General features: G+C 58.4%; 6 protein-coding genes and 1 long non-coding RNA gene across 12 annotated transcripts; 3 read left to right on the forward strand and 4 right to left on the reverse strand.

The window, feature by feature from the left end:
* Positions 1 to 15,634: 15,634 nt before the first annotated feature.
* TTYH3 (tweety family member 3) lies at positions 15,635 to 44,437 on the forward strand. The gene is made up of 14 exons (XM_045992795.1): positions 15,635 to 15,964; positions 29,216 to 29,385; positions 29,525 to 29,636; positions 29,771 to 29,991; positions 30,183 to 30,278; positions 30,971 to 31,043; positions 31,289 to 31,364; positions 33,576 to 33,631; positions 34,263 to 34,355; positions 36,446 to 36,538; positions 36,726 to 36,862; positions 38,509 to 38,682; positions 39,090 to 39,165; positions 41,433 to 44,437. The coding sequence occupies exons 1-14, from the start codon at positions 15,842 to 15,844 to the stop codon at positions 41,505 to 41,507; spliced, it is 1,575 nt and encodes a 524-aa protein (XP_045848751.1). The 5' UTR covers positions 15,635 to 15,841; the 3' UTR covers positions 41,508 to 44,437.
* Positions 44,438 to 45,146: 709 nt separating this feature from the next.
* Positions 45,147 to 50,927, forward strand: LOC123933517. Its single transcript, XR_006816624.1, has 4 exons — positions 45,147 to 45,266; positions 48,310 to 48,443; positions 48,999 to 49,968; positions 50,436 to 50,927. It is a non-coding gene; the product is annotated as an uncharacterized LOC123933517 (long non-coding RNA).
* On the reverse strand, positions 50,526 to 144,603 carry LFNG (LFNG O-fucosylpeptide 3-beta-N-acetylglucosaminyltransferase). 2 transcript variants are annotated; one of them, XM_045992759.1, is made up of 12 exons: positions 144,522 to 144,603; positions 99,899 to 99,982; positions 97,790 to 97,867; positions 86,557 to 86,681; positions 59,180 to 63,132; positions 54,671 to 54,719; positions 54,088 to 54,187; positions 53,817 to 53,970; positions 53,632 to 53,717; positions 53,059 to 53,224; positions 52,559 to 52,644; positions 50,526 to 51,760 (listed from the first exon to the last, which is right to left on the reverse strand). In XM_045992759.1, exons 5-12 carry the CDS (start codon positions 59,606 to 59,608, stop codon positions 51,694 to 51,696), a joined length of 1,137 nt encoding a protein of 378 aa, XP_045848715.1. In that variant the 5' UTR covers positions 59,609 to 63,132; positions 86,557 to 86,681; positions 97,790 to 97,867; positions 99,899 to 99,982; positions 144,522 to 144,603; the 3' UTR covers positions 50,526 to 51,693. The 2 variants fall into 2 exon arrangements, with proteins under 2 accessions (XP_045848715.1, XP_045848716.1); XM_045992760.1 differs by lacking the exon at positions 97,790 to 97,867.
* Positions 91,701 to 93,401, forward strand: GRIFIN (galectin-related inter-fiber protein). The gene is made up of 5 exons (XM_045992761.1): positions 91,701 to 91,810; positions 92,274 to 92,353; positions 92,452 to 92,611; positions 92,922 to 93,088; positions 93,273 to 93,401. Exons 1-5 carry the CDS (start codon positions 91,733 to 91,735, stop codon positions 93,286 to 93,288), a joined length of 501 nt encoding a protein of 166 aa, XP_045848717.1. The 5' UTR covers positions 91,701 to 91,732; the 3' UTR covers positions 93,289 to 93,401.
* CHST12 (carbohydrate sulfotransferase 12) lies at positions 123,856 to 144,594 on the reverse strand. Of its 5 annotated transcripts, none has more exons than XM_045992758.1 (3): positions 144,517 to 144,594; positions 128,508 to 128,652; positions 123,856 to 125,601 (listed from the first exon to the last, which is right to left on the reverse strand). In XM_045992758.1, the coding sequence occupies exon 3, from the start codon at positions 125,512 to 125,514 to the stop codon at positions 124,255 to 124,257; it is 1,260 nt and encodes a 419-aa protein (XP_045848714.1). In that variant the 5' UTR covers positions 125,515 to 125,601; positions 128,508 to 128,652; positions 144,517 to 144,594; the 3' UTR covers positions 123,856 to 124,254. The 5 variants fall into 5 exon arrangements, with proteins under 5 accessions (XP_045848714.1, XP_045848712.1, XP_045848709.1 ...); XM_045992756.1 differs by having other exon boundaries at positions 128,489 to 128,652; XM_045992753.1 differs by having other exon boundaries at positions 128,429 to 128,652.
* Positions 144,604 to 148,880: 4,277 nt separating the features above from the next.
* LOC123934176 (kinesin-like protein KIF19) lies at positions 148,881 to 187,806 on the reverse strand. Its single transcript, XM_045994179.1, has 22 exons — positions 187,771 to 187,806; positions 187,354 to 187,434; positions 183,677 to 183,787; positions 181,881 to 181,968; positions 181,006 to 181,142; positions 180,753 to 180,878; positions 179,880 to 180,074; positions 176,949 to 177,101; positions 176,250 to 176,372; positions 174,339 to 174,489; positions 170,960 to 171,137; positions 169,632 to 169,815; positions 168,419 to 168,689; positions 167,667 to 167,788; positions 166,133 to 166,315; positions 161,632 to 162,024; positions 159,882 to 160,011; positions 156,968 to 157,075; positions 156,774 to 156,890; positions 152,409 to 152,500; positions 152,055 to 152,131; positions 148,881 to 149,073 (listed from the first exon to the last, which is right to left on the reverse strand). The coding sequence occupies exons 1-22, from the start codon at positions 187,804 to 187,806 to the stop codon at positions 148,881 to 148,883; spliced, it is 3,249 nt and encodes a 1,082-aa protein (XP_045850135.1).
* Positions 187,807 to 189,268: 1,462 nt separating this feature from the next.
* EIF3B (eukaryotic translation initiation factor 3 subunit B) lies at positions 189,269 to 211,925 on the reverse strand. The gene is made up of 19 exons (XM_045993572.1): positions 211,456 to 211,925; positions 207,100 to 207,292; positions 204,774 to 204,893; positions 204,403 to 204,460; positions 204,082 to 204,210; positions 203,666 to 203,823; positions 200,840 to 200,971; positions 200,694 to 200,760; positions 199,849 to 199,895; positions 198,774 to 198,984; positions 197,830 to 197,902; positions 196,969 to 197,091; positions 195,266 to 195,344; positions 194,450 to 194,588; positions 192,675 to 192,800; positions 192,085 to 192,162; positions 191,679 to 191,787; positions 191,308 to 191,424; positions 189,269 to 190,677 (listed from the first exon to the last, which is right to left on the reverse strand). Exons 1-18 carry the CDS (start codon positions 211,862 to 211,864, stop codon positions 191,321 to 191,323), a joined length of 2,355 nt encoding a protein of 784 aa, XP_045849528.1. The 5' UTR covers positions 211,865 to 211,925; the 3' UTR covers positions 189,269 to 190,677; positions 191,308 to 191,320.
* Between the last annotated feature and the right edge of the window lie 16,179 nt (positions 211,926 to 228,104).

The raw sequence follows: 228,104 nt of genomic DNA on the forward strand, positions 1-228,104 counted from the left end.
TCACTCTCCGGGGCAGAGCGCATGCCGGCACCCTGGCCACGGGGGTGGGGGGTGGGGCTCCAGGCCACGGCCGCCCACCCTCCAAAAGCAGTGTGGTTCGGGGGCCCTGGAGCCACTGCCCAGGATGCACGCTGACTGGCGTGGCCTTAAGATGCTGTTCCTGTCACCAGGACGTGGGGAAGACCCCAGCCCAGGAGCCAGGGACGGACCATTGTGTCACTTGTCTGAAGGTGCTGGCCAATGACACATGAGTCCAGGCCGTGCCGTGGCCTCTGCAGCCCTCAACTCCTACCCACCCAGCAAACGTGGGCCGAGGAGGAAGGGCAGGAGGAGCGGGTGCTGGTGAGAAGACCACGGGGCAGGACCAGCTGGTGTGTGGGCCGGACCGTGGGCAGACGTGAGGCACGTGCGTGTGGCGAGCCAGGAGGTGGGTGGTTCTCAGTGAGCACGGCTGAGGGTGTCTCTGCAGAGTGACCCGGGAGGGGGGTGCGGGCCGGGAGGCGCCCCCAGCAGGGAGGAGGGGCGGAGCCCCGCAGGCCTCCAGGGGACGGGGCAGCCCCATTTGTTTGCTTTTCCTCTATGAGCAAAGAGCGGGTCTGTGGAACAGATGCCGGCCCTGGCTGTGCGTGCCGCCTGTGCCGTGCCCCGGCCCCTCCGGCCAGAGCCCTTTCTCCCCACAAGAACACCTGCGTGAGGCCAGCCTAGCTCGTCCACCAGGGTGAGCACAGCAGCAGGGCTTTGTTGGGATTTCAAGAAATAACTACCCGCTGCAGAAAGCCCGCTCCCCTTCAGGGTCTGAACGCAATTTGAATTCCGTACTACCCGCCTGAGCTCCTTCCAAGCCCCCGCTCTGGTTTCGGAGCTGGGTTTGCTCTCACAGGGCTCACGTATGTCTCTGAGGACTGGGGGTCCAGCGGGCGACCTCGCCAAGTTCCCAGCAGTCCACTAGCCACAGATCCCGGCCGGGCCAGTGTCCTTAAAAGCCAGGGGGGATCCCGACACCATCGGGTGGCTCAGGAGACTCTGCGGATCCTCAGCGTTTTTATTAGAATTATTCCTACCTTACGCGGCGTGCGTATGTGAGTCTTTGGACAGCATACGGGTTCAGTCTGTGCTACTCAGGACTGGCCTTGGTCAATCACGGTGGTTTTACAGGTACTTGTCTCATTTGCCCCACAAATCCTACTGCTTCTAACGGCCCCCAGGGGAGTGATGCTGTCACCCACGCTGTGCAAACCCGGCGGCCGGTGTGGTTGAGAAACATGCCTTTCCTGGGCCTGTGGCCCATCGCTTGGGTGGCAGCACCGGCTCAGGCGTTGAGGGTCTGCTGGAAGGATGGGGACCTACCGCCACCCCGTGGCTGCCCCCACTCGCCTCGCCACTTCCCTCTTCCAGGCCGGCCCAGTGCATTTCCCCAAATTCCATTCACCTTTCGCCCGAGGAGCAGGGAAGGAACTGTGGACAGGGGTCCCACCACCCGGCGACGGGAGAGAGCTGCTCTCTGGGGATACCGCTTGCCAGGATTTTGCAGTGCCCGGCTTTGCTTGCACGCAGCTGCTTGCTGGGCCTTTAGGACCCCTGGAATCTGCCGAAAGCCCCTCCAAGGACTTGTCAGTGGCCTCCAGCATTTGCCCGAGCCCACCTCGTGCCCTATCACCATGGGTCTCGTGGGCAGCTGGCCTGTTCGGAAGGCTTCATGCTTTGTTGAGCAGCGGCCTGGGCCTCAAGTCTGCACAGTGTCGGAGAGCAGGGCATGACAGACACCTTCCCTGGCCACGAGCCCGCCTCCGTGCGTTCTCCCCAGAGCCTCCAGGGGTGGGCGTCTCAGCTAGAGCTGGCGAGAGAGTGGAGTGAGGTCCAGCATCGGGCCCCCAGCCAGCAGGCATAGACAAACACATGGATATGGACGTACGCGTGCAGATAGACCTGTGCACACGCGTGCACGCACGCCCCCTCCCCGCTCCTGCCACTGGCTTTCAGCTTTCGGGAGTTGTCGGTCTGAAAGCAGTGCTCAGCCTGCCCCACAAGGAGTCCTTACAGACTCTTACTGCAAGTTACCCCCAGGCCCTTGCCAAGATGACTTTAAATATGAGGTTCTTCAAAAGTCACCAGGGAATATGGGAGGAAATGTCCGAATCTGGTCCCCAGTTCCTTTCAGTACTGGGGCTGGGCTGAGAACATTGAATGAGGAGGGGCCCGGCGATGATGGCCTGGGGCCAGCACCATCCATTAACATGCTGGGAACCCAGCGGGGCCGTTACAGCCTGGAGGGGCGGCCCCATTAGCCAGAGCCTGCCGAAGGGACCTGTGAGAAGTTTCCATGGAATCGTTTCTGAATAGGGAGAGGGGTGCCCCTGAGCTATTCATTAATTAAGCCCCAGAACAGCCTGAGAATCAAAGGAGAGGGTCCAATGTGTGCCAAGGCCCCTGGAGCTTTCATTCAGGCAGTCCAGCCTGGCCGCTTGCTTCCTCCGCCCTCCCTTTCCTGGACTGCGGGGAGCGAATGGAAGCTGGGGAGGGCGGGGGTGGCTGCAGTCGGGGCCCTAGAGCGGCTGTCCCTGCTGATGGCCGGCAGCCTCTTCCCCCACCCCTCACCTAGACCGCCTTCTGCCCAGCTCAGCGCCAGGGCGGTCCCTCTCAGTAGCACTGATGCCCTTCCCTGGGTCTCTTCTCCCTGCCTACTCAGTTTCTCCCCTGCCCCCCGGCCTGTACCAGCCCGGCACCCTGCATGTCTATTAGACGCGGGCATCCCCAGGGCTCCATGCCCAATGCCCAGACTCCCTAAATATTGAGATAGACATCTGCACGCATGTACCTCAGGTGCCTCAACTCAGCTTGGCCCAGCTTTGATTGACCTTCACCCCTAACCTGCCCCGACCCAGTGATGCTGTCTCCATGACAACATCATAAGCCGCTTCGTGTTTTGAGCCAAAAGCCTGGCCATTGCCCGTGTCTCCCTCCGCGGTCCTCACTCCACAGTCGGTCCCCAGGCCCCAGGCTACTGCCCAGAGCCCCCCGCACTGCTGCCACACCTACAGGGAGATGGGGCAAGCCCACCAGGCATTCCCAGTGAACGTGCCACGCTGCCCCTCATACTCTCAAACACCCATGGGCAGACGTACATATGCACACAGAAACACACAAACACACACCGCAAACACATAAATCACAAAGACGCACCACAAACATGAATATACAAAAGCTCATGAATACATAAAACACACAAAAAAGCAGACACATACACACAGGCTCTAAACTCAAGCCATGCTGAACTATATGGGGCGACTCTGTTTTTCCAAAGAGAAGACCACTAAGAAGGACCGTGTGACCAACGTGAACATAGGCACTGTTGATGGGTGTGGATGAAATTGTCCAAAAGCAGCTCGTTGGCGAGCAGTGTGTTCCTGGGTCCTGCATACATATTTACATCACATATAAGAGGCCACTCATGGTTTCGACGAGCTCACAGCACCATCTACAGCATCCCGTGCGAGTCACCGGACACACTTCCGCAATGCCTGTCGTCCTCACTCCTGGCCAAGCTGTAGGCTCATCAGCCATGGAAAGCTCCATAGGGGATTTGTGGCCTCTGGAAATGCTTCTCCCCGAGCACCGAGGATGGGTGTGAGTACATCTCTCTCCAGGGGTGCTGGCCCTGCCTGGCCGTGGGTGCTCCTCTCTGCACGGTGTCACCACGGTCATGTGCACAGAGTGACTTTCCAAAGGCTGGTTCATGGGACACACAGCACTTAAGAGATGAGGCTCTCCTCCCGTGATGGTGACGAGTTGGAGTTCCATTTCTTACCTGTTTTTAGTCGGCTCTGTTGGGGGCCCCAACTTGTGGCTCTCAGGCTGCTTTCCCAAAGGGGTCCAGGCTGCCATCACTGAGAGCCCCTTGGGATGAAATACTTGGTAGGCCCTTAGGCCGAAAGGGGGGGTCCTCTTTCCCCAAGGATGTGTTTTGGGGGGAATCCTCCTCTTACATTTGGACCATCCCGGAATGAACCCACTCATTCCCACCTGCCTTGAGCCCTTGCCCCCATCTAACACATTACTGTGAAAAATAGAAAAGCTTAGAGCAGCCACACGGGGTCCTTCTGCAGAGAGATAACCGCTGTCGGTGTTCAGTAAATAGCATCGCGTCACTGCCTCTCCACATTTGTATACAGAGGGAAGGGCGGATGGAGGGATGGGAGGAAGGAAGTGCAGATGGGTAAATGCCGCACAGACATAAGTTTACAGTAGCCTAGAAAGAGACAGATACACGCTATTTTGGTTTTTAAATACTACCTTTAATTGTACTTGAGTTCCAACAGAGGAAGGGGAGTCTGAGGGACAATCCGGTCGCCACGCTCACGCTGATTGTGCGTGATGGGGTCCACGCTCCCGCCGGGTTCCGCACACCAGGCACCCAAGCCGGGATTTCCTGGTCTCATCAAACGCTTGCTGACAACGTGGGCCCCCCGTCCTCCACAGGCTGTGCGGGTTGTCTCCTCGCTCCCTTCTGCTGTGGTGCTGTGGTGCGGTGCGGCTTCTGCTTCCTAGGACACTCCTTGTCCCACTTGCTCGGACAAAGAGCTCCGTCCAGCCCCAGCTTCGCTGCGCGGTTCCTCCCAGCTGCAGCGCAGGACCGGGGCTGCCCTCAGGCTCGCCCCGCATCCAAAGCAGTTGCTCTGCCCAGAGCCACTGGAAAGGCTTCCGACAGCCCCCCAGCAGAGCACGCGGAGCTCCAAAAAAGTGCGTCCTGCCACCGTGTGGGTTCTCAGGGCATTCTGGAACATTCAGGAGCACGTCTCTCGCTCACCCCTTCGCCCCTGCAGCGAGTTCTTTGGAAATCGGGAGAGGTCCTGACAGTCTCTTAGAATTCTGTGGACTCTGCTTCCTTCCTTCTTTGCTTCTGGAGGCCGGAGTGGGGGTGCTATGTGTGCGTACACTTCCAGAATCTTCTACTCCATTTGTGGCCTGATTGCGTCCCTGTCCTTATATGGTTACTGTTGATGGACTTTTGACCTCTCTCTCCTGCGTCTAATCTTTCCTTCTGTTGGGGACTGAGAGGAGGCTCTGCTGCTGCCTCCGTGCTCCTCCTCCATCCCAAAGCCCACGGGTGTTTAGACCTGCTAGAGACAGGTGATACCGCTGACCACCTCCCCTTCCTTCGGCTGCACCAGACTCCACACCCCTGCACCCCAGATCACTGCCACCCACCAGTCACGATGGTGGTGGAAACCCTCTCCTCCGCTCCCACAGGCTCACCCGTGCATGGCCTCCACCATCCCTGCCGCACAGATGATAGCTCCCGTACCTCCGGCCGACGGCCCGCCACACCCCCACCCCTGGCCGCCCAGTCACCCCCTTCTCATTGCCTTGGTGATGTCCCAAGACTTCCACCTCAACTGGTCCAAAATTACACTCACCAACCTCACACCCACTGGGATGGCTAGAGTCGTAAGTCACATCCGAAGTCCTGACATAGACTCATGCAGCCTCGCAAAACGTCACAACCCCGTCATGGGTGCCAGTGAGGATGGGGGGGAGTCAGAGTCCTCACGCCATCAGTGGGAATGGAAGGTGGGTCAGCCGCTCTGGAAGACAGGCTGGCAGCTCCTCAAAAGAGTATCACCGTGGGATCCAACAAAGGACTCACCCCAAAGGAGTCACACCAGGGCCTCGGAGAGGCGGTCGCACACGCACGTCCACTGCAGCAGAGCTCACCAGTCAGGAGGAGGAAGCCGCCCGAGTGTCCACAGTCCGACGAATCAACCGGTTATTCTTCAGCCAGAAGAAGGAAGGAAACACAGGCATGCGCTCCCCAGGCACAAACCAGGAGGACACGATGCTCGTTGGAACAAGGCAGTCACAGAAACACAAACGAGCTTGATCTCACTCACATGAGGTCCCCAGAGTCCTTCAAACCACAGACGGAGAAGACGGTGGTGCCCAGGCTGGGGTGGGCATGGGGATCAGCGTGTCACGGGGACAGGGTCTCTGTGTGCAGGGACAAAAGTCCTAGAGGTGGACAGGGGCTGTGTCTACACAAAATGTGAATGTGCTCCATGCCCCTGACGCTGAAAAATGGTGAAGATGGTAAATTCGATGTTATATGTATTTTAGCCCAATATAAAAATCCTTGTAAAAGACACGATTTTCTCCTCCCGTGCAGGCACACCCCCAGGGACCCCTCCTCCACCCCATCTGGCTCTCCCCTTTCCCCATCATCATCCCCAATGTGTCAACAAAATCTCCTGTCGCCTTAAACTCCTAAAGATGGGCCACGCCTGTCCACTCCTCTCCGAGTCCATCCCTGCGTGCAACAGCTCAAACCGCCACCACAGCCTCGCTGCGCGGCCATGCCCCCTCATCCTGTGGGCCCGGACTTGCTTTGGCCAGGCCCCGTCTGCCTCCACCACAGCCGACGTCCAGGGCGGCCTGGAACAAGTGGGAGATTCACTGAGGAAGTGGCTTCGCTCTCTGAGAGCCCCGGAGACGTCCATCCTGTGGCGCAGAGTGTCACAAAGTCCCCTGGGGCCTCCTGTGGCCCTTGTCATAACCACTCATGCTCAGGGCACAGGATTCGCCCTTTGCAGCGCTTGGCAAGTTCTACGCTGACATTTAATGAGATCATTGCATTGTTGTCTCACTTCCCCATCAGACTCCCTAAGCTCCACGCTGAGTTTATGATGCTCATTGCTGGTCTTAAGGCCTAATACAGCACCTGGTACACAGGCGGTGCTCAATAACTGTGCAGAATGAGCACATGAGGAGCTTGGCAGCTCCTTCTTCCAGCAGAGCTGTTTCGGTGTCTGCCTGTCCCCCGAGACAGTGTCTGTCTGTCTGTCTGACCATGAGCTCCCTGAAGATAGCAGGCATGCCATTCCTCTATATACTCCCTCAGCAAATACAGAAGGTGCTTAATGCATGCTGAGAAAAACATTCTACCACCTCCGAACAGGACCACAAAAGCAGCCTTGGCTCTGTCTTCTCACTCCTCCATCCCCCATCAAGTCTCAGTAGAGCCCTCAGAATCTGAGCCCTCCCCTCCCACCCTACACCCATTAAGTTTAGATCTAGCTAGAGAATGAGAACACCCAAAATAACAGTAACCCAAACACATTAGAAGTTTCCAAAGGCCCCAGGGAAACAGTGTGGGTAAGATACGATGGCTGCACAAGTTTCAAAAACCCACACTCTCATTGCTTCATACTTCCAGACACAAGGCTTCATGGCTCAAAGTGGCTGCTTGAGCTCCAGCCATAACCTGCACTCCAGCCAGCAGGAAGGAAGGAGAAATGAGGTATCCCCTCATTTGAGGACACTTCCATGGTATCCTATTCGTCAGAAGGTAGCTACTTGCGTGTCCAGCTGCCGAGGAGCTTGGAAAAGTTTGTCTTTATTCTAGGTAGCCGTAGATGCAATAAAAACAGGAGGTTCTGTTACTAAGGAAGAAGGGAAGGATAGATCCAGCCAGATGGCCAGCACTCTCCTCCCTGTTCCTTACTTCCCTCTGGCACCATGATTCTTGAGTTAGGCCCTTCCCTCTGTCCTCCCCACACTGCCCTGCGGGCCCTGGTTCAAAACCAGGGTAAACACATACCTTCTCTCCCCAGCAGACTCACAGAGGTTCCACGTGGCCGCTTGGATTCCCTCTACGCCCTGCCTTGGCATGCCTCCCTGTGTGTGGCCCTGACCCCTGCTCTCCCCTCCAGGCACATGCAGGCCCTCCCTTCCCCCTCTGGCTGCCTGCCAGCAGTGTCCTGTCCCCAAGCCATCCCGCAGGGTTCTGTCTTGCTGGGAAGCAATCCGGGCCCAGCCCCTCCCTTCTACACGTTCTCCCAGTTGCAGTGCGCCAGGCACTGAGGGAGGGAAGGCACGGGGTACCTTCAGGTGCCAGAATTTATTTCATCTGTGTGCACGTCTGTCTACTGGGCAGAGCTCCACGCAGACCAGGGCCGATTCCTGCACCCAGCAAATATCCACCTGCCCAGGTGCCAGGCCCCGCACGGGCAGATGGACCTCTGGCGGAGCCCTCCCCACCAGGGTAGTGAGGGTTCAGGTGTAGGAGAGACCCAGGGCACAGAGTGCAGAGCGGGCAGTGGCCAGGGGTCCAGGGGACAGAGTGAGGGGTGGGGCCAGGTGGGTGGGGGTCTTCCTGCCTCGGGAGCCCTCAGTCCTCACCCTGGAGATGGAAGGGGCTCCAAGGGGCAGAAGCAGAGGTTGCAGGACTGCATTGTGCGTTCTGCTGAGGGGTTCGGCCGTCACCCTGGGAACCTGGGGGCAGGGAAGGGCAGTGAGCAGCAAAACTCAGCCTCCGATTTGCATTTCAGAAGGTAAAAGACCCACTGGCTGCTGGCCGCTGGCCCCTGGGAGGGTGCACACTGGCTCAGGGGCTGGTGAGGAACCCTGTAAATACTGTCTCCCCCCAGTGCCTCCTGAAGCCCCGTGAAGCCAGCCCCTCCCGGCCACCCCAGCAGAGAGAGAGGAGAGCGCTGGGGGGTGAGTGGTGGGGGGTTGGGGGCACCCAGAGGGCCGGGAGCACATTTCTAGGACATTTCCTCCTCAGGGATCTTGGTGCATTCCCAGGGCCCTGATGGAGCAAAAAGCGGGGACAGGCAGGGAGGTGGGTCCCCTGGGGCCTCCTGCTCGCCCACGTACCGCCCCTCTCATACTGCAGAGCCAGCTGGGGTATCTGGGCAGGAAAGGTGTCTTGGGCCTGCAGGCAAGAATGCGAGCCAAGACTTCCAGCCAGACCACCCTGGCAGGTGACCTGGGGTGACCTGAACCTCAGCTTCCCCATCTGTAAAGAAGGGAGTGACAGGGGCCATGTCTCTGGGAGGCAGTGAGCAGGTGACCAGAACAGGCCTATACCAGCCAGGGCAGCTCTTGGAGAGCGTGATGACGTCCATTCCAGAAACGTGCACGGTGCACCCATCAAGGTCTGGTAACGTCATCATCGTGGCTTTGGTTCCGAAAGGCTCTGCCTTGCTCCTGTCCTGACCCCTGCCTCCCTGCCCCTCCAGGAGAGATGGCCAGAGAATGGCACGGTCTGTGTCCCTCATGCAGACGGGGTGGTGAGGACAAGCTCGGGCGAGGAGTACAGCCCTGTTGGCCCCGTGTTCCCGGTGACCTTCAGCTGGCCCTGGTTGGGCTGACATTTCCTTCTGGAGCCAAGGGGAGCAGGAGGTCTCCGGGGCTTTCCAGAAGAGGCAGCACACCCTGGGGTGGGAGACCCTGGCTCACTCAGCCCGGCTCCCTGACCAGTGAGGCCAGGCCATGTGTGAGGGAACGAGGTTGGTCTGAGCCCGCGTGGAGTCTGGGCCCCCAGGGCCCCCACATGGGGAGGCGATGGCTGGCCTCCACCCGGGCGAGGCAGAGCCGTAGTGGCTGTGGGGTGAGTGACAGGCCCCTGGGGGCACTTGGCCACATCATGTGGGGGAACAGCTCACAGTGAGAGACAGAAGCTGGGTTTCAGCTGTGAATATCCCTTTTCCAGTGCAATCCTGGCTTCCGCCCAGGGAGGGAAGAAAAGAGGGTCGTCCTTTTGCAGACGGGGGGACCGAGGCTTGGAAGGCTGCCCAGCCCAAGGGTCTCAGCTCTTGGAAGGGGAACAGTCACCAGAGCTCAAGGCTGGGAGCAGCTGGCAGGGCTCAGGAGAGGGAAGGGAGAGCCCGGATCTCCCACGGCCCCAGGCGAGAGGCCCCGATCCCTCCCCACACTGCTGGCCTGCTTCCGAAGGTCCCAGAAAGGCATCCTCTCTCCCGGAGCACAGGGACGGTGTGATTGGCAGTCCATCCTTCCAACAGCTGCCTGGCCAGCCTTTGTCACCAGCTTGAAGCCACAATCCCCTTCCCGCTGCTCCTGAAGACAGAGGCGAGGTTCCTGAGCTGCCGGGAGGAGACCACGACGACTGCAGCTTCCAACACCGCTCATCCCAGAGGCTCGCGTCTGTCCGTCCTCTGTGCCTGCCGGGGAGGAAGGACATATCCTGGCCGACCACAGCCATTCCTTGAGAGCACCAGGACGTGAGGAAATCAGCCCTCTTCTGGAAGGCTGAGCAGTCAAGACTAACATGGCCACGGCCCTGTGTCCACACCTCCCTCTGTCCACACCTGGTTCCGTCCTGCCCATGGTTTCTGGGCTTGGCGTGGCTGGCTGTGGCCAACAGAGCATTCTTAACCAACTGAGCCACCCAGGCGTCCCTACCAACAGAGCATTCTTAAATGGGACAGGAACAGACCTGTTTGTTTGCTTCACGGCTCGTCCCTCGTCCTCCCCAGCCTCCCTGAGACACCAGGGAAGAAGCTGGGCGAAGCTGTGGCTGGAGGTGTGTGGCCAACTGAGTCAGCAGAGGCCACCTGAGACCGCCCAGCGCCGGCGGGCTGTCCCATGACCACGGGGACATGCGTGACTCTGGGTGACAGCAGCCGAAGCACCACCCAGCTGACCCCAAACGGCTGACCCCTGGAGTCATGAACAAACAGGGCCAAGGTTGTTTTAAGACACCGACACCTGGGGGTTATGCAGTCAGAAATAAGTCATATGCTGGCCTTGCCAAAAATCCATCACCCAGAGGGCTGCACGGCAGGCAAAGTCAGACCAGAAATGTCAGGGACAGGGGTTTCCATCCTGGACCTGGAACTAATTCTCTAAGCCCTCTTTCCTCCTCCTAACATGGGGATGGAGGTCATCCGTCTCATGTGGGGCCGAGCGGGACCCGAGTGGGACAGGTCATAAAAGCCGGGATCCTGAGGTCACCATTTCTCACTTTAGCTGTCCCAAGCCTGGAGAGCTCCCCAAACCACACAGAGGTTCGAGAACTCACTAGAAGGACTCATGGACTCACTGTTACAGTTGATTATAGCAAGGGATGAAAATCAGCCTGAGGAAGTGTCGCAAGATGGGGTTCCGGGAGAGGTCCACAGGCAAGGTTCCTGCTGCCCTCGGGGCGTGTGAGCCTCCAGCACTGGTGTGCGACCAAATGCACGGAGTGTGGCCAGCCAGGGGTGCCCAGACCAGCCCCAGCCCCCAGACTTGGTGCGTGGCTCCCGTTAGGCAGGCAAGATTGATCGATCGGTCAATTGATCATGGCCCACGTGGTCACCAGGTCAGTTGACACTGTGTGACCCGAAGCTGCCATTCTAAATCACACGGCCGGTCTCTCTGATGTGGTCAGTCCTTGCCCAAAACAAAGACACGGCCGCCAGACATGACATGTAACCCCCTGAAGCCGAAGGCCCTGTTTGACTAGCCGGGGCCCCGTGATGCCTACCACAAGGGGAACACTGTCTCCAGGTTCCTGGCCCAGGACTCGGGGCGAGTGGTTTCATGTTCTGGGCCTTAGTATCCTTGTCTGCAATGTGAGGGAGTGACGGTTCCTTCGTGGGCGGCAGAGAGGAGCCGTCCGCTGCGGTCCGGCACGTTTGTACAAAAGTCTGTGTCATGTCCTGTACGGAGTCCCGCCCCTCGTGGGAGAACAGTCACTGAATGCAGCTTCCTGCTTTGTTGATGAGCCAGGATTACGGTGCGGAGCCTCTGTTTTCCCAGCTGCAGAATGGGGACACAGGGATTAGCAAGCATAAAGCCCCCGAAGGTGACCCGGGTTTCCAAAGGTCTCATAGTTGGCAGACAAAGCCCAGGATGAGCCCCAGGTCCCTCCTGTGACTCTTGGCACAGTGCTCCTCACAGTGAGGGGGGCTCAGCTGCTCACTGAGGCTGGGTCCGTGGCCGGCTTGCTCTGTGGACCCCTCAAGAACCACACCAGCCGGCATCGCTCCACCTTGAAAGCAGTGCTCCTGTGGCTTTCCCGTGGGCCGGGACCCAGGAGCCAGGTGTGTGCAGGGAGTGGGCGTGGGGCTGGCCATGCAGCGACGCATCACCCAGCCACATCACGGAGGGCGCCAGGGAAACCCAGCCGCTGGCTTTCTCTTCTCCCTGCCAGTTCTCATGAGTGTTATCTCCATGGAAAATGTGAACCCTGGAAGGGGTCCAAAGGCAGGGGACGCCATTGTTCTGGCTTCCGCCCTGGCATTTGGGGACCCCGCCCTGCCTGGTCTTTCTCCTGGCGCCCACAGGTCTTGGGGCAGCCATTCAGGAGCCTCGACGCAGCCACCTTCCTGGCCTGGGACACGGGCCCTGGGGAGTTCCTGGCCTGGCCTGCCCTCCCATTCCCTTCCAGATGCTTCTACCAGATGCTTCCCAGCAGCTTTCTTGTCTCTGTCCTTCACTTACAAACTCGACTCCAGCGGAAGGAAGGGAGGGAGGGAGGGGGCGGGAGGGTTGTCATCGTTTGTGTGTGTGTGCGCGGTCAAGATCTACGTAATGATTCTGGCCCTTTTTAAGTGAGCATTTTGGCGGCACTCGGTACATTCTCACTGCTGTGCAACCACCACGTCTCTTCCCAAAATACCCCCATCAACCCAAGCAGAAAGCCCGACGCCTGGAAAATCAGTCCCTCCCCGTTCCTCCCGCCCCCGCCAACCCCAGCCCCGGGCTTTCTGTTCCTGTGGGTTTGCTCACTCTGGGTGTTTCTTAGAGATGGAATCCCATGAGAAGTGGCCCTTTGGGGTCTGGCTTCTGTCACTCGGCGTCACGTTTTCGAGACCCATCCTCGTTGGAAGTCCGTTCCTTCCGGGGCTGGATGGCGCGCCCCGCTGGGAGGCTGCCCCACGTCTGCCGCCCGCGGGTGGGCATGTGGGTGGTTTCCACCTCTCGGCTGCAGAGAACAGTGCTGCTGCGTGATGTCACCTCGCTGGCTTCTCACCCGCCCCTGAGCGAGGCCTGACTCTACCTGTTTCAGCCCCGAGAAGGCAAAGGCTCACAGAGGGATCAGAGACGGGCATGTGGGAAAGTTAACTTAGGAACAGAGGATAGAAGAGATTCGGGGCTCAGAGGCCAAGAGCTGGTGGGAGGGCCGGTATGGGGCACACACACGGAGAGCGCCAGGGAGCCCAGGTCCTGCTGCGGCCTCCAGACACGGCCTCCCCAACACCACCTCTGCAGGACATGGGACGAGTTTTAATCTCGTTTCAAATACAGGACACTGAGGCCCGCCTGTCTCCCACCTAAACAAGTGTATTCATTGCTGAGCCTTGAAAACCCCCTCTCCCACACTCCCCCGCTCTGTGACATGGACTCCTGGCTGGGGGCTGGATCACACCAGGGCTGTAGACGCTCCAGGGGCATCTGGCTCAGGGCTGCTCAGCTGGGGACTGCCAGTTGTCCTTCCTGTCTTCACCAACCGGCCATGCTAAGGCCTTCGGGGCTGCCAGGTCCAGGTCCCCATAGCAGAGGGGATGGGATGTCCCACCAGCTTATCGCCCCCTGGGACACCCCAGCTGCTTCCCTAGCTGGGGGACGACTAGCTGTTTCGCCATCTGTTGCCTTCTCCTGAGTCACTGCTGAGTCACTCAAAGTTTGTCCCTTGGTGCCCTGGTCAGTGGCCCGTGTAGTAGACTGAGTCCTCTCTGACCTCTCCCACTAGGGCCCTCTTTCAGATCCTTCCACTTATGGCCCACAGCACAAGGCTGAATCTTTTTTCCCTGTTTGGGTGGTGATTCTCATGCCTCCAGAGCAATGGTGGGCCCTGGGCCTCAGTTTCTCCATCTGCAGAGTGGGGCCAGAGTCTGGCCACAGTCACCCAGGAGAGGCAGGAAAAACCACCGTCACTCCAGGCAATGCCACCAGGCCAAAGGAGGGTGGAGTAGGGACGGGCCTTACTTGTGCCCTTCCCCGCCAACCCAGTATTCCCTTTTCCTCCTTTGCCCTTCTAGGTGCTGGTCTGCAGGAATCCTGTTTTGCACATCACCCCCATTTCTGCCCCTGTCTTCATACAGTGTTCTCCCCTGTGTCGCTGTATTTCTGAGCCGATGTGTCCAAATTCCCTCTTCGTATGAAGAGAACATCAATGGATTGGGGCCCTCCATAATCTGGTAGGACCTCATAACTTGATCACATTTGCAACAGTCCTATTTCCAGATAAAATCATAGTGGCAGGTGCCAGAAGGTAAGATAAGGACATACCTTTTTTGGGGGGCAGGGGATACAAGTCAACTTGGGTTGGGTTATCATTTCATATGTTTGGGTCAGGATTTCTGGCTTTATCAGAGGAAAATGCGCAATATTTTGAGGCTTCTGGAAACATGGAAAAGAGCTCATAGACCCCATGCCTCCCCAGGGGGCCCTGGTAGGCCTGCCACACTGGTGTTGGGAGCATTGGGAGTCGGGGTAAAGCAGGGGGTGTGTGGCTGTGTGACCAGCTGTTAACAACCAGAAACTATGCCCTTTAGGGATGGAGAATATGACCTCTCTCTTCCTGCCAGGCCGTTATTCCCCAGCAGGGTGGTATCCAAATTATCCCGAAGGAGGAAACCACAGTTTTGCAAAGCCCTTTCCTATATCCATGGGCCTTTGTAGGACACTGAGGGAGGCCACCCAGCTTTATCACAGGAAGACAGACAAGTCAGGGGAATCGGGTGAGCAGAGGGACAGGCCTTTTGGGAAGCACTGCCCAGCGTCTGTAAGAGCCCAGCCCAGCCTGCCAGAAGGGGCTTGTCTGCCCACAGAGCTGCTTGAGCCAGAGTGTGCAGGTGGCAAAGTCCCAGGTGTAGGGAGGGACCTGTTTCTCAGAAGGCAAGAGGTCCAGACACAATGCTGCAGGGTGGTGACAAACCAGAGCCAAGAGGATATGCACCCACTGCCCTGGGGTGCGAGAGAGAGGCGAGCCACAGTTGTGCACGTAGAGTATTTCCAGGCTCCTCTGTCCTTGGGGCTCCCAACTCGACTTTAGCAAGCATGACGCTGCCTATTAGGAAGTGTGACTGTGTGGCTCCAAAGTCCATGCTGGGCCCTCCGGGACTGCTGCCTTAACTTCCAGGCTCAAGGAGGCCAGGACAGAGCACTGTGTTTCTCTTGGGTTTTAACAGAAGACACGCCCTTCCCCAAAGGAGTGTCCAGGCCAGGACTGGATCCACCCGCCCGTCCGCTTACACACTCTCCTCCACCACACTTCGATGTCCTGAGCCCTTACACTTCCCTTTCACAGACAAGGGCACTGAGGAACAGAGAGCATCTTAACTTGTTCCAGACCACGCAGCCGTGGACGACCAAGGCCGGCTGGGAGGCCAGACCACCATTATTTGACAGGCCTGCGGGCTGCACAGGCTGCGTGCGCCGGAGGCCGCCGAGGCCCCTCCACGCCGACCCCCGCAGAAGCTCACGGAACGTGCAGTGGTCGAGCCAATGAACAAGCGCCAGGGGGAGCGTGTCCAGGCGAATGGACGTGCCGCCAGGGTCCCAGCGCCCACCCCCACCTGCGGGTGGAGGGACACTGTCCCAGCTTCCACCCGCCTTCCCCGCCAGGCGCCCCTCGGCCCCGGGGAGGGGCCCTGGTAGGCGGAGCCTGGTCCAGCGAGCCAATGGCAGGACGGGGGCGGGGCAGGTGGGCGGGCACGCTCTGAGGGGCGGAGCCAGCGGGGAGGGGGCGGGCGGACAGAGGGGCAGGGCCGGCGGGCCGCGGGCCAATGGTGGCGGGGGGCGGGGCGGGCTTTCGGGGCGGGGCCGCCGGGTGGCGGGCCAATGGCGGCGCGGGGGCGGGGCGGCAGGCGGCGGGCGGGGACGCGCGGAGGCGGGGGCGGCCGCGGCGGCGGCGGCGGCGAACAAAGAGGCGGCGGGCGCGGGCGGCCGAGCGGAGCCGAGCGCAGCCGAGCCGGGCCGAGCCGGGCCGGGCCGGGCCCAGGAGCGCGCGGGCGATGCGGGCTGCCAGGCGGGGGTTGGCGGACCCCTGAACCCCTCGCCCCCGGGCCAGCGAAAGAGCCGCGCGGCGGCACGCGCCCGAGGCGGCCAGCCCGCCATGGCTGGGGTCAGCTACGCGGCGCCCTGGTGGGTGAACCTCCTGCACCGGCTACCCCACTTCGACCTGCGCTGGGAGACCACCAGCAGCCAGTTCCGGCCCGAGGACACCGACTACCAGCAGGTGACGCGGCCCCCCGGGTCGGGGGTCAGGGCCCCTCCGTTCGAAGGTCTGAAGACTCCCAACCCCCCATCCCCCGCAGTCGAGGGTCTGGGGGGTCCTCCGAGGGTCGCCGTCGCCCCCTGTCCTCCTGGAGGGTCACGGCCTCCGCCTTCTCGTGAGTCAGAGCCCCTTTCTTCTACAGGGTCGCCTCCTGTGTCCTGGGGCTCCCCTCTGTGAGCGTCTAAAGACCCCCATCCTGCATGGAGGGTCCATGGCCCTCCTGCAGATTCTAGCCTTCTCCTCTAGTGTTACTTAGGCCCTCCCTTCTGGGGTCATGTGGAGCCTCCTTGCTTCCCTCCGTGAAGCCCCCTCTGCCAGCTGTCAGCTCCAGCCCAGGCCCCTGCCCATCACCTGGGGCAGCCCTGACCTGGGGCCCTGCAGAGTCCCCAACCCAGAAGAGCCCAGGGGTCTGAGACCAAGCTGATACCTCAGAGCACTGGGTGCAGCCAGGAGGGGATTCCTTGCCCCCCCCCCCCCCCGGGCTGGGGAATCCCACTCCCTGCCAAGATTTTGGTGGGTGAGTGAGCTGGGCAGATGCCAGCCCTCTCAGGCGGGCAGTGACTGTCTGCTGGGTGCAGTGTGTGCTCTGGTGACACCTGGACTGACTGGAGCCGTGGCTGCCAGGAGCCCCTGGGGATGGGAGGCCTGGCCACAGGCACTCAAGATGGGCCTCCTTCTGGGAGGCTCTAAGGGGGCTGGGGGCGGGTGGGGGCCGGTGGGAGCCTTTGCAGCGTTCTGCCCAAGGGGCCAGGTTCTCCCAGTAGAACCCTAGGCCTCGGGTCATGCCCAGCCCAAGTACCACCCCCCGCACTGAGCTGCTGTCATTTGAGTGCAGGGCAGGGGACCAGGCTGTGGGCATTTCCTTCCTGCCTGGGGATCCGGATTCCAGAAGCCCCATGACTAGGATGCCTGGTCACCCGGAACACCCCTGGGGTTCTTTCTCTCCAGGGGTCGTTGCAGAGCCCTGGGTGGAGTGGAATGGCCTTGCTGGTGGAGATGGCCTGGGAATCCAGGATTCCGTGGACGTGATCGTACCTCACCTATGTAGGACTCTGTGTTCCCTGGTTGCCTTTATCTAGAGAGCAAGAACCGGAAGCAGAGAGCTAGGACACATGGAAACCCCAAGCAGACTAGAAAGGGGGCCAGGGATTGGCCCAGGCATGCCCAGAGATGGCAAGATTTTTAGAAAACTCGACGCCCACGTTCTAGGAGCCCAGCCCTGGGGTGCCGACCGGTGTGGGAGCAGCACCCTTCTGTGCTCCCTGAGGCCTCCCATATGTCCTGGCTCTGCCATGTCCGGCCCCTGGCTCCCGCAGGCCAGGGTCTGTGCTGGCAGAAGTTCTCCGCCGGTTGTCAGTTGGGAAGTTCTGGGGCTGCCCCTGGGGCCACCTGGGGTGTCTGGGACCCACACAGAGCTGGCCTGCTGGCCAGAGGCTTGCTGTGCTGCCTGCCTGCCTCAGTTGGACCAGCTGGAGCCCCTCCTGCCCTCTGGAGATCTGGGACATGTTGTGGGGAATGAGTGAGGGGCCGACGCCTCCAGCCTGTGGAAGCCTCCAGAATGGCTGTGGGCCCCCACAACTCAGCCTGACCCCCTGCAGGGCCCTGTGCCCCTGAGAGGTCCCTGATGTCTGCCCTCAGCTTCTGTGAGCGCTGTTCCCTCCTCCGCTGTGGGAGGGCTCTGACTCACTCTCCTGCCTCCTCTCTGTGGAGCCGAATTAGCCACTGAATAATTCACGGCGTGGAAACCAGCCCGTCTCCATCCCCCGCCGCCTCCGCTCCTGGCTGGGGGCTGTAGCGTAAGCCAGGCCCCGTACATCCTGCCCCTGCCTCCCGTGCTGGTGCTTTGGGGCAAGCGCTTGACCTCTCCGATCCTTCATTGTCACACCCTGAAATCTGGGCTGGCCGATTTTGTGGGGTCACAGTGAGAGTGAGGGATGCAAGGGCCCTGTGCTCCGGCTCCATTTTTGGTTGCAACGGACAGAGCTTCTTTCCTGGGTGGCTGGGCAGTGGGTCAGTGGGGCCATGGCCTGGAGCCTCTTCGTGCCTCCCTTGGAGTGTTCCTCACTGGGGGGTGGGAGGTGGGGCAGCTGTTCCCATCCCATTTCCCATTTCCTGCTGGTGAGTGGTGGAGCCCTCATCCTCCGAACCCAGGCACCCCCCCTTGGCCTGGGAGCCTGTTAGGCCGGCCCCCACCCCCCGTGTGGGCTGGGTCCAGCTGGGGAGGAGGGCTTCTGCCTTCTGGACTACCCAGGGGAAAAGTGGGGCCTGGGTTCAGGGAAGAGAGGGTGTGTGTGGCATGAGGAGACCAGCCTTGGCCCTTCTTTGCTATTTCCTGCCCCCACCATGCACTGCTGGGAGCCCTGGTAAAACCCACTGGAAAACCCCATGAGCTAGGCTCTGATTTGGGAACCTATGTGGGGCTGTCTCTCACTAGCCCCATCTCTTCCAAGCCTGGGAGAGGAAAATGATTGTCTCCATCGTACAGATTAGCAAACTGAGGCTCAGAGAGGGGATTGGCTGAGGATTCCATAATGATTAGGTGGTAGGAGGCAGAGTCAGTCCTGGGAGGGTGGGAGACCTCCTGGGTCCCCCTCTGCCAGCCCCCTGCAGGGGTTAGGAGCCGATGGGGGGGCCCCATAGCACTGGCTGGTCCTACACTGGGCGTTTTGGAGCCTCAGCAGGAGCAAGGATGGCATTTCTCTTGGGGCTGAAGGTCTCAGGCTCCCATGAGGAGGGGAGGCTTTTGCATCCATCTTTTGGGGGCCCGTGATGTTTGCTGAATGGACAAATTAGCAGGGAGGGTGCACCATGGTTTCTGTGGGGGCTGATGGGATCTGTGGGTAGGCAGGTACTGGAAGGAAGCAGAGAAGCTTCTGGAGTTTGCTCAGTGCTACCCCACCCTCCGCTGCCTGCCAGGAGGGGCTGTTGGTCTGGTGCCCCTGGGGCTGGGCCTAGAGCTCCTTGCACCACGGACAGCTCAATGGATGGGAACTCTCATTTGGGGGGGGGCAGTGGGGAAGATTGCAGGCCCAGAGGAAGGAGGAGACCCCCGGGTGTCTGCATGGCCGAGCGGAGCCAGCTGGGCCCCATGTCTGGGGGCCTGATGTGGCCTGCGGCCAGCCTGCTTTGTGGTGATGGTAGGGCCTGTCCTGGCTTTGGGCAGGGGTCCCAAACCCTTTCTTCCAGCTGGAGAGTGGGGGCCTGGGCCCTAGCTCTGTGGCTTCCCATTTGTGTGACCTTGGGTGGGACCAGCCATCTGTCTGGGCTTCCCTTCCGTCAAGGAATCTGCCCCACCACCATTAGTCCCCACCATCAGTCCCCACCAGCCCTCACGACTCCCCCTTGCTCTGCCAGTTCAGGGTTGGTGGGGGTAGGCTGGGAGCTGTGAGGGGCTGGAGGTGTCAAGACAGGGCCTGCAGGAGCCCAGTGGTCAGGGAAGGCTTCTTGGAGGAGGTGCTACCTGGCCTGCTGTAGAGGGTATCAGTCAGGCTGCGAACACCCAGAAGGCTGGGACTTGCCTGGAGCCTGGCATAAGTGGGCACACTGGCTCCCTGTCCAGGTCATATGGTAGCATTCCCCTCATGTTTGCTCAGTACGTAGGACTCAGGACGTGGGTTCCTGTTAGAACCCCGAGTGCTGGGGTGCTTCCACTGAGACCCTAAAGATAAGACTGAAGTAGCCATGCAGAGGCCTTGGGGAAAACGGTTCCTGGCACCAGAAGAGCACATGCAAAGGCCCTGGGGCAGAGAGGAGCCTGAGCCTCAGGCCTAAATAAGGGAGTCTGAACATCCTGCCTCGGGAGGGAGGGAGCGCTCTGTGCCCAGAAGTGTGCCAACCCAGATCGGGGGCACTGCTTAGAGGGCATTTTTGAGCTCTGGGTTGTATGACTGCCAGGGGCCAGTGGTCTCCTAGCTAAGACCACAGCATCTTGGTCAAAAGCTGAGACTCAGGCAAGGTGAGGTGCGTACCTGGCTGCAGGCTGTGGGTGGGCTGACCCATTCTCACCCTCCTTGTCGCCTGTTTTCTCATTTACAAAAGTGTTAAACACTCATGGAATGTTTGGGAAATGGCAAAAAGTATGAGGAAACACCAGAAAGGCCCTCTGGCTGGATTCGGTCCGTGCAAGTCTTCCTGTGCGGTGGGTGTCACTTAAACCACAGTCACTCCATGTGCCCTCTTGGGCTGTCACCGCCTCTTGGACCTTATTGTTGGCCCTTGGTTCTTAATGCGTGACCAGCGAGCATCCCGTGGTCACCGTCAGGGCGCTGAGGCTGCAAACGACAGAAACAACAAATGGGACGGACCTCACTGAGGAGAGGGCGGAAGCTTCTAGAGAACCCCATGCACGGACAGCACTGAGGGGCTGGCCGTTGGGGATGCAGTGGTGAGGGGCAGGGTAGCCCCGCCAGAACAGATAGCCTGGCTGTTTCCTTTTTGGTGGGGGGGTGAGGCAGGGCACGGCCTTTGGTGACCTCTGCAGCCAAGTCCCAGGTCTCCACCTGGGTGGCGGTGTGTGGGTGGGGGGTGTCATGGGAAACTTGGCACATCCCCCACTTGGCGTCGGTGTGGGGTCTGCCTTGTCAGGCCCCATCCTTCTGCCTTTGGTGGCTCCTGGTTTCCAAGGGTCTGGGGACGAGCTGGGAAGCCGTCTTGCCAGCACCGTACTGGTCTGTGCAGGGGATGTGCAGGGAGGGACATCAGCTGCTGGCCCTGGGCAGGGGCTCGGGCAGGCTTCAGGCAGGCTGCACTCTGGCTCTTAGCCTAGGCCATGGCCGCTCCCCCAGAGGGGCCCCTGCTGTCCTTTCTCTAAGTGTTCCTCGGGGCGGCACCACAGTGGCCCTTGGGGTGGGCATTGTGGCCTCTGTGGGAGCAGAGTCGTGGCCACTGGCCAGCCAGCGTCAGTGGGCTGGGAGATGTGTGCAGGCTCCTGTCCGGCCTCCTTTCTGTGGACGCGGCCCCCATGCAGAGGCTCTCTGGGTCCCCCAGCAGGGGCTGTTTCTGGGGAGCGCAGCAGGTGTTGGGAGCGGGCCCCCTCCCCCACCAGCAGCTCTGCTGAGTCTTTGCCTGGAGAAGAGGAACCAAATCTGCAGCCCCGGAACTGGGTCCCAGATGTGGGAAGTGCCCCCATGTGACCCCACCGGCATTGGGACATGTGACCACCCAGTGGTGGGGGCCTCCATCCAGAGGGTACCCCTGAGCTAAGGTCCTAAGGAGGAGCCCACAAATGCTGGGTCCGCCCTGGGGTCTCCGCCAGAGATGGGATGGCTCATGCCTCCCGAATCGGGTCTGCCGTCTGCGCGGCAGGACTCCGGGGCCGGGGGTGGGGGTGGTGTCCATAGCCGGGGAGACGTGAGCCCAGGCGGCAAGCTTGCCTCACGGTGTGGATAGGCTGGGAGGGCTTTGGTGGGCCTGCTAATATCAGGGGCAGAAGGAGAGCCTCAGAGAGGGTGCCTGGTGAGGGGAGTTCCCCCAGGAGCTGGAGCAGGCAGAGGGCCCAGGCTGGGCCAGGGTCTGCAGGTGACAGGGGACGGGCGGGTTGCGGGGGAGGGGTTGTGCGGGACCCCTCGTGAGACTCCCTTTCCACTGTTGTTAGGTGCCCGGATGGGCTCATGTGCACACACGGGCCTACACATGGGGGCCGCCCTCGGGCCTCAGCTAGCGGGCCCCTTCCCCAGAGGAAGCTGGCTGAGGCCGGGGTCCTCACAGGAGGCTACACCCCCTGAACCACATCTCCTTAGTTGATGCGTGTCCTGGGATCGGGCCCATCTGGTGGCCCGGGGCTATGCTGAGGCCTGTGGCCTGGGTCTCTAGGGCTGGCCAGGGGCAAGGCGCTTGCAGACAGGCCTGGAGAGCGGAGGGCTTTTCTGGGTGTCATGCTGGAAATGTGTGAGAGCACCGGGACCAAAACAGACACCCTTGCCATGGGGAGGGCAGCTCCTGTGAGCGTTCATGCCGTGAGCCCGTGTCACACGAGCAGCAGGAGAGCGGGCTGGCCCCCCACACCTGGAGGGCGGCAGGCGGGGGCTGGGTTGGGGGATGACCCGCCAGCACTCCTCTCGGGGCCTTCTGCCCACCTCCGGCCTTGCAAAGCCTCTGTCCCCACAGTTCCTGGAGGATAGGGGCAAGTATGCTGTGTGCCCCATGGGGACGTCAGGGCTCAGCTGCTGCACGTCCATGAGCGACCTCGCGCTCTGAGTCCCAGACCTCAGCGTGAGGGGGCTTGGGCGGATAGCTGGGCCCCTTCTGGGCTCCTGCTTGGCTGGCTGCTGGCTGTGCGTTCTCGGGGATGGCCACGAGCTCACCGTCATGGAATTCGGGAAACCCAAGTCCAGCTCAGTGGAAAATCTGTTTTTAATTTCTTGCCGGCATTTGGGAGCCACAGCCAAGTGTGTTAGAGGGGTGGGGGGCTGCGGGCCGAACAGCCAGCTCGGCGCCCAGCTCCACTCCACGGCCTGGCCCGGGTGGTGAAGGGGGGCCTTTTCTGGAGCTTTCCTCAACAGGCCTCTGTGGGCTCAGACCCTGCTTCCTGCACCACTTATGTGAATGGGCCTCCGGCGTCCCTTCTGGCCTCAGGCCCCTGGCCTTGGAAGGTGGATGCCGCCCCCTCCCCAGGTGGTCTAGGGACCAGCGAGGGTGTGTGCGTGGCTGGGTGACAGTGGGTGCTGAGGCAAAGAGCCAGCCCTAGGAGAGCAGACGGCCATGTGCAGTGGGAGCCCTTCCCAGCAAGGGATCCCAGACCCAGGAGCTAGGGCAGCAGTCCAGCCCGGGCCCGGGGCTCCAGCCGAGACATGTGTGGATTCCTAGATGGGCCTTGGGGTTTGGGATCCCGCCAGCCTCCTGGATACCCTAACCTGGTCTCTTCCTCTGGATAAAGGCCCTTGGCCGTTCTGGGGCTGGGGTAGGATGTCCCCTGCTGGGGAGCAGTGGAAGGGTCTGCTGCCCCCCCCACACCTGCCTGCCCCCACTCTAGCCACCAGAGCCCTTTGGGACCCAGGCATGCAGCCTGGGTCTTATGCCCGGCCTATGCCCAGGCCATCCCCCTCTGGGAGCACACCCTTCCTCCACGGTGCCCTGTTGGCACTCTCAGACACCTGTTCTTGCCCGCCCCCCTGCACGGCCTGCACTGGCGGGGTCCCGGGAGCTGTGTGCCCCGCAGGGGCTGTGTCTGTTGTGCCCTGTGTCCCTGTGTCGGGCCTGGGGCTGAATCCGGACGCCACCTGTGCTGATGTGTCTCGGTCTCAGGCCGGCCCTGGGCTGAGGGCCTCCCCACTCCAGGGAGGCAGGGGACCAACAGGAGGATGTTGGAGTGTGGGGCAGTGGGGTCCCGGGGCCCCGGAGGAATGTGGACTTGCCTGGTCTTTGGAGCCTTGCCCTTTACTGCTGGAGGAGCCCTCTTGAAGGGAGGGCTGGTGCGGGGAGGGGTGGGGGCGAGCCGAGTGGCAGCCCTGCCAGCCATGGCCTCCTGCTGGGCCCCCACCTCCACGGGCTTCAGGGCCTTGCTGGCCCCTCTCATGCCATGGGCAGTTGGGGGGACCTCAGGCACAGAGGCTCCTCTCCAGAGAGAGGGGCGTGTGGGGAAGCGGTCTGCTGGGGGTTCCGATGTGTGGACCATGTGTGGCGTGCTCCCATGCAGGCACACGCTTGGCCGCAGCCGGGGTCCTGTGTGGCTCTTGTGGCCTGGTGGCCGCAGGCACATCGGAGCAGGCCGCCCTGAAGCTGAGCCTAGTGTTGTGCGGGGGCGGGGTGCAGATGCCCAGGCGCCAACACGCCATGTCCAGAAGAAGTCCAGTGCACTCTGTTGCGCTACAGAGCCAACATGCGGTGTCCAAGCCAGTGGTGGGGTGTCGAAGGGTTGGGCTCCCAGCCTGGAGCCCCTGACACTGTGGTCTCCGTCCGTGGATGGGGCCAAGCCTCCTGCCTGCTGCAGGAACGTTTGGTGGCACACTGTGGACCCTCCCCAGCTTGGGACCCCCAGTACCCCGCCTGCCAGCAAGCCTGGGGCTAAGCCAGGGGTCCCCCACCCCGTGCAGGGAACCAGCTTAGGCTCACTCAGAACACAGCTGCTTCCCTGGGCCCCTTCCTGTCCTTGGCTCCCCTGCCAAGTCTGGGGTCTTGGGCCCCAGGCCTCAGAGCTGGGCCAGGGGGTGGCTCTTGACCCCGAGCTCTGGCTCCTGGGGTGTTTCCAGAGTGGAGGGGGGCTTTGGGGGGCCTTGGGGCTTGCAGGAGAGTGTCTTGCCACAGGCTGGGGCAGGAGGTTGTGCTCTGGCCGGGGCTGCAGGGGCCTTGGGTGGAGGGAGTGGTCCAGGGCTGAGAAATGAGCTGGAGGGCTAGGGGGAGGGGGGCGGGAGGGCCACACCGAGTCCCCGCTGCGGGCGCCCTCACAGAGCCCAGTGTGTGCTTAGTGCTGCAGGTGGCTGGCAGCCAGCGCTGTGGCCAGCGGTCGGGACACGGGCCCGAGCATCTCGCCTCGCCTGACCGAGTGCTGACATCACTTCCATCACAGACGGAAAATTCCATTTGGTCAGAGCCCAGATGCTGATCAGACATTTCCCATTCTCTTTCTGAATGGGCCCAGGGGAAGTGAAGGGGACGCCGGCTCCTGGCCAGGGGAGGCGGGGCTGCCGCGGCAAGGCCAGCGGAAGAGGAGACGGGCACAGGTCACGGTTGGCGCCCTCGTGCCCAGCTCGTGCACCCAGCCGGCGACGGACTCTGCAGCTTCACCGTGATGGGCTAGACCCCCCCCCACCACTGCGCCCCCGTGCCCCTGCTGTGAACCGGAGGTGCCGGCTCCTTCCCTGGGGGCAGAGGGAATTCGTGGTGGCCCAGGCCCCAGAGCCACTGTCCTGTCAGACCTTGGGGTGGAGAGCTGGGGGTCGGGGCCAAGTGCCAGAGGGGTACCACCTCCGCTAGATTGATGAGCTCAGTGAGGCCTTTCCAGCACCCCCGGGGAAGGTTCATGCAGACAGACCCCGTTCTCCTAGTAGGGGGGCTTCCTGGAGCCGGGGAGGCAGACCAGCAGGGGGTGAGGTGGACGCCTGGCTCCCAGTGGGCAGGGCTCTAGGGGTATGTGGGGGTGACGGGGCACCTGGGCTTCTGCCTGTCACTGCCTCCAGGGAAGCCTCTGGAAAGTAATTTACCTCCTTGGTACCCAGCTCTGAGCCCCAGAGTTGACCCCCATCAAGACCGCCAGGGCTCCCTGGGCAGTGGTCTTCCCGGAGTCCCTGGTCCTTGACTGGCTCCGTAAGGCATCCTCTGCTCCTGTGGCCATGGTGGTTATGCCCCCCAGCCAGGTGGCCGTGTGTGAGGCCTTCCCCACTTCCCAGTCCCAGCAGGTGTCCCAACACCCAGGTTCTTGGGACTCCCCCCATCCCCAGGAGCTTCAGCCACAGGCTGCTGTTCGTGCCCCTGCTGGGGAGATCACAGGGTGACACCTTTGTGTGCATGTGTGAGTGTGAATACAGGTGTGAACATCTGGGAACGCATGGGTGTAGACGTATGCGTGTCAGTGTGGACACACATGTGCGAGAGTGCACGTGTGGGTATAGATGTGGGCGTGCTCAGCTTGTCCTTGAGTGGCCCTGGACCAGCCCCCCAGCAGTCAGGGTGCCCTCTCTCTGTCCCCTGCCCAGTGGGCTGCACGGTGGCAGAGCTGACCCTGGGAGCAGCCACCCTCAGGACCCTGACCTTTCCTGGGGGACCCCGTGGAGGTGCTGTTCTGCGTGTTCGAGGGACTAGCTCCTGCCGTCCTCACAGTCCCGGCCAGGAGAGTGATGTTCCTGTCTCTACTTTATAGGTGGGGAAACTGAGGCACGAGGTTGACTCACGGTCATGTCTTTGAGCCAGGCCGAGCAACACTGGAACCTTGGTGCTTTGGTTCCCAGCAGGCTGGACTGCCCCACGTGGGCCTGAGATTTAGGGTGGGGGGGCCAGGGGAGGCGGGGCTGAACCCCCCTCCCTCACTCCTGTTTAGCGGCAGGTAGTTCTGGGTCTCCTGTCCTTCATGGCTCCTGGGGGACTGGGCACCAGCAGGGCTTGTGGGATCACGCCACGGACTGAGAGGGGCCCAATTCGGCGTCCCGTGGGCCTTCTCCCCAAGGATAGCCCAGAGGACCGGGAAACACTCCCATCAACTCACAGAGGTGAAAACGGGGTGCAGAGAGAGGCCGGGCGAGATTGCCCGGGAAGCTCACGTGGCAGAGCTGGGCTCCGACCAGGGGCCTCCGGCTCGGCTGGGAGGAACCACTGACAGATTTCTGGCTCTGCACTGTAATTACGAAGTTAGTACAAGTGTGTGGTTTTAAAAAAAGAAAACCCCAAAAGACCCACAACAACAAAACAAATCAAAGTGGTAGGAGAGGACCCAGGAAAGGTACAAGCGTGACTCCCAGCCGCAGGGACCTTCCGGACGTGGACAGGCCGGCTCAGGGAGGTGCCCGGCCATGGTCCACTCACGGACGGGGCCTGGTGCACCGCCCTGGCCTGCTCTTTCTGGTTTGCGTGGCCCAGCTCGTGTCCAGCAGGCGGCGCCCCCGGCTCCCTCCACCAGCCCGGCAGCTCCGGGACCCGCGGGCAGTACCCACCGGGGGCCTACCAGGTTGGCACCTGCCTTGGCTCCCAGAGACACTGTGAGCCCCGCCTCCCTCCAGGTGTGAGGGGCCCGCTTGGCTGGCCTCAGTTTTCCTGCCTGGCAAATGGGAATGGGCGGTCCTGACACCTCCGAGGCAGCGACTGGGCCGGTCAGTGCTCGGAGTCCTGATGACAGTGAGCACTGGACTGGTGGGCGGGCTTTCGGGGCCCTGGGCCTCTGGCCCTGGCTCCCCATCCTCTGGAGGATGTGTGTCCGTGTGCGTATTTGAACACCTGCTCCATGCCCACTGTGTTCTCCACGTGCGTGGGGCGAGGGGTTACGGGCAGGACAGGAGGAGGCATGGTAGCGGGGCAGGGCCGGGACCAAGGGACAACTGTTGGAGAAAAGGTGACCTTCAGGGGGACTGCAAGTGCAGGGTGGGGACAGAGAAGCTTGGGAGCCAGGGTCAGCAGAGCAGCAAAAGGAGGCTGGGGCTGGGTGTGCTGCTGTGGTCTTGGAGGGCCCGGGGGCAGGGTGGAGAAGAGCAGGCTGTGTCAGGACTGGTGACTGGGAGGCAGCCTGGGCTAGGAAAGTGCAGACGTCCCAAGCGAGCCATGGCCCCAGGGGCCGTGTTGTGTTCCGCTCTTGGCCTCTGCCCAGCGAGGAGTGGGTGGGCAGGGCCTGCAGCCCTCGGGTCAACGTCCGGGCTGTGCGTGTGAGGCAGACCCGGGGAGCCGGTAGGATGGTGCTGTTGCAAGCACTCTGATGTTTATTGACATCCGGGGCTGGGCAGGATGAGGGCAGTGCCTGATACCAGGACCCGCAAGGCGAGCCCCCTCCGTGACTGGCCCTTGGCCCCCTGACACGCCCCTGATTGCGGCCTGGAGGCTCCTGGCTGCGGCCTGGGTGCCGGGAGTACCCTCCGTGATGTGAGCGCCCCTGCCCTCCAAGAGCCTTGGGCCCATGGGGTGGCGCTGAGGCCAGCTCCCCTCCCCCCGCCAGCTCATGAATGAGGCATCCGGGCCCCCATCAGGCCTCCTGCCAGTGTGGGGGCTGTGGGCGGCTGCACCCCCAGCCTGAAGGAGGAAGGGAGGTCGCCAGCCCCTGACACCCTTGTGGCCGGATGGCAGTGTGGGGCAGCCCGCACCACAGTGGCCTGTGACCGCAGCCTCATTCACGGTGTCACCCTGGTCCTCCCCACCCCGCGCCTTGTGGTGCCTCCAGACAGCACCTCAGCCCCCAGGGCGCCCGTGTTGCTCTGAAGCATGGCTAGAGGGGCAGGCCCTGGTCTGGTGGGAAGTGGGGGAGGCCCACCTCAGGTGTGGGGGCGTGCTGGCCGGGAGCGGTGGGCCTCAGGGGAGACCTCTGGGACCAGCGGGCTCCTGGGAGGGCAGGGAGTGCCATCCTGCCTCTGCTGCCTGGCAGCCATCTCCTGGGAGACAGCTGCTGGGGGCCAGGGCCAAGGTGGCTGAGCCTCTTCCCAAGGGGAGGCCCTGTGGTGGGTGGGGGAGGGGCAGGTGGGTGTTCCACACACCGCCCCCGCCCCCAGCACTCCAGGGACAGTCACTGTTGCTGAGCATTCAGACATGGGGGAGGGAGGGTGTTCCCAGGTCTCCCTGAGGACCAGCATCTCTGCAGCGGTGCCAATGAGGGCAGCTGTGGGGGGCCCAGTGGCCACACCACAAATCTGATGGTCCCCGTGGGGTGGGTGCCTCTGTGTGTTGGACCTTCTGCCTGGTCCTTACCGCTCCCCCCGACCCAGGAGGTGAACATGGTCAGGCCCAGCCTGCAGCTCCATCAGGCCAACACCCCCACCCCAACACAGGACCTGGCAGAGGTCCCAGACGGGCTGTGACGTGGGACTTGGGTCCTTCCTCCACAACTTCTCTGAAGGCAGTTTCTTTACCAGTGGAACGGAGGTGACGCACTGAGCCAGGCGAAAGGGAGAGCCACGTGCTCCAACAGGTGGAGGCCCAGCCCCGGGCCGAGCCCACAGTGGGTGTCCCTGCTGGAGCAAGTCAACCACTTCCCATCGGGGGTGCCGACCTCGGTGACAGGAGGGTGCTGCAGGGGGCACTTCCTCCTCCCTGGTGACTCCTGGATGTGGCTGGAGAATTCGGGGCCCTTCTGGCTGCCCAGGGCCCGGGGGCTCACAAAATCAGCCAGGTCCAGAGCAGTGTCCATGCCGAGAGGGAGGGCCCTGCTGTGTGCCTGGTTCCGTGGTGCGTGTGGCCTGGAGACTCCCACTGGCCTCTTCTGGGGAGAGCCTTCCCTCCCTTTTTACAGAGGAGAAAATGGGCTCCAGGAGATTAGGGGCATTCCTTGGCCGTGGCCATCATCAGCAGTGCTGGCCCTGCCCACCCGGCACCTCCTTCCTGGGCTTGGGCTCAAGGGCCCTGGACCTGGGAGGACCCCATGGCCATGCTCACCTGGCCCTGGGAGTGTGGCTTGGGCCAGTCCTGGTGGCTAGTGCAGGGTTAAGGATGGGAGTCTGGGGCTCACAGGCAAGCACCCAAGTGTAGGGAGCCTCTGCCCCCAGGGCTGGCGGACGGCTGGGTTCCAGTGCGCCCCGCGCAGCATATTAGAGGTGAGGCAGAGCTGGCCATGCACCTGCCCCTCCAGCGCCGGCTCCCCACCTCCCACAGGCACTGCTGCTGCTGGGGGCCACTGCGCTGGCCTGCCTCGCCCTGGACCTCCTCTTCCTGCTCTTCTACTCCTTCTGGCTGTGCTGCCGGCGGCGCAAGAGCGAGGAGCATCTGGATGCTGACTGCTGCTGCACCGCCTGGTGCGTGATCATCGCCACGCTGGTCTGCAGGTGAGCACGTGGCTGGACCTGGCCAGGTGGGGGCGGGGCCGGAAGGGGCAAGCGGGGCCGGATTTCCCCCCCTCCGGGTAGGGCTCCCCGCCTGCAGGCGATACGCCTTCATGCGCCCCCCCCCCCCGCCCCGTCCCAGCGCCGGCATCGCCGTGGGGTTCTATGGCAACGGGGAGACCAGTGACGGCATCCATCGAGCCACCTACTCACTCCGCCACGCCAACCGCACAGTGGCAGGGGTCCAGGACCGCGTGAGTGGCCATCCGATGGGAAGGGGGGGCTCTCTTTCTGCCCCTGAACCCTGTGTCTGCGTGTGTGCCCCAGGGGTGGGCATGTGCTGGGAGCGGGTCTGTGCCCAGGCTCACCGGCCCCCGGCCCGGCGCAGGTGTGGGACACGGCGGCCGCCCTGAACCGCTCAGCGGAGCCCAGTCTGCAGAGCCTGGAGCGGCAGCTGGCGGCACGGCCGGAGCCCCTGCGTGCAGTGCAGCGGCTGCGGGGCCTTCTCGGGACTCTGCTGGGCTACACAGCGGCCATCCCATTCTGGAGGAACCCCGCCGTGTCGCTCGAGGTGCTGGCGGAGCAGGTGGACCTCTACGACTGGTACAGGTGCGGCTGGCCCTCTTTTCTGCCCCCCCAACTGGCCCCTAGAGCCCGGGGTCTGAGGTTTGGTGGGTAGGGGGGCCAAGTGCCCCAGGACCTCTTATAAGAGCTGATGGCTGCCTCCTAGGCCCCCCATGTTCCAGAATTGCCCGTAGGTGCCCCTCTGGGCCCCACCCATACCCTCTGTGTGCCCACAGGTGGCTGGGCTACCTCGGCCTACTGCTGCTCGAAGTGGCCATCTGCCTGCTGGTGCTGGTGGGCCTCATCCGCAGCTCCAAGGGCATTCTGGTTGGGTGAGTCTGTGGGCCTGAGGGCCGGTGGGGAGCAGCGGGGCGGCGCCCACAGCACCACCTTCTGAATCAGCCCTGCTTCCCCCTCGCCCATCTGTGGGTCTAGCCATAGGTCTGCACGAGGGGTGGGGCCCCACCAGCTCATGGGGACTTCAGGGGGTCACACCGGAGGCTCTGTGCTTGGCCCAGAGGCCTTGTGGGTTCAGATCCCCGCTGTGCGGCTTACTTAGCCGGCCACCTGGGGCGGGCGGCCCCCGGACACGGATGCTCCGTGTCCTCATCTCAAAGATGAAGGTGGGGATGGCTCGTCCATAGGGTAGTTGTGAGATGTTGGCCTCCTTTCCCCCAGGACGGCTGAACAGCTGTGTCCTGCCCCCACCTGGGCCAGGCGCAGCCAGTGACAGTGCTTGGGGGAAAGGGAGAGCCCGGTGAAGGCCAAGACCTGTTGTCCGCTGGGGGGAGGGGGAAGCAGGAAGACCAGCCGCTTCCTGAGCTCTGAGCCCCACCGCAGCCCGCACCAGGTGGGAGAGAAGTCCATCTGTGCCTGGCCTTCGGGTGGCTCTAGCTAAGGCCAGGCCACGGGAGAAGCCACAGCCCTTGTGTGGGGAGACCCCCCGATGTTCCCCGGGACCCTGGCCCTCTGGCCTGCAGGCCCCCCAGCCTGGGGGATGCTGATTGGCTTTCTTTGCCCCAAGGGTCTGCCTCCTGGGGGTGCTGGCCCTTGTCATCAGCTGGGGCTCACTGGGCTTGGAGCTGGCCGTGTCTGTGGTGAGTGGCAGGGGTATCCTGGTCTGCTGGGCCTAGGCAGGGGAAGGGGGTGCGGAACGTCACATGCCTCCCGCCTGGGACACCGAGGTTCCACGAGGAGTGGGGACCTCTCCACGGACACACAGCATTCACTTGTTACCTTCCGGGGCTGAGGGTAGACCTGGGCCGCAGGCTCTATCTGTGAGGGCTGAAGGGTGGGGGACCTAGCTTGGTCACCCAATCTTCCTTGCCTGTACCCCCCCCAGGGCTCTAGTGACTTTTGTGTGGACCCCGACACCTACGTGACCAGGATGGTGGAGGAGCACTCGGTGCTGAGTGGGGGTGAGTCTGCAGCCGTGTCTGAGCCAGGACCCCAGCAGCCAGGCTAGGGAGACCCCACTGAGCTAGGCCAAGGCATCCTCTCCCTCCTGGGCCCTCAGTCTGGGGGAGGCAGGACCTACGTCGATTAGGAAGTTAGTAAGTGAACAGGAGCACCTTCTGTGAATGGGGGGGTGCTGAGGATGAGGACAGGGGCCGTGTTGAGCCAGTGATGGGGGGTGGGGTGAGGGTGGGGACAGGTGACAAGGGGGGAAAGGCGAGTGATGACACGCCACTTCAGAGCAGGTAGCAGTGTGGCCTGCCAAAGATGTAGCGTTAAAATTGAACCAGAGAAGGCTGTGTGTCTTGTGCAAAGGCCCTGAGGCGAAGACAAACTTGATATGTTTGTGAGGCAGAAAATAGACCAGTTGGGAGAGGAAAGGGTGGGGTCAAGGACAGGAATTTGGGCTTAATTCTTGGGGGTCCATTGGAGGGTGGAAAGCCCAGAAGAGACATGGTCCAAGATTGGATTGCCTTATCAAATCATCTTTGGGCTGCTGGAGCGACAAGGTCAAGCAGGAAGGCAGGGAGGCTGTTGCACTCCTCCAGTCAGGAGATGGGGTCCCTTGAGCCAGCAGGGCAGAGTGTGGATGGGGATGTGCCGTGGGGCAGCAGGACAGGGCTGCTGGAGAAGCGGGGTGTAGTGAGGGAGGCGCCAAGGACCTGCTCTCTGCCTGAGCTGCCGTGGTCACCGGAGCTGCGGACCGAGGTGGGGGCAGGGAGCGGGTCCGGGGGTGGGGAGGCCCACAGTGTGGTGCCTGTTGGCCATCCCAAGAGGCAGCTGCATGTGGGGCTCTGGGGCAGGCGCAGCCAGAGCTGGAAGGTGCTAGCTCGGAGATGTGCCCTGCTGTGGGTGCTGCGTGTTCCTCGAGAGAGGGGAGGAGACACTGTCCCCGCAGGGATGGGGGTTTTAAGTGGCCTTAAAATGCTGGCCTTCAGGGGACCGTCTTCCCTCTTTGCCTGAGAAAGCCACAGGGATGAGCAGGGGGCTGCTTTTTGGCTTATCTGGTTGGAGGAACAGGTTCCACCTAAGCCCGAGGAACCCCCAGGAGGGAGGGTTGTCTGCCCTCCACTCCCCCCCTCCCCATGGGGGAGGAGTGGCTCTGCTGTGCCCACCACTGTCCCCGGCCTCCCCAGGTCCTCACTGCTGAGGACTCCTGGGTCTTTAGCAAGTGCGAGCAGCCCCCAGCCTCAAGGGAGTGTGAGATCCTTCCTGGAAGCCACGGGCCCCCCTTCCGGGGCCAGACAGAGCCAAGGCCAACTTGCCGGCCCCTCTACAAGCGGCCAAAGTGAGCTGCGTGGGAGCCCAGGCCCGAGAGGCCGAGGTGGGAGCAGGGCAAGAAGGGGGCCAGGCTGCGGCCAGCCCTGTGCACCTGCTCTTGTCCTGGGCCTCGGCCCCAGAAGGGTGGCTCCTGGGACTCCAAAGCCACAATGTCGCTGCTTCAGGGATGGGTGCTGAGCCCCTCCCGAGTCTGCGGGTCTGAGAGCCTTATGGGTGTGCGGCAGGCAGACGGGCTCCCCGCTCCTCCCTCAGCTCCAGCCAGGCTCGGGCCTCCTGGGGTTTCCAGAATCACAACTGTAAGTGAATCCTGTCTTCAAATGTTGGACACAGAATTGACACATGTTTTAATGGGGAGTAGACAGGCCACCTGAGTCCTGGGCCCTCCCGACAGCCATGTCCAGGCCCTGTCCCCTCCTCTGCCAGCCAGGAACCCATGCATCCCTGCGTCTCCTCTGACCCCTTGCCCACCCCCAGTGCCCGTCTGCTGCCCCAGAGGGAAGAGAGGAAGAGGGCTGGGCCCCACGGGGCACGTGTGTGTGCTGTAAGGACCCTGCTTGGAGCAGAAGGGTCTGGGTCCTGGCCCTGGGCTCCCTGCAGGCCACAGCTCCTCACACATGTGCTTGAGCACACACAGGCACAACATACAGACACGTGCACACGCATGTGTGCAGAGACACGTGCACACACGTACATGCATACAGACGTGTGTATACAGATGTGTGGGCATGTGTGTCTGTTCACACACTTGTGCAGAAATGCACATACACACGGGCGCGCAGTATCCATGCAGGTGCACACGGGTGCACGTAAGCACACACATGGGCTCACACAGGCACGCACACGGCTCGTGCACACGGCCCCCCTCACGTCCCCGCCTTGACCTCTGTCCGCAGACATTCTGCAGTACTACCTGGCCTGCTCGGCCCGGGCCACCAACCCCTTCCAGCAGGTGAGTGCTCGGCTGCTCCCGCCCCTGGGAGGCCCTGCGGCCCTCAGCCCTTCTCAGAGGCCTTGAGACCCTGGGACCCCAGGAGTTGGGGGGCAGGGGGCCACTGGACGAATGCCACATTGGCGTCGCTAACTGCCTCCACAGTTAGCGCCCTGATGCCCTTGGCGTAAGCCCTTTGGGGTGGACTGCTTAATGCCTCCCAGGGACTGGGGATTCCTGTCAGTTCCTGGGTCGCCCCGGGGCCACCCTGCAGGGCAAAGCCAACCTCAGGCAGGGCAGGTGCAGAGGGGCCCAGGGATGCCTCACCGGGGGAGGGGTCCTGGGCCCGCTGTGGATCACCTGAGCCAGAGTCACGGTGAAGTTTGGAGGGAGATGCTTTGGCCCACTGGCTGTCACTGCCCATGATTGCACGGCCCGGGGGGTCGTGAAATGCTCCCCGCTTTGAAGTCACCCTGGTTTCGGTGATCTTACTCTCTCTGTATGTGTGGCCAGCCTCCCAGGGGACAGGAGCAACTTCCCCAAGGGCTCTCCCGGGGCCCCGGCACTGCCTGACCTGGGTGTGGTGGGACTGGGGGAGGGGAGCCGGGCTGCCCTACCCCTGCTGGAGTCAGCGGGCCTCTCTGTGGAGCAGAAGCTGTCTGGCAGCCACAAGGCGCTGGTGGAGATGCAGGACCTGGTGGCTGAGCTTCTGAAGACCGTCCCTCGGGAGTACCCCGCCACCAAGGTGAGCAGGGCGCCGCACCCCCAGCTCTGGCTGCCGCCACCCCCTCTCCCTACCCTTCCTCGGAGAGGCTTCCCCTCCTCCCCTTCACCGCCTGTCATTGCCCCGGGGGTTCGGGCTAGGTTTCTTAAAAATAATGTAGCTCTTTATCTTAAAAGTAATACCAACTCTTTGAATTAAAAAAAAAAAGAAAACGAAAAGGGAAAACGGGGACAGATGTGGGAACAAAGGAAGGTCCGCCCCCGGCCCTTGGAGGTGTTCTGGGAACTCGAGGTGGGGGGAGCGTTTTTTCCCTCACAGTTCTGGGTCCTGAGCGTTCTGTCCACACGTCTGTTAACTGCGCTCCCGATGAAGTCTAGCGTCCCCGGGGGTCAGCCTGGGGGCAGCAGAGAGGGGTCAGCCGTGTGCGCCCCACTGCAGAGCGCAGCGGGGGTGGTGGTACACGCGTGTGCACACAGCTGGGCTCAGACTTCCACGACCAGCTGGACCTTCTGTAACAAGCTGCAAAACTTAAGGAAAAGATGGCCACAGAGATGCGCTATCGCAGTTGCTTCTCACTTCCGTTCAAGCCAGGGCATCCTCTGGGTATTTTGCGAGCGAGCGGGTAGGTAGCTGGGGCCCCACTGGGGAGCTCCGCACCCCGGGGGGCCTGAGACAGCCGGGATGCGCTCCCTCAGGCGCCAGAGGCTAGAAGTCAAGGTCATCAACACCAGGCATGGGCTGAGCAGGCATCTCCGGAGGTCTCTCTCCGTGGTGTGTAGACCCCATGTTCTCCCCATGTTCTCATGCGGTCGTCCCCCTCTGCCTGTGTGTGCCCCGACCCCCTCCTCGTACAGGACCCCGGTCCCGTGGGATTGGAGCCCCCGTCCCAGGTGTTTAGGGTCGGGAGTGCAGCATAGGCATTTGGGGCAGGGGGAGACTATTCAGCCCCAAATGGCGAGTCTTGTCTGGGGATCCGCTTCAGAATCGCTGGGCGCTCTTGGAACGTGCGCCTCGGAAGGCCGTGTCGGGCCCTGTGGTTGGTCTAGAGGCACCCGTCCACCCTGGAGGGTTTCTGTGGGGTCGTCTGCCCGTGGACGTGCCCGCGCACACGCGCACACACACAGGGACAGACACGCACTACGGGACAAGGCTCGCTCTATACAGAGTGTTCGAATAATATTTTGTCACTTAAAATAGCATGGAAATTTTCTCCTTAACTGTTCCTGAAAGTAAGGTTCTTTCAGAGAACCAGGCCCCCGTCAGGAGCTGTGTGGGCACTTGCTGTCTCTCCTGTGTTGACAGGTGTTCATGGGTCCTGTTGGGTCCATGGTCAAAGGAGCGAGACTGATACAAAGCGAAGGTCAAGCAAAGCTTTATTTCGCGCCAAGCTTCGAGAATCAAACTGACCGGCCAGGGCCATCTCTTGCAAAGAGGCGACCCCTCTCTTCTTTACAGACTAGCTTTTAAGGGCAAAGGCCATGTGGTTGGGCCTGGCCACGCACCGGTGACCAATGAGGTTGTAACACAGAGAAAGCTGCACAGTCCAGCTAGGTCACACACGGGTGGCCAACTGAATTACAATTTACCCTATAGTAGCTATTTGAACCAGCCTATCACCTTGGTCAGAACTGGCGCTCAAAGGTGGGGCCCATACTCCTTGGTAGCTAGGGAGACAGTACGCACTCCCACTGACTGAATATCTCCACCTGGCCTGACTCACCCTTGTATTTGGTTGTATTTGGGCTTTGTTACCTGGGACTGGTTTCCAGGACTGGTTTTTAAGTAAGTTCCCTGAAGGGGCGGGGTGGGGGGGGGCAGGGTCAGGATGGAGCTCCTCTGGCTGAATAGGCCCTTACAGGTCCCACTTCCCCCGGTATCCGGTATGCGCTGTCCTCAGCAGTCCCTCTGGGGCCAAGACACAGATTCTGGCCCTCATTTCTAGAAGCCCAAAGTCCTCAGGGCCTGGGCCAAGACCACAGGGTCAAGGGTCATCTCAATGGCAGGGTGTGGGTGGACGGGCACCCGGAGGGCTCCCAGAGGACCTATGCTGGGCTTGGGCCTCCCCCTCCTGACCGTGGTACTGACCTTGTGTGCTATGTGTCCCTGCCCAGGAGCCCTTGCTCCGTGTCCAGGAGGTGCTGAACGGCACAGAGGTGAACCTACAGCACCTCACCGCCCTGGTGGACTGCCGCAGCCTGCATCTGGTGAGAACCGGTCTCCCGAGCCAGGCCCCGGCAGCTGGGGGCAGGGTGCCGCTGGGGGGCTGGCAGGTGGTGAGCCGTGGGCTGGGCTGCATCTCCGCGCGTCCCGTCTCACCCTGCCTTCCCTGTCTCTTTCTGGTCTCTGCGGGCCGTGCTGTCCCCGTGCTGTCCCCGTGCTGTCTGGCCTCAGGACTACGTGCAGGCCCTGACGGGCTTCTGCTACGACGGCGTGGAGGGCCTCATCTACCTGGCGCTCTTCTCCTTCGTCACGGCTCTCATGTTCAGCTCCATCGTCTGCAGCGTCCCCCACACCTGGCAGCAGAAAAGGTGAGGGGCTCAGCGCTCGCCCCCGGCCACGCTGCTGGCGGGATGTTGTCGGGATGTGCCTTCCGGACAGCACTGTCCTCCCCCCCGAGACGGCAGCAGACGGCCTCCTCCCCGGCTGACTCTCCGTAAGCCGCTGCAATGCTCGCAGGCTAGCATGTCCGCGGCGAGCAGCCCCATTTCCCGGATGGCAAACCGAGTCTAGAGGAGCTCCCGGCCCAGGGCACGTGCGAGTCCAGAGCAGGCAGGTGGAGCCAGCTGTCCCGCCCGCCGGCGCCGGCTCCGGGCCCCAAGCCCCTCCGCACCTCTGACCGGCTGGCCTCGGGGCGTCCCGTCCATCTCCCAGCCCCTCAGGGCACCTGTGCAGGGCTCGCGCATGGAGATGGCAGCTGTCCAGCCGTGGGGACATGGAGGGCCCACAGGGAGGGCCCTGGGTGGCTGTGGCCTCCATGGCCTGTTCAGCTGGATGACCAGGACGGCAGCTACTTCCTGTGGGGCAGTTATGTTCTTGTCTGTGAAGTGGGGGTCCTGGCAGCTCCTGCCTCAGTCTCCCTGGTCAGTGCTGCGTTGAGTGGTGCCGGGAGGAGCCGGGCCCCTCCCCTTGCTTGGGCCCTGACACTTCATCTCCCAGACTCACCACCTCCCCTCCCACTGCGCTGTGGCCGCTTCTTGGTGGCCCAGATCAGATGACAAGGACCTCAGCTCAGATCTCTTCCCTCTGTCTGGGGTTCTGCGCTGGTGATGCTGCCGGTGGCGATGACGGTCACGAGGACGGTGACGTGGTGGCGGCAGTGGTAATAAAGGTGGCAGCGACAGGGAGTGGCTAAGAGAACGGACGGAACCACGTGGCCTGGGCTCCAGATTATTGCTTATTAGGTGATTGTGGGCAAGTCACTTAAGCACTCTGGGTCTCCGTCTGCCTAACTGTGAAATGGGGGTCGTGAGAGACACCCGTCTTGGAGTCGGTAGACCCCCCGGTGAACCGCTGTGTGTAAGGGCTTAGCCTGGGGCTTGGCTGGCCAGGGCCGCCCAGCCGGCTGCTACTCCTGTCCTGCTTATCTCCCTGCAAGGGGCCCAGAGGGGAGACCCTCTGCGCAGAGTCACAGAGCTGGCACTCGGGAGGTGGGACGGGAGCCCCAGCTTGGCAGGCCTGTGCCATGACCACCAGGTAGCCTGGCCCCAAGTCTGATCCGGGGCAGGCAGGACGTGCGGAGAGCTGCGCGTGCCCAAGGTCTGGCCCCCGGCTCGTTGCCTCACCCCGCAGCAGCCCGAACAGAGCGGACAGAAGGCCAGAGCACAGCAGAGCAGGAGGATTGGGCTCAGGCCACCCAAAGGTGCAGGCTGGGACCTGCAGGGCCAGGAGAGGGCACGCCCACTTCCAGGCCCCAGCCCTCTCCGCCCCCCGAGGAGGGACCCTGCCCCCTTCCCCCGAAGGCAGATGCATCCCTGTGTACAGGCTGAGGGTCGGCATCCTCGGCTCCCCCATCTCACAGAGGACGCGACCAGGGTGGCACGTCACGGTGCCATGGGTCGTCGGCGAGCACGCCAGGATCCGCACACGTGTGTCTGACTCTGAGCAGACTGCCCTGGGCTCATGGCCGGCTGCCCTGGGCCAGGGTGTGATGTGCACTGGGTGTCCCTCCCTGCAGGGGTCCCGAGGAGGATGGGGAGGAGGAGACGGCCCCTGGGCCGAGGCAGACACACGACAGCCTGTACCGCGTACACATGCCCAGCCTGTACAGCTGCGGGAGCAGCTACGGCAGCGAGACCAGCCTCCCGGCTGCGGCGCACACCGTCAGCAACGCCCCCGTCACCGAGTACATGTGAGCTGTGCTGGAGCAGGGGCCGGGGGAGGCAGACCCAGGCGCGCCGGCCACAGGGAGAAGCTGGCCGGAGGGGTGGGGGCTGGAGCAGGAGCTGTCCTGGCTTCTGTCGGGGTGGTCCCAGCGAGCCTGGGTGAGGCCCCTCAGAGAGAGGCTGTATGGAGGGTGAGGGGATGCCCGGGGTGAGACCGGGGGCCAGCCTCGTGGTGAGGGGCCCTCCGGGTGGGGGTGGGCGACCTAGGCCCGCCCAGAGCTCTCGGCTGCTCTGTCAGTGGGCCTCATGCAGGCTGGTGATAAGAAGGCCCGGGGTTGAGCAGGGTGGGCACAGGGTCTGCCCCAGGGCCGCCTTGGACGGGCACTGGGCCTCCCAAGGACGTCGCTCACGGCCCCCTCTTGTCACACTGCAGGAGCCAGAATGCCAACTTCCAGAACCCCCGCTGTGAGAACACCCCCCTCATCGGGCGCGAGTCCCCCCCGCCCTCAGTAAGTCTCAGGGGTGCGGGGGGTGCCGGGGAGGGCTGTGCGCCTCCGGTGCTGGGGGGAGGGCTCTCCGGTGGGCGTCTGGCCTGAGGAGACAGTGCCGAGTGGGCCCCCAGGCTGGCCTGGAGGTACGTTGGGGCCCACGTGAGCTGGGGCCACCTGCCTGGTGGGTCAGCTTGGCTTCAAGGGGCCCTGGCTTCTCTTTTCCTGGTCTGGTCCACTTTCCTTTCATTTCTTTCATTGACTTCCTGAGCTCAGAATAGGACCCAGCCTCTGGCGCTTCCATCCGGTGTCCCCTCTGTGTTCAGGGATGAGACAGAAAAGAGAGGGGACAGGGCAGTTTGGTGCCAAAGAGAAGGAGCTTGCCAACTGAAAGGGGCCCTGATGGTCTTCCTGGAGGTGGTGGCCTGCAAAGAACAGGGCCAGAGAAGCTGAAGGCCACCCGCCTTGAGAAGCGTGCCTGTGTAGTGGCCTTGGGGTGCCCATGGCCCGGACCAGAGTCTGTGGTGCACAAGCCACCCGTCATGCCCCAGCAGCCCTTTCCAGTGGCCCTCCGCTCCGGCCCCCCCACAGCCTGGCATTCAGGCCGCCCTTTCTCTCTCCCTCTCTCTCCTGCACCCCTCCCACTCTGGGCCCTCCTAGCGCTACCTGGCGGCCCTGGACTCTGGCAGCCATGCAGGCTGGCAGTTTAAGCCCATGGATAGTGGCCGAACGCTGTGGTGGCCGTGCCCTCAGAGTGACAGGTACTGACCTGCCCCAGGTGGCCCGCACTGCCTGCCTGTCACGCCTCTGTGCCTCATGCTCTCCGCTCACAGCTGCCCCCTTGCCAGGGCCAGCCTCGGGCCTGTGTCTCTGCTCCATCCTTGGTCCCCACTGGGCCAGCTCTGGGCCATGATGAGCTTGTCTGTCCCTGGCCTAGCTGGAGTCCTCATGCTGGCCTTGGGCCCATGATGCTCCCATCCAGGGCAGTGCCCCCCCAACCCCCGGCCCAGCTGCAGGCGATCCCGTCCTGTCCCCTTCCAGCAAGTAGACCATCTCCGAAGGCCCGAGGGTGCCCCGGCCCCTGGTGCCCGGCTCTGTGCACTCGCGCCAGCCTGGCCAGCGGGCCCAGCCCTGGAGGCGTCTCCCCGCATGTTCGGAAGCACACGCAGGTGCACGCAGACAAGCCGACCCCCACATCCGCGTGTGCGTGCTTGGGCTCCTTCAGGGTCTGGGGTGCTGCCCCGCCCCCTGCTGCATGTCCGGGCAATGACGTGGCTCCCAGGTGCCCACGGCGCCTCCCTCCCAGTGTAGTGGCTGACTGACGGGCACTCACAACCTTCTTTCCCCCCAGGAGCTGCAGGAAGGCTATCAGGGCCCTTGAATAGTGACCCTCCTCATCTGGGGACACTGGTGTGGGGCCTCAGGTGTGGGGTCAGCCTGCTGCTCTCCCCACCTCTGGTGACACTTGGCACATGCCTGGGCCTTTGCCCACACCCCCTCAGGCCTGTGGCTGTAGCACACGCCTCCTCCACACGTGTGCATCGCGAGGACACCGCACACACTGAGTACCTCATGCTTCGGGTTGGATGAGGGTAGAGAGGATGTGCCGTCCGTTCCCCCCCGCCGTGCCCCCGGCTGCTTCTGTTCCAGTGTCCGGGAGCTGGGAGGAGCCCACGCTTTGTTCCCAACCCAAGCAGGCAACAGCATCCCCCAGCTCGAGGGGCCCGTGCAACTTTCGGGGTCCCCCTTTCCCCGAGGTGACGGGGCAGAGCGGCTGTGGGGGTTCCTGGGGCTGTGGGCCATCGGGGAACCCCCTGACCCTTTCTTGAACCCAGCCTGACTCTGCCTTTCGCACGATGCTCTCCTCCTGGCTCCTTGATCAGGATCCCACTGGGGGAGGAGGCCTCCCCACGTCCCCCAAGCCAGGTCCTTGAGGGCAGCCTGCGTGTGGCATGGAGGGCCTGGGCATGTGGGGTGCAGCTGGGCGGCCTCACAACGCTGGCCCTTTGTGGGGCAGGGCTCTGCCTGGCTGGGTGCCCAAATGCCTGAGGGCACTCCCATCGCCGGAAGAGGAGGCCGGCTGGTCCCCGTCCTGAGCCTGGGCACGGAGGCTGGCCCTCTGCTCGTGGAGCCAGCCGGCCACTCTGGAGCCCCTCTGCCAGTGCCCCGCCAGCCGCGCACCACCATCCCGTCCCGCCCGCAGCAGTGCTCCTCGCTCAGCTCGCCAAGGCCCACGCCGCTGCGCCCAGCGCCCCGCTGACCCCTCTCCCCACCTTGTCTCCCTCCAGTACACCTCCAGCATGAGAGCCAAATACCTCGCCACCAGCCAGCCTCGCCCCGACTCCAGCGGCAGCGGCCACTAGACAGCCCCGGCCGGCCCGCCGCACACGTGCCAATCGCCCTGCTCCTCCCCGTGCCAGCACTGCTGCGCCCACCCGCAACCACCTGCCGGACCCGCCGCACGGCCGCTCGCCCCTCCCCTCCCCTTCCCGCAGGGGCGCGGAGACACACCTGGACACGGGAGCAGCGCCACCGACACGGGGCCCTCCAGCACCCCCATACCCCTCTGCCTCTGAGGAGGGGGTTTCACGGAGCCCGGCTCTGGGCCGGACTCGGTGCTGTGTCCTGACGCTTACTCTGCACCAGGCCAACCCATGGACCCCCATCTTCTCCTCGGCTCGCGCCCCAGCCTGCTCTTTCCCTCCTGCAGCTCTGATGCTTCTGCCGTGCCCTCCAGGCTTCCGTGTGTCCCTTCTTGCGTTCACAGGCCATGCGGTGCCCACTCTGGGCTCCCTCTGGGCCGGCGGCTGGAGGGGCCTCGGCGTGTTCTCCCAGGCAGTTCCTCCTCCTCTCCACCGACCATAGGCCCCTCCTGCCAGTTGCCAGAAGCCTCCCGCCCAGCCCCACTCTCTCCCCCAGCACCCACCCTGCCCGGGGAGCCCAGCCCTCTGCAGCGGCCAGAGGATGGCAGGTGCCACACCGAGCCCAGGCTGCTCGCCGAGTCCTGGCCACCTTCTTGGTGCCAAACCCCCTCCCCTGCCCCAAGACTTGGCAGCTCGTCTGGTTCATTTTTGCACTAACCACATTTGTCATCCTAGGGCAGGCGGGGCTCCCGGCCGAGCAGCACACTCCCTTCTCGGTTCCCTCTCTGTCCAGGCGCAGCATCCCAAGCCCGGCCTTGGGCCTGGACCCGAGCTGTGGCTGTGAATGTGCCCTCGGCCCCTGCTGTCCCCCTTGGGACTAACCACTAACCTCACCCAGCCTCCGCGGGCACCTCTGGTCAACCTAGAGCCAGCATGTGTCACCCTGAGTCCAGGCCAGAGATGAGGCCTAGGACAGCCGGCTGGGAGTTGGGCTGGAGTAGCTGTTTCTTCTTGGGGTGCTGCTGGGGAACGGCTGTAGATGGATAGGCAGCCTGAGAGCCTGGAAAGCCGTCCCTGGGCAGGTGCTGCCCCAGGACAACTGTGTCCTCGGGAACGAATGTTCCTTGGGCTGTAGGACTGAGGTTTGTGCAGCCTCAGTCTCCCTACCTGTGAAGTGGGAACAAGGCTTCCCCTAAGGTGCTTTGGCTTTAGTGTACAATGTGTGCTGTGTTTCCTGCCGTGGAAGGTGTGCCTCCCCCCACTCAGGATGGGAAGCCCCCCACCCGCCAGTCTCAGCCCTGGCCTAGCCAACCTGAGACAAAGAGGCTCTGGCCTGTGTGCCCGGCCCGGGCCAGGGTCTTGCAGTGGGAGGCAGGTAGCTGGCCAAGCTGCTTCCTGGCATGTGGGCTCTCCCTTCCAGAGCCGGGTCAGTGTCCTTCCCTGGGCCAGGTCTGGGGACATGCCACCCGCCTTTCCTCCACAATCCTTTCTCTGTGCTGGTGTCTGGGACCAAAAGGGCGGGTGGACTGGGGCCAGGCTGCCTCTGCCCCAGAAAAGGAGGGGAGTGAGCAGGCAAACACAGGGTGCCCCAGGTGGGTCTGGGGCCCTGAGCCTTGCATCTGAGCCCATGGGCCCGGCCCAAACCTCACTGCAGGGCCGCTGTGCTCCAGGCCCCACCTGGCCGTCGCTTGGGGCCTCCACGGCAGACTGGCCCAGTTTTTCCTCTGGGCTCCTCCAGCGGCGAGAGCACTGCCCGCCCAGCGTCAGGAGGGAGGCCCCGGCCATCCTGCCTGGGTGCCTGCTGTGTGCTCGGCCCCTGCTCAGAAGCACAACGGCTGACCGCGGCCCTAGGAGGCCGCCCACAATGTGAATGTACATAGCATGGAGGCGGGCGCTGCCCGGACAGGCTGTGGACCTCGGCTGTCCGAGGAGCTCCCCCGTGCGTCGTGTGCGTGTGTGCCTGCCCCGTCTGTGACTTCATCCACTTCCTTCTCCTCACTGAGGTTGAATAAAGGAAAAGGAGAATCATCAAAAGGGGTTCAGACCCCGGCCTCAGTCTGTGGAGGGGAGCAGGTCTTGCCATTGGTTTTCTTTCTGTTCTGAGTTTTCAGGGTCCCCTTCCTAACCAGTCCCCATCCCAGTGACCTCTCCACATCCCTTCCCGGCCTTGGTCCCCACGGGCCCTGCAGCACCTGCTGGGGGGTGGGGGGGCTCGACGAAGTGGGTGGAAGGTGGGAGGGAGGCGCCCCCGGGGTCTTGAAGCCCCACAGGGTCCAGTTGGCTCCTGCGCCCCCACAGGCTGGGCAGACAGGCGGGGTCTGACTGGGACATCTGGCCCACGGGACCCCCTGCCGTGTCCACCCACCCCATCTCACTATGCAATCCCAGCCCAAGCACCATTTTCTCCCTAGCCCAGACCCTGCCCAGCCCCCTGTGGGAGGCCCGCAGGTAGCCTCCTTGGGCTCCATTTGGGGGGCGGGCAGGGGCCGGCACCCTCTCTCTGGGGCTTTTTTGACCGAAATGGTTGTGCGCTGTACCACTTCCTTATACACAACATGCCACTCGATATAATTTTGTTAAGACTCTGACCCTCCCAGTTCCCCTCCTGGCCCTTGCACCCCACCCCCACAGTGTGATTTAGGGCCCTAAGTGGGAAGGGGGAGCTGAGGTCCGAACCACTTGGCATCTTCCTCCAGCGTCTTCCTCCGACCTCCCTAGGGCCATGGCCGTATGTGCTGTCGCTGTGTTTTTTATTTTTATTTTATTTTTGTTTTGTTGTTTTGTTTTTTAACTGGGTTTGGGGTTTGATTTTTTGTTTCTTTGGGGCTTTATTTTCTTGGCAGATAACTAAAAATCTCGTCAATGTAATTTCTGTGGTTTCTATTCATCTTGGGTTTCATGTTTTAAAATAAACAAATTTTAAAAAACAAGGCTCTTTTCCTGCCTTGATTTGGCTCCTGCGGGGGCCTGTGGGCTGTGTGGTCGCGTGCTGGGGAGCTGAGAGACCCCCCGAGGTGGGGGGAGGCCCAGTTCGCCAGTGGGGGTGGGGTTAGAAGGGGAGAACCGACCAGAGAGTCCCGGGGTGGGGGTGGTCGGGTCGCTGAATGGGCCAGAGCGGTCGTCTTGACATTCTACAGGCCTCTCTTTGTGGTCCGGACATGCCCTGGAACGGCCGGGGATGCCCAGGCGGAGTGCCCTTCGGCCGCCTGGGGAGGGGACAGGCCTGGCCCTGGGCAGGGGTGTTGGAGACGGCCAGGTGGGAGCAACGGCAGGTGCTGGGGAATAGCTTGTCCTGGGCCCCCGCTGTGGGTGCACCTTCAGTCACTGGCCTCCCCATGCGGGATGGTAGCAGGGAAAGGAGACCCGACGTGCGCTGGGAGGCCGGCGGGGCCCCACCCGCAACCAACCTCGCACCCAGTTCCCCACCCAAAGCGAGGACCCAGGTGTCTCCTCTCCCTGCTGCAGCCCAGCCAATGAGAAGCCGCCTCTCGGGTGTCCTCCAATGGGCTCCCGTCGGGGAGAGCCCCCCCCCCAGCCTCCCTCCCCCTATATAAGCACGCTCCGCCCCTTGGCTCAGAGTGTTTGCTGTTCTGGCGCAGGTGTGAGTCCTCATTGCGGCGTCCTCCCCAGCGAGCTCGCTTCGCCGCTGGGAAAACCGGCTGCTTTATTTTTAAGGTTAGCAGTCATTCTTGCCCTCATCTGAGGAATGGACTCTGGAAGGCTCCACATGATCCCGCGCGGAGCTCTGGAGGGTTGTTGGTGAGCTCACTTCCCTCACAGGGGGCGTGGAGCCCCGTGGAACTGGGAGGACGCGCCCTTTGACCAGGAAAGCCTGGGTCTCCCACGCCCGGGGCCCAGGTGGCCGAGTACCCTGCAGGGCCCCGTGGAAGGCACGAGGCTCTGGCAGCGTTGCTGTGAGCGCCGGGGGGTGGGGGGGGGGGCAAGGGCGCGCCAGGCTAGAGCGCACACCTGTGGCCCCAGGTCCCCAGCCCCTAACCTGACCGGCTCCGGGGGCAGGGGTCCCAGAACTGGTCAGCCGTGGAGAGCGGAGGCTGAGTGCTGAGGGGGTGGAGACATCGGAGGCTTCTAGGGTGCCGGGTAGTAAGGAGAGTGAACTGAGGACGTGGGGCCAAGGAACCAAAAGGCAGGAGAGCCCCAGGAGGGAAAGAACCCAGGCACTCCCCACCCTTCTTGGACCTCAATTTCCCTGTCTGTATGTCAGGGAGGGCACAGTGTCATCCTAGTTCTAGAAGTAGCCCCATTCCTTGGTTCACAGCCCCTCCATCTTCCTGACCTTCCCACCTCACTCTCCTAAGGACCTCTGTGATTGCACTGGACCCAACTGGATAGTCCAGGGTAATAATCTTCCTGTCTTGAGGTTCTTCATTTACTCACATCTACAAGTCCCCCTTGCCATGAAGGTGACCTATTCATCAGTTGGGGAGGTGAAGATCTGAACATCTTCGGGGGTTATTCTTTTGGCCCACGAGGGAAGCAGGTCTTGATATCTGGGTAGAGAAAACGGCCAGTGCAAAGGTCCTGAGGCAGATACATGCCTGGTGTGTTCACGCAAGGAAGCGAGGGTCGCTGGAATGGACAGCGGAAAAGAGTGGTCTGACAGGAAGCAGAGGACTAAGGATCCCAAAGGGCCTGTGGGCCTCGTAAGGACTGGGAGATTGGCTCTGTGAGAGGCGGGAGCCATGGGGCCTCTGAGCAGACTAACAGTACCTCACCTTCGTTTTAGCAGGATGGCCCTAGCTGGTGAGTCGGGAAGGGAGCCAGGGCAGAAGCAGGACAGCAGATCGGGGACCTGGGCCATGGTGCAGGCTAGAGCTGAGGGCAGCCCAGGCATGATGCTGGCCAGCCGAGGAGTGGTGAGCCCTGGGTTCTGGAAGGAATGCCATCAGCGCTTCCTGGCACACTGTGTGGGGGTGTGGGGTTTGCCTGGGGCTGTGGCAGGTGGGAGGGTCTGTTGTTTTAAACAGAGATGGGCAGCTGGGGAGGGAGCAGGTTTGGATCAGGGGGTCAGGGATCCGCTTTTGGACATGTTGAGCCTAAGATGTCTTTGGACAAGAGTGTCTAGGACCAAGAATGGTGTTCCTGAGACCAAGAAGGGTGGGACCCAGACCACAGTGGGGGTGGGGGGCTGCCATAGACAGGAGTGTGACCCCCCTGCTGGTCTAGTGGTCAGAGCACTTGGGCAGCCGGGGGTGGGGGGTTGTCTCAGGAAGTATGGAGGCTGGAGGAAGTGGTGGGTGCTGGGGGCAGAGAAGATACAGCCCCCTGCCCCAGGGCTGTGGGAGAGCCAGAGAGCAGGGACAAAGCGGGGACAGGAGATTCCCCAAGGACCCAAGGCTCCATCTGGAACTCAGGGTGAGACTCCCCAGAGAGCAGTGTTTCTGTCCAGCTGACTAGGTGCAGAGGGCAGGTGCAGGAGGTCAGACACCAGAGGCTTGACTGAGAGAGGATGAGGAACCAAGAGGCCAGGGGAGGTGAAGGTGAGTTCATGGGCCTGACTGGACCTGTGACTTCAAGCAGGGGAGGGCGAACCCGTGAGGTGTGAGGGGGCTGGGGGTCCAGCAGGGTCAGGAAATGGGAGGGAGGGAGGTGGAGGCAGAGTGGGGTCACTGGGCAGGCAAGGTCTGGGGACTGACTATGCAGTGGGGACCAAGGAGGCAGGGCTGGGGGCAAGGAGGCCAAAGGTGTGGGAAGGATCACGGAAAGCAAAGCCCAGAAGTGGATGCAAGAGCCAGGAGAGAGCCTGTGAGCCAGGAGCCAACAGATCCCAGAAGGAGGGGCCCACAATAACCCCCGGAGGGGAGGGGAAGCAGGTGCTGTGATCCCAACTCTGGGAGGTCAGGGAGGAGGAGGGTGTGTCCAGTGGTGGAAAGAGCATTTCCAGGAGCGAGGCAGACAGATGTCCAGCAGGGGGCGCTGGGTCCTCAGAGGACTGGAGATGTGGGCCTTGGTGGGGGAACAGGGCCAGGAGCTCAGAACATTCTGCCTTCCCAGCAGTTCCCCTGACCGCAGGGCTGCTGGTCTGGGGCTCACTGTGGCTCTGCTGAGTGGCGGACCCAATGATCCCACCAGGACGGGCCACGAGGACACGCTCCGACCAGCCCTGCATCAGGGCGCGGGACGGCAGCCCGGGTGGCTTGCTGCCCATGGCAAGAGTTTGCCTCTTGACCTTACTTGTGTTATATGAACCACAGACTGGTAAGAATTTTCAGGTTCCTGACGTGAACGTTGGCGGGCAGGAATGGGGCTTGCCCCAGGATGCGGGTGGGTCCCGGGGAAGGTCAGTTTGGGCAGGGCAAGAAACCACCAGCTCTCACCAGGACCCAGCTGGACTGCACCCTGAGTAGGGTGGTTCCAGAAGCCCACGCAGGGCTGGTAGGGCGAACATGGGGGCAGAGCAGCCCCAGCCACAAGCTCCCAACTCTACACTGACATGACCTCGAGCACCTCGAGGGAGCTCAGATGGGAGCCCCCCAGGGCCCTAGATCCCTCCTCGTGATGGACCAAGTGCTGGGCTCAGAAGGGGCTCGGGCAGGGGGGTCACCTCTAAGAACATTCTGGGCCTGGGGCGGCAGCAATACAGTCCAGTTGGTCTGACAAAAAGATGGGGTGGGCCCTGGTCATCCCCCTACCCCCTCAGCCTGGGCCCAGCTGGGGCAGGATGGGCTGAAACCCCCAGAGGGAAAGGAGCTCTAGGGCAAGCCCGGGGTGCCTGCCGGTAGGTTGGGCCAGGTCACAGAAGGGTTGTGGTGACCCAGTCTCCTGCTGTCCTTCTCCCTCCCAGACTTCCAGGCGTCCTGAGCCATCCCACCACCGCAGTTTGCCCAGGGCTGTGCTGGGACCCAGACCGCAGCCTCTCCCACCCCCTGTCAAGCCTTCTCTTCCGGCTGCAGCTCAGAAGCCCATCTGGGGTCTGGGGTAAGTCAGACGGCTGGGATGGCCCCAGGTGGAGGGAAGTGTGGTTAAACTGAGCAGGGAGGGCACACACACACCCTGCCCCCCTCAGCCCCTCCTGGACCTGGCTCCGCACTCAGCCACCAGGCAGCACAGGGTGGGGGGCTCCCAGCAGCCCCCATGTTGCCGTGTTACTCCTTCTCTGGAAAGTCCACAAACAAGGGCAGTTTGGGAGGGGCTGGGCAGCCCTGTGGCCAGCCGCTAGCCCAGGGGAAGGGCAGGCAGGGGCAGGACATCCCTCAGTCCTGCCCTGGGGGCAAAGCGAGGTCAGTGCTTCTGCTGTGACTCATCTTAGGGGAGGGCCCCTTCCTCACCCCCGCTGAGGGCAGCAGTTAGGAGGAATCAGGCTGCCCAGTTCCCGGAAGGCCCCTCCTGGACCTGCTTCCCCTTCTGAGGAGGAACTGACCTCCCTCGCCTTCTCCTTGGGAAGAGGGAAAGGCCCAGGGTGCTTGTTGCCACTCGGGGACACCTCCCAGGCCCAGAGCCCTGGGGGTTCATTTATGTCGTTCTCCGATGAAGGTCACGACTCTTCCGAGGGCCCAGTGACTCCTCCCCACAGGGGACAGTCTGGACCAGCAGTGATGACCACGTACGTACATCCCCAGCTCTGGGGCAGACTCCACCTGTTCCCATGAGGGCTGCCAAGCCACGCGTGTGCCCCAGGGCCACCAGCTCTGCAGGGAGGCTGGGGCCCTGGGTCTACCCTGGAGCCAGGCCAGAAGGTTCCTCTGACCCCCCCCAGGGTGACCCTGGTCTCTGCCCACAGGTGGCTGTCCCCCCCACCCCTGCCCCCGCCCCAGCAGCTCCCTTTCCCCAGCATGTCAGCTGAGATGTAGTGCCGAGGGGGTGCCCTCCAGACAGGGATCGGGCTGTGATGCTGAGGGCTCCTCCTTCACCGCCCCCCAACCCCGTCCCAGTCACTGCCCACATCCCCTCCCCCACCCCCCCCACCCCCGGGGCAGCTGCTCCCTCCCAGCCCTTCTGCAAACCACACTCTGCTGACTCAGGGCTGCACAAGGCCAAGGTGTGGGGTCAGGCCCCAGCCAGCTGCCCCAGGCCCAAGGAGCTACCAGCAAGGGGTGGGGGGCATCCCTGACTCCACGCTGCATCTGCAGGTACTGCGTATGTGAGCACGAAGCTCGTGGGCACGGAACCGTCCCCAACAGGTCAGGGGTGGGGAAAGGAGGCCCTTGGCGAACGCCTGTTTTTATTCCGACATGCTGAGAAGGCTCACTGTGGAGCAGAGCCGCCAGCGTGCATGGCCCCGGAGCCTGGAGGCCCCGGGAGCCTAGAGGCCAGGAGCAGAGCGGGCACCGCAGGGGACAGTGGGGGCTCCGCATGAGGAAGAGGGAACACAGCTGCCCCCACCCCAGATGGTGGCGGCGAGGGACGTCCCCAGCTGAGGCGGCAGCAGCTCCTGCCCACTCCTGCCGCCCACTGAGGCTGCGTTCGGAGAGGAAGTGGCATGGAGCAGCAGGCAGAAGACAAGGTCAGTGTGAAGCCTTGCCCAGCCCCTGGGGGCCCAGGTCTGGGACCGGTCCAGCCATGCAGCCCCTTCATGGAGGCGAGGGCGACTGTGGGGTTCCCGGCACAAGGGGAGGCCAAGATCCAAGACCACCAGGCCTGAGTTTGAGTGCTCGATCACCCCCCGCCCCAGCCCAGGTGCCTGACCTTGGCTGTCACTGGCTCTTGAGCCTTAGTTTTGCCATCTGCATAACAGGACAAGAATATGGCCTCTTGTGGGTTTGTGATGGGGCTGAAGCCAGATCAGGCTGGGCCACTCCAAGCCCGTCCCTCCTGTGGGGAAGGTTGGGTCTGCACAAGCGGACTGCTCCTCTGGGGGAGACCCGTGGATCCAGCCACCCCCTGATCCCCTCCACAGTGCCCTGGGACCTGCCATGCCTCTCAGGCTCCTGCAAGCACCTCTTCAGATCCCCTCCCTCCCTTCCCCCTCAGGAGCACACACAGACCTGCCGGCCCCTGGGAGCCCCTTTGGGCAGACCTGCTTTCTCAGGCCCAACTTCCAGCAAGATCAGGACCCCAGGGGCTTGCCCCAAAGAGCACCTTTATTCACAGCAAAGGACGTCACCATGGCAACCACACTTCAATTCCCTGAGAACTTTTCCATTATCCGTCGCTTTCCAAGCTCTGTCTTTGCAGAAAGAAAAACAGAAGACAAAACACACGCCAGCCACGGGCCCAGTGGGCCACACTGGGCCTGCGGGAGACAGGTAACGTGGTGCGGGACGGGGCGCGGGCAGTCCGCACACAGGGACACATAAATACGCGGGGGGCGGCTAGGCCTTTCCTCTGCTTTGAACAACAAAGATTATCTCAAGTTTGGCTTCTGCTTTTTTCTGATCCACAGAAAAGATAAAATAACACCGGCCCTGCCCCACCCCCACCCCTGAAAAACAGACAAAAACACCCTACCTTTTACCTACCCCCTCATGAAAAAAAAGCACAGTAAAAAAATACTGTCACAAATATTTACAGACACGCCCACTATGGGCGACATTCTCTCTGCTTCGAGAGGAGATAAAATGCTCAGCTCTGTCTTCCCAACACCGGGAGACAGAGACCATGAGGGCTGGGGAGACTACCCACCCAGGATGGTCGGGAGGGGAGGCCCTACGCCCCTCACCCCACAGCCACTAAGGACTTAATGGGGGCCGGAGGTGGTGCTCGCAGGACGCTCGTGCTGTCTGCCATCCCTCTGAGTCCAGAGCCAGCGGGAGTAGGGGACTCGGGCCACTCCTCCCAAACCCAGCTTCTGTGCACTGAGCGTGGCTCAGCTGTGCTGGGGATTTGGAGGTGGGGGGGCCGGGATCTCCAGGGACAGGGTCCCCCAGCCCCCGGCCTGCTCCTGACAGGAAGGGAAAGGCACCTGCCTATCCCGGCAGATCAGCCCCTGACCCCATGCTGCCCAGAGACCCTGCGAGAATAAAACTGCCTGCAGGGTGACCTCTGCTGCCTATCCTGCTGCGATGGGGCTCAGGAGGCGGCGGCCCCGCGGAGCAGACAAGCGGCACGATCGCCTGCTCCTCAGCAGAGCGGAACTGCCCAGCAGCCTGCTCCGCGGACTGCACGCGGTGCGCACACGCAGGCACAGCCCTGGGGGAGTCTCGAATGCCAAGGCCAGGGCGGCTCTACATGGGTCCCCGGGCCCTTTGGATACCAGGGGAACCCGAGGACGGGGTTTCAACCATGGCTCCTAGAAGACGGCGGTGTGGGGACACCAGGGTGTGTCTGGGTACAGGTGGCAGTGGATGGAGCGGAACCTGTGGGGACAGAGGGGGGGGTGGGTCTGTGTGGGGAGGAGGTGCGGAGCCCCCATCTTCAGACCCCCATGGCACCCCTCCGGCCTCAGCGCAACCCCCAACCCCAGCAGACCCCCCAGGGCACCCCTCTGGCCCCAGCAGGCCCACCAGAGACCCCAACCCAGGGCATCCCTCTACCCCACCACATGCTCCCACCCAGGGCATGCCCCTGGCCCAAGCAGACCACACCCATCAGAACCCCCAACTCAGGGTACCCCTCCTCAGGCCCCAGCACAACCCCCAACCCACGACAGCCCACCCCCGGCTCCAGCAGACAAGCCCCAGCAGACCCCCCCCAATACTAGGTGCCCCCCCCGGCTCCAGTAGAACCCCCAACCCAGGGCAACCCCCCTCCAGTCCCAGAAGACCAGACCCAGCAAACCCCCCAGGGCACCCCTCCAGCCCCAGGAGACCATCCCCACCCAGGGTACCCCTGTCCCCTGCCAACTGGCCACAACAGACCCCACCCGGGCACCCCCTCTAGCCCCAACAGAGACCCAAACCCAAGGCATCTCCCTGGCCCAAGCAGACCAGCCCCAGCAGACTGGCCCCAGCAGAACCCCAAACCCAGGGTACCCCCCTGACCCCAGCAGACCCCCCAGGGTACCCCTCTGGCCTCAGCACACACCCCTACCACACCCCCTCCGGCCCCAGCAGACCTGCCTCAGCAGATCCTTCTCCACAGCACCCCTCTGGCCCCAGCAGACCCCTCGGGGACCTGATGTCAGGCCCAACCTCTCTCTGGGCCTGCTTCCTCACCTGGATGGGTCAGCCTCCACTGAGAATGGCCCCTTCATGTGGATGGCATTCCGCTTACTCTCAAACATGCCATAACTGAGGGTCACCTGGGGGGGGGGGGTTGGGCAGGTGAGACCAGGAGAGGCTCCCATACTCCCAGCTCTGTCCATGGCTTTCCATGGAGTTCTGTGCAAGGGGACAAGCCTTGCCTTCCGCCCTCCCTGGACCAGGAAGGAAGGCCTCAGTCCCAGGCTTCTTGGGGCTGGGTGTGGTACAACCCACCTGTTCTGCACAACCCAGGAATGAAGTCTAGGGTAGGGGCTTCAGTGAAGGCTAGCGGAGTCACCAGCTGGGGCCAAGAGAGGCCCCAAATGGCACAGAGTAGGTGTGACACCCAGGATTGGAGCAGGGTCCCGCCGGTGGGGTTGGGTGTCTGAGCGACAGCCAAGAGTGGGACCCTTCCTGACTTCCCGGTTTAAAACCGTGATTCCACTCAGTTCCCTGCGGCCCAGGAGGCGCACCTGCTCGTGGAGCTCGGAGGCGGGCACCTGCTGCAGGTTCTCCAGGTGGGAGTGGAAGAGCCCGCTGCGGATGAGCGGCACGCCCAGCAGGGCCTCCACGATGTAGCCGATGGTGCAGTCATCGGGCAGGCGGATCCGCTCGGCCGTGCTCATGAAGTGGCCCCTGCTGCAGAGGGGGGGCCGGTCCGATGAGCAAGGGTGGCGCTGGCGGCCCACCAGGAGCTCACTCAGACACAGCCACAGACAGGGCAGAACCCTGCCTGGGATGAAGGAGCACAACCTTGGGACAGGAGGGGACCAGAACACCAACAGGCCGGCCCGCAGTGGCTCCGACCCTCCCGGAGCCCCTGCAAAGCGCCCTCCTCTGAACTGGCCTGATAATTCAAAGCCAGGGTCACCAAGCCTGCACGGAAAGGAATCCTGCCCCTGCCCGATGGTAGCTGGGTCTGGCGCGTGGCAGGTGGGAAGCCAGCAGAGGTGGGGGTGCAGGTGGGGGGGGACCATGACTCAGCCCACCTGGGCATGGGAGGCTGGGGGACACCCGTTGCTGAGCAGGGGCCCCAGGGCACTCACCTGGCCCATGGGCTCATCTTCAGGGCCAGCCCACGGCTGATGCAGAAGCCAGCCCCGCCGGTGGCAAACCAGAAGTGGACAGGGCGCTGCAGGAGGGGAGCATGGTGAGACCCTCGCCCCAGGTCCCGGGGACCCCTTCGGCCCCCTGCCCACCTGGCGCGGGCCCCTGAGGGCGGAGCACGCACCATCTTGTTCTCGCTGACCCTCTCCGTGGCCTGGATGGGCCTGTCCAGACTGGGCTTGCCGATGTACACGTCCTGCGTGTGCGGGTAGCTGGCCAGCAGCCGCAGCAGAGCCCTGACGTTGACGTAGTTGTCGTCGTCCACGTGGCAGAACCACCTGCAGAGCCGCAGGCAGAGAGGGCGTCAAGGGTGGAAGGCTGGGGGAGAGGGGGTGGGGTTGCTGTGGGGGAGGGGACCGGCAGGGGAGGGGGCACGCTCCTCTGGCTGCACTCACTTCCTCCCTGATTCGATGAAGTGGTCGAACTCCACGGCCATCTTGCAGGACAGTGCCTGGCGGCTGTGGGCAGCTGAGCAGTTGGTATTGACCACGTGGCCTGGGAGCAAGGGAGGGGCTGTAAGCGGGTCTGAGCTGGCCCATGAGAGCAAAGCAGGATGGAGTGGACCACTGTCCCAGGGCACCCTGGGTCCAAGCCGTGCTCTGCAGCGCCTCGCAGCTCCGCTGCCCCCCTCCCCCCGCCAGGGCCCACGGCCTAGTGATCACAGCAGCACCCCCCCAGCCCAACCCCCTCCAGGGCAACCCCGGCCCGCCCCTGCCCATTCAGGCGGCTTTTTCCCAGCACCGGCCACCTGTTGCTGCCACATCAGCTCAAAGGCCCTGGGAGCTGAAAGGACCTCATTTGCATGAGAATTGGGTGCCCCCCCCAGTGGCGGGGCGGGGCATTGAGCAAACCAGTTGAGTAAAGGGCCCTCTCTGGCCCGTGGCCTCTAAGACCTCTCTGCAGGGGACTGGGGAGGGGACTGTTCCTCCCAGGAGTGGAGCCCCCCCCCACCCCGGCCTCCCCAAGTCCAGGGCTCACCCGTGCGCCTGGCCAGGGCTTCATCATCCCCGTCGGTGAAAATGAACGTCTGGAAGGAGAAACGTGGCCTTGAACAGGCAGCTCTCTGTCCCCCAGTCCCGGGGCCGCCGAGGGGGTGCAGGGCCGGGCACCCTGGGGCTTCAGGAACTCCAACTCAGTCATGCCCACTCTCCACCCTTCCGTGGGCCTTAATTTCCCCAGGTGCACAGAGTGGGTTTCAAGTGCCCAGCCTAAGCAGAAGTGGACGGGACTCCAGCAGGCCCTACCCTGCCATCGACAGCTGGGCCCAAGGTCGCCTGGCGGCTGTGCTGGCACGAGCCAGGTGGGGCGCCCCGCCCGCCCCGCCCACCCGCCAGGTAACCGGCTCCTGACGCCCCGCACACCTGGCAGGGCACACACCCTTATTGACACAGCGCGCAGCCTGTGGGAGGGGGTAGAAGGCGGGGGGGGGGGGGGGGGGGGGGGGGCAGGTGGAGGAGGTCGGCTTTGGGAAGCCAAGTCTCAATCAGTCAGGGACAAAGGCCTCTGCTGGGCGGCTGCCAAGCCCCAGCGGACAAAGGGCCCGGAGGGAGGATGAATCACCAGGCATTGTCCACCGGCTTTGTCTCAGGCCGCGCAGTGAGGGACGCAGGGCTGGCCTTAACTCGGCCGCGTTAAGCAGGAGTGGCCGTGCGGCCCATTACCATACAGCTGGCCTGGTTAACTGGGCCGGGCCCGGGGAAGGGTCTGCCGGGCAGGGGTGCGGCCACAGCACTGCAGCCCTCAGAGCTGGGCCCCCCATGCCCCCGGCGCTGTGACCAGTCGGCCAGGTCACCTTGTCTGAGCCTAAGAAAGCACTGCTGTTCTCAGGAGGCTCCAACAGGCAGGAGGGTTGAGGCGGGAAACTGCGGGTGCCCCAGCCCCCCTGAGGCCCAGTACCCCCCGCCCCACTGCTCAGGCAAGGAAATCCAGGCGGGCAGACAGGCCTTGCCCAAGGCCACATCAAGGCTCTACCTGTGCCAGCACAGGGCCACCCCTGCCAGGATCGCTCTGAGGAAGTGATTGGGGGGGATGCGGGGCGGGGCCAGGAGCTGCCGGCACCCGCCTGGGCCCGTCAGCACACGGGGAGGAATGTTCCTTCTTCTGCCTGGCCCGCCCAGCGCGTGCCACTCAGCGCACCCAGGCAAGGCTGAATGCATGCAAACCCTGGGGCCTGGTGGGGGCGGGTGCTCCGAGCACAGGCAGCAGGAGACCCCCCACCCAGCTCCATGCCCACCAGACCTCAGTTTCCTTTTACCGGTCCAAGGGAGGATCTAGCACGTGCAAGCCCAGAGCACAGTTCATACCCGGGAACCTGGGAGACCCACCTGGGGTCCTCACCCTCCTTTGGGCGGCCCTGGCTCCTTGACCATCCTGACCCCAGACCGGAGCACACACTCAGGTCAAGCCACAAGCTGCCGATCCCAGGTTTAGCACTGGAGAAGGAACAGGCCCTGTGGACACCCTCTCCGCACATGTACCCCTTCCTTCCAGAACCCTGCAGGCACCCCAAGGCAGCCCGCACGCACAGACTCGCACCCAGCCCCCCACCCACTCCCCAGCCTCGCAGCCCTGGAATGCTGTGGGAGGCTGAGGCTGGCCAGTGCAGACGCGCCACTGCCGTCGCTGGATTAAAAGGAAAATGCTTTCTTAATGAGATCAAGCGAGGCCTGTTCTCCCGCGCTTTGGTGGTGCCCTAAAAACCCAGCCCAAGGCTATGGAGATTAAAGTCACCTTTGTTCGGCTAGGGGAAGAGCGAGGCAGGCGGCCCAGAGAGGAGTACAAGGCAGGGTGGGGCTGTGAGGGTAGAGTTGCCTGGCCTCCCGCATCAGAGCAACCAGCAGAGGAGGCGACAGGCTGCCTGGCGGTTCAGGGCCTCGGTATCCCCCTCTGTCAAATGGGCATCACAAAAAATTCATCTGTAGCCAGAGCAAAGCACTGAGACCCACTCCCTTCTTTGGTCTCCCTAACAGCCCTGAGAGGCGGGCACCACTGCTACCTGAGTGGACAGTGAGGACACTGGGAACCAGAGAGGGGCAGCCTCCAGCCTGTGGTCATACCCTGTGGCAGACGTGGTGCTCGTCTAGACCCAAGCACCTTCCGGGGACTGAAACCCCTCCCGCCACCAGCCCCCCCCCCCCCGCAGCCTCCTCCCCACTTCCCCAGAGATGGGGCTGGAGGAGGAAGAGCAGGGCAGCAAGGGCGGCAGGGCTGGCCCAGAGCGGGCGGGGGTGTGGGGGGACACCCACAGGAAGCGGCATTGTTCCTGGAGCTGCGATTCAAAGAAACACAGGATGCCAAGCTCTCCCCCAGCAATTGTGGCCACTGTGGTGGCAGCCGCAGCAGCCTGGCCTGCTCCTGGGAGGGGTGGGGGAAGGCCAAAGGTCCAGCCCCTCATCCTGGACTTTGAGGACTGTCACAGTGCAGACAACTGTGGGGGACAACAACCCCCGCCCCTGCCTTCCCTCCTCCCCATCACCTTAATGGGTGGAAGTTTCTTACACATGCTCCATGCCAGTGCTGTCAGTCTAGCTCAAATCGCACCTCCTCCAGGAAGTCCCCCAACCCTCCACGTGGGTCAGGTGCCCACTCTCAGCTTGCACAGTCTCTCTGGATTTCCCCCATCAAAGCCCTGACTTCTCCGCATCTCCCCCATCAGACTGGGTCTGAATCACTACGCACAGGACTGGGAGAGGGGGGCCCGTGGTCAGGATAGTTTCAAGAACCCCCTCCCCCCAACACGATGTGCAGGGCTCTGGCTTGCTGTGACACATGCACTGATGCCCGGGGCAGACGCAGCCTCTCCTGGGTGGGTTTAGCTGGCAAGACGGAAATCTGAGTGGCCGTTCAACCAGGGGAGTGACAGACCCCAGCCCGACCCTGCTGGGCTCATTCCCTCTACCTCCAGGTTTTGCCAGTCCCCTGCCAGAGATGAGGAGACCAAGGGTCAGAAAGTCCTCAGGTCTTGCCCAGGATTATCCACCTCAGCTGGGACTGGTACCCAAGACCCCTGGACCACATCCCTTCTGCTGGGGAATGCCCCCCAAATCTAAGACGAGAGGTGCTCAGAGCTGGTGGGGGCCCAGCGGGAGCTGAATGCTGCCAAAGGTCACCAGGCAGGGAGGCAGAGTCCTGGGGGGCAGGGTGCCGCGCTCTAGCCTGGTGCCCCACAAGGGCTGTCAGTCAGGGATGGGGGGGCCCGTCGGCCCCCTCATCGCCAGGCAACCTGAGTGGTCAGCACGCCAGTGGCGGTTCCCATGGAGCGCATAGCTGTGCACAAGAGGCCGGACGCCTTTCTCCGTTGGAGAAAGGGGCTTTGTTACCTTGCCCAAGCGGCCGGCGTGAGAGCCGCCGGGCGCTGGGAATCCTAACGGCCCCGCGGCCAAACAAAACCCACAGCCCCCGCTGCCCCCTCCCGCTGGCCCGCTGAGCCCCTGGGAAAGGGGATGCTGCTTTCCCAGGAAGCTGCCACGGTGCTCCCAGGGACCCTCCCCATACAGGAACCAGAGAGAACCCTTCCCCACCCCCCAGACCCCATCATGACCTCACCAGAACCCTATCCCAAAACAGGGCTCATCCACGCCACCAGATCCCAGGCGGTGAGGTTTAAACAGGGAGGAAGAGGTGTGGGGTCCTCTCTGAGCCCTCACCGGGCCAGGGGTCTCTCAGCTTCACCCCAAAGTCCCACTTAGTCCCTTGAATCTCCCAGCCCAGGGCTGTTCCCCCACTGCCCCTCCCTGGCAGGGCCACACTGCCCCGTCCCGCCCCAACCCAACCGTTCTGCTGCGGCCTCCAGGGAGATTTTCAAAGTGGGGTGTGTCTTCATTATGTGTAGGAAGCTGGTGCTCAACTAGGGTGCAGTGAGCACAAGGTTCCAGGCTCCGAAGACTCCCATGCTGTGGGGACACAGACCCCCAAAATCCAACGCTCTCTTTGGAGACAGATTCTCCAGGACTCAACAACACACACGCCAACTCCAAATTCTCTTTGACAATAACTTGTCCCCCATTCCATGACAAAGACTCAGATGAGGGAAGGGACCAGCCCTATGTGGGGGTTCTAACCCCCGACTCCAACACTCAGGGAAGAGTCTTCCTCCTCAGGGCCCCAGGTGGATGCCTCGCCAAGAATCTACCTTGGGGAGGTTTGGGGACAACAACACCTTCCTTATTAATGCACTCCAATAGTTGGGGGTGGGGGAAAGAAACATCACAGAACACCAACCAAAGCAACAGCAGCTGGTGTAGGATCAACGCACACCATCCAGGGCTCTGGAAGTTGGATGGGGTCGGGTCCCCCTCTGACACCTCCAGAACTTAAGGGGAAGAGTGGCCCCATCAAGCAGACCCGGCTGGAAAGGGATGGACTGGCGTTGCTACCCCTAGATTTTCCCCGTAGCTGGACAGAGGCGCAGCCCGGCGCCCATCGGATACCGCCACGCGCGGCACAAGAGGGCACCCCCCCTACCCCGCCCAGACCGTGGGGGCTCACCATCTCCTTGTGGCGCGAGATCCAGGTCTCCAGCAGCAGGTCGAGGCGCGCGCGGTGAAACTTTCTAGTGGTCTTGACCGCGATGAAGACGTCGTGGGGCGCCAGCGACTCGACGGGGGCATGCGGCTGGCCGTCGCCGGGGCGGGGGGCGCCTCCGGGCCGTGGGCCCGCGTCTCGGCGCGCGCGGGTCAGCAGGCTGAAGTACTCGGACAGACTGTGTACCTCGCGGGCGAGCGCAGCGGGCGCCGCCGCCGCCTCCAGCACCGGCGCCGGGGCCGCCCCCGCGGAGCCGGCCAGGCTGCGCAGCGCGCGCCGGCCGCGCTCGGCGGGCACAGGGGGCGGCGGCGGGTCGGCGGTGAGCACCAGCAGGCAGGCGAGTAGCGCGCCCGCCAGCGCCAGCAGCAGGCGTCGGCCGCAGCGCTTGAGCATGGTGGGGTGGCGGCCCCCGGCGCGCCCTACCCGGTGCACCCTGCCCTGCCCCGCACACCCGCGCGGAGTTCCTCGGCTCCCGCGGCGCGTTCAGCTGTCCACTGCCCGCGCCCGGCGCTTTTAAAGCTCCCCCGCCGGACTCCGCCCCCTTGAGGGCGTGGTCCTCCGCTAGTCCCCGCCCCTGCCGCGCGCTTACTGGCTACCGGGCCCTGGGGCGGGGCCTCGAGCGGGCCGCCCCCCTCCCCCGAGACTCGCAGCGCCCACGTGGGACCGCCGCGGGGGTCTGGGAACGGCCGGGTAGGCGCCGTCGCCCCCGCCCCCTGTGAGCACGTGCACGCCACGCCCCGCCCAGGTCGTCCCCCACAGGCGGCCGAGGGGCGTGGGGATTTCGGCCCCTCTCGCCCCGGTGGCCCCGAAGGGGAAACCAGGCTGGCCAGAGCCGGCGGGGCCGCACGGGGCGTCTGGCACGCGGAAGGGCGCGCCCTCGGCGCGGTGACCGGGGTTCTGGCACGGGGACTTCGGGCTCCGCAGTCCCGCAGGAGACGTCCTCACTTCCTCGCCGGCCCCTCCCCGTGCCCGGCGTCCTCCCTCTGGGGTGGTGCGTGCCAAGAAGAGGGGGCGGCGCCTGGGTGGACCCGAGCGCTCGGTCTAAGGCATTGGTGATTAATACTGAGGAGGAGTTGAGCCCCCCGAGCAACGGGCAGGGACACGTGTTTCCACCGAGAAAGCACCTGTATTAAATTCCACCTTCAGCGCCCTCCCTCACCCCGCCCCTCCCCGAGCTAATTTCCTCGAATCCCAGCCCAGCGGCGGCGGTGCGGAGCTGGTCCCCGAAAGCCTCCGGGCGCCCCGTGGCTAGAAGAAACTGAGGTCGCCCCGCCCCTCGCGGGATGAAAGGCTGCTTTCTGTCCCATTTGGTCCCTCTACGCTCAGGCCAGATGTGGCCCAGCTGTGCCCCCGCCCCGCCTTCCCGGCACACGGCGGCCCCCACCCCCAGGCCTTCCCACGGGCCGGGCCGGCCCACCGCACGAGCAGGGGCGGCAGGAATGCGCGCCAGCCACCCGGGGTGAGGGTGAGGGGCGAGGGGCCCGGAAGTGGGGGGGGCGCGGGGACAGACGCGGACTCAGGGTCCGAGCTCCCTGCCCTCAGCATCTTCCGGAAGCGCAGCTGGGGGCGGCTCTTCGCTTGGCTGCTCCTCCTTCCCCTCCCCGTGGGCTCGGGCATCCCCTCCTCAGGAGGGCCTGTGCAACCACCAGGGCCCCTGGGCCCCTAGAGCGCTCACTCTGCCCACTGGCCAGTTCTCCCAGCGCTTAACCCTCTGCCTGCAGTGGGTCTCCCTTCCCGCAAAGTCAGGGCTGGAGCATTATAGGTGCTCTGGAAGGATTTACTGGGGAAACGTCTGCCGCTCCCTCCACCGAGGAAGGGGGGAGGCTATGGCCCATTTGCTCTTAGGGTCCTTGGGCCCTACCCCAGCCCCTCTGGCATGGGGTGTGATGGGGGATAGTGGTTCCCAGGCTTCTTCCTGCCCCCACTCCCCCCCACCCCCCGCACCGCAGGTAATTAGCAGGCGCCACCTCGGGCAGGCAGATGCTGGAGCAGATGGTGCTGGCCTTCCCCAAGTGATAAGTCTCCCGCGGTGTCACCTCCTGCTATAAACCCCTCCCCCATCAGCCAGAACCCAGCCTCCAAGCCTGGAGGCTGCTGGAGGGGTGGGGGTGGGCAGGGGAGAAAAGGACCCTATAGCTGGGGCATGGGCTGCCCCCAGTGGGCTGAGCCCCAGCCCAGCCTCAAGTCCAAAGTCCCCATGTCCCTTGCCCCACCATCAACGCCCATCTCAAATCTGGGCTATTTTGAGAAGGAGTCTCCTCCCCCATCTTCATCTCTCCTCTAGACCACTTGGCAGTTTCCAGCCTGGGCTCCCTGTCCCTGGCTACCTGCTCTATTTTATTCTGCACTCGGCAACCAGCTCAAATCATACCTCCCGCTACCCCCGACACACATACACACAAACAGATCAGAATCTCCCACGGCTCCCCATTGCTCTGAGTTCAAATCCTGACCTTGTGTCTACTTATTCCCAGCCCCATTTCTTGCTGAACCCTGCAATCCTCCCCATCCCCCAACACCCCAAGCACCACTGAGTCCCCAAATCTTTGTATGAGCTGTGCCTATACCTGGGATTCAGGTCAGTGGCATCCCTGCTCAGTACCCTCTAGATGCTGAGTGTTCTCTAAGAGGTCGAGGGGAACATCATGCCGTCATGGTATCCCACGCTCCTGCCTGACAAGGTCCTGCCCATGAGATAGCCCTCCGGCTTTCTCTGACTTGTGGCCTGGCTACAGGCCCCTCTGGCACACCAGACCTTGGGAGCAGCATGCCCATTGTACGGAATGCAAGGTGAAGCTCCGTAGACGGCTGCCTTGCATGCAGGGAGCAAGGAGAGGGAGCAACTGTGCAGAGAGGGACCAGCCCAGCCTGGCAGGGCTTTCCTGGGCCTCTCTGCAGCCAGGCTCCGGGAGTGGGGGGGCCGCCCCGGGTGCGGCTGCCTGTCTGGGAACAGCAGGACAAAGCCTTACAGCATTCTTGTGGGGGCCGTGGGCTTTGGCAAGAATGATTCAGTTTCTTTGCTGTCAGGAGAATGGAATTTCATGGTGACTCCTTGAGGTCTAAAAACTGTAAGGGGGTGGCCGGCTTAGCTGCCCCTGCTCCCAGCCCCAGCCTTTGGCACTCTCCTCCCCTGCCCTTGCCCTAGGCACAAAAGCTCCCACCAGAGACCCACTGAGCCAAACAGCCATGGGGGAAGGGGAGGTGCTGGGCTCAGAACAGGAAATGGGGTGATTGAGAGGGGATGGGGAGGGGGCTGACCAGGTTGCCAGGAAGTCCCTGGGGCCTTAGGGTCCTGGGGAAGGGGGCTGGGAGTGGAGGCTGGGGCTGGGGGTGCAAGCACAGCCCAGGAACGGAGACACCTCTACAGCTGGCTAGCCTTGCAAAATCAGAGGGGCCCCTTCTCTGCTCTAAGACCTCCGACCTGGGATGTTCCCACTCTGAACCCCAGTTTTCCTCCTGTAGCATGAGGATAACACTATCGTCCACTTGATAAGGTGCTCATGGGCAAAACATCAGGCAAGCAGACAGCCTGGCCCTCTTGCCTGGGGATGTGGATCCGTGTGCCTCCTGGGCAGCCCACCTCATAGGAGCGTCTCCAACAGCCCGAGCATGGGGCTCTGGGGCAGCAGGTGACTGGATGGCTTCAGAGCTGCCAGTTGAAGATGTTATAGGGAAGTGGCCAAGGAAAGGGGGCCCACACAACCGTGAGGCCCCGTGGGGCTCTACTCTGCCCTCCTCATCAGGCTTGGAGGCAGTATGGTGCCCCCACTTGAGTCCAGGCCTGCTTTCCCTGCTGGGGCCGTCTGGGACCTCCTGTGGATGGAGCCAGTCCTACCAGGTTCTGGAAGCTGCTTCTCCACAGGCTCCTGGGGACATTGAGGCTGGCTCCGTCTGGATTGTCTCTTTCCTGGGAAGATCTAGGAGATAGAATGGGTGACCGTGAACTCGCAGGAAGTCATCCGAGGTGGGCCTGTTCCATGTCCCTGGAGCAAGCCTTCTCCAGCCCAGCAGTCGAGCCCGGAGACTGTGCCTCGCGCAGCCCCACGGGACTGACGGTGGCTGCCCCCCATGCTGCCATGAGGGCACGAGAGAGAGTACCTAGCAGTAAGGGAGGCTTCTAGATGCCAGGGTGCCTGCCGGCCCCCCACAGGCACTGAGTTGCCTGGCCACAGGGGCCCAGAAGCTTCTAGACAAAGAGTCCTGCTGGCAGGAGTCAACGTGAGGAAGAGGGGTTGGTTCCAAAGCTGGGTGCAGTGGGCTCCGTGGCGGGGGGGGGGGGGGAGGGGGGAGGGCACAGCTGGTGGTGGCAGCTGATTCCCATTACTGCTGCTGGGGCGGGCACTGTCCCCACGAGGAGAATAGACAGCCTACAGCTGTGAGCAGAGGCCCCCCCCAACCCCCGGCTGGCCCGCCTGCACACCCGCTCTGCCCAGAGCCCCTCATCCCCAGGCCACACTTTGTGTGGTCTTGGGCCAGTTCCCTCTCTCTGTGGAGCTCAGAATCGTACTTGACTTTGTAAAAGGGTGTAGCTGCCGCCCTCCCTGCCCTGCCCAACCTGGGCTGGTACTCCGCAGGTGTGGAGCGGCAATGACCACCAGTGGCCTGACCCTCTGGCCTGAACCCAGGGCCTGGCATGGTCAGAGTGGCCAGGGGACTTGGCCTAGGCGGCCGAGGAGGGCTTAAGGGGATACCCTTCAAAGCCAGCTCAGTGCTACCTCTTCCAGGAAGTCCTCCTCCATTCCCTGTGGTATCTGCCCCCATCTTGGTACTGACCACATGAGACTGTAACTGCCCATTTTCCTGCCTGTCTCCCCAGCTAGCCTGGGAGCTCCGTGAGGGCAGGGGCCATGTTGGGATTCCCGTCAGTGCCTGCCCCACAGTAGGTGCTCAATAAACACTGGCTGGACAGATGAGTAAGGGAATGGACAGATAGATAGATGGAAAGACAAAAAGACAGAGATGTCTGTGGATGGCTGGGAAGCTGATGGATGCTTGGCCACATGAGGGCAAAGACACTGTGTCATTTGGGGCTGGGCCCCAGTGCTTAGAACAATAGGTGGCATATATTAGGAACTTGAGAAATATTTGTTAGATCGTAGATGGATGGATAGACTGATGGATGGACAGATGAAGAGACTGGGTGGTTGGATGGACGGACGGACGGATGGATCGATTGATCGATCGATTGATAAGTGAGGGGATGGATGGATGGATAGACGGATGGATGGACAGATGAAGAGACTGGGTGGTTGGATGGACGGACGGACGGATGGATGGATCGATTGATTGATAAGTGAGGGGATGGATGGATGGATAGATGGATGGGTGGGTGGATGGGTGGATGGGTGGATGGGTGGATGAACAGACTGGGTGGGTGGAGGGATGGACAGATGGCCAGGTGGATGGAGAGATGGAGATACATGGACATACAGAGGCTCAACGGAGCACCCCCTCTTTCCCACAAGTACCAAGCCTCAGGGAGTGTGGGTTTCAGGGTAAGGAGGCATGACTGCCCACTGCATTCTGGGCTGGCACAGGAAGGAGGCCTGCGTGCAGAGCTGTGGCGGGTGGCAGGGGCTGACGTCCCTAGAAGTTCTCAGTGACCACATATTGTATGCCCACCCTGCACTGGGAGTGTTTCCAAACACCACCGCCTGAAGGCTTCTAAAGGGCTCGTTCAAACAGCTGGTCCTGCAGACTGGACGTGGGGGTCCAGAGAGGAGAAGAGGTACGCCTCTGACCCCACAGCCAGTTGGGGAGGGGGAGTCTCTGAGCCATGGGCAGGAGGAGGGAGACAGGCCGAGGGCTGGCAGCTGCATCTCTTCCTGGTGGCTCTGTGCGGGGGCCAGACTGCGCTAATCTGATTTGCAGCCCCCGGAAGTGGAACTCTGGCCACAAGAACACATGACGGACGTCCTCCAGCGACCAGACACCCACCGGGGAGACACCAGAGCCACTTTACCCCAGGCAGCTTTTGTCTTGCCAAGAATGGCTAGCTTGTGCTGTGGCCACAGGGTGGGGCGCGGCTGTCCCGGTGCCTGCCAGGCCCCAGGCACGACCCCTCGCCCCAGTCATGACCCCATGCCCATGTCTGTGGGACCAGGCCCTGGGAGCTGTGCAAGGAGGGGCCCCCTGGCCGGATGGAGATAGTGGGGATCAGGGTCTTGGCTCCGAGGGGGCCCTGCTCACTGGTGTCATCTCCATAATTCCCTGACCTCAGGCTCCTTCTCAGCCACAGGAGTGGAGCTGGGTAAGGAGTAAGTCCCCTTGCTTACAGGGATGGAGAAAGACGTGGCCTTGATACCTATTTCCAGTTGCCCCGGAAATGAGGGCTGGGCAGGGTCCTGTGCTGTCGCACCCAAAAGAGATAAGCTACCACCATGGGGCCCATCCATCCTTCTGTCTGTCCATTCATCTGTCCACGTCACCCAGGTTCAACAGTATCCCTGGGCACTTTCTCCACCCCGGCTCTGCCTGGCTCTGGGGGAGTTGAGGGGGTGACTCAGACACAGCCCCTGGCCCCAGGGAGCTCACAGTCTTCCTCAGGCTCCTGGCTGTCCTCCAAACAGGTAGAGCATGGTCAGGGTTAGAAGATGGGTCAAGCCCAAGGGTGCCGGGGGGCTGGGCAAGGGGGAACCCATTGTTCCCCAGCCAGGGCTGGCAGTAGAGGGTTTCAGGCAAGGCTTCCAGAACAAGATGGTGGCCACCGACCGGTAGCTCGAAGGCTCTCAGCAGGCAGAGGCGGGTGGGAAGGCAGGGAAGCCATGCGGCAGGTCTGGAGTCCTGGTGCACTTTGATGGGGGTGTGGTTCCACGAGCCGTGAGACGTGAAGCCAGAGAGGTGAGCCGGAGCGTCCAAGTCCTGGCTCAGGGTCAGGCTGGGGAGGCAACGGGGAGCCCCCGAAGGTCTGTGAGCCAAAGGGATGTGGTTCGAGCTGCATTAGAGAAGGTCTGGCTGAGACAGGAGTCCGCCCAAGCCTCCCTCCAGGCTTTGTGTCCTTGTGTCCAGGCCTTTCCTCTCTCCTCCCTTCCTTGTGTAGCTCACAGAAGGAAAGCTCAGTCTGGGGAAGGTTTTGGAGGATAGCAGGGCCAGGTTCCTCGGAGGCAGGTGGGCCCCGGTGGGCAGGGAAGAGGGAGGCTAGGGGGGAAAGGACAGAGACAGGGCTGAGGCCTGCACCTGAGGAAGGCCAGGCCATTCTCTGCAGCCTGGTTTCCTTAGATACGTAGGGTCTGCGGGGACTGGCCTAGGGGTTCTCCACCTCGGTGTGACTTGGGGCTCTGGGAGGCATTTGGGGTATGCCAGAATGAGTGCATGGAGTCTAGGAGCCTGGGTTGCTGCTAAACCCCCGACGGCATGTAAGACAGGCCCCACACAAGGAACTGTGCGGCCTGTCCCTCAGGGGAGCCGAGGGGAGAAATGCCCAGTGGAGTGACTGGCCTCTCTCCCCAGCCACAGGCCCCTGTGGGACAGTCCGGCCACGCGCCAGGTCCCCGCCAGGAGGGCCCCAGGCGCAGCTAGGTCCCCAGTTCCTGCAGGAGGTTACATGAGGGCAGAGGATGCTGTGGGCAGGGCTGCTGGGACAGAGGTCCTGTTGGGAGCGGAAGGATGACACAGGGGCGAAGGGTGCGGTAGCCTTGGCGGAGCTCAGTGGGGGCTGGGGCCAGGCCGCCCATGCTGTGGTCCCGGGCTTGACAGGGGCAGGGGCGGCTGAGCGGCGCCCTGTCACCCCCTCCCACCCACACCCGGCCTCCAGGTGGTTCTTGCCCAGGCCAAGCCGGGTTTGGGAAGGTGGCAGGGAGGGGCCTCCTTGAACGCTGTTTGCTCAGCCGAGGTTTAATCTTCAAAACAGGAAGGCTCGTATTGACAGAAGCAGAGACGGAACTACCAGAGTGCCTGCCAGGTTGAGCTCCCCGGGCCCCCTCCTCCTGCCGCCACGCTGGGGGGCCGCCCGGCAGCTCCTGGCCTCAAACACACAGGCCCCCCCTCCTCCCACAGCCCCTAGGCTGAGCCGCCCTGTGCCGACCAGGCCTTGGAGAGACGGCACCCCCCCGCCGGCTCCGCAAAAGCAGGGGTGGCTGGGGGGGCAGGAAAGTGGAGGGGAAGGGGGGGCCCAGGGTGACAGCCTTAGCAGGGCGTGTCTCCCGCTCTCATGTTGCAAATGAGGAAGTTGAGGCTCAGCGAGGGAAGTGAGCTGGCCTGGGTCACACAGCATGGATGGGGGTTGTCCACCCTGGGTGCCCCTACCCCAGTTCTGGAACAGGCTAGGGGCGGTGCTGACAAGTAAAGGGCCCAAGTGGACTCCCAAGTGCCCTCCTGTGTGGCACCCGCTCCCGGGGCACCCAGGGTGGGGAGGACCTGGCCCTGGGCTGCCCAGGCTGTAAATGTCCCCACTGCCAGAGGAAGCTGCAGGGACGGGCAGGGCACGAGTGCCCCAGGCTGCTCTGTGGTCATTCTGGGCAGTCTCTGCGCCTGACAGTGACGTCAGGCCTGCAAGAACCCAGTGGGCCCCCTTCTCCTCCCAGGCAGCTCACTCAGTGCTCAAGTCAGCAGGCCCTCTGGACCATCTTGAAGGCCACAGAGTCCGTGGCCGCCCGAGCTGGGAGGTGGATCATAATTCCAGGCCCCGTCCATGCTCGGAAGTGTGGGCTCACTGAGGAGTGGGCCCTGCGGTCTTGGATGACATGGGGGCTGGCCCCCAAATCCTAGAAAAGGGCTCCTGGTCTGACGCCATCCCAGCCTCCCTGCTCCCAGCCTGGGAGGGCTAGCCCTGGCCACTGCATTCCCTGCCTGCCTGCCCCGGACTTCCTCTGCCGCCCCCTCTGCCTGGAAGGCTCACTCCTTCATCCCGGCCTCCCCCTCCCAGCCGCCACTTCCTTGGAGCAGCTTTCCAGGTTCACGCCTTTTTATCTCTTTCCATCCAGGCCCCCAGCACACATTCTAGCATCCAGAACAGAGCTAAGAGCTTGCTAGACCCACAAAGGGGCAATAAGGGCGAAGGCCATTTCATAGGGAGGAGGCCACCGGGTCCTGCCCAAGGCCGTGCAGGGGCGAGCGTGCGTCTCCAGCCACCGAGGAGAGTGAGAATCTGCAGGCTCACCTCCTCCTGTGGGTCCCCAGCACCACAGGGAATCCTGCCATCCTGTGGGGCTGAGCTCCAGGGCCCCCACTCGGGGTCTGCAGGAGGGTGAGGGGCTCCACTCAGAGGTAGTTCGTGATGCCGAACAGGCTGCAGCCAGGGAAGGGCTGGCTCTCTCCTCCCAGAAGCAGCTCCTGGCTGGGCCTGACTCCTCCTGGCTGCCCTGGAAACGTGCTGCGAGGGCTGGGAAACCAAGCAGGAGCTGGGCATCTTCAGGGGAAAGCGCGGCGGGCCGGCTGGCCTGCTCCAGGAGGGGTGGGGGAGCAAGATGGCCTACAGGCACCTCTCCAGGTGGGGGAAGGGAGGGTCCCTAGTCTTGGCTCTGTCCCTAAAACCTTGTGCTGATCTTAAGCTTCTGGCCCTCTGGCAGTCCCCGGCCCCTGGAGGGCTGAGTGCCCTGGGGCAGATCCCTGGACCTGCCTGTCCTGGCCGTCCCCACTCTGATGTCATCCTTGCCAGCCACGGCTGTCACTCTACCCCGGTGACCCAGTTTCCCTCCTTGTGTGTGCCGGTGGGGCAGGGGGCCCTGGGGAGACCGTGTCCCCCTTGGCGGAGATGGATCAGATGTCCCAGGCGGGGCCATCTGCGGGCCAGGGCCAGGGGCCGAGGCTTTCAGGTCTTCAATAGCCCGAGATTAGGTTCCATCCCCGGGGGGCCTTTGTGACGGCGTGGGAACGGAGGCATTCTGGGCCAGACAGGGATGCGCCTCCTGGCCCACAGGGGCACTGGCCAGAGCCAGTGCAGGCACGTGGACGTGCGTCCACATGGGGTCTCGGGGAAGCGGGGACTCTGGCCTGGCGGGCTGGGATGCACACACACTGGGTCCTCAGACCCTGCCAGGCCCCTCATGCCCCGCTTGTGGAAAGGCACAGAGCAGGGGCTGAGCGGGGCCGCACCCGCATGCCCGTAACCCTCTCATTGATTCCTGCAGTCCACCCCCCAACCCCTGCTCTGGAGGCTTTCTTCCGCCCCTTCTAGTCCCTCTGGCCAAGCTCTGATTGGAAGGCTGTGCTCTTGGCAGAGCCACGGGCCCGGGCCCTGCTGATGAGAAAGCAGAGGGGCCAGGGAGAGGGGGGAGCGGGCTGCCACTTTCAGGAGCTGACCTCGGGGTTGGGGGGGCCTTTCCTCCCTGAGGAATCAAGGGTGGGATGAGTAGGGCTGTTGGAGGGTGGGTGGGACACCCCCGCGGCCAGGCCTGAGGGTGCTGCCTCTCCATCACCCTCCCCTTCCTCACCTGTGGGGGTGAGGACCTGCAGAGCCAATCTGGGCCCCCGTACAAGGCCGCAAGGCTGAGGCCCGCCCAGCAGAGAGGGGTCCCAAGCACTCTCTCGCTGCTCCAGTATAAGGCTGTCGGTGAGGAAGCCTGCGTGCAGGGGTGAGACGCCACACGCACAAGCCAGAGAGCACACGTGAGTGCATGCAGAGGACACGTGGGTGAGCACACGCACGCACAAGCACCCCCGCAGTCCGAGCGGGCTCCTTCCCTCCAGCACAGCTGCGGGCCTGGAAACGGGGAGGCAGCCGGGCTGGCCTCAGCCCTGCTCCCCAGAGAGGCAGCCGGGCCAAGGTGGGAGGCTGAGGCCAGGGCGCGGCCCCGCCACGTGCTTCCTGTCCGGCCGGTGGCAGCAGCGTGGACGGAAGGTTGGCCCCACCAAAAAGGCGCTGCCGGAGAAGTGGGGCTTGTGGAGGCTGAGTCAGCTCCCGCAGAGGGCGTCCCGGTCCTCTCTCACCTCTTCCTCCCGAGCCTGCCCTGACCTCCACCGCTCCAGCTGTCCCCAGAGTGGGCTGAAGCTCTGCGGATTCCCTCCACCTGCCCTGACCCTCTCAGTGTCCCTGGCACCCCCGGGGTGGAGAGAGAGACAGTCCCCATGCTCTCGCTGCCCTCAGGAGGGGCTGGGGGCCACGAGCCGGCAGGGTGTGCTTAGGGACACGCAGTCGGCCATGGAGAGGGAGGGCTGGACGCTTGGGAACTTTTCTCCTGTTTGGGCCCCCCCCTGATTTCCGTGGCCACAGACCCTCCCTGGACCGCTGATTCCAGAACATCTTTCTATCTGGGCAGCCACTCTGGGCCCTGCTGAGGCTGGATGTGGGACTCGGGGCTGGTACATCCTCCAGTCTGGGCCAGGCCTGGCAACCCCTTCAGATACAGAGGGAGAAGTGAGGGGCCCAGAGGGAGCCTATACCGAGGTTGCTAAGAGACAGGCATTGGGTGGACGGCCGGGGGACTCCTGCTGGGGAATCCTCAGGGCACCCCATCTTCACGGTCCTCCTCAGCAGCCCCCGAGCCCTCCCCCTCATGTAGCTGGCAGCGCATGGAGGCTGCAGGCCCTCTGACGGACCCTGGAGACAGAAAGGGAGCAAGACAGACCCGGCCTTCCCCGCTGAGCTCATGGTTTCCTGGGGACCAGCATAGGCTGTTAGCAAACACATGTAGCTCCCATCAGGACCAGCAGGGAAAAACAGAGGAAGGGACGGAGATCGAGCTGACCAGGGAACATGCCTGGGCTGGACAGTCAAGGAAAGAATGGGGGAGGCGATATGTGGGCAGACGCCAGAGGACAGAGCAGGGTCAAAGGCACTGGGGTCGACCAGGGTTCCCTGACCACTTGCCCATACATCACGGGGTGTTCATGACGCATACCCCATGAGCCAGAGCTGTGTGGGCAGCGGATGGGATCTCAGAGGGAGGTCACACTGGGGAGGGCCTGTCTGGGATGGATGGGTGAGGGCTGGGCCAGCCACAGGGGGACGTCTGTGCTGGAGGAGCTGGAACTTGAGAGAGAAGGAAAAGGCTCCCTATCGGGAATGGTGGGCATGGGGAGGGACTCTGGCTGGGCTGCGGGAGGAGAGCCCAGCCGGTCCTGCGGGCCCAGGAGGACTGGTCTGCTTTCAGCTCACCTGCCAGTGGGCTGTGGACCCAAGTTGGGGCAGGGGTCTGTGGGACTCGTGTCTCCAGAAGTTGCTGGGGGAAGGCTGGCCTAAGCCACCCTCCTCCCATCCCTGCTGGGCCCCTCTCCCAGGCCCCTGCTCCTCCCCCAGCCACCCAGGTTTGGGAGATAAACTTTTTCACACCCCTTCCCCCCACATTAGTGTCCTGGGGCTGCTGTAGCAAATTACCGCAAACTTGCCCGAAAAAAGATACTTATTGTCTTCCAGCTCTGGGGCCAGAAGACCGAGATCAAGGTGCGGGCAGGGGTGTTCCCTCCAGAGGCCTCCTTCCAGCCTCTGGAAGCTGCCAGCCACCGCTGATCTCCCCTGGCTCACGGCCTTCCCTCTGTGTCTCTGAGTCCTCTCTTCTTACAAGGACAGCTGTCACTGCATTCAGGGCCCACCCTAAAGCCAGGATGACCCCATCTTGAGATCCTTGTCTGGATTGTATCTGCAAAGATCCTTTCTCCAAAGAAAGCCCCTTGGCAGGTTCTGGGGGGGTAGTACTTGAACCTATCTTCTTGTGGGACCACCGTTCAACCCAGTACACCCTAAATGCCCGGGAGCTGGGAGGCTGCACCTTCCCTCACTGCCAAGCCCGAGCCTCCGCCCTTCATCAGAGCAGCCTCAGGCCACAGGGCCCCCACACCCTGACATGGGTGAGTTAGGAGGGGCAGAGTCTGCCAGATGGTGGAAGCGGGGGTGGCCCCCTCCTTTGCACAGGGTGGACGGACAGACAGGTGGCCTGCCTCTGCACTCCCTCCTGTTCTGGGGCTCCAGGCACCTGGCTGGCACAAGGATAGGGGGCTAGCACCCCCTCAGCCCCCAGCGCTCTGCAGGGCCTTCTCCCTAGAAGCACGTCTCTGTCTCCGCCTCAGGTCTGGGCATGAGCACCAGGCAAATGGCCACCAGGCCCCCGGCCAGCGAGGCCCAGTACTTGCCGCCTCGTGATTGCCCCAACGACCGGAAGGCGCCTTCCACCTGGCAACCAGCCGGGCCAAGACACGGGCTCACCTGATCCCCCAGCGCATCTCGTACACGACGAGGAAGCCTGCTGTGGCCTCATCCAGCTGGAAGGTGGCAGAGCCCGGACCAAAGTCGGGTCCATGGGCTCCCAAACAGAGGGGGGGGCCTGGGCCCCAAGCACCAGCCCTACAGCAGCAGAGCCCGGAGCACCACCGCCTCCTGTGAGCCCCGCTCTGGGTCTCAGCCGCCCAGGTGTGAAGAGGGATGACAGGCCGGCATGCCTGCCTTGCTCCCAGGGGCCCCGGGAGGGGACAGTGCCCCTGGTCACAGACTCAAAACCTGAACCCAGAAGGAGCCCGGCCTTGTCTCCCGTGTCTAGCAGCAGCGGGTTGGGGTCAGACCCCACTCCAGCTGGCCGACCGCCTGCTGACCTGCTTCCTCCCAGACCCTCTGGGGGCAGGTTGTGGGAACAGGCCACCACCCGGCCTCCCAGTCCCTGGCGGCTGCCCCCTGGGAGGCCTGGTCATTGGGCTCAGGTGTCCTGCGCAGCCGGTTCCTCTGCCTCTTCCCATCCTTGCCTCTGTGGAGCCATAGGGAGGGTCACTCCCCAGGGGCCACCTGTGAGGATGGCAGGCAGGTGTGTGGGGCCGTCTGGTTGCAGGCTGGTTTGGAGCCATCTCCTGCTCTCCCAGGAGGCTGAGCCACAGTGTGTCTGCAGTGACTCCGGCCCCGCCCCTTCCGAGGACCCCTGGGCCCACCGCCCTGGGCTGGCTCTGCAGCACCCCCTCCTGCTGTGGTTGGGGGCCTGGGGTCCGCTGGCTCAGGCTGCAGGGGCCAGATGGGTACTGAAAACACTCCCCCAGCAAGGGGACTGCCCTCCTCGGCTGCCGGGTCTTTTTTGGAGGGGGGTCGGGATCAAGACCCCGTCTTGCAGGAACTGGAAAGGAGGCGCGATGCAGTGGGGGCCCCATAGCCCACACTAGGTGCTTCATCTGACGACATCACACCTACCCTGTTTGTCTCAGGCTGGGCAGTGTGGGGAAGTTGGGGCTGCGAGGGGCCAGATGCTTTGCTCAAGGTGACTCCACGTGGTTATCTGCCCCTGGCAGCCCACTCCAAGGGGTTTTCATCTTGGCTCTCCTTAGTGTTGGCTGGGTGACCCCTGGTGAGTCGCATGACATCTCTGTGCCTCCGTTTCTCCCACTGTAGATTGGAATGATCAGAGGGCCTGCTCCATAGGGGGTGGAGAGGGCCGTGGGAGCCACTGCGCATAGCCTGGTGCCCTGTGGGGTTGTTGTCATGACGGCCGCCCCCGCTGGCCCTTCCTGCTGCACTAGTGACCCTGGAGCCCCGACCGTTGTGCACAGACATGGTGCGCTCAGCGGATGTTTCTAAACCACGAGCAGAAGTTTGAGCCCAGACCTGCCTCATTCCAGAGTCTTGGCCTCCCCAACTCTGATTCCCCAGCAAGACGTCCCCCTGCCAGCCCTGCACCCCTCATTGGGTTTCTCTCTGGGTCCTCATAGCCTTGCCCAAGAGGGTGCCTCGACCTGCATGATGCTGTCGGGAAACTGAGGCCAGGGAGGGAAAACCTCGGAACAAAGGCCCCCCAGGTTCAGCTGGTGCCAAGGAGCTGTCAGGTGGGCTGGGCGCAGGGCTGAGGCTGGGGGTTAGGAAGACAGGAAGGCAGAGTGGCAGGCGGGGGCCCTCCAGCCCCTGCAGGCGCCAAGCGGAGCCTGCTCCCAGGTGGGCAGGCCTGCCCCGACTCGCGCCGACCGGCACCGCTCCGGGCCTGGGCGCCCACACAGCGGCAGCCCCCTTGCCCCCCCGAGGAACCCATGCCAGCCTCCATGAGCAGCCCTACGGGGCAGGGACAGGCAGGACGGCTGTCTCGGCCACCTCCACCCAAGACACGAACTGGGGGAGGGGGAGGCCCCCGCAGCTGGCACGCGCCCCCCAGCACAGTAACCAGGGCAGCAGGAAGGCCTCCCTGTGCCCGCACCTTGCCCTCTGCCAGGGCTCTCCTGCATGGAGGACGCAGGCTCCACGGTGCTGTAGCAGGACTTTCATTCATTCTGGCACTCATTCATTCATTCTGCAGTCACAGGTTCTCACTGGATGACAGTGGGCAGGTCTCTGGGCCTCTTGCTGGGCTGTGAGGTCTCCCAGACGGCAGGAGGGGCCCAACCCTCATGCCCTGTCCATTGAGAGCCCTGGTGGGGGGCAGGAAGTGCAGGGTGGGGACAGCCACAGTCCCCAACGGTGTGGCCAATGGCAGCTGCAGGGTTGGATCCTTGGCCTCCCTGGGGAATTCTGGAATCTTGCTCTCACCCACATGCATGGCTGAGAGAGGCTTCCCCGCTGGTCCTCCCCACCTCCTCTTCCCTTCCTTCTCTCGGGACCCCTGAAAGTCCCTCCCCCCACTGAGGGGCCCCTTGCCACCCTGTGAGGCGAGGCCTGCCCTCTTGGCTGGCACAGCCTGTCCTGTCTCTGCCTGGAGGCCAGCAGCCCCGGACCCCTGTCCTCCCCCTGTTGGCCTCTCTCACTGAGAACCCCTCAGTGCACCTTCATGCCCTTCGACCTTCAGCCGCACTCACCCCCATCCCTGCTCCACTGCTCCCCCCCCCCATGGCCCAGGCCTGCTCCTTCCACCACGGGGGGGGGGGGGGGGGGCGCTGCTTGGGGCCAGGCCCACACAGGACAGGAACCGTTGCAGCCCCCTGGGGGTGGGAGTGGGCGGGCCCAGCCTGCTGTGGGGAAGCCCTGCTCTGCACACACCGCGCCCGTGCACTGAGGCTTGGAAAGCGGTCACAGCAGCGACAGGTCCCTCCACCAGCGGCAACGGGGCCTGGCCGTTGCCGCTTTGTTGGGGAACCTGGGGGAGGTCTCCGGGTTGGAAGTGAGGCTCCAGCCTGGGCCTCCTCAGACAGTTCTCCCCGCTGCGAACAGAGCCTGTGGCTGGCCTTCCTGCCTCTAGCATCTGCTGTAGGACTCTGGAGAGCCTGGCCAGCATCAGCGTCTGTGCAGCGTGGGGACAAACAGGCCAGTCTCCCATGTGCCAGCTGCAAGGCACACTCACCCCAGGACCAGGAGCCCCCAGCAATGTCCCTGGAGCTAAGCTTCTCTGCCATCTGAGCCGGAACCCACAGGTGGGCACTTTCTCATGGGCCACACCCCCAGTGGTGAGCTCTCCGTTGCTGGAGGCATGCAAGCAGGGGAGGAGCCGTGAGGAGCCACACCCGGGACTGGAGGCCAGGCTGATGGAGTCCTGCAACCCCGTCAATCCAGGATTCTGGCTTCTGAGGACAGAGGAAAGGCAGTCTCTCTGGTGAGATTCTGGGCTCAGTGAAAACCTCAAGCATAAAGTCAGACCAGCCCAGACTTGGGACCTCCTCTGCCTCCCGATGCTGTGTGTCCTTGGGGCTCAGAGGCCCCTTCTCTGGCTGAGAGCTGCCCAGTCTTTCATGCGGAGTGCCTGCCACCTGCCACAGGCCAGCAGCGTCCCTGGTGGATTTGGTCTGGACGGAAGGAGGGTGGCACACGGGGTCCTCATGGCATGCTAAAGGGGACGAGGCTAAGGGGAAAACAGAGCCAGGGCAGGTGTGGGAGGCATAGGGCCAGTGGCCTCAGGGGGACGGTGACAGGATAGTGGAGATTTGAAGGGGGTCAGCTGGGGCGATGTCTGGGGAAAAACGTTCCAGACAAGAGCACAACAGTTGGAGCAAAGGCACTGCGGTAGGAACAGTCATTCCTGGAACAGCATGAAGGTCACGGCCAAAGTTGAGGGAGCAGGAAAAAGAAGGGAGATGAGGACTCTGGGCAGAGGACAGGACCACCCCCCCGAAAAAAAAAAAACTCCATAGGACAGGAGCTGACCACTTGTCAAAGCGTCCCTTCTCACCACTGGTGTTCCCAGAAGGGGAGGGCTGTGGACTTGGGGACAATGCCAGGGCCAAAGGGCCGGGGCTGGGGGCTGGATTTATGGCCTTCCCTGACCCCTGCAGAGAAACCAGCCTTGTTGGGCAAGACCGAGTTACGGGCGACCAGCCTGGGGGTGGGAAGGCCAGGATGAAAGCCCCAGAGAAAGGATTAGCCGTGGTCCAAAAGGCCACGCAGGGCTCCGTGGCAACGGAGCCCCGGGAGAAAGGGGCCTGTGTTAACCCGGCACAGCCTCCCCAGTGGGGCTGGGGGCTTGTTAACCAGCTTACCAGGCGGAGCCCAGCCCATTGACATGGAAATCCAGACCTGCCATCCGTCAGCCCTGAAAGGGCCTGTCGGACCCTGAAAAGAGGCAGCAGAGGAGAAGAGGCCCCGCCGGGCTGGCAGGGCAGGCTGTGGGCAGGTGCTGGGCCCCCACATTCGTTCCCTGCATTCCCGCACTGCCAGGCACAGGCCAGGTGCATGGAGTGGAGCCTCCGCCCTTGGGGCTCATGTGTACATGGTCCTGGTGGGGACACCCAGGCTTGAGGGGACCGGCAGTTACCCAGCCAGACACCCACTGGACGGGGGACTGTGGGCCCTGGCGTGGGGGGAGACCTGCAGGTGTTGGAGCCCACGTGATCCCCGCAACCATGCTGGCCCACTCCAGGCCCCAGGGCCACACTGTGGGGGTGGGGGCCAGAGTGCCTTCGAGTCTCCCCAGCTCTCTCCCTGGGGCACCCTGCCTGCTGGCTCCTTCCACAGTGCTCTCTGGCCTCCATCTCCCCAGCCTCGCTCCCACTACCCCATGCGGGCTGCCTCCAGGCCTTGTGCATGCCCAGAAAATGTGCCCGAGTGATAGGCCCAGGGTGAGATGCAGGGGCAGCAACGGCCTGGCTTTTGGGACCCGTCTGTACCTGGGGGTGGAGAAGTCTGGCCAGGGACAGGGTGCGGAGACAGCATCCCCCATCCCAGAGCAGGAGGCCCAGCCTCTGGCTAAGGAGAGGCCCCTTGCAAGCCGAGATGTGCAGAAATGCATGGGCAGCCAGGGGTGGCCAGGGGAGGTGGGGAAGAGGCCGGGCAGGTGTCTAAGCCCCGCTGATGGGGATTACGGCCATGTGGAAGCCCCTCACTGCAGGTCTACACCCTCCAGGCTCCGGGCAGGACCCAGGGAGCTGGGGGCAGCTGGCAGCCCAGGCAGAGGGTCGGTGCCCCCATCCATTTGGTGGGACAGTGGCAGGCGTGGGCCCTGGGGGGTGTGGAGAGCCTCGACGGGGGTGGGGGGGGTGGGGGTGGAGAGGCAGCCGGCCTCCAGCAGCAAAGCCTGTTCCACGTGGCATCAGGCACATGGCTGCGTCTCTAGACCTCAGTCCCTCCTCCTGGACATGGGCAGAGTCCCAGGCTCAGTCCTGTCCCCTCCTGGAGGTGGGGAGGTTCCCAGAGGAGAAAGGAGGTGCCAGAGGCTGGCCAGGGCAGGAACGGTCCGGGAAAAGCAGGCCGGTGGGGGGCAGGTGTGGGGCCTGGCGGCTTCTCGCTCCTGCCACTCACGGGCACCCCCTCCGGACCCAGCATCCTGCAGCCTTCTCTGGGGTGCTTCCACCTCCAGTCCCCCAGCTCGGGTGCTCGCACACGTCACCCTCTATTGACGAGCAGGTCACAAGTGGCTGGGGGGAAGCCCATGCACAGTGGTTCGGGAGCAGCCGGGCGCCCTGGACCCCACCCCCCCCACCAGTATTGGGTTTCCTTAGGACGAGTCTCCAGCTGCACACAGCTGGTGCAGGCTGGGGGGCCGGGAACCTGAGAAGGATGTGCCCCCAGAGCTACTGACGAGGGGCCTCAGGCTGGGCTGTCTGGGCCTCCCCCTTGTCCTCAACCCTCCAGTTGCCATCTGCCTCTGTCCCTCCTGGGGGAAGAGGAGGGGCCAGGTCACATTCCTCTGCAGGCAGCCCCTCCCCGCATCTGGCCTGCCCAAACCCCTTCCTTCCCTTGCAGGCCCTGTACCTGCCGGGAGGGGTCCCTCCCCGTCCAGCACGCAGACAGGCCGCTGCCCTCCCCATGCCCCCGGTCTCCCTGTGAGTTTCCACCCCGTCTGTGTCCAGGGCACCCACAGTGTGCCGGCTCAGGTGCCCCCCCCACTCCTCACAGCCTCAGAGACCCTGGAATTGGGGAGTGGAGTGGGAGCGGGGGCCCAGGGGGAAGGCCAGCTGGGCAGCAGGCAGGGGCACAGGCGCCAAGACAAAGAACTGGGTCAGACGGGCATCCTGGGCCCCACCTGGTACCCTGGGTGGCACAGAGGCCTTCCACAAAGAGGCTCATGGACCGGATCCTCTCCCATGTGTCCTATGTGCGTTCCCGAGTGGGATCACAGCAGGGAGAAGGGAGTCCGTGTCCTCTCTGGGTCAGAGTAAATGGGGGCAGGATGGCAGACCATGGGCCAGGGACAGGGGACAGCAGGGCCCAGAGGCAGGCGCAGAAGCCCCAGCAGAGGGCCAAACTGCAGTGCCTTGTTCTCACTAACCCTCTGAGCACTCTGCACATCACAGAGGAGGGGGTGCTGGGAGCCAGGTGCATGGGAGTTTGCTAGGCAGAGAAGGGTGCTTCTAAACTTCTGTATGCACCTGGTACTTCACTCACTCAGCCAACATCTACCGAGCACAACTCTGGGCATAGGGACAGAGAGCGGTCCAGGCAGGACTACCCCCACCTCCTCACAGAGGAGGATTTTGGCTACTTACTGTGATATCCAGGGATGACTGGAGAGTGAAAACAAGGACTGAGCCACGCTGGGGCAAGGTTCCTCAAGGGGAAGCTGGCAGGCATGGGGGGAGGCTATGTGCAAAGGCCCTGTGGCCAGAAGGCTAGAGTGTATGAGGCCTAGATCAGGGGCCAGCACCCAGCCTGGGGAGCTGAGTGTGGGTGGTGGCCTGCTGCATTTTGCAGGGGGCAATTCTCCCTGTCTGTGTGCATTGCTGCCCCCCCCTCTGCCCACAACCAGGCATCCATTCACGACAGCCCAGAGCCTGGAGTTGAGCCAGGACAGGGGGCTGGCAGTCAGGACTGATGCTGGTGCACACACGGGGCTGCAGGGGGTTGTGAGGGCCACGTTTGTGCAGGGAACAGGAGCGGGCACACAAGGACCCAGGGACACACAGTCACATACAAAGTCACACGACGGAGGCCCACAGGACAGGGACTCAGCAGAAACACGCAGACATAAGGCAGGCTGCTGGCCTCCCATGTCCCCTCTGCTGCATCCCCCCAGTGCACACCCCAGCCGCCACGCAGACCCCCTTCCCTCATCACCCCTTTCTCTGGCTCTTAAGCAAAGCAGTTGCTCGAAACTAATTGAATTTTCCGCCTGGAAAGGGCCTGGGGAGGTAAGGAGGGTTGGGGGCTGGGAAGAAGCTTGTTAACAGGTCTGGCCCTCCGTGCCCCACCCCTGCTCCCACATCCCCCTTCTCCCAGCCCCTCCCCTCTACTCTGGCTACAAACAATGGACAGACAGACAGGACACAGCCCCCACCCTGGGCACAGCCCCCACCCTGAGCACAGCCCGGCCTGCGCCCTAGTCCCCCCTGCCAGGCATGACCTCCAGAAGCTGGCGTGACTCCCTGGGCCCAGGGCCCACCCCACCCCCACCTCAAGGAGAACTTGGACTGGGTGGGGGGGCGGATCTGAGCATGAACCAGACCACGGATACAGAGGCTGGCCTCTGGGATCCAGGACCCAGCCCGCTGCCCACATGGAAAGGTCGCGGTCCGAGTGGGCCCCCACTGCCGGCCGCAGGCAGGGCAGCCACGCGCTGGGGGCCAAGCAGGGCTGCTCTTTGCGGGGAGGAAAAAGCTGGTGAGGGTCCGTCACCGCCCCCCAGAGTTTACTCCCCACGTGCTCCTCCCAGCCCAGCACCAGCATTTACAGTGTGAGGCGTGTGTGTGTGTGTGCGTGTGCATGTTTGCGTGTGTGACGGGCAGGGGACCTAGAAGGAGCAGGCCGGGACACAGGGGGCCTGCGACCCTCCCTGCCTGCTCCCCCGCCCATCCCCAACCACCAGCCTCTCTTCTTTTCTGGACCCCCAGCCCCCTCCACGGTCCACACATGGAAAATACCCCAAATGTGCATGAGGCCATCCCCCATCCCGTTCACTGGCCTGCGGCCCCACCGGCTTCATAGGTGCGGGGGAGTATGGGGGCCACGGCAGCCTCAGGAGCAAGACGAGGGGCCCACACTGCTCCCCTGAGAGCTGCAGGCGTGCGGGGCAGGGCCCTAGGGGCTGTCCCGGCACGGAAGAGCAGGTCACTCTCCTTCCTCATTAAACGCCGGCCCCCCTGGCGTCCCCGGCGTCTCAGGAGACAATGGGAGAGGGACCTCAAGCCCTGACCAGGGCAGGGGACTGGGGAGGGCCGGAGCCCTTGGGCTTCAGTGACTGCGCAGAGCCGCAGGCCATCAGGGCCCAGAGCTGCTGGACGAGCGGGTGGTGACGGAAGCAGGAGATCCGCGCCTTCCTGACCGGCTGATGCCCAGAGTCAGGCACACACACGGGGCTCGGGGTCAGCCGTCTTTCCTGCGTCCCGACTCCTTCCCTTGCTGTGCCGGCCGTGCCGGTGGGGGCTACACTGGAGCCGGACCCCTTGGCGATGTGACCCCCGCAGACTTGGTGCGCTCCCGGAGACAGGGGATCCCGGGTCTGGGGGAGGCCGCGGGGGTGGGAGGCAGGGCCGTGGGCATTGCCGTGGCCCTGAGAGACACCGCCCGGCCGCCTGCCCTGCCCACCCCGGCACCCAGGGACCTCTGGGATGCCCGCCTCCCTTCCGGGCCCTCCAGCAGCCCCGGCCCACGAGCCCGGCACACCCGTTCCTGCCTACCGCTCACAGGCCACGCGCCGGCAGGGGGGTGGCGGGAGCCGGCCTCTCAGGCCTGTACTATGGAAGGCCATGTGGAGAGTGGGCGGGGGGATGGAGCTGGCCAGCGGCTGCGGGGCAAGCTTCGGGCCCAGGTGACCACCATGGCCCCGCGGGGACCCGCACACATGAAGCATCTGTCTCTGCCAAGTCCTCACACTCCACCACCCGTGCACATAGCCACACACGCAGTCACTCACCTACACCCTACCCGTCCACAGACACACACACCCCACCCATGTGCTCAGGACTTCAGGGATGCTGGCTGAGTCATGGGTCTTGACCACACCACGTCCAGGTATTAGACCCCAGGGGGCCACCCCTCAACACCTAGACAGGCAGAGGGAGGGATGCAGATTCTGGGGGGTACCCACGGGGGGCACGGCCTACCCTGAGGTCACTCCTACTGGCCACGAGGATCCCATCCTGGAGAAGAGGTCCCTGAGACATGGTGGGGGGCACAAGGGAAGAATCTGGGCTGTCATACTACACGGCAGGGGCTCTGTGTCTGTGAGGTTCCGAGAGGGAGGATGTGGTCAGAGAGGGAGTGGAGGGAGCCCCAGAGGAAGAGACAGAGACAGCAAGACAGAGACAGTGAGGGATGGAGAATATGAGACACAGGGACAGTGAGAGACAGAGGCAGCAAGACAGACAGAGATAGTGAGAGACAGAGATAGCGAGACACAGACACAGTGAGACACAGAGACCGTGAGACACAGAGAGAGACAGAGACAGCAAGACAGAGCCAGTGAGGGATGGAGACAGTAAGACACAGTGAGAGACAGAGAGTAAGACACAGAGACAGTGAGAATAAAGACAGTGACAGTGAGAAACAGAGATAGTGAGAGACAGAGACAGTGAGAGACAGAGACAGTGAGAAACAGTGAGACCATGAGAGACAGAGCGAAACAGAGAGACAGTGAGACACAGAGACATGAGACATGGGAATTGTTATAGACAGAGACAGGGAGACAGTGAGAGACAGAGACAGTGAGACACAGAGAGGGTCCCAGCCTCTGGTTTGGGGTCCCCTTGAGGGGCCAGGGAGCCTGGCGTCCCCTTGCTCATCCCACTGGGGAGAGAAGGGGAGTGAGGCCGTGACAAGCGTGGTTGTCTTGGCAGCTGAGGCAAGCTCGTCCTCTTGGGGGCATTTTTTCCTCATCAAGTCATCCTGGGCTTGGTCCAGGGCCCTCTCCCCAAGCCCTGGGTGACCGACCCTCCCCCACAAGATGCCCTGAAGCCGGCGAGGGGTCTGCTGGGGCCTTTCCCACAGCCTCCCCTGGGACCCAAGGCTTGCCCCCGCACTGAGCTCCAGAGGGGCAGAGGGGCAGTGAGTGGGGTCAGCGGGGCCCACCCGGCCCTGCGGCCCCACGGCCGTCTGTCCACTGGGGCAGCGGCTCCCTCCACAGCCCTTGGGGCCGATGCTGGGTCTGAGCCCACGGAGCAAATGCCCCAGCTCCACGGGTGGGGGCCAGAGACCAGGAGGGTGAGCTGTGCCCCTCTGGACTCAGGGAGCCCTTCTCTGGACAGAGGAAGCTGCTTGTCTGTGAGGGCTGGTGAGAGCTGTGGGTTTCAGGAACGAGCTTTGAGGGAGAAGAAGACTGAGCCTGGTGGAGTAGGAGGGCTCGGGGCCCCAGCCTGTGACCCCCAAACCTGCCGTAACTCTCTGGTCCTCTTCCCTCAGCGTCCTGCCCGATATGGACAGATCGGTGGACGGATGCTGCAAGGATGGCTGCACCAACAGACAGGCAGGGGATGGGAAGATGATGCCTGGCTGGCCTGCTGACCGGACAGGCGGGCAAATAAAGTACAGGACGGTCGGAGGTCCGAGAAACATGTGAGCAGACGGACAGACACATGGAAGGACGACATGGCAGGCGGAACAGAGCCCTCCCAAAAACGTCCGGGGCCTCTTGCCTGGGACCTGTGACAATGTCCCCTTTCACGATCAAAGGGGCGTTGAGGATGTGGTTCGGCGAAGCTAGAGAACGAGGGGGTATCCAGGGTCCCGTGGGTGACCCCCAGTGCAATCACAGGGGTCTTCTGCACGGGGGTCAGGAGGCAGGTGCTGCCGGCCGCGGACACTGGGTGGGGGGTGCTCTTGTGGCCTTGGAACCTGTGGCCGGCCCTCAGCCGAGGACGCAGGTGGCTTCCAGAAGCTGGAGAAAGCAGAGCCTCCAGGAGGAATATGAACCTGCCAATGCCTTGATCTTGATTTTAGCCCGTCAGCCCCACCTGTCAGCCCAGACAGAAGACAGGACGCATTCGCGGGGCTCTCGCACAGCGGCGATGACGAACACCACAGATACCTGCAGGGATGGCAGAACTGAAGATGGGGCCCCTGCCTGAGACCTACACTCTCACCACGGTGCTGGACACTGTGGGGGAAGGCCCCCCGGCTGGACAGGAGTCCAGACACCCCAGCATCCGAGATCGCTGCAAGCCCTTGTACCTGTGAGATGCACGACCCAGAACGGAGCATCAGAACTGAGAGGGGCATCAGAGGCCGTCTGTCGGGCACGCCAGGTGGCCCTTATGTGGAGGGTTTGGGGGTGTTGAGGGCAGGTGCTTGAAGGGAGCCCCCACCATCCTTCTCCCTGGGATCCTAATCCAACCGGTGCCTCTGCACCTGGGAAGGTGGCCTGGCAGGCGGGGAAGTTGGAACCCCCACCACCCCGGCCAGTTGAGCCAACGCCCCAGACCCCACGGGCCTTCCCCGGCCACCTGCACACGCACACGTTCACCCACACATCCACGTGGACGCCACGCAGGGGAGGGCCTCTACCTCCAACCTCTGACCTTGGACAAGTACCTGGCCCTCCCCGGGTCTCTGTCTCCCCATCTGTGGGCTGGGGAGCTTGGGGCTTTGGAGAGCCATCATGGGTGTGGGGGGTGGGGACGGCAGAGGGGGCCAGGGGTCATGGGGAAGGGGAGCAGAGGCCAGGCCTGGGGAGCGGCAGGGGAGCGTCCGTCCTGGTCCTCACTCATGTTTCTGACCCCCAGGCTTCCTCCCCTGCACCCCTCTGGGGAGGGACCATAATTAACTTCTTCCTGTTCAGATCAGGAGTCCATTTCCAAAAACATATTTCGAAGGATTATTTTGCAAAGGAAATGTTTTTGAAAGAATGCCGTGTCCGTCCCAGCCCAGGGAAGTGGCGGCAGTAGTCAGAACGCAGAGGAGAGCAGGGGTGGGAGTGACCCGGGTGGCCCCGGTGGCTGCAGTGAGCTGGTAAGCTGGCCCTGAGCCTGTCTGGGGTGGGGAGGCCAAGGCCATGGTGGGAGGAGGGTCTCCACTTCCTCCCGCCCACTCTTTGCACTCTGTCTGCCCCAGGCCCCCCCACTGCTGAGCCATGGTTTGGGGGGGATCTTGGGGATCAGCTCCCCTTAAAAACTCTCCTGCTCCCTGCTGGCCACACACCCCGGCTTCCCTCTCCACTGGGTCCTCTCCTGCCCCCCGAGGCATCACAGGCTCTGTCCGGTCACCCTGGCCGGCCCCCGGACAGCTCCCTGTTCCCCAGGGGTGGGCGTCCTCTAGTGAGGTACGAGGCTGCTGTCAGCCCAGCCTGCCCTCCTACATTTCACGGCTCCCTGGGGCACCCTGCGGGCACCCCCTTCTTGACCTTGGCCCTCACTTGGATGTCCCGTGGAAGGCCCTTCCTCACCACAGGAGCTAACATGCAAGTGGTTTTTCTTTGCTTTTATTTTCTATCCTGAGAAACATGATGCAAAGTTTCCACCATTGCCTGCCGGGGGACAGGAATGGTGGGGGGGTGTTGGGGAACGGCCATGGGCCACCGAGCAGCCAGCCGGGTCCTCAGTAGGAAGTGTCTCTCTTTTCTGGACTGGGGGCTCCCCAGACACCGGAGAGTCTTGGCACTGACCATACAGACTCCGGACCAATCTGGGCTGCCCACCTCCCCTCTGCCCACCTGGCCTGTCCTCCCTCGGCCTGTTCCCCGTATCCACCATGGTCTCCCAGCCCCCAGCACTCAGCGAGCGTTCTGGAGGGAACTGCTGAATGCATGGGTGGATCACGGGGATCTGGCTGGGGGACTAGTAGGGAAGACCCTTTTCATCTCAAAAGGCCAAACCTCAGTTTCTTGTCCCAAAATCCCACGCTGGGCCCTGGGCAGCCCCTTCCTGCCTCAGTTTCCCCTCCCAAACCCGCCTCTGCAGGGGCCAGCCCAGCACAGCGCTCCTCAGGCTGGGGAAATTCCATAGGCCTGGCCACTGCAAGCCGCGCTGTTTGAAGACAGTCCCAGCCCCCTGGGGACCCAGTGCTGGGGGAGAACATTCTGTCAGCCTGTCGGCCAGCTGGGAGGACAGTGACCAAGCGTGTGAAGGCCACCGAGGGAAAGGCGCCTGGCCAGCCGTGTCCTCGCCTGCGGCTCATGCACTGGGGTCTCCGGACACGTGCTCAGCCTCTCTGCACCCTGTTTCCCACCTGGGAAAAAGGGGGGCGAGGAGATAAGCCCTGTAGACGTCTGAGCCCTGTGGGGCCCAACCTGGTCTCGGGGCATGAGTGCCTGGCCCTGATCCTCCACCCAGTCCCCACCGTCTGCAGCGCCACCCACCCACCGGACGCCAACTCCTGGGTGCAGCGCCTCTGCACTCTGGAGGCCTGCTGGCCTGGGGGCGTTGACAGGGGCTCCCTGTCTCGGATCACCCGCTGCTCTCCCTCTGTTTCCCTCTCCCCATCCCCGCATCCTCATTCCCAGCCCCCAGCCCGCGGGGGCTCGGTGGTGCTCACAGTCCCCGGTTCCGGCACTCCGCCCCTCTGCAGATGTCCTGGAACTGGTGTGAGGTTATTTCGGGAGCTGGCGGCTCCCCTGGGCCTTTCCCGAGAGTCTTGGCGGGAGCGTTGGAAGCCAACGGGGGTCAGCCTGAGCGGGAGGGGGAGGTGGCAGCGGGCCCGGACTGGGCTGTGAGGACATAGCACAGGGCAACGACATCCTGGTGTCAGGAGGGAAGGGGGAGGCAGCGGTCACGGGCTCCCTGGCTATGCTGGGCCTGAGCCGTCCCGAGAGGGTTCTAGAGTGGGGGCAGACCCAGACCAGCTCATTCCCCACCAGCTGGCCTGGCCCTGGGGGATGGGGGAGGGGGACACTGGAGTCTCTTCGTGTGGCCCCAGCCTATTGGTCTCACAGATGTGGCCTCTGCTCACCTTCACGACCTCATCTCACACTACCCCTGCCCCACATTCCCACACTCCAGAAACGCCAGCCGCTGGCTGCTCCCACCTCAGGACCTTTGCACCTACTGTTCCTTCTGTCTGCTTATTCTGCCCAGGTCTCCTGGGCTGCGTCCTTCTCAACACGAGGTCTCAGTGATCACCTCCCCTGAGAGCCCCCTCCCAACTCTGGCCCCAGTGCTCCCACCCCTCCCTCCTACCCTCTCCATTCTGCACTGTTCCATAGAAGCGAAATGCAAGCCACAGAACTAATTTGACATTTTCTTGTGGCCATGTTAAAAAAAAAAAAGCTTAAAAGGGTCACCTGGGTGGCTCAGTCGGTTAAGTGTTCAACTCAGGTCTTGGCCAGCTTGGTCTCAGCTCAGGTCTGGATCTCAGGGTCATGAGTTCAAACCCCATGTGGGGTTCTGTGCCGGGTGTAGAGCCTACCTAAAAAAAAAAAAAGAAAGAAAGAAAAGTTTCTAAAACAGGTGGAATTAATTTTAATAATATATTTTATTTAACCCACTATATCCAAAAATAATTTCATTTAACAAGAAATCTATATTAAATAATATTAATGAGATTTTTTTTTTTTTGCAATGAGTCTTGTAAAACCCATTTCAGCAGCTCGGTGGTTATGTGTGGTCGGTACCTACCAAAACGGATTTCCCAGCTCTCTAGTTCCCTTTCTTCCTAGCCCACACACATCTAGAATGTTCTGTGCCCTTGTCGAGCTATTTATCATTCATCTGTCCTGCTGCAACACACATCCGTCTTGCCCCCACAAGGCTGTGCAGTGAAGGGGAGTCTGTGCCATTTGCCGCCCCTCCCTGCGTGCCTCGCCCCCCACCCGGGGAGGGGCCGCACCTCCAGGTCACACGGCCGCCCTGTCTACACAGTGGGGGCTTGAACCCACATCTGGTGTCCCGGACCCTGGCCTGCTGCCAGGGGAGAGCCCTGGGATCCCCGAGGCTCCAGTACCCTATCTTCAGGCCACCACAGCCCAGCTCCAGGATCCCCACCCAGCTGCTTTCTGATCTAATCGGATTCCTGGCTCTCCCTTCCCCGAGTCCCGGCTGCTGCTCCGTGTTTATAACCCTGGAGCCCAGCACCCATCTGGAGAAATCATCACAGCCCCCGTCCAGTCCAGATGTCTACCCCCACCCTGCCCTGCACAGGGCCTCCCATAGCCTCTCATGCCTGGCCCAAGGCCTCAGGACCCAGGCAGACCTTTGGGTGGCTGGTGCAGGCTAGTTGAGCTCCCTCAGAGATGGCTGCCATCCTGGTTTGCTCACTGCCAGTGTCCCCCGAGAGGGTCCCCTAGCACCAGCCAGGACCCAACCTCCCCGGCCAGGGCAGCCTTGCTTCTGTCCCCCGGCTGAGCATCTGGGCCATGCCCACGATCCCACAACCCCAGATGGAGACACTGGGGCCCAGAAAGGGGCCTGAAGAAGCAGATGGGTCTGCTCTGATTTGTAGGGGACAGAGGGAAAGGTGCAGAGTAGAAGGAGCAGCCCTGTGGTCCCTGCAGGGGGGAGGCCAGGCCACGTCTGCTGAGTATCCTTCGGCCGCTGCTGGCCAGCCCATGCCAGCAAGGGGGGTGGCGTCAGAACAGGCAGCCCCTGCCTGTCCTTGGCTCCAGCAAAGCCTTACCAGCCCCCAAATGCCCCCAAGCGAGCAGATTCTCTGGGTGATAAGAGACTCAAGGGCGGGAAGCAGGAGACACCCAGACAATGGCCAGGCACTGGGTGGGCAGCCTGGCCAGGAACAATGCTGGGCCAAATTAGGGAAAAGGAAGGTGGCGTCTGGCAGGGGAGGCTGGAAGGGCTGGACCCCAGCCAGGCAGCAAAGACGGGGTGGTGACATGCTTTCCCCAGCCCCATCCCGGCCCCTCACACGCCCACAGGTCTGCCCTCCCCAGGGCCTTTGCACATGCTGCCCTCACACATCCTTGGTGAGCCCTTCCTCTTCTGGGCTCAGCTCAAAGTCACCTCCTCCAGGAAGTCTTCCTGACCTGCTGGTATCAGGCCAGGCCCCCCTGGACACAACTGTCCTTCCCCAGATTTCCCTTCAGAAACTGATAATTGGATAACGTGAGACTGGATTAGTCATTTAATGCCTGCCCCTCCCTCAGTCACTGGAAGCTCTGTGAGGGCAGGGACCATGTTTGCCTGTCTGTCTTTCTGTCTGTGAAACTGTTCAGGGCCTTCCATATCACACGTGCACAGGAAACGTGTTCTGAGCAAGTGAATGAGTGAGAGGCTGCTTCCCTCTCCCAGCGAGGGACATGTGTGGCAGGCACCACACTGGGCACACCGTAGAAGTAACCCACCGCAGCCACGATGAGCTGAGCTCCCCGAACACCCCCACATCTCCCTCCCCTGGGCCAGGGGGCCTCTGTCCACACAGAGCGAGAGAAGGGCTGCCATGGGTCTGGCTCAGACCTGCCTCCTTCCCACTGACCCCGGAGGGTACCAGGCAGCTCCTGGCACACAGCAGGGCCTCCATGAATGGCCTGGGGTACAGCGACTGCTGCCCTGAGTGAGCAAATGATTCAGGGGAGGGAGAGCAAGGAGGGCTTTATGAGAGATGGGTCTAAGCTGTGAGCAGGTGGGACGTGGGGTGGGTGATGGCTGGGCATAGCTGGCAGGGGGCTCCAGAAGGACAGGCGAGGGGGCACCAGGGAGTAGGGGATCCTGCTGTCCTTGCCCCGGATCAGCCTCTTCCAGCCTTTAGCAGGCCCTGCGAGGGCCCTCTATGGGGCTCCTGGGTCTCAGTTTCCCCATCTGGGCAATGGTGGCCCGCGGCCTCCTGATTGGCAGCACACTACATACTGGACTGGGTCTCCCTGCTGCCCCAGAAGGCACACTCGCATCACAGCCCCAGCAGAGAGGAGAGCCAGCCGCTACGTGCCAAAGGCCACCAAGGACCCAGCCAGGGGGACAGCCAGCCTGAGGCCACGTGTCCCAGTTCCAGCGCGGCCCCTTGCCAGGTGGAGGTGGAGACTTTCTGCGCTGACCTTGCCATCAGTAAGCGGTTCCAGATGTGGGTGGGGGATGGTGTGGGGGTCGTGGGAGGGCCGGCTCGAGATCCCAATGACCTGGAATCACCCACGGCTGGGCCGGGCTGGGTGCCCACACTGAGAAGAGCAGCGGACTGGGCACTGGTGTGCTCGCACCGCCACGCTCCCTGAGGGACTCTGGGGGCTTCCTCCAGTCTGAGCCAGCCGAGGCACTGACACCCGGCTCCAGCACGCCTGCGGAAGGTGGGCTGCCCTCCAGAGGTGAGGTCATAGATCGCTGAAAACTGTCCAGAAGGTGTGTCAGATCCTTCCCAAGCGATCCCCCCAGTGCTGGGCCTGTGACCTCACCCTCCAGCACCCTTCTAAGTCCTTATTCTTCCAGGCCTGCTTGAGGCGCCACCTCCTCCAGGAAGGCAGCCCAGACAACGCACCATCCCATTGGATGCAGGGCTGAGTCCTGGTGAAGAGCCTTGGCCTCCTCTGTGCCTGTGAAGGTCCAGAGCCCAAGGCAAAACCGCACATCCGGAAGGGGGCGGAGGAGGCACCTGGACTGCCAGGTCTGTTTGCTCCCGGGGCCCAGCGCTGCCTGGCCAGCAACTTGGTGGGGGTGGGGTGGGCACTGTCCACAGCTGCCCCGACCCCCGGGGCCAGGCTGTGGCCCCACCTGAACTCCATGACATTGGGGGTTGCCACAGGGCTGGGCCAACCACATGGAGCCTCTATGTCCCTCTCTCTATTCTCCAGCCCCACTCGGGCCTCTCGGGTTGAAGCCACGGGGAGCTTAGACTGCTTCTGGCTCCCACCCCTCATGGGAGAGGTTCCAAAGCCCGGGCCGGGCGAGACCACAGCCTGGCCAGGTGTCCGCTCACACCAGGAACAAGTGCCACGGTGTGCGTGGAGGCCCAGAGCCTGCTTCATGTAGGTAGGCCTACTGGAGGTCTCCAGGCTGGCCATGGACCGACCAGGCTCTCAGCCCTACGCCCTCGAGGCCCCCTGGCTACCTGCAAATCCCCATTGCTCAGATGGGGAGGCTCAGGGAGACTCAGGGAGCAGCGGGCCTGCCCAAGCAGGGGTCCCTGAGGTCTCCTCACCCCAGACCAGTGCCCTTGTCCAGGCAGAGGACTCAGGCCTTCTGTCCAGGGAGTCTGGGGGACAAGCCCCACTCGCAGGTCCCCTAATGCCTGGCTAGGGCTTTAGACAGCTGACTCCCAAGATCCCTCCACCTGTGCCCCTGCTGACCCCAAAGTAAGGTGACAATGGCCCAGCTTCCTGTGTCCAGCCAGGGCTGTGGCTACCTGGGCCGCCCTCCCCCATTGAGGGGCCAGGCACAGGGGGAAGAGGTTAGCACGACAGAGCAAGACTGCTGAGGCCAGGGCACAGCTGGGAAGACTGAGGCCCAGAGGCTACTAGCTCAAGCCTTCTCTGGACCCCTGACTGCCCAGTCCCAACACTCTAGGGACAGGGGACAGGACACAGGATGTGGAGGTGCAGAGGCACAGATAGGCTTCACCCTCCTGCTGGCCAGCTGTGGCAGGGCCTCCCTTCTCCGTGGTTCTCGCGGGGAGGCAGCTGTGAGGGGTCTGCAGCCTGTGAACCCCAGGACAGCCAGTCTGGGTTGGGACAGGGCTCTGCAGGGTAGGCCAGGCGTGGGAGTCAGGACAGCAGCCCCCCCCCACACTGCTCAGTGCTGCCCCCTGCAGCCTGGCCCGGGTGCACTGCAGCGCCCCGCCCCGCCAACGGGCCATCCTGGCCATCTCAGCTTCCAGTCCGGCCTTAGCATCACTCCCCTCGTCAAGACTGGCCCGCACATGGCGGAGGCTGAGGGGAACAAGGGGGTGACAGCCAGCCGGGTTATCCCCGGGGCCTGAGATGTGCAGATGGGTGCCCATCCCCCAGAGATGCACTGGGCAGGGAAACTGCACGGGGGCCCTTGCACACCACACCTCTCACGCGTAGGGGCTCACGTCCACAGACACCTGTTTGTGCAGCCATGGGATCCCGCGCTCACCACATACCCACACTCCCTACACACTCACCGCATGCAGCAGCCCCAGCGCTCCACGGGCCCAGCCTGGCTCCCCTTAAGGCCAGTTCCCTGGACAGTCCAGCCAGATGGTCCCCCAGCCACCCTAAAAGCCTGGGGAGACCCTGACCCCTCCCCTACACACTCCGTGAGGGCCCCTGCCTGGCCTTCTCCCCAGCTCAGCTGAGAGGGGCTGAGGCTCCAGGCCAGCAGGGGCGTTGGGGTATGGGAAAGGCCCTCCCCCACTCCATCAGCCAGAGCCCAGGAATGCGCTGACCACAGCCCCAGCCTAATCCCAGCACAGTGCCCCATGGGGCCAGCTGAGCTGGCTGGAGCAGGGCAGCCGGGGAGGCTGGGCTGGGCTGGGCTTGGAGGGACACAGGCTGGGCCCCCAGAAGGACCAGGAAGGGTTGGTAGGCCTGCCGTCCCCCACCTCCTCTCACTTGAGCAGTGATGAGGGTTTGGGTCCCTGGAGCCCAGAGGAAGCTGCTCGGGGTGGGAAGCAGAAGTGCTTTCCTTCCTAGGACCCTAGTAAGTGAAGTGGGGGTGGGGAGGGGCCCAGGGCCTGCCACCCTGTTTCTGGTGCTTGAATAGCATACGTGTTGATAAGGTGGGGGGAGAGGGCTGGGGCCAGGGAGGGGCCAGTCAGTCTGGGGCTGTACCAGGGGTGGGGCTCCTGTGTCCTGCCCCGCTTTCCCTGCCCACCTGCCTATAAGTCTCGGCTCAGGCTCCACGTCCGCAAAAGCAGGCAAGCGAGATGGCGCTGCAGGTGGGTGAGAAGGGTACAGGGCTAGGCGGGGCCTCCCTGCACCCAGGTGCCCCTTCCCCAGGCCTGCAGGATGTGAGGGTGTGGCGTGGAGGACCCCTACCGCCCTGCCATGAAGGGAACGCTGCTCAGAGGGCCAGGGTCCTGGGGAAGAGTCCGTGCTGGGGGTGAGACGGGCTGGGGCCTTCTGGACAAGGGGGGTACACTCTGCCCCCCTTTTGCATGCAGTTTGAAGCCTTCTGTGCAGGGGGCCTGGCCCCTGGCTGGAGCCTGCTGGTCCAGGGACAATCTGACTCTGGAGAGGACAAGTAAGGGTCACCGCCCTCCCCAGGGAACCCCCTCTCAGCCTTGGGTGGGGTGACTCCCCAGCCATCTGCTGTCCCATAACTCCCATGATGCCCCGCAGGTTTGAGATCAACTTCCTGTCCGAGGCAGGGGAGATTGCCTTCCACGTCAAGCCCCGGTTCTCCAGCGCCACCGTGGTGGGCAACACGTTCCAGGGGGGCCGCTGGGGCCAGGAGGAGGTGTCCAGCATCTTCCCGCTGGTGCTGGGGGAGCCCTTTGAGGTGATGAGGACAGCAGAGGGGAGGCCCGTGGGGGGCAGAGGGAGGCCCGAGGGGGCCGGGAGGCCATCCGGGCTATCCTGCTGCTTGGTAGGAAGGACGTTGTGTCCCCATGTACTGCGGAGGATTCTGGGTAAAGACCGGGGGAGTCTTACTGCTGGGTGCAGCTAGGTGCACCCCTCAGAGAGGGAAGGGACGTCCATCTGGCGGGGGTGCAGGGCTCCCGTCGGGGGGCTGCACGATGAGGGATTCCACGTGCTGAGGGGCCCTGGGCTCCGTGGCGGGCCATGGGTCACCAGCCTCCTGTTTGCAGATGGAGGTCAGCTCAGACGCGGAGCACTTCCACGTCCACGCCCAGGAGCACAAGGTGCTACAGTTTGCACACCGCCACAGGCCGCTGGCGGCCATCACCCGGGTGCAGGTGCTCAGTGACCACCGCCTGGCCCAGGTGGAGCTGGCCAGGAGGGACCTGAGCTGGTGGTAACGTACCTGCCCCCACCCCCAACAGCCCAGCTCTGTCCCCTGCCGCACCGGGACTGACAGGCCCCAGCAGCCTGGGAGGGGGGCCCGAGGGAGCGGTGCCCACCGAACATGTCCCACCCTTGAGGCTGTGCTGGGGTCTGGGCCGGGCTGGGGCTGAGGCAGGTGTCTTGGTTGCTTGTAGGGACGGGGGCCACTGAGCTGTACCCGAAGTCCCTGGAGGGAGCCTCAGTCAGCAACCATCCCTATTCCAGTGGAGCCCACGCTGGGGGAGCTGAGGGGAGTGGTGTGTGGTTCGGCCCCTCCCATTCTAGCTCCACCTTCAATAAAGTTTGAGCAGGCTGCAGGGGCTCCGCTGCTGGGGGGGTGGGTTGGAGGGGGTGAGGTGGGGTGATGGACGCAGCCCTAGAGTCTCCCCACCAGAGATGGGGGTGGGGTCTTCCCCGAGACCTGTGTGTCCTGGGGATGGTCTGACCCCTCACCTCTTCCCTGGGAGGGGAGTGGTGTCAGATGACATCGGATGATGGGGGGCTCCTGGCCAGCAGCCCTTGCGAGACCCCTGGCCACACCCCCTCTGGCTCAGCCCGTGGGGGAGCATCCTGCCCAGTCCAGGACCGTCTACTGGGAGGTCCCGAAACCTCCTCGCCCTGCTTCCTGTTGGGTGGAAGGAAGGAGTCTTTCCTGTTTCTCCTTGTCCCACCTGGAAGTGAGACGTGCTCCCAGCCCTGCTGTGGGTGTGCGCACACACGGGCACGTGTGTGCCCGTGTGTGTGTGTGCGCGCGCGCGCGTGTGAGGGGTGGGGGCAGGGTGGGCGTAGCAGAAGGGAGGGAGCCCTGGCAATCTCGTCCGGGGCAGCCGCCCAGTGCTGGCATCAACCCCAGTGACTCTTCCCCCGTCACTCATCGGTCTGGCCATCCTTCTACCTACCCATCACCTGTCCCTCGCTCTACCCTGATGGAAGTGCTGATGTCACAGCCCAGGATGAGGCTCCCCGGGGTGTAGCCTGAACGAGGGTGTAGCCTAAACGAGGGAGCTCCTTAAGGAAGGGGCAGGTTGGTGTAGCAGACAGCAGGGCTGAGCAGGGAAGGCCCTGACTCTGGAGCCTGCAGCCCGGGTCCCACTTGCAGCCCTGCCTTCCTGAGGTCTGACCCTGGGCGAGTTCCAGGGCCTCTGGGGACAAGCGAAGCCCTCAGCCCAGGAGTGGATCTGGGCAAAGCCCTGGAGGGCTGGCTGCACATGTCACCTGCTCTGCAGTTCCAGACACAACACGCATCTGGCCATCTGAGGCTTTACAGACCGGGAAACTGAGGCTAGGGTGCAGGAGACAGCCGCAGGGCGGGGCCCGCCTGCCTCCTGAGCCGAGGGGCCATCTCAGCACCCCCACCCCCAGGTGAGACAATGGTGGCCCCAGACTCCAGCAGTGCGGCTTCCTTCCTGTCTCCGTGCACTTCCCTGCTGGTGTCCACAGCCCAGCTGGCCCAGGAGCCCCTTCCCGCCCTGCCCCCGCCTCCTGTGTCCACGATGGGGAGGCTGGGGGCTGGCAGGCAAGCCTGTACCCTGGGCAGACCTGCGGTGGCAGGAAGGGGGTCGCCCACACCGCGTGGCTCAGGGGGCGCCCTGGCCTGCATCTGTGATCTGGCCAGGCTGCTTTTGCTCTGGGGACTCTGAGGCCAGCGATGGGGGCATCCCTGCTTGAGGTGCCAGGCCCCTGCTGCTCTGTTACCTGAGCTGGTGGCTCACGCTCCCTGGGCCTCAGTTTCCCTATACACCAAAAGCTCCCATCACGGTGAGGTCGGTCTCCCCAACAGCTATGCAAGGGGGGAGGGCAAACTAGTAAAATGAGATGCCAGACTTTCTTTTCCGGGGGGTGGGAAACGGGAGTGCCGAGCCCAGAGATGGCCTGTGGCTCAGAGTTGGACACACTGTGCAAGTTTTGCCAGGCTCTGCATGGGGGCCAGGCCCACACCGTCTCCCGGGAGTTCGGCCGGGTATGCAGAATAACACTTGTCCTGCAGACGTGAAACGGGCTCAGAGAGACTGAGTAACTTGAGGAGGCCTGCTCAGCAAATGAGGGATGGAGCCCAAAAATCCAGGCCCGACATGCATGCACGTGAACATGCCCATCGGTTTCTCTGCCACGGGCCCTGAACTGAATCAGCTTCGTATCAGCCCTTCGTCCACTCCCACTTACAAGTTGCCAGGGGACAATTCAGACCCCTGCATTCATGGGCCTCAGTTTCCCCTTCTGTGAAAAGGGGCACTAGGGAGCTATGAGCTCAGGGGGTCCTGCCCTGGGGGTGGAATGCCTTGTGATGACCCCTTCCGCTACTCCCCCTACCCTCAGCACATAGTGTGGGTGCCTGTCTGGCCTGTCTGGAACTGTGTCCCAGCGCAGTTCTGCAGCCCCACAGCTGGCCCCTCAGCTGAGGCCTCCTCCAGGAAGCCCTCCCTGACCTCCGGCTTGGCTTTACAGCCTCTGCGGGCCCCTGCTCTGCACCCCTATCACACAGCCTCTTCTGGAGGTCAGGGACCAGGCCATCCCCCAGACCCCAGCCCCGGCAGCCTGGAACACCCCTGGCTCTGAGAGGTGTGCTGATGTAAGTGAGCTAATAAATGCCTGACTTGAAGAGAACCACTCAGAGCTTTGAACAAGCTAGAGACATCACCCCCCAATAGGGACGCCAGAAGCCCAATCTCCCCCACCGCGGCCCAAAAGCCCCGCAGCTTTCGCTTCATCCACACCGTCACCCTGTCACTTGTCTGCCTCCCTTCCCATCTTGAACCGCAGGGAGCCATCTCTGCCCCAGGGTCTTGGCACCGGCCCCTCCCTGCTGCTCTTCCCAGCATGCAGCCGGGCTCACTCCTTCCTGCTACCTGTCCCAGGTAGCATGTAGTGGTTCATGGGTTTAGCACCCATCACAGGTGCACAGCTGTCCTTCCCTACCAATGGCCAGCTCCACGACACGGCCAACCAGGGAGCTCACCATGGGGGTCCTCACACCTGCAGCAAGGCCTGGCATATCACACACACCAATAAATATCTGTTAGAGAAACGAGTGCATGGAACCAGACCCTGCTTAAACCCTTCTAGAGACAAGCAGCTCACTACCTACCACAGTAGTGACTGAAGCAAATTCTAGAGGTGCTTTTACTCCCATTCTTCCTGTCCCTCCTCTGCACCATAATGGTGGCTCCTTGGAAAGAGGCCACACATTCCCTGAGATCCTTCAGAGACCCTTAGACATCAGCAAGGTGGGGTGCCCCAGCCAGAGGAGTTGAAAGAGGCCCCCCAGGACAGCCCCCTGCTCCCCGCAGGCTCAGCCAAGCCCTCAGAGGGCCAGAGTCCCCTCTCAGTCATCTGCGTGTGTGCGTGTGTGTGCGAGCAAGGGGGGATCCACTGGACCGGGCTGTGTGGGGAAGCACAACTACCTCACCCAGGAGGTGGGGGCCCTCTCAAGGTCAGGTTCACAGGCTTCTGATGCCACCAGCTGGCTGAGGGTGCCAGGCCCTCTAGATGGTCGAGGAGAGAGTGCACATGCTCACAGGGCCACGTAACTCAATGAGGCAGGTAGGCACAGGGCAATAGGGACTGGTGTGGTCTGTGGCTTACAGGAAAGCTCATGGCCTACCATGCTCAGCTCCTTCCTTGTGCCCAGGGAAGTGTGCAGAGTGGGCAGATCTTCCAATTTTAAAAGATCTGATGTTAATGCATCTGATACCTGTTTTGAAACAACTAGCCACCATGGTGAGACTCAGACCCAGTATCAGTTGCGAAGCAAGCTGTCCCAGGGGCAGTCAGTATGAGATTTGTGGTCGAAAGCCAACTTTTACCCTGCTTTGTCTTCCTGGATGCCCGAGGGTGGGGAGTGCCTTCCTGCCCTCAGGCCCATAGTCCAGCCCCTTCCTAAAACTTCCCAGGTCCCCAGTGAGAAACAGATCACCCAGCAGAGGGCGCTCCAGACACGGGTTTCCCCTCAACCCCAGCTCCAGGTGGGTGGCAAAGACCCACTCTTTGTTTCCCCAGAATGAGAACCTAGGCCTGAGGCCCGAGGCCCGAGGGGGAGACTGGGAGCATTGGGATTGGCCAGCTTCCCCCGCCCCCACCCCCAGGCCTAATTGCTGGCAGAACCCAGGGCCTGGCACTGGCCTGAAGGATGGAATGAATGCACAGAAGCCGTGTGGGCTTGAGCAAATACCACTTCTAGGAGCCTCGGTTTCCAATTCTGTCGATGGGGCCACTACAAGGCACGTCTGGCACCCCCAAGTGCAGGAGAACATTGTCCGCGTGAGCCCCTCTGCTCCCTCCCTGCCCAGCCCCGTGGACATCTCCATACCCCCACTGGATGTCCTGGGCCTTGGCTCCCCCTCTGCCCTTCCTGCAGGTCCTGGAACAGTGTCCATGAGTGCATGGGTACAGAGGGAGACTGATGTCCAGCATGACCCTGGGAGTGCTGGGGGCCTAAAGTAACACCCCCGGTTCGCCTTCTCTCTGCCTAGGGTAGAGATGGCCTCAAGCAGCTGAACCCATCACCTCCTTGGGACCCCAGGGCCATTCCTACGACAGGGTGTGGATGCTGCCTGTCTTGGGGGACCCACAGATGTCTCTGCCAGAGGTCCCACACTGGCAGCCGTGGGGACAGCAGCCCACGGGCAGCAAGACCTGCCCCACAGTGGGACGAGAAGAAGAGATAGGTACACACTTGACAGTCCACCGTCGACCAGCTCCAGAAGGCTCAGGAGACCTGGCTGCAGCGGCTATTCCCAGTGGCAACAGGGACCTGGGGAGGGGGTGGCAGGTGAAGTGTGCATTTCTCCCCCTTCCCCCGACATTTCATCACGGAAAGTTTCAGACGTCCGGAGAGTGGAAATGCGTCCAGAGAACACCTGCAAACCGCTGCTCCCTGGACTTGGGGGTGAGCGCTTTGCCCCACGGCTTCCTCCCACTCCATCCTGGGTTTCCATGCATTTCAGCCCAAGTGGCCAACCTTGGACACTCCAGCTCACGCATCCCTAACTAACATTCACCACCCCTTCACAGCTCTTCTTGGAAGCCTACTTTGCTCTCCTGTGAAATGGGGGTAACAGTGTCTCCAGGAGCCTGGGGGTTGTGGGCCCTGGTGCTGCCAGGCAGGGGACACTTGTCACACAGAGAAGGGCCAGGGGGCAACAGCGAGGGGCAGGGGTGGGACCTGGATGCTGGCCTCAGCTTCCCACACCATCTGGCCTGGGTCCCCAACCCCCTTGTTATGGGTCGCCCTGCATCCCAGAGGCCGGCCACAAGTGGGGCTGTCCTCCCTAGTTCCCTCCCTCCGACGCTGGCTGGCCGCTGGCCGGAGCTGTCTTTTCAGCACCCAGCAGTGCAGCCCTCCGCGCCAGAGCGCTGGCCAGGACGACCCGGAGCTCCACACCCCCAGCGGTGGCTGCAGACCCCCAGGCAGGAGGAGATGAGCAGCCTGGCCCAGGGGGATGGGACCCTGGGAGGCTGGGGGGCCGTGGGGACCTGTAGGGAGTGGCTAGGTAGAAGAGGAACACTGGGCAGGAGGGACCCCCTGGAAGGAGGGGTTTGGCAGGGGTTGTGGCTTCTATCCACCCAGAGCCTGAGGTCAAGGTGGGATAGGGTGGCCGAGATGGGGGAGGGCATGTGGAGGGCTCTCATCGCTGGGGTACTTGCTAGAAGATCGTGTCCTCTCTGTAGCTGGGCAGTGGGGTCCTTTTCCCTTGGGAGCACTGCTCTTGGATGAGGCCCAAAGGCTTTCCCTCTCTGCCCTCTCCATGGCCCCAAGACTGCCAGGAGGTGGGGGGGGCAAAAAGGGAAGCATGATACCCCCTGCTTGCACCCCTTCTCTGCAGGGCACCCCAGCCCAGCTTTGGTGCCCCATGGATATCACCAAAGGAGCCCAGCACACTGACCCCCAGCTGACTGGGGGAGGTGCTCATCAAGTCGGCATGGAGCCCCCAGCCCTGGGTCTTCTGGGCCTGATGGCTCTCCTCCAGGAGGTCGAGGTGGCACTGATGTGTGTGCCCGACCCTGGGTCTGTCCCCTCTGACCGGTGGCCTGGTGGTTCCTGGGGTCAAGGCTTGTCAGGCCGTGGAGGTGCGGACCTATAGAGAGGACTGGGTCCCCTCTCTGTATCATGCATGGTCCTGGCTTTTTGCTGGGGAGCAGTGCCTCTGGTTTGCAGAGGGAGTTAGGATAGGGTCTAGCTGGCCTCATTGTATTTCAGCCCCCCAGCCATGTTTTAGGTTTCCATGGGTGGGAAGAGCAGACAGGAGGAAACTGCCCACCCTAAACCTCCCCTAGTCCCTCCAGCAGGGACTGGGTCCCACCCCCCACCCCAGGCTCTCCCTAGGAGGGCAGCCTAGACCAATGGGGAAGTGGGGGGTGGGGGGATCCAAGGAGGACAGGATGACTGGTTGGGGAAGGAACACTACCCCGCCTCTCCCCTCCCCCTAGGCTCTCGTGACCTCTCACCTCCTCTGGAGGCCCCTTCAGGGGGTGGGTTCCTGTCCCCAGCTTGGGGGTGGGTGGTAGCCCCACCTTAAGTTCCCTCTCTGCTCTCTCACCTTTGCTGGCTGGGGTTTTCATGAGCATTTTAGGGGCTAAAGGCAGACCTGGCAGAGAGGAGGGCAGTTGGGGAACTCAGGAGAACTAGGACCCTGAAGGCCCAGAGTGGGGCCAGACCCTTGACGGCTCAGGAGAACAGGTGTCCTTTCTAACCACTTAGTGATGACCTCGCTTTTGCTCACAAGAGCCCTAGGAGGTTGTCTTCGTGGCTGACGGAACTCAGACACAGAGGGGAGCCACGTACCTGAGGTCACATAGCTTGTCTGCGGCAGAGCTGGGATTTGAACCCTGGCGATCTGATTCCAGAGTCTTCTAGATATTTGGGAGGCTGCAGTTGGAAAAATACATATATTCAGTCCCATTTATAGAGTTTTTCTCCTTATTTTAAAAAAAAATGAGGTCTTTTTGATACTCTGACCCCCACAGCTGGGGAGGTGTTGGTCACTTTGGGCCAGACAGAGGCTCCACACTCCTGGCCCATGCTTCATAGGAAGGAGGCAGAGCCAGGGGCCGAGCCGTATCCAGGCTCTGAGAGAGCCCAGGGAAGCCTGGAGGGGACCCCGTGTACTCTGGCCAGCTGCCTGGAACATCCCGGAACTTGGAGAGGCAGCCTCCTTCCGGGAGCACCAGGGCCCTGCACCTTGTGGGGCCCTGCACAGAGGGTGGGGGTGTGGCGGGGGTGGAGCGGCTCCCTGCAGCCCCGCAGGGAAGGCACCGCCAGCAGTGTGGTGACCCAGGCCGCGCTCCGACCCAAACCTGGCTTTGGTTTCAGGACCCTGGAAACAGCTCCCCATCCTCATCTCAACCTCAACCCCTCTCCAGCCAAGAGCACCATTCCTTCTAGGTAAGCACTGCCCTCCTTGACAGCCAGCCATTCTAAGCCTGCTAGCACGGGAGCGGTTCCAGCCCGCGGGACAAAGCCGTAACCAGGGCCGCAGACCGGGCTGACCCTGGACAGGCAGTTGGCGCTGCTGCCTCGCAGGGCCCCTCGCCATGGTTACGGCCCACCCGCAGTTCCACTCAGAGGCAGGCATTGTTTGGGCGCCAGAGTGTGGCAAGCGCCCAGGAGACCGGGCTGGCACAATGGCCTTGGCGTGTCTTTGGCTATGGACGTGTAGCTGAGTGCTTTCCCACGCTCCAGCCTCTCAGCAGCCCTGGGAAGGTGAATGCACCCTGGAGAAACTGAGGCCTGGAGAAGACGTGCATTAGGGAGTCGGGGCCAGCCTCAGATAAGGCTCTGAGTCAGGGCTTGCTTCAATCAGACAATGGGTGGGATGCCCAACCTTTGCTGAGCAGCATTGGTGAAATGACAGCAACACTATGATGTGGCCCATGAACCTATGTGAGCCAACATGGTGGTGTCACCTGTCCCTCCTGCTCTCTCTGAGCCTGTCCCTAGGCAGACAAAAGCACATGCCGCTTGCACACTGTATAGCCTCCAAACCTTGGCCCCCACTGACCACTCTGCCCAAATGCCCTTCTCCTGATTCTCTTCCTATATACTTTCACCTTCCTTAATTCCTCCCCACCCAGTGGGAGAGGACACTTGTTTCACTTGCCCCTTTCCAAGCACATGCCAATTTCCCTTTGGAGAACCACCCTGCCCTGCACAGTGTGGTCCTGGGGTGTGGATGATCCTGGAGTCTGCCCTCCCATCTCTGGGTACCTGGAGGGTCTTCTGGCTGGATTCTTCTTCTCACTGCCCTGATCAGCAAGGACGGGCTGGTTGGTGCATTTGCTTCCCAGACTTGGGTCTTGAACGGAATTTGCAAAGTTGGAGCTATTGCTTGCACCCTCTGGCTCAAGGCCACCACAAGGTCATAATCAAACCAGGGAGAAGAGTAAGCGACAGCAAGAGGAGAACCACCCTCACATATTCAGGAACGACAGCATTCGCAGCTCGCTTCTTAGCAGAAACCAGAGAAGCTGGTAAAGACAGCAGAGTGACATGGCTAAAGGGAAAAGAAGCCAACCCAGAATCCTATATCCAGCAAAACTATCCATCCAAAATGAAGATAAAGGAAGACCATCTCCAGGTGTGAAAAGTCTAAGAGAATGTGTTGTGAGCAGATCTGTCTTACAGTAAGACCTAAAGGACCTAAAAGAAGTCCTTTAGGCTATAAAAAAAACAACAACAACACAAGGTGGTCACTCAAGTCTGCAGAGAGAAATGGACAGCTCTGGGGACAACGGCATGCATTAACACACCAGACTGTGTGCACACACCTTGCCAATGTCGTGTGTGGACAACGACAACACAGGGCTGTGGGGAGAGAACAAGATGAGAGCAGCAAGGTTTCCGTGTTTCCCTGGAATTAAGTCAGGATTAATCAGAAGCAGATTGTGATTAAGAGGTACACCCAATCCTCGGGGAAATCACTGAGAGATAGAGAGAGGGAGAGAGAGAGAGAGAGAAAATGAACAAATCGAGTTTAAAAAATCAACAGAGAAATTTCAATGGCACACTAAAAAACACTGATACAACATGAAAGAAGTGAAGGAGGAAGAGAGGAAGGAAATAGTTGGGAGACATCTAGAAAATAAACAGCAAACTTAAAGATGTAAACCTAACTGTGGAATAGTCAAGTGGTTTGGCCTTTGTTGCTCACACAGAGCTCCTAAAACCTTGGAATTTCCTGATTGATGCCTTCTCTTCTTCATAATCGGCCGCTGTGGCCCACACCTGGGTTTATGCTAATGAGGGCCTTGGGATGGGGCAGTGCCCTGGACAGCTTCAGAGGGGTGGTCCCCAGAGGAACCAGCCAAAGTTTGAGGGTGGAACTTTCATCCTCCAGGGAAGGAAGAGGGCCCAAGACTGAGCTTGATCATTAACAGCCAATGATTTAATCGGCCATGCCTAAGTAGAGAAACCCCATCCAAACCCCCAAACAAGGGGGTCTGGGGCTTCCAGGTGGTGACATAGATGTGCTGGAAGGGTAGTGCATCTGGAGGGGTTGTGGAACACTGGGCACCCCTCTTCCTCTCTCCCACCCCCACCATGCCCTGTGCATCTCCTCTATCTGGCTGTTTCCGAGTGGTATTCTTTGTATGATGACTGTAACCCTAAGTACAGTGGTTTCTTGAGTTCTAGGAGTCATTCTAGTGAAGTAAGGACCCTGAGGGAGGTTAAGGGAGCCAATGAATGGGCAGCCAAGTCAGACAGGCATGCAGGCAGCCTAGGAGCCCTGGACTTGCAGCTGATGTCTGACATGGGGGCCACTCACCTGTGGGGTCTGCACTGACTCCAGGGATTTTGTGTCAGAACTGAACTGACTTGTAGAACACTTAGTTGGTGTTGGAGGAGTGCAGAATTGGGTTGATAGATATTATGTCAATAATTACATTAAATGTAAATTGGGGGTCTAAACATCCCTATCAAAAGGCAGAGGTTTTCAGACTCTATTTTCTAAATACTTAAAAAAAAAAATCAATATCCTGTTTCACACTGCCTAACCCTTTGATTCAAAGACACAAATGGATGGAGGTAAATGGATATGTAAAGAACAGCCGTAAGCGAACTGGGGTGGCTACGTTACTATCCTCCCACAAATGCAAGTCTAGCCCAGATGGCCTTACGGGTAAATTCTACCAAATACTTCAAGAAGAAGTAATATCAAATCCATCACAAGATGAAGGATGGGGGCAACGTTATCCTGATTCTAAAGTCAGACAATGACATCACAAGAAACCGGCAGACTGACGTCCTTGGGAACACAGAATCCTTAATTCTGTGCAAGAATCCTTAATAAAATATTACAAACTGAATCTAGCAACACGTACAAAGGACCAGATGGAATTTATTCCAGGAATGCAAAGTTGGTTTAATGTTCAAAACCAACTAATGGGATACACTGCATTAATAGAATAAAGGACCAAAAAAACACATGATCGTGGCAATAGATGCAGGGAAAGCATCTGACCAAGATTAACACCTGCTGATAATAAAAACTCACAACACATTAGAAATAGAAGGGGATTTCCTCAAGCTGATATAGGCACCTATGAGAAGTTATAGCTAATGACTGTGCTTAATGATGAAGGACAGAATTTTTCCCCCTCTAGCTTTGTTATTCAACTGTTATCCTTGTTACTCAACATTATACTGTTATCCTTGTTATTCAACATTACACTGAAGACTAGCCAGGGGAAATACGGAACAAATAAAATGAATTAAAATGAAAGAAACTAATGAAATCCAGATTGCAAAGGAAGAAGTAAAACTATCTTTATTCACAGAAGGCATAATCCTTAATGTAGAAAATCCCAAGGAATCCCCCAAAAGGGTTACCAGACTAATAAAGCAGGTTAGCAAGGTGGCAGGATATAAGATTAATATACAAAAATCAATTAAAGCTCTATATATAAGCAATGAACATTCTGAAAATAAAAATAATTCCATCTACAGTAGCACAAAGAATAACACAGTAATTAAAAATAAATGTGACAAAGAAGGGCAAGCCTTGTATACTGAAAAGAACAAAACATCACTGACACAAATAGTACTTAGATGGAAAGGCATTCTATATTTAATTCTCCCCAAAGTGACCTAAGGTTCAACACAAGCTTTATCAAAATCCTGGTAGGTTTTTTTGGGTAGGAATTGAGAAGCTGATCCCAAAGTTTATACGGAGATTCAAAGGACCCAGAACAATTGTCAAAACAATTTTGAAAGAGGAGAGCAAAGCTGGAGGGACGGTACGACACAACTTCAAACTTGCAATAAAACCACAGGAATCAAGACACTGTCATACTGGCACAAGGATAGGAATATAGATGAGTGGATCAGAACTGAGAGTCCAGAAATCAGCCCTTGTGTTTATGAGCAGTTGGTTTTCAACCAACCAAGACAAGACAAAACAAACAACCAAAGAACCAAGACAATTCAACGGAGAAAGGACAGTCTTCTCGACAAATGCCGCTAGAACCATTGGGTATTGCAAACACAAAGGATAAACCCCACACCAAGCACAAGAAATCACTCAAAATGCTCCATGTAACAGCGAAAGCTAGAGAACTTCTGTAAGAAAACAGTGGAAATCGCTATGATCTTGAGTGAGATACAGCACCAGAAAAGCACAATCCACAAAAGAGAAATCCATATGCTGGACTTCACTGTAAATAAAAATATTCTCTTCAAGGGACACCACTAAGAAAATGAAGAGATGAGGGGCGCCTGGGTGGCTCAGCGGGTTAAAGCCTCTGCCTTCGGCTCAGGTCATGATCCCAGGGTCCTGGGATCGAGCCCCGCGTTGGGCTCTCTGCTTAGCTGGGAGCCTGCTTCCTCCTCTCTCTCTCTCTCTGCCTGCCTCTCTGCCTACTTGTAATCTCTATCTGTCAAATAAATAAATCAAAAAAAAAAAAAAAAAGAAAGAAAATGAACAGATGAGCCATAAACTGGGGGGAAAGAGTGAAAGCAGCCCAGCAGCTTTCTTACAAAGTTAAATATGAACTTAGCATACGACCCAGCAATTCCATGCTTGGGAATTGACCCAAGAGAAACGAAAACCTACGTCCACATGCTGAGTACATGAATGTTTGTAGTGGTGTCTCCATAACGCTTCCAAGATGGAAGCCATCTAAACATCTATCCACTGGGGAAGGGAAGCACTGAATATGGTTGGTCCATCCACACAATGGAACGCTATTCAACAAGAAAGGAATGAAGGATGGATCCCTGCAATGTGGGTGGACCTCAAGAATGCAATGCTGAGTGCAGCTGGACACGGGAGACCCTTTACAGTAGGGCTCCATGTATGAGAACATTGAGAAAGGGCAAATTTACAGACACGGACGCCAGGGGCTTGGGTGGAAGCAGGGGGTGGCTGTCGATGGGCTGGGGGAAGCTTGTGGGATGATGAAAATATTCTGAAATGGGATTGCAGTGATGATGGTGCAATCCTGTAAATCTGGTAGAAGTCACGTAGGACACGTACATTTTATGCGGTGCTAATCGCATCTCAATGAAGCACTTTTAAAGAAGTGAATGTTATTTTTAATGGTATTACTGTATCTGTGTTTTTTGTATCATTTTGTTGTGTCAAAAATACAATACCGGTGGGGGCACCTGGGTGACTCAGTTGGTTGAGCAACTGCCTTCAGCTCAGGTCATGATCCCAGAGTCCCACATCAGGCTCCCAGCTACCTGGGGAGTCTGCTTCTCCCTCTGACCTCCCCTCTCATGCTCTCTCACTCTGTCTCTCTCTCAAATAAATAAAAAATTAAAAAAAAATACAATACTGGTGGTGCCTGGGTAGCTCAGGCAGTTAAGCTTCCAACTCTTGATTGGAGTTGTGTCATGATCTCAGGGTCGAGAGATAAAGCCCCATGTCAGGTTCCATGCTGAGCATGGCGTCTGCTTGAGATTCTCTCTCTCCCTCTGCCCCCTCCCTCCCACCCCTGCTCACACACATGTGCTCTCTCTCGCTCTTAAAAAAAAAAAAAAGCATAGATGTGAGTCTAACAAAACACGCACAGACTTCAATGCTAAAAAGTACAAACTCTGAAGAAAAAAAAATAAAATAAATGGAAAGACATACTATATACCATGCTCATGGATTGGAAGGCTCAACATTGGGAAGGTGTCACTTCTCCCCAAACGGACATAGAGATATAATACAATTCCTATAAAAATTATGGAAATTCTTTTTCCATATTCTTTTTTGTAACTATAGACACAATTATGCTAAAATTGATGGGGAAAGGCAAAGGACTTGAAGAGGTAACACAAATTTCAACAAGAAAAGTGAGAAGAGCCCCTGTACCTGATTTCAAGCCTTCCTAGAGAGTGGCAGTGACCAACGCTGGGTAGGATGGGTGGAAGGCAGACACAGTGGCCAGTGGGATGGTCTAGAGAAGCCAGGGAAAGCCCTGTGTAAGTATAGCCAGCTGACTTGAGACAAAAGTGTGAGAGCAATTCCCTGGAGGGGAGATGGCCGTTCCAATAAACAATGCTGGAGCAATTGCATACCTCCAGGCAAAAAGCAAACTGCAATCCACACAACACACCTGATTTAGAAAACCAACTCAAGGGGCGCCTGGGTGGCTCAGTGGTTAAAGCCTCTGCCTTTCGCTCAGGTCTTGATCCCAGGGTCCTGGGATCGAGCCCCGCATTGGGCTCTCTGCTTGGCAGGAAGCCTGCTTCCTCCTTTCTCTCTCTCTGCCTCTCTCCCTACTTGTGATCTCTATCTGTCAAATAAATAAATAAAATCTTAAAAAAAATTAATAAATCTTTAAAAAAAAAAAAAAGAAAACCAACTCAAAAGGGACCATGCATGAAATATAAAGCTTTCAGAAGCTAACACAGGTGAAAATCTTCAGGATCTAGAGCTTAGTGCTGACACCAAAATGACAATGCAGACAAGAAAAAAATCAGTAAGCTGAACCTCATCAGAACCAAAAACTCTGCCTTGCAGAGGACCCTCCTGAAGGATGAAAAGATAAGGTATAGACCAGAAGTGAATGTTTGCAAACCACATACCTGACAAAGGACTCCTATCTCGGGTACGTTAAGAACTCACAAAATCCCCCAAATGGGCAAAAACACCTAGAGACGTTTCACTGAAGAAGACGTGGCAAACAGGCCCAGCCCCTGGGCGAACGCAGACCAGAGCCCGCCTCTGCACCTGCTACCAGAGCTCGTGGGCCACAGGCAGGACATCCACCATGGGGCATCCCACAGAATACGGCACGGGGACACACAGCGTGAACTTCCTTTTTTCTTTTTTTTAAGATTTATTTATTTGACAGACAGAGATCACAAGTAGACAGAGAGGCAGGCAGAGAGAGGGGTGGAGGAAGCAGGCTCCCTGCTGAGCAGAGAGCCCGATGTGGGGCTCCATCCCAGGACCCTGAGATCATGACCTGAGCCGAAGGCAGAGGTTTTAACCCACTGAGCTACCCAGGCGCCCCACACAGCGTGAACTTTCTGCTGGCATCATGGCATCACGCTAAGTGAGAAACGCTAACCTCAAAAGGCGACAGATTATATGATCCCATTTAGGTAACATTCTTGAAACGACAAAACCACAGAGACGGAAGCCAGACTCGTGGTCGCCAGGGTGAGGGGCGGTGGGCCTGGGGTCAGCTGTACAATGGAGGGGTGGCACAAGGGGGTCTGCATGGGTGTGGAGTGTCTGGGTCTTGGTTGTGGTGGTGGCTCCGTGTTCACACATATGAGCTCAGGACATGGAAGTAGACAGGCCCACTGTACTCCCGTCAGCCTCCTGGTTCGGATCTGACACTGTGATCACGTGAGATGCAGCCATTGGGAGAAAACCCAGGACTTCTCTGTGCTGTCTTTGCAGTTTGCGTGATTCTGTAATTGTTTCAGAATAAGAGGTTAGAACAATAGTGACAGAAGCGATCGCTGATTCTGTTTCTGTGGGTCAGGAATTTGAGAGTGAGGTCGTATGGTGGTGCTGGCTTACGGTTTCTCACGAGGTTGCCCCCACGAGAGGGCAGATGTTGGTTAGCCTGCTGTCATCTGAAAGCCTGACTGGGGTAGGAGGCCCCGCTTCCCACTGGCTATAGTTGAGGGTCTCGGGTCCTTGGCCTGTGACCCTCCTCAGGGCCACTTGAGTGTCCTGACATGTGCTGGCATCCCCCCAGAGTAAGTGACCAGGAGACAGCGAGGGCTGGCATCTGGGGACTGTCCCATTCCACACCCCCCTCCACGCATCCTGGTAACACCTCCTGTCAGCCCCTCTGAGGATCCAGGGGACAAATCAGGCTGGGCTCGGCTTTCCCACGGCTGCTGATGGTTTACTTCTCCAGGACGGCGTGTCATTACCATTTGTCATCTCTGCTCTGCTTTCTAACATTTGCTGCTGCATCAGTCATGGTGACAACAACCAACCAAAACTGACTTTAGCAAAATCTAATTAAAAAAAAAATTATTTTTGATGTCTGGGGTCCAGATGGTGATTGAACACAGGCATCTGCTTTCATTCCCTTTGTCGCTTCCCGTGAATGACAATAATAAGAGATTTTTATAGGCGTAAATCTGCAGGTATGAGGAGGACAGGAGAGAAGGTGACAGCAGCACAGGGGCTGGGTCCTGCCACACTTGGGGCAGCATCGCGGACCTGGCAAACACCATGTCCATGTGTCAGGATGACCCCCGGCCACCTCCAGGATAGAGGAGGCCCAAAGACAGGCTTGGGCCTGGTTGTCCAGGGGGCACGTCTGCAGGGTCCCAGGGCCTGGGGAGGCTGAGACACACATCTCCTGGACCCCCCACGAGCTGCCCAGGGCACAGAGTCCCTTTCCTCGGGGATGACAAATGAGGGAGCTGGTGAACCTGGGGTCTGGACCCTGCCCTGCCCTGTCACTGTCTGGGTGGGCCTGGCTGCTTCCCACTCTGGGTAAAGGGCCTGAGGGCACGCACCGTGAAGACGAGGGATAGGGGGACGTTCCAGGCCAGGGTGACCAACTCCCTGCCTTCTGCGTGCACCATCCTCGCTTGGCCACCCGGGGCTCTGGTGGCCACAACGTAGCTTCTGGGTGGGCCTGGGCATATCCCACTCACCCCCAACAGAGGCTCTCTGCCCAGAGGGCGTCAGTCTGCTCCTCCAGAGCAATCATATGGCCCTGGGCCCATCATTCCAGAAAGAGTCACCAAAAGCGCAACTGCCCAGCACCTGACCAGTGAGATCAGCACCAGCTCACTTATTGGAGCCCCCTGGAGCGCCCTGCCAAGTCCGCATTTCTGACCCGAGGCTGCCCCCTGGTGGGAGGCACCAGGGACCAGGCCAGCCCAGCTCTACGCTGCCCCTCGAGGACCCAGGCCACTTGAGCTTCAGGCCCCCCTGTTCGAAGGGCCCCTGCTCTTCACGTTCCCTTGTGCACAAGGCTGCAGGATCCCCAGTGGACAGGGGGAGAGGGGGCATCGGCCCTATGGAAGCACAGAGGGTCATTCCAAGGGAAATCAAAGGGACCAGGACAGTGTCCATGGGAAGACCCCGGCTGGAAAAAGCGCCAGATCCTGCAGCAGGTGCTGGGCGGTGGCCTCGATGTGTGACCTTGAGCCTCAGTCTCCTCATGTATAAAACGGGAATAGCTCTGAGCCCCACTCGTCAGAATTCTGCAGCCTATTATAGTGGCCACTGAGCATGGGGAACGAGCTGGTCTGGGGCGCCCTACAAGGGTGAAATGTATCCGGGGACAAAAACCCCCCAGCCCCCCAGAACATAAACTATCTCACGAATAGTTCTGATAGGACTCACAAGTTGAAATGACCATATTTGGGATCTACTGGGGCAAGTGCATTATGAAATTTAATTCCAACTTCCGCTTTTTGCTTTTTAAGGCAGTTCCCTCCTCCCAAATTTTAAATCACCACGTGACTCCCAAGGGTTCTGGAGGATTCTATCTGTAGGCCCCGACAAACATCGGCCAAAACCATCATTACTAGCACAGAGTAGTTGCTAAAAGGAGAGATTTCTTCAAAACCTTGTGTTTTTATCTGAAAAACCTCCTAGTAATTTTGCATTCTTCTCCATAATCTATCTGTGCTCCTTTTCTCGAAAAACAAAATGTATTTTTTAACAAAACTTGGATCAAAGTCACCGGGTGAGGAAGACGTGCCTGCTTCGAACCCGTGGGTCGGGGCAGGGGCTGTGGCTGGGGGAAGCGGGGAGGGCCGGGCACACTTCCAGGCCACGTGGCCTCCATGAGCGGGAGGTCCCGGACCCACTGGCCCTGCTCCATCCCCGTCACTGGCGCCCGGCCTTCATCATACACGGCAACGACCCCGCCACATGTGAGCACGGCCAGCCTGGTGACAATATCTCCGTGCCCAAAAATGTGACCGGTGGGTGGTCCTGGGATTCTCTCTCCCCTACACACCCCAAGCTTCCGGAGACAGGCTTGCACAGGTAAGTCCCTCTTCCGGGCACCCCTGCCTGTTCCTGCTAGCTGAGCCCCCCAGTCAATTCGGAGGGGGCTGAGGGAAGCCAGAGATGGACATCCTCCCCAGCCCAGGGGCTGAGCCTCAGACGATGCCCACCTCCCCAAGCCCTGGACACAAGGCTGCTGGGCTCAGCACCCGCGGATGGTGCCCAAGGACCCAGGGGCCTGAGTGTACAGCCTCGCCAGCACCTGCCCATCTGACCACAGCCATCCTGCTTGGGGGGCAGGGGAGGGCTCCCTGTGGTCTCGGTTTGCCGTTCCCGGACCAGTCGCCGATGCCGAGCAGCTCCTCTCGTGCCCACTGGCTGCTCCCGTCTTCTCTGGAGGGAGGTCCATTCGAGTCCTTTGCCCATTTCTGAAAGGGGTTGTTTTTCTCTTGGACTTCAGGTCTCTGTATATTCTGTACACTCCTCCCTCATCAGACTATGCTCTGTAAGGCTTTTCTCCCACTCTCTGGGTGCCTTTCCACGCCGCCGGCCGTGTGCTCGATGCTGCTCACTTTCTTGGCACACGGTCTGCTCCAAGCTTCCATCCACGTGCTTCCTTGCTCCCTCTGCTCCCCTGATCATGTGCCGTGTGAGCCCAGGTGACACCTGTGGTGGCGTTTCTACCACAGGTGGAACCCCAACTGCTCCTCCCTCTGTCTAGCTGGAGCACACACGCACACATACAGGCGTGCATGCACCCGCACCCATGTGCACATATGCAGACACGCATGCACACACATGTGCATAGATCCACACCACACACACAGACACTTGTGTACACTCCTGCACACATGCACACACTCCTGAGTCCAGTGGACAGACTGCAGGCCCAGCGGCTGACTTCACACTCTCCCAGGGCACAGGGCTCAGGAAAGGCTAGGGAAACGACTCCCAGTGGCCAATTCTTGTATGATAACAAGAGGTGTTTGGACAAGACAGGACACCTTTCCTCAAAACATCACCCGTGTGCTGAGCAGAGCAGACGTCAGCGTCTTCACTGGCTGAGGGACCCCGAAGGGCTTAGACCCCCAACAGAAATGCCAGCTCTTCTTTGCCCATCTGGAAAGTTCTCCAGGCAGTGGGGCAGAGGCCGAGGGGTGGGGTCACGATTCCCCTGAAGTAGTCATGGGTCAGCAGCCCGGCTCTGGCTCCCACTCTTGCCAGCCTCATGCAAGTCTTTCTTGGGGAAAACTGAGGGAGACCAGACACAGCAGCGGTCTTCCAAGATCTAAACATACCTCATGCGGATGAGGCCGCCATTCTGTCCCAACAGAGAAGGCAGATCAGGCTCAACGCTCGTTGGAGGCTATGAACAGCCGATTTTCCGACCAAGGAGGGATAGTGCGGTAGTGAGCCCCCCGCCAAGCGAGTGTGCAAGGCAAGGCGGCCATGGACTCTTGGCTACACCAAGGCCTCCTCCAACTCAAATATTTCCTTTACCTGTACAGACGTTAAATGTGCTTTTTCTTTCGACATATGACCATTAAGGGGGTGGCGGGTCCACCAAAAAAGCCACTTCCCAGGGAAGTCCCATGAAATAACCTCTGTGCTCCCATGGGGGCCTTGTGTGGTTCCACACAGGGAGAGAGAATGTGGGTGGGGAGATGCAAGAGGGAGGGGACTTTAGAGAAAACCCGGGGCCTTTACAGCCTGAAGGCGTTGTCGGGGAAGGGTGGGTTAGAAGTGGTGAGGGGAGGCCACGAGGAGGCTGCTGGCCTCACTGCCACAAGCCTGGCCTCTGCCAGACAGACGGTGGGTCGTGGATGGCCTTGCACCCAGGTGGGCCCGGTATGGCGGGAGCCGTGCAGTGGGGTGAAGGGCTAGGACCTCAGGAGGCCTCCCATTGTCCTTCCTCTGTCCCTGGTCCCCTGCAGCCCTCACATGCTCCCACGAGAGGACATCCCACACTCAGAAGCCAAGGTGGCCACCCAAGGCGGTACGGTCTCTGTGTCTTGAGGGCAGGAGCACATAGAGGGACCCTGGCCGGTGGTTGGCTCCAGCCCTCTCTGGGACCCTGGTAAGTCAGTCCCCATCTGCACGTTGGTTTCAATCCCTCCAGAGTGGGGGTCCCAGGCTGTTGGGGCAGTCAACCCAAATGCCTTCAGCAGCCGGGCAGGTAACAGAGAAGAGGGAAGCTGGCCAGGGGGGGCTTACACCGGCCCAAGGAAAGGACCCAGAGAGCACGGCCCTGCCCACAGGAGCCCACAACCAGTTCCGTGGGAAGAATGGCACCAACCTCGGTGCCCAGCAACCTCCCCGCTGCTGCCCCAGACGATGTTCAGGTCCTTCCAGCTCATCGGGACAGCGTGTCAGGAGGCCGGCAGACATCAAAGCAGGAGAGGCCCCCGGTGGGGCCCTAGGAGCTAGCTGGTCCCTGGGGAGGGCTGGGCCCTAGCACCGAGCCCCAAACCCCAGCAGGTCAGGCCAGGGCCAGGAGGCTCCGTGGGTAGCCCCCTGCCCACACTCAACCTACAACCTGTGGTCAGAAGCCCAGAGGAACTGAAGTCCAAGATTCTGGGCCCTTTTTGCTGACTCACTCGAAGCTACTGTCCACCCCCCTCCCCACATCCGGTCCCGGGCCCATCTCCAGGCCAGGTAACCTCCACGTGTGTGGATCAGCGGCCAGACAGCAAGCAGTTCAAGCTCAGGGTGGAGAGGGGGATGGGGATGGAGAGCCAGGGCTGTCCGGTTTCTCACTGGCTGTGGGCATGGGGCTCCTGCTTCCCGGGAAGATGTAAGAATGGGGGAGGATGCAGCCGGGCATCCCCCACCCTGCTGGGCTGATGTTCCACAGATATCTTTGCACCAGGACAGTTCCTCTGGGTTGTGTCCATGAGATCCCTCCCCGAGGGGCATCGGAACCGGCTTCTGGAAGGAGCTTGTGGCCACAGTTGGAGCAGGAGGCCTCAGATGTCCTTGGCAGATAAGGACCCAGCAGCCCTGAACGCAGGCATGCCCAGCCTTCCCAGGCCACCACCCAAGTGATGTGAGCTGCACTGGACAGGAAGTGGCCCCCAAATTAACTGACACATTTCAGACGAGATCTTCTTGGCTCCCTGGGTGAGGCCGCACCCTGGGTATGACCGTCCTCTTGTCCCAGCCACGCCCTGGGCTGGCGATGTTTTCCTAAGTGCTGGATTTTTCCTCTCTCCTCCTCTCTGCCAAGACTCTGGGTTGCCCACATCACCCCACCCCAGCACATGAGGCTGCTGTCAGCTATGCATCCTTCCCATCGACTCCCCATGTTCCACCGTCAACAGGGTGAACGCCAAGTCACCGGAGGCCATGCCAGTCCCTTCCAGCCACAGTCCGGGGGTCGGCTGGCTCCTCTAAAGGCTGGGCCTGGCAAGGCAGACTCCGGGCCGACACACGCAGACACAGACAGGCCATGGGAGGGGCCTGGCTCAAGTGCCTTAATGGCAAACCAGGCTCCTGAGGGGGCCTTTGAAAGGTCTAGGAAAAGCAGAGGTTTGAGGTCAGAACTTGTGGATCCTGGAGTAATGGTGGGATCTGAGATGGTTCTGCAGCCTTTCTGGGCCTCGAATTCTCCATCTAGAAAATGGGACCAATAGTCCTGGCTCAGTCCCTGACTTTACAAGAACCTTGCACAAAGCCCCAAGCTCCCACTCACGTGCCTTTTCCCATACAAGTCTCCTTTCTTGAAAGGAGTAGTCAGTCTCCAGACAGCCTTCTCCCTGGAGTTGGACACCTGTGGACAGGAACATGGAAGCCAGGCATGCAGATGGCGGTCGGGACAAACGGGCCCCCACAAAGAGCCAGGAACCCACCCGCAGAATGCCCTGCAGGGAGGGCTGGGGGAGAAGGGCAGAAACTGGTTTCTGAGGACACAAACACTCACCAGAGCAGGGTGTGAGCCAAGCCCCGCCTCTTGATGGAGGACGGAGCACACAGACTCCCTCCCCCAAGGTGGGGATGGCCCTTGCCCACCCTGGTCCACCCACCATGGCTGACACACCTCCTCTCCCCACCCCATGCTCTGCTCCAGCCCCTCCCTGGAGCCCTGCAGGCACTCTGTGCTTGGGGACACATTTTTGGAAACTTTTCGAGCCAAAACATTTTCAACCAAACCTTTTAGAAGCCTAGACCACTGTCAAAGCCAATCTATATGGAAACCTGACACTTTCAAATCCATTTTGGGAATCTGTGCCTCAAAGCTCTGAAGCCAAAGCATTTTGGAAACCTCCTGGAAGCAATACTCTGGAAGAAAACCAGCGAAAAGGGCAAAAGCGGTTTCATCGGGATTTTTCGAGCCCCCAGGCCTTGCCAGCGGCAGTTTCCTACAGGACTGTCCCGGGAAGGAACTTTGGTGTTTGGACCGGGCGCAGAGAAGGGCTCACTCCATGCACACACACCAGGCGGTAGACAGCAGTGCCCGCATCTCGGAGAAGTCCTGGATCCCGTGCTCTCTCCCAACCCTCGGCCCAGCACACTGTCCCGATTCTTCCCTCTTTTGGACACTGTTGTTCTTGGTATCGGTGGCAGGAAAATCCACCCAAAAGCCAGCATCAGGATCTCCTGTGTCCAGACCCCCAGCTCACTGGAGCCTTGGGACCCTTCCTGTGTCCAACAGGGCACAGAGTGGCTGCAGGACGCAGACGGGCGAGCAGGAACGGTACAGAGACAGTTCTTTGCAGCTCTGACCCCCGCGCTCAGGTCTGGGGTCCCTTGACATCTCATCTTTCCCTCCCTCAGTGCCCCGACAGGCCCAGTGAGGCACCACTGCCTATGCCCGGGCTCCTGTGGCCACCAGCCCGGGCTCCTAGTGCAGAGGAGTGGGGAGGGACACCCAGAAATGCATGGAAACACATGGACCGCGGGGGAGCCCGGTTGCTTGGAGGGGGTGGGGGTGGGTCGAGGGTCCCGAGTGACATGGCTCTGCTTATCGTTTTCAGCTGGTGGAGCTTTCTGGAGGGCCGTGACCTTCCCGTTTACCAGGAGCCAGCCAAGGTGCCGGATGCTGCCGGCCTGATGGTGGCATCACCCCAAACTGGTCTCTCAAGCCACTGGTCAGAAGCAGCCTATGCCCAGCCGGGGGTGCGAGGGTGCTGATTCCTCCACAGGGAACACCCTGCGTGAGACGTGACAGGTGAGGGGGACGTCTCTGCATGGTCCTGGTCTGGGGTGGGAGGCCTGTGCCTCCCTCCCTCACCACCCCTGCCTACCCAAGCCATCGAGCACAGGGCCCGCCACAGCACAGCATGGGCCAGGGGCCAGGGGGCGGCAGCCCTGCCTTCATTACTGGAACCACACGCAGGGTTCAGGAGGCTCGCATGCTGGGGAAGACCGACCATGGGTGACGTTCATGTGTCCTCGTCTGTTAGCATTTGTGGCAACGACAAGCACTGAAATTCAATTGTGCAAAACAGGAAATCCGGACTCACCACATGGCCCAGCAGTCCCACTCCCAGGTCTGGGCCCAGAAGGACTGCAAGCACGGACCTGAAGAATTTGCACCTCGTGCCCACAGGTGAATTATCTGCACGGCCAAGAGGGGCAGCCACTCGTGTCCACCGGTGAATGAACGGGTAAACAGAATGTGACGGATCCCCCCACCCCTCACTGCAATATTTGAGAGGAAGGGAATTCTGGCACGTGCTCGACATGGGTGAAGCTCGAGGATGCGATGCTCTGTGAAATAAGCTGGACACAGAACGGCAGACACAGGTGACCCTTGAACAGCAGGGGGCTGAGCTCTCTGGGGCCGGACGGCAGTGACAGCTGTGCAATACAGATGTTCTCAATACCGTGGACTTGTGCGCTGAGAGATGGTTGGGACGGGGAATTTCACGTCATGTGTATTTTACCACCACTTTATTTTATTATTTTTTTAACGAAGGACACAAGCAGGGAGAGAGGCAGAGGAAGAAGCAGACTCCCCGCAGAGCAGGGAGCCTGATGCGGGGCTTGAATCCAGGACCCTGGGATCACGACCTGAGGCAGACGCTTCACCGGTGAAGCCACACAGGTGCCCCTTCCGCCAGCATTTTAAAAAGAACTGAAATTATCGCCACCAGGGCCACCCTCAGTTAATCCAAGAAAACGTATCCATCAGGTCAATTTTTTTTTTTTTTAAATTGTGAGAAACCCATTCTCCCAAACAGGATGGCCAGCCTTCATATGATAAACAGGTTTACTGGCTGAAAAATAGCATTTTAAAGGTTCTCACTCCAGGTTCACATAAGAAATGGGACTCCAGTCCAGGGCAGGAGCTCTGAGGCTGGAAGTCACAGCCTGGCCCCTGGCCCGCTACCTGGACACAGCTCCCAGGGCCCCTCGCACCTGGGGAGGTGTGGGTGCTGCACCCAACGAGGCTGGGTGCAGTTCCCTCCCCACCCTGGGCTTCCCTCCAAGGCCTGTGGGAATTCCTAAGCAGAGTAGCTGACAGGTCAGGGCACTCTCCGAGCACAGCCCTCTGCTTTGAAACTCTGAAATGTTATAAGAAGAACATTGCCCCAAGACTGGAAAGGGCAGCTAGCTGTTCACGAAGATGCCCAGACAGCACGTCACCGTTGCTCATACGAGAATTTCAAAGTGCATTTCAACAGACATTACCGCTTGTCAGGTGGGTGAGGTCAGGTGCACAGACACAGAAATGGAGCCACCAGAAGCCTGGCTGGGCTCCCCAGCCCAAGACAAATCGAGAACCAGGTGCAGAATGGAGCACACTCTCTACACCCTTACGAAAGGGCTTATTCTAGCCAATCTCCTGGATAGTGGTGTTCTCGAGTCTTGCATGTACAGAAACTTCCTATTCGTGTGATGACGTGTACCACGCAGAAGCAGAAGGAAGCTCTAAGTGTAAGAAGATGATTCACAGACCAGCCTGCAGACCCCTTTGCTGGGGGCGCCCTTGGTAACCATTCAGGCTAGCCCCCACTCCTGCCCCCAACGAACCTTCCTTCTCTTCAAAGCTTGGCGCCGTGCCCCCTCAAACCCGCACCCAGCCCAAGGGTGCCCCATTCCAAAGTGCCAAGACAGTTTTGGATGCCCAGGCTCCCACTCCGAGCTCAGGTCCAACACCCCCTCCCCTGGGGAGCCGTATGTCCCACTCCATCTCTGCAAACACACATGATCACCGTCTCGCCCGCCTGTCAGCCCCCAGGCTCCAACACTGAGATCCACAGAGCGCAGCAGGCAGGCAGACGGGCTGGGTTCCCTCATCACCTACCGAGTCACCCCGCACATCCGTGACACAGGACCCGCATCAGAGGCATTGGGGGTCATGCGCAGAGGAGTACTGTTCCCCATTCCCTGTTAGCTTCCCTCTGGGTAATGCGTGAAAGAATGATTCCAAGGGAAGAAATAGCCCAGGTTCCCACTGAACCTCTCTGCTGGTTGGAAGTGGTATCCCAATAGGGGATCTTTCGTTCCAGGGTCTTGGTGGAGTAAGAAGACAGTTTCATCATGTGAATTGCTCACACCTGCATGACCCATACCCCACGTGCCCAGAGGTCATAATGGCTTCTCTTGGTTAAGGGAACAGCTCTAACCCGACTTCAGGATGCCAATCCAGTGACTACACAGTGTAGGAGTCAGGATCCCTTATGTTAAATGCCAGAGACCCAGCTTGTAGGAGCTTTAGGAAGTGGGAGCGTGTTGGGCCCACACCTGCAGGTGTGGCGAGGCACAGGGGGACCCAGCCTTGGGTGCACATAGCCTCCAGCCCTCACCGCATGGTCTGACTCTTGGTGCGGCTCTGATGTTCCTGTCCCACCAGCCTGGCCAAGCCCTTCTACAAAGACTTCTGGCCGTGGGCCCTGAGTCTGATGGGTTCACGTGGGGGTGTGACACAGGCCTGCCTCTACCGAGCACGTGGACACCCCACCAGAGCTCAGATGTGGGGTGGGATGGCCTGCCCAACTCTTCCAGCTGAGAGGGAAGGAGGGAGACGGGCTCTCTGACCAGGAGGAACACGTTTCGGCACACACAGTAGGTGTCTACTGCAAGGGGTCATTCATCTGATTAGTTTCAGATTGATTGTATATACTACCCCCGTTTTACGGGGTGGGCAGAAAAGGATGTGTAGTTTATAAATAAATGGGCAATAATTACCGCTGGAGAATTTGCTTGGGTGAGCGGACCCCCTTGGGTCTGCATGGTATCTGGGAACCTGTTCCCCACAGGGCAGGACCACCAAGGAGAACAGACCACCTGTCCGCCAGGAGCCTCACGTGGCCCTGAGTGGCAACCCCTCCCAAGCCAAGAGAGCAAACGTGGAGGAGAAAAGTCCTGCCAGAAACCGAGCTTCCCCCACCGAGAAACTGAAGAAGGCTCTGCGGACATCCGTGTGGCCACCGGGAAGCCCATCTGGTGCTACATGTTACAAACCAGCCGGCACCGCTGGCCCAGAGCTAGGTCCCCCTTGCAGTGCAGCCAAAGTGGTACCCGGGGGCTCTGAAGGGCCTGCTGGGGAAGGTGACCAGCACAGTCACCAGATGCGCACGTCACTCGTGGGCTTGGATCCACATCAGCAGGGTCCAGGAGCTCCTGGCCCTCCAGCCACCAGGGCCAGCCAACCAGCCCCCCTGCATCCTCCACTCCAAGCTCCAGCCCTCTTGGGACGAGGGCAGGGAAGGAGGGGAAGCAGGGCCGTTCCCGCAGCTAGGCATGGACATGGCAGTCCTCACCCTCTCCGGGAGGAGGGATGGGGAGACATAGCATCTTTCAGGGGACAGAAGAACACAGGAAGGAAGAGAAGACACACGGGGGATAGCTAACTTCTCCAGGAACAATGCAAGCCGCCCTTCTGGACCCCACAGACCCGGGGTGCTTAGAAAGTGCCGGAAGGCAGAAGCAGTGAACTCTAAGCCCACTCAGTGCCGGTCACTGAAACTCCACCAGCCTTACAAACACCTGGACAGGACGATGGCAGCCCTCCTTGGCCAGTTCAGAAAGAGGCTCAGGGCCCCACCCCTTCGCTTTCTCCCTCCCTGACCATGACCGGGGGCATGCAGACCCCTGCCCCAGGTGCAGGTGTATGGAGGAAGGCTCTGACTGCAGCCAGAGCTGTCCCTGCCCATGCCTGTGTGCAGAGACTCAGCTGCAAATAGAAGCATGGGACAGTGGTTCTGGAAAACCCAGGGGGTTCCATGCATGCTCTGAAACGAAGCTTCACGGGACAGGCAGGCTGCACAGCCATGCTCCTCCTGGCTTCTGCCTCCCCTGCTCAGGCTCCTGTCCCACCCCAGGGGCAGGAATCCCTGCTCCTGCTGCTCCCTGCCACATGCTGCCTACTGACCGGCTGGGGACAGCCCTGCACCAGGGGGTGGGCGGCCCTGAGGCAGGCCCCTGCTCCTCTAACTGCTCCCCGTCAGCAGCAAAGCTGGGTTAAAGCCCCACCTTCACTAACATACAGAGGCAGGTACCTAGGTACACATTGACTGCACCGGGAAGAGGAAATGAGATCGTGACCCTTGCTGAAAACAGACTTAAAGTTCTTCTAATAGTGGAAAATCCTTCAAAAGAAGGCAAAAGCAATGCAAGGCCCCCTAGATGTGCACCAGAAGCCATAAGTGGGAACTCTGCATCGACACATGAAGACGTGTACCATTTCTAGAGGAACGAGGACTGACGGTGTCTCTCACACGCATGTGCGCACACGCACACACGTGCGCGTGCGTGCTCAGGCATCGGGTGAGTCTCTCCCACATCCCTCTCCCCGACTGTAAGCAGACAAAGTGCACTGGTGACCGTGCTGGGGGCTCCATGACAACGCGGAGAGGATCCTGCACCACACACCAGGGCGTTATTAGGACAGTGTGCAAATGTGTCAGCAATGGCTGGAGATGAGAGGTAAGCAGAAACGAAGAATCAGGTTTACGGAATCGTTTGGTTAAATGAGCTAACTGCAGTATCAATTTAAAAATTTTTAGTGTCTTAGCGCAAGAAAAATAATTTCTTTACAGGACGTAATTCTGTGGGTCAGGGAAAGAGGCACCCGAGAGAGGGACAAGGTGGGGACCCCCTCTCTTCCCACAGCCCGTGGAAGGAGGGCAACGGTTGACAAGGACCTTCTCTGCCATCACGTCCCGAGTCGTCCCCCAGGTGGCCCCGAGGTCGGGCCCAGCTGGCAGCACAGGAATCCGGACAGGTGTGTGGCCGCTGCGGGAAGCCGCTCCCATAGTCCCTGCACACATGCCCCCCAACACCCAGGGAAGCTGACCTACAGTGTAACTACCTGCAGAACCACGAATAAAGGAATGCAGAGCTGGGCCCTGCCCTTCGTGAGCCCAGCACCCCGTGAATTTTGAGGTTTGTCTGAACATTCCCGAAACAAACACATTTCAGCGAGAAACTACCATGAGAGAAAGATGCCAAGAGCCATGCTGATGATGGCGGCTGGAAACGCGTTCTAAAGCTGCGATTTCAATGTGATGGCCCATTCTGATGAAAACCATTTCCTCAAAATTACAGCCCAGGACTGAAATCTACGGTGTCCTTAACACACGTAAAGGACATTGGAAACTGTCCTTCTTCCCCAGGACAGCCTCCCAGCTCGCCTCTAGCCATGTGACACGTCGTCTGCATGTCTCCCCACCCCGATGCAGTTTGCCAATGCTGACCAGGTCAACTACGACTCAGCAGCCCACTTCTGGGTACTCAAAGGAACTGGAAGCTGTAACTCACACAGATCTGTGCACAGCCGTGAGCACGGCCACACTGCTCACAACAGCCAAGAGGTGGAGGCAGTCAAGTGTTACCTGGTGGGAGAATGGACACACACCACGGGGTGGCCCATCCACCCCGAGGAATATCCGGGGCCTTGACAAGCAAGGACATGTGGCCACTGGCCACCACAGAGACAGACCTCGAGGACAGCATGCTGGGTGACAGAAGCCAGAGCCCAAGGGACAGACACTGCAGGATCCCGCCTCTATGAGGTCCCTGGAGTCACAGACTCCAGGGTCACAGACACAGTGAGCAGGAGGGTGGGAGCCAGGCGGGGGGAGGGAGGAATGGGCACAGAGTTTCACCCAGGGGGAGATGAGAAAGTTCCAGAGCCCGATGGCCGTGGGGGCGGCACATTGGCGCGAATGCCTTTAATGCTCCCAAAACAGATACTTAAGTGGTTAAGAAGATAAATTCTATGTCACTTATATTTGACCACGCACCGGTGGGAGGATGTTACAGGTCAGAAGAAAGATCTGTGTTGTGCTCTCCTGACTTTCCTCTGACTTCTCCCTGCTTCTCTTTCGTCATACACAAGAACAGCAGCAGCTTGGACGGGAACCTCTCCAGAATACCACCACTTCTCCTGTCTGTCCGTCTCCCCACTGTCCCTGCACAGGCCCCTTCTGAGCAGGGCAGCAGCCGTCACCTGCTGACCAGACTCCTGGCCGCCTCCATTCCTCAACCCGACGCCACACTGACTCCAAAGAACCCAAGTTCCTCCATCCCCAGACCTCCACCAGGGCTTGCTGCTGCCTAAGTGAGATCTCAATTCCGGGGCCTGACGGTCAAGGCCACCAGACTCCACTCACAGCCCATCCACGTCCCAGGGTGGCGGAGAAGCCTACCAGCTCCAAGTCCTGGCCCCACCTGACCTCTGCCATTCAGCATCCACACCAGAAAACAGGACCAAAGGGATATGGGAGGACATGTGAGGGCGCTTGGCAATGAACACCAGTGGCTAGTACCTCCTGTCTTGGACACATCCCGCTCCTGTGCTGACGTCACGCACTCTACCATGGACGTCTGAGCCGCTCCCCATCCTTCAGGCCGGGCTCATGCACCACCTTCCTCAGGACACCTGCCTTTACCTCACCTCACTTGCTGACGCTCTGTCCTTGAAGGCCTTCAGCCCACTGGCGTGGGGCTGGGGGTCCCCGCTGTCATCACACACCGCAGGGTCACAAGGCTCCCCGAAGGCAGAGCTACCCTGCTTAATGACCTGAAGCCCAGTGCTCGCGGTGCCATGGCCAGCTAGGCCCAGGAGCCTCAGCGTGGTGATGGCTCTTCAGTGACTCTAAAACTGGATCCTCGCGTTGGAGCATCTTTGCTGCCAACTGTTTTGTAAAAAGGGGAACTTACAGAAAGGAAAGCGGGTGGTTTTGGGCACCGGGGAGCCCGAGTCGGTGAGGCGGGCACCCAGAGGCCACGGCTCAAACCTCAGTGCCATCGGGAAGCCATCAGAGCAAGGACACCACGCACGAAGCAGAGCTGGCAAGAGGACGTCGCAGTGAGTGGCCAGCTCCCCGGAAACTTGGGCCCTGGGGACCAGATGCTACAGACTAAGGAGACGAGGTCACACCTGAGGCCCACATGCCACGGAATGACTGCACACTTCCCGCCAACTGCAGGGTCCCAGCCACAACTGCAGATCGGTCTGAACCAGATGTACAAAAAGAGCCTTTCTGGACAGGCCCACATGGACACAGCTACGGAGTCGGGACCACCAAACGTGAGGATCCCACGGTCAGTCACGTCCTCAAGGGGAAGGTCACGGGAGCTGAGGCCGACCAGCTAAGTCTCTGACAACAATCATACCAAGCCTCACCTTGCTGACGGCAGGGAAAGATTCTTGGGTCAGACCCCTACTCATCCCGTCCCTGCAACAGCACCTCCATGATTTATAGCCTCATGGGACAGCTAACATCCTGCTTCCATGACTGTGACCAAAGGTACAGTCTCAAGGACAAATCCCTTTCTAACTGCTTTCCCTTCTCACTGATAACACATGGTCAGAGAGCTTTGGCTCATGAAGCATCTGTCTGCTACACTTTTAAAAATACAGATGAGGGGGCACCTGGGTGGCTCAGTGGGTTGAGCCTCTGCCTTCAGCTCAGGTCATGATCCCAGTGTCCTGGGATGGAGCCCCGCATGGGGCTCTCTGCTCAGCACGCAGCCTGTTTCCTCCTCTCTCCCCCTGCCTCTCTGCCTACTTGTGATCTCTGTCAAATAAATAAATAAAATCTTAAAAAAAAAAAAAATACAGGGTGCCTGGGTGGCTCAGTGGGTTAAACCTCTGCCTGCAGTTCAGGGCATGATCTCAGGGTCCTGGGATCGAGTCCCGCATCGGGCTCTCTGCTCAGCGGAGCGTCTGCTTCCCCCCCTCTGTCTGTCTGCCTCTCTGCCTACTTGTGATCTCTCTGTGTCAAATTAAAAAAAAAAAAAAAAAAATTTAAAAAAAAGTACAGGTGAGGCCTGATTTCAAGCATAGGTTCCTCCTTTTTGCTGAAGATGACCATGAAAACACCCTGCCCTCACCCGAGCTTCTGAGGTCCAGTCCCTCGAAGCCCCTTCCCGAGCACCTGCTGCTCTACCAGAATAAGCACGGAAGCAGGCAGCAGAAGCAGATGTGACCTTTACTCCATCCTCTCCTCCACTTTTCATATTAAATATCTGAAATATATTAATCTTAAAAAAACAATATTAACACAGTACTCAAGAAATACAGGCAGGGGAATAAACAGTACGTCCAGATTGCAAAACCGCAGGTGATATGAAAAACCGGAGTGTGGGAGCCGTTGATTCCAGGTATCGCCAGCAGCCTGGTCAACGGGAGCGCTGTGGAGTTGCGCCACGGGCCAGACTGGGAGGAAAACAAAGCCATAAAAAAATACGCACGGCAACCCCTCGCCCATCCTCGGGAGGAAGGCCGTGGTGCGGCAGGACCCTTGGTCCGGGTTGGAAGAAGCCCCACCCGCCCAGCTGGCTTTGAGGTCCGGGACTGCCCCCGACGCCTTCAGTCTCTAAGTAGGTTTTCAGGCTTGGGGTAGCCAAAGAGGACAAAGTCGGCCTCGTAGAGTTTGTAAAGCTGCTGTCTCCAGGCCAGGGGGATGGTGGCAAACCAGTCCTCCTCCCAGCTGCTGGCAGTTCTGTTCCGGTAGCTCGGGGGGAAGTGCAGGAGCTTGTCCACCTTGAGGAGCCGCAGGAGCTGGGCGGCGTCCTGGTCCAGGGTCTCCAGCTTCCCCACGAAGTCGTAGTCAATCTGGCAGGGGTGGCAGAGGCGGTGCACCTGCCTCCAGTGCTCGTTGAAGGGCGCCAGCTTCTCGGTGCGCGGGTCTAGCAGATACTGGATGAAGTTGGCGAAGGACACCTTGAGGCCCGCGCTGAAGGCCTCGCTGACGGACGCGGGCAGGCCACTGCGGTTGGCGTACATCTTGAGCATGGGCACCGCGAACTTGCGGTAGAATTCCTCATTCTCCAGCTGGAACTTGCTGCGGAAGGCCGAGATGAGGCGCACGAAGGGGTCCCGCACGAACAGGAACTTGGTGTACTTCTTCAGCTTGATCTTCATCAGGTGGCGGGAGAACTTGCCGTAGCGGCGCCAGAATTTGTTGAAAGTCAGGTGGGTGCTGGAGTTGTGGACGTACTCCCGGGGGATGTCCAGGGGGTCGCGGTAGGGGGCGCCACGGTCCAGGAGGCTCTCGCTCAGCACGATCATCACACGCTTCCAGTTGGTGCAAGCCACCTTGGGCACGTAGCAGTAGATGACCCCGTGGCGATCGTCCACGATGAGGTGGTTGAGCTCGTAGTTGGGAATGTCGTCGAAGGAGCGCTCCTTGGTAGGGAACACGAAGCTGGCATTGGCGCAGAGCCCCCTGAGCACACTCCGCCTCTCGGCCTGCTGCCCGCCTGGGTCCGGGCCCTGCTGGGCATCGCGGGTGGACCAGTCGTAGCCCCTCACGCTCTCCTCCGCATTGCTCAGCACGGGCCTGTTGGAGGCCGGCACGGAGGGCTGCTCCGTCCTTTTACCAGACGGGGCGTTCTGCTTCAGGCTGCCACCAAGCAGCTTCTGCAAAAACGTGTCCACATCAGACGTGAACTCCTTCTCCGCCCCATGCGTGGGGGTGGGCAGCGGCGCCAGGGGGTGCGGCCTTGGGAAGGAAGTGTGCAGGTAGAAGTGGGCAGTACCCACGTTGTCCCAGTACACAATGATCAGGAAGACCATGAAGACAGACCCCAAGACTAGCCACAGGCGGAAGAGCCGGGTTTTGGTCATCCTGTCCGTGGATGGGGCAGGGGGGGGCCCTTTCACCTGGATGCTGTCACGTCAGCTTCATGGAGACGGGACACTGCACTCAGGACCCTGGAAAGGTAACACAGAGCTACATTAAAGACTATGGTCCAGCTAGGGTGTCCTCTTGCACTCTGACTCCGACGGACGGTGCTTGCTGATGTCTCGGACCTTGCTTCGTGGTCCGAGTCCCTGCCCCACCCTCACACCTCCATCCTCCGCAACTTAGGCTTTACAAGGCCACCTCTGCTGAGTCTCAGCCCCTCTGTGTGATAGGAAGATGAATGCCACTTTGAGTGCTGTTCAAAGGGTCCAGAGGACGGGGGTGGCTGGCGAGGTCACTGGAGATCTTTTGTCACTGAACGGAAAAGGGAGGGCTGACAGACCAGGCTCGGGCAGGGACATGGACCCTCATAGGCAGGAAACGCGGAGGAGGAAGGAAAGGCACTCAGCAAAACCAAAACACAAGGTTCAATTTGAATGTATGCTACAACTTACAAAAATGCTAAAGACGTCCCAGCCTCTGAGGAAAACCTTTCGCTGTGCACATTTAATGCAAATAACCACATCAAAAACAGGCCACTCTGTGCGGCTGACATGTGCTGGACATTGTGCACCATCTCTGTCCCCCTCTATGTGGAAAGGACGGGCGCATTGGAGATCAGAGGGGGGACAAGGAGGGTTCACGGGGCAGCTTAAAGGGGGCCCATGCAAGAGCTTTCCAGGCTCTAAGAGCACCGTTGGTAACCCCACAGAGGAGTGAGACCGTAACAGAGCCACGGATGAAGATGGGGAAAGGCTGCCTGATCTTCAAGAACAGAAGGGCGGGAGGGCAAAGGGAGGCAGGGCAGATTGGCAGCTGCGAATGTCAGCGGGTGCTGGGATGGCACCCTGGCGAGGTCGACCAGCAGGCTCACTGGCAGGCCCACTGGTTCAGGGGCAGGTGGCTGCCCTTATGCATGGGGAGAAGCAGGCTGGACATTGGATTTGGATTTGTGGTTCCCTTTCAACTTCCACTGAAGGCTGTCCTCAACCACAGTCAAGGTCAATTCCAGAAATGCCAGAGGAGCCCATCCTTGGGCCAGTCCTGTCTGTCACATAGGCGGAGCCCCAATTCTGTCCCAGGTATGTGGAGAAGTGCTAGGGACACCACAGGAAAAATGCAGCATCTGACCTAGTGCTGGGACGCTAGCCCGAAGATGAGAGGTTGTGCCGTCACCACCTACAGGGCCACCCTGGGTTTTCCTTTTGGTTCCACCCGGAGGGGGCTGCGCCCTTACCGATCTGCCCACTCACAACAGAACCAGAGATGGGACACAACCAACAGGCACAGGAAGGCTCGGGAAGGACAGTCCAAGGACCTGGCTACTCGAGGAGCCGCAGGATGAGCTTGTCCCCCGTCCCAGAGGGCACTGCCTCCGACCCTGAAGAGCCAACAGGTGTAGGAGAAAAGCTCCAGGAAGAGCCGCCGAAGAACCCTGGCAAAGGACGGGCAAGAACAGCTGTGGTAAAGGACCGAACCTCCACCCTAAGAGGCCCCTTCTGCCCGTACCTCCTGGGAGGGGCTGTTTACTAGGAGCCTTGGGCTAACAATGTGATTGGGGGCTGGGGATTAAGGTCAGCCATGTAGGGAGTTGATCTGTTTGATGACAAAGCCTGAGGAGAGACTGTGGACGCAAAGATGTGGGGGCGCACTCGACCCGCTGTCACCCACAAAGATGTGGGGGCGCATTCCACCCACTGTCACCCATCAGCGGTAGCTGGAGTTGGTGCTATCCCGACCTCCTGGGGAGGGGGCAACTCTTCCCTCTGCGTCTCTTCCCTTGGCTTGTCATCTGAATCCTTTGCTGCCACGAACCTTAACGGTGAATACACCTTTCCATGAGCTCTGCAGGTTCTTTCAGTGAATGACCCAACCCGAGGGAGGTCTTGGGACCCCACTCCCCATTTACGACTGGTGCACCGAACGAGACGGGCCTTGTGCACTGTCCCTAAGCTCACAGCAACCCAACAGCAGGAACATCTTTTTGGAGACACCTGCTCTACTTAGGCCAGACACCAGTGGAAAAACCACCCCTGCCCTCACGGTTTAGCAGGGCCAGGCAGAGAGCTAACCTTCCCCCCGGGCACCAACAGGCAGACAAAGATGGCACAGAGCAGCATAGTCACACTTGGACCCCCCCCCCCCCTTACAACAGGAGGACCCAGGGGGAACTGGACCTACACCTCCATACCAGGCCATCATCACTGGGATGGACGGAGGGGGCACTGTGCTTCCCATCCCACTCCAGGATGGAAAACATTTGCCACATACTGTCACATCAGGTGGCCCCCTGATGGCCACCTGCCAGGGTCAGTGTACCCCCTAGTCCCCTGCCAGATCCCCCAGTATGTGAGTCTGTTTACCTCCTCCCCAGGGGCAGTCCCCCACGCCACCGGCAGAGCTGGCCCACCCTGCCAGCGACTGGGAGTGGAATCTAGATTCAGAAAGATGAACAAATAAGCTGGAAAGATGGGTTGGAAATCAGAGCTGGACACTGATATTACGATGAATGTCAAGCTATCCTAGATCAAAAAGAACCAATGATACGGGATGGAGACCTCGGAGCTGGACACAAGGCAAAAAAGATGAGGTGGACAGAAAAGCAAAGGAGGTACTAATCTGTGAACACACACGCCTGCAGCTATAGACCCGCCACACCTGGCCCCTGTCCCAGTGCAGTCCTGGGACATCAGCTCTAAGGAAGGATGCTGGCCACGCTCATGGTTCCCACAAGATGCTAATCCCTTCCAGCGAGATCATGCCCCTTCACCTCTCTGTTCTGAGGTCTATGTTTTGGACTTGGACCATCTTACAGCCCCTTGCAGGGTGTGGAGAGTAAAATATACGTTATCATACCCGTGTTCAATGAGTGTGACCTGACAGTTTGAGGTTTCTGGAAAAGTTCAAGATCTGTACCCCTCTCTCCGGCCTTCACCTCCTCTCCGTAGAACCGTTCGACGGGCATGTGTCTTAATCCACTTGTTAAGACCAAGTGGGGTCCTTGCCTCTCCTCCAGCTTCTGAAGGCTCGCAGGGTCTGTTCCCCCATAGCACCTGTGGAAGGGGAGCAGGTTGGATCCTCTGGTTGGAAAAGAGATTCGTGTCAGTGGGAGGGCTGTCCCGTGGGAGGGGAACAGACTTACCCTGTGCAGCTTCAGAAGACAGAACTCAGACATGGGTCCAGCCTAACGAGACAACAGATGTACGACCGTAAAGGGACCCAAAGCCAGAATGTCCACTTTTCAGACATACTGGGAGCTCTGTCAGGATCAGCGGGCATCCAAGCAGTCTCAGACAGAGCACATCTTGGGGTGCGCTCTGACTTCTCCCTGACTGAACCTTCCGAGTCTGTATTCCTTGTGCGTGCTAAACTATACACCTGGGACCCAATGCATTTTCACTAAATGAACCTAAAAGTTCATGAGGCTGAAGTTTGGAAGCGATCTCCACCCACCTGTGCAGTTTTTGTTCATGCTCACTTCATTTTGTTTTTTTTAATGGAGAAAGTAACACATGCTCACGCTACAAAGGTCGGCAGACAAAGGGCAGTGTGGGGCTTTATGTGAAAGGTGCTGAAACAGGCAAGTGACAGAAAAAATGACATTCTGGTCACTGCCTTCATGAGTCCTTCCTGAGCCCCCAGCGCTCTCAAGGCCCCCCTAAAGAAAAGGCCACCCAGCCGGGGGCGTGGGAAAACCCATGTGGCTGAAGCCCAGGGATGAAGTGAGTCACTGTGCTGTGAAAACATCAGAGTTAGGGGTGCTCGTCTCCTACACGGCTGCTGCCAGAGGTCAGCTAGTGCCCTTTGAGGGCATCACGGCCGTGGCCATCCGGAGAACAGGAATGGTTATAATCTCACCACATCACAGCCTGTCTGTAAAGCTAGATCATAAGCACGGGCCACGGAAGTTTTCCAGACCATCCCTTCCAGAGGATGTAAAAGGCTGAGCAGTTCTAGAGATGAAGGTGAAACCATATCAAAAAACAAAACAAAACAAAACAAAAAGTTTCGCCGAAGGCTGAGAAAGCAGCAAAGGGAAAGCGTGCTGGAAAATGTCACGTGCTTGAGAGCCTGGCTTCCAGCTGTGTTTTCAGAGCAAGACTCCCAAGCTCTGTGGAGACGGGGCAGAGACCCTGGGTCCCGTCCGTGGGCACAGGCACCACCACACATCAGGGACCGCGCTGTCACTTGTGCACAGAGAATGCCAAGAACAGCCAGCAAGGAGGACATGTACACTGACAAATGCCAGGGCCTACAATAGTTTGGGGGAAACGGACGTTCTTTACAAGTCACGTCACACGACTTCAGTTCAATTGCAAGAAAAGACATGGTCGATTATTTTTAGGATCACAGGATACGTACAGGTAGTATCTTTTGACTAGGAGCTGCCCTTTAAAGGGCTCTCACCACCAAGTGCGAGGTGCTGGGAGCAGTGTGCTACTCACGTCCTTTCCCCCAGGCCCTCTGCACGTGGCCTTGGGGAGAGGAGCATGACCCCCGACAGCTGAGGGACCCAAGGCCCGGAGGGGTCACATCAGCATCTGGACTCAAGTCTCACTCCCGAAGTCAATCCCCATGCAGGCTCCCTGGCTCCGCTGCTGCACGTCCCCGTTCTTCCGAACCGCTGTGGGAGGTGTAAGTGGCACACAAGCGACTGCACCGACTTCACGGGGACAGTCTGAGGAGTCCGGATGCGTGTGTGTGCCCACGACCCCATCACCACGGTCAGAGCGGGAACACCTCCATTGACCCCCCAGAGCTCATGCCTGCCCCTTCTCACCCTTCTCCCCAGCTCATCCCTCTCCTCCAGCCACTCATCTGCTTTCTGTCACTATAAATTAGTTTGCATTTTCTCGAGTGTTCTATAAATGGGATCACACGGCGAGCTTTGAGACTCATCTACGTGGTCATACAGACCCACAGCTCCTTTGTTCTGGATCTGGGTGGTACTCTGCTGTAGGAGGCACTCGCATACAGGGCCCTGGTGGGACACACAACACACCCCCACAATATATTCCCATCTCTCCCCAGGGACTGAAGTCACACGTGCGAAGTTTCTTCTTAGTCTAAGTTCAAGCTGCTGAACAGAAGGGGCTTAGAAAGATCGTGCTTCCTTGGAAGTCCAGGTGCTGACAGGTGCCTCCCTGTCACACACAGGCACGTGTTTCCTGTGTTCTCTGACCTGACAGACGCAGAGGCACTGGTCCTGGGGTCAGAGGTCACAGCCGAGTGAGCCCCAGTCAGCCTACAACCAGCCCTAGATGCTCCCCTCGGGTGAGTCTGCACGGAACAGAGGCGGAGCAGGCACACTGGACGTTTCTTTTTTGTCACCTGTCCCGAACGTGGTTCTCTAAGTGCAAAGAAAGCTTGTCTTCTCTTAACCAGGAACCATTTAAAGTCGCTCTGATTTTTTCCTTATTTGGTGGATTAGCACCAAACACTATCATCTTTTAGTCTTTAATACACTCAAAGTCTACAGTTTTGTTCTTAGTCCATAAATAACCTACGTAAGTATGACTGGGCACAAAGAAGCACCCCGGCTGAGGAGGAGCCCCGTTCTGGCCCCGAATGTCTCATAGCCTGGCCCTGGGCCAGCAGCAGGTCACGCGGGCGGCCTCCCCCATCGGGCTCTCCTCAGCCACGCAGTGAATCTACGGCTTATTTTGTAAACAGCAAGTCAACTAACTTATGTATAATGAGTCGCCTAACCTGCATCAGACCACTCAGTGGGCTGTGGGTCATTGTAGGGAGCGTTCCTGGGTCAGCGGCTGGCTGTCAGGCAAGCATGGATGGCGCACAGGGAAGAGGGCCCCGCCACCAGCACCAGCCCCAAGACAGCATCAGCAAGCACCCCCAGGCAGTGGCGTCTGGGTAATTCTGACTTACTGCTTCATGGCTTTCTGTATTTAAAGTTGTTTTTGTTTACACTGAGAACCGACTGGTTTTTACTGTGAGAAAAAACCATTTTTCCTTTCATAAAAGATACACAGCAATAAAAAAAATTAAGGCATTAACAATGGAAGAAAAAAAAATCAACCAATTGAACTTCATGCAAATTAGAAACTTCTGGGCATCAAAGGGCACTATCCACAGGGGAGATTCCCCCAGAATGGGAGAAAAATGTTCACAAATCATGTATCTAATGAGGGCTTAATATCCAGAATAAATGGAGAACTCTTAATACTCAAAAGAAAAATAACATCCAACAACCCAATTCAAGAAAAGGCAACCACTTGAACGGACATCTCCCTGAAGATGGGCAAACAGCCCCTAAGCACATGAAAAGATGCTCCACACCACTCATCGGGGAAACGCAGGGAAGTACCAGCTCACGCCCATTCAGATGGCTCCAGCCAAAAACTAACAAGACAAAACGGGGGCTCGGCTGGCTCGGTCAGTGCAGGGTGCGACTCCTGATCTCAGGGTTATGAGTTCAAGTCCTACTTAAAAAAAATAAATAAAATGTTCAATGAAACAAAAACCAACTCAGAAGGTAAGTATTGGCCAAGATAGGGAGGAAGTGGAACCCTCTGGCCCAATCAACAGGAACGCAAACTGGTGCCGCCGCTGCAGAAAACAGTAAGAAACAGTAAGGAGGTTCCCCCCAAAATGGAAACTTGAATAACCACATAAAATGACCACATGGCCCAAGAATTCCACTTCTGGGTCTACAGTCAGAAAGACTGGAAGCAGGGTCTCCAAGTGGTACTTGTGAAGCTACGCTCACGGAGGCATGATCCGCACCAGCCAACAGGTAGACCCGCACCAGCCAACAGGTAGACCCGCACCAGCCAACAGGTGGACGCACCCCAGCGTGCCCAGGAGGACAAACAGGTAACAGAGCGTGGCATACACACGTACGGCGGGGTATCGCACGGCTCCCAAGAGGAAGGACGTTCTGGCAGCCCCTACGATGGGGAGGAACCTCCACGAGCCACTGTGGAGTGAAATCAGGCAGGCACAAATGGCAGGTGCCATAGGATCCCACTCCCGTGAGGTTCAGAGGGGGTGGGAGGGAATGGGAGGGTCAGTGTTCCATGGGGACAGAGGATCAGTTTGGAAAGATGAGTGAATCTAGAGACAGAGCGTGCTGATGGTTGCACCGTGTGACTGTGACTGTGATTGTGCTCCAGGCTCCGTGAAACAGGCTTAAAAATGGTTACGATGGTGAGTTTTACGTTACATGTCCTACCACAATAGAAATACTGGAAAAAAAAGAATTGGAGCCACAAGAGCTGACGTGGAGGAACTGTCAAGAGGTACTGTTAAATAAATAAGGCGAAATGCAGGAGACTGTAAAAAACACATGAATGACAGTAAATAAAACACACAAAGACAAGGAAGGCCTGTAGTGGAGGACAGCCATAGGTAACAAAGGCTATAAACCTAGAGCCACGGCTTAACCTCAGAACCCTGCACAAAAGCTCAACGGACTGACTTTATCTGCAATTTGTTTATCAAATGTTGAAGTTTTAGAAACGTACAATGATGGGATGGGTGTATGGAAACAAGATAAATCTTCCCTTTGGGACGCCCCAAACCCCGTGCATCTGGCTCTTCGTCGGTGAGACTGGTCCTGGAAGCCTTGCCCTGCACTGGAGTTCTGCCCCAGAACCAGGCTAGCTTCAGGGGCAACCCCTTCCAGCCCTTTCCAAACCGATGTGGGAAGCCCCTCCACACCACTCGCCAATGAGGCTGAGGCCGTGGGTCATGTTCAAGGTAAGGGAACGAGGGCAGTCCTGGGTGCTATCCTCTTCAGCCTCCAACGAGCCTCTTAAATAGCAGTCGTGGAGACAAGGCGGGCCGAGGGTATGAAACGGCCTGTGCAAGGAAGGAAGGAAGGAAGGGCCTGTGCTGCTTCAAACAGGGTGCACAGCTCCTCAGGGGTGCACAGAGCAGGGACAGAGATGACCACACAGCACTGCCAACAAGCTTTACCTTGCCACATGGAGTGGGACCCGTGTGTTTCTGGCCCAGGCATGGAGGCAGTGGGAGCCAGGGAGGGCTCTGGGGGAAGCACTCTGCTGCCTTCTGGGGAGGACGGCACACAGGGTATGGGGGGCAGGTGAGAACTAAAGCGGGTAGCCCTTCGGAAGCAGAACCAAGTCAGGGAACAACACTGACCTCAAAGTAGTATTCATTCACAGAATAAGGGCATAATTTCCAAACACAAATCTCCCACGACTTCAAAAAAGCGGCTAACAAAATCTTCAGAGTTTTTGGAGATCCTGCTGAGCAGGCTTGCTGGGAGTTAGCCTCCGGCTTCTGCCTCCACCAAGACAATGGGGAGCCAAGTGTCACCCAAAAGCTTCGCCTTGAGGGCTGGTTTTCTGCAAGGGCCCTGCCAGTGCCCTGTGAACAATCAGGCTTCAGGTTAGCTTTAACCCCAACATGAGGCGGCTGTGCAGAAAGGGCGGTGTCTCAGTTCAGGGAGGGGATGCTAAACATTCCTCTTCTCACACACGTGAGGGCAGGAGCTCATGCCAGCTGCCCATGGAAGGCTCTGGTCTGAAGGGGCCCTCACACCGCAGCGCGCAAACATCAGGGGGACGACAGGGCGGTCTGTGGCGGACAGCGGGGGGCTGAGCTCCCTCCCAGGCTGGGGTGTGTCACTCTCGTGGGGGAGAGGGACCCCACAGCCACACCATGGAGGACCTGCGTCAGGGCACGTTCCACACTTCAGCAGCAGAACCGGTGACTGCAGGGCACACAGGTCAGGAGGCACGTGCTAGTTGATTCTGGGTCCCCTTTGCTGGCCACACGGTATCCAGGGCATGTGTGTGTGTGGGGGGTGTTTCTGGATGAGACTGACCTCTGACCCTGTAGATGGAGTCAGGCCCACAGCGGTCCCGGAGGGCGCTTCCCCAACCTACTCGGGGCCCGAACCGACCAACCAGGTGAAGCAAGAGAGCGTCTTCCCTCTGCCTGCCTGCCTGTCTTCGAGCTGGGACAGAAGTCTCCTGCCCTCAGGCTTGGACTCGGCCCTCCTGGGTCTGAGCTTCTCAGCCTCCGTAACCACATGAGCTGATTCCTTAAACATATCTCTTTACACACACCCTACGGATTCTATTCTCTGGGGAACCCTCATATGCATACTTGCTTCGTCACTTGCACTGGGGGTGCATGTGTGTTTACTACACGTTGTAGACAGAAGAGATCGAACTAGTGAGAACTAAGTGTAAAGAAATGGAGGGCGCCTGGGAGGTCGGTGAAGCGTCCGACTCTTGGCTTCAGCTCAGGTCATGACCTTGGGGTCGTGGGACTGGACCCACGTCAGGCTCCGTGCTCAGGATGGAGTCTGCTAGAGATTCCCTCTCTCTCTCTCCCTTCCTCTGCCCCCTTCCCCCACTAGTGGCATGCTCACTCTCTCTCAAAATAAGTAAGTAAATCTAAAAAGAAAAAAAAAGAAAGAAAATGTTAAGAAATGGATATAGTTGTTTGCCACAAAGGAAAGGAATGTCCAATGAGAGAATTGCAGCCACTAGCCAATACGACTATCCCAGAGGCTGGGTTGGGATTAACTTCCCCCCCTATAGATACCCCACAGTTCTAGCACCATTTCTTTGAAAGAACCTTCTTTCTTGGTTAACTCACCTCTGTTTCTCTTTTTGTTTTTGAATCAGGTTTTTTGAGATCTGATTTATATACAGTAAAACTCAGTGTCTTTAACTGTGGAGCCTGAAGAGTTGGCAAATGTACACCACTATTAAGATTCAGGACATATCCATCACTCTCTGAAGTTCCCTCCTCCTCCAACGCTCAGCTCTAGGCAACTACTCATCTGTTTTCTGACCTTGGTTCTGCCTTTCCTACAACAGCACCTAGTAAAACCACATAGGATGCAGGCTCTTCACACACTGCTTCTGAGGTCTGTCCAGGGTGGTGTTCACGTCAGCTGTAAGCTCCTTTTTGTATGGCCACCAGTATTCCATCATATGGATACACAACTGTTTACCCATTTACCAGCTGATGGACTTTTGGGTTAGTCCCCCCCCCCCTTTTTTTAATATAAAGATTTTATTTATTTATTTATCTGACAGACAGAGATCCCAAGCAGGCAAAGAGAAAAGCGGAGACAGAGGAAAGGAAGCAGGCTCCCTGCTGAGCAGAGAGCCTGATGTGGGGCTCAATCCCAGGACCCTGGGATCATGAGCTGAGCAGAAGGCAGAGGCTTTAACCCACTGAGCCACCCAGGTGCCCGGGTTAGTTCCCTTTTTTTGACCACTACGAATAAAGCTGGTATCACCTCTTTTTGCATACAGACCAGATCCTTTTTTTATGCTAAAACTTTTTAAAAAGTCAGAACAGTTGGTATTAAAAAACATCCAGCATATTTTTCAATTCCTAGAAGGTTCTACAAGAACCATGAAAGTGGATATGCCACAATAATGCTTAGGGACTCTATTTGAAGACCAATCAAACTGACCATCAAAATATGATAAAAATCTTAGATTACTTATGATTTTTCAATTACAAAATTTTAGGGGCTCAAGCGACTATAGCTAAGTTTGCAGGATACAAAGTTAATATACAAAAATCAACTAGTTTCTTATTTATCCACAATGAATAAGTGAAATTTGAAATTAAAAACACAGGGGCGCCTGGGTGGCTCAGTGGGTTAAAGCCTCTGCCTTCGGCTCAGGTCACGTTCCCAGGGTTCTGGGATCGAGCCCTGCATGGGGCTCTCTGCTCAGCAGGGAGCCTGCTTCCTCCTCTCTCTCTGCCTGCTTCTCTGTCTACTTGTGATCTCTGTCTGTCAAATAAATAAATAAAATCTTAAAAAAAAAAAAGAAATTAAAAACAAAATTCCATTTATATTAGAACTCCCCAAAATAAAATATTTAGGTATCACTCTAACAAAATACATGTAACATGCATGGAGAGATATTCCATGTGTGGACAGAAAGACTCAATGTTTGTCAAGATATCAGGTCTTTAAAATCTTAAAAAAAAAAAAGATATCAGGTCTTCCCAATGTACAGCTTCAATGCAATCCCAATCAAAATTGTAGGAAGTTATTTTATTACCCACATGAGGGAAAAGACCCAGGATAGACAACACATTACTGAAGAAGAATGAAGTTGGAAGACTTACCAGAAAGCCACAGCAAACAAGAGTACGTGGTATTGGCAAAAGAACAGAGAAAAAGATCACTGGAAAAGAACAGAGAGCCCAGAAACAGACCCATAAATACAGTCAACTGGTCTGGAGCAAAGGCAACCCAAGGCAGCAGAGACAGCCTGCCTTAATTATGAGTGCTGAACAACCGGATGTCCACACACAAAGAAACAAACACGTAAAAGAATCCAGACACAGACCTTACTGCCCTCACAAAAACGAACTCCCGGTGAATCACAGACCTACATGTACACGGCAAAACTAGAAAACTCCTAGAAGATCATAGGAGAGAACCTCGATGACCTTGGGTGATGCCGTTCAGATACAGCAGCAGAGAGCAGCCCTTAAATACAGGGACTGTCCACACGAAGATGTGGACAAGAATGCTCACTGCAGATTTACTCAAAATAGTTCCAATCTGAGAACATCCTGAGGTCCTTCACCAAGGACATGAATACACAAACTGGGGTGGACTCGTTCAGTGGAAAACTACCCAGCAATAAGGGAGAACGAGCCACGGATTCATGAATCAGCACACGCAATGACACAGAGAAAGCTCTCGGATATTATGCTGAACAGAAGAACTCAAACACAGAAGAGTACATTCCACGTGATTCCACTCACAGGAAGGTTTCAAAAGGCAAATCCAGTAACAGAAATCGCAGCGTGCCAAGGGCCAGGAGGAAATCCAGGCAATGGAGATAGTCTCCAGAAGCTAAACCTTTCCAACAAGAACGCCATGAACTAGCTCTCACCAGTTTCCACAACACGGGATGGAAACACCAGCCCCGAAGTCCTACAGACATTCACAGACCGGGAGGAAGAGGAAAGGCATCCTGGGGCCCAGGCCAGGCTCTGCTGAGTGGCCCGAGACATCACCTCAAGTCTGAGTCTCAGCTTCTCGCCCACAAAACACCACTGATAAAGGTCTTTCTGCTAATCAGAGCTACTGAGAACATGAATGTGATAACATATGAATTATTTTGTAAAATATTAAGCCATCCTCTTTGGACTAGGCGGCTGGCCTTATTTATTTTCCCATCTTTATCGTGCCCTCAAATATTTGTATTCTATTAATATGTTTTTTTTATTACTCATACTTTCTACCAAGAATCAATTATCAGCAAAGAAGTCTCTCTCTATGCTTTCAACTCATTTTATCGTAATTACAACAATGGCTAATATGTTTTCAAAAGTGATACGGTAAGGTCTTACGTGTATTAATTTATTTAATCCTCATACTAATTATGATAAAATTGGGGCAAATCATTCAGACAACTGGCCCAAGCCTGCATGGCTAGCACCTGCAGAGACCGGGAATTTGAACTCTGGCAACTGATTTAGGAACCCACTGTCCCATGCACAACCGCCTGGGTTTTGGCAGACACTCAAATTTTTATACTTTGTTTCTGAGAAAATTTGCTTCTTCTTGTACAAATAACCAACTTCTGAGCATTAAATCAAGTGACACGGACTTCATTAAGAACTCCAAGAACGTTTCCAGTTTTACGGACTTCATTAAGAACTCCAAGAACGTTTCCAGTTTTATGCATTTATGCGACTGGCAAAAATATCAGAAACTACCCACTTCTTTTCCAGCTTCGCAAACACTATGTAAAGCAAAAAATTCACTGCAGTTCCCATCACTTAGTCAACAAAAATTTGGAAAGTTTCTGTGAGTGGTCTCAACATTTACTCTCTGGGCTGTGCCTGCATCTTTGGAGCTGGATTAAAACCCCCACAGTAAAACAGACATTCACCTGAAGCCACCAGAACTTGGGTTCATCTGTCTACAGAATTACTTCATTTGTATTCGGTTAACCCTGAGACCTGAATGAAAATCGAGCCCGAAGTTGGCCTGTGAGGTAAAGTAACTTCCCTCAGGAGCTGGGCCCAGGGCATGGAGGGCTATCCACTCACACTGGTCTATTGGCCCCGGGTCCCTAAGCCCCACTGGTCTCCCCCATGTAGACGGGCTCTCAGGGCATGCATACTAGCCCCGCATTCCCAAACTTCAAGTTCTTAGAAGCCGGGGATCGCATCTCCTGTACCTTCCACCTTCCTCACAAGACTCAAGGATTTGCTGCACGGAATTTAACTCTGGAGTCCAAGTAAGCACTCATTTCTCAGAGTTAAGTGAATTCAAATAAATTATTTCACGGGAAAATACTGATGATAAATTTCATCATAATTGGTTTAATAACCTGCCTGGAGCTTTCTCTCCGAAATACAGCCAGACTCTAACCTCTTCCAGTCCCTCTGGTGCCCGCCCATCCCCTGCACCCTGTTCCAGCTAGCCTCAGCTCTCACCTGCATGACCACAGCAACCTCCAACCTGCTCTCTGCGCTCGAGCCCACACAACCCACGTTCAACATGGCAGCATGGTTATTCTGTTACAAGTCAGACCATGCCACTTCTCTGTTCAAAACCCTCCGATCACTGAGTCTCACAGCTTCCCATTTCCAGTCCTTACAGTGGCCGCTGACAAGCCCTACCTGATGGGACGCCCACACTCTCATCTCTCCCGCTGGCCCCCTCGGCCGCAGTGGCCTCCTTGTTGTTTGTGGGCTCCCACTGCCTGGCCCGCATCCACTGTCCTCTGCCCAGACGTGCATGCCTGGGGAATCCAGTGGCTCAACCCTGCACTGGCTTCTGACCTCTGCTCAGAGCTCACCTCATCGGCAAAGCCTCCCCTGGTCACTCCCCACCCTGCACCCCCCATCACCCAGACCCGCTTTTCCTCTGTGGCATGTGTCATTGCATTCAATACCACACGTTCTCGGGCTTACTTGCTCCCTGTCTGCACGAACACATAAACTTAAGAAGGCAGGTGGCCCAAAGGCTTAAAATAGTGCTTAGTACACAGTAGGTACTTAATAAAGAGCTGTTCTGCTGACAGAAAACTCATAAACACAACTGACCCTGATTTTATAATTTCCGAAACCCAGCGAAGGGAACGAAGAATTCACAAGAGCGCTCTTCCTACTTTTGAATATGCTTGTAAAACCCCTTTATAGTAAGTTAAAAGAAAAATAATATAGTTCAAGGAAGCACGCAGCCTCTGCTACGCGACTACAGCCAGGAGACAGGATCCAGAGAACAATGACAATAATGAAGAGGAAACCAAGACAAGTCAACTCTCCTCTCTGGAGTGAGGAAAAGGGCCCAGGAGGGAGCGAGCCCAGCAGCAAAGACAGGCGAAATTCTGCCCACCTCACCCAGCAGAGCCGGAAGCACGGCGTGACTGTCTTTATCAACGTTCCGCACACACATGTGTATGTTAAAGGGTGAGATCGTGCTGGGGAGTTTGCCACAAACCTCAGCAGTGCCTGTCCCTTCCCCGTTACCCACCTGCACCGGGCTGGCCAAACCTTGCAGGCACCCCATCGCCTCTGAAGAGCAGGGGACTGGCTTTAGGCCAGGGCCTCCCGCACTGCCCCCCCTGGGGGGGGGGCAGGTGGAATCACAGTATCTCCTCCACTCGCCCCCCCGCCCTTCACACACCCATGTCCCACTCACCCTACACCATCTCCAGACAGGCACAATATGTTTCAATTAGAACAATATTCGGTGTTTACATAAACGATCACTGCGCCAAGGCTGTTCACAGCCTCGCCTCACCGTACACCATAATTATTTCTCTCTTCCTGCACAACAGTCTATTTTCCCTGGAACTAATGACAGTCTTGTGCTCTCATTTGCTTTGTGTTCCATGGACTCATCACTAATCCAGCCCAGCCCCACCAGCTGTCCACATCTCCTCTCCAGATGTCCCAGCGCCTGGGTGCCATGTCAAGTTCACCTTCCCCAAGAACTCTCTCCTGGGGAGTCAGCTCCGGACAGGTGTGCACGCTGGCCTCCCCACTTCCTCTCAGGAAAACCCCATCTTCTCTGGCTCTGTCCTTCCAGACTCACCACCTCACTGTCTATCAGTTGATTCCCTAAAGTACGTGAGATGGGAACTTTTGGGGCATGTCTGAAAATATCTTTACTCTACCCTCTTTTGCCTGAGTATAGAGTTCAAGGTGGAAGGTATTTTCCTTCAGAATTCTGAAAGCCATGCTCTCTTGCTTTCCACCTTCCAGCATTGCTGGGAGTGTTCTGCACCGTTCTGTGATGACCTGCTGGTGGCCTGTTCTTATTCCTTTTCTAAAAGCTACCACAATCAGGGGTGCCTGGGTGGCTCAGTGGGTTAAGCCTCTGCCTTCAGTTCAGGTCATGATCTCAGGGTCCTAGAATGGAGCCCTTCATTGGGCTCTGCTCTGCAGGGAGCCTGCTTATCCCCCACCCCGCCCCGCCCCCGCCTGCCTCTCTGCTTACTTGTGATCTCTCTGTCAAACAAATAAATAAAATCTTTAGAAGCTACCACAATCTTTCTCGTCCCAGAGTTCTGAGATTTCACAGCAACAGGCCTTGGAGTGGGTGTGTACATCTCTCTCTCCATCTGCACTCTCACTACGGGAATTCTTGAAACTGATGGCCTCGAAAGCATTTCCAGATAAATCCCTTGTTTCCCAAACTCTCACTCGTTACTGTGGAAACACGCCATCCCTCACTGTGCAAACCTGCTCCCCATCCTGCAAGGACCCACACCAGGAACTGAACAGATTGGGAGAACGAAGGACACCTGCCTTTTCACACACAGTGCTGGCCACGTAGGGAACCCCCTTCCTCACGAAGTTTTGGTTCTAGGAAATTCTCTTGCATTATTTTGTGGACGGCCTTGTCCTATTTTTTCTCCTCTTACTGAAACAGATCATTCAGATGTCAGCCTCCTGCTCTGATCCTTCCCTTTTCTCTCTCACTTCCCATTTTTGCTTTTAGGTTTGTCTTCCCCAGCTCCTCAACTGTATCTTTCACCCACCAACCAGGCTTTTTATTTCTCCAACTGTGTTTTTTTATATCCAAGAGTTCTCTTTTTGGTTCTTCAAGTGTTCCCCCTACTTTCTTTTTTTTTCTTACTAGAGTGGCCTGCTCTTGTCTCTTGCATACAATAGTTCCCCTTCTCTGCGTGTGCATGTTAGTGACAGTCCGCTTGTTCAGTCCTCCTCCTGCACACCCTCTACCACCTGCAAGTGTGAGCTAAGGTCTCTACCTTCCAAATGAGAGGTGTCTTCACATGTCCTTGGTTATCTGTTCCTATTTAAGAGGTAGGGTGCCAAAGGAACTTGGAAGCTTTGAACCATGGTGCGGTTCCACCTGGGCCTCCTTACTGGGGGCCCCCTGGTGTCACTATTTTTAGGTCCTTTCTTTTGAGCTACTTACACTCCTCAAAGACTTTTTCACTCTCCTGCCTGGAGAGGCAAGTGCCAGCTGGTGGTGTTCCAGGAGCCATCAACTCTACTCATTGCATCCCGCGCCTCTCCCCCTACCCAGCTATGCCTGGCATTTCCCATACCTCTCTGCAATATTTGTCAAGTTCTGTAAGCAGTTACAGAAACCGCCACCTGGGTTAACTGCAGGAAGGACGGAGTTGCTGTGTCAGCTATCATGAGGCCCATGTACGCGCGAGTGGCTGAAGAAGCAGCAGCCCTTGGCCACAGCCACAGACACACTAAGGAGGTGTGAAACCAACAGCTATCTTCTGGAGGGAGAGAGACAACACAAAATCGAAAAAAAGATAGAAGTTGTGGGGGGTTTTTCTGTTGTTTTTTTTTTAATGGTACACTAGCTGCACCTGCTTCAGCAGTATCAATAACCGGTCTCTCCTCCACAAGCACACCTTAGCCTCAGGGCCTTTCTAGAAAGCAATCACCTCCCAGCTGTGGTGATACGCAGTAATGGCCATGAAGTGCAGGCCCAGTGTCGGCATCAGACACACTTCTCTTCCAGCACCTATCCCTTCCTCGCTGGTATTCCCCAGGCTTCTGCCCCAGACACTCGTCCATGAGAGACTGTCTCATCCAGGAGGCCCACAAACACTATGAACCCTGCAAGCCTACAAGCCTACAACCCAAATGCCCCTCCACACCAGCTCCAGCACTTCCCATCACAGGCAGCAGCTCTGTCCTTTGAGCAGCCAGCCGAGTGAGAAACCTTGGTTACTCTAGCATTTTTCCTTTCCCTTTCACCACACCCTACAGAGCACCACACGCTGTGGATTCTCCTGCTTGCTCGAATCTGATGACCCTCTCCACTCTTTCAGCCTTCATCCCGAAGCCATTCCCTCTACAATGGCACCCAACTTAGTCTCCAGCTTCCCACAGCATGAACCCACCTTTCCTGTTTCCTAGCCCTACATTTCTGAGACACAGACCTATCACATCCCACCCAAAACCCTGACCACCCCCTCACTGAAGATCAGGATAACAGCCCAAAATCTAGAACAGCATTCAAGGCCCTCGGTAAGAAACCTCTTTTTGGCCTTAGCTTCCACCCCAATCCTCAAACCCCCTTTCTCAAAGAATCCAGGGACTTGCCGCCCCGCCCCCCCAAACACCCCATTCCCTTCCATGTCTCCACATGCCCTGCTGCCTCCACCTGGAATGTTCTCTCCAACCTTCACTCGTCCTTCAAGACCCCCACATCCATCCCACATCTGCACCACGGAAAACTCCAACACCAGGAAATAGACTTCACTCTTCCCCCTTTCTTAACACTTTGTAAATAACTGCCTAGACGCACGGGTCACACCATATCATAATTAGCCTAACTTTATCACCAGCAGCTAGCCCAACTGGCTATCCTGCAAAGGACCAGTGGCTTAGTGTTTGCAGGACGGATGAAGCGGGCTCACAGTCACAGCGAGCCGAACTGCAAGCCTGCAAATACCCACCCGAAGTCCTATCAACTAATTTGCAAGAAAACCACCAAGCAATTCCATGCAGACGCGGTCCAAATGCCCAGGAGCCCGGCCTGTGCTAGGTGTGGGTACGCTCCTGGGGTGGGCAGACTGCAACACGAAATGTATCAAACCCGCTCTTGTAACACCTTCATCCTACACAATGTATGTAACTCCACCTCCACTGAAACAAATGTCCTGACGTCCCTGTGCGCTCTCCTTCCCCCCGCCCCGCCCACCCAGACGGAGGCCTGCACCCACACCCTGGGGCGGGGGCAGCACCCCTCAAGGTGCGTCTGCCTGCCGGCGTTCAGCCCGGGCCTCCTGAGCTTGTCCGAGGGCAAGCACAGAGTAAATAATTTAATAAATCCCGGACACACAGTGTCTTGTTGTGCTCCGCGCCAGTGGGACGTCGGCGTGCGCCAGTGGCTCGCCAGGGATGCCCCCGCGGCCAGGAGTCTGAGCGGGCGGTGGAGGTCCCTCTGTTAGTGGCCAGGGCACGGCTTCCTCGCGCGGGAGACGCAGCTCCGCTGTTTCTGAGCAGAGGGTCCCGGAGGGGTCCCCTTCCAGGCCTCGCGGCCCCGCAGCGGCGGCCTGGGGTCCCCCGGGGCGGGGCCGCGCCTCGCAGGCCGGCGGGAAGTGGCCGCAGCGCCCTGGGAGCGCGGCGGTGGGGGTGGAGGGGTAGGGGCGCGCGCCCGGCCCGGGGTCCCAGCGCAGGGCCCTGGGAGCCCTGCGGCGGGGGGCCCCGCTCCGAGCACCGCCGAGCTGGCGTCCACGCTCCCGCGGCGTCCCACAAGGCGACCGGGAGCGCGCCTGCGGGGCGCCCCACCCGCCGCCGCAGCCCTCCAGCGCAGGGCGCACGGGGGCTCAGAGAGGGTGCGAGCCGGGCCAAGGTCACACAGCGGCCGGCGCGGGGGCTCGGCCCGAGGCCGCAGCGGACCTGTTCGCGGGCTGAGGGAGGGAGCCCGGACCCGCCCGCCGCCCCGCCGCCCCGCGCCGCACGTCGCCCCGCGCCCCGGCCTCGCGCGCCTCAGCTCACCTCACCTCACCTCGTAGTCGCCGTTGTCTTGCAGCCGCCGCCTCACGGACCCTCCCGAGGCCGCCCCTCCTCCGCCGGCCCCGCCCCCGGAGCCCGGAGCCCCGCCTCCCGTTCCACATCTCGCGAGAAGTCGAGGCCCACGGAAGGGCCACGGAGGCTCCCGCCCTCAATGCGCCTGCGCCCTCCGCACTCAGCGGTCCCTCCCCCCAAACCCATGCCATGTGGCGCCGTATTTACGACCCCCGATCGGCCCCGCCCCCCGGCTCCGGGAGCCCGCCCCCTTCCCCAGCAGCCAGTCCGGTTCTGCAGGTCGCGGCGTTGGCTCCGCCTCCAGCGGGTCCGCGCGTGGTGAGCGCGGGACAACGCTTGGAGCCCGGCGATGTCCTCTGCGCTTACGGAGCGCTTGCTGTTTGCCCCGCTCGTTCGCGACCTCCGGACCGCTGGCAGAGGATCGCGAAGCTCTCCGGCCCGGGCGTGGGGCGGGTGACCGAACCTCTCCGAGGTTGTCCCAGGTCCGCCCAGAGGGTGGTGCCTTCACCTTGCGGCCAGTTAGCAAAGCGCTAGGCCAAATGACCCTTGTTCTCACCGATGGATTTTCTTCAGTGGGGGTAAAATACGCATGTGACAAAATTCACCACCTTAACCACCTTAACTTGTTTCATGCACATTCACATTTGTGCAGCCTTCTCCACCAGCCACCCACAGAACTTTTCCAATCCGTGATGGTTTCTGCGGTTCCTCGCAGAGAACCGCAGACTGCCTTCCGAGCGGAGGCTCTGTCCTCACTCCTTGCCCAGCGGCCAGTCAGCACGGAGTCCCCACCAGTTGGGTCCTGAGACACAGCAAGGCCCTGCCCTCCCGGAGTATCTCTTCTTGGGGAGAGGGGAACCGCTAACAAACAAGCCCACCGACTGCTCCTTTCCATTGGATCATCCCCTCCACCTGAACCGTGGTCAGGCCTCTCCCAGCTTAAAAACAAAAGCAAAACCAGTACCCTTTACCCCCTCCAGCTAGCACCTCAGCTAAGCGACCCCCAAAGCAGTGGGTCGCTCTCTATAAGTCCTCTTCACTCCACTCCCTGGGAAGAGTTCCCTCCAGCAGGCAGGCAGCACCAGCATGGGTGGGATGGCACAGGGCAGGTGCACATGGAGCAGATGCACAAGGGTGGGAGGACATGGGACGGGGTGGCCCGGGACAGGTGCACACAGGGCAGAATGACATGAGGCAGGATGGCATGGGGCAGGTGCACATGGGACAGGATGGCACGGGGCAGGTGCATACGGGGCAGGATGACACGGGGCAGGTGTGCACAAGGTGGGATGCCCTAGGACAGGTGCACACAGGGCAGGACGGCATGGGGCAGGTGTGCACAAGGTGGGATGCCCTAGGACAGGTGCACACAGGGCAGGACGGCATGGGGCAGGTGCACACAGGGCGGGATGACATGGGGCAGGTGCACAGGGAGAAGAGAGGGTAGTGGTTACATTCTAGGTCTTAAGTTGGTGGTAGGTGATGGGTAGGTTAAATATAAGATACTTACTTCACCTGTTTTGTTTTGTATGTGTCTTAGCTTGCTCAGGCTGTCATAACAAAGTGCCACAGGCCAGGAGACTTCATCCCCAGAAACGGAATCCCTCTCAGTTCTGGAGGCTGGAAGTCGGAGGGGCTGCTCCCTTCCAAAGCTGCGAGGGGGGGTCTGTCCCAGGCCTCTCTCTTGGGCTTTTTGGCCATCTTCTCTGTGTCTCTTCACATTGCTTCCCTTTGTCTCTGTATCCACACTTCCTCTTTGGTAAGGGCACAGTCACAGTGAAAGAGGGCACACCCTAATGACCTCATTTTAACTTGATTTCCTTCTTAAAGTTCCTGTCTTCAAATAAGGTCCTATCTGAGGTTCTAGCGGTTAGTACTCTAATATGTCCTTTTTCGGTGATGACACAATTTATCAAAAACTATATAATAATAAACTTTTTAAAATGTTATTTCCTTTTTTAAAATTTATTTATTTGACAGACAGAGATCACAAGTAGGCAGAGAGGCAGGCGGAGAGAGAAGGGGAGAAGCAGGCTCCCCGCCGAGCAGAGAGCCTGATGCGGGACTCGATCCCAGGACCCTGATATCATGACCTGAGCTGAAGGCAGAGGCTTAACCCACTGAGCCACCCAGGTGCCCCTAAAATGTTATTTCCTTTTAAATATTTATGAGAATGGTTAAAATAAAATTTTAAGACGTGACGATACCCGGTGCTGATGAAGGTGCTGAGAGCCTGGAGCTCTCCTACATGGCGGGGATGAAGGCCAAATGGCCTGGCCCCTTGGAAAACAGTTGGGCAGTTTGGTAAAAAGTGAGAGCAGAAGTCTACGGCGCCAGCCAGCAAACCCACTCCTGGGTATTTGCCCAAGAGAGATGAAGATTTCTATTTGCACAAAAAGCTGCACATGCGTGTTCTTAGTGGCTTACTCATAATTGTCCCAAACTGGAAACAACCCAAAACTCCTTGGACCAGCAAACGATCAGAAAAACTGTGGGACATCCATACGGACAAGACAGATGAACCTAGTGTGGGGTCAACCTCAGAGCAGCACACACCCCATGATTCCACTTAGATGACATTCTGGTTGAGGCAAAACTGTAGCGGCAGGTGCCTTCTGGGGCTTGGGGTTAGGGGAAGGGTGACTACACCATGGCAGGGGGAGGCTTTAGGGCTGATGACACTGTTCTAGATCTTAATTGCGGTCCTGGTAGTTACGTGGCTATGTTTGTCAAAGCTTCCTTAAACTTCCCATTCAAAAGGACAGATGTTAACGTGTGAGTTAAATACCTTCATTTAAAACAATCTTCTTAAATGTAATTTTCTCCCAGCCAAGGTTTTCTTAATTATGAAGTGGTGCACGATGAAGATAAAATCATTTAGCCAGGGGCCCTGCATTCAGAGGTGCTCGTTTAATATTTCCTCTAGGCCAGCAATTCCCCAACGATGCCTGGAAACAGCAGCCTACAGAGGGGGTTACGAACGCCCCCGCGAAAAGATGAAAGTGATCCCCAGTCAAATAAGAGTGGGCCCAGGAATAAAAGTTAAAATGTTTAATTACAACCAGACTTCTCAGATCCTTTGCCAGGATAAAGCATGTTGTGGATTTTAAGGAATTCCCCCAGGAGTTGCCCGGCATCTGGGGGGTGGGGGGTGGTCGGTAAAAGTTTGTTTGGATGAAACAGAGCTTCAGATGTCCAGGAGCCAGAGCCAGCATCTCACGTGGGAATTCAAGCAAAGCTCCCAGGCCATTTGGTGAGCGCCAGGACCCAGCTCGGGAAACAGGGTGAGGGTCTCAGTGGACAGGACATGGCGCTGAGATGGAACCAGCCCTTCCCTTGAGGCGGGGGGGAGCAACAGCAGAATACAGTCAGGTCCCCTTTGGAAGTGATGACACGTGGCGGAACCAGCTAGAGGTTGTGGTCACCGAGCACCACGAACGGGTTGAATGCCCCTCCTTAGTTCACTTGAAATTGTTGGTTTTCATCTTATGTCAGTTTCACCCTGATTAAAAAAAGCAAACCCAAACCCAAACCCAATTCTTCACCATAACTCTGCACCTACATTCTTGTTTCCCTCTCTGACAGAGCTACGTATTCTCTCCCCATCACAGATGAGGTAGCAGAGGCTCAGAGAGGTGAAGCCACAAGCCAAAGACACACAGCTGTGTAAGTGGCAGAGTCAGGAGCAGAAGCTAAGTCAGGACTCTGGGGTCAGCGCCACCCAGGACTCCAGAGGTTGCCTGGGCCCGGGTATAGGCCCAGGGGCGCACCTGCTAGGAGGGAACCATGAGCAGGCCAGCTCCACCCAGAAGGTGACGTCCCTCTCCCCCTCCACCAGGCCCCGGGTGCAAAGCCCCGAGTGCTCACTGGGCACCAGATGGGTGAGCATCTGTGAGGGAGGAATGGAATAATAAAGCAGAGGAGCGAGGATCCCCAAATCAACCCAAATCTTTGCAGGCCAGAGGGGAAAATCCCAGAGAGCAGATGTGTCCTGGCCACGTGCGCCCCCTGCCCCACCCCGGGCTCACTGCAGCATTGCTTTCCACTGTCTACCAGGTGCCAGGGCCCCTGCCACGGATGCTGGAGCCATTTCCCAGCCCCTGTGCCACCTCTCTGAGCCCCCACTTCCTTACCTGGATGATGCTGGAAATGATAACCCTCCCCTCCTGCAGCGGTTATGCCTGAGAGAGATGGTATGTACGGAGAGCTGGCCCCTGACAGCCTCTCTGCAGGGAGACCCGCTGCGAGGCACTGGGGTCCCGCTGCTGCTGCTGCGTTGTGGCAGTGTAGGGGCGGGGTTGGGGGAAGAGGACCGGGGGTTGGAATGGAGACGGTGGGCTTAGGACTGGCTGATGGAGGAAGAGGGCTGAGGAGTCAAGGGTGTGCCACCAAGAGAGGTAGGAAACGCTGGAGAACAGTCAACGGCACAAGCCTTGTGAACTTGGTGCTGGGCGTGCAGAGCGAGAAACACGTAGCTGTTGGGAAGACAGCAGGGTGCTTCCTTCTTGAACTCGGGGGAGTAGGGGTGCTGGCTGGAGATGGGAGCATCAGAAGTGATCAGCAACCGCCAGGACCCCAGGGCTCTGGCCAAGCCTGATGCACCTCCCCCCAAACCGAGACCTGGCAAATCCTCTCTGCTGCCTTCTGCTTTACCCTCCTGGTTGCTGGAATGGCCAGTAGGGGACAGAGGCCACCGAGACTCCATTTCATTCAAGCGGCAGCAAGAGTCCCCAGAGGGAAGGGAAGGGGGCCCCTGGAGGGCCACGGTGAGGGGCCCATGGCTCTGGCTCATGGAGCCAGAGAAGCACTGTTAGAGTGAAACCCAACCCCCCAGTCCCGCCTAAGGGCTGCCCTGGGGGATGGACAGGAAGCCAGGGGACCCTGGAGGGAGGAGGAACCACTAGCTGAGTCGTACCCAAGCCCTCATGACCCACAAACAGGCTAACCCGTACAAACTCAGAAAGGACGAGCCAGCTCAGAGAGTATGGGACCCTTTCTCAGGAGGAAGCACAAGAGCAGTTAAAGGTCCTGTCACCTGATGGCTTCTGTCACCAGTGTGATCAGGGGCTTGTCCCTGCTTGCACACCTGCAAAGTCACTCCTCTGGGCCACCCACACTTCAGGCCATCCTCTGCAGGAAAACCCACCAGCACTCCCCAGCGGGGGCTTCTGCCCTGCCCATCTCTCTCCAGGCCAGATTCTGGAATCTGCTCCTCCACGTCCCTCTCCTCTTGCAGCAAAGCCTTGGAACGACACAGTGCTGGACATGAGGTGTTTCCAGCAGAGTCCCCTCTTTGGCAGGTCCGCGGGACAGCATCTGCCCTGCAGGCAGGCAGGGGCAACTCACAAGTCTTCACGTGTTCTCTGTCAAAGCTCCAGTCCCCCATAGGACCTGCTGGTTCTGCTGCAATGCCCACACCTCCCTCCAGAGCCCTCCTTCGCTGATCTCCTATCTCAGTCCTTTCCAGCTGCTGGAACACAATCCCATGGACAGGGATGCTTAGAAACAATACATATTTATTGCTCACGGTCCTTCAGAATGGAAGTCCAAGATCAAGGGGGCACACGGCCACGTTCTGGGGAAGGCCCTCCTCCTGGTCCATGGCCAGCACCTTCTTGTTGTGTCCTCATGTAGTGAAGGGGTCCAGGTAGGGCACTGGTCCCATTCAGGAGGTCTCCTCCCTCATGACCCAAGACGCCCCTCCCCCCGACGCTCCACATCCTAATGCCATCTTCGCTGGGGGTCAGCATTTCAAAATAGGAATCTGGGGGGGACACAAACACCGAGGCCACTGCACCTCCTGATTCTCACTCAGAGCTTCTGTGTTTACTGCGTTACCTCATCAGAGCCAACATCACCTGTCTGCCCCCGCCCTTGCTCTGCTCCCCACCTGGGCTACACTTCCTCCAGGAGGCCTTCCTTGACTAGCCTCTCTAAAGTAGCCTGCCCAGCACTCTGTCCCTGTAGCTTGTTTTCACTACAGCGCTCCCCGCTCATTCTCTGTCCCCACCTTCTCTAGAACGTGGGCTCCACGGTGTGTGGCTTCCCAGGAGTGGCTGCGTCCTCGCACTTAGTGCCAGCAGGGGCTCCATTGGCCCCACCTTGGGCCTCCCTGGATTCCGTTTCCCTCCCTGACCCGCCTGGTACCTTTGCACCACCTGGACCTTGGGTCACGGGCAGAGGAGAAAGCTGACCCTCCAAGCCTCAGAGCAAACCTTCCAGGAAGATCGTTGACAAACTCAAGGACGGCATCAAACTCCCTCCCTTCCTGGGAGGGGCCCCGTGGACCAGATCGGGGCTCGCAGCACGCACAATCACACAGCACACATGCAGCTCCGACGGGGGTTCTAATCGGGGACGTAGCAGCCCCAGAAACTTGGGGAGAATCCTTCTGTAGAACAGAGACTCCTTTTCAAGAGCTGAGTCCTCCCCCTTCGTCCCAGCCCCACTGGCTCTCTCAGCAGCGGCTTGGGCCTTGCAACACGGGTTTCTGTCTCTGTGGCTTGGGAATTCTTTAAGAAATAATTCACATCCACCACACTGGCATATGTTATATAACTGTCATCATATAGACATAAAAGCATCTCATACATACTGCTCAGAGCCTCTGGTTTTTTTTTTTTTTTTCAGTTGGTATATTTGAGAGAGCTGCCCACACCGGCATATAATGGAAACACGGCTGTTGTTAAAATAATTCCTTTTTTTTTCCACATTAAGTCATGCAGGAACACAGTAAAGGTTGAAATAGGTAGAAAATGGATGCAGTGAGAAGGGGTCTGCTGCCCACTTGCCCCCAAGTCCCGCATTGTGACCCGTTTCTAGGATCTCCTTCCACGGCTGTCCCACCCAACACACTCAGGTGACTGTAGACTCATGGGGTCGTGTCTACTGCACATCCCAGCACCCGTGGGATCTCACCCAGTTGGCAAGCATTAAAGGACTGGCTAATGTTCCCATTCCTCGTCCAGCAGTGGCATGTGAGGCACCAGCTTCCATGCAACAGAGAGACGCACTCAGGTTTCTCCCTTGCTTGTGAACATGCTGTAGCTCCCTATTTGCCCAGCATATATGGCCTGGCTTCCAGGGGTGACAGGGAAGAGGCCACCCACCCTGGGTTCAAATCCCAGCCCAGTCACCTAGTCATGAGTAACCAAGGCAGTGCCCCAGGTCCCTGGGCCACAGGCAGATGACATCCCCCAGAGGCTTGCAGTGAGGTGAGGGGCTGGGTAATGGTTTACCCTCCCCCTTCTTTGACAGTGTTCGTTTCAGTGCCTGTTTCCTTGCCTCACCTGGGTCCCAGCATGGGTACAGCAAAGCCCCCAGATGACTGCTCTGCCTGTGTGCCCCTCTGCACATCTCTCATCATGTCACACTGCCGCGGAGGGGACCAACCTCCCCGCACACACAGATGTCCCAGGCCAGGGCCCCGGCCCTGCACCCCTAGCTGTGAGCACAGTGCCTGCTCACACCCACTCATTCACTCACCTGTTCATTCCATAGCCATCCCAGGTACCTGCTCCGGGCCAGGGAGGATGCAGAGACGTAAGGCAGGGCCTGGTCTGTGGCACTGAAGGTGCGGTGGTGGGGACACTCGCAGAAAGACAGTCATCACATGGTGCGTACACTCAGTGACGGAAGAGGCTCTGAGTCCCCGGCCCAGTGAGCAAGGGGTAGAGGCCTCCTGGGAAAGGACCATAAGCTGGCAAGGTGGGGAGGGCTTTCAAGCCGACAAAACAGGATGAGCAACAGCAGTGAGGGAGGCGGGAGACAGGTGTGTGGGTTTGCTTGTGTGTGCATGTGAGTGTATGAGTGAGTGTGCGTGCAAGGGATTTCTTTGTCCCAGATGCCTTTGGCCCTCAGACCTCACCTTGGCCTTCACCTGCAGCCTGTGGACAGTGCCGAAATGGCTCTGAATTTTGAACCGGAGTTTCCATTCTCTTCCCTGGGGCTCCTCGACTGCTGGGGACAGGGCGAGATGCCCCGGCCACTTGAGAACACAGCCTAATGCAGAGCCAGTGACCCTCGGATCCCGTCCCCTGAGGCTCGGGGGTCCACTCCAGAGGCTTGCTCATAAGCCCGAGTCCTGGCAGCCTCCGCCTCCCGCGGCTGGCAGCAGCTCCATGGTGATGCCCATGCTTGGTGGCTTTTCCTCTCTCCCCGCCCCCTGGCATCACCTCCCCCAGAAGCCACCTGTGCCCTATTGTGGCAGCCTCTGCCATGGTGGGGGACCTAAATGGAGACACTTCTGAATTTGGGTTATTCTGTGGGAAAACTGGGAAGAGCATGCTCCCAATCATTGAAGAGGACTTACCTCCGAGAAGGCAGGGGGTGGGGGAGGATGTATTATCGCTCCCTTTATATAACTTTCTGTCTTTTTTTTTTTTTAAGATTTCATTTATTTATTTGACAGAGAGAGATCACAAGTAGGCAGAGAGGCAGAGAGAGAGGGGGAAGTAGGCTCCGCACTGAGCAGAGAGCCCGATGCAGGGCTCGATCCCAGGACCCTGAGATCATGACCTGAGCCGAAGGCAGAGGCTTAACCCACTGAGCACCCAGGCGCCCCTATAACTTTCTGTCTTTTTAAAGTGGTGAGATCACAGTGTGACCCTCATGTCACAGGTGCAAATCTACAGTCACCTGAACTCCCATGCACCCATAGACAACCCCTGGGGACATTCAGACACTTATACAATTTTCCTCGGTCATTTTGGGCTCAAACTGGGCCAAATTCAAGATCTGCCCCCAGCCTCCGTCCCCCGCGTTGATCCTGAGCTCGGGGGTCTCCCTGGCTGTCACAGACCGGCACAGAGCAGGTGACCCTCTCCACCCTGGCTCTGCCCGGTCTTGTGTCCCCTCCCATGATGGCGAATTTCACGTGTCCACCTGGCTGGGCCGTGGTGCTCACACAGGTCAGATGTTATTCTGGATGTTTCTGTGGGGGTGTTTTGTGGTGAGATTAACATGTAAATCAGCAGACTCTGAGTAAAGCAGTTGGCCCTCCGTAAAGTGCGTGGGCCTCGTCCCATCATCCCAGGGCCTGAACAGAAAAAAAGGCTGACCTGTTCTGAGCAGAGGGCGTTGCCCCAGGTCTCCCCTGCTGACTCACCCTGCAGACGGTGGACCGGCCAAGCCTGCACAGTCGCACCAGCCAGTTCCCTAAACTAAATACCTCCACACACGCACCCCCTAGCAGTTCTGTTTTGCTGGAGAACATTAAGACCCACCATGAGGCTGGGGCCCCCATCCCCCATCCCCCGAATGTAAGTGCCTCCTCAGCCCTTTCTCAGGTGCACGGGCCAGGCTGCAGCTCTCTTTTCAGCCCAGCTCAAGATGGGGTGTAGGAAGAGCAGGAGTTTCTTCTGCACACTCATGACAGCCTAGGAACCTCTTGGGTCCATGCCTGACCCCAAGCCTCATCCCGCCATCCTGTCATTTCTAACCTGCTGATGTCACTCTCCAGAAGTACCAGGGACTTCTCCACCCACAACCGGCAATTGCCTGGGCTTCCCCTCCCTGATCAGTTAAGTTGAGGTGCACTTGTTCCTCTATCAAGTCCGCATCTAGGGGATGGGATGTAACAATGCTGAGAGGCAACTCTGCTCCTTCCAGCTGCCTGCTCCATCTTCCTGAGGGCATGGCCTTTGTCCTCAAGGCCTCAAAAAGGTGGCTAGAGTTCCAGCCATCACATGCAAATTCCAGGTAGTAGGACTGAGAAAGTAAAGAAGGCAAGAAGCATGAAGAACGTGCTAATGATCCTTTGTGCTCAAATTTCCTGGAAGCAGCTGCTTCTGGCTTGTACCCCATCTGTAAGAACTTAGTCACGCAGCCATACGCAGCAGCAAAGGAGGGTGGAACATCCAGTCCTTATTTGGGAAGCCATGTAACTAGCTAAAAACTGGGGATTCTATTATCCCCGAAGAAAGTGAGCAGAAATGGGGGGCAACCAGCAACTTTTGCCTTACCCAAGATCTGGGGCCAGGGTGGGAAAGAAGGAGTTATCTCTGCCTCCAGGCTCAGCATTGTCCCCCAGGGAAGGGGAGGTGGGCATCAGAGGGTGTCCCCGGCAGGTCTGCTCACAGCAGGCAGCAGAGCCCCCAAAGATAATGTGGGACCGACCTCCCCTCCACACACTTCTCCAGAAGGCCCGGGAAGGACAAGCCCCCTGCAGGTCTTCCTTGACAGAGAGGGGAAGCAGGCCATGGCGTCCAGCTGTGGCGGTTGCACTACACATATGAGCTGTCCCCCCGTGCTGGGCACCCATGCATCCAAGACAGCCCACTACCCACGTGGGCTGCGAGGCCACACCACCACCTCCTTTCGGCCCCGAGCCCCAAAGTGCTACAAGTGGTCTCCCAGAGCCCCTTGCTTCCACTGGATGCCCCAGCCAGTGGGGATCCTGCTGCTAGGGAGGCAGCTCCGGTCCCCACGGCCCCCACACAGGGGTGCCCCTGAGAGCCCGTCACGCAGGCAGTGGATTGAAAGCCACAGAAGGGCCGAAAGAAGAGCCAGAGAAGGTGACGGCCTGGCGCTCCATGGATGGTGCTCTGGGTTTCCCAGACTCTTCTATCCTGATGCGACCTTAGAGCCTTGGTTCCTGGGTTTGTGGCCGACATGCTGGCTCCCGACCGCTGGCCATGGTGTCCTCTGCACAGGGGCACGTGGGGAGGGATGTGAGAACACACTGAGGGGCGAGGGTTCACGGGAGTGGAGGGTGTTCTCATTCCAGATGCCGGCTTGTTCTGGAGCCCGTACACACACGGAGATGGGATGCTGACCCTTGGCTGGCCAAAGCTTATGGGAAGCGGGGGTTCACTGGAGCATCAACTCAGCCAGACCACCACACCTGGGTGTTTGGTCAAACATCAGGGTCAGTGATGCTGCCTAGTGTTCTGCAGATGAGATTAACATTCCAGTCAGCGAGGAGACTTCCGTTGGACAGAGGACGCTCTATAGCGCAGGTGGGCCTTGCCCCATCAGGTGAAGAGTGACAGCTTTCTTCCGCAGCAGGGTAGAGTGATCCTGGGAGGCACACCCCTGACTAGGAATGACACCAACGAGGCCTGCCTCCTCCTGAGGATCCTTCAGAAGGGCTCTGACATCCTATCAACGGCCCTCCCTCTAGAGGGGGTTAGCGAGGCAGCCGCCTGGAAAGAAGGCTGTGGAAAGCTGGCTAGCTGCCCCCAAAGGGTCTCCGGCAGGGCCCCGTCTCTTGAACTCAGCTCTGGGGAGAGAGAGCCTGTGCCTGCGGCCACTCTCGGCCTGCCCCCACGTGCCTGGTCTGCTGGCTGGCATCCTCACTGTGGCCTTCGTGGTCGCTTGGCGCTGCCCCAGGGCTTGCGGGGGGCGCTGGGGGGCAGTGGACTGTGGTGTCGGCCTCCACTATCTGTGGACCCTGGAAGGGTGGGGAGACTCTAGTTCTAGTTGAGGCCGACTCCCATGAAGCCAGAGTCCCCACTGCCGTGTCCCTGGTGCGGATGTCCCGGGCTTGGCCCAAGCCGCCAGCCCCACTGTGTTCAGGATCTGCATGGGCACGCCTCCCTCTTCCCGCTCTGCCCATGCCCCTATGGAACTGCGCCTCCCCAGCCTGGGACCCCACTTCCCCACACACTAGTGACACAGGCCTGTCCCGAGACCCCCCTCAGCCACTTTCTCCACCACAAAGGATGCATGCAATTAGGGTGGGGGCATCCTCATGGAGCGTTTCCCATCCCCCACGCTGTTTAAACTGGCTGGTGCCACTGCCCCCAAGGGCACGACCAGCAAACCCCTTTGAGACCCTTCCCCCAAGAACCCTTGGAAGGAGGGCCTAATAACGAATTCTTGACCTGTTCCGAAAGAGTAACAGGAAGGCGTCTGTTAAAGGTACAGCAAGAGGGACTGAGGTTAGACATAAGGAAGAACTTCCCTCCCTGGTGGGCTTTAGTCTATTGATGATTTATACCCATCCTTCCCAACGACTCAGCTGTTGGTTTTGGGGGTGTGGGAGGGGCGGAAAACATTGCCAGAGGGCGTGTCCCACCCCCAGAGAGGACTCCGGCGGCACCTGCCTCCCAGGCTGGGGAGAGGGTCACATGCACTCAGAAGCCGACATGCTTAAACCATCTCCGGGTCGCAGCCTCAGAGTCTCTGAGACACGGGCAGAGGCCCAGCGGTGTCATGGGCAAACTGGAGCTTCCACGATGCCACGGGCCAATGTACAAAGTTAACAGCCCTCCTGGGGGGCTGTTCTAACCATCAGTCATGGAACAGGCATCGCTGTTCCTGAATGCGAGCACCTGGCTGGCGTGGTGCTCCTGCTCCCGTTCGGGACCTGAGCCCCCACCAGGGAGCCACTGGGGAGGTATGGCCGCTGTGGGCACGGCACGGGCGCATGGCGGGGGGGGGCAGACGGGGGTGCAGGAGCTGTGGGATGCTGCAGGCACTGACCTCGGATGTCCCGGGGCCGGAGCGGGGCCTTGCTCCGGCCTGGGCTGCTCTGCCACGTGGCACTGGGGAAGGTGAAGCTGACCTCGGGCGCTGGGGGCCTCTTCTCGTCTACACAGTGAACGGGAGAGGAGAGGACATTAGTTTAGGGGCACCCTGTGAGTCCTGGGGAGGATAGGACATCACGATTGATGCAGCGTGTTGAGTGGCTACCTCGTGCCCACTGGGCTCTTTGTATGTACTCCCACAGCCCAGCCCTTTCTAGAACATTCCCTCCTCTGGCTTTGGTTCCTTTCCCTCTCCCTCTCCTTCCCCTGTTTGCTCTGAGCTGGCCAGGACCCGGCCGTGGGGTGGATATCCTGGAATTACTGAGTGGAGGAGGATGCAGCGAGGAAGAGGTTATCTCCCTGAGACACAGCTGGGTGCCCTGTGCAGAGGCCGCCTGATGGCCTGAGCTCAGATCCCCGGCCCTGTGGTCCATCCGGGTCACTTTATTCTCATCCCAGCACCTGCCTCCTCCTGGCCCATGTGTCCCCACGAGAGTGGGGGTGCCGTTCTGTTCTCGGGCTTCCGTCCCCCCACAGGCCAGAGCTCTCCTGACACTTAACCAGGGCCTGGCCCACTGCTGCTGGGGAATCTGGGAAGGAACGAGAGTCAGAGGTTGGGCCCAGGAGAGGTGACAGGGCTGAGCCTGCAGAGCGGGACAGAGACTCGGGAGTGCTGGTGGCGATGCACCACAGGGAAACCTGTGGTTTCCCAGGAAATTCGGTGGAGGATTGCCTCGGGACACAAAGACCCACGCCCAGAGTTAGCCAAAGACCCGGAAACAGAGATTCACCATGGCTGGGAGGAGCTAACCACCGGTGACAGTACAAACATGTGGCCTGTGGGAGACGGACTAGCACTCGGCTGTAAGGGCCTGAGCCCCGAAGCTCCCACGGCCCCGAGACACCCTTCACAAGAAGCCACATCCCATGCAAGAAGCCCAGCCTTTGCTCAGGGCGCCCACAAAGCAGGGCTCGGCACCTCCCATGAGGTGGGGGCTCCGGCTGTGCCCCTTTCTTGCCCATTGATGGGGCCAAGTTCAGCCCACTCTGGTTTCCTGGAAAACGCTGGTTTCTTTTGTACGCAGACGTAGGGAAGCCACTGGACCTGTCTACGCACAACAGTCATCGCAGACAGAAAGCGCTCTGAAGACGCACAGGGGAGGCAGCCCACTCGGGGATTTTCTGGAGAGCACTCCAGGAAAGCAAACAGCACATGAGTGGATGGAAACGTGTCGTGGGCACACAGGAGCGGAGTTGGCAGAGGACGGCCGCTGCTGGTACCAGGAAGCTCCCTCCGGAGGTCTGTGTGCTGTTGTCCCGACGTCTGGGTGCTTGACCAATTTCATCATAAAACGGGAGGCAAAGCAAGCTCCTTTGTAAATCAGCTGTAGAGACAGGTTCCAAGGGGCTTGTCTGCGGGGGACGGGAGATCATAGGGCCGCGAGGCTTTGGCTACGTGGGGCAGCCAGGCTTCTCCCAAGCTGCCCCAGGCAGGTGTCCCCCCGGTGCCTCTCCAGGCGAGGGCCTGCTGGGAGGATGGTGGCGGGCATGCGCCTGGCCCTGCACCACAGAGTTCCCACGCCTGACGCCGCTGCCCTCTCCGGGACCGGGTGACTATTTATGAGCACAGTGGAAACAGGAAGACGAGTGAATAAAAGCTTCTGAAAGCGGCAAAGCCCATACGGATGAAGAACCCTTGAAGAGCTTCCAAGGTTTTGCTGTCCTTTGCTGTCACGGGCCTGTATCACCGCCAGCAGTCCCAGGAGCTGAACCGAGAAATCACAGTGGGGGTCCGAACTCCGTCCCTAGGCCAGAGATTTCTGAAGAGTTTGAGAGTCCGGGTGCAAACCCGGTGGTGCAAGGTGCGCACCCAGAGCAAGACAGAGTGTGGCTATCACACCGTGGCCACGGCCCTAAGACACACTCCCTCCTTGACCCACACATACTCTGACACAGAAACAGGGTGCGAGGGAAGGCACAGGAGTGTGGTTGGGCCCTAGGGAGTGGGTCTACACTCCCAGCCGTGGGACCTCTTGCGATGCCCTGAAGCTCTGTGCCTCAGTGTCCTTCTCTGTGCCACAGGGACGAGTGGGCTGACACCCACCGAGCACCCGGCACAGAGTAAGCATGGCGTCACTGTGAGCTCTGATCACGTGGCCAGTGAAACAGGCTCCTCCGTGGCCAGGACTGGCCTGCTTGTGGGTTTTTCCCTGCCTCTATGGGTTGGATACTTTGGCAAATATGACAGAGATGTATCACTGGAAAGACCGGTGGAAAGATTTTTAAAAAGACAGGATGCAGGCCGTTTATCCCAAATGGTGGTACTTCTAGAAGCTGGGTCTCGACGTCCTCCTGGTGCAGGTCGGGCACAGCCTGTGGGCACCCTTGCGGGAGCACCAACACCTTCACCTGGGTCCACCAGCCACACCCAGTGGCCCACACAGGGGCCAGTGTTCGTGTCCTACCCGCCTGGGGTGGGGGGGCCACCTCACGGCCGAGTACACAGGTGGTTTTCTCTCGTCGATGGTTTTGTCTGCATTCCCGAGCCCTTGCCACAAGCGCGTCTTGGGCACACAACCACAGGAGCCAGCAGTCAAACCTGGGCCAACACGGACCGCGCTGGCCACCCAGAGTGTTTCAAACTCCGTCAGGTTGCCAGGCGGGCCAGAAGCAAAACTGAGCGCCTCTGGGAACATGGCGTCTCGTGGGGCCGGCGGCCTTGGCCCACACCCAGCCCTGAAAACCTGAAACTAACAGCAAGGCACAGACAACTGACAGCAGCCCACACTGTCACGCTTCCCAAAGACTCGCCCTGGGCAGGAGGGGCCGACAGAGCCCCAGCCTGCTAGCTTATCTTCCCGATCCTGTACCTGAGCGGATGCTAAAGCTGAGCTTTATCTTGGAGGCCGAGGGGACAGCGGGGAAGAAGCTCTTCCCAAATGACTTTGTCCTCTGTGGGAGTGCTGGGGGCGGCTGGCTATCAGCGGCAGGGTCTGGCACCTGCAGGGACAAGCACATTTAGGCCAGGGCGTGGGGAGTGAGTGCGGAAGGGGTGACTCGCCAAGGTCACTTTGAGCCAAAGCCAAGCACGGATAGCAGCAGGATCACTGCTGTGTTCCCGTCAGACCCCCAGAGAGGAATGAATGAGTGAACAAATCCATGATCCTCTTCTGGCTGCTGGTTGTCCCCCCTCCCATCCTCTCCTCTCCGTGCCCCTCCACAATGGGGGCGGTTAAATGGTTAACATCTAAATAGATCGACTGAGTAAAGCAAATTGCCTACCAAGTGTGGGTGGGCCTCGTCAAATCGGTTGAAGGCCCGGATGGAACAAAAGCACTGACCGTCCTGGGAGTGAGGGAGACAGCTCCTGCCTGATTGTCTTGTGCTGGGGCTTTGGGTTTTCTTGGCTTTGAACTTAAACTGGTCTCCAGCTTGCCAGCCACGGCTTTGGGATCTGTCAGCCTCCTTAAATCACCTGAGCCAATTGCTTATAGTAAACCTTTCTCTGTGTGCGTGTGCATGTGCGTGTGTGGATGTGTGTGTGAATGTATGTGTGTGTGCATGTGTGCGTAAATATGAGTGTGTGTGCATGTCTGAGTGTGTGAGCATCTGTGTCATTTGTGTACATACACATTCTACTGGTTCTGTTTGGAGAGCTCTGACTGGTACGCTCGCCTTCCGACCCGTGCTCTGGTCCCACCTTTAATCCCACCGAGTGATTGCGGGGTGGCTTCAGATTGAGTTAGCAAATGTCCACTGTGTGGCTGGCAGAGGCGGAATGACATCTGCCAGGCCCCCGGCAACCAGCCAGCATGCCCAGAGCGAAGCCTGCTCACTTCCTCCAGTTTATTTAACTAAGTGTAGGATGGAAAGAAACCTCGCCAAGGAAACACCATTTCCATATGGACTAGAACCCGTGGCAAACCCACCCTCTCCACCACGCAACTATAACTTCACACCACCATGATCGCTGTGGTCAGGGAGTGGTCACTGGGGTTAGGGAGTGGTCAGTGTGGTCAGGGAGTGATCAGTGCAGTCAGCGAGTGGTCAGTGCGGTCAGGGAGTGGTCAGTGTGGCGTTCTGCCGTGTGCTGGATTTTGCTTAAATGCTGATGAGACTTCCACAGGTCGACACCATCCAGCATCCTGGGAAAGTAACTAGAAACAAGGAACACCCCACAGAGGGAGGCCCAAGGGGTCAGAAATGAAAGAAGTCCTACTTGGCCATGAAACAGGGAGCAGACGACCGTCAGTGGCCATGCAACGGGACTGCGTGTGGAGCTCAGCCCCGGTAATGGGGGGCCACACGTGCCGGGCTCGGTGCCAAGCTCCCGCAGGAATGGGACACCGTGTGGGGGCAGCTGCTATGTGGCTGACATGCGCTAGAACCTAGCGGGGCACTTAGGGATAAAATGCCAACATCATGTGCACACTTATGGAAGAATGTTAGGGAAGGGCCCGTGATGGGAAACTGCTGCCTGCACTGTGACGTGGCCGTAGGGAACATGCCCGCACCTGGCTTCTGATTAGGAAGGGGTAGGTGCGCCTGGGGGGCCCTCCCTCTCTGCCGGCCCCACTGGACCCCAGGACTGGGCTAGGAAGCCCGCCAATGTCCACCTACCGGCTGCATGCTCCAGGTGAGGGACGGTGACCGCTTCCTCCTGGCCTTCCTCTCCACAGAGTGGTCCCTGCCCGGGCTGGCAAGGGGCCACCTCCGGTCTGCTGGGCTCGGGGCTGGGGTGACATTGGCCTTCGGGTCCCTGGAGTCCAGGGCCACTTCCTCTGGAAGGTGGAGGGAGGAGTGGCCGCTGCCCCAACCGCGGTCCTGTGCCTTGAAGCGCCGGGCAGCTGCGATGAGAGCGATGCTCTTCGTGCTCACAGCCATGTCCTCGAGGGCCTGGGCACTCAGGGCCGGGCTGCTGGCCTCTGCTGCTGCCCGCGAGGTGCCCACGTCTGGGCTGGTCATGGAGCACAGCTTGGAGACCAAATTCTTCACACTCAGGGAGTTCGATGGCTGTAGGGATCAGTGCCAGCGATGGTCAGATGTCACCGGGCTGCCCCAGTTGACCCGACCCTGAATGCACCCCAGAAACCAACTCAGGGCCAGTGATTCAAGGACAGTGGGGTGGGAGGAGGGCCAAGGCAGGTGCGTGAAGAAGCAGTCCCTGGGACCAGGACACTCCAGAGGCACAGGTCACTGCTCCCAAGGGCTGAGGGACCCAGGGCATCTCACACGTAGAGCCATGGATGTGGCTTCTCCCAAGGGAGCTGAGCTTCCAAGCACCCCTGCTAGGCCAGAGGGTTCCCCTTGGGCTAGGGGGCGTCCTCAGCATGTGACCCAGAGTGTGAGCGCTCACTGGTCATGAAACTAGCAGTTTCTTAAAGGTAGTTCATAGGAAAGACGTGAATATTCACAGCCACCCCCACTGCTCTGCAGGAGCAGGGGAGGCCTTCCCAGAACCCAGGCCCCGCTTAGGGCCACACACCAACCTCGTGAGCTGGAGGGGTCAGCAGGACACGGAGGGATGGTGGAGGGAGAAGAGAATCTTGCTTGTCCAGCGTTCTCGATGGTGTGGCTTCCAAGGACCTGTAGCCACTGTTGTGAGGGACACGCGATGTACCGGCTGAGCTAGCTGCTGGGGCCTCCGGCCCTTCATCCAGCCAGGGACAGCAAGGCCTGAATCCCAGGACACTGCAGCCCACATCAGGCCACGACAAGGCCAGGGGACAGGCTGGGTGTGTGAGCTCAGTGTTCTTATCAGACCTGAGGGGGCTGCAGGAACCCCTGAAGTGGTGGTCAGCAGATCAGAAGCACGGGTGACCCGGGGACTCCACCTGCAGCTGGCCTCTACCATGGGGGCAATTGTGTAGAGGACGGAGGCCCTAACTGGTGGGGTCTACCCCGGCTCTGGGTGGTCAGTACCAGAACTGGGCTGCGGCACACCCAGCAGGCATTCAATCAGCCGCGGGACAAATGCAACAGGAGCAAATGTCTAAGCAGAGGCCCAAAGAACAGCGATGGAAGACCTGTGTTGAGTGCTGTTAGAAGAACTTGCTGGGCAGGGGACAGCATGGGCAAAGGCCCTGGGGCAGGGACCAGCTTGGCACATCCAAGCACAGCAAGGAGAGGAGGATGGAACAAAGACATGGACTTGGCCCAGGACCTTGTGTGTGGAAGACTTTGGCTGTTGGAAGGGAAAGGGACGGTGACAACCTTCCAGCCAGAACTTCCAGAGAGAACTATTCTGCAAGAACAGGGTTTTCTAGCAGCATCCTGTCGAGGCAGGTCATCAGCGACTGCAAGAACAAAGTGTCACGCGTCACACCCAGGCTCTCTGACCAGTGGACTCATGTCCCTGAGCTCTGCTCTCTCATCTACGAAATCCGAGTGGTGACAAGCCGAGCTGCTGGGAAGACTGCCAACCCGCCGTTGGCTGGACGACAGGGGGTGTCTGAGAACCATGTGCACTGTGGAGGCCTCTGGCCGCTGTCAGGAGAGCATAGGCCGGTGCCCCGTGGCCAGGGCTCTGAACAGACACAGACGCCTGGCCTGCATTTCCTCATGGCAAACCTCAAGCAAGCTCTGGAGCCCCTCCAGACCCCTCCTTACTCATAGAGTGAGACAGCATGTGCGCTTGGTGCAGAGGGCCCCCCATACCCGTCAGAGCGCCCCAGCTCCCTCCCGCCAAGGGCAGCGCCTGACATGGGCAGGAACATTTCCTCTGCCAGCCCCAGACTCAGGACATGGCCCGGGAGCAAACGGCACCCTCCCCTCGCCTGCCCCTTGCAGCTGCAGAGATAGTGAGTGGGTCGAGGGCGGGGGTCGCGTCCGTCTTGTTCGCCTCGCACTGTCCGGCACTGGTGCTCAATGAACACGTGGTGAGGTGTGCAGATGCCCTGCTTGCCCCCACAGCAGCCACCTCTTTGTGCTGGTAAAGAGCGCAGAGCAACTCTGCGTGACGACATGGCCAGCCCTGAGACATGGTTAGACTTGGCCTGTTGCAGTCCACCCTTCCCTTCTCTGTAGGGAACTGGCGTAGCAGAGAGCACCCGATTCGCTGACTTAGGGACATCTACAGGGGAAGCTGATGGAAGGGATTTTTCTCCCAGATGAAAAAGAGAGCCCAGCCCTCCTTTCCTCTTGGAGGTGTGATCTGTGGAGCTGTGGCAGCCTCTTTGACCCTAAGGGGAGACTTTATTTCCATGCAGACACATGTGCATCATCAAGTCATGTAAATCATGGCCCCAAGTCCACTCTTCCTGTGTACACAGCTGTGTTGATTAGATCACTGCACTGAGAGTTCTGTTACTTGCAGCCAAAAGCACTCTGAGTAGGACCAAGAGCAACCGGAAACTAGAAAGGATCTGGGGCAGAGGCCCAAGTCCAGGACGGGAGCAAGCGAGGCAGGCTGACGGGCTTCCTTCCTGCACCCCTCACGTTAGGTGGTCCGCGTAATGGCAGCCCTGCGTCATGTGGCCCCACCATGTCAGCATGCATGGCCCTGCAGGGAGGCTTGGTGACCCCACCAGCCGCTGGACGGGACCATGGGGCAGGTGACCCTCATAGCCGGCACACAAGCCCGGTCAGCATGGTTCAAGGGCTGGCTGCTCATGGGCCATGGGCTGGATCCCAGGGACTCTGCCCAGTTAGGGCCCCTGTGCTGGGCCTCAGCTGTTGTATGGGAACTGGCTTGGCCACCCTGGGTTAGGCCGTGGGCATCAGCCGCCCAGGCGGTCTGCGGGGAAACACAGCTCCTCTCGTGCCATCTGGAACGTGGAGCCCGCACTCAGGCTCATGGTGGGTAGGGGACTTTGCTGGCTGTGTCCCCACAGTCTGGGCTACTGTAGGGCAGACACTTCCTGTCTACACTGAAGACTGGAGGTGAGGGGCTCATTTTGCAAGTGGCCCACAATCAGCCCAATGTCAGCATGGGGCCAATGCCCGTCTTCTCTCACCCACAGGTCAGTGGCAAGTTCAAGCAGGTGTGGGCCAGGAGCAGGTGGAAGAGGCAGCTAGTCCTGACTGGGGGGATGGGTACGTTGTTCTCCTACGCACATGCATTCCCAAACGTACACACGCACCCCCATGAGACACTGCAAACATGCACACACTCGCACACATAGAGATACCCGGGCCCCAAGAAGCACACGCATGCACACACACACGTGCACACACACAGACGCACACATGCCCCAAGCTGGAGCCCTGCTGTTCTCATTCCCCTGAAGGGCATGGAGCAAGACGAGGATACGGGGCCCTCACTGCACCTGAATGAGACAAACCAGCAGCAGAGGGATTTGGGGCCAAACTAGGGAAATGGCCCCTGGCGAGGATCTGAGACCACATGGAAGACATCCTGCTGTTTTTCCTGGGGATGCTAACGACACCATGGTCACAGACAGAGGCATCCCAGTTGTAGAGCTGCATACAGACGCTCTGGGGGGACAGGTCATGATGGGCCCAGGGGACAGCGGTGATCTGAACTGGGTCCCCCCAGAGCTCCTGTGCTGAAGCCCCTGACGTGACCGATCTGGAAAGGGGCCTTTGGGAGGTCAGCAGGGGTCCTGAGTGCACAGGACCGTGGCCTTCCAGAGAGGAGGGGGGTCCCTCTGGCACGCAGATGCATGGCACAGACTGGGGTGTGCAGGCCAGGAAGAGGCTTTTTGACAGAGGGCGCGCCGCCATCCCCTGCCCCTGCAACTGCCACCCCCCTGCCTCCACACTGTGAGAAGTAGGCACCAGGTGTGAGCCCCCCACCCGGGTCACGTTATCAGGCAGACAGGAAGCTAAGACAGGACACATGCCAACCAACACTAATTTGAAAACTGGGGGCTGAGGCTATGAGCGATTGCTTTACAGGTCGGCTCTGGTGTGGAAGGCATCGAGGCTAAAGTCAGCAGAAGAGAGGGGGAAAGCAGCAATGGTGGGGCATAGTGGCCACAAGGCAACAAAACACACACAAAGTGATAATGGCCTTTCTGGCGGCCAGTCCCCCAGCCTTGTGACCACCCTGCACCACGAGGGTCTCCTGGACCCGTTCATTTATCTGAAACAGCCCTGCAAGGAGAGGACATCAGGCAGACTTGCTGAGAGGAGACCCGGGACCATGCTGCCTGGTCACTGTGCCTGCCAAGAGCACGACGACGCCCAGACGGCAGAGGGGAGAGTACGGGTACCTGTCTGTCTCCGGCAGCATCAGCGGCAGCTCAAACTGGGCACCCCATGGGAGGTCCTTCCTGTCGTCCGCCTGGTCTTGGCTGGCCTCCTCCGGCGGTGTGGGGGATATGTTCAAAGCCGAGCCATCCTGCGGACAGAAAGGACGCTCTGTGCAAGGGCGAGAGCCAGGGAGCACCAGAGCACAGCCTTGACCCTTGAGCAAAGGGGGCACACAGACAGATGCTGTCAGAGCAGCCTCAGAGCCCACAGGACCTCAAGAAGCCACACAGAGTCACCACATGACCCAGCAGTCTTCGGGCATACACCTGAAGAACTGGGAGCAGGGACTCAAGCAGGTGCTTGACACTCATGTTCACGGCAGCATCACTCCAATAGCCACGCAGCAGAAGCCCCCACGTCCATCAGCAGACAGCGGGACAGACACGAGGTGGCCCAGCCACACCATGGAACATCCCTGGGCCTTAGAAAGGATGTTCTGACACCAGCTCCCGCAGGGACAGACCTAGAGGGCATTGTGCTTGGTGAAGGAAGCCAGTCCCAGGAGGACAAGGACTGTCAGGCCCCCGGGTCACTAAACCCACAGAGACAGAGAGTAGATGGTGGTCCCAGGGGCCGCATGCTCCCTGGGGACAGACCTGCGGTTCAGTGTAACACCCTTTCTGAGCTCCAGGAGCGTGTCTAGAGAAGTGAGCCTCAGGGTGGTCTTGGGGACCCTGGCACGCACTACAGGACACACGGGAAGAGGGGAAGAGAGCCCCCAGAGGCCGCATTCTGGGATCGAGCGGGAAGCTCTCAGATCGCATGGTGCCCAAAGCCACAGATGATGCAGGTACCAGGGATGCCTAACCAGGGGTGAGAAGTGACCTTACACAACTTCAGATCCCTGGACCAGGCCCCGTGCTACACTTCTGGGCTACTGCCCCTCGCCCGCTGGAAGCCTGGGGGCTCCCTGTTTTCTCTCCTGAGAAGGTGAAGCAGGGGCCCGAGCGGCAGGCAGGGATGGAGCTGGTGACAAGAGCAGCCATCGGCGGAATGGGTGCAGAGCCGTCCCCCCGGCCCTCTTCCCTGCGGTGCCTCCGGAATCGGCCCCTGATGCCCCAAACCACACAGCGGATTGCTGGCATGCCCCGGAGGGGAGCTAAAACCCACTGAGGTTCCCCAGAAGACTCCCCCCCAGGATCCCCGAGGCCCCCCGGTCCGCCCCACGCTCTGGCATCCTTCCCCTCCGCCCTCTGTCTCCCACACAGAGTCTGCAGCCGCCAAGGGGCACGGGCCCGCGGGGTGAACAGCGCATGGGACCCGGAACGCCCCCTCACAAACCTTCAGGGCACCGCCGAAACCTCCCCGAAGCCCGGCCACCAGCTCAGCTGACCCAGTGCTGCCCACGCCAGCTCCTGGTGGGAGCTGAGCTTCCTCTCCCCGTGTTAGGGTCGGTTCCCTCACAGGGCTGGCGGTGGGAGGACCCCGGACGGACTCACCTGCAGGGAGCCGGACAGGACCGAGTGCAGCAGCAGCAGGTGGTCCAGCGAGCCCGCGCCCAGCTCCCGCGAGTACAGGCGGAAGCGCTGGTGCAGGGCCTCCGGCACCGCGATGCCGCCACCTGCGGAACCCGGGAAAACAGGCGGATGGGCGAGACGTCCCTACTTGTGCGAAAGACAGCATCTTCTTTTTATGGAAGTTTGCAGGCAGATATTCCAACCTGATGAAGGAGGATTTTCTGGGGGCGGGGGGCTACACACACTTCCCCGTGGACAGTCGGTGCCCCACGTGAGCGGATTTCTGACATGTTGTGCTTGGCCTTCCCTCGCTTTTATCACGGAGAGTGTTTCATACCCAGGGACAGGGGCTAGGGACAGGGCCGGGGACAGGATGGGGGACAGGTACAGGGGACAGGGCAAGGGACAGGGTGAGGGGACAGGGTGGGGGACGGGGCAGGGAATGGGGCAAGGGACAGGGTGGGGGATGGGGATGGGGAAGAAGGTGGGGGACAGGGACTCGGGACAGGGCCGGGGACAGGGCAGGGGACAGGAGCAGGGGACAGGGGCAGGAGACAGGGCAGGGGACAGGGCAGGGGCACAGGGCCAGGGCCAGGGGCTGGGGACATGGTGGGAGATAGGGATGGGGTACAGGGTAGGGGGACAGGGCCGGGGTGAAGGCCAACTGGGGGCCTGCCTCTACGCCCTGGGAGACCAGGACTCTGCTTGACCGGGGCCGGGGCGGGCGGCCTCACCCTGCACCAGCTGCCACAGGTCCTGGATGAGCCGCTCGCACAGCAGCCGGTGCTGGTGGTGGCGCTGGATCACCAGGTCCTTCTGACGCAGCAGGCTCCCCCGGCAGAGCTTGTCGGCCCGCAGCTCCGTGTTCTCCACCTCCAGCTCGTGTGCCCGGCACAGCAGCCGCAGCACCTCCCGCTGGTCCTCGCTGACCGCCTGCGTGGGCAGCAGCTTCTCCAGCTGCGACACCTTCCTCTTGGCGTTGGCCAGCCGCCGCTCCAGCCCGGCCTGCCGGGGAGATGGTGCACTCAGGGCCGGCGCCTGCGGTCTGTGCTCCCATGCCGGTGCATTCCGGGGGGCTCAGCTTTGCAAACCGTGCTCATGAGAACACGGGGGGGGGGGCCTATGGGCTCCGAGGACATGTGCCCATCGCCCCGCACTAACCACACCCTTTATCTCTTGTGTTCTGATGCTTTCACATCTGGGCCCTCGCCCACCCTGGAGGGACTGCCCCTCCCAAGGTGAGCTGGTTCCCAAGGACCTAAACCACTCACCCAGGAGCACAGGTCTCCAGGGCAGACCAACCATCCCAGAGCCTGCACCCAACCCCTTCTCCACGGGGCTCTCCACGAGCCTGAACAGACACTATGCATGGTGACCACCGCGCAGACCCCGGGGCTCTCCAGCCACGCCAGCTCTGCCCTGTGCCTGAAGAGGGACCACGAGACGATGAGCTACCGCGTCACAGCTCATGGCTGTGCAAGAGGCTCCTTTCTGCAGGGAGGAGCCGGACTGACTTCCTCTGACCGTGTCCCTCCAGGCTGTGCCCAAGACCTGACTTGGGGAAGACGGAGAAAGAGGCCGAAGCACGCACCGGCCCGTGGGAAGTGCCTGCCCACAGGACCCCTGGTGCTGAAGGCTCTGCCCCTCTGGACAGAGAGGGCGGCTGTCTGCGCAGACAGGCAGGAGCTGCCCCGTCTCCACGGACACTGGCTCCTCTGTCCCCTGGCCGCCCCTCCTGCGCACTGACCCCTGCCACCCCCTTTGGCCATCACTAGCATGAAGGGCAGGGACTCTGCTGTCCGTTTCCCCTGTCCCCGGGGACGTGGAACAGTTCATCTCAGCTCTCTGAGCATGGTCCCCATCTACAGGATGGCGGTGGCAGGCCCCACCTGGTATACCGTGGTCACGCCGCTGCCGTGACCCTGCACACACAGCCCCCTCCCCCACCTTGAGGGCCGTGGTCTTCTGCTGCTCGACCAAAAGCATGTTGACCTCCTCTCTGGCCAGAGCCACCTCGTGCGGATCGGAGGATTCGCCCTCGTCCCCATCCACGTCGGCCTCTGCTGGCTCCTCGACCCTCTCTGGTGTCCTGTCCCTGTGCGCGTGCTCGTGGGTCTTCTCCCGCTCCCAGCTGCAGCCACAACAGCGGGGCCAGGGGTCAGGGCGCAAGCCGTGCCCGGGCTGGTCTACCCACAGGCCTGGGCAGAAGCGGGTCTGCTGCCTCATCTTTCCAATCTCGTAAAACACAAAAACTCACGAACAAAAAGCAGAAGGAAACAGAGGCAGTGAGCACTACACAGGATTGTCGGACGATGAAACACAGGACTCCACCGCCTCCAGGCCCAGCTCTGCCTGGGGACTGCGGGCCGCCTGCACGCAAACACGCCCCTACTGCGACCAGCTCCCTGGGCTGCAGGACTTGGAGGGCAAGAACACACTGGGGCTCTAAGGATTAGTGGGATCACCTCCGCTCAGGGCAAAACCTCAGAGGGCCACCGGCAGGCTGTGAACCACCGGGGGCACCGTCGGGGGGGACAGCGGGAAGGGAGGACAGAGGCAGCAGGGCTGGGGGCAGCGTGTGGATGGAGTGGATCTCCGGGTGGAAGAATTCCTCTGGTGCAGGTATCGCGCTCTGTGTATAACTCAGAAAATACACAGGAAGGAGGAAACAGCAAGAGAAGGAGAAATGCAGGGAGGACCGGACAAGAAAGCGCTCAGCGTAGGTTACCGCAGGCAGCAGACCCAGGCATCCCAGTCTGAGCAGGGCAGGGCAGGGCACCCCCGCTCCCAGTATGACTGTAACTTGCACCCCTCGCCCATTCAAAAGCGTCCCGCTCCAGGTGACAGACAGCACAGTCCCTCCGTATGTGATCAGTCTATTCATGGTACATATAAATAGCAAGGACATGAAAACGGCAGAAGGGTCCTGGCCTGCTGGGTGGGCAAACCCACATCCCCTCTGAGCCTCAACGTCCTCTTCTATGAAATGGGGTTGATCCTAACCTGCCAGGGCTGGCTCTGGAACCCAGGCTGGGACAGAGAGATTGCAGGGACCCAGATCTCCCACCTGGATCTCCCACTGGGCCCAGCTTGGCTACAGGGGAAGGACAGCAGGAAAGGATTGGGCCAGGAGTCCTGCCCAGGAACACAGGGTGTCCCCACTAAAGTCCCCCTTGGGGACCTGCAGGCAGTAGCACAAAGGCGCTCCCTTCAGCGGCCCGTGGTGTCCTGGCCGGCCTCCCTGCCCCGTGGGGCTGGTACGTGAGCACACTCACTCTGCAATGGTCAGCAGGTGGCGGGACACGTCAACGTGCAGCTCGATGTTGGTGTTCTCCAGCTCCACCAGGCTGCGTCGCATCTCCAGCTGCTCCTTGAAGGCCCCGATGAGCTGCGCCCGGATCTTGTTCATCTGCAGGCGGCTATCCTCCTCTCCATCGTGGGTGGGGAACATGACTGGGGGCAGGAAGAGAGCCAGCTGCCCCAGGAGCAATGCCACCTAAGCCAAGCTTGAACACCTTGCTTGCCCACCAACACAGGGTCTGCACCAAGGAACTCTATACATGTTTAGAGAGATGGGTGGGGGATGGATGGATGGATAATGGATGGGTGAATGATGGATGGATGGATGGATGAGTAGATGATGGATGGATGGATGGAGGGTTGTGTGAATGATGGACGGATGAATGGGTGAATGATGGATGGATGGATGGGTGGATGGATGGCTGGGTGGATGGATGAGTAGATGGACAGATGGATGAATGGATGGATGGATGGATGGATGGATGGATGGATGAGTAGATAGATGGGTGGGTGGCTGGGTGAATGGATGGATGGATGGATGGATGGATGGATGAGTAGCTGGATGGGTGGGTGGCTGGCTGGGTGGGTGGATGGATGGTTAGATGATGGATGGATGGATGGATGGATGGATGGGTGGATGGATGGAGGGGTGTGTGAATGATGGACAGATGGATGGGTGAATGATGGATGGATCATGGATGGAGAGATGGATGGGTGGATGGGTGGGTGAAGGATGGATGGATGGATGGAGGGGTGTGTGAATGATGGGTGGGTGGATAGATAAATAATCGAATGGATGGATTAGATGGTCTCTTTCCCTGGCTTGGAGTCAGATTACTGTGGATTTGAGTCTCAGGCACCCAAGGAGGGGTGTGGCTGGGCTAGCCATCTGAGCTCAGACCTCGCTTCCTCAGGGAAACCCTCTCAGATTCTCAATCTGGGTCCACCTGCCACTTGTGCTGGTAACACCCTGCTTTGTTGTAGTCCGCTGCACATCGATAATTGATAAACCTTTTGTGATACATTTGACACCTGTTTCCTGCTAGAATGTCAGTTCCACAGAGCAAACTAGTTCTTTTTGTTTCCCATGTACATTCGTACCTAATAGTTGTCCATGATTCACGGACAGTACTCCCTGGCTGCCCCACTGCAGCTCCATTCTGGCCACACACCGTCTGTTCCCCTGACCTGGAGGGCAGTGATCAAGGGCCACGTTTTCCTTAAATACCAAGTGATCTGAGATGGGCAAAATGAGCACTGCATCCAGAGACCAGACCACTGTAGTCATTAAAACAAAATCTTGGGGCGCTTCAGTGGCTCAGTGGGTTAAAGACTCTGCCTTTGGCTCGGGTCCTGATCTCGAGGTCTTGGGATCGAGCCCTGCATCGGGCTCTCTGCTCAGCAGGGAGTCTGCTTCCTCCCCACCGCCGCCTACTTGTGATCTCTGTCATTCAAATAAATAGATAAAACCTTTAAAAAAACCAAGATCTTGGGGGGTTCTCAGTACCCTGGAAATGCTCATAATGCTCCTGACAGAGGCGTGCACACCACGGTCCCACTGCTGCCCCAGGCACACCACAGCAGGACCCAAGGGAGCCCATCATCCCCTCAGGGCTCACCAGGAGACCACCATCCCTCGCGACGTTGCCTGTCTCCCCAGAACACCTAGGACCAGTCCCAATAATTAAGAGCCCGTCAGGGTGAAAGCCCTTGCGGCACGCATCTCTGTTGACCCCCAACCCCGAAGAAGCCCAAACATCCTGGTCACCACCCAGCTTTGCAAATTCTCTACAACCACCCCATCTTCCTCCCCACTGGCCTCCCAGCCCTCCACTGGCCCACAGGACTTGGTCTGCCATCAAGCACAGCCCCTTCCCTTTGAATACTTCCTTCACCCTCTTGCTCCAACAGAACCCTGAGCCCTCCAAGTCACCTAAGACAGAGGGACACCCATGTGTCCAAGGAGGCTGAGTAGCTAGAAAGCCCCAAAGTACCCATCAGATGGGATGAGATAGACTCCAGTGGACTGTTCCGTGGCTGTTAGAAAGAATGTGGCAGACCACCACACAGGTGCACGGCCCCCAGGACACGCCACTGTGTGAGGAAAACAAGGAACAGAAGAAGAGCCACAGGCTGGTGTCACTTGCAGGACAGCCCAAAGCCGACGCCCTGCTTCACGCACACACACACACAAACCACGTGTCCCTCTCTGGATGCCAGTGTCCACGACGCTGCACAGAACATGACAGGCCCACACCAAAATGACAGCAGTGACCTCAGAGAACGCCCCCTCTTCCCAGTACTTAGACACAATGCCTGACTTATAGGACCTCAGAGCACAGAGCAGTCGGCAAACCCACAGGACAAACGACTCAGGTTCTTAAGCAAGAATCGAAAGGAAAACCACGAAGTGGATTCGGTGGACAGCCACTGAACAGAAGAGACCACATTCAAGGTATGGCCCGGTGACATGGCTAGGCTTGCCCACCCACCATCCGAGGACACCAGCAAATGCGGAAGCATCTTCTCGGGTGTGGGAAAGGCACCGCTGTTTTGTGTTGGCCAAGTCCTTGCTTCTTGGGGAGTACATCATGACCTATTTCTGAATACAGTGATACGATGTCTGGAATTCAATTCGAGATGACGGGATGGGGCCATGTGGGAGGACAGAGCAGGTGAGAGTATATATATATATATATATATATATATATATATATATATACACTTACCTGACTTTCCTCCTGGTGTTTTTAAGGACACATTTATTTCCCTACTGGTTAGCTTTATAATTTTTGGAAAAGTTATGATATGCTGACCCATAAGGGAGGCCTATTGAAGGCTAGTTTGGAAAGAAGGGGGGAATGGAGAGAAACCGCGTGATGGGCACAGGGTCTGCTCTGGGACCAGACGGAGGTGGTGGCCACAGGGCACCGCAGACAAGCCACAAATGCCACCGAGCTGTGCACACGAAGATGGTGAACTATAAGTGGTGTGAACTTTGCCTCAGTAAGTAAATACAAATTTAGATGCTGATTGGGGGAAGTGGAGAACTCTCTGTACTGTCTCTGCAACTATTCTGTGAATCTAAAATTATTCCGGAATGGAAGACTGTGTTTTTAAAGAAAAACTGATCTGGGAGGAAGGAAGAAACAAAAAAGTGGGAGGGTGGGAAGGACAGGAAGGTAGAAAAGAGGTGCTCAGGAGAAGGCAGGGAAGGTAGCCGCTCCCTCCGCACACCATGGGCCAGGAAACGGAAGGCAGTGTGTGGCAGGCAAGGACTGAAGGCCATGGTCACGGCCACAGGTGCGAGGGGCAGGCGACAAAACCACAGGGGCCCCAGGAGCTCGGCTCTACCTTGCGCATCCCGCGTGCCAGGGTCACCTCTCCTCTCCTCCTCCTGAGTCTCAGTTTTGGATTTGAGGCGCTCGATCTCCCGGCGCAGATCAGAGATGACGTCCGTGTACTGTGCGATACGGGAGGACGCATTCAGCAGGTTGCGCTTCACCTGGTGGGGGGAACCCACAACCAAGGTCAGCGCTCGCGGAAACTGCCCTGCCACGTGATGCGCTCATGATGCCACGAGGACGACAGCACATTTGGTTAGGAAAATTCAGATTGTTGCAACTTAACCTTAAAGACAGAGGGAACCGGACTCCTACCCCGTGGGGAAGAGCCCTGAGGACACCAGCCAGACACAGAAGGACACGCCCGGGCGCCCCACGTACATGAGGACCCAGAGTCATCAGCCTTACAGACACAGAAAGCAGACGGTGGGGCCGGGACTGGGGGAGTGGGTGGGGGTCCGTGCATCACAGGGACAGGGTCTCCACCTGTGGGAATGGAACATTCTGGATCTGGACGGTGCCCCTGAACTGGATGCTGAGAAATGGTGAAGATGGCAAATTTTACGTCATGCATATTTTGCCACAGTCAAGAAATTTCCAGGGATCCGTCAAGAGTTGTTGAAAGCCCCTCCACTTGGGTAAGCGCTGCGATCACTCTGATCGGCGCCCTCTGGACCGTCCCCTCTGGGGTTCTGTGCAGACACACACGGAGCTTCTCGTTAGAGGCTTGGCTTCGGTTTTTTATGTAAATTATATCAGACCAGGGCTCCAGCCCCAAACGGGGCTCAAACCCACGACCTTGAGATTGAGACTCGCCAGCTCCACCTACTGGGCCAGCCAGGCTCCCCCGCCAGAGCTCTTCTCCTCTAACTTGCTTTCCTCATCCAACGCTGTGGCGGGGAGGCCCTCCATCTGCACAGCTGGGCCTAACCCATTCCCTCCAAAGCCGCAGAGCGGTCCACAGCAGGACACACCTGTCTGCGCACTCTGTCCCCCTCCGTGGGCACTTCGGAGCTTTCAAGCATGTGGGCCCAAGTCTCTCCCTGGTGGGTCTGGAGGGTGGAAGGGCTGGTCGCCGTCTGCACAGCCTGTCCTCCCACACTCGAGGCCTAGCATCCTCAACCCAGCCCCTCAGCACTGTCTTCCCGGCCACTCGCCTTTGCAGCACCCTATGGCTGCCATTTAGAGCACTGAGCTCAGTTGGAAGTGACATACTGATCTGTGGGAGGTGGGGTGTGCCATCTGCCCCCCACACCCACAGCGAAGCTCACGGTTTGGCTGAGAGCAAAGGCCGTCCTGCCACTGAGCTCAGGGCTGTGTGGTGGGGAGGGCCCGACCCAGGTTTGCTGGTGGGGATCACAGCTCTACTCGCTGGCCGCCGGGCAGGCATCCCTGAACCCATGCCCGGCCTCCTGACGCGAGCCCTCTGCACTGAGCACAGCACCCAGAGCCAGAGAAGCCGGTGCTCGCAGCACTGTCTCCAGAGCTGGGCACCCTGCGCTGTGAGCCTGCTCTGCTCGGGCAGTGGAAGGTTGGAGAAGTGGCTTTCTCTCTCTCTCCGTGCCTCAGCTGCCCAGGTTGCAGAACCGGATAACAGGCCCCACCTTCCGGGAACATCTGGAGCTCACAGTGATCCTGGAGGATGGCTAAGTCCATGTCGGAAACATCCCAAGCCCTGTGACTGGGGCCTCATGTGAACAAAGGGTCTTTGCTGATGTAATTAGGGATCTCAATACGAGACCCTCCTGGATTTGGGGGGCCCGAAACCCAAGGCCTGCGTCCTCATCAGAGAAGAGAAGGGAGGAACAGAGAAGTCAGGTGCCACACACGCAGCCCTGCCAGGAGCCAGGGTGGAAGAGGGACCACCCCCAGAGTTTCTGGATGGAGCGCAGAGTGGGAATTCGGCACATGGGGGCCTCACCCGCGTCTTGATGTTCTTGGCCCTGTAGGCGTAGAGCAGGGTGGTCCGAGACTCCTCGAAGGACGTGCTGGCCGGGCTGATGTGCGTGATCATCACTGTGCGGCTGTTCCCCCCCAGGGCGTCCTGCTCAGCAAAAGGTCCTGGTGGAGGTGAGGGGAACGGGACCCCACTTCCCATCCCAGGCCGCTCTGGACCAGCCCTCTGCGGTTCCTGCTCCAAACCCTGAGAAAGGCAGGCAATGCCAGGACCGAGGGTTTGGTGCTCAGGGAGGGGACACCAGGACAAAGTGAGATCTGTACCTGGCCCACCCCAGCAGACTTCTGCTCTGATGAGAACAGAGTAGATTGAGAAGCCGAGTCTACGGGAACGTTAATGTACTGCTTTGCTGGCCTGTTCACCCACACCCTTGCTGCATAAATAGAGGGTACAGTGTCCAGCTCAGAAAAGAGGGGAAAGTCTCACTTTTAAACTATCCAAGATGGGACAGGCAGCATCAGTAAGGTAGTGAGCTCCCTGTGACTGAGAGTATGCAAGCCCAGGCTGACCCCTCCTCAGACGGATGGGTTGGGAGTCAGGCAGTGACCAGGCATGGTTTCTACAGGGTTCTCGTGCCTTCAGGGGTTCCTGAAGGGGCCCTGAGACCCAGGTCAAGGCCTCCCTCCTGGCAGGGACAGCCCCTACGAGGCGGGTGGGCTGTACCTTCAGCAGTCGTGTGAGCTTGCTGTCCCGGAAGTTCACATACTGCGCCCGGCTGCCGCCTTTCTCGCTGAGTGCGCTGATGCAGTTGCCCAGAGCCAGCAGGGAACGGTTGATGTGGGCGCCCTCCTTCATCCTCTTGCCGCGGTTCTGGGTCTGGATGGGAGAGGAGAGGTCTGGTCCGGGCCATGTGCTGGCCCATCCCTCCCGGGCTTGAGCGGCTCCAACGGCACGCATGGATGGCTCAGATGGCTCAGATGGACGGCTACAGGAGAGGACGAGGCAGAGCCACGCACTCACACTCACGGGGACCGTAAGCTCTTCGTTAAGTGAGATGAGATCTGGGGTCAGGGGCTGTCTGTGCACAGGAGCCCCACACTCATGAGACACAGACCGGGGTTTGCCTGACAGCACCCCCCACGCCGGAACTTCCCCATCCTTTGGCCTGCAGGGGCACTCCCCTCCAGCTCTCCAAAGCGGGGACCGTAGCAGCCGACCCCCCATCCTATTTCTTCTACCACTTCACTTGCCCAGCAACCGCCTTGCTCTCTGCTGCATTCCGCATCTGCCTGCCCACTCCCCCTGGACCCCAGGATCCCTGGTAGCCAAGTGTCCCCGGAGCCCAGGACCCTGGTAGCACCCAACGCGCAGTGTGGGCTGCACGGATGAGCCAAAATGCCCTCGGGATAAACACCTCTGAGTGCAAGCACGGCACGGTCTCTTACTTTCTTCCCCTTATCTGTAGTTCCCACATTTTCTGCACTGTGCTTCTAATACATTTGAAATCAGAAAAAAAAAAAAAATGTTTTTCTCATTAAGGGCGTGGGTTTGGGAGGTAACCAACCTGGAACATGGTTTGAGAATCTCGGACAGATCTCCCAGTCTGCCCCAGCTTCCTCACTCTCCCAACCTCACGGGGTAATGGGGAGGATTTAGTGTGTAAAATGTGCAACAGGCCAGGTCGGACTAGGCCCCCAGAGGCAAGCGGTAAATGCCAGCTACTACGTTTGTTATGGGGGAGCCGGTGCAAGGTGGACCGCAGCTGCCAGAACCAGGGCAGCTGCTCATGTCATGTGTCTGTGTCATAGAGTTGGGGGGTTTTCTTTGAGACCTTGTGCCCTGGAACAAAGGCTTTCACAAGCGATTTTCTATGAAGAAACAACAGTTCGTAAGAGCCAAGCAGATTGCAAAAGTAACCCACATAGGCCACTTGAATATACACCTAAACCCAAACCAAGGCCCAGAAAGGGGCAGTGGCTTACCCAAAGGCACACAGCAAGTCGGAGCAGAATGAGAGCAAAGACCCAGACCCTGGACCCCTCCTGGCAACCCTCTCCATCTCGTCTTGAGGACACAGCTGGGCCCAGCTAGAACAGGTCAGAGTCCCAGACCTCTGTCACATGGGGCCCCCTGTATGAACTTGTCTATACCCACATCTGTCCATGGGTCAGCCATGCCCTTCCCTCCGTGCTCTAATGCTCTGACAGCTGGGGTCCTTGCTGACCTTGGAGGGACTGCCCCTCTCAGCATTAGCCAATTCCCAATGATATAGAACAAGCTTTTCAAATCCAAACCACCAGTCCAGAGCCCACACCTCTGCCATCTCCCTCTGGCCCACTGTCACCCCACACTAATCCTCCAGGGCCAGGGACCAGACGAATAGCCATTATGCCCCAGAGCCATGGAAGTTACTCCAATGAGCCATCCTGAGCCTGCTCACCCCGCCTCACCCGCTCCTCCCGGGGAACCCGCAAGAAGGCTCTCACCCACAGTGTGGCCTCCCTCTGCCTGCTGACCGGCCCTGCGGCCTCCCCGTGTGAAATCCCACACTCCCTCCTCTGCGAGCTGTGAGTAGGACTATCTTCCCAATGGCGGTCATCTCCGGGTCTCCTGGCCCTACTGTGCATCAAACGGTCTATGAACACATGGCATTTCAAAGCAGTCTGCCCCTGGCTGCTGGCCTGGCCCTGCTCACTTCAGCTACAGGAACACCAAGGGCAGGGCACGAATAGATGCGACGACCCTGTGAACAAACCCCAAACAGAGAGTGTCAGTGCAAACCGGGGGCCAGCTAACACAGCAGCAGACAGCACGGATTTGGGCAAGATGCCCCCAGGTCCAAAGCTTGGATCCAACACCGAATATCTTGTGCATGGCCAAGTCACCGCACCGCCTGGGGCCCAGCCCCACATCTGTGGCACACCTTATCCTCTGCAGGAGGGATTACATGGATTACACCTGCTAAAGGCCTGGGTGTTTGGTAACAACACTACTGTGTGAGCACGGCCTCCATCCAGCATGTGCTCTGTGCCCGGCCCTGGGCTGGGCAGAAGGTAAGAACAGCCCCCGCTTCTAGTGACAGGTACCTCCAAGGACAGGCGAACCAAGAACTCGGGGGCAGGCAGGTGGGACCCTCAGAAGGACTGTCAGGCTTACATCCACATCGGGCTAGAGAAAACTGGATGCCGTGCTCCTAACAGCCACGCTTCGCACACACTGTTCCCTCCACCTGACATGCCCTTCCTTGCATCCCACCAAGCTCCTAAGGACCCCCTCAGGCTCAACCCCGAGACTGCATGCCAGCATCCTGCCCTCCTCTGGGCTCGAACAGCTTCTGCATGGACCCCAATCTCCAAACACAGGCCTCCCCGGGCCTTCTTCATCGGCTCATCTTTCCCCCAGAGGCTTGGCGCTGGGGTGTCTGGGCGCAGCTCATTGTCGGGACAGCCTGCCACTCAGGACTTGCAAGCCTGCAGGTACCAGCCCTGCGGGCTCCGCCTCGCAACACTTGAGACTCCACGCACGTGGTAAACAGGTCAAGGGTGGGCGCCGCCCTGGGAGGTGCGGGCACTGGCGGACGGGAAGGGGCAGGGCCCCGCTCATAGACCGCAAGGGGTAACCGTGGGGATGTTGGGTGGGGGGCGGTCAGAGAACCTGTGACGCCCGCTCCGAGCCCGCCAGGTCCACCATGAAGAGCCTCCCGACGCGCACTTCCTCCAGCGAATCTGCCCCTCGGCTCCGCCGGCGCACGGTGACCTGCAGCACGGCGTGGGAGCGAGAGGATGTCTTGTTGGCGGCCGTGGGCTCCTGCGTGCGCTGCCGGTTGCCTTTGGTGAGGAGCTGCATGATCTGAGGACACAGGCAGAGCTGGGCGGGGGGGCCACACACTCCCCCAGCACCACATGGGGCCCACAGGAGGGCTGGTCCCCGGGCCCCTGGGACAGCTCTCTGCAGAACCTTGTCTGACAGAAGCAGCGTCTCGGTTGTGGCACGGAGCGACCCATCGATCGAACTAACCAATCCAGCCGGGATGGCAGAGGGCAGACACTGGTGTCACCCTCCCCCTCCTCTACCTATGGCAGACCCTGTCACTGGGTCACCCACGTCTTCCCCACACAGCCAGGACCAGTTCTAGAACCTTCCGCCACAGAACCCTGCAGGCATACAGGCTCGCTGAGGTTGGCAGGTGGGCTGGAACCCATCTGTGTGCAAGCCACTGCAGGACCCAGGCCAGCCAGCCTCGGCGGAGTGCCCACTGTGTGCCAGGAGGTGCTGGGACCACAGAGCACACGGGGGATTTCAGACGGCTGGGACTGGCTGGGGTGCTGTGTGGGAACAGGCTCCTCGCCCACATCTGGGCGCAGAGGGAATGGTGGTCAGCGATGTCTGCCCTGAACGTACGATTTGCCACCCCGTTAGTGGGGAAACAACCTGGGGCTGCGTGTCTGGCTCCACTCCGTGAGCTCTGGAGAGCGTGGTGGCTGAGGTCGAGGCCCCCTTCCCTCCGTGGGCCCCTGTGACCCTCACCTCCTGGGCGTTCGAGGTGGAGACCTCCATGATGCCTGCGATCTGGATGTTTCCCCGAGAATCCTCCCTCAGGTCCAAGAACCCCGAGGATGGGTTCAGGAGATCCCGGATCACTTCATTATAAATCTGGGAGGACAGACACAAGCGGGAAAGGCAGCAGCTTTGGAACAAGAACAGCGCAGTAGGTACATCTCCACAGAACTCCAACGCCCTGAGGGCTGAGGTCTCCCAGGAGGCCAGCGGGCAGGCTCACCTCCAGGTACGACATGGACACGCTGCAGTCCGCATGGTCGCGGGTCTCCTCGATGGCCTGGAAGAGGTCGGTGAGGGTCCGCAGGTAGATGCCAGGCTCCGCGTCCATGCCCAGCATGGTGTAGGTCTTCCCCGCGCCTGTGGGCAGGTGGACAGCCACTAGGGCAGGGACTCCTAAGGTGGGCTCCTACCTTGCCCGGACACGCGCCACCAGGAGACGGTCCACACCTCCACCACCTTAGGCAAATAGTCCTGAACACTCAGACACGCTCATTTTCTGTTTCGGAAACGGGGGTAGGGGGAAGGCTGCGAGAGTCTGATGGCTCCCCTGCACAAGAAACCCTGGACTCGGGGGCCGGGCTCGTGCCTATCGGCAGGGATGCCCCCTGCCCCCCAAAGACCCCCGTCTGCCACAACCTGGCAGGCAGTAGATGTGTGCTAACGTCCACGGCATGAATGATGTCCCCAGGCCGTGACCCTGGGCCAGGGGCTTCCCAGACCTCCATCTCCCCATCTGCGCCAACCTCTGCCATCCTGGCTTTCAGGACATGAGAGGTGGCTAAGCTTTGGGGACCATTGTGGAGCCCAACTGTTAGTTGGGGAGACGTCTGTGGGTTCTCGTGGGCAGCAAGGGGCAGACGTGGCTGGACGCCCACATGCACGCCTACCAGCCGTGTGCGCTCTCTGAGGCTCAGCTCCCCCGTGTGTGCCAAGGGGGTAGCACTCGCTGCCCATGGGGGCCGCAACGGGGATGGAAGGGGCCAGTGGGCGCGGGGAGAGCGGCACGCGCTGGCGCAGGGTGGTGCTCTGTGCTGGGAGGGAGAGCACTGCGGCTGTCAGCCCCGCCCCCTCTGGGGGCCCTGCCCTTGGCGGTACCTGAGGGGCCATAGGCAAACACCGTCACGTTGTACCCAGACACGACACCTTCCACGAGGTGCTGGGTGGTGGCACGATACACGTCTTCCTGTGGACGGACGGGAGGACAGACCGTGGGACACGTGACCCAGCCAGAGTTGGACCGGTGTGTGGTGTCTGCACATGGCCAGGGACCATCGGGAGGGGGCCGGTCTAGATGCGGCATGGGCTCCAGTCCCCATCCTGCTGCTGTGCCACCCCAGGTAATGAGACAGGGCCAGGCTCCTGGAGAAGCCACCAGGGAGGATTACACACGAGCGTGCATGACAGCTCCCGCCATGAGGCCTGTCACATGTCTGGCGATGGACACGGATGGGGCCACTCCGGGCTTCTCAGGAGCCAAGAGAAGTCAGATACAGTGCCTGGGACTAGAAGGCAGCACAGGACTTGCAAGGGCATTAGGACTCCTCGTCATGGGATAAAACCAGGACAGGCCTGACCAATCTCAGGCCAACAAAATCCCACGTAAGGTAGCAACACCTAGCAACAAGTGTGGTAGTGAGCTCCCTGCCCACAGGGGTATTCAAGGAAGGACACCTCCAGGTGTGTAGGTATGGCTGGACCTGACAGAAACGACAATGCCGTATCTGCTGCCCTTCCTGGGCGCCCATCTGGACCCTGCTCCCCACGTCACAGAACTGTCCTGGTAGCCCTGGCTGGCAACACGGCTCACAGCATCTGGGCACAGGTACTGCTTTCCCCAGCTCTGGACTTACATCATCAGGGGCCGGGACCTGGCCTGCAACTCTCTAGTGTCTAGACTCGGTTTCCCCATCTGTACAATGGGGCCCCATCACAGGACAGCGTGGAGAGCTTCCAAGAGACTGGCAGGACCATGCACGTGAGGACAGCCCTCAGCAGGGGCCGCTGTTCAACTCCCTCCTACTTCCAGCCCCATGAAGATCTTGGGAGTAAGAACACATGTCCGCTCGGACAACACCCGGCTCGGCCACGCGGAGGAAATCCATTCTCAATAGAACTATGGCTGCGTCCTGAAGAGGGGGGCCACTCCCGGTGCCCCCAGGTGGCCGGTGTATCCAAGACAAGCCATGCCGGGGCCCAGCGGGCAGGGACAGGGTGGGCAGGGCTGGACAGGTCTCGGGGCCAAACATCCCCTAGACGTCCTCTCCCTGGCAGACATTCCCATCTCCAGAAGCCCGGGTGCCAATCCTGCTCTGCTGGACTCCCCAGGCTCCCCTCTATGGCGTGGGGTGATGAGACCCCCTCACAGGTGGGGGTCAGGGGATGAGTTGGACAGCCTTTCGTCCTTAGGGGAGGGTGCTGGTGAGTGCGCCCTGATCCTGGGACTCCCGCACTTGGTCTGTGGAAGAGGCCAGATAAGGCCCGCGCCGGGACCCCTCGTCCCCTGCAGCTGTCCCCACTGGCTCACCCCTCCTCTGGGTCCCAGCTCACAGTCGCACGCCTGGCTGGTCCCCCACAACAGTGCTCATTCAGCACCTGCCTCCCTCACTGAACGGGGGCCCATGTGGGTGGGGAGCATGCTCCAGCCACATGGCAGAAGGGACCCCACCCTGTCTGGATGGACAAACGAGAACGTGTGTGAACCGGGGGCCCTGTGCATGGCGCCTCCCGCTCCCTGCCCCAGGACAACCCAAGCACCAGCTCCTTATTCAGCAGGGAGACTCCTGTGACAAGTGGCGGACTGGACCACCTGGCCACTGAGTCCTCCCCAGGAGGGCTCCAGGGTCAGGTGAGCCCCCGTGGGAGCTCACAGGGGCCGGTGGGCCGCATGGTACCTGTGACGCATGCTGGTCCAGAACAGCGTCAAAGGTGAAGGTCTTCTCCCGAGACCGGTGTGTGCGCAGCGTGTCCTCAGGATCTTCACTGGGGCCCATGAGCACCACCGTCTGTGGCGGGGGAGAGAGGCTTCAGAGGAGAGGCTACTCACAGAATCAGGGTGGGCTCCATGTGCTCAGAAGGACCCCAGGCCTGGTCTTTGCCTGAGGATGCTCGGGGCTTGGTCTGCATCCCAGGAGGACTGCAGGCCTCTTTGCTCAGCCGGGGCATGGGGCGGGGGGGTGGGGGTGGTTGTCCTCCAGCCCTGGGCATCCTCTCCACCTTCCATCCACGTTCCTGCACCCCTGCCCCGGGCCTGCTGAGCTCTGCACCCCAGCACCCATTCAATAGGGACGGGACCCTTTGATGAATTAAAGGAAGAAGGGATGGCAGGAGCTGGGTCGCTCTGTGCCCCCCCAACCCCAGGCTGCCCAAGTGTGCACCCATGCCTCTCCTGTCCACCCCCCAAGCTCCGAGGTCCCCTCTGCTGCTCCAAGCCAGTGCACGGTGGCCCCCTCCCCCGGGCCTCTCCCATCTCATACAAATACCTAATTACGAAGCACAGTGTAGGAGGGCCTCTGGGGATGGGGGGCAGGGCAATTAGAGATCAATCAGCTCTGTTTACTGTGGGAGGAGCTCCTGGGCTGGTGGGGGGCATGGGCTCCGGGTGAATCCTGCATGCACAACTGGGCAGACCAAGAGCCTGGCCAACCTGTGTACCCAGACCCCCACTGGCCACCCAGGCAACCCCTCCCTCCGTCCACAGCTTTGGAAACATAGGCCTCAGGAGGCAAGGGCTGCCCAGAGGCTCCTGGGGAGTCAGGCGGGGCTGGGAGCCCCCGGGGCCTGCCCCGGCTTCGGCTTCGGGCCAGCAAGTTTTCCATGACATAAGCTAACTATTTTCAAACTTTGTGGAGAGGATCTCAGGGAAGGGACCCGGTGGGGACAGCCCCCATCCACACAGCTCCCGCCAGGTGAGCGCAATGTCAGCCAGGCCAGAATGTCAGGGGACCAGGTAGGTTCAGAACAGGCTCCCACCAGCGGAAGTCCTCGGGCAAGTTTCCCCACCGACCTGGGCACTGTTTTCCCATGTATAAGGTGGACTTGGGAGCAGAACCCACAGCCATAAGGGGCACAAGCGATCACATGCTCAATATCCAAGAAGTATCAGCAGCAATGGCTCTCATATGCGAAAAACAAACCTTTTATTTGCTATAAAACAACACGATTGAGAGAAAAGAGCCAGCCATAAACACACGTGCTGGTGAGGTATTATCAGTATCGACTTGATTTTGGTCGCTGTCCCGTGGTTGCAGAATATCCGTGTTTTTAGGGAACACAAGGACATCTCTGGGGGTGGAGGGGCGCAACGTCTCTAGCAGCCCAGTGAAAGGGAGCGCGTACACCCAGGGAGAGGAGGCCAGGCGCCCCTGCGGAGGAAACGTGGTACCGGACAACACGGGGGCTCTTACACGGGTCTCTCTGCCTCTGGCTGGCCTGAGGTCCCATCAGAACACGGAAACGTGGATGTGCCAACCACACAGATGAACCTCAGAACCACCAGGCTGGATAGGACCAGGTCACACCCCACGGGCCTCGGTCAGCAAGCCAGCCAGTGGGGGCCAGGGGAGGGTGAGGGGCAGCTCAGAGAGGGCAGGGGACCCTTCCTGGGAGACGGAAATGTTTCAAACTGGACAGAGGTGGTGTCTGCCCAGGGCTGCGTGTCCTCACAGCCACTGACTTGCTCAGCTTAAAACGGTGACCTGTAAGTTACAGGGGTCTCCCTCCAGTTCTTAAAAACCCAGCTGTGTTTCATGCAATACGGAGCAAGGGGACCTTGGAGCCAGGCCCCAGGTGGGCTCTGAAAGGACCCTGCAACGGAAGTTAACAGCAGAGCAGGTGGCATGTGGGGGAAGGGAGGGCAGAGAGGGCCTCGGGGACATCGCACACACAGCCCCCACCTGTGCCAAGCAGACCAGCCAGGTCATGACGTCCGAGGCTTCAGAAGGACGATGGCCCTGGGAACTGAAGCTTCAACTCACAAATGCCTCTTCCTTCCCCACCCTCCCGAAGTGTCCTGTTTCCCTCAAGTCACAGGATCCCCAAAGCCAGAGAAGTGGGAGAAAGTCTCATCATGACCTGTGGGAACCCCTGGGCAGCGCTCATCCCCATGGAGCTGCCCCATGGAGGGCCAGCAGGGAACACTTCTCGCTTGGGGATCGGTCACCTCCCAGGTGTGTGACCGTCAGCACGAAAAGGGGGCCTACTGACTTCCAGTATCAGGGAGGACAGGAGGTACCGTGGACAGTAGGGGCGCTCCCCGGGAGGACGTCCGTCGTTTCCCGATGGGCCAGCACCAAGGTCTGGGGACTAATGACACTACCCTGAGAACCACTATCGATCCCAGCAAATTGTTATTCTGCCTTCAGAGTTATGTGACAGGGCCCTCTCTTCCTCCTCAGACCACGCACAAGGCAGTCCCTGCTCCGGGCGGTCAACAGTCCCCAAGTGACAGCAGCTTGGCTGGGTCTCCCGCCGCATCCCGGACCCCCAGCTCACTTAGCACGTGAACTCAGCAGGAGTGATGCTGCTTCCATAGTGAGAACGCCCACACTCTTCACACTGGAGCCGGATTCGTCCCTGCACGACTCCGCTCCCCCCAGTTTAATGACTGTCACCACGGGCTGCTCATGGATCTAAATTCACTGCAGCCTCTGCCCAGGGCACCCCAAGGTGTCCGCACACCGAGACGGCTGTCCATTTCCTTGTCCCACAGTGTCCTGTATAGCTCCCCAGCTGCCAGGTCAGCACAGGGCAACCCCGAACAGCAGCCAGGGCTCCCCAACATCCTGGTATTTCGCCTCTGATGTGCAAACCTTCTCCTAGGCATGACATTCAATCCCTTGTTACAACTGCCTTTCTTTTTTTTCTTTTTTAAAATATTTTATTTATTTGACAGAGAGAAATCACAACTAGGCAGAGAGGCAGGCAGAGAGAGAGGAGGAAGCAGGCTCCCTGCAGAGCAGAGAGCCCAACGCGGGGCTCGATCCCAGGACCCTGAGATCATGACCTGAGCCGAAGGCAGAGGCTTTAACCCACTGAGCCACCCAGGCGCCCCTACAACTGCCTTTCTAATGACAGATGGAAAAATCCAGTTCATCTGACAAAATCTGTCTTAGCCCATACTTGACATTCATTTTGTCATGCGACTCCTGTCACCTGCAGGGACAGCTCAGCCAGTGGGGTCCCGGAAGAACCTTCTATTACCGTTGTTACCTGGGGCCCTTTTCAAACGAGGGCCCTAGACCCTTAGCTAGACCTGCCGGAGGGCTCTGGTCCCCTCTGCCTCTCCTGCCCTGTGTCCTCAGAGCGGCCACACTCACCCCCCGCCCCAACCTTGGGGGCTGACTTCCCCTTCTGCCAGGACCACCCCCTCTCGCCTCCTCTGGGCACTCTCTTAGAGAGTGACCCCCTTTGCCCTGCTTGATCCTGTGACAGCAAGCAGGATGGGGACAGTCCTGTGTTCCTCTCAGCTCTGCCTGGTGTGGGAAACAGCTGGGAACAGCTGAGCTGGTGAAGCGCATGAGGTGAGCGTCGCAACCCTGTGAACGCATGCCCCGCGCCCCTGTGGTCTCACCTGGTCCCCCACCTTGTGGGCAATGACGGCGGCCCCTTCCTCCAGTTCTGTGTCACTGAGCGGGCGGATCCGAAGCGCTACCTGTGGGCAGAACACCATGGGGGCTGCCTTCCAGAGGTCCCCCTGGAGGCTGCTCCCCATCCTCCCAATGCACCGGGGCCCCACATCCTGCTCCACAAGGGTCTCCCTGTAACCGACCTCAGCTCACCAACCACCAAGTAGGCTGAAGTCCCCCTGCAGGGCCTGGAGCTTGTTGGGGGAATCACAGGGCTGGCGGGGGGTGGGGGGAGAGGCAGAGACAGGGGAGCAGAGGCAAGGCCCTGGAAGGGGACCTACAGCCCTGCACACTGACCCGTGTCAACAAGGCACCAGGAGGGTCAGGAGTGGCAGCCTGGGAACACAAGGGGGGATGCTCACCGTGAGCGGCTGGTCCTTGGGCTCCACCTCTCTCATGGCCGGGCTGCCTCTGGCTGGGGAAGGGCCAGCCGCGGGGCCAGCAGTGGGGCCAGCGGGCATGGCGTGCTCCCTGCTCTCCTGGCAGGCAAGGCAAGGCGACCTGTCTGCCCAGAGCTCCAACCCCCCGCCCGCCCTGCCTCGGTGACATCAGCAGGCCCCAGGAGCCCAGCCAGTCCTTAACTGTCGCACACATGGGACTGCACACGTGGTTCGGGAGGCCCCAAGCAGCTGGGTGGCCTGGGCCCTGGAGGACACAAGCCAGCTGCATGCTGGGCATGCGGGGTCGAGCTCCAGACCTTGGCCCATACTTTATGTCTTTGCCGTCACTCACTGTCAAACCCCAGGGCTCCTGGATTGCTTCACCTGCTCTATAGGGAAGCCTGAGAGCCAGAGGCTTGGCCTCGGAGCGTTTCCACCAATAGGCAGCCAATCCCACCAGTTAACGTTTAAAAAAAAGTAATCTCGACTACAAATGCTTCTCCCCATGAATGCATTTCTAGAACAACCTCAAAGTGACCTTCTGGTTTCTGCTCGGGACATCTTTCTAGCTGCATTTTTTTTTTTTTAAGATTTTATTTATTTATTTGACAGAGATCACAAGTAGGGAGAGAGGCAGGCAGAGAGAGAGAGAGAGAGAGAGAGAGAGAGAGAGGAGGAAGCAGGCTCCCCGCCAAGCAGAGAGCCCGACGCGGGACTCGATCCCAGGACCCCGAGATCATGACCTGAGCTGAAGGCAGCAGCTTAAACCACTGAGCCACCCAGGCGCCCCTCTAGCTGCATTTTGTCTCCACCACACCCTGGGCCAGACTGGCATTGACCGTCAGGCACCTGTGCAGGTGGGCCGGGCTGTGCCCCGCTTTTCCCCACAGCCTCTAGGGCGGTGTGCCCTCGTGGGGAGAATGACTGGCGTGAACAAGCCGCTCCTGTGTTTAATGAAAGTCGCTCAGAGGCCAGATCCAGTAAGCTTGTGCCTGAGCAATCTGGCTTGGGAGACTGCAGCCGCGTGCTAGGAGGCGCAGAGGCCAGTGGAGCAGTGGGGGCTGGGCCTGAGCTCAAGTGATTGCCCCCAGGTCAGCATAGCTGTCCCAGCCTGGCCGTTCTCTTCCGGATGGCAGGTCAGCGCTGAGCAGCGGGACGTCCCCACCCCACCACGGATGCAAGGGGAACAGAGAGCACTGCCCACCATGATGCCCACATCTCCTTTCCATGAAGGCTCCAGCCTGTGACCCACAGGCAGATGCCAGAGAGCCCAAGGCTCTAGTTTCTGCACGAGGGCAAAGGTCTCCTCTGGAGACAGGACTAAGATGGCGGGTCCACACTGGGGGAGCTGGGGCTGCACCCACCCTGATGCCCCAGCCAGAGCACAGAGGCCACCCCGACCCGCAGGATGGGTCAGGCCATTCCACCGGGGCCTGGACTGGGAAACGGTTCTAGAGCAGATCAGAACAAAACAAGCACATGTGTTTCAGAAACTCTTTTATTAACAAATTATGTAAAACAATTACAACTAACAAGTTTAAAACAATCAAAAGTAAATTTTTTGAAAGCTCTGTTAAAAATCTGGGAAAACGACCAAAGCCTGGACCCTTTCTTTCTTACCGCCATCAAATGTAAAACCCAGGACTCGGCATGCTGAGGTTTAAAGGACGTGAGCGTGAACAAGGGGCACCTGTGTGTTGACGGGGAGCCAGGATGGCAACGGCTGGAACCGGGAATGGCGCACCAAGAGTGCCTCGCAGTGAGGCCTGGGGTCGCGGCAGGCCGCGCACCTGCTCCTCCAGCGCAGTCCCCACAGGTCAGGAACTGCCCGGGCCCTGCAGATGACAGCTTAGCCTCCAATCCCAGAACCTTTCAGGTCCATGCGAGCCCTGGTCGGGCGTCTGTGGCGTGCCCGTCCCATGCTTCACTGCTTCCCATGTCAAGCACCAGGCTCCTGGACAGACAGACAGAAGTGCAACCACGGCAGCCGACAAGGCACCAACCATAGCAGATGTTGCAAATAAACAAGGGCCAAGGTTACACGTTCTTGTCTGCCCGTTCCAGGAGGAGCGTGAAGTTAGATGTTCGGAGCACCACATGACAGTGGCTGAGGGGACAACTCTCAGACAACTGCAGATGTGCACGACTCCAAGGAAAAGTCTAAAGGGTATTTTCTCACCAGGTGAAATGAGCATAGAAAACAATAGCTGACAGGCCCGTTTTCTGCAGGGGCGGGGCCGCGGCTGTACTTTACACAGCTCAGCTGAAAACGCACAGCCACGGGAGGATGGCGGCCTCCCTCCTCGCCACGTTGGCCTCGGGGGCCAGCAGCAGTGGGCGTGCTGAGCCCAGACTGCCGCCACGGCTGGGGGCACTGGGGGACAGGCACCAGATTCAAGGCCGATATCTACGTGTAAAAACAGGAGAAAGACAGCGTTTTCGTACAGGTTTGCTTTTATTTGGACGCTCAGCCTGTTGAGAAGCCAGCACAACCTGAACGGCGCCTGCAGGGCGCAGCCTCCCTGCAGCGCCGGGGACGCAGCTGGGACACAGCCAGGCCGGCCCACGTGCAGGGCAGGACCAATCCTCGAGGGGAGGTCGCTTGGCTGTGCACCTCAGGAGGACGGGAGGGGCCCCCGCAGTGGCACACAAGTGTGAGGAACAAACACTGGTGGCGTGATTTTAAAAATCCCAAACAAGAAAAAATTTAAAGCAGTGCCTTCGATCCTCCCCTGCGGTGGAGACCAGGGGCTAAAGGCACAGTAATGTGTGGAGATGGGGTCATCCGGACACACAGTCTAGAGCAAGAGAAAGCACAGGTAAGAATTCAGGCATCGTGCAGGCTTCCTGCAGAAGGACGACCTGGTTCCAGCACGCGACGCGGGGATGCTGCAAGAAGGGAGCAGGCATTCACTCTTTGCTCCGCACCATGACAAGAGGCACGTTAGCAACAGCGACCCCTGACAGCGCGCCCTGATGGGCCATCACTGACTACATGGTCTCAGAAGGCATCTGAAAGGGACTCCGGAGGTTTGTGTCAACCTGATGCCCGAGACGAGCAGGAGCAGACGCCCTGGGGGGCAGCCTCCACAGAGAGAGCCTTGACTGAGGACCCGCCCCATGGGTGACTCTGGGTCCTCGTGCGTTCACTGAGAAGTGCCCTGCCTCGCCTGACTGACCGGGTTCTGCAGGCTCCTGGCTCTGCAGGGCACACGGAGGCCATCTCCCAGCCACACATCTGGAGACGGTCCACGGCTGGCCTCCTTCCTCCTCCCCAGCCTGTGTCTTATCCACAGCCAGACCCCACTTGCAAGGCGCCCTGCCCTAAATCTGGGGCTTGAGGCCCTGCTGCCCTCAGAGGAGAGCTCCAGCTCTGACAGCCTGGATGAGCACGGGGCCCCCTGCAGCTGCTACACAAGGGACATCCTGACCCCAAGGACGTGACCCTGGGAATTTCCTCACTTGAGGAACCACACAACATGTCAGGGTCCTGATCGTCCCCACCTGAATAGATCTTACCACAGTGCTCGGGTCACTCCTGATTTCCCAAGGGAATGATCTCCTCAGTAACAAAGAACTCGATGGTCTCCTCCTCCCAGTCCTCCACATTGCTGTCCAGCTCGTCCGTGTCCACACCTGCAAGCAGGCGAGGAGGGTGAGCTGCGTGCACACACGCTCACACCCACATCCACACACCCGCACTAGCTGAGAGCCCAGTGTGAACATGGCAAGGTTCCCTGCAGATGACTGCGGCCGTGGGAAACTCGAGTCCCTGATAATTTAAGGATCTTTACAACACTCGACGTTTAACTAGAACACTCACATGACAGGGTAGAAAAACGTCTCAGCGAATGCATACTCTAAAACACGGGTCTTTGGCTCATAGTTACCTCCTCGCAATTCCAGACGTTCACTCTTCTGCTCCATATAAAGTTCCTGGGCCATTTTCCGGTATTTTCGGAAATCTTCCATCATGGTGCGTCTTCTTTCCACCAGTTCCTGTGCATGGAGTTGCGGGAAGCTGACAGACCCCTCACTGTGGCCAGCCCTGGGTCCCGTGAGCACCACTCTATTCAGAGAGACTCTTGGGACAGGAATGGGGACACGTGCTCTCCTCCTCCCTCCCCACTCGGACCAACTCCACGTCCCCCACATCTGGATGGCCAGCCCCCCGGAGAAGTGTGCCAGGGCCCACCAGTCTACACACGGCGGCGGCACAGCGAGCGTCTGTGGCACACGCCGCCGTCCCCACCGGGCCTGAAGCTGGCTCCTCCCTCAGTCCGGGAGCAGCCTAACCTTTGAGGCTTTGGACTGGCTCAGACGATCCTTCTGTTCAAAGATCTTTGAGTACTTCTTCAGGTCTTTTTTAATTTGCTGAAACAAAAACAGAAACAAGACACTCAAGACTGAAACGTTCAAAGGATCTCCAAAGTCGTCAACGTGCGACAGCCTCAGGATCGCGAGCACAGAGGTGCCCACGAGCATTCACACCGGCACCAGGCTGCAAGTCTCACGGCATGAGCGCCTGCCTCTCACGGGAGCCACGTCCCGCAAGCTCGGCCCTGACGCCGGCAGCACACTTCACCGTGACAGCGCACACGCGGACACGTTCTCCCACCACCGCCGGCACGGCTTACATCCCCTCCGCTCCGTGCAAGTGTCCTCGAAGAGCACGAACGCGGCTGGCCGCGACCTACAAACCCACGGATACAACCCTGCAACTACTCCTTCCTATGGGGTCCCCAGGGCTCTCACATCTCTTCAAAGGGCGCCCCAGACGTCCCGTTTCCATTCCTCAGGCGTGACCACCCGAACACTGACAGAAAAGACGTCTCCGTCAGTGCCAGGAGGGCGTCCGTGCTCCCCTGGCCCCGGGGGCCCCAGACCTTTATCTGATCCTGGCTCAGGAGCGTGGGGGGCCGCGGTCTCCACAGCAGCTGGCAAAAGCGGTCCTTGTTGTTCTTCTGCAGAAGGCGTCCTTGGAAAGTCCACAGCCAGTAAGCGTTGTCCACCTGCAGGGGGCAGAGGCCCGAGCACTGCTCACGCTGCGACTCCCGCAGGACGTGCTCCTGGCCCTGCGCCCTCCCAGAGCCCAGCACACCAAGCGTCTCGTTCACATGGTCTGGAGCCCTCATGTAGCTACGCCGTCAGCACCCGGGAGACCACGGAGAGGCGCGCTCGCCTGCGGCCCGGGGAACACAGTCCACAGTCCCAACAGGAGGGGACATGGAGGGCAGCTTGCACAGCCACCAGCACGGGCACTCTACCGGCCCATAGCGGAGCGCTCCTGCCAGAACCCAGCTCCTACGTCAGTAGACGCGCTGCCCCGCTCAGCGGGCGTCTTTCCTGACAAAGGGAATGGCACCGGGGCCGTCTCGCTACAGACCAGCCCTTTGGGAGCCTGGGGCGCTGGACATTGGCCCACGGTCTACAGGATTTTGGCACCAGACAGCACTGTATATGCGGGCAAGGTCTACATGCTGGTCCAACACACAGACCCTTTCCAAGACAGTGTTCAGGGACGGCGGTGGGGTCTGAGCTCCCACATGTTCGTGCTTTGTCACACAGAATCGCCCTGATTTGATCTCTCAGGCTCTGCACACGTGCATGAGCTGGTTCAAGTCCCAGCATGTCCACGAGCAAGGAAGACTCGGCTGAAAGAAAGGCTTGGCGGAGTTCACCAGCAGCCCAGGAGCACTGACCACGGGAACATAGCTGCAGACCCGCCAGCATGTGCAGACCACACAGAACCACCTTGGACACAGCCTCTCACACTCATGAACATGCCATTTCTGAAGTTTTTCAAGTTACGGACGTTTGAGACTGAGAACACGTGCACACACACATTTTCATGTCTTTTTGGGGAGTCCCAGACCCTCGGGCAAGCAGCCCTCTCCAGTGGCTCCTACATGGCACTCGTCCCCCCAGTCAGCCAACTGAATGAGGACCACATGCCAGGCAGAACCAGAGAGAAAGCCCAGGCCACATGACACCGCACTCTCGCAGGAAAAGGAAGAAACAAACTGTAAAGAGTGGCCTCAGGGTACCTGGTGCCCTTCAAGCACCTAGAAAACAGAGCAGGTCCAGGGAGCAGCGCCCTGAGGCAGAAACCCCACACACGCAAGGGAACCGCGACTCCAGCAGGAGAGGCACAAGCATGGGCCACACGGCCATGTCGAACGAGCAGAGGCCAGCAGAGGGCGCAGAGGGCCTGGCAAGCTGGGCGCCAGATAAAAGGGGTCCAAACCATGGACTTCTTGAAGGGAAAATGATCCTACTGGGAAAGTGCATGTATAGCACGGCCTGTCCTCTGAGCCTTCGAGGCCCATGTGGGTGAGCTCCCTCCCGGCTGTGGGGAGAAAGCACACCCGAAAAAGCCCCCCAGCTCCTGCTCCAGAGGAAGGGGGCTGGACTCAGGCTGCAGCCGGCCCGAGACGCATTCCACTCAGGAAGGGGAAATCAAGGAACGCCGACCAGCTCATGGAAAAGCTGGCCGTCTCAGGGGTGCTGCCGAAGGGCTTTCCGGAGGTGCCAGGCAGGGCAGCAAAGCGTGACTAACAGTACCCACCTCACGGAGACCCAGTGTGGCAGGAGGCAGGGACCTGCAAGGCCCAGCACAGCCGGGTCCCACAACACACAGGCCACACATGGGGCCCCATACCTTATGGCTCCACCAGGACACAGAAGTGACAACGTAGCGCCCAGTGGGGTCCCACTCCACGTCGGAGGCCATGTAGTGCTCTGCGATGTTCATGACTGTACAGTCCGACGTGTCAACGAAAGCCAAGGCACCGTTCATGCTGGGGAGACAGAGCAGTCAGTGCGCCCACGGCCTCCGGGCGTCCCGCTCCTCCGGCTCCAGGGTGGACTCGGAGCCCCGCCGCTGAGGAGGAAGTGCTCCGTGGGGAACGCACATGGGAGCCCCGTGTGGGTGCCCCAGATTATCTAGAAACACAGCAGGTGCCTCCCACGAGGTCAGGAAAGCAGGACTCTGAGTGTGTTCTGCTGACGCACTGGCGGACAGAGGCACCTCAGGCTTCTGTATGGCTGGGACGGCGGGTGAGCAGCGGCACAGAGGGTAAACACCGCCACACCTATGCTCACACCGCAGAGAAGGCCTCGCACCCGTCCGTCTGCTCAAAACAGCCTTCCCGCAAGATGACGCGGGTTTCCCACCGAGCTCACTGCCAGGCCAGGAAGAGGTCTCGTTCAACCATGAGGACATCGCAACACTCCCATGTCTTCCAGACAGAAAACATCTGCACTGCTTTCATGACCTGCTTTTGGCCCAAGTCTGGACAACATGGAAACACAATAAACCCATCCACCAAAAATACGGGGACAGCCCTTTCATGGGAAGACGCTCCATCGTCATGTGGAGGAACCGCGGTGACCCGCAGGGACCAAGTCAGGCCCCACAGTGGCGCACAGAGCGCTGGGCACCACGAGCACGAGGCATCAGGCCGCAGAAACCCACCTCCTCAGGCCAGCCAACACCACGAACTGTCCCTGGGGGCTCCAGAAGATGGTATTCGCCTGCTGCTTGTCAAACATTTCTGAAAACAAGAAGAGTGTCTGTTCATGTCTGTCAAGGTGCCAAAAGCAGGGTGTGGCTGGCACAGGCGACAGGCTCACGCTGCCCTGTGGGGTACGTTCTCACGTGCACCCCACACCAGCCTGGTGCCCAGGAGCACGATTTTGGAAAACCCTGAGCCGAGTACACTTTAAGTCACAAAATACGCTTCAAAGGGCACCTGGGTGGCTCAATCGTTAAGCATCTGCCTTCAGCTCAAGTCATGATCCCAGGGTCCTGGGACCGAGCCCCGCATTGGGCTCCCTGCTCAGCGGGAAGCCTGCTTCTCCCTTTCCCACTCTCCCTGCTTATGTTCCCTCTCTGGCTGTGTCTCTGTCAAATAATAAAACCTCAAAAACAACAACAACAAAAAAAAAACACGTTTCAAGAAAAGAGAGGAAGCATTCTAAAGCTACATTACCATTTGTAGTTAACATTTCATGTTCAAAACAATTTACTTCCCAGAGAAGTTAGACAGAGGAGTCACTATAAACACGGTCGCAGGGTCTCCACAAGGGCAAGGAACCCACCCTCTCACCCAGTGCAGAGACACGGGACCTAAACAAGCCTAAGATCCATCCATCCAGTGACTCAAACCACTTTCTCAAATGTTGCGCTCAAAAATGTGAAAGCCACCATCTCTCCCAATGTGCAGCCCGCCTCCATCCAACCGAGGACCCCACAGAGCCCCCGGATAGCACTCAGCCTTCACCCTCGGGTCTCCAGTCAAGGGCACAAAGTGAACCCCAGTCCGACCTGGGCCTGCAGCGGATCCACAGACCAGGGCCAAGGGGGGACAGGGAGATGGGGAACGGCAGCACGGCACGCCAGGCAGGATTCTCAGAGATGAAGGTGGGAGAGAAAGCCATAAGATGTCCCTGAACGGCCACAGACGTGTCAGCTGGCCTCACACAGTCACCCTTCCAAGTGGGCAACCCTGAGCCCTCAGGAGAAAAAGGTGTGTCTACACTGGCCATTCCCAAACCTGCTTTCTAACCAGAAACAATGCCAACTTCCTGGCAGCCTAGAACAGCCCCTCTTTCCTTCTACATCACATGGAATTAACAGTGCAGCTGGTTTGGTGACAGACAGCCTGTCTCCCGGAAACACCGCTGAGCTCCCAGCATTCCCTCAGGACAAGCTCAGCAACCAAGCTGCTGGGTATGGGGACACACAGCCTGTTTCCACTGCTGAGGTCCCCACACGACACAAGCAACTGTTCACCCCATGGTAGGCGATGCCCTGGAAGGGCCTGCTGCAGGCAGGAGCAGGTCACCGAGAGAGGCCAGGGAATGAGGGGGGCCCCTCACAAGCGGGGCAGAGCACAGCGAGACGGGATCCCCAGCAAAGAGACAACAGCTATGACCACAAGAAGGAGAGTGCATCTGCTCAGAACCCCTCTCTTGGAGAGCCCGGTGGGAGCTTCCTGAGGGGCCACAGCCTGCGCGGCCATCGCAAGGAAAGCCAGAGCCACAGGGCCCTCTTGGCTGCGGAACAGCCTGAGCAGTGCCCCTAGCCAGCAGAACAAGTGTGTGCAGTGACCCTCCAGAGGGCCCGTCTGTCTGTCCTCCCTCCCGTGCACCCGTCAACGGGGCAAGGTTACTTACTAATGAGCTCGATCTTCCCGTTGTTCTTCACGTGGTAGAAGGAAACGGATATCCGCGGAGCCTCCCCGTGCAGCACAGCAAACTTACTCCCGTTTGGCTCCCAAGCAAAGGCTATGATGGTTTCTGCAACCAAGAAAGAATAAGTCTATGTTTTCTTGGTCGTGTGACAAGGTAACGCTCCCGATCAAACTTTCCTCCAGCCTTCACGACTCAACCAAAGAAAACGCCCCAAATCCTTAAGTTTGTTAAACCACACAGGAGGCCTAGGAACGAGGGCATGGGGACTTGGGTGAGACCAGCCTGGCCAGGCGGGAATGCCGCCTAAGCGCATCTCGCTTGCTGGTGCTCGCCTCCGTAGTCTGTATAGGACCCCGCGGTCCCGGGGCTGACAGCACAGAGCACCCAGGCCGTACCCTCTTGCTGTGTCCTCCTCTCCTTCGCAGACCAGAACACAACTAAGGCACAAAATCTGCCAGCGATCCAGGCTCCGCTTCCCACCCAGAGGCACCAGAGCACCCGCTCGGTTTTAGGCCCAGAATAAAGCTCTCGTCATCCAAGAACTCGTTTGTCATGTGAAAAGCCCTTCTGCTGCCGGTCACTGTAAACATCAGGAAAACCCACTCCCTGCGCATCTCTCAGCGGGAAACTGGCCAGGACCCTCGCTCCTCGGCCCGGCAAGGGTGTGAAGAGAGAGTGAGCAAGCCACATGGCAGCCCGAATGGAGACACGTGTGTTCAGGCCCGGGAGGCAGTGCGCGCGCTCAGGGCTGCAGCCACCTGTGCAGGCGGGCAGCACAGAGCACCAGGGCCCAGAGGGCTGCAGATGGGGACCACAGACCACAAGGGACCACACGGAACTCGCCTTTCATTTCCACCACGTCGACAGGCACCTGTTTTTCCCTCATTCGGAAAATTTCAAAATTTGTGACAACGCCCTGTTCGGGAGAGAAAACATGGGGGCGGTACTGTGAAAGCTGAAGCGTGAGAAGAACGAACCCCAACAACAACAGAACAGGACGGAAGGGGACACACGTACAGTCGGTAAAGGTGTATGAGTATTTACATGACAGAACTCGGCCCGGGAGGTTCTAGCCAGCACCCACAGATGCCAGCCCGGTGCAGGACAGCAGGCCCCCTTGGCCCTCCTGCCACACCCCTGCACGGAGGCTCAGGACTACCCACTGCAGCTTGTCTGTCAAACTGCACAGTGCCCTGGGGGCCCAGCACCGGGGTGTGTGTGTGTGAATGAGAGAGAGAGAGACCCTGCAGCGATCTCCCGGACATGGGCATTAAACAGAAGCCGGGATGCCGCCTCATCCCCGACGGCCTGAGGGTGCAGATGACAGGCGGGTCCACCCACACACACGTGCACACAGGCCAGCACAGCCACCTAGCAGAGCACCACTCAGCACTGACCCGGAACGAGGTGCAGACACATGCCACAGCGCAGGGGAACCCTGAAAACGTGCTCGGTGAGGGAGGCCAGGCCGCATGACGCATGCCTTCATTCCCACCGAGTGTCTCGACACTTCTGGGTGGGCCCACAGAAGAAGAAGGTGGAGCAGCAAGTGTTGGGAGCCCAGGGGACGGGGCACTGGGGTGCTGACGGGTGCGGGCTTTTCTAGAGGATGAAAACACCCTCCAGTTAAGAACGTGGCAAGAGCCGCATGGGCCTATGAGGGTCCCAAGAAGCCAGTGGGTCTGAAGACCAGCACAGGCTTGAGCAAACAAGCCACTAACACCCTTCAAACAGGAGGTGGGCGTGGAGCTGGCAGGAGGGGCCTCTGCTCGGGGGCATCCACTCACCTGGGTCCCTTTGGGGGTCCTATCCACTTTGACACACAAGTAATCCCCGTTTTTCTGCCAATGAAGCTTGCAGTCCACCACGTTGAACAAATTCCGAACCCTAATCTCTTGTCTGGTGGGCAGCTGCATCAGGGTGACCCTGGCTGGGATATCTTTGTCCTCAGGAACCCAAAAGGCTATGATGTTACCCCCGGGAGACCACGAGAAGTCCCTGGAAGACAAAGAGAACACAACGTCAACTGAGGAGTGGCTAGGATGCCGCCAGGAAGGGAGCAGAGTAGCGGAGATCAGGCTCACAGGCCAGAAACCAGCCCGGCGCTCTGCTGCCACACGGCAACAGCCATCTTCCCCGGGAGCCCCCCGCCCCCACCATACCCTGGAGCTGCTGGGCCCCAGTGGATGCCCAACACCCCCCAACGCTCAGGAAAGAGCAGGCCTCAGAGGGCGTGACAGGGTCCCACGGTGGGAGGACTGGTTTCCAGCGTGCAGTCACCTAGGCGCCGAGCGCCCTCACAAACCAAACTCCCTCTACTGTGATGGTGACGGGGAACCAATTCCTGGTGTAGCTCGTATCGTGAGCCACCCCTGCACCCAAGAACTCAACCCAAAAAGACAACTGTTCATGTCCCTGCACGGCTGACAGCTCTCTGCAGAGACAGGCCCCTCTCGAGGAGCCACATGAGCCGAGTGTGCCTGCGCTGGGCCATTCACCACGGACCACCCAAGAGCCCTGCTTGGTCAGCAGACCTCACAGAAGGCTGTCAGCGACATGGAGTCCTTCGCCCTCCGCCCGTCTTTCCCAAAGACTGCAGCCCGAGTCTCTAGTCCCAACGTAGCAGCAGGACACAAAATAGAGCCTGTGACCGCATGAAGGGTCTACATGCAGGAGAAGGGAATGTGGGCCATTAGCCCCACAGAGTCACAACAAGCAGGCCAGTGGTGGTGGGCTGGGGCCTGCCGTGCTGCCCTCGGGGACCAGAATGAGGACATGGTGTCCTCTCCAGCTGAGGAAGCACCGAGTGCCGGAGCAGGGGATGCCCACTCCTACCGCCCACCTGAGACAACACTCACTCACTTTATGCCGGAGATCTTCAAGCTCTTCTTGTCCAACAGGCCCATAGACTGTGGAAACACAAGAGTTACAACGGAGTTAAATCATGCCACTCTCTCCATAACACACCTGCATTTTCTTTTCTTTTCTTTTTTTTTTTTAAAGATTTTATTTATTTATTTGACGGACAGAGATCACAAGTAGGCAGAGAGGCAGGCAGAGAGAGAGGAGGAAGCAGGCTCCCTGCTGAGCTGAGAGCCCGATGCGGGGCTCGATCCCAGGACCCTGAGATCATGACCTGAGCTGAAGGCAGAGGCTTAACCCACTGAGCCACCCAGGTGCCCCTCTTTTTTTTTTTTTAAAGATTTTATTTATTTACTTGACAGAGAGAGATCACAAGTAGATAGAGAGGCAGGCAGAGAGAGAGAGAGAGGGAAGCAGGCTCCCCTCTGAGCAGAGAGCCCGATGCGGGACTCGATCCCAGGACCCTGAGATCATGACCCGAGCTGAAGGCAGCGGCCTAACCCACTGAGCCACCCAGGCGCCCCATACGCCTGCATTTTCTTGAAAAGGAAATAAGAGTTTCTGGAATGAGCCCAGCAAGTAAGCCCAACGGGGGACACACAGCAAGGCAACAGTTTACCCGCAGCAGCAAAGTACCCATCACCAGAGGCCCTTCTGTTTCCTCCCGTCCCAGACTGACAGCAACAGCACAGGCACATCAGGGCGTGGAGCCCGGGGCAGCCTCGGGAAAGGGGCAACTGCCAAAGGCTGGGCTCCCCTCATTCTGCACACATTCACTGCTCTGCCCGTCCCCTCGCCCGCGAGACAAGGGAAAAACCACGCCCCCAGGAAACCGTGTCACTTACAGGAGTTTCATAAATGCTAAGAGTGTCGAGGGTCATTCTGGCGAAGAATTTACCATCGTGGCTCCACCTGAGAGAGAAGAGAAGAGTCAGGCCCTGTCGTGAGCAGAGAAGGCTCCCACACGCTGCGGGCTACCGAATTTACTCACTTAAAAATCGGCCAGTGGGCTGAGCTCTCGCAGTGGAAACCCCTCTTCTTCTGTCCGGTCAGGATATCCCAGATGATGATGGCTTGAGGATCGTCCTGAGTGTCCATCAGGGGGCTGAATGTCACTAGATACCTGTCACAAAGGGAACACTGTTGATGATCCCGCCCACCATCCCACCTTCTCCCAGAGCGTCACACTGTGTGTGGGCGAGGTGAGCACCGGTGCCCACCGAGCCTCCACTGCAGATCGCGCCAGGCCTAGGAGCAGCTGTTAGACTCAGCACGGTCTCCAAACCCCGTCTTCCGGGAAGGCTCTCCCCCCACAACCCGCTCCAACCATGGTGCAGACCATCTGCGAGGCACCAGGGCACTCCAGGGGCGGCCCCCTTGAAGGCTTTCTCCACGAAATCAGGACATTGACAGACCCAGCAGGTACCAAACCAAAGTCTGCGTGTGTTCCAGACGGACTGTGGTGCAATTCTTGATTTTCGTCAATGTTTAGTTGGCCCAAGGAAGGAAACAGATTGGCCACATGCATTTCAAAAGCCAGCACTCGTCCATCTAGGTCAACCTCTGTGCCTGGAGCTTCTCACTCTCCCAACGCTGGCTTGTCTACACCCAGGCCCCCATTCACTCTGCTGACACAGAGCACAACCATCAAACCAGAGAGTCCCTCGGAACAGGACGCAGGTAAGGCAGAAGCAAACTCGAGGAGAAAAGGCCGAGGATGGGCGCTGTCTAGGTGCCCCGAGGGCCTACCGATGGGCTAGAGTCACCCGCACCCCCAAGTTACAAAGATCCCCCTAGACCTATCCCAGATGTCTGCATCAACGTGACACCGCCACGAAGAATGACAGAAACAGCTTGATTCACTGCTTATCTGGAAAACAGTCCTTTCACACCCCTCTGCAGGACAAAGCAGGTGCTGCTGCCTTAGGCAAGGGCTTCCTGGGAGCACCAGGACAGACACTGAGGAAGATGGTCCAGGGGGGCTGGCCTGGAGCAAAGAGAGGTCTATGCACACTGACGACACCACACGAGTCTGGGACGCAGCTGAAAGCAGATGCCGGCCGGCCGGAGGGGGCTCCTCTCCACACTCGCCATCCACACACAGGGCCCAGGAGTCTCCACGCACACCAGGTCCCAGCAAGCTCCACTGTAAGGAGCACCTCAGGTGGCCTGTCCCCAGAAGGTGCCAGTGCCTATGAAGTCGTGAGACCTCCAAGAAGACATGCCAGGAAAACGACTTCATCAAAACTGAGAAACGTCCATCATGGAGAAGTCACGGTTCACGGAAACACAAGGATGGAAGGAGCCAGTTATGGGCTGCCCGAGGAAGCATCAGACACGCATGCCCAGCGGCCCCTCACAAGCCACCACCGAAGCGCCACATGGGAAGGGTGGGCCACACAGGGCGACAGGCGGACTGCACACACAACCGCTAGGGCCGGACATGGGTGCAGGTGCACATCAGAAGATGCTGAGGGGAGCGGTCAGGGAGAAAGAACTATGACCAGAGAGAACACACGCCTTTACCCAGACTGATGCCTGTTTCCTAGAGGAACCTAGCACTTGTCCAAAATGCCCCAGACAGGTAGGGTTTTTTTGTTTTTGTTTTTTTAAGATTTTATTTATTCATTTGACAGGCAGAGATCACAAGTAGGCAGAGAGGCAGGCATAGAAGAGAGAGGAGGAAGCAGGCTCCCAGCTGAGCAGAGAACCCGATGCGGGGTTTGATCCCAGGACCCTGGGATCATGACTGGAGTCGAAGGCAAAAGCTTTAACCCACTGAGCCACTCAGTCGCCTCAACAGGTAGGGTTTTTTTTAAGATTTTATTTATTCATTTGAGAAAGCTAGCAAGGGAGAGCAGAGCAGGAGGGAGGGGTAGAGAGAGAAAAGCAGGCCTCCTACTGAGCAGGGAGCCCAGCACAGGACTCAATCCCAAGACCCCAGAATCATGACCTGAGCTGAAAGCAGATGCTTAACCAACTGAGCCACCAAAGTGCCCCTGCCCTAAACCGTTTTGAATTAAAACGGCAAAATGAGAAATCATTAAAGCTAGATATTTACCACATAAACCTTATTAAAGTCCTCTCTCTAGTTTTCCTGGTGTTAGGAGATTCTCATACCAAAAAACTTAAAAGCAGAGCAGATATAGGGGAGCCACGTCTCAGGAGCCCGGGGACACGGGGGGGCTGTCACGACCCCACGATGAAGTCAGACCACATGGTAGGAGGCCGACCTCTTCTGGACAAAGGAGGGGACAAGACAGGGAAGGCTTGGGGACAGCCCTGAGCAGGGGACACAAAGAGCGGTGCCGCAGGGCATGCTGGGCCCTGAGGCCATCTGTGAGCACCCAGGAAGGAGGACTTTGTGGCCCCAGGAGTTTTCCTTCAAGCTCCTGGTACGGCACCTGCTGCCACAGACCTCTGCGCTCTCACATGCAAGAAAATGCCGTTCACAGTGAAGTTACAGGCACAGGACACGTGCCCGGACTAGACCTGGAACTGAGGGGACGAAAGCCGTTACTAGACCGAGTGAGATGCGGGAACAGGGTAGCACTCAAGTAGAAGGCGGAGATAATGCCGGACCCTCACCCAGCACCATGTCAGGACCAAGTCACATGTATCTGGCGGAGAAACAATAAAGCAAACCCCACCAAGCGCTAAGTGGGGAACATCAGCAAAGGGTACACACGAGCTCCTCCTACGTCTCCTGGGATACTTCCGTTAGGTTTGAAAGTACTGCAAAACCCGAGCTATACCACTACCACAGAGGCCGGCACAAGGCGAGCATGGACCCCACCTGCCTCTCCTCCCCACTTACCTCTCACAAGGTGAGAAGTCAATGAGCTGAACCCCCTGGTGGCTGAATCTCTGGATTTGCTTGAACTTCTCTCCGCCCCAGAGGGCGATGCCTCGCTGATGGAACGTGGCCAGGTAGGTGCCCTTGGGGGACCAGCGCACGTACGTCTCCGTCCACCTCTGCGGGAGAAGTCAGAGCCCATGTGAATGTGACTCCAGCACAAAGCCTCCTCCTTCTGCAAGGTATCGACTCCTCAGACTCTTAACCGGAAAACACAAGAAGCCTCCTCACATCTTGTGGCTTATTTCAAACCCAGAACGAAGGATGTCGTTCTCAGGGATGCATTCTGGAAGAACACAACACTTCACGTGCTCGAGTACCCACCTCGCCGCCCATGGAAACACACAGTAAGCCCCCATGTGGCAGCAAACACCCACCGCTCTCTCTTCAATGGAGACAGGATCCTTCACGTCGTTCCAGAATATGGAAGTACGGTCTCCACTCTCAAAAATAACACTGTACTGATCTCTGCATTCTGCCTCTTCGAGCCAGTACCGCAAATTTCCCTGGGAAAAGAACCAAAGGCAAGGGATTAGGTACATCCCATCAACTTCCATCTAAGAAGCCGTATTCCTGCCTCATGCTCCTGGAGGTCTGAGCGACTCAGGCCAGCAGCAGCGACTCCTAAGGAGCTCAGCCTGCAAGCCACAGGGCTGCCCAGCTCTCCTTGCAAGCACGTACAGGTCCCACCCACGTACCAAGTCTTTGAAGGGCTGTTTCTCTGGAATATCCCACTCATCACTGATGGTCATATACCTGGAAGAGAAAAAGGAACTGATCAGCAACACACAGCACAACTACAGTGGGTAGGCGGGGAGAGACACACACACACAACAACATTGGAGGGTCTTGGCCACAGGCTGTATGGTACTGTCCCTTGTCCCCGTCGGAGAGGGAAGAGTGGGTGAGGGGCACTGGTGGCCAGGAGTGTCAGGGGCTGGGGCAGAACAGGGGCCCGCGGCGGGGGGCCTGGGGAATAGAGTTCCCCAAAGGGTTACCAGCACAGTCCCAGAGACGCAGAGCCTCTCTTGCCTAGTGAAGGCCCAGGCTCTCACCCGTTGGCACTTACTTGTCAAAGTCTGTGAAGAGGTTGACCCTGAACGTGTGCTGCTTGTCCAGCTTGTAGCCATCAGCATTCTTCACAGCGTCTAAGGCGTGGGCAGGAGACGCATATTCCAGGAACGTATACCTGAATTGAGACAGAGTTCAAGTGCAAACTGTTAAGACCAGGCAGGCTGTGCTCAACACAAGACCATCCATGCGACTTGTCAGCACCGTCAAGGCCTGTGACCCATCTACTGTCACGTCCCCGAGAGTTAAGTCACTGGTGGAATGGTTCCCTAAACACACACAAAATCCTAACAGAAGGCCCAAAGTCCCTAATGCCACCATTACAAATCAGACAACAGATGACTAATGAAATGTTTACTATCTTGACTGTGGTAGCGGTTTCACGGATGTATACGTGTCAAAACTTACGAGATTATGCACTTTAAGGCTGCGCAAGTGTACCGCGTGGCAGCTTTCAAGTAAAGCCATTAGAAAATCTGAGAACATGCATAGTCTGATATTGTGTATTAACAGCAAAATTATAGGGACACCTGTGTGGTGCAGTCAGCTAAGCGCCAGACTCCTGGTTTCAGCTTAGGTCATGATCTCGGGGTTGTGGGATTGAGCCCCGTGTTGGGCTCCACACACTCAGCACTGCGTCTGTTTGGGACCCCTTCTCCCTTCTCCCTCTGCTCCTGCCCCCCGCAAATAAATCCTTTATAAAAGCAAAATCAGGGCGCCTGGGTGGCTCAGTGGGTTAAGCCTCTGCCTTCGGCTCAGGTCATGATCTCAGGGTCCTGGGATCAAGTCCCACATCGGGCTCTCTGCTCAGCAGGGAGACTGCTCCCTCTTCTCTCTCTCTCTGCCTGCCTCTCTGCCTCCTTGTGATCTCTCTCTGTCAAATAAATAAATAAAAATAGGGGCGCCTGGGTGGCTCAGTGGATTAAGCCGCTGCCTTCGGCTCAGGTCATGATCTCAGGGTCCTGGGATCGAGCCCCGCATCGGGCTCTCTGCTCTGCGGGGAGGCTGCTTCCTCCTCTCTCTCTGCCTACTTGTGATCTCTCTCTCTGTCAAATAAGTAAAATCTTTTAAAATAAATAAATAAATAAATATATATATATATATGTATATATATATAAAAGCAAAATCATAAAGGCTTTCAGAGGATGCTTCAGAGTAACAAACACACACAAGAAACCGCTGGTCAAAAAGAGGTTATCCTTCCACCTGATTTCTAAGACAGAAATCGTAAGAATCATAACCAGCATTTGGCAGGTTTGTTTTTTTTTTTTTAATACAAAATGGTTTCTTAAAAGCTACCCTAGGTAGTTTCAAATCTGAATTAAAAAAGCATCAACGGGGGTGCCTGGGTGGCTCAGAGGGTTAAAGCCTCTGCCTTCAGCTCAGGTCATGATCCCAGGATCCTGGGATCAAGCCCCACATCGGGCTCTCTGCTCTGCGGGGAGCCTGCTTCCTCCTCTCTCTCTGCCTGCCTCTCTGCCGGCTTGTGATCTCTATTAAATAAATAAAAGCATCAACGTTATCATCTTCTCATTCCTGTCCCATAAAAGACAATCTGCATGTATGGAGACCAGTATCACATAACACTCTCCTGGAGAAACATCCTAAAGGCTTGCAGCACAGCAAAGAAAGCTAATGTTCTGCTGGTCACATGGACCAGTCAGAACCGCCCGAGCACAATCCCATGTTGTCTTGGGGTGTTCTAAAGGGGTAAAAGGGGCAACAACGACATTCACGTCAACTGATGGAATAGCCTCGTGATACGAGAGTACGACACAGCACCGAAAATAAAGAAACCAGAGTCATGTTTACAAAAACTTCACACCAATTTTAAAAAGCAAATTCTAGGACACGGACCTCACACTACCAATTTTAACAGATGTGCTACTTGAGGTAGCAACAGGGGAGAAGTTGCTAATGAAGCCATGACTACAGCTTTCGCCTTTACTGTAAGAAGCATCCCCACCCATTTCAGAGATGTGAAAATGTCAGAGGGGGGAAAAAGCTCATTTTAGAATCAGTAAAATACCATATATAGAATTTTCCTGAAATCCTGCCAGCTTCCAGTCTGCTGGTCCCCTTATCCAGGAGGCATCTTATGTCAATTACCGCTCTGATGGCACAAGATTTAAGGACAAAGCTCTGATTTCTTAAGAGTTCAGCAGCCCACCCACAACGCCCGAATTCCAGAACCACAGGCTCTCCTGCTGAGGGTATGGAGCCCTCAGTGGAGGGCGGGGAATCAAAAAAGAGCAGAACCACTGGGGGAGGTGTGCACCGTGTGCATCCACAGGGACCTCGGCCACCAGACTGCCACCACTCACCCTTTTGTCTTCCCATCCTCCTCTGGGTAAAAATCATTTGTGATTTTCCCAAACTTGGAGAAGATCTTATGGATGACGTTTTTCAGCTTCTCCAGGCGGTCAGGCCCCACCTGAGGGACGTTGTCCACCACGATCACCGAGTCAATCCCGTCGGCCTCCTGGGGCCGGTCCTTGAGAATGTCCCCCAGCAGCTCTGTACGGTGGGGAAATTGGACAAATGACTTTTTTTGGACCAAGCAAATTAATATGTTAGTTTAGCACGTTGAACAAATTTCCAAGAAATAAAAAAATGAATAAACGCTTTCACTGTGAGCAAAAGAAATCATGGCCCTGAACTGAATCAAAATTTAAACTTAACAAGTGAGGAAGACTTTAACTCTGTGTGCTCCTTCTGTCCACTGATATATCCATTCATTCCTGAAAATAATGGAAGACTTCAAATGAAATTTTTTAGAGATGTAATAACACCGAATGCCAACAAAGAGGACGGGACATTTCTCCAGGAAAAGCAGGGCCATAGCCTCCTGCACGGAGCCTTCTTTGATCCACCCGGAATCAAACGCACAAGCAGGCACTTTCTCCCCATTCAGGTTAAGACAAAACAACTCAAACCCAACAGGACCCAGCACTACGTACAATAGCCTTGCGAGCAAGGAGACAACCCACAAGCCGCCGAGCGCACAGACGATGCCCCTTCCTACTGACAGTGTCCTCATTCCATGAAGAGCCTCCCGGAGCGCTTGGGAGGCCCCAGCCATTCAGACCGTAAACCCACAAATGCTCAGGAGTGTGCTTGGGACACAGTAAGCAGTACATGGTAACCACTATGTTGGTAACTACACTCAAAAACTGAAAACCCAAAAACAAAACTGAAAATTATGTTCGTGTCATCTAAAAATTAACATCATAAAACCCAAATCTTAAATACTCAATTGTCTTAGGTTTGCTTCATTTCCATAAGACAACTGGCTGGATGGGAGAAAGAGGACCACCAGAAGCCCCCTGGGGGAACGGCCGGCAAGCGTGGGAGCAGACAGGACCGCCATCTTGTCCAGGAGAAGCGATGCCACCTGGGCGCTGGCCCACAGCAGTCTGACCTGCAACCTGCTGCTGGCCTTGAGGTCTTTGGACCATGAAGCTCCAGCACCAATGAACTCGCTGACCTGCTGCTGGAGACAGGGACGGACATTTGGAGGTCAAATGGTGAATCGGAAGAAGTCTTCTTATTATCAGCTCTGCACAAACCCTTAACCCAGTTAGCTCTTCTGGAAAGCTATAAAGTTACAAAGCACTGGCTACATGAGGAGCTCAAGCAGATTAAAGCACAAGGTCAGATGAAGCTGCCTCAGTCCACGCAGCCCAGAGAGTCCTGCAACTCAAACAGCAGCACTGATGGTGGCTTTTACTTTTGTACCGTGTGCCCCGGAACCCAATTATGACTCCAAGTTTTGAATTCTACTCTTAATTTTAACATGCTAAACAGGATACACGTCCGAAAATATCCTTTGCTACATTTCATTCCCACAAGATGAATTTTCTATATTTTCTTGCTAGAAATTTCCCTTCATAAAAAGTTTAAAAGGTTTTTCAGAAAAGAAAAAATTATTTTAATTTCAAGAAGCAGGCCCTGTTATAACTCTCTAATTAATTTCAATACTTTCATAAATGATATTGAAAACATTACTTTAAAAGAACTGCCTCATGAACTTCAAAAGGGCTAAAACTGAGAGCAAGCAAAGAGAAAAAAGAAGGAAAGAGGACAAGCAGAGTCACAGCTATGGGAGACGCCCGCCCGGTGAGGCTGGAGGCAGCTCCTTGGGTCATTTTTAAAGCTCACTTGCCATACAATTAAGTGGCCTGTTTAGCCTGATCTGAATTTACAAGGTTTACAATAAAAAGTTCAGCTTTTACACAAAGAGTGGCCTCCTTCCCACAATCTTTTAAGTGTCTAGTTTGTAAGACTGCGCCCACATTCAGTAAGTGAAGAAACACAGCAATTGCACGACGGAGAGACGCGTGTCCTTCATAGTCACCAGCCCATGTGCCGGGTTACTCTTGCCGAATGGATTCCCAACCTGGCTCCAGGAGAAACAGGAAGAGGTAATTCTAAAAACTAAATACCAAATGTAAAGATAAATAATATTTGACAGCAAAAGAAACCATCTTGAGTTAAGAGCTTGGTCATGGGGACACTTGGGGGGTTCAGATGGCGAAGCATCTGCCTTTAGCTCAAGTCATGATCTCAGGGTCCTGGGATCAAGCCCCGTGTCAGACTCTGCTCAGTGGAGGTGGGGGTGGTCTGCTTCTCCTTCTGCTTGCTCGCTCTCTCAAATAAAAATCTTAAAAAAAAAAAAAAAAAGGCCAAAACAATTTTGTCACGTATTTGTCTGGCTGACCATCAAAGGCAGCTGAAAATTTAAACGGATGACCGATGACCACAGGAACAAGGCAATGGGACAACAGTCTAACATCTCAGAATCAGGAGTCAGGATGACCACGTTGGAGCTGCCGGGACCTCAAGAGGCCTCTTCATGAGACCCTGTCCACCTTCAAAAGAACCCATCCATACCTTCTGCATCTCGCTCTGACCCCGCAGAGCAGGTCTCATTAAACACAAAATGTCCTTGGGCCACTGACCACAACCAGATAGCGATGTGCTCAGTTTCAGATCCCCATGACCAGGGGCCTTTTGGGGCATTCTGCACAATTATCAGGATCACAACGGCCCCCAAAGGCCCTCCCAGCAGTCACTTGGGCCTGGCTGGCTTGTGCCCACATTAGCATCCTGACTGTCACACAGCCCAGTTCTGGGAATAATTCACATGGTAGTAATCTTGTGCTCAAACAATTGCTTTTTAAAAAACCAATGGCAGAGTAAACATCCAGGGGCTCAAAACGGACTTTCAACCCAAAACTTACAGATTTTAAAGTGTAAGAAAAACTGATACAATAAAAATGAATGTTGATCAGGGTGGGAGAGTGTGGTGGGCATCCCAGCAACACGGCCTCCTTATAAATTCTCCCACACAAGGAGCATGTTTTCTCACAGGTAGGGGACCGCAGCAGGAACAGCCCAAGTATTCCTGAGCTGTGCAGCCTCTCTTGCTGTTCATACCATGCTGTCGCCTATGAAACAGACTGTAAGGATAGTGACAACAGCAGCGAGCTCTTTAACAGTATGTTTAAATTAAAAGTAGATGATGCTGTTGATTCCCTATGCTTTCTTTTTTGTTTTCCTTTAGATTGTTTGATTCTGACTCAGTCTCAATATGATCAGACACAATACCTCAAAAAAAAAAGCATCCTTTTTTTTTTTTTAAGATCTCATTTATTTATTTGACAGATCACAAGTAGGCAGACAGGGGAGGGGGGGAGGGAGAGAAGCAGGCTCCCTGCGGAGCAGAGTGCCCAATATGGGGCTTGATCCCAGGACCCTGAGATCATGACCTGAGCCGCAGGCAGAGGTTTAACCCAATGAGCCACCCAGGCACCCCCCCCCAAAACGTATCTTAATGTGACATCTGATTTTCTTGGTGTGGCCTGAGCTACTTCGCTGATGGTTCATCTTTCCTATCTTACGATAATGTAGAGGAATCCACTGATGTCCTCAGAGCTCAGAGGGCTCAAACAGCTAAAAACAAAACATAAGTGAACAAAAGCAAATGAGCTTAGCCACCTAGACAAGTCGTTAGGAGACAAGCTCTCAGGACAAAGGCAGACATAACACCTGTAAACTGAATCAAGGTAAACAGGAAACCAAAACAAGCTACATGAGTGACACTAAATTCAGAAAGGATTATCTGCCAAAAGGAGAGTGATCTACCTACAGACCTAACAGACTAAACAGGAATGTGGGAGGAGATTCAGCAGTCCTGCGAAGGAACTCTCTGGAGGCAGAAGCTTCCATGCAGCAGGAGCAGAGAAGAACCCGACTCTGCCCAACCTGTTTAAGGAACAGCACCGCATGAACCCGGAAAAGTATCCACACGAAGTTGGTCCCAAGCGTTTGACAAGTGTGGCTCGTCCCTCGGGGCACCTGGGGTCTGCATATAATGAACTGTCACCCGCGACAGTGAGGCACGTGGAGCGTCCCACTTTGCTAGATCCTAATTGCCACGCACGGTCGCGGCTCCAGCTTGCGCGCTGTCCCCCATCTCCACCCTCCAAAGTCCTGGTGCCGGTGTCCATGAGAGGCTCCCAAGTTGTCCCCAAGAGGTCCGCTCCGCCTTCTTTCAGAGAGAGGAAACAGGGAAGGGGACCCAGACACCCCCAGAAGGCCGTCCATACGCGCGGGAGAACAGCTGCAGCGCGGGGACGCCCCTCCCGCACTCCCCCCGCACGCGTGCGCCGCCTCACCTTCCTCGCTCACGTCGTCTACGAAGTCCTCGGGGTCGCTGAAGGAGGGCTCGTCCGCGCCGCCGTCCTCCCCTCCCGCCCCCTCGGACCGGGCCTCGGCCGCCGCATCCCCGGCCTGCTCCGCCGGGGCTTCACCCGCGGCCGGGGCGGGGGTCTCTTCAGGCGGCGGCGGCGGGGACGAGCCGGGGGCCGAGGCGGCCCTCTCCTCCCCGTCGGCCGCGGACTCAGCCGGCTTGGCCAGCACGTCGGGCTCCGACCCGGCCTCCGCCTCCTCGCCGCCCGCCGCCTCCTGCGCGCCGGACCCTGCGGGCCGCGGCGGCTCCTCCCCCGGCGGCGGCTCTGCGGCCGGCTGCTGCTGCTCCCCGGGCTCGGCCGCCTCGGGCGCCGCCACGTTCTCCGCGTCCTGCATGGGCCCGCCGCTGCCGCCTCGCCCGGCCTCGCCGCGCTTCCGACTCTCCCAGGCCGCACCGCGCGGCGCCTGCCGCCGGGCCATGTGCGTGCGGTGGGCCGTCCCACGGGGCTCGAGGAGGGGGGACGCCCACGCCCTGATGTTCGCAGCGCGCCCAGAAGGGCCCCGAAGGCGCAAGCGTGTGCATCGGCAGCAACAGCAGAGCGTCCGTGACACGGGTGCGCTCGGAGCCTCGCACCACCCTTGCGGGGCTCAGTCCGCAGACTCACGAGGGGGCTACGGCTCCCCCCGTCTATGCTGCCGGGTAGTTCCGTCCAACATGGCAGCCACTCCCGGCTTCTCCCGGCGGGCGCTGCGCTGCGGGGCCAAACCACTGGCCACACCGAGGGAGGGGCGAGCGACCGGCTTAGTAACTGAAATTGCATGAGCACAGAGTTCTACAGGACACCCTAGAAAAAGCTACGAGCTCGACAAACACTCTTAGTCGTGACATAGCCTTTCGCTAGACAGGTACCCTCGCTTACACGAGTAAGCTCTCCCCTCTTCGCGTGCGCTTTTAGACTCGTCTACTGACTGGGCAAAAGAATGGACGATTCCAAAATAGAAAAGGACCTCCCGGCGGCCCAGAGATGGCCAGCACTGCTGGAAAGACGCCTGTCCGGCGTTAGAGCACCATGAGGAAGAGTCGCTTGAATCACACGCCCGAGCCCACGGCGGCGGCGGTAATTCCGTCTTCCCCCATTCCGAGGGGCACCATGGTTCCGCCCGCGGAGGCCTCAGCCCACAGAAGCGCGAGCGCGCGGGTGGGAGGGGGCGCATCACGTGGGTGGGCGTGGCCTGTCGCTTCTGAGGCGGGACCTGCCGCCGCGGGGGCGGGGCCGGCGCTGACAGGTGCCCAGGAACGTGTCCAGCGCGGGTCAGCCGCGGTGGAAGGGAGTTACGGTGGGGGTCGGTGTGTACTGGGTACGGAGGCTCAGGCTGTACTTTCGCAGATGTACTTTCCCTGAGTCGGAACAACACGGGCGCTTGTTTTCAACAGAACCTGGGTTCTGACACTGGGTTCGAATCCTCGCCGTCCTACTTCCAGCTGTGCGGCCTTTCTGCCTCAGTTTCCCCATCTGTGCGGACAGCCCGGTTTCCCCTGGAGGTCAGACTTCGCCTAATTTCTAGTTGTGTCTGCGGTTTTCATCCGTCACTGGGTTCTACCAGCCTTTCTCTGGTAGAAAATGCTGAAGGTGACAGATCACCAACAGGAAGCAGATATGCACAGAAAAGCTTGGAAACAGCTGACCTCAGCTGGGCAGCGACGTGTGTTTTGGGGAAGGTTTTTGGGACATGCATGTGCGGCATAGAGCTGCTGAATGCTTGTTACTGCTTCTCCATGAGGGACCTTGTCATTTCTTTTTCTATATATATTTATTTAAAGATTTTATTTATAATCTGAGAGAGAGAGAAAGAGAGAGTATAAGCAGGGGGAGAGGCAGAGGGATAAGCAGGCTGCCCATTGAGCAGGGACCCGGATGTGGGACTCGACTTGAAGACCTCCGTATCATGACCCGAGTCAAATGCAGACACTTAACCGACTGAGCCACCCAGGTCCCCTTCATATAAATATATATATGTATTTTTTAAGTTTATTAATTTATGTATATAATCTTTATGCCCAACCTGGGTCTTGAACTTACAACCCGGAAATCAAGAGCCCCATGTTCTTCAAAAGAAACCAGCCCAGCACCCCAGCCTCGTCATGTCCTTTAACACAGGTGATGGGAATGTGCCCCCCGATGCAAAACAAGACATCTCTTCTTGTTGTAGAGAGCACCCCAAGACCATCCGCTATCCCACACCCCCAAAAGTCTAAAGCACCCCACAGAAGCAGTTCCAAGTGTGTGAGGGACCCAAATGGGGTGTGCTCTGTTGAGGGTATAGTGGTGAGCAAGGAATGCATGATTCTTGCCACCTTAGAATTACGGCGTTAAGAGAGACAGCATGCAGGAATCAAAGCATCCTGGGAATCATGCAGGAATCAAAGCATCCGTGTTCATAATCTGTGATGGGTTTATCAATCCCAAGCCAGACCCTGCTCCCCTCCAGGGCAGGTGCACTTAATCAATCTAAGGAACAGAACATAGCAGAGTGATACTACATCCCCTCTAAGTCTACGTCCTAAAAATGGTGGTCCTCCACCGGGAGCTCAGTCTCTTCTCTCGGCTTGCTGGCTCTGAACGAAGCTAGCCATCGCATGCCGTAAGGATACTCAAGCAGTCTGTGGCAGGGCCCCAGATTGGGAGCAACGGGACTCCCGGCTGACATTGGCTCCAGGCATCGGCTCCGGGTTGTTCAACAGGAGAGATGGGGGTGGGACCCGCAGCCCCTGCCCCTGTCCCGAGAGAAACCAGACCCGCTCACACCTTGACCTTGGACGTCCAGGCTGCAGAATCGTGAGACCCGTTCCATGGTATTCTGTTACGGTGGCCCTAGCAGACTAGCACAACAGGGAAACGCATACAGTACCCAAAGAAAGACCTAGAAGGAGACACACAAACTGAAAACGGGCTCTGAGAAGGCAAGTAGCATTGGAGATGCTGATTGAAGAAAACTGATCACCGTAGAATCGTGGCGGTAGGTTTGTTACTGGCCTCTTTGAGGTTCTTTCAACTTCTCTATATGTTTTCACATTTCAGAGTAAGTTATTGGGGTGGAGGGAAGGAATAAGGAGCCAGTTTCAAGAGATCCGTCCCCCCCACCCGGGACCACGTGAGTTTCTAAAGAATAAAAAATCTGTGTGTTATCTCAGGTGAATATTGCTAAGTGTCGTGTCATGACTCTGAAAATAAACCAAAGACTCGAGCAAAAAGTGATTAGTCTTGCCTTTCGTATTTTACCTTATACTTCGAGGTAAAATAGTTGGTTCTATCAAGAAGAATTTTAGCTAATAAATGCAAAAGCATCAGCAAAAGTAAGGCAGCAACCTTTCTTGACCCTTATAAAATAAGGGTACAGAAACTCTGTCCCAGGAGGGACGAGGGTCCGAATCTCACATACTGTGTGGTCTATGTTTCTGAATACTGAAGGCTGTAAGTCTCCCTCCCACACTACTTCAGTTATATCCCACAAACTTATGTGGTCTTTCTGTTGAAAATGGTGTTTCTAATTTCCGTGATGATTTCCTCTTGGACCCACAGTTTATTTGGAAATGTGTCATTGATTTCCAAATATTTGAGGATCTTCCAGATAGGTTTCCAAAATGAGTTTCTTGTGCGATGATGTTGTGGCTAGAGAGCATACTTTGTAGGATTCCAGTCCTTTCTAAAATTTGAGATTTGCTTTCTGGCGTAGCGTGACTCACCTTGGTGAAGGTTCCTTGTTGGCTTGGAAAAGGTACTGTGGCCACTGGATGGGGTGTGGTGTGTCAGGTTGAGTGGGTGGACAGCGCTGTTCAAACCTTCAGAAACCTTTCTGGCTCTACCATTGCTCAGAGAGAGATGTTGGAATATCCACTTCTCGTGATGGATTTGTCTATTTCCCCTTTGTCTTGTCCCTTTCTTCCTGGATGTCATGTTCTGTAGGACATGCAGACACACAATGAGGGTGGCTTTGCCTTTTGGATGAATTGACCCCTGTTCCCATTTTAAATACTCCCTTTTCTTCCCGCTATTATGTCCTCTTCTGGAGTCTGCCATGTCTGACTTCCAAGCTGACTTCCAGCTTGCTTTTGATCAGTGTTTGCATGGTGTCCTGCATTCAGCTGTGTCCCCTGGAAAGACATGCTCCATCCAGTCCCAGCCCCCAGGACCTGTGGATGTGACCTTATAGGAAACAGGGTCTTCACAGACATCGGCAAGTTGAGTGGGCCCTAATCCAGTGACCAGTGTCCTCATGAGATGGAGAAAACTTGTACTGATCTCGGAAGGGAAGAGCACGTGAGGATAGAGACACAGGAAGTGATGGATGCCAAGGCCGAGAACGGTCAGGGATTGTGGGCAACCACCAGAAGCTGGAGAGGCCTGGGCAACCGATTCCCTCTCGGAGCCTCCAGAAGAAAAAGTCCACGGACTCCTTGGTTTCGGATGTCCCACATCCAGAACTGAGAGAATAAATTCCTGTTGAACTGCCCAGTCGGTGTTCGCAGTCATCTCTGGATAGCTGGATATTTAAAGGGGGTTTTACAGAGAGCACCTAGTAGGACCTCCCTTTTAATCCAATCTGTTCGTCTTTGCTTTTAACCGGAACATTTATCTCATTTGTGGCGGATGCGGATTACCGTTCGTTTTGGGATTAAGTCCATTTTCCGTCTGTTCTTTGTCCTTCTTTTCCTGGCCTTTTAAACACTTGATGGACTATTCTTACACAAGTGGCAGCAGGCTCCAGGCACCGTAAAGCACCGTACATCGCATAGTTTATCGTAAGCTCTTTCCACGTCCGTACAGAGATCCACGTCCTTTCTCCCCACAAAGTGGATCATCAGAGAACAACTGGGACGTGTGAATGTTCTCCAAATGCGAGTTAAATGTACTCATTTGAGGGAGACCGATAACAGATGATGGTTACCCACAAACCAGGCAAAGGGATGTTTGCTGAGAGAGACCTGCGGTCCGGGGCTGCGTGCTGGCCTTCCTAAGGTAGCATTCCCATTTTCATCTGTTAATGATTAAAGCAGATGACGGAGGTGATGCAATCCTAATTTAACACTTTGCAAAGCGGACGGTCTCCATTCGGAGAACCACGAAATGGGGAGCAAGGCACTAAACTTCCATACAACAAAGAAAACAAGAAGAGAAAAACAGAACCTTTCAGATCAGCCAGGGTCACACAGTCACTCTTGTTTGGGGTCAGAAGGAACAGGGAAGGAAGGAGGGAGTTTGGGGTAGGTGGTGTGTAGGGACTGCGGAGACTGCATTCCTGGGTCCTTGGGCTGCCTGCAGGGACCAGAAGTGACGGCCAGAGTGGCTTCAGGTGTCTTGGGGACAGAAAGTCATCGCAACACCCTATTTTTAAAACTTAAATGCATTTATAGGTGAAATCTAGAGTTCCCACAAAGTCACAAGTTTGATGGGCTAAATGTTCTGCGACATCCCCCCTCGGAGGCCTGGGACTGGGGTGGGAGAAGCCCAGGCAGAGGCCGGGGTGCTTTCCCTTGCCCAGGAGATAATGGGGGGGGAGGAGATTCATTTCATGTCACTGAAACTACATCCTTGCCAGAAAGCGCAGAGATAACAGTAGGTAACTCGGCGGGAGGCAAGGGAGAAGCAGAAGTATTTTCAAGATGGTGGGCCAGGTTCTGAAGGGTGGAGGAACCCGCTGTCCCAGAGGGGACCGACCCTCCCGCCTCAGCTCCCCGCTGTGGACCCACCTGGGCTGCTTTGTCAGCACCGAGGCCCAAACTCAGTGGCCTGAAGGACCGCCCCTAAAAAGAAAGGTGAAATTGAGTTTCGTGTTAGCCAGGTGAGTGGACGCCCGTTCCGGATTTATTGTGACTTGGAAAAACGAAACGAGATGTTTGTGCATGTCTTCCGTACATGAAAGAACGGTGCCCGTGTTACAGGATTTCTTTTCTCCTTCCGTACCTGTGGTTCTCTGTCCCACTGCTGCGAAGAATGAGGAGGTCGGGGCACTGGGGGGCTCCATCGGTGATGCGTCTGCCTTTGGTTCAGTTCATAATCTTGGGGTCCTGGGATCGAGCCCTGCATCAGGCTCCCTGCTCAGTGGTGGGCCTGCTTCTCATTCTCCCTCTGCTGCTCCCCCTGCTTGTGCTCTCTCTCTCCCTGACAAATAGATAAAATCCTTAAAGGAAAAAAAAAAAAAAGAAAAAATGAGGAGGTAGACTGGACAGAGTGGTGGGCAGCAAAGAAAAGATTATTGAGCGATAGCAAAACGATAGTAGGAAGTTCCTGAGGGGGGAGGGAACCTGCGAAGGTGGTCACCTGAGTTTCTAAGTCTCAGAGTTTTTAGGGGCTGTTTTAATCTGATTAACCCTCTCTGTGCCTGTCATCCGATCAGGTTTTTGTCACCTATCTATCGCATGGGAAAGGGCGGAGGGCTCCTTCCTGGGTGGGTGGTGTAAAATCCTTTTAAGGGTGGTTTTCTGGGGCACTGGGACCGCTCAGTGGGTTATCATCTGCTTTTGGCTCAGAGTCCTGGGATCGAGTCCTGTGTCAGGCTCCTTGCTCAGTGGGAGTCCGCTGCTCCCTCTGCCCTCCCACCCCGACTCTCTCTCTCTCTCTCTCTCTCTCTCTCTCGTGGGAGCCTGTGTGTTCTCTCTAATAAATAAATAAGATCTTTAAAAAAAGGTTTCGTGGTGGTTTCCTCTTGGCGGAGGACCCCTTGTCCCTGCCTGCCTTCCAGGGGTCCCTCATCACCTGTCACATAGTCAACTCTCCGATGGCCTGATTTGGGTGATCTGTCCCCAGCCAGCCTGCCGTCCCGTGGCAAGAAACGCACCTGCACATCACGGGGCTTACGGTCTTGGAGCAGTTGGGTGGGTTCAGATAGGTCTGCATATCCAGGAGGCCATGAGGTCTACATATCCAGGAGGCCACGGTCTCCGGCGCTCATCCCTCCCAGAAGGCTCCTCATGCCCCTTTGCCGCTGCACCCCGACCCAGGCACCGCTGCTTTGGAGAGGAGGAAGCCAAGCGGTGAGAAAAGAAAATGAACACAGGAACAAAACAAGCGACTCCGGAGGGAAAATTGAAAACCAGCAGGGTGCTCTCCAAGTTTCTGCTTGCAAAATTGCTTTGTGTGTACGTTCGAAGAGAGGCCAGGTGTTAGAACAGATTTGCACTTTCTCTGTGATTTTTCTATCCAGTTAAAAACAGAACTTCAGTGGGTAGAATCTGAGATCGCAGCCCGTCCCATGGTAGTCAGGTGCTGACGCTCAGAGCGCTGGCGGCCCAACACCGGGCCACTGTGCACACAAGTGACCATCCAGGGAGGGCAATAAACTTCGTCACACCCTTGTCTGTCGTGATAGCTCTATAGTATAGGTTTATATATGATATAACGTAGATCTGTATGGACAAAATATAATGTATGTAGTATTTCATCTGTATATGGTATTTTGTATAATACTTATCACGTAACTAGTAAGATGATTATATGCATGGCATGTTTTATATATTAGAGTATTTATGGTATTTGAGTATACTTATAAAATTATAAAATACTATATATAGTAAACATGCAGAGTAAATACGTAGAGTGATAAATATATAGTAAAATGTATAGTAAATACATATTTATATGTAACATACACAAGCTAACATATAAATTGTATATTATATACTCTCCACATGTTGTGTGAAGTACCACATATAGTAAAATTGTACATCTACAGAGAAAGGCAAGGACATTGTAAATGTAAAAACACACATGCGGTATACAGATATGTCTAGTAAGATATGTGTATCACATATATTAGAAAACATAATGTGTGTTCGTGGTCCTTATTTACATGTCTTTTCCTGGAATTGCACTTTTTTCCCATTATGTTTATTTTTTTTAAAGATTTTTATTTATTTATTTGACAGACAGGGATCACAAGTAGGCAGAGAGGCAGTCAGAGAGAGAGATGGGGAAGCAGGCTCCCGACCGAGCAGAGAGCCCAACGTGGGGCTCAATCCCAGGACCCTGAGATCATGACCGCAGCAGAAGGCAGAGGCTTTAACCCACTGAGCCACCCAGGCGCCCCTCCATTATGCTTATGAGATTAGTTTGTTATCACGTACAAAGCCACAGCTCGCCCATTGCCCTGCTGGCTAGCCTTCCACTGTAGACCACATCCCTCTTTATGCCTCCTCTGGCCCTTGGAAATTTGGGTTGTTTCAGCAGAGGGTCAATCTAGGTCTGGAATGGATGGGGCCAGAGTAGGGCGTCTTCAGCTGTAAGATGATGTCACATTTTTTCCAAACCAGCCAATCTCGGTGGAGACCTCAGAAGAAAGCTCCCACCATCAGTGTGCGTATATTTGAAATTCTCCTAATGATATCATCATTAAGAGGCTGCAGCTTAGGGGGGCCTGGCTGGGTGGCTCAGTGGGGGAGAGCATGCAACTCTTGATCTCCTGGTTGTGAGTTCAAGCCCCATCCTGGGTGTGAAGTCTCCTTAAGAAAACAATGTTAAAGAGGGCGCAGCTCAGTACCAGACGCACAAGAGTTTGGAGCTCCATCGCTGGCCAGGACAGCAGCTCTGCTACCAACCCGGTAAGTGGCCTCGGATGATGGATCCAGATGCTTCTGTGGGCCATAGTCTACTCACCTGCAAAGTGAGGATGAGAATTCTGCTTCGAAGGGCTCTGGGAACCAAAGGGACGTGATAACTAATTCCATTGCCAGATCTTGGCTGGATCCCGTACCGGGGGTGGGGGTGAAAAGATGCTTTGAAGCCTATTATTGGGCGAATGGACAAAACCGACAAGACTTGAATACAAACAGAAGATTAGGTAAGATGTATGAACCCGGTTACGTGTGCTGAAGTTGACAGCTGTTGCTTAGGTGATGTAAGAGAACATCACTCTTCTCAGGCAACCGTCTGGGACTAAGGTGTAACGTGTAAGGTCTGACTCTAAGGTGTAAATACGGTTTGCAAGAGGAAGCAGGTGGGGTTCCGTGGTAGGGCCAGGGAACAGAAGCGGTGGGAAAACCTCAGTCGCTCAGGAAGATTGAGAGCAAGAGCTGCGATTTCTGGGGAGCGCTGGAGCTCGCCAGAGGCCCCAGCAGGTAACAGGTGTTTGGAGAGGTCTGTCGACGTGAGTGCATGATTGAATAAATAAAGGAACGAATGAATCGGTAACTGCATAAAAGATGTGAGATTGGGGCTGGACCACAGTTGGGGAGAACTCCGTGGGTTAATACTGACCTTTTTAGGGACGGCTGGGTGGCTCAGTGGGTCAGGGCCTCTGCCTTCGGCTCAGGTCAAGATCTCAGGATCCTGGGATTGAGCCCGGCATGGGGCTCTCTGCTCAGCAGGGAGCCTGCTTCCTTCCTCTCTCTGCCTGCCTCTCTGCCTGCTTGTGATCTCTGCCTGTCAAATAAAAAATAAATAAAATTAAAAAAAATACTGACCTTTTTATGAAGTTTGATGGGGCCCAACCTGCTCCTAGCACACAGGACATCAGTGCTGTCCAATAAAACTATGTCACATGGGTAACTGGAATTGTCTACCGTACAAGTATAAAAAGAAAAGGTAAAATCTATTTTGATAATGTTTTGTTTAACCCAATGTATTCAAATATTATCACTTTAACATCTACAGTTAAATCAGAACCAAACTTTCAAAATCAGCCAAAGAACATTTATAAATGGAAAATAGTCAACAGCCGTGGGGTTTTTTGGTTCTGTTTTTTGGTGTTTTGTTTTGTTTTGTTTGCATTGTTGAATGACTATTGTGTTTTCTGACCTCTGTCATGGGTCCTCGGAACTTTCTAGAAGAGCCTAGTGGTCCTCGGGGCTGCCGGTCCCGTGTCATCCGGAGTGGCTCCTCCCGTAACTTGATGGAAGACGTGGTTCTGTGGTGGAACTTTGAAGCGGACTGCCCCGTGCTTGGCCTGCTGTCTTGTGGCTGCCTGACCTCTGGATCCTGCCATGCTGGACTGACTACCGAGTCAGGGAGCCCCAGAGTAGGGTCAGCTCTCACATTCATGTTTCGGGCCTTGGGCTGAGCTCACTGGGGAGGCCCGAGTGCAGCTTCTGGGGTAGACATCTGAAGGCAGAGCTAGCTTCTCGCTCAGCAGCTGTGGAAAGCTGCCCTCCCTCAGTGCTGTAGGCCCGCTTCCCCAGGAGCAGGGCCTCGGTGGGGATCCTTGGGCAGGTGGCTGATGAGGGAGTATTCTCAGGGGAGATGGTGAGGAGTGAGAGGGTGCAGAGGATGGCGGGATATGGAGGCCAGCTGAGGCCCAGCCTCACCTGGCTCCCCGGGAGCTCTGCACCTGGAGGCCGAGGGCCAGAGTGAACCCCACGCCAGTGACCTCTAGGCCAAGCATTACCAGGAGGGGGAGCAGGAGCTCAGGCATGGCCTGGGAACAATTTTCCAGAGAAAGGTACAGCGGGATATGGCTGGCCGCAGAGGCTGGGATACACCACGGACCTTGGTGTTTGGCTGGTGCAGGGGACTTGGGGAGAGGGGTGGGGTCACCGAGTAACAGGGACAGAGTAGGGTCTCAATGTGAGAGGATGGAATGTTCTGGAGATGGGTGGTGGGGACGGCTGATCAGCAGTGTCAATGTCCTTAATGCCACTGAGCTGGACACTTGGAAATGGTTCAGATGGTACATTTTATGTTGCACATGTTTTACCACAATAAAATGTTTATTTTTTTTTAAACATTACTATTGAAACCACCATTTCTGGGGCAGTCTTCCGTCTGGGTACCCTTGAACAGGACACTGAGCTGACAGTTTTGGTCTTCGTGGGTGTAGTTTGCGGGGTGGGGTGGGGGGGTCCCCACTCTGTGTAGGGAAGGACGAAGATGTTGCAGAAGCAGCCACTCACCTGCAGAGGGAGCCCTCGGCCCTCCCTTTGCAGCTGAGGCACTAGAGCTGCTGTCCAATCCTTTCCTTTTCAAATTCCTACCATCCTGGGAAGACTGAGCACTTATTTCTCCAGGATATCTCATCTAAAAGGGGCTGACCCTAAGCTCACTGAGTGGGGATGGGGGTGAGGAAGGATAGAGGGACTCAAGAGTTGAATACAGCCCCAAATCCTACAAACGCCTTCCCCCTCTCACTTGACCCAGCCCCTCCCTCTGCCTCCCGCTTCAGACATGCACCTGCTCCAACTGGGGACGTGATCAGCAATCAGTCCCTGTTCAGCTCCAGGGGCCTTGGACACCTTGTTTGTCTCCTCTGCTCCCAGTGCTGACAGCAACATCGGTTGAGAAGCTAACCTCGAAACACAATCATGGGGGGCCGGGGGCAGGGGGAGCATTTCTACCTCGGTCCAACCACACCAGGGTTAGCCAGAACCCAGCTGCCAGGCCCTGCTATGCATGCTTCATACGTGTTAACTCACGATCGCGGGGTCCTCGGGACAGCCGTGGAGGCAGGGATGGCTAGGGTCCCTGCGTGGGGACCGCTCCTCTCCATCGTGTCGGCCTGCATCTGCTGGACACTGAGACTTCTCTGTGCGCCTTCCTAAGGAGGGTTGAGCAAGAACGGACAGCGGATCTCGCGATGAGGTGTCAATCCAGGCACAGACCGACGAATTGACCGAAAACATACGTCTTGGGAGCCAAGCAAGCTGCTCACTGGCTAACAGACTAGTAATTCTCAGGGATGCTGAGATTTACAGAGTGCCTACCGCTGCCCAGGCACTGCTTTCAGCCCTTTCTAAACATCAACCCACTTAGCTTTGGTGGCATTTTTTTTAAACACAAAGAGAAGTGCAGAGTAGTATACGAACACACATTCACCCAGATGCAGATTTTAAGTGTTGGTATTTTGTCATATTTTCCTCAAAAATGTTCTTCCCAAGGAGGGGGAAAAAATAAAACATTCCGTTGGTCCCTTGTCTATCTCTCCCAGATTCCATTTCCTGGAAAGAAGCCATCATGTGTCTATAAATAATATATACATTGTTTCATATTACATTAAATTTTTATTAATTTAGTTGCAAATTTGCAGGAAGTGGTAGGAAAGAAGACAGTTTGCCCCGTTTCTCCTAACGAGGCAAAGCTGCAGTGTCCTGGGCTAACCGGGATGTTGTCATTGACATAAGCACCAATCTTCAGATCCACATCTGCCCCTTATGTCTCCGTCTCCTACTGAACGCGAACAGTATACTATACTAACTTGTCCTTCTGCGACATTGTGTCCTTCTCAGAATCTCTCCATCTCGAACGTTCTGTTCTAGTTCACACGGTGTATAAATATACTGCAATGTATTATTCACTCCATTGACATCAAAGTAGGGTTTAGGGTGGGTTTTTTTTTTTCTGGTGTTATAAATAGCTCTACAGTGAAGACTGTTGTACTTGTTGGCACAGCTATGCTTTAGAGAATGTGACCAGCAGTGGAATTTCCGGGTCCTAAGATACCTGCATTCCGCTTTATTAGACACCCACAAATTGTCTTCCGAAGCGTCTATACCAATTTACACTCACTCCAGCGGTGTCCAAATATTTCTGTTTCTCATCATCTCCTGCGCAGAAGAGGGTCTCTATCTCGTTGTTGTTTGAACTTGCATTTCCCTGAGGTAGGTACATTTCGGATTAAAGCAGAAGAGAAAATTATTAAAGCAATCAAAATCTCCAGGGTTGCTGAGAGAGCAGGCTCGAAGCTAGCCAGGTGGAAACGTGCAGAGGGGCCAAGGTCTTCCCGACGCTGTCCCGTTGCCCAGTCACAGGTGTTAGTGCCCAGCACCATGGACAGTAGCCCCCGGATACTGGTGGAAGCCCACTGCCCTGCCTCCTCTTAGACGTGCGGGTACAGGTGCTATGGGGAATCCTCTCTGCTTCACAACCCCACAGCTTTGAAGGGAAGCCTGGCCAGGCACAGCTGGAAAATGTGTGTCTGATGTTGCACTTTCTTCTTCCTTTATTATTTTTTTTCCAAGTAGGCTCCACACCCAACTTGGAGCCCAACACGGGGTTTGAACTCATGACCCTGAGATCCAGACCTGAGCTGGGACCAAGAGTCAGATGCTTAACCGACGGAGCCACCCAGGCACCCCTGACATTGTGGGAAAAGACTCTCAGAGGAGGGAGTTCCTCAAACACAAAAAGAAAGTTTCCAAATCCCCAATGGCCAACAAATGACAAATGTCCAGTCTACCAAATTAGTAGTAAGTTAAACATTTTTTAATGTTTTTTGGCCTCTCAGATTTCCTTGACAGATGAGTTACCCATGCCTATCTTTTGCTCATACTGAGGGTATGAGCTCTTTATACACTCTGTTTGTGATCTTTAAACCCATTATTTGCATTCCAGTATTTTCTCTCGGCCGTGCCTTGTCTTTTCCCTTTGTCATGCCGGTGCCCACAATTATCAATAGCTGTCTTTATCGCCTGTGTCCCCTGTGCCTCCCGGTTTGAGAATGCAGCTAGATGGGGTATTTAGATTAATTCTGCTGAAAATAAGTAAATTCTAGATAAAATGTAAGAACCATCTGTTACAAGCTTTGAAGAGACTGAAGAGATAACGCAGAATTACTGTACATGGAGCAGGAAGAGCATAAAGGGCGTTTGGCAGCCTGGGTGACTGTGAGCTTCTCCAAATAGCCTCATAGTGCATAGCAGGTTGAAGCCTGGGCTCTGTACCCTCTTGTGAAAATCATAGAGGGGCACCTGGATGGCTCAGTCATTAAGCGTCTGCCTTTGACCCAGGTAATGATCCCAGGGTCCTGGGATGGAGCCCCACATTGGGCTTCCTGCTCGGAAGGAAGCCTACTTCTCCCTTTCCCACTCCCCTTTCTTGTGTTCCCCCTCTTGCTGTGTCTCTCTCTGTCGAATAAATAAATAAAATCTTTTAAAAAAAATCATAGAAAGCCACTGTCCCTTAAAACTTGGAGCCCAAAGGCTATATAAACACACACATATATCTCCAAGGCAAGACGGGAGCAAAATTAAACTTGACCTTTGCCAGCGCAGCGGGGAATTAAAAGGAAAGCTGGCTGGATGCAGCAGAGATGGCCTGGCACCAGCTGGAGAGGACACTTCTCTCTGAGAAGCTCAACCACACACCTGCCCTTGCAAGGAGCTGTAGTGCAAACCCGGAGTCTTAAAACCTTGAGCTTCAAAAGCAGAGTGGTCTCAGACTGGTCATCCCTCTTAGTACCCAATAGAAGCAACTGTAAATTCTTCTTTTTTCCCCAAGGAACAAAGGGGTTTCCTCTCTTTTTCTGGTATCTAGAGGTGACCCTTGAGCTAACTGATGTTCTGTCTTGCACGTTTTCTCGTGTGCTTGTAATATTATACCTTTCCCTTTAAACATGGCTTTGTCTGCTTCTCTTGAGTTCGGATAAGTAGGACTTTCATCATCAATTCCAAATAATCTGTATTTCATCATGCATTATTTTATACTTTCGCACAATAGGAGATTCTTAGCTGGCGGTTTATTACCCGTTTTTATTGAGGTGGAATTTATGTAAAAGAAATGCACATGTCTTATGTAGTAGAGATCAAAGAATTGGGACAATGCCCGTAACAATGTCAGTGCAGCAAATACCCTTATGGAGAGCTAGAACGTTTTTTTGTTTTTGTTTGTTTTGTCTTATTTATTCAACAGAGACAGACACAGTGAGAGAGGGAACACAAGCAGGGGGAGAGGGAGAAGCAGGCTTCCTGCAGAGCAGAGAGCCTAATGTGGGGCTCGATCCCAGGACCCTGGGATCATGACTGGAGCTGAAGGCAGATACTTAACTGTCTGAGCCACCCAGGCGCTCCCAAGCTAGAACATTCTATCAGCCCACACAACTCCCCCGTGCACCCTTCCACAGCACAGAACCACCACCATGCCTTCTTTCATTACAAATTAGACCTCCTTTTACGGGGTCGTCATATAGTTTGGCCTATTGTAGAGTTTGTGACGGATGGAAAAATATATTTAGTTTATGTTGGGCTTTGTTCACTTAGCAAATTGCTTTTGAGATATATCCCTGTTGTTGCCTGTGTCCACAGTCCATTCCTTTTTATTGCTGGGCAGTATTCTGCCATATGACTATGGAATGACTTGTTTACCTGTGCAGCTCAGAATGAACATCTATAGACCAATTAGGGAAGAATTGCCATCCTAACAATATGTCAATACGAATATCTCGGTCTCCTTGAATTACACACTCAGCAATGTTTTATAATTTTCATTGGAGTTTAGCCCATATCTTTAAACATTTATCCATAAATATTTCCCTTTTTTATGCTTTTGGTATTTTTTTAAAGTTTATTTTCCACTTGTGCATGGCTAACATACAGAAATACAATATTTATATTTGATGTCGTGCCTTACTAAATTTTATTACAAATTCTCGTGGCCTCTGTGGATTCCATAGAATTCACTATATATGCTGTCATCTTTTTCTTAAAGATTTTATTTATTTAACAGAGAGAGATACAGCGAGAGCAGGAACACAAACAGGTGGAGTGGGAAAGGGAGAAGCAGGCTCCCCCCGCGCTGAGCAGGGAGCCTGACGTGGGACTCGATCCTAGGACCCTGGGATCATGACCTGAGCTGAAGACAGATGCTTAACTGACTGAGCCACCCAGACACCCCAAGATTTTTTTTTTTTTGAAAGAGAGAATGTGTGCACATGTGTGCACTTTGGGTGGGGAGTGGGAGAGAAGACAAAATGTTAAGTAGGCTCGAGGCCACTGGAGGGCTCCATTCCAGGACCCTGAGATCATGACCTGAGCCAAAATCAAGAGTCCCACGCTTAACTGACCGAGCCAGAAACCCCTTTAAGGATTTTTGTGTCTGCATTCCTGGGGAATAGCATCTATAGTTTCCTTGTGGCATATCAGGATAATTTTCTTCTAATGCCTGTGATTTGGGTATCATGCTTTTACTGCAAAAGTTTGAGGAAACTTTTTTTTTTTAAGATTTTATTTGTTTATTTGTCAGAGAGAGAGAGAGAGAGAGAGTGAGCCCTGGCAGGCAGAGGCAGAGGGAGAAGCAGGCTCCCTGCCGAGCAAGGAGCCCCATGTGGGACTCGATCCCAGGACGCTGGGATCATGACCTGAGCCGAAGACAGCTGCTTAACCAACTGAGCCACCCAAGTGTCCCGGAAACAGTTTTTTTAAGGCGACTTTTTATTGCAGCTTAAGATTCACAAAAAAACCAAAAAACCAAAAACGCACAAAAGGAGGGAGGTACAGTGATTTCGCTTACCCCACTGCACCCACACATGCATTGCCTGTCCCCTTTATCAGCATTCCCCACCAGAATTATGTGCTCACTGCCAGGAGTGAACCTGGCCTGACTCATTACACAGTCAAGGTCCGTAGTTTACCCGAGGGTTCGCGCTGGATGCTGTGGATTCTATGCATTTGGACACGTCGGGAAAATGGCGGGCTTCTCAGTTTCATTTGGCATCTGTCTGTTGCTAGGATACGGAGACACAGTCTGTAAATTCCCTTGCTCTTGTCTAGGGGGTGGTGGTGGACGGTATGGGTCCCTCTCATTCCCTAGATACTTCCACATACACGTTCCTTTCCAGTTTTCGTGCTGTTTTCGTCTTGCCCCGTCTGTGGGCGAGGACTCCCAGGCAGTGTGGACTAGAAGCGAGAGCGACCAACTCACCTTCTGGCTAATCCCAG

This window comes from Meles meles, chromosome 21, assembly GCF_922984935.1.
Source record: "Meles meles chromosome 21, mMelMel3.1 paternal haplotype, whole genome shotgun sequence".
Taxonomy (NCBI): Eukaryota; Metazoa; Chordata; class Mammalia; order Carnivora; family Mustelidae; genus Meles; species Meles meles.

Bases quoted from the DNA above. Each gene is read 5' to 3' on its own strand.
- CHST12 (XM_045992754.1), bottom strand. From the start codon at position 125,514: ATGACCAAAACCCGGCTCTTCCGCCTGTGGCTAGTCTTGGGGTCTGTC.
- GRIFIN (XM_045992761.1), top strand. From the start codon at position 91,733: ATGAGGGTTTGGGTCCCTGGAGCCCAGAGGAAGCTGCTCGGGGTGGGA. The intron at 91,811-92,273 runs GTAAGTGAAGTG...TTTTGCATGCAG, and splicing joins CTTTCCTTCCTAGGACCCTA to TTTGAAGCCTTCTGTGCAGG. The intron at 92,354-92,451 runs GTAAGGGTCACC...GATGCCCCGCAG, and splicing joins TCTGACTCTGGAGAGGACAA to GTTTGAGATCAACTTCCTGT.
- EIF3B (XM_045993572.1), bottom strand. From the start codon at position 211,864: ATGCAGGACGCGGAGAACGTGGCGGCGCCCGAGGCGGCCGAGCCCGGG. The intron at 199,896-200,693 runs GTAAGTGACACG...GTGTTTCCACAG, and splicing joins TTAGCATTTATGAAACTCCT to TCTATGGGCCTGTTGGACAA. The intron at 197,092-197,829 runs GCGAGTTCCGTG...TCTTGGTTGCAG, and splicing joins CGACGTGGTGGAAATGAAAG to AAACCATCATAGCCTTTGCT.
- LFNG (XM_045992760.1), bottom strand. From the start codon at position 59,608: ATGCTCAAGCGCTGCGGCCGACGCCTGCTGCTGGCGCTGGCGGGCGCG. The intron at 54,188-54,670 runs GTGAGCCCTGGA...CCTTGCTCCCAG, and splicing joins AGCCCTGGCCAGGCGCACGG to GCCACGTGGTCAATACCAAC. The intron at 53,971-54,087 runs GTGAGTGCAGCC...GCGGCTCTGCAG, and splicing joins TTCATCGAATCAGGGAGGAA to GTGGTTCTGCCACGTGGACG.
- TTYH3 (XM_045992795.1), top strand. From the start codon at position 15,842: ATGGCTGGGGTCAGCTACGCGGCGCCCTGGTGGGTGAACCTCCTGCAC. The intron at 33,632-34,262 runs GTGAGTGCTCGG...TCTGTGGAGCAG, and splicing joins CCACCAACCCCTTCCAGCAG to AAGCTGTCTGGCAGCCACAA. The intron at 38,683-39,089 runs GTGAGCTGTGCT...GTCACACTGCAG, and splicing joins GCCCCCGTCACCGAGTACAT to GAGCCAGAATGCCAACTTCC.
- LOC123934176 (XM_045994179.1), bottom strand. From the start codon at position 187,806: ATGAGAGAGGTGGAGCCCAAGGACCAGCCGCTCACG. The intron at 168,690-169,631 runs GTGGGGGAGGGG...TCTCCCCGGCAG, and splicing joins AGAAGACCACGGCCCTCAAG to GCCGGGCTGGAGCGGCGGCT. The intron at 167,789-168,418 runs GTGAGGCCGCCC...CGGGTTCCGCAG, and splicing joins CCTGTGGCAGCTGGTGCAGG to GTGGCGGCATCGCGGTGCCG.